General features: G+C 48.8%; 1 protein-coding gene across 5 annotated transcripts; it reads left to right on the top strand.

Moving 5' to 3' along the window:
• Positions 1-54,732: 54,732 nt before the first annotated feature.
• VAV3 (vav guanine nucleotide exchange factor 3) lies at positions 54,733-221,892 on the top strand. Of its 5 annotated transcripts, XM_036342275.1 has the most exons (29): positions 54,733-55,100; positions 81,491-81,607; positions 106,393-106,451; positions 107,569-107,634; positions 109,324-109,432; positions 110,006-110,098; positions 110,622-110,690; positions 112,897-113,000; positions 114,331-114,430; positions 116,264-116,359; positions 117,789-117,857; positions 119,872-119,958; positions 121,160-121,245; positions 123,256-123,388; positions 123,752-123,861; positions 137,876-137,977; positions 138,316-138,416; positions 148,029-148,054; positions 153,376-153,421; positions 182,873-183,009; positions 195,199-195,264; positions 198,170-198,204; positions 198,923-199,039; positions 199,606-199,693; positions 206,726-206,891; positions 207,360-207,489; positions 216,666-216,749; positions 219,028-219,179; positions 219,790-221,892. In XM_036342275.1, exons 1-29 carry the CDS (start codon positions 54,897-54,899, stop codon positions 219,825-219,827), a joined length of 2,790 nt encoding a protein of 929 aa, XP_036198168.1. In that variant the 5' UTR covers positions 54,733-54,896; the 3' UTR covers positions 219,828-221,892. The 5 variants fall into 5 exon arrangements, 4 of the variants coding, with proteins under 4 accessions (XP_036198168.1, XP_036198169.1, XP_036198170.1 ...); XM_036342276.1 differs by lacking the exon at positions 216,666-216,749; XM_036342277.1 differs by lacking the exon at positions 206,726-206,891.
• Positions 221,893-230,457: the final 8,565 nt, after the last annotated feature.

Genomic DNA, 230,457 nt, shown 5'->3' on the forward strand with positions numbered 1-230,457 from the left:
TAAAAAAAAAATAAATAAAAAAATATATATATATTTTTTATTGATTTCAGAGAGGAAATGAGAGAGAGAGAGAAACATCAATGATAAGAATCACTGACTGGCTGCCTCCTGCACGCCCCACACTGGGGATCGAGCCTGCAACCCAGGCATGTGCCCTGACCGGGAATCGAACCGTGACCTCCTGGTTCATAGCTGGACGCTCAACCACGGAGCCACGCCGCTGGGCTCACCTGTTACTTTGGGTTTTGTCACCTAAATAGCCTCTCTCTGGGCCTCATGACGGTGCTCATTGCTCTCACTGCAGCCACAGCCCCTCCGTTCTTCCTGCTTCGCTGGCATGTCCCTCCCATCCTCCTGCCGGCTCCTCTCTCCCCCCCTACTGTGTGTTTGACATCCCCGTCCCTGGAGGCCGCCCTGTTCCCCATCTGCCCTCTCCACGGAAGGCCTAGTCACTGCCCTCTCCTGCTGCGGGGAGCAGAGGTCCTCGTGGACGCTAGAGGTCGCGTTGCAGGTCTCCACCCTCAGACGCTGAGCTCCTTAAGGGCAGGAGACGAGGTCTGAACTCAGGCCTGTCTAGAGTTCAAATCGCACTTTAGCAATTATCCACGGTGGATAACCAGTTTCCCTAACAGCTTTTAGGAAACGGGGTGGCTTTTATTTTATTTTATTTTATTATTTTATTTTATTTTGTGTGTGTGGGTGTGCGTGTGTGAGTGCGTGTGTGTGTGAGTGTGTGAGTGTGAGTGTGTGAGAGTGTGTGAGTGAGTGTGTGTGTGTGTGTGGGGGGTGTGTGTGAGAGAGTGTGTGTGAGTGTGTGTGCGCGTGTGTGAGTGTGTGTGCGTGTGTGCGCGCGTGTGAGTGCGTGTGAGTGTGTGTGTGTGTGTGTGTGTGGGTGTGTGAGAGTGTGTGTGTGTGAGTGTGTGTGGGTGTGTGTGAGAGAGTGTGTGTGAGTGTGTGTGCGTGTGAGTGCGTGTGCGTGTGAGTGTGTGCGCGTGTGTGAGTGCGTGTGTGAGTGTGTGTGGGTGTGTGTGAGAGCGTGTGTGAGTGTGAGTGCGTGTGAGTGCGTGCGAGTGTGCGTGCGAGTGTGAGTGTGTGTGTGTGCGTGTGTGTGCGCGCGCGTGTGAGTGCGTGTGTGTGTGTGTGAGTGTGTGTGGGTGTGTGTGAGAGAGTGTGTGTGAGTGTGTGTGCGTGTGCGTGTGAGTGTGTGCGCGTGTGTGAGTGCGTGTGTGTGAGTGTGTGGGTGTGTGAGAGTGTGTGTGAGTGTGAGTGCGTGTGAGTGCGTGCGAGTGTGCGTGCGAGTGTGCGTGCGTGTGCGTGCGTGTGCGTGCGTGTGAGTGCGTGTGAGTGTGAGTGTGTGGGTGAGTGTGTGAGTGTGTGGGTGAGTGTGTGAGTGTGTGTGAGAGTGTGTGTGAGTGTGAGAGTGTGTGTGTGTGAGAGTGTGTGTGTGTGAGAGTGTGTGTGTGAGTGTGCCCGCGCACACATCCTTTCTGTCTCTGATGGCGCGGGAGGGCCCGCAGCCTGGCCCACAGCATGAGAACCTCGCCCTCTGTGGCGGGCCCTCTCTTGCTCACCTGTCACACGGAGTTGAGCTGGGCCTCTTATAGGCGCAGCGTCATGACCTCATTCTGGGGCTCCCCAGAGCCTGGCTGGGTATTGATCTGAGGGAGGTGGGTCTTTCCAGCGTGAAGCGATGCATCTGGCCTTGTTCTTAGTCCATCACTCACCTCGCTCCTTCTCCTGCGTGGGGGTGGGTGGGGGGAGCGGAACTCGGCCGCCCCTGCCCACTTCTCCTCTTTGGGAGCCGCCTGAGGGTAGACCAGGCTTATGTTGATCTTGCTGCCATACACCACACGGGCCTTGGCGCAGGTGGGGCTGGGCGGAGGGCGTGGCTGAGTCTGCTCACTGGGGTCCGAGGGACCCATCGCAGTTACCCTCCTAGGCCACGCGCTGCAGCCCCCTTGTGTCCGTGACAAACTGTCCGATTCCTTTTCTCCCCTTTTCTCAGTGGTTCTAACTACTGGCCCCTGAAATCCTAACCCAACAATGGAATTTATTCCCGAGGAAGAGGACAGAAAGAATCTCCTTCCAGGGGAAACGTTCAGTTTGCTCATTTATTCAGCAGGTCTGTATTAAATGTGCACTAGTGGACAGACTGGGGCTGTGCTGGACATGTGGTGGTGACCAGATATGGCATCAGGAAGGTAAAACACCCAGTGTGTGTGTGTGTGTGTGTGTGTAGGGGTGGTGAGTGTGTGGGGGGGAGTCAGTGAAGAAATGGTGTCTAGTTCATTTATTACAAAAGTGAAGGAATTTTCCTGTGGAAGGAGAGTGCGGTCAGAGTCCCTGCTCAGCCAGATCAACCCGCCCTCAGCATCAGAGCTGCCCTCCCACCAGGCACCGGGGCGCGGGCACAGGGAGCCCTGGCAATGCCCCGCATGTGTAGATACGCCAGTTACATGTACAGTGGGTCTGGGTTACACAAGTATCTTTAATTAGAGTTGTTGCATTGCCAAATGAAGAGAAGAGAGAACAGTTGCCAAAAAAAAAAAAAAATTGAAGAGAGGATTACATCAAGGAAATAATTGCTTAATTGCCCCATGCTGTTCTACCCTTTTAAGAATAGGAATAGGAACGCTTTAAAAAAATTTTTTTAAATTGATTTTAGAGAAGAAAAGAGGGAGAGAGAGAGGGAGACATCAGCGAGGAGAGGGAGTCACTGATTGGCTGCCTCCTGTTTGCTCCACACCAGGGATGGGACCCGAAACCGGGCAAGTGCCAGGAGTCGCTGCAGCCCCCTGCTCATGGGCCGGCGCTGCGGCCAGGCGGGGACATTTGAGGACTCCGGGTCCCCCTGACGTCAGGGGCACGTCGTAGGCTGAGAGGCATGTGGTTATGGAGAGAAGGACCCGAGAGCCAGGGAGGTGGCCTCCATCCAGAAGGTTCTTCCCAGTGTTCCCACTGATTAGAAACTATTCTTGGTGAACAGATAACCTATTCTTAGGGTTAATTTATTGCTTAATTAAGATATTCTCTGTTGGGATTCCAGGAGTGTGAGTGGAGGAGTTGAGGAAGTAATAATAGTGGCTGTTGTTTGCTGAGAACTGAACTCACTGGTTTCCATGAATTATCCCTTAAGGAGCTTTTGACCATCGGGACTATTATGCCAATGGGTGTCCAGAGGTGACTTGCTCAAGGTTGTAACCCTGTTAATGGGCTGCGTCGGGATCGGAACCCAGGACCCTCTGACTGCAGAGCCAAGGCTTTAGTCTCATTGAGCACTTCCGGGAAGGGGCTGGGCGGGGGAAGGGCGTCTAGAAGGCCAGAGGGCAGTGTGAGAAGGAACAGGAATAGTAACAGTCACATAGGCAGCTGCAGTTTACTGGGCACCTACTCTGTGCGACCCATCATATGTCACATCACTGACCCTCCCAACAGCCTGCAAGGAGGGCCGGATCCCCATTTCACAGATGGGAAAAGGGAGGCAGAGGGAGGTTACTTCGGATCCAAGTTGCACGTCTTCAGGGTCCAGAAAGCCGCTGGGAATTCCAGGCAAACCGATCCCCCTGAATTACGTCACTGGGCCATGACATGCTGGGGCTGCTTAGGGAAGGACGTGCTGTCAGAGGCGGGAAGTGCCTCAACGTCATGCCTCTGCCATGACCGCCTTGGGAAGCCATCGAGACCCAGGAAGCAGAATGGATGCAGTTTCTTGTTCTACTCTGACTTGCTTGTGTTTCTGTATCTCATTAGCCCAGAGTCACACTTAGAGTCCAATCTGGATGCTGCAGGAACCCGCGTGCACAGGGAGCCCGGGCCCTGGAGGGGAGGAGGGAGGGGGAGGCACAGGGGGAGGAGCCGCAGGTAGTGGCAGGAGGCCTGTGGCTGCAGGAGAGCGGGCTAGTCCAGGTGCCTGACAGCTTTGCCTGGCCTCCCTCAGACCCCCAGTTTCTCCGGGAACGGCGTGGAAACCCCCAGGCTGCCTGGCGTTACTCCGGCTGGGTCATTTAAGACACCCCGTCCCAAGGCCTCAGACCAGCTCCTGGGAAGCACGGAGGGTGCCGTCGTCTCTTTAAAGACGCAGGAGCCTCCCTGGAGAGGAGGGACCTGGGCAGAGGCAGCGTTTTGTGGGGACTGGGCCCCGAGCCCCGAGTGTCCGGAGCTGGTTGCAGGGGCTGCAGCAGATGGGCTCCCGCCGCCGTGGCTGCGGCTTTCGCAGCCCAATCTTCATGGTACTCCGGCGGCCACCCCAGTTCCTTCCTGCCGGAGCCCCGAGAAAGCCCCAGGTGCTCTGGCTGCTCCTCAGGCCTCAGGAAAGGGGTCGGGTTCCCCGGTTTCCGTGGCGGGGAAATGCACACTCAAAGCCAAGAGCGGTGCCAGGCCGCACTCCCAGATTTGGTAGTTTAATTAAATGTGTTTTCTGGAAATAAAATTAGGCATGCTAATCAGGCCTTCCCTGAAACCCCAGCCAGGCTGTCTGGTGAGAAGGACTCCGCTGACAGCTTCATTAAACATGGATGAGGAAGTGAGTCAGGCATCTCAGCGCAGAGGAAAGCCAGGAGACGGTGGGCAGGAAATAATAGAAATACCAGCAGGGCTGGGAGCTCCGTGAGCACGCAGCGTAGTTCCGAGGACGCGAGTAATTGGCTGGGCCTGGATGCATGCCATTAGAGAGAGTTAATGAGGCCTTTTCAATTCGCTCATTAAAAAAATATTTACGGAGAGATTTTTCCATCCCAGGTACTGCACTAGACAATGGAAAATGGGATGGGAAGCTAGATCTAGCGTTGACCCTCATGGGACTTACGGAGTCAGGTGGGTTAACATCAGAGAGTTATAAGTTAGTGGACAATTGGGGCAAATTACTTGCTAATATTCTTATTTGTAAAATCCGTATTTTGAAACACAGTCAAAGGCATAAAATGCAAATGTACAAAAATAGTAAAATAACTTCCTATGTAGCTGTGTCCCTGTTTAAGGAACAGATGTGACTAAAACCTCAGAAGCCTCCTGGGAGCCCCTCTCCTCTCAGCCCCACCGAAAAGTGACCACCTGACATTTGTGTTAACTATTCTCTTCTTAGTTGTTTTCCTTTTGTATGTTTCTCTGAACAATATTTTGGAATTCTGAAAAGTATATAAGGGAATCTAAAGGTTATTTTGATGTGAATTAACTTTATTACGATATTAAATCTATCCAAGAATATGGCATATCTTTTCATTACTTTAGGTCATTCATAGCCTTGCAATAACTTTTTTTTTTTTTCTGTAATAGGTTTTACATATTTTGTTAGTTTTTTTCTCCCTAGATAAATATATTTTTTAAAAAGTACTTTAAAATGTATCTTTAAAAAAATATGATTTCTGACAGATTGTTGAGGGTGTAAAGCATTGCAATTGACATTGTTATTTTATTTTATTTATTGTTTAAAGCTTTACATATATCTCCTTTTTTCCTGATTGACGCTCCCCCAGCCATTCCCCACCTCCCCACAACACCCCCCTGTAACACTCCCCCAACACCACCACCACCACCCCCAATTCCCCACTGCCCCAGTGTCTGTGTCTGCAATTGACATTGTTATATGGACTTTGTAAACAGCACCTGATTCTAGCCCTTGACTGGAATCGAACTCGGGACCCTTGAGTCCGCAGGCTGACGCTCTATCCACTGAGCCAAACCGGTCAGGGCAGGGTTTTTAAAATCATGAATGAATATTGAATTTCATTAAATGCTTTTCTAACATCTATTGAAATAATCATTTAGATTAATTGATGCTTAATCCTAAATCAAACGTTTATTTCTGAGAATAAAAACCAACGTGATCATGTTACATTGTTATTTTATGCTTTTTAGGATTCAAGGGGATAATACTTTCCTCAGGGTATTTACATGTATGTTCATGAGCAGAGTCCGATGAGGTGATCGGTTTTTTTTCTTGTTCTGTGTTTGTCTGGGTTGGGTATGGAGTTATGGTGGCTTGAGAATAGGAGTTGGGGAGTGTTTCTTTTATGTTTTCTGGGAGAGTGTCTGAGTTATTTTTTACTTTAATGTTTGGTAGAATTTGCCAGAGAAACTCTCTGGGTCTAGTTTTCTTTGTGGGAAGGTTTTAAAATGTTGATTTTGTTTATTTAATGGTTGTATAAATATCCAGGTGTTCTGTTTATTTAGTTATTTTTGTAAAGGACTCCCTTCTACCCCCAGGGATCGATATGTTTCATCTGGTTTTCAAACTTACAAAAAATTCGTCATGTCCTCTTTTCAGTATCTGTGTTTAAAAACAAAACAAAATAAAACAAACAAACAAAAACAGCCCTCATCCCAGCTAGACACACTATATTTTCCCTGAGCCATTTTTTCTTTCTTTTTCTTTTTTAAAAATTCTCATCTGATGATATGCTTTTATTAATTTTAGAGAGAGAAGAAAGGAGAGAGAGAGAGAGAGAGAGAGAGAGAGAGCAGTTGGTTGCCTCCTGTATGTGCCCTGAGTGGGTATCAAACCCACAACCCAGGTATGTGCCTTGACTGGGAATCGAACCTGCAACCTTTTGGTATATGGAATGATGCTTCAACAAACAGGCATCTAGCCAGGGCCATTTTTTTTTTTAATGAAAAAAATTATTTATTTTATATTTTTATTAATTTCAGAGGAAGAGAGAGAGATAGAAACATCAATAATGAGAGAGAGTCATTGATTGGCTGCCTCTTGTACACCCCCCCACTGGGGGTCAAGCCCGCAACCAGGGCATGTGCTCTGACCAGGAATTGAACCGTGATCCCCTGGTTCATAGGTGGACGCTCAATTGCTGAGTCATGCCAGCTGGGCAGGGTAAGAATTTGTTGGTTATCTCTACTGCTAATGCAGCCTCTGCTACCAGCCAGCTTTATAATTGTGAACGTATTGATTTCTGAATTCAAGAGGTCCATCACTTGACCAGACATTTGCCCCATAGCTGAATTTTAATTAACCTTTGCTGTGCCAAACGTCCTCAACGTCGCCTGCCCTTCGTCCTCACTTCTGAACAACCCCACTTCACCCGGCCTCTCTGGGTGCTCTGGTGGCGGTTCGTGTGTCCTTAGACAGTGACTGTCTTTGGCCCTTTCCGGCTCCCCAGCATCATTGATGGCAGCATTTCTTATGAGACAGCAAACTACTGATTTTCATTTTCCCTGGTCTTGTAGGTACATGTCTGAAGAAAAGCCACACAACTGCGCGTGGTGGTGGGGCCGGGCAGGTCCCTGGGGAAAGGGTTGGGTTTCATGGCTAAGAAAGCCCTTGTAGTCTGAGCCTGGGAGTACATGACCTTAAGCAGGTTGAGGGGAAAAATATTCAATCGTCATTGCCCAGTTATGTTGACCATTTAATTAATGGGTGAGACTTCTTCCCCCTTTAAAAAAGTCAATAGTACAATGAAATATTGAAGATAGAACAGTTCAGATTTCAGCCATGAGGAAATATCAATAGCTACAGGATAAGGGCATGTTGAGTTGAAAGAGACCTCAGAAGTAGTTTCATCTAACGTCCCACTCAGTGGAAAAATCTCCTTTCACATCATCCTCAAGGGGGCTGGTCTCTCCTGAACCCTGCCTGCGAAGGGGGGATCACGGCTTCATTAGGAAATTCAACCCCTACTTGTTGCTACCCTTGAATGTTGTACATAATTTTAATTTTTGGTCTTCTCACTATAACAACGAATTCTTAACACCCCCCCCCCCCCGGCTGTCCTTTCTTACATGGGTGGGAGTATCATGCAGGGAGTGGGGAGGAAGCAGGAGAGGGACTTCAGATAGAGAGGTGGCTTTCAGTTAATTGACACATAAACACAAAACATTTTGGTCCCTCCACCCTCCCAGCTGCCTCTCTGGGTCACTGATCATCTGGCTGATGAACAGAGGGTGCCCTTGCCACTCACTGTCCCTGAAAATAGCTTTGGTTTCATTCCAGTTTTGCATTCTTTCCCCACAGGAACGCACTCTCATTCCCTCAAGGTCAAATGTGTGTGCGCCAGGCACTGAACACAGTCAAATGCAATTCATTTTTCTGTTGATTTATTTCGACTTAAATTCTTGATTTTTTGAAACTTCCTGAGTAAGATGTTCAAACGGATGCAGAGGGACCCGGACTCTCAGGGAAGGAGCATGCGGTGCTCTTGGCAAGGGGACCGGGACTCGCGCTGGCTGACACACTGGACTTCCCAGAGTGACATCCAGATGATGGCCTGTGGTGTGGGCTGCAGGCCCGGGCCTTGTACTACTCAGCACACTTCCTTGGAGTCCCATTTGCTCACCCAACCTTTGACCTTGCTATTTGCTAAAGCTAGAAACGGTCTGAGTTGGTTCTCATGAGGCCAGTGCCCTGGGTTCTGAATATCACAAACAGGTGTGTTTCCTAGGAAAGGTCCAGCCCGTCCGCCGTCTCGGGAGGGTTCCCAGACATCTCGGTGGGCTGATAGCCAGAACTGTCCGTTCATTCTCGGTTGAGTTCGTCTACGAGGGTTTGAACTCTCCTCCAGAAACAGTAAAAGCGGTGTCGCAGTTCCACAGCCATAGCAGGCCCTGCAGCTTCAGACTCTTTCATAGAAATACAGTCTATGGACTGAGTAAAATACCAGTCCCCGTGCACTCTGCAAGTCTTCGTTCTGCAAACATTTCCTGTGCACTGTGCAATGGATACTGGGACCAGTGTTGAGGTTCCGGGCTGAAGAGAGTCCCCACACTTAAGGAACTCAGAAGAAGGGAGACCGATGTTGCCACAAACAGTTGTCTTACAATGACATCATTATTTTAATGGGTATGTGTTCAAAGGGCAGGAGGTGTGTAAGGAAATAAAACACCTGCGGCAAATGACCAATGCGCTCTTGGAGGAAAAATAGATGTTTGCCCAGCAGGTGAGTGGAGGGGGAATTCCAGCCAAGGGAACAGCATGTGCAAAGTCACGAAATTAGGTAGTTCAGGGAGTGTTGGGTGAAACAGCAAGTATTCTAGTTTTACAGTTAAAATATGAGAGGTAAATGGGTAGAAAAGAGGTTAGAAGAGTTTGCAGGGGCAGGTGATATGTCACATGTGAGAGAGACGGTTAATTGTCTCCCAGTACTTGTTTTCCCCCTCCTTCAATTAGCAGTAGACATGTTAGCGGGGCCCATAGCTGCTCAGATTAAGGACTACATTTCCCAAGCTCCCTTGAAGCTGGGTGTGGCAGCTCCCTTAGGCCCTGGAGAATGAGAGCATCCTTTTTGTTTGTTTTGTCTTTGTCCCTTTCTCCATCTCAGTTCTGAAAAGCAAAACGATGTCAGCCTTGAGGAACAAGAGAGGAAGCTGGGTCCCTGATGCCATGGAAAACCTTATCGCCCAAGGCTACCCACCAGATTTCCATCTGAGAAATACATGTATAAATGGGTTAAGCAACTGTTATTTTGAGTTTTCAGTCTCTTGCACACATACCTGATCTTAACTAGTATTTTGTGCAAAGGAGTGTAGCTTGGATGCTGTTGGTGATGGCGAGGCAGAGGGGAATTTGAGTGGGGATGGTGGCAGTTGGAGCGCAACAAGGTTGGAATTGCACGTGAGAACCCTCTCCTGATGACACTCACTGTCCAGGGTCGATTCGAATGGACCGGTGAGAGGTGGGGAGAGCCACACGGTTATGAGTTCGTGGCTGTGTGCCAGATCAGCTTAGCTAAACTGGAATTTAACTTCCCAGAATCCCCTTCCCTGTGCGGTTGTGCACAGTCAGGAATCTGCTGGCTCACCTTCTTGATACAAGGCAGCAGCTGGTCTGGAACTACTCCAACTACTGACGAGCAAGGAGCCCTTGGGCATAAAGAGGGTTCAGTGCTGCCCTGGCTGGTGTGGCTCAGTTGGTTGGGCGTCATACTGTGCACCGAGAGTTTGCAGGTTCGGTTCCTGCTCAGGGCACATACCCAGCTTTCGGGCTGGATGCCCAGTAAGGGGAGTACAGGAGGCAGCCGATTGATGTTTTTCTCTCTCCCTCCCTCTTCCTTCCCTTGTCTAGAAATCAATAAACTACAGATGTCTCCCCAAAAATGTCTATATTCAGTGTTAAAGCTGATGCAGCCTCCCAGAGTGGTGGGGAGGAGGTAGGTCTGAGTGGCAGCTGCATTTATGTTTATTCCAGGTTTTATGTCTGTGTCTATCCCCACCCCCCCCTTTCTAATCTGTACTTTTAAGTCAGAGCGAATCAGAGAGCTTTTATGGAATCTTACTGATTTCTTTAAATATACCTCCACTTTTCTCCCACAAAGGACAGGATATTCAGGACTGTGTATCTAAATTTCATACTTTAAAAATATCTGAGCCCTCTTGTGCCAATTTGGATCTCTCTTTACTCTAAAATAATCCTGTGTCCCATCTTCTCAATTCAATGGTACATTTGTCCACAGTTTGAAGCTTTCCTTTCCTCTATAAAAGACTCCACGATGACATGTCACTTTCTGTCATCTCCAATCACCAACTGCATTTCCCTTCTTTCTCAGAATTAGGCCTGGGAGACCGGTTCCCTCTGTGGCTTCCTGTGGCCTCCAAGAGATGAAGTTACCAGCAAGGCAAGTCAGGACTGAGTCTGACACTTGATTTTCAGCAGAAGGGGACTTTTATTTTTTATTTAAAACATTTTTATTGATTTCAGAGAGGAAGGGAGAGGGAGAGAGAGAAACATCAGTGATGAGAGAGAATCATTGACCAGCTTCCTTCTGCACACCCCCCTACTGGGGATTGGGAATCCAACGGTGACCTCCTGGTTCATAGGTTGATGCTCAACCATCGAGCTACTCCAGCCAGGCAGAGGGGACTGTCAGAAGCTCTCAACGCCATTAGTACTGTTGAACTCTACCCTGAATGTTTCCTCTCTGTTAGGAGAGCAGTGACTTCCATCCAGCGTGGTCTCCCTGGAGCACGCCCACAGCCGTTTAATTTGTGTCCTTTCTCTTTCAACCTCAGCTCAACGCGTTCTAATTTGCATGTATTATCAGAAACCTGGATTCCCAGCCAGGGCTTTCCTGATTTACTCTGGAGTGTTGCCACGTCTCTGCCTCATTTGCTTTTTATTAGTAAGATAAGCCCTTCCAATATTGTGTTATGAGTTCCATCTTTGCAAGTCTGAGATTGTGTTTACTGCACTCTATTCAGATTCCAATTTTACTTGGCCTGTCTCCAGCCTCTCGTGCTGTGAAAGGGAACACGCCACCACTTTCTTTGGTTAGGATATTGCAGCTCATTAGGCTTGAAGTGGCACAGTTGTATTCCGTAGGGTAAGAAATGCTGGCTGTCAAGCAAACCGCCCAACCTCAGGGGCTTCAGACAGTAAAGATTCAATTCTCGCTTCCACCAAGTTCTTAGCAGGTAGTTCTGCTTGGCGGGTAGCTTTCCCTGTGGCCGTTTGGAGATCTAGTCGCCTTCACTCTGTGGCTCTGGCCTCCCCTCTGTCCTGGGAATCCTGTCCATTCAGCTGGTAGACGAGGAAAGGCAGAGGGAGGCCAGAGAATCCCACAAGAAGTTTTTATGGGCCAGATCTGGAAGTGGAGTTGCACTGCTTTTGCCCTCGTTACATCGGCCAGAACTCAGTCACATAGTTACACCGAACTGCAAGGAGTCTGGGAAACGTGGACCAGCTGTGGGTGCAGGACAGAAGAGCAGTCGAAATGGTGAACAATCACCGGTCTCTGCTGCGATTAGCTACATTTCTGTAATCATCTCTCATAGGAAAGGTCCGTGGCGGTCACGACCAAACGAGCAGTGGCCCCTGTGGGTGGGTGCGAGCTGCAAGCGGAAGCGAGCTCTCTGGGCCTCTAGTATAAACTACAAGGTTGGTTAAGAGTTTTGCCTTTTGCTTTAATTTTCTGGTGGCCTTTTGTGTGTCCCCTTCATGCCTGAATTGTAGCAAAAATGTCACAGTGACCTCCCTGTTTTCGGTTTATACTTCTGTTACTACATCCCCCAGTAGATTTATCTTCATGCCCCTTTCCTGTCTTTCCTCAATGCTCATCCATTTTTTCACCATAATTTGATGAAAGTCAAATTTCACTGTATTTTGGCTCCATTTTACTTATCCAATATTATCTCTTACTAACTCATAGTTATAAGTTTATTTGGCCTGAGAGCCAGGCACCTAAGTCCTGGGATGTTGAATCCAAGGAAAGAAGTGTATCAGTTTTTGCTGCATAACAAGCAGTTCCAAAACTTAGTTAAAGCAATTAGCATTTATTATTCCTCAGGATTCTGTGTGTTGGCTGGTCAGTTCTTTTGGTCTTAGCTGGCTAAGCTGGAGTGAATGGTCTAGAATAGCCTTGCTCACATATGGGGCTTCAGCCAGGATGGCTGGGAATAGCTCAGGCTCCTCTCTACATTGTCTTTTTTTTTTTTTTTTTTTTATTGCTTAAAGTATTACAAAGGGTATTACATATGTGTCCATTTTATCCCCCCGCCCTAGACAGTCCCCTAGCCTCCCCTATCCCCCAATGTCTTATGTCCACTGGTTATGCTTATATGCATGCATACAAGTCCTTTAGTTGATCTCTTACCCCCCTACCTTCTGCCCCGCAACCCTCGAGAGAGGAAGGGATAGGATAGAGAGATAGAAACACCGATGAGAGAAACATTGATCGGCTGCTTCCTGCACACCCGTACGGGGATCAGTTCTGCAATTCAGACATGTCCTGACCTGGAATCGAATTGTGACCTCCTACTTTATAGGTTGGCATTCAACCGCCAAGCCACACTGGCTGGGCTAGCACAGCCTTTAGAGCAGTGGTTCTCAACCTTCTGGCCCTTTAAATACAGTTCCTCATGTTGTGACCCAACCATAAGATTATTTTCGTTGCTACTTCATAACTGTAATGTTGCTACTGTGATGAATCGTAATGTAAATATCTGATATGCAGGATGGTCTTAGGCGACCCCTGTGAAAGGTCGTTCGACCGCCAAAGGGATCGCGACCCACAGGTTGAGAAACGCTGCTTTAGAGCCTCTCACATGTCTCATCTCCCTCATGAGGCCTCTCTACTAGTATTTAATAAGTATTGATCTTTTCTCCTTCCTCATTGCTACAGCACCCCCATTTACAATATGGTGTATTCGTTCCCTCTTGCTGTTGTAACAAATTACCGCAACTTTAGTGGCTTAAAACAACACAAATCTATTATTTTACAATTCTGGAAGTGAAAAATCAAAAATGAGTCAGCCCTGGCCAGATGGCTGAGTTAGTTGGCGCATTGTCCCGTACACAAAGGCTGGCAGGTTCGATTCCCGGTCTGGGTGCATACCTAGGTTGCAGATTCCATCTCTGGTTGGGGTACATATAGGAGGCAACTGATCGATATTTCTCTCTCACATCGATGTTTCTCTCTCTCTCTCCCTTCCTCTCTATCTAAAAATCAATAAAAACATATCTTCTGGTAAGGATGAAAAGTGATAGTACAGAAATACAATGAGTCGGCAAGGCTGTGTTCCTTATAGAGATTCTAGGGGAGAATCATTCCTCGGCCTTTTCTAGTTTCCAGAGACAGCCTACATTTTGTGGCTTGTCAGCCACATCATTCCAACCTCTGCTTCTTTGGGCATCCCTGACTCTCCTGCCACCCTCTTGTAAGGACCCCTGTGATTGGAGCGAGCCCACCAGAACAATCCAGGCCAACCTTCAAGACCCTTCCCTTAATCACACCTACAAAGTCTCTTTGGTCATGGGAGGTGAAATATCTTCAGGTTCTGCGATTAGGACATGGGCCTCTTTGGGGGACCATGATTCTGCCTACCAGATATGCCCTATGTTTGTATATCTGTAATGCATTTTAATCTATAATTGTACTTAATTTCACTCTGGATTTTTAAAAAATTTATCTTTATTGTTGAAAGTATTATAGATGCCCTGCTTAGTTTCCCCCCTCGACCCCCGCCCCCTGGCTCCCACCTCCCTCTCCCCCCGACCCAGGCCTTCACCGCACATTGTCTGTGTCCGTGGTGCTCTGTGTTTTTATCAGGGCTAATTATTTGTATGAAATTGTCTTTTTCTTGCCCAAGTATTACTCCCTTGGGGGTAGATACTGTTCACAGAGCTGGGCACATGCCTGCTGGTTTTAGACTTCCATCCTCTTCATTTGGTGTCAACACAAACACCAACTCGTTTTTGTATTTAATTGACTACAATATAAATATTCTCTCTCCTTATTTCCTAGGAGTCTGAGTTCTTATCATGTAATAAAAAATACCAACTCTTCTAAGAAGTCTAAGATAGAAAGCCGTCTATATTAGTGCCTTTTAACCAAGTTTTCAAAGAGTCTTAATGATATTTGGTTCCATTGGGTACCAACTAATGGGATATTTGCATTATATCGCCTTTGTACAGTTTGTTTTAGTTCTTGTTTGATTAACATAAAAAAAATCACAGAAAAGTAGAAAGAATTAACAGAAATTAACAGAAAAGAATTGTCCAATGAATACCCATCCATATACCCACAACCTAGACTGCACAACCTATACATATATACATGATATTTTGACCAACCCACTTTAAGGAAATTACAAATGAGTGATTTTTATTCAATGTCATAAAAAAGCAATGATTCATGTACATTTCCTCTTTCTTGAGACTCATCAAAATATAGTTGGAGTTGGAGAACAGCTTGTGGTATTGTAGGTTTTCTCTTCTTAAAAAATATATGTGACGTGCTTCAGGTCCTGTGGACTATGGCCCTTTTCTCACCCATGAGAACATCTGTAAACAACTGCTCTTCTCTTTTAAACACGATTGATTTGAGCTAAATTTTATTTTAATAACCATACCCTCCACATTCTTCTTAATTTCTTAACTAGTTTTCTGGGGGAAAAATTGCTTAGTTCCCATTTTTGGGGGGTCAAATCTCATTCCAACTTGTACAGCAATGACTGCATGCTAGGAGGCTGCACGGTAATTGCTTTGATCTTGATGTTTTCTGTGCTGTCACATTTGTTCCGCATTTGTACCAGTTTTTAGCGGCTTTGTTTCTTTCCCAGAAAAAAGAATTTGGATGGCATTCAAGTTAATATGCACTTAGGCAGTGCCTTTCCTCTCCTTTTCTAAGGGAAGCGTGAGTGCTCTTCCCTGTGTCCAAGAATTGTTGGCATCAGAACTGCCCAATCTCAGCGTTAAAAGTGATGAAAGTTTAGTTTCCAAGGAAGGAAAACATTGGTGTTTTCTCCCATTTCAAGTCATCTCTAAAACACACACACATCTTGCACTTGAGAGTTTAAATTTAGCCAAAGTCTCAAAGAGAGAGACTTTATTAGTAAGTCATATTATTGCTGGGTTGTCTGATGAGCCAAGCGTACTGCTCATGACCATACTTGCGCGATGGGACTGGTTGGTATTCTCCTCCCGCTTCCTGTTTTTCTCCCTGTCGAGGTGAAGACCCAGAGTGATTTCACCCCATGCCCAGGGCGATCGTTATTCTGAAATAATGATTATTGTCTTTCTACATGTCAATCTGTTTCTGTGCTTCATCTAAGACATTCTCACACTCAGTTCCCTCTTTCTGTCTCAAGACTTGAGCTCGGCCTGGCGTGGCTCAGTGGTTGAGCGTTGACCTATGAACTAGGAAGTCAGGGATTTGGTTCCCGGTCAGAGCACATGCCCCAGTTCGGACTCAGTCCCTCGTGTGGGGTGTGCAGGAGGCAGCTGATCGATGCTTCTCTCTCGTCAATGATGTTTCTATCTCCCTCTCCCTCTCCCTTCCTCTCTGAAATCAATAAAAATACATTAAAAAAAAAAAGAGAAAAGACTTGAAACTCTATTTAATCAATGATTTCCTACCAGCTGGTAGGAAAATTCTACCAGCATGGGCACTTAGCATATTTTACAAAGTAATCTGGATCTTTTATTATCAGTGGTAACCCTTCTTCTTTTTAGCATATCTGTCTTTAATTAGTCTAAAAAACGAGTCCTTTTTGTTTCTAAGTGTCCTTGTGTTATCTTTAAAAAACCCAACCATATACATTAGAGTTTGAGTCTATATATCGTAATCCCTTCCTTATTGTTCTCGTTATTGTACTCTGTCTCTCATACATCCTCCACATCGCAGCCAGAAAGTTAAAAACTCAAGCCGGGTCCTGCCACTCTCCTGTTGGAGGTCCCTCCCCGCCCCCGCTCTCCCGTTGCACTCAGGATTGAGCTCCAACCAGGAAGGCAGGCCCTGCCTTGCCCCTCCGACAGCCCTCCCTCCATCTACACCCCCTGGGCTCCAGCCCCGCTGGCCTGCTGGCTGCTCCTTGAACTTCCTGTGCTTGTTCTGGCCTTTGTCCTGTTGTGTCCCCTCTTGGAACGTCTGCCCCGTCTCCCCATGGCCCGCTCCCTCCCGTCAGCCACATCTCACCTCAAAGGACACCTCCTCAGAGAGTCTTCCCTGAACACCAACCTGAGGGACTCACCCGGCAGCCAGGAGTGCATCGTCCTGTGTTATCTTCTTCATGGCACCGTATTTCCTGTTGGTTTTTGAAATGCCATGTTTACTGTCTGTCTCCCTGGACTGAGTATGAACCCCGCCGCCCCCCACCCCCACCCCCAGCAGGCGCTGTCTGTGTCCTGTCCAGCAGTTGCCCGCAGTGTCCGGAGCTGAGCCAACAACTATGAGGAGCTTAAGTATTTGTAGCGCAAGCGAAGGAATGACTGAATGATGGTCTTGGTAATGACACCTGATTCAGACACAGATCAGGCTCCATCCCGAGTTAAAAGCGCTTTGCTGGAAAAAGCACTCTAGTTAGACGGAGCACCGACGATGGGGTTGGGAATCGATAGAGTCGTATGGCCTGCCCGGTTCTGGTTGTAGAGTGACGGGTATTCCTCTCGGATCTATAGGGTCTGGAGCAACTCAAGGCTGCCGTAGCGCACAGGGATGTCACGCATGACAGCTCAGCGGAGCAAGACAGGGCAGACGGCGGTGAGACCAGCGAGCCACGCGCCATAGGCAAACCACCCTGGAGAAGAGGACCTACTCCTTCCTCTTTCCGTGTCTGACACGTGTACACCTCGAATGTCAGTTGTGAAACACGGCTTTTCAGCAGCTCCCGTCCTTCCTTCCCCAGGCAGCCAGCCACCCCTTTCCTTCTGCTGGGTCACGTCGGCACAGCCAGTCACGATGCACTACTCCCCTGGCTGTGGCCACGACTGAATTTTCTGAATAGACACAGGCAGCCAAGTTTCAACCGCAATGATAAAATACATATACTTTTAAATTCTGCAGGCAAAGGGCCACGGCAGTGGGAGGGCTTGACACGCAGATCACGCTTACCCTTTGATCATCCGTCATTCCGTTAGAAGAAAGCACATGCCCTCCTTTGCGCTGTTTTTAAAATAGATTCAGAGGAAGTGAGGAATTAATCTTAACCTGGAACACAGTGAGCCCCGTATTTCCTGTCCAACTGGAGAATGCACTATCTAGTTTCCTACACCTCGCCCTGGCTAAGTTTAGGCTCTCAGGGGCCAGCTGTTAAGAAGGAAACGGAGGGGTAAGGGAGCATGGCTGTCGATGGATAAAGCATTGCAGGCTCCTTGGCCCTCACCATCCCTGGTGTGTTTCCTCCCCAGGCCACGCCCCCCTCCCCACAGGGACAGAACCAGGCAGGGCTGGAGCTGGGGACCCGGGTGATGGGTCAGATGTCTGCTGCAAACAGGATTGGCATAACCCGCTTTCTCGCTGGGCTCCACTGGGCCGTCATGTAGGATGAACACCGGAAATCAGCCTTCGGCAGGGCAGTGCGTATCTTGCCCATCTTGGTTTTCTCCCGCAGAGCAACGTTTGCCTGGCTCTTTAGAAATTGTTGCTAAGGAAAGAGGCTCGCGTCCCGTCGACTCCCCTGCTGGGCTGCGGCAACATTTGGAGAATTGGTCTTTGAAGATTTCTCTTCATTAGGTTAACATGTCTACAATGACTGACTTTGCAGACAATTTGAATAGTCAACGTTCTTCAGTTTTTATTTTTAAAGTAAAATTTTTTAATTGATGTTGGAGAGGAAGGGAGAGGGGGAGAGAGCTAGAAACATCAGTGATGAGAGAGAATCCTTGATCGGCTGCCTCCTGCATGCCCCACACTGGGGATCAAGCCCACAACCCGGGCATGTGCCCTAACCAGGAATCAAACTGTGATCTCCTGGTTCGGAGGTCAACGCTCAACCACTGAGCCATGCCAGCCGGGCAGCGTTCTGCAGCTTTTAAAGAGGACCAAGCTTCAGCTATCGCGGAGCGTGGCCCTTGTTTATAGTGATGCCTGTGCTTAGCACTCAGACGCATCTCATGATGGGTGCACAATGGAAGCGTGTGAACTGAACTTGAGTTAGTGTCTACGCGTCCCTGGGGGTGCTGGTGGCCCCGTACTAGGTGAACTGAGCCCAGAGTGTGGACTTTCCCGTGTACGCCAGAGGAGGGGCTGCTCTGCGCTGCTTTTTCACCCGCTTCAGCCTGCTGCCCGGTCATTCCCTCTCCCCCTGGGGGCTGGGCACCACCCTTCTTCTGCCAGGCATGCTTCTCCTTCCACAGAAGCCCAGAGAGAGTCTGAGCAGGCTGGGCAGTAAGTGCACGGCCTCTGGCCTCTGGGTTCCATGACTTTGAGGTGTGGTGACTGAAGGGTCTTGGGTTCGATTCTGGTCAAGGCCACATACCTCAGATGCAGGCTCTCCCTGGTCAGGGCGCATACAGGAGGCAACCAATCGATGGGTTTCTCTCACATCGGCATTTCTCTGTCTTTTTTTCCTCTCTTCCACTCTCTGTAAAAATCAGTGGAAAAATATCCTCGGATGAGGATTAAACAACAAACAAAACACACAAACAAGAGTCACTATGGACTGTTTTGTGGCGATGCCCTATTTTTAGGTCCCGGGACTGGCAGTTCCAGGATGTTTCAGTTAATGCGAGGAACGGAGAAAACAGCCTTTCTCCCAAGGCCTCAAGTCCCCTCCATCAGTGGCTGGCGGCCACTTCCTTCTGCTTGATTGAATTCCTAAGCGTGTCCCCTCCCGGTGGGCCGCCTGTGGACTTGCGTTGCTTGGCCGGTCTGTCTGCCTCTGGCACACACTCTGCAACTACAAATCTCCTTGGGGCGTTTGAAACCAACCCGGCTCCAACTTTTCTTAATTGCGGCGTTTGCAGTGACTGTCCTTTTGTCCCAGTGCAATGACCCATTTTTCCCCCAGCCACGGAGCCGATGGGGTGGGCTGCCCGGTCACGGGGGAGAATGGCTCAGAGGGGGCAGCGGTGGGCAGCAGCCCGCACACCCGATGGCCCGGGCAGAGCTCGCTGTTTTGGGACGTTCATTTTGCAGATTGCTTTCTGAGACTGGTGCTGCTTTTGAGAAAGATAAGCTGATGTCATCTGTTTCGATTTACATGCAAATAAAATAAGCGAAATCAAGCAGAGTCCATAAACTTACCAGACCATCTCATGGAAATGACTTCTTGGCCAAATGTTGTCCGTGGCTCGCATGAGTGATGATGCCTGTGAATGGACCAGGAGAGGATGCGCCTTGTTTTTATGACACGCATGTGCCTGTGGCTGCAGAGCGTTTCACATGCCTCTCCTTTTCCCACTTGGATGAAAACAAACTTAACAGGAAGGGTTACATACCTAGGGTTTAACATGAAATTCATTCAGAAGAATAAGTTTCAGATGTGCATTCGAGCAGGAGCTTCCCACGGGGTGGGGAAGCGATTGCACCGGCCTTGGCACGCATCCCCAGATCCTTGCCTTGCCCTCCCCTTGCTCTCCTGGCTTCTCTGCGGGGTGCACTAGTGGGGAGATGGAAGTGTGGGAAGCAGGGATAAGCCGAGTGTATTAGTTTCCTATTGCCGCTATAACAATGACCACAAACGTGGTGACTTAAACAACAGCAGTTTATTATCTTCCATTCTGGAGGTCAGAAGTCTGAAATCAATCTTACGGGGCTGGAACGGAGGTGTGGGCAGGGTGACATTCCTCCCGGAGGCTCCAGGGGGAACCTGTTTCCTTCTTAGTAGCTGCCTGCATTCCTTGGCTGGTGGTCCCATCACCCTGACCTCTGCTCTGTCCTCACATTGCTCTCTCTGGCTCAGACTCTCCTGCCTCCCTCTTCTAAGGACCCTGGAGATGACACTGGTTCCATCTGAATAATCTAGGGCAGCGGTTCTCAGCCTGTGGGTCACGACCCCTTTGGTGGTTGAATGACCCTTCACAGGGGTCGCCTAAGACCGTCCTGCATATCAGATATTTACATGACGATTCATAACAGTAACAACATTACTGTTATGAAGTAGCAACGAAAATAATTTTATGGTTGGGTCACAACATGAGGAACTGTATTTAAAGGGCCAGAAGGTTGAGAACCACTGCTCTAAGAGAAGCTGTCAAAAGCATATGTGGGCATTTCTTCTAGTCTGAACGCTTAGCTTTACGTTCTTCCGCTTATTTTCTGCCTGGTCTTGAACAAATCACCTCGTTTCCCAGCCTCAGTTGAATTTATTTTTACAAAAATTTTCATTTACCAGTTTTATTAAATTTGTTCCCATGATTGCAGCCGTGTATCCTCAAGTTAGGAAAATGTGAAAGCCATAGGGAAGAGAAGCTCCTAGCCCCCTGCTCAGAGACCACTGTTACCACGGGGTGTCTTTCCTCTCAGCCTGTCCTCTCTATACACTTTCATGTAGTTGTGATTTTATCTCTCCCATAGCTTCTTATCCAGCTTTCTTTCCAATAACATTCCAACATGCTCACTTTCCTGTTATTAAAAACTCCGTCGGCATATTTTGGTAAAAGGTTACTCTCTAATGGAGATAAACCTTTGTTAGCATACTTTTTTCTCTTTTGTCTTCCTGAGCCCTTGGCCTACATCTCTTTGCCTGGGTGGGGGGGGGAGGGTAGGGGGGCAGAGGGTTGTTTAGTGTCAAGAGTAAGACTGAAGTCTTCCTGAGTTTCTGACGTGCGATGACACTGCAGGAGAAAGGGTTTGCTGGTCCTTTGGCCGATGATGCTGGAGGACCCAGACCGGAGGGTTGTCCGTGGTGGAGAAGACGCTCTGAAGGGCAAAGATGAGGCTTGCTCATCTCTGGGCACCCTCCCCCTCCCAGGTTTACAACCAGAGGGAGAGTGAAGGCTCCGGGAAGCTCCCTCCCTGCCGGGCCCTGGGCTGTGCTCACTGGCAGCGCAGAGAAGCCCCCATTTGATCTCGTCAGAGCACAAACGGCCAGTGCTCAGCACTCAGGTGTGTGGGGGACCGGTTTTCCTTGAAGCATCTTGAACACTGAGAAGTCGCCACATCACATGGCGCAGCCACTCCGAACAGGGCTGTCCACACAGGCTGAGAATATTGCCAAGGAGAGGAGGTTACAGATTAGCCCCCAGAAGAGTAAGCTTAATTTAAAAAAGGACTGAACTTCGTAAACTGCTGACACCCTCCAACAGACTTTCCGAGCCACAGTCAGTTCCGATTCCTTGACTCTTGCCTTGAGCATCAGGTGTACTTGGCAGAGCAGCCTGGGAATGAAAGGCCCTGCCAGTCCTGCCAGCGGCCTTTTATCTGCCTGGAGCTGGAAGTAGCCCGGTAAGCGGGCTGCGGGCACCCGGAGGCCGGCATTATTGCCTCCCCTGAGGTTCTTGGGAGGATGATGACGGACCTGATTGGCAGACCGCCCTTGCCCTCCTCGAGGTGCGGATGGAAATAGTGTGTGAAGAACGGGAAGGCGTCAGCCCCGGATGGTTTCACTTTCAGAAATCAGAAGGTGGAGGAGATTGGAAGGGGGGGAGCGTGAAGACGGGCAGAAAAAGCCACGATGACGCTGTAGAGCAAACATCCACAGGACGTTTCCTGAGCGCCTCCGGTAGGTCAAGGTCGAAGGCGTGCTTCCCAGCTCGTGAGCCTCATTTCTCCTTCCCTCCTTCCTCTTACGACAGCGCCTCACGGTTAGTGGATGGATTGAAATCTTTCTGCTCTCATGTTTGTTAATGTCGTAACATTGAATTTTAAGATCAAATTTTAGTATCCACCAGATTGACCCAGAGGCCTGTTTAGACACAGAAAGCTGGACCCCACCCCCCAGTTTGGGGCCCAGTAGGGCTGAGGTGGGCTGGAGAATGTTCGCGTCTAGCAAGTTCCCCGGTGACACGGAGGCTGCTGGTCCGGGATCCCATTCTGAGAGCTACTCTTCGGGGAAGGAAGGCTCCTTTGCCGGGAGAAAGCCTAGAAGAGCCTCTGATTTATTAATAAACAAAAGTGAGACAAGATTTTGAAATATATTCAGGTGTTTAAGATACAATAAAGATAAAACAGAATCTAAACCAGGGGTTGCCGTCATCATCAAGATGAAGAATGGAGGCAGCACTGCGCTAAGTGCTCTCTATACAAAGGGCGCCCGCCGGGCACAGCTCCTGGCGCCCCAGGGCAGTGATGGCGAACCTATGACACGCGTGTCAGAGGTGACACGCGAACTCATGTTTTTGGTTGATTTTCCTTTGTTAAATGGCATTTAAATATATAATGTAAATATCAAAAATATAAATCTTTGTTTTACTATGGTTGTAAATTTCAAAAAATTTCTATATGTGACACGGCACCAGAGTTAAGTTCGGGTTTTTCAAAATGCTGACACGCCGAGCTCAGAAGGTCCGCCATCACTGGCCTCGGGGAAGGCTGGGACCGGCGGCCGTCCTGCAGCTTCCTTCTCCTGGGCCGTCTGCTTTTACCCCAGAAAACACTGAGAGGGCGTATCTGAAGCTGGGCTAGAAGTGGTCAGACATTCTGAGGTTTTCACCCAAACTGTTCTGTCACGTGGGTGACATTTCAGGGCAGAGGGAGGAAGTAGGCACCATCTTACAGGCGGCAAAACTGCCTTATGACTCAGAATCACCTGACGATGAATCGATGAATCGGGTGGAAGTGGCGAGAAACCCAGGAGCTGAGGAGCAGCAGGAGGCCGGCCCGGCGGGGAGCTGGATCCTGGGACGAGTGTGAGAAGCGGCAGGGCGCTCCGTTCCTTCGGAAGGTGGCTGTCTCCCAGGAATTCTTTCCTCGGACCTCTGCTCTGGGCTGCGGCGCCCTGTCTCGGTGATGGACAGCTGCCTCTGCCCGTGCCGGTGGGTTTTAGACGAGCCTTCCGGCTTCGGAGCGACGAACCCTCTCTGACCTTCAGGTTGCACCGTGCCTGCGGAGGCTGTTTCATGCGATATTGATAAAGACGATCACCCCAGAGCCACGCGCAGAATGAATGGTGCTGCTTCGATGTGTTAAGCCGTCTTCCTGCCTTAAAGACGGGGAGGCAGAAAATAGCCACGACAAGAAATCATTCTCGGAAGGACCGCTCACTCGACTGGCACTCCCACTTCAGTATGCAGGACGGATTGCAGACCTCTGTCCTCCCAAGTAGCACTACCCCCCCCCCCCCCCCCCCCCCCGCCCCGTGTAACACCCCACAGCCCTGGCGCTGCTGGTTGCTCTGTCCGCTGTGCGCGAGGGGAAGACGCCTGGATGACTGCAGTCACTGGCACCTAATGCGCCTGCCTCTGGTCGGCCTTGTCTCTCCTCCTCTCTCAGATCAGTTCCTTTCACCTGCTGTCTCCAGACAGAGGTGAACTTGAACCCATTACAGATAGCGAGCCAGGTTTTTCCATATATGGGTTGGGGCAGAAGTAGGTTTACCATTGTTTGTATGGAAAATAATTCAATCATTAATACATACTAATACAGGAATAAACTCTGTTCTACATACTCAACTGTATACCTACTTTTACCCCACCTGGTATGCTTTTTGAAGCCATTGTAAATTTTATTTGAAATATTTTTAATTGATTTCAGAGAGGAAGGGAGAGAGAGAGAAAGAGGAAAACATCAATGATGAGAGAATCATTGATGGGCTGCCGCCTGCACGCCCCCTACTGGGGATCGAGCCCGCACCCAGGCCTGTGCCCTGACCGGGAATGGAACCCTGCTTGACCTGCTGGTTCATAGGTTGATGCTCAGTCGCTGAGCCGTGTTGGTTGGGCTGTACATTTTTTTTTAAAAAGAGTTTATAATTTTTGAACATTTAAAATTTTTATCACTGGCATCGTGCATCTTAATCCCTTCCTTCCTTTCACCCACCTTCCCAACACCCCTCCCATCGGCAACCATCAATTTGTTCTTAGTGTTTATGAATTTTTTTTTGTTTGTTCATTTATTTTGTTTTTTAGATTCCACAGTAAGTGAAATCATGGGGTATTTGTCTTTCTCTGTCTGATTTATTTCATTTAGCATAATACCTCTAAGTCCATCCACGTTGTCACATATGGCGACTTCATTATTTTTTATTACTACATAATATTTCATTATATATATAATATATAAAGGCATATATATATATATATATATATATGATGCCCTTTGTATCCAATATGTATTGATGGGCACTTAAGTTGGTATAAAGCCAAATTTGATTAGCAGGTGAAAAAAATTTGCTACCACTGCATGTTACCATGGCAATAGCAGCACCAACTAACATATAACCCTTACTAGTTGCCGGACTCCCAGGAGGTCCTGGCAACCTGTCAAGGCTGAGTCCACAGTGGGATCTTTTTTGTTGTTGTTAATCCTCACTCAAGGATATTTTTCCCATTGATGTTTTAGAGAGAGTGGAAGGGAGGGGGAGAGATATATAGAGAGAAACATTGATGTGAGAGAGACACATTGACTGGCTGCCTCCCGCATGTACCCCAACCGGGGTTGGGGATCGAGCCTGCAGTGGAGCTACGTGTCCGTGACCGGAATCAAACATGGAACCCTTCAGTCCACAGGCCGACACTCTGTCCACTGAACCCCACCAGCTAGGGCCACAGTGGGATCTTTGAGCTGGTGTCCAATAGATAACGGGCCCGTCTAGGGTTGTGGTTACTTGGGAGCTGGGGTTTTAGCTTGTGACCGTTTTAAGCTAGAGATTGAAATAAAAACCACACCAAATGACATAATGAATTATAATATCCGTGTGAGGAAAAAAGAAATAAATGCCTTGCTCACATTATAGAAAGACTTGGGAGAACCCATAACACGTCCCATAAAATCCTGCAAATTTGTGGCAGGTTTATAATTAGGATCCTGTTCAGATGGCTCTCTGGTCTGTGTTCCAGCAAATAAAAGAGCATAATAACACGACTGTATTTTAATGAAATCTGTCACCTTTCTCTTCATAGTTGATTATTCTTTCTCATCTGATTACTCATTCATAAATGAATATTTATTGAATGTCTGCTTTGTGCTAGGCTCTGCGTTTTACTGAGAAAATTATATTTTTATTGACCAATACAACAAAGACCCTAAAAGATGGAACAATTGCTACATGAGGTGATAACTAGCTGATTTAACTTATTTTTAAAAAAATATTGGTCCTGGTTCCTCCTCAATTGCAAGAAAAGTTCTTTAAAAATAGTGCGGCTCATGGCATTGTGTGTATTTGTGCTTCTTACTGGATAGGAGCAAGGTCTGGGAAAAGCACAAGAAATAAAAATGACATCGGGTACGGCCAAGTCCTGGAGCCAGCGATGCCCTCATTTCAGCTCTGATTAGGTTTTTAAGACGACTTCTTACTGCGAAACTGTTCCACTGAAGGATCATGGTGTGTGTGTGTGAGTGTGAGTGTGTGTGTGAGTGTGTGTGTGTGTGTGAGAGTGTGTGAGTGTGAGTGTGTATGAGTGTGTGAGTGTGTGTGAGTGTGTGTGTGTATGAGTGTGAGTGTGTGTGAGTGTGAGTGTGTGTGTATGAGTGTGAGTGTGAGTGTGAGTCTGTGTGAGTGTGTGAGTGTGTATGAGTGTGAGTGTGTGAGTGTGTGTGTATGAGTGTGAGTGTGAGTCTGTGTGAGTGTGTGTGAGTGTGTGTGAGTGTGTGTGAGTGTGAGTGTGAGTGTGTGTGAGTGTGAGTGTGTGTGTATGAGTGTGAGTGTGAGTGTGAGTCTGTGTGAGTGTGTGAGTGTGTATGAGTGTGAGTGTGTGAGTGTGTGTGTATGAGTGTGAGTGTGAGTCTGTGTGAGTGTGTGTGTGAGTGTGTGTGTGTGTGTGAGTGTGAGTGTGAGTGTGTGTGAGTGTGTGAGTGTGAGTGTGTGTGAGTGTGTGAGTGTGAGTGTGTGAGTGTGTGTGAGTGTGAGTGTGTGAGTGTGTGAGTGTGTGTGAGTGTGTGAGTGTGAGTGTGTGAGTGTGTGTGAGTGTGTGTGAGTGTGAGAGTGTGTGTGAGTGTGTGTGAGTGTGTGAGTGTGAGTGTGTGTGAGTGTGTGAGTGTGTGTGAGTGTGTGTGAGTGTGTGTGAGAGTGTGTGTGTGTGTGAGTGTGTGTGTGTGTGAGTGTGTGTAAGTGTGTGTGAGTGTGAGTGTGTGTGTGTGGGGAGTGCTAAGTCCATATCAAAGCCACGCTCTGAGCGATGTTTTCATTTCTGTTTCTGTGGGAGAGGGCCGTGTTTCCCGCTGTGAACCCCAGAGCTGGCAGCAGGCACTCAGCATCACGTTTCTCTCCCAGTTTAGCCTGTGAGGCTGGAAACTAGTCGTCACATTGAGTAGGTTGAGCGTCCGGCCTCTGTGCCAAGCGCTGGGACGACGGGCTTTCTAGTCACACCAGGGAGGCCCGGGGCGCAGGCCTCTCCTCCTTTAGGATTAGGTGGTGACTCAGGAGTTCCCCGTGCCGGCGACTGACTTTTCCACTTTGGCCGAGGTGTGGCTCTGGGAAGGCAGGCAGCCCCGGGAACATCCTGCCGGCTGTTTACAGAGGAAACAGCAAACACGGGCGAGGACCTGGCTGGCAGCTGGCTGGGCTGCGTCTGGCTGGGTTTCCTGTGGTTGGATTGTGTGCGTGTGGATTTGCTTAGAGGCCTGCTCTCCGAAGCTGTGTTTTCTATCTAAGGACGAGGAGGCGGCTGCAGGCCCGGAGTGGCAGCCGTGTCCCCGAGGTGGAGGCAGGACTGCCGTCAGAGCCGGAAAAGCCCAGCCATCCAGTGCGAGCCCCAGACAGGAAAACTGCTGCGTCCGTCCTTGGACGTCTCTCCCGCTTCTCCCTTTTGTTCCCGCAGCGCTTCAGAGTCAGAGCGGGCGCTGCTTGCCGGCAGAGGAAGCCTAGGTCACGTCCTGTGTGCGCCAGCGGCAGGTGCTCCTTCTCTCCCGCTTATCTCAGGTCCTGCTGCGGCTTCGTTGTTTATGTGACTCCCTCATTCCACTGTCCCGGGAACATCGGCTCGGTGTGCAGGCCAGGGGCACCAAGGGCGGAGCTGGGCCTGGGACATGAGTGAGCGTCCTCCTGTCTTCAGGAAGCTCACCGCTCCACCGAGGAGACAGGCGGGCAGACCCTGGCGATCTGTGGAGGAAAATGCCTCTGTGTGGACACACAGACTGGGAACCACGGAGGGAGCAAGCCCTGCTTGTGGGAGGGGGGAGCAAGGCCCCGCCCAGCGTGGAGGGGCCTCTGAGCTGAATGGTGGAGGAAGAGTTGAGTTTGCCAAGCCAAACAGAATCCTTTCCTCCATGTGACTCCACTATGTCGTCATCGCGTCACATCAGGATGTGGTGGTGTCATGCTTTCTTTGTCTCTTAGCCAAGCGTCTGTGGTTCTGGGATAGAGACCCCCGAAGCACAGGCTTGGAGTCACAAGACCGGGCACCATGGCTCTGACCCTCTAGTTCCCTGACTCTAGGGGATTTGCGTGTGCTCAGCCTCTCTCTCTCCCTTAATAAGATGGGAGAAATCGCATAGGAGTGGGCTGCGGCTTTTACGGAGATAATGACTGAAGGGGAGGTAGCACCTGGAAAGGCCACATTAACGTGACCTCCTCCCTACCTGCTGCTCTGTCCACCAGGGAGTGACGCGGGGCCGCCTGTAGAACAGTCTGTACTTGCCTCGGATGTGGCCACTAGACGGTTGGACTCGGCTTCTAATTTCAGTTCCTCGGGAGAGACGTAAACTTGAGAGTTTTCACAAACTGGATTACTTCACAGTAATTCAATTTATGCAACATGGACAAAAGCATAAATAGATTCACTAAGCAATCAAAACAAACATATGTAGCTCATCAGAGTCTTATATTACCATCAACAGGCTGCATAACTGTAAGCGGAGCTTTCACCAGTCCCGCCTCACTGGGGAGCTGGTAACTGATTAATGGCCAGGAGTAAGAAGTCTGTGTTTTAGTCCAATTCTTTGGCCTCTTAGCCTTCGGTCAACTTCTCCCCCTCCCCCTCCTCCTCCTCCTCCTCTTTCTCCTCCACTTTTTTCTTCTCCTTCGATGTGCCATGTTATCCTCTGGTTTCATTCACTGAATTGGCCATCTCATAATGGTATTTTAGTCATATTAATAGGTTACTATGGCAGCAGATATTCTCTCCCATATTGCACAGTCTTCATTAGCAGCTTTATTCATTCACTCATTCATCCAACCACTCTTTAAATATTGAACATATAGAAAAGACCTACTGCAGGGCTGTAAGTCTGGGCGACTCAGTTCCCAGCACCCTTTGCCAGCAGCAGGCTGCCTTTGGTCTGCCAAGGAGAGGCATTTGTGTGGGATTTGGAAGGTGGAGAGAAACAGAAGTTACTTTCCCTCTGACGATGGCAGGCACGTTGTATGTGTGTGTGTGTGTGTGTGTGTGTGTGTGTGTGTGTGTTTATAGCCACCTCCAAACATTCTCTTGCAAATCACTACCTCCATATAGCAGGTAGATCGGCTCAAGAGCTTTTGCAGTTTCTTAATTTTCTGAAAGATAGCGGTACATCTGAAAGCCACATTCCCTGTTCTCCACACTTTCTGATAGGCTGTGTCAATCCCTTTGAGCTCTGCCACTGCTTTGATTTCTTTGTCAATGGAAGTAGCTTTGAATGAAGCTGAACATTGAGGGTTATCCCTGGGCTTCCTGGAAGAGACTCACTTTCCTGAGTGCAAGGGAGTAAGGGAGGGTCCTCAGGAGATGTGGTTGTACCTTGCGAACCGACCTCTCATACTTAACACTTTTCCCAGGAAGTGGCCTGAATTTCCGCGCCATGTGGGATCCAGGCTCCTGGGTCCTCTATCTGCATTATGCAGGCTCTGATAGGCTAGTATGCAATGACCGCTGGTCTTCACGATCATTTCCCTGAAGCTCTATAAAATGTAGCCGCCTCCAAAGAGATTAAAAACTCGCAGAGGCTAGATGTGAACCGCACCCCCTAAAAGGTTTGTCGCTTCTCAGGTGCTCCCATGCGGGGACACAGGAAGCCACTTGGCACATGGGCGGTGTGAGAAAACAGTGATAAGCTTTCCCAGGATGGCATTCGGCTTCGTCTCCGTAGCAGGACGCCTATCTCTCTGCAGTGGTGACTCACTGGCCCTCACTGGCAGCTGGGATCATGGTGGGTAGGAGAGAGAGGCCTGGCTCCCCAGCCAGAGATTAAACAGCTGGCTCAGATGATCTTCAGGGGATGTGCGAGCAAAGCGGATGACGGCTGAGCTTTTATCGTGGGCTCTCGTTGGACACTCCTCTGCTGCCTCTGGCCTGCGCTGGGACAGCGAAGCCAGCAGCTATGTCGGTCGTAGCTGTCGGCCATCGCCTTGGCCACAGTGTAGAGAACCATTTTCTATAGGGAATGACCCACCGTGTTCAGCAGAGTCCAGGCGGACACTTCTGCCAGAAGGTGCTATTTATTTTGGGCGTTTATCAACTTCGAGAGCCCCAGGCCTCAAGGATGTAGTGTTTCTGCCTGAAAAAGCAGAGACAGAGGACTTGGCCGAGTTGCTTTGATCCTCACATGTCACCTTCTTTTTGGATTTTCCCTTAAATCTTCTCAGCTCCCTTTCCTGGTGATGATACCTAAATCTGGCCGACCATTGGATTACAAATGTGTAAATACAAGTGCAGAATCTTTGATATATAAACTTTAGGTCACGTTGCATATGTATGCTTGACCTTTGTAGCTATTTTCTTTGTGGAAGTGGTTATATGTGATTTTTTTTTTTTACCCCCCTTAGAGTGAGAACGAGGATGGAGCCTATTTGTAAGCTAATCATTTGTGTTTTTTAAATATATATTTTTATTGATTTCAGAGAGGAAGGGATAGGGAGAGAGAAAGAAACATTAATGATGAGAGAGAATCACTGATTGGCTGACTCCTGCATGCCCCCTACTGGGGATCGAGCTCACAACTCGGGCATGTGCCCTGACTGGGAATTGAACCGTGACCTCCTAGTTCATGGGTCGACACTCAACCACTGAGCCACATCAGCCAGCCAGGCTAAGTAATTGGTTTGAAGGACTGATCCAAGAGCCTCTCTACTTGCGTATCTTTCTCCACCTTGTCCGGCACAGTGGCTGGTATTCTTCAGTTACTCTGAGTTTTAAATATCTTGTAAAAATGAAAGTAATTTTGGTATGGGTAGCACCCTAAGTAATTTTTTAACTGTAAGCATTCTAGAAAAAAGTCCAAGTTTGCTAAATATTTGAAACTCAACCTTTTCGAAATCATGAACTATAGGGAATTGAGATGCTGGAAGCTTGGATCTTCTTGGGTGGACCAGGCAGGAAAGGAAACATCTGGAAGCACATTGCTATGGGGCTCTGGTCACAGTAGAGTCATCATGGACACATCTCATGTTCACCTGTCAGCGTCTGGTCTGGTTTGAGCAGTGTTACCCTGATTTTGCTTAGAAAGAACCACTGCCTCTCATTGATTTATGTCTGGCAACAGTCCATGCAGGTGCTGGCCCTTCCCTGTCCAGGTCTGGGCCAGTCAAATACACCCTCTCTAGATTTGGATTCTGGGAGAGATGCAAAGATCCCATTATCCCAAGGGCATCTCCCTCCAGCAACCCTTAAGTAGGTCCTACCACCAGCATTCCCAGAGCTGCTCTGTTCCTGTCCATCCAAGTCCACATCTGCACCCTCCTCCAACATGCGAATTAACTCAGGCCCTTCTAGTTGGTTTTTGTTTGGTCTAAGTGAGCCCGAGTTGGTGTCTGGTGGTTGCAACCACAGAATCTCATTGACATTGGGGTGCCCCTCTTAGAGGGCTTGAGTCAGCAGAAAGCAGTTGACTGGCCCTGGGAGACTAAGGGCTCAGGGTGAGACACCTTGAAAAGAGGGTACCTGAGAGAAGAAGAGGGGGGCACCAGTGGCATCCGCGACCTTTGGAATTTTGCCCAGAGGTAGCCCTGGGTGACAGTCTTTTAGATACGAGGTCACACAACATCTGACCAAGACATGAGGAATCAGGGTGGGCTTCTAGAAGGTGATGGAACTGAGATCAGAGCAGCAGGTGGAGTGCCCAGGCTGGGGCAGGGGAAAATCGTCCTTATAGAGACAACCACACATATAAGGGCCCCCAGTGGACCAGGGTCAAGCTAAAGGGGACTCATGTACCTGGCTGGGCAGGGAAGGAAGGCCTTGGGAGGCTGTGTGGCCTCACGCTGCGTTTTGCAAACCAGCCCACTCTCGCACGTGCTGACGATCCTGAGGGGACTATAGGGCCCTTTACTTTGACATGGTAACGTGAGGGTCTGTGTGCCCAGCTTGGGAGCACTAGGTCACGGGAAAGGCATCTGCTAGATGAGAAGCCAGCGGGTTTGGGTTTGGGCAGAGTGAGAGCAGGTGGGCCCGACTCGCATGGCTCAGGGGTTGAGCATCGACCTATGAACCAGGAGGTTACAGTTCAGGCACATGTCCCCCAGCAGGGGGCGTGCAGGAGGCAGCTGATCAATGATTCTCTCTTATCATTGATGTTTCTCTCCCTCTCCCTTCATCTCTGAAATCAATAAAAATATATACATTAAAAAAAGAGCAGTGGGAATAGGAGGTGTGACTCAGAGCACTGAGGCTGCCTCCTGAAACCCAAGTAAACCACCTCTACACCTCAGCCCCTTTATACGTCAAACCAGCTCCCTTCTCTGATCAGCACCCAAGTTAAGGAAGCTGCGAAATTTGTTTTACAAATAGTGGCTTTCTTTTTCCATATCAGGGTTCATTTCTTGAACCTGAGTATGCTCACTGGAGGCTCTGGGCTCATTGAACTGCCCCGCGTTATGTTTAAAGCGTTGTGCTGGTTTCCATGGAAATAAAGATGAGGAGCTCAGAACCGTCTAGCTTTGGATTAAATTATACTGCCATAAGGAAAGACTGCCTGAGAGGGAGACTCCAGGCCCCGGGAAGACCAGGGCCTGTTTGTCGGGAAAGGAAAAACTGGTCCTTGTTGGGCACCTGCTCTGTCCCCATGGGTTTCATCAGCACTCGCTCTGATCGCCCCACGTCTCCCCAGGGAGAGAGGAGGGACCCCAGCCCTGTAGCTCCGCCCGGGGTGTTGGGGAGCATAGCGCTACTTGGTGGGGACACTTGTGTGTGACAGTGGATGGAAAAAGACACGTTTTCCTCTTAGTCTGATGCCCCTTTCTGCCCCATCTCCAGTCTCCTGGGGACAGGCTTCTCGCTGTCCTCATTCCAGTTCTTGGCAGGATCCCCACACAGCACTGCATGCCTGCATGCATTTAATGTTGGTTTCGGGTCTACTTGGGTAGAGTAACGGCCTATGGTTATTCAAGGCCCCGCCCACTGTACTTCTGCAGGTACAGTGAGCTCTTAGTAAGTCTTAGAGGGTAATACTTATTTGAAGCTTTATGTTATTATAGTCTTCTCCACCGCTCAGACAGGTCTTAATAGCAGGTGTAACCATATATTCTACATTTCTGAGTCAGTCATTGATAAGGTTACTTACTTCTCAGGTTCAAGTTCTGCTATTACATTATTCATCCATGCACGTAATCCCGAGTTAAGAAATATAAAGTACTAGTCAGTTCCATACTTCTAAAACCAAGTTTCTGGATGGTGGGGGTGGGCGTGGGGTGGATGCACCTCCGCTGGGGTAACCCGACCCCAAGGAGGCTGTTGCTTGGCTCAGCTCTCTCTGTAGCTCTGGAAATCCAAAGTGAGACTTTTCCTGGCGTTTCACCAAGAATGCCTGTTACTTCCGAGGCATAAGAAATTTATGAAGTTATCCTACAAAGGGGAGAGAGGGATGCTATACGTGATCCTGTGAAAGGGAAACCACTCTGACATGATGCTAGAATTGCAATTATGGACGTTGCTATAGATCAAATTCTTGAGCGCACAGTACCAGGAAGCTCCTAGAGCAGGGGTGGGCAAACTTTTTGACTCGAGGGCCACAATGGGTTCTTAAACTGGACCAGAGGGCCGGAACAAAAGCATGGGTGGAGTGTTTGTGTGAACTAATATAAATTCAAAGTAAACATCATTACATAAAAGGGTACGGTCTTTTTTTTCAGTAGTTTTATTCATTTCAAACGGGCCGGATCCGGCCCGCGGGCCGTAGTTTGCCCACGGCTGTCCTAGAGTGAACAGCCTGCCCGCCCCCTCCTCCGCCTCCTGATTGTGCAGCGTGGCAGACGCACTTCAGGAGCCGGTGGGGCAGGACGGTCTGACGTGTGGGGGAAAGACCAGTTCCGTCTGTGCTGCGGGGGAAGACAGCATGGGCAGTTGCTCTGTCCTTGCAGAAAATGACCTTCTTTCCAAAGGTTGGTCAGAACTTAGGTACACTCGTCCTTTTCTGGCTGACGCCAAAGGAAGCTGCTGGAGTCTTGTTTGGGGTGATTCAGCAGGAAAAATAAGCTAATTTTACTATCTGTTAGGCGATTGGACCTGAGGGATCTATACCTGTCGTGTTCTCCAGGCATTCAAAGACGGCACTAAGGTAGAGTTAAAACATTATTCCATGGATTAAAAGAGAAGCTGCTCTGTAGCCCCTCCATCCGCACACTCCAAGTACATCCATCAGCCGGAGCCTCACGAGCCAGTGCTGAGTCTTGTTCTGGCTGTTTGTTGATTTCCTAGGGCACCTGGCCTGATTCATTCTGACCCCGAGCTGTGCTGCTTCACTTGGCTGCACTGGAAAGCTTGTTGAATTGTTTGGGTAGCAATAACTCTCCCTTTCTTTTCTCAGTAGAAAGTGCAGGCTTTATTTAAAGCTTGCTTCCTGTATGTGTCAGAGACCACCTGCAGTAGTCAACCTCTTTTTTTATTTTGTCTTATCCAGTATTGCTTCTCTCATTCTTTGAACAGCTGCAGATTCAGACGTAGCCCCACACAGTCCCTAATTCTTGCCCTTACAGGAAATAGTATATTAGGAGCCGCTAGCCCGGATACCCTTTGCCCTGGTGTCAGGTGGGTCTATATCTATCTTTAATATTTCACTTCCTGGATTCAGACTCCCCACCTGTTCCTAACGTGGAAAACTGCACCCCTATTACTAAGAACTAGCTAATTACACCGTTGTCAGTCCTATTTATAGCACTGGAATCTGCTGGGCCAAGTTCTCCAGACAGTAAGAAAGATATTGCTCTTTTTTTTTGCTGGCTACCATATAGAATAATCTCTCCATCTGCACATAAAGAAATTTTCCAGGAAATTACGTAACAGATGGAGTAAACATCGAGTGCTAGATTATAGTGCTTCCATCGAATTGCGGCCATCACCCAACTGGGTTAGACATCGATGGGCAGAGCAGTTGTTGTTTTATATGTCTTCGTTTTTCTGTGTCCTCTTGCTAATCAGAGTTCTTTTGATTGTTTTCATTGAATGGTCCATATGTTATGCTGGGGAATATATGCACTATTGTTTCTGAAACCTTATTTCTAGTTTGTTTTTTACTTTAATTGTTGGCTCTCAATAGAAATATATAAGGAAAAAGCCAGGCCACCCGTATTGTAAAACATTTCCCTTCTCACAGCCTTGCCAGTTGTTGAAGATGGGAAGTCTCCTTCTTTCCCTCTTAGTTCTCCTGGCTGGTAAAATTACTAGACTGAGTTGAGGTGGATTAACAGGAGAAAATCAGGTTTTAATACATGCACATGGGGACTTCACCTGAGCATAAAAATTTCCAAGACAGTAAAGGCAAAATGAGGTGTGCATGTCATTCTGGACCAAGGGGGAGGAAGCAGGAACCTAGGTCCTCAAAGGGAAGCCAGGCAAATCTGCAAGGGGATAAAAATAGTTAATGTTTAGTAAACAAATGTTTGCTGGGCCTCTTGAAACAATGGGAGCCAGGGAGGGCTGTGACCCACAGGGCTTGCCGGCCCCTCCCCGCCTCCCACACCTAGTTTAGATGAGACTCTGGTTATGAGGGGTGATGAGATCCCTTCTCCCCAGAGCAGGGCCCCTCTCGGCAGTTCTTTTAGGCAGCGAAGGAAAGGCCAGTTTCTCCCTGAGCTACCTGGGCATTGATTGTTTCCAGCTCGAAATAATCTGAGTGGCAGTGGCACCCTTTAGGGAGACTCATTCTGAACCCCACCTCCCCACTCTCCATGATCAAGCATGATCTGACATCCTTATGAACTGGACCACCAAGGGGTCTGGGTGCCTGTCACTACTTGAGCCAGTTCAGCAGAGACAGGGTTGAGTCATATATGAGCATTTATTCCAGTAGTGCCGGCGGTATGGGAGAGCAGCAGGTCACCCACAAAAATCTGCTCTGCAGCCCCCCATAAACCAGCTCCTTATATAGGGTGGGACAAAGATGACATAGGGAAGTGGGGTTTACAGGCTTGGGGAAGTAGGCAAGGTGGGCTGGGGTGGGACTCCAATGTTTGGGCAACAAGGTTGTTAATCTTTCCGTGATAATAGGCAGTTCTTGAATGAGAATGGACCGCATTCCAAGGTTGACTCCCAGGTCCCTGGGAGGGGTGGGGGTAGCATAGGGCTCCCAGCCAGGTTAAATGTCCTTTCTTTAACCAGAACAAGGCAATCACAGTTAACAGCCTGATTAATATTTCCCGTAACCATAGCTAGTCCCCAATATTCTATTTTTGGCCCTGACACTTATGCTGCCTGTTTTACTTATCAAACCCAAACTGCAAAGCTTCAGAGTCACCAACGCTATAAATTATAACCTCCAGGAGAGAGGAGCCTGGTGGCTAAGGGGGTGACACCCAGAATGCCCTGCATGTCTGGTGCAGGAAGCTGGGCGGCGCCTTTTATATGCTTACCTTTTCGTATTGGATTTCTAACCAGCTAGTTTCTAAAAGGTAAAAGCAAAGGAACAGTAAGAAAAACAAGGAACTCATGGCGGTGAGGAAGTGGAGCGGGGTAAGAGGGGGGAAATGTTGGAAACGCAGAAGAAAAAGCCGATGGTTGCTACCTCAGCATTTTTAGAACTCTCCAAGAATTTTATGAGCGATTTCAGGAGCAGAACGTAGCCAATTTCCATTCATAACCAGAATTCGATGGGCAAGTGTGAGGCCTATAATTTCCCTAAATATTTGTTCTTCAAACCACGGGTACTCTGAGCAGAGCTGGTTTATGCAAATTGGGAAGTGGGCACCATTTCTGATTTCAGCTTAATCTGTGCTTTGTCTTTCAAATACCAGAGCTTGCACTTAATCTGTTCCCATGCCTTGAAGCTCCTTAAAGCTTTAGAACCTCAAGTACCTTACCATTTATAGAGACCTTCATTGTCTTATACACAGTCCTAGCCACTGGCCACGGGTAGCTATTTAAATTAGTTAAAATTAAAAAAAATGATGTCTTCGGCCACGACAGCCACATTTCAAGTGCTTAAACGCCACTGGAGTGGACAGTGAAGACGTGGGTTATCCCGTCCTCACAGCGCGTTCTGTGGGGCAGCATTGGGTACGTAACAGGGGCTCCACACGCTGAGTCCCTGCCCTTCCCCTTCCACGTTATTCCTCAAGGGCGTGGCTCATAGAGGGTAGCGCTGCTCTTGGATTAATTTTAAGTAAACTCGTTGGGCTTCTGTCCCAGCCTCCAAGGTCCACTTTCTTTTTTTTTGAAAAAATACATTTTTATTGATTTCAGAGAGGGAGAGGGAGAGAGAGAGAAACATCAATGATGAGAGAGAAGTATTGATCAGCTGCCTCCTGCACGCCCCCCACTGCGGGCCGAGCCCAGCGCTGACAGGGATTCGAACGGTGACCTCCTGGTTCATAGGTCGACACCCAAACCCTGAGCCACACCAGCCAGGCCCAGAGTTCATTTTCAACAACACCTGGATTTAATGCGTCTTCCTTTGTTACCTCCTGGAAGTTTGGAGTTTGAGGCCGGGATAAGGAGGAGCCTGCCGACCCTGAGGCTGAGGAAGGGGATCTGGTGGGGGCGGTCAGGCCTCGAGGCTGCTCCTCAGGGTAGAGTCATCGCCCTAATTTCATCAACAATCTTGCAATGCCTCAGATTCACTCACTGTACAACTGCGGAGTAACTCTCTGCTCTTTCTTTCATCCATACTGCTGTGCTCTTCCTGGCCATCCCTGCTCACTATTTAGGATGAAAAACCCAACTCACGTGTACTTTTCAGTGGTTTCCAGTTTCGCCTCCGTCACTGAAGCAGCCCCGCAGGGGATGTCAGTCCCTCCCTCCGGAATAGCTGCTTCCTCAGCCATGTCTCCACTCCCACGCCCCCTTGGAAGGTGAGCTAAGGGCAAATAGATGGCGCCTGCGCACACTGGCAGCCAGGCGTGGTGTGTGTAAACTCAGGCGGCACATTTCCCTACGCCTTTTATTTGCTAGATGGGACTGCTGATGTCCTAGAGGCAGGAAGGACAGAGCCAGGACCCAGACCCAGACCCAGGTTCCCCACCATTCGTTGTCTCCGTGCATTGTCTCCGTGCATCTCTTCCCTTCCCTCCTGTGATGTTCTAACTTCATCTATTGTCCATCCCTCCCTTCACTGCCGCCCTCTCTGCATGGCAGCCTGAACATGTGTGCCTCCATATCCTGTAGTTAATTATTGATAAGCTGAGTGGGGCTTTGCAAAAACATTTCTACAGGTTTTCCACGTCAAATTCACCCTTTTGCAAAAGGGTGAATTTGCTTTGCAAAAGGGTGAATTTGAAGTGGAAAACCTGGATAGCCTTGCAATGGGGCATTCTTCCGACTGGATACATAGCAGCCAAAAGATGGACATTCTCATGTTACAGTGTGAATACGGAACGCTGACCTCTTACCCCAGAGGAGCCGCAAGAAGGCCCTCACGTGACGTGGTGCCTGACCTCCTTCGAGGACAAGGTGTGGGCCGGTCCTTCGGCTCAGTCACGAGGTCAGTAGGCCAGGCCCTCCCCGCGTGTCTCCTGACCTGCGGGCGGCGTGACTCAGCGCTGGCTGCTCTCCCTCCGCCTCCGGGGCTTCCCCGCCGGGGCGCCGCAGGGAGGCGGCTGGACGTGGAAAAGCACCGTCTGGTGGGGCCGCTGCCAAGTCTGCCGCCTGCGTGCTCGTTCCTCTTGGCTGGTGTCCAAGCAACAGGAAAACATGCAGCAGGCCGGGAGGGTGATGGGTTCCTCAGGCTCTCGGAGCCGGTCTGCAGACAGACCGGGAAAGATGGGGTCTGGAGGGCTCCCTGGGAGGCCCGGGCTTCTCAGAGGTGGGTCTGTTTCCCAGGCCTCTTGGGACCCGCAGCAGGACTGCTTCACTGACTCCTAGCGGAATAGATTTAACAAGGGGATTGCCTGACCCAGGCCCTTAAAGAATGGTTCCGATCCCTGAGGGACTCCTCACCTGCCATGTCGCAGGCCGGCCGGCGGCGAAAGTGGACAGAAATGAGGGATGGCCAAAGGGGCCAGGATGCTGTCACTTCATTCCTGTTAGCAGCAGCAGCAGCAATAGGCAGTGCACAGTGGGGTGCCTGGGGAGAGGCCTCATCCAGAAATGCCCCCCCCCCCCCTCCGATTTCAGTCCTGCAGCCCCAGCTATGCCAGCGCACAGCTGGCTGGCTTTTGTGTCCACCACGAAGGAAACGGCTTAAGTGTTAGCACTAAGCTGCCCATTCTTCCTGTGCTGTCTCTTTGCTCATTCACACTTAGCCTTCTAAAGTAGCTGTGGCTTAAGAGCTACCCCACCTGGCTGAGGCAGGGCAAGGAAAAGGTGAGATGGGGCTTTAAGCCTGTGAAAGCTCTGGACTCAGCCTGGTGTCCGACCGCGAGGCCTGCAGATGTGCATTGTCAGGAGAGAGGGAGAAAGAGGCTTCCTAAGGATGACCCCGGAGAGAGGAGAGGGGGTCACTTTGGGAGAAACTCCATGCGCTTGGAGGGCGCTGAAGGGGAGGGTGAACGAACAAGTACAGGGAGGGGCAGGGGTGACGGGAGAGAGTGGATGGGGGGCCCAGATAAGAAAGACTGTTTCCACAGTGACCGTGTGTGTGTGTGGCGGGGTGTGTGTGTGTGTGTGTGTGTGTGTGTGTGTGTGTGGGGTGTGGTGGTGGTGGGGGGGGCGTTTAGATGAAATTGCCTGGCTTCAGTGTGGAAATAACAGTAAAGGTGGATTCCAAAGGCTGGATCCTATCATTTCATCAGTATCCCTGTGGGGTAAACTGATCTTTCCTCAACATTTAGTAGTTCCCCATTGCATGGAGGAGGTGTGATTTTCAAACATCTACAAAATGATGATAAATGATATAATGATACTATGATTATTGTATAATATACCCTCGTTGTAAATATATACACACATATTCATGCATTTATACCCAAGATCTAATATCTTCCTTTTTTTATAAAACAAAAGAATAGAGAGAGGGGGAGGGAGGGAGGAGGGGGGGGGAGGGAGGGGCAGGCCCAGGGAAGTTAGCAAGTAAATGAAGTGGCCCAGATAGCAAACCTGGCAAAGAATGCCGGGTGCCTACAATGAGGTCGCACTGTCTTGCCACAGTTCCTGGAGTGATGGCTTTTTCGGTTTCCTTTTCCAGGCCTCCTTCAAAGCATGGGGTGGAAATGTTGCTCTACTTTCCCCAACCTGCAGGATCTGAGCAGAGCCCGTCATGAAAACTTATATGTAAACCGGAAATTCAGTTCTTGCTGAAATGCAGGGATGAGAGGCATGAGATGCTGATTTAAATTTTCTAAAGGAATCACCCTTATACATGATAATACCTGTAATTATTATCCCTCAAAGGAAAGAACTTAATATTTCTGGAGCCTTCCAAGACAATTCTAATTTTAACCTCTGTTTTCCTGCTGTTCAGAACAGTGACCTTTCTCCATCAGGATGGTCACCTGTGAGTAATAGGAGAGGGGAACAAAGAATTCTTTTTTAAAAAAATATATTTTATTGTTTTTTTATAGAGAAGAAGGGAGAGGGATGGAGAGTCAGAAACATCGATGAGAGAGAAACATCGATCAGCTGCCTCCTGCACACCCCCCAATTGGGGATGTACCCGTAACCAGGGTACATGCCCTTGACCAGAATTGAACCCGGAACCTTTCAGTCCGCAGGCCAATGCTCTATCCACTGAGCCAAACCGGCCGGGGCCAAAGAATTCTTATAATTAATACAAACAGTGTCTAGAACCCACTTACACCTGTTGCTCCTGGTTCTCCTGAGAGGAGAATGTCCTTGGCATCTCTTAAAAGAATCATGCCTGCCAATCTGGCTGGATCCTATGTCCTTGTCTATGAGTCATAAACTCTGTTTCCCAAAATACTAGTATTTTCTAAGCAAGTCTAATAAAAATCATGAAAGAGTAAATAAGAAATAGGACAATCATGTGATACTAAAACATGCACCTACCTATCTTTCTTCTTGTTGTTAGTCCTCACCCAAGGATATTTTTCCATTGATTTGTAGAGAGAGTGGAAGGGAGAGGGAGAGACAGAGAGAAACATTGATGTGAGAGAGACACATCGATTGGTTGCCTCCTGCATGCACTCCGACCAGGGCTGGGGAACCTGTAGCCAAGGTACGTGCCCTTGACCGGAATTGAACCTTGGACCCTTCGGTCTACAGGCCAGTGCTCAATCCACTGAGCCAAACAGGCTAGGACCCTACCTGACTGTTTAAATGAAGGGAAATGTCCCCTGTTGACCCAGGAGATCCTGACCGCGTGAACCATCTCCATAGTATGCCTTTGGAATCTGGACAAGCTAAGTGCTCCCAGGGCTGAAGGACTATCATTCCTAGTCATATGTAATATATATATTCCTCTAAACTTCGCAACACAATATAAGCACACTCTTTTTTAAGCTACCATGTAGCCGCTGCACACTCTGGATAGCTAATATAATGGACCAGCCCATATGCTAACGTCATTACCACCAGTAGTTCCCCATTGTATGTTGACTAGCAAGCATTTATGTGGCTCTAAGAGCCAAGTGCTGTTTTAAGCATTTGCACATGTTCATACGTTGAATACTTACAACAGAACAGAGAGGTAACTTGCCTAAAGTCACATGGAGCCAGGATTCACACTCAGGAAGTCTGGCTCTTAATTGCTACTCAATATTGGGGTGAAGCTCTGTGGGTCTGGTTTCTATTTCTAACCTTGACTCTTACTAAAGACCTCGAGTACCCGTGCTTATATGGCCCAAACAGATCTTGGCACAGAGTTGCGGGGGGAGGGTAGGACTTTTTGCTTCTCTTTACCCACCTGCACACATGTTGCTCTGTCACAGCCCTGTTCTTTCTGGAGAGCACAGATAAAGTCTCCTCTCTTCTTTTATATATATATATATATATGTATATATATATATATACACATATATATACACACACACACACACACACACACACACACATACATATATATTTTTTATTGACTTTAGAGAGGAAGGGGGAGGGAGAGAGAGACAGAAATATCAGTGATGAGAGAGAATTATTGATCGGCTGCCTCCTCATACCCCCCACCGGGAACTGAGCCCTCAACCTGGGCATATGGCCTGACCGGGAATTGCACTGTGACCTCCTGGTTCATAGGTCAGTGCTCAACCACTGAGCCGCGCCAGCCGGCCACGTCCCTCTCTTCTGAGACGTCTTTGTGGATTCTTCAGGCACCATTACATTTCTCCTTTGGATAGTCCCAAAGCATTGCTAGAACCGCTGGCTTTGCGCCTGGGGTAGTTGTTTATATTTCCGTCTTCCCGAGTAAGTGCGGTCAGTGGTGAGAATGCTAGGGGACAGGGACCGTTCCTTTCTGCCTCTAGTCCACTCATCACCAAGCACATCGTCGGCACCTGCTGTAACACACCCTGTGTGGACTGTTTGCATGGAGCCATTTGCCCCGGGCTGTGTTTAATTACTGTGCTGGGTGTATGTGTGCGTTTCACAGTGAGGACGGAAATGCAGAGGAAATAGCCAGTATAATCCCATGTCCAATGCGGGGGCCAAGAAGTGTCCCATAGATCGTCACTGGTCTTAGTGTAACTGCTGAAAAAACGAAAGAAATTTAAAGAACTCTTGGGAAATCTGTAGGGCTTCCTGGCCCTACCAATCCTTGCTGCTTCCCTCGGTTTCCTTCTGTCGTTGTGTATATGGCACATTCCCCTTGTGGGCGCCTTGGAAAGGGTGTTCCTTTGTGCTCACTGTGCCTAATATTGTCAGGTGCTCAAAATAGCAATGTGTAATGTTGATGGTTCTGGTCATGTCAAGATGGTATCATCAAACACTGGGACACTGTGTTGATAAAAATACTGATATTTATGGAAGGAATGAATGCTCGCATGCCTACGTCGTAGGTGGGGACTTAGAGATCATCTGACTCTAACTCATGATTTCATTGATGGGGAATCGGATATCCCAAGAGGTAAGGCCCAGTCGGTGGTCCTATGGAGCCGGGATTCAAACCCTGGGCATTTTGCTTCGTCACCCATCACGCTTGACCTCAGCTACATGGTAAAATGTGAGCCTTTGGAAGGACGGAATGCTTCTTTAAAAACCTATTTAATTACATAGACTGTAATCTACACAGTCAAGGAATTATATAATGGAGTTTTCTAGATAGGACCCCCGCCTGATCCCCACCCCCCGCAATTCTTCTAGCTTGCTGCCAAAAAACTTGGGGAAAATCATCAGTCCATTCCCTGCCCAAGCACTATGGTCTGAATTTAACTTAATCTTTCTTCAATAATTTAGAATCTGGCAGTGCTGTGGGCTCATGTCAGCAAGCCCTGCTAGCCGTGTAATGGAATAGGTTTCGGAAGTTGGGTTAAATATTATCTTACCTCACAGCAGACCTCAAGGTTAAACACAGAGGGCCCTGCTTGTTCGGTCGAGGTTCCTGCACGTTGAGAAAGTGATGGGCAGCAGAGGGGTGGGGATGGGAGACAAAGACCATATAATTCAAAATACTGATGAGTTGGGTTCTGACTAGTCTAAATTTTGCATGTTTCTATAATTATGTATGGCTGAATAGTCCCAGGTATAAATGCAAGTGACGTGACATAAACATAAGTAGAGTTTGAAAATAGAAAGAATGGAGGTTTTGGAATCAGACAGCCTTGGCTTTGAATCCCAGCTCCACTCATCTCTGAGATATAGGTCTGTTTATTTCACTTCTCAGAATTTTGTGGGTTTTTTTTGTGTTTTTTTTTTTTTTTTTATTCATAGAAGGTGGAGATCATAAAAAGTATCTCATAGACTTGTGTAGGTTCCTTTCCCAAATCCTTCACCCCTTATCCTTCCAGCAAAAGAGAAGGTGAATTTGTGATGTAAATATACTACAAATCAGGGTTAAAACAGAACAAGAGTTTTATATGAAACTGATGGCTGAACTAGAGTGGTAATTAGATTAATATTGCTTGGTAAAAAAAATCTTTTAAGGGAATTAGGAAGACTCAGATGTTTGTAGAGAAAAGACAAAATGTTAATGGGATATCTTCTTTGGTTCTTTTGATATTTTTGACTACAAGTGATGAATCTTACAGAATGGGAGATATTAAAGTTGATTCTACGTAAGTTTCCTTTTTTAACAAAATATTTTTATTGATTTCAGAGAGGAAGGGAGAGGGAGAGAAAGAGATAGAAACATCAATGATGAGAGAGAATCCTTGATCGACTGCCTCCTGCATGCCCCACACTGGGGATCCAGCCCGCAACCCCAGGCATGTGACCTGACCAGGAATCAAACCATGACCTCCTGGTTCATAGGTCGACGCTCAACCACTGAGCCACGAGGCCGGGCTCTACTTAACTTTTCTTTAGTAAATTTGAGGAACTGCCTTTGGGGTCATGTGTCAGCTGCCAGTAGAAATTTGAGAGCAACTACATGAAATGACAGCGATGTGTACATGTACTACCAGCACAGTGATCCCACCTTGCTGTGGCCCGCTGTCCGCTTCTCTTTGGGGAGATGTGGAAGGGGTAGGATTCCAGCTTGGGGCAGAAGGGGAGTCCTGGATCAGCCGAGTGCATTCCTCTGCGGGAGAGAGAGGAGTCCAGTTTCTATGACGATCCACAGCTGCTGTGCCAAGACTGCCAGCCGGGGTGCCCAGCAGCGCTAATTGCCATGCGGACATCCGCTCATTAGACTCTGACCTAGAATGACTGTCATCTTTCACAAGGTCCACAATGAATCCTGGGCTTGGCCCTGGCTGGGTCTCCTTCATCCTGGTTTGATTTGGGTCAGACATGCAGCTTTGGCAGGCCAGTGCCTACCTTGGTCGGGAAGGGTCACTTTGAAAGCAGGTGAAGGTTTTATTGGAAACAGAATATGAGCTAACAATCCAAGAGCTCGGAGGGAACTGGTGGTACCCCGCTCTGCCAGCAGCGGCTCTGTGATCTTGGGCAAACTGCTCGACTCCCATGAGCCAGTCGTCTCATCGGTAAAATGAGGACACGATATTCTCACCTCAGAGTGTCGCCCTGAGGTGTGGGCAGGGCTGAGGAGGAACGGATCTCTCATACCTGTGTTGGCATCTGGAATGAGGAAGTGCAACTCAATGAATGGAGGCTCCATGGCTGGCGCCTGAGTCCCCTGACCTGCGGCCAGCCACCACCTGGACCATCGGTTCTCCCTATGGAGGCTGCGTCCTTAGTAACTCAATTTCTTTCCCTTCATCCTCAAAGGGTTCAGTTTATGTTTTTGTGTAACTCTCATTTTATACTCTTATCTTTCTTCTAGAATTGTAGACAGAGCGACAGAGGTTGAGTGCTTTACTTTGGTTAGCTTGAGATGGAGCAAGCTAGAAGGAGGGATGTTTGGGTGTATATTACCCAAAGAACTAAACATTTTTAAAATCATTGATCGGCTGCCTCCTTCATGCCCCCCACCAGGGATTGAGCCCACAACCTGGGCATGTGCCCTGACTGGGAATCAAACCGTGACCTCCTGGTTCATAGGTCGAAGCTCAACTACTGAGCCACACCAGCTGGGCAAGAACTAAACATTTATTGAGCACCTAATATATGCCAGATTCTGACACGGGAGTTGTGAAAACATGGCCTTCTATCAAGGTCACACAACAGTTGCAGAGTGAGGCCAGCTCTCCCACTTACCAGCCCGGCGTTATCTCCTTTCTGAGCCTTATGTGTGTAGTTTGCAAAGTTAGACGGCTTGGCTCTGTTAGATTCTGGGCTCCTAGGAAATAACAGCACCCATTTGTTGAGCCGGGCACCCATCGCAGATCAAGTATGAAGTCACACAGAACGAGTGCTGAGGGTCCTCCCGGGAGCGTTTCAGAGCGAGATGGGAATCAGCTCCACTCCCTCCCCATGGATCGTTTCCAAGCAGCAGCGCGATGGCAGAACCGTTTCCAAGTGGGATTTTATCGGTGTAAGCACAACTGGACAGTGAGCATGGGAAAGACTCTGGAAGTTTTTGTATTTTAAAATTTGTAGTGCCAATACCCACATGAGTTTAATCCTCCCCCTGGGGTTGCACCATGACTTTGAATGAAATCGATTAATTCCCACTGTGTCCAGCTCCACACCCGGTGCCACTGATGCTGGCGCGATGCTGCTGGGAACTCCTGGGGGAGGGGTGATCCGTCCCTGCTTTGTTAGCTGTTGCAGACTCTGGGTTTGCTCTGTCCACATGACTCCTAGTCTCCTCTGAACATGGGCATTTCCTCCTGCGGCCACACTCAAAACGCCTAAATGTCAAGTGTATTTCCCCTCCCCACCTGCATTAAAAAAACAAAAAACGATGATTGTCCAGCAGGCGTGGATCAGCGATTGAGCATCAACCTATGAACCAGGAGGTCACGGTTTGATTCTCGGTCAGATCACATGCCTGGGCTGCAGGCTTGATCCCCAGTGTGGGATGTGCAGGAGGCAGCCAATCAATGATTCTCTCTCATCGACGTTTCTATCTTTCTCTCCTCCTCTTCCTTCCTCTCTGAAATAAATAAAAATATATATATTTTTAAAAAGACAATGATTAACCCTCCCACCCCCATTTTTTTCCTGCTGGTGCTGTCTGCCTCTTGAGAACTCAGCTCCCAGGAGTGCCGGGAGCGGGCAGCAAGGCCCTGGTGTGCTCCCCGTGTGGGAGGGGTTCTGTGAGAGCCCTTTGGTCGGCACATCTGGGGGCGGCTGCGTGATGAAAGGTGGCAGCTGCGGTGATGAGCGAGGAGCGTTTCCGGGAGGTAGGGCCAGGCTCCTCTCTCATTCCTTCCACCTCCATCCAAATGCCATTTGTGTGAATCAGCTGCCACTTGGCGTCCAGGGACGTTGCTGCCAGATGCTCCCTTCCCCCCTCTTGACGTGAGAGCCAACCCCCTCCCGGCTCCTCCAGCCCCAGGGTCTTCTGGGGCCGCTTGGTGGCCACACAGCTGCTCGCTTCCTTCTGGTGCAGACCTGTGCAGGGCTTTGACAGTGACCGTGAAGGGCTTGGAGCTGCTCCCAGGTGGTGCCAGTGAGCACCTGGGCTCCCCTTTCTCTGCAGGGTTGACACTTATTGTGCATGATCTGTGCCGCCTCACCTCTGCTCCTGGCCCCCGTCTGAGATAGAGGCCAGCGTGCTCCTGTGGGCGCCCCAGCTGGGGCAGAGGAGGCTGGCTTTCAGTCCCGTCCACTTCGTCCTCTCCTGTGTACACATAGACTCGAGAATGGGGCACTGGGATCCCGCTCTCATAGGCCTGAGCGTGCAGGGTGCCGAGGAACCGAGTGTCCCGAGGTTGGGGTCTCTGCCTAGCGGTGGAGGTCACGATGGTGGAATGAGTTCCTTCAGAAGGCTGCCATCCCCTGGGAAGACTGCCTGGGGTGGGGGTGGGGGGCGCCCCGTACCAAGTCCATCTGCCTGACCCGCTGTGGTGGCTGCTGCTCAGGGTTCTTGGCCTCGCCCATCGGCCGCCCTGAGCAACTCCAGAGGTGAGTGCACCTGGTGGGCGGACCCCACCTCATGGCTGCTCCCCTCACCTAGTGCCAGTGGTGACTCAGCGGGTCCGCAGGACTGCCCTCACTCAGCGCCACGCCTGCCCATGGTGCTGCCCCTGCCCTGGACTAGCACCCGAGACAGCCTCTGTGGGACACGCTTGCAGATTACCATTCCGCCGCCTCCTCACACACCATCCTGAAGCGACTTGGAAATCCTGGTGATTCTGTTCAGAGCTGCACACGTGGTATCTCTGCCCAAGTCCCCCTGTTGTCTTTCCCTTGTCGTTGCCCTTCTGGTCATTAAACTACCTTCACCAGATTTCGGAGATGCATGAACTGCGGTGCTATTTACGATTCTTTGGCCGTAAGCAAAAAGCCTGGCTAACTTCACACACTGGAGAAGGAGGGGGAGTGGGAGTGAGTGGGAGGGGGAAACACAGATGTGAGAGAGACACAGCGATTGGTTGCCTCCCCCACACACCCCAAACAGGGCTGGGGATTGAACTTGCAACCTAGGTACGAGGTACGTGCCTTTGACCAGGAAGAGTATTTTCTATGTGCCTAGCATTGTGCGAGGCTGAGGAGCCGGGAGGTAGCAGGGGGATGATAAGGAGAAACGGGGCTCGTGGCATGGTGAGTGTTGGCATCTGATGGACTTGGGTTTGAATTCTGGTTCTGCTGCCCACTGGCTCGGTTGTGTGGTAGTGGGCAATGTATTGCATTGCTGTAAGCTTTAATAAAAAGCTTAATAAGATCCCCCTCCCGCGTGGTAGTGAACACAACGCACATGCATGTCTGGCATCAGACTCCGGTGAGCTGGGAAAGAGAACCAGGATGAGGCGTGCAACGGTCCTGGGAGGGGAAGGGAGGACGGAAGAGGTAGTTGAAATGGACAGCAAACCATTCCCACTGGGGTTTCGAGGGCCCTTGTATGCTGAAGACCTTTATTTAAATAACCTTTCACTCTTTTTTGGGGGATGACTAGTCCCTGTTCTTTAGTCTTTCCTATAGTAACCATCACTTTCCGACCCTTTCGTCATCATTATGATTTTCCTCGGTAGTTTCAGACTTTTCTCTCTAGTTGTGGATGGGTACTGGGAGTTTGGACGGTACTCTGTGCCCCTGGAGAGTGGAACTAAGGGCCACATCACTCTTGCTCGCCCTTCTCTTTAAGTCTAGTCAAGAGAAAGAGAAGTGAACGCCGATGACCATTGGAGTGTGTGTTACTGACGGAGCCTGCTGCAGGGCGCCACTGCGATGGCGAAAGCAAACACTTCTAGGCTGCCTCCTGTGTGCCAGGACCTTCCAGGAACGAATTCAGACAACCGAGGCCGAGGCTGGAGAAGAGGAGAAGACGTGAAAGGATTTGGTTAAGAGCAGCACCGACATGTCCTCTCCTGTTCACGCTCTGCTAAGTGATTTGACCCCTTCGTCGAATGACCTGCAACCACGTTAATGAAAAGTGCTTACAGGCTACACGTGGCTGATAACCCGGGTTTTTCATGGATGATCTCCCTCGACGGGCGACTAAGCTCCTTTCAACAGCTGGAAGGACTTCTCTCTCTCACACAAGTCATGTCGAGGTCAGACGTGATGGAGAAAACCACCCAGCCTGCACCTTGTATCAGTGAGCTGTGAGGTAGGCTTATTGGAAAAGAACTCAGACTTCTAGTACACATTCGTTTTAGGGCACATTTTTATTTGTGATAGTAATTGGTTTCTAGTAACAAGATAGACAGCATCTAACACCACAATTGCACTAGATATTTTATCTTCTTTAGCACCTTTGGAATGGTTTTATTTTTAAATGGGATGGGTCGTACCATTTCCCAATTAGAGTTGTTCCCTGTCTCCAGCCACCACTACCCCCTACACCGCTCCTTCTAGGCTGTTTCTTACACTCCTCTCCAAACTTTTATTTTTTATTTACTTAATTTAAAAAATATATATATATGTATTTAAGTATATTTTTATTGATTTCAGAGAGGAAGGGAGAGATAGAGAAATATCAATGATAGGAGAGAATCACCGATTGGCTGACTCCTGCACGCCCCCGCAACCCGGGCATGTGCTCCGACTGGGAATGGAACTGTGACCTCGTGGTTCATAGGTCAATGCTCAACCACTGACCATGCCGGCCAGGCTCTTCTCCAAACTTTTAGAGAAAACTGTTCTAATTAGGTAAAGTCTAGGCAACAGAGGATTAAATAGGCACAAGAACGCTGGTCATATGAAAAGGTTTTGTAACTTCAGATTAGAGAGAGCATCGTCTATAGTAATAGGTCTGAGAATGTTCATTCCTTTGTTCATTCATTCAATAAATATTTAGTGAGCATTTGGGAATTCCAGATCAACTAGACGACATATTTCCTTCAAGATTCTTCTTCAGACCAATAAAAAGAACTATAAAATGACCTTGGTGGGGATGGGTGGGTGGTAGTGGTGGTGGTGAGGCAAGAATGAGGTTGTTTGTTAGTCATTATCAGGGAGGGCCTACCTCAGGAGGCAGCTGTACCTGGGCTGTGGGGCTTGACTGTGGGCAGAGGAAGACACCCGGCCTAACTGAATGCTTCCATCCATTCGTCCTCTGCATCAGCTGCAGGTCTGGCTCAGTTGAGAGCTGCATTCTTTGGCTGGGAGCACAGCAAGGCTTAGGTGGCTGATGTAGGAACTGAGGCCACAGGCAACACTGACTTAACCTCTGCTCACTTGCCACAAGGCGCAACATGAATGAAATGGCCAGCTTTCTTTCTAACCCTACTGCAAACTGACCACTGCTTAGCTCATTCCTGAAAAGTGGAATTCAGAGCTTTTGCATTTTCTCCAGTTTATCTGCAGAGTATGAAAATATCGTGGCAAATTTTGAGGTGGACTATTTGGAAGAAAAGACACCCAAAAAAAGACAATGTATAGTTTTTATTTTTAAAAAAAGTTTAAATTTTTTCAGTTATAGTTTTCATTCAGTTTTACTTTGTATTAGTTTCAGGCATACAGCATTATGGTTAGATAGTTAAGTAATTTATAAAGTGATCCCTCTGATAATTCAATTACCCACCTGACACCATGCTTAGTTATTACAATATAGAGGCCTGGTGCACGAAATTCATGCACTGGGGAAGGGGGTGTCCCTCAGCCTGGCCTGCGCCCTCTTGCAGTTTGGGACCCCTCGGGGGATGTCCACTTGCCGGCTTAGGCCCGATCCCCAGGGGATCTGGGATCCCTTGCTCCTTACCACCTGCCTGCTTGCTCCTTACTGCTTGGCTTGCGGCTCCTTAGCTCTGCTGTGGAGGCAGGAGAGGCTCCCGCGCTGGACTCTCCAGCCGTGAGCCTGGCTTCTGGCTGAGTGGCCTCTCCCCCTGTGGGAGCGCACTAACCACCAGGGGGCAGCTCCTGTGTTGAGCATTTGCCCCTGGTGTCAGTGAGCACCTTAGGGACCGGTCGTTCTGGGTCGTTCCGCCTTCACGGTCGCTTAGGCTTTTATTATATAGATTATTGACTACATCCCCGGGACTGTTTTGTAACTGCTAATCTGTCCTTCTCAGTCCCTTCACCTTTTTCGCCCGGTTCCCCAACCCTCTCCCTTCTGGCAGCCACCACTCTGCTCTCTGTGCCTATGAGTCTGCTTCATTTGTTTGTTCATTTATTTTGTTCTTTCGATTCCACATTTAGTGAAATCATAGGGTGTTTGAAAAAGACAGTATCTTTAAACCCAGGTTTTCTTTGGATCAGTTTTCCCAAACAGCAAAATATTATCTATGTCCTTAAATGCAGAGATGTGGAAAGGGGTCGTTCCCGCTGACTTCAGAAATAATTAGATTTTTAAAAGACAGAGTCCTTTCTTCACCGATGCTAGCTCTGGCTCTTTAGAGTTGAGAAATGCTTTTTAATCTATAATGAAACTATTGCCACCTTCATAGATACTCAGGACCTTGTGAAAGAACAGTTTAAGTTTTCATCCCTGTATGTGAGACAAGTGATGAGCATGAGAAAAACAACAATTAGGCAGGTGTCTGCCCTACTATGTCCAAACCGGATGGGGCCCTGGAGCAAGGACCTTTCCGATCATCCTCATTCCAGGGCCGGGGACCACTGGCTTTCGGTCAGCAGCATCTGTCTTCTCTTCACTGTTACTGAACATGACACTGGTGGCCTCACGGGGGGGAGGGGGGGGGATGGGGGGAGGAGGGGCCCGGTGACCTGCCATTCACACGCAGATCACAGCAAGCAGCCGTGAAGAGAAATTTCAGCCGGCTGCCACATCTTCCCAGGCACTTGCATATAAGACAGATCAAAATGAAAGGCACTGATAGCCAGCCGCAGGGAAACCTCATTCACTTTGATTGAAGTAACTCGATTCCCCAGCTTGGAGATAGGCTGGGAGCCAGCAGCCCGGGCTAGTATTGATCACCTGTCTTCCCAGCGGCGGTGGCAGCCCCTCACCCATGGTGTTGTGAGGAAGCTGGACCACTTAGCAGGAGCAGGGTAGCTTGGGAGATTAGTGCTGACCCTGGGAGGGGTGGGTGGGGGTTCACTGTGAATTATGCAGATGAGTCAGGATTTTCAACATTTTGGAGTTCTTTTTTAAAAAAATATTTTTATTGCCCTAGCCAGTTTGGCTCAGTGGATAGAGTGTCAGCCTGCAGACCAAAGGGTCCCGGGTTGAATTTTGAGGATATTTTTCTATTGGTCTTTTAGAGAGAGTGGATGAGAGAAGGAAAGCCAGAGAGAAACATCTATGTGAGAGGAACACATGGATTGCTTGTCCCCTACACGTGCCCCGACCAGGGCCCGGGCCGGGGAGGAGCCTGCAACCAAGGTATGTGCCCTTGACTGCGATCGAACCTGGGATCCTTTGGTCCACAGTCCGATGCTCTATTCACTGAGCCAAACGGGCTAGGGCAGTCCCCCCTTATTTTAAAGGAAAAAGGCTGTGGCTGGCAGCTCCACAAAGCTCACCGCCATTTTTGCTGGCGCCCTGGTTTCTGACACTTGAGTGGGCTCCACGTGAGCTCCCCCTGGCCACCGCGCTCCTGTTTACTTGAAGAGCCCTGCTCTTCCTTCTGTTCGGGCCTTGCATACAGCATCTTCCTCTTGCCCCTCCCTCCACTCGCTGGTTTACTGTATTGGACTAGTGTTATGTTTTGAAGTTGTGTTATGTATGTGTTATAATATAGATGAGCTGTAAGACGTTCAGTAGCATTTATTTGGACACTGCTGTCTTTTCGGGAACTGAAAGCGGGCTAATGTGAATGGAGCGTTTACTAAGCGGTAGGCACCCCACATGTTACGAGTTACATAGGTGCTCCCTGGACTTTAATGCAAATCTCTGTCACCTGGGGGTCTTGTTAAAAGGTAGGTTCTGATTCATTTGCTCTGGGCAGGGCCCTGGAGCTCCTGGGCGAAAAGGCTGGGCCACAGACTGCATTCTGAATAGCAAGGCATTGTATCATTCGATGCTGGCGACACTATGAGGTAACTGTTATTTTCCATTTTCCATACGTTGGGAGCTGAAGGTTAGAGGACTTAGATGATTTTCCCAAGGCCATGTTGCCAGAAACAGCAGAGCTTGGACTCCAACCTAAGGCTGCGTCCTGGGGTAGTGAATGTTACCTGGGGTTGGAAATGCCCGACAGCACCCACGGGTGTTCTGAGGCGACCCGAAACAGAATTGATACGTTTAGTTAACTGTTTCTTTTCTTTTTGTTGATCCTCACCTGAGGATTTTTATTTTTTTTATTTTTTTTATTTAGAGCGAGTGGAAGGGACAGGGAAGAGGTAGAGAGAGAAACATTGATGTGAGAGAGACGCAGCGATTGGTTGCCTCCTGCACGCACCTACCGGGATTGGGGATCCAGCCAGCAACTGAGGTACATGCCCTTGACCAGAATTGAACCTGCGACCCTTCAGTCAGCGGATGGACACTCAATCCACTGAGCCAAACCGGCTAGGGCAGCTGTGGGCAAACTACGGCCCGCGGGCCGGATCCGGCCCGTTAGAAATGAATAAAACTAAAAAAAAAAAAAGACCGTACCCTTTTATGTAATGATGTTTACTTTGAATTTATATTAGTTCACACAAACACTCCATCCATGCTTTTGTTCCGGCCCTCCGGTCCAGTTTAAGAACCCATTGTGGCCCTCGAGTCAAAGTTTGCCCACCCCTGGGCTAGGGCAACTGTTTGTTTTATGAAACTTATTTTCCAGTTTAATTCCTCTTTATGCAGGATCTTGTGTTACCTGGTGATTCAGATGTGTTGGATTTTGTTTCTGAAGATGAGATGTAGAGTTAGGGTGATGCGTTGGCCAGAATTCTAGTTTAGAAAACACCATGTCACAGGCGCAGTCTGGAATGAGCACAAGCGGAAATGGATGGGGAAGGTGGGGGTGGGTGGGGGGAGGAAATCCTCGGGTGACTGGTACTTGAACAAAGGGGGCACTCACTGTGCCACCTCGTCACAGGCCCGTGGAGGAGGCAGTCCCTGCCCACAGATCAGACACTTTTAAAAATAACATTTGACCTGCTTATAAAATTCATGTTTTGTAATAAAAAAAAGGGAACTGCAGTCATGTAATCATAAAACATCTGAAATCCAACTAGCAGGGTTTCCTATTTTACTTTTCATCTTTTAAAAGACCTCACCTTTAAATGTAAAAGGCGGAGAACCACATGTACACAGAACAGCAAGAGTTCAACGTGGCGATTTCTTGCCATAAATAATTTAAACACTATTTTTGGTTTTGGGGGGCAGCGGGAGTAAAAGGGGCAGCTTTAAGACTCCCCCCCCCCCCCCCCCCCCCCCCAGGATTTAAGAAATGCCAGTGCGCACCTTCTGGAGGCGTGTTCCAACTTCCACCGGGGGTCCCAAGCTGGGCGCACCCCCGCAGCTGGGGGCCGATGCTAATTGCTCTCCGACCAGCTCCCGGGTCACCGGCGCATGCGCAGTGTGGCCGCCAGGCTCCGTGGGCGTCGCAGGCCTATTTCTCTGGGGCAGGTTCTGTGCGGTCAGCACAGGGGCCAGGACCGCGACCGGGAGCAGTTCTGCACCTGAGCAGGGACATAGCATCTCTAAGTGGCAGTCACCTCGCGGCCCAATAGGCCCTGGGGCTGGGGGCCAGTTTCCGCAGGCGTGTGTACATACACGTACACACACACACACACACGTTTACGGTGCCAAAAACATCCTCAGGCGCTCGTAACCCCGAGGAGGAGCGATTACGGGCTGGGAGAGAAATGTAGGGGCCAGAACGACGAGGGTGAGGGGTGCCCATCTCTCAAACTTTCAGCGCTGCGTCCTCCAGATGCTCTGCGCCCCGTTTGCGTGTCTCTGGTGGGGGCGATCCGGGTGCCCCAATTCCTCCTTTGCTCTTCGCAGACTCTTTACGGAACCGCAACCGCCTTTGGGGGGTTCCCAGTAGGAAGCCCATCGTGCCGCCGTCCCCCAATCCGGGAAGCCGCCCCGGAGACCATCCCCTGGCGCCCGGGGCCGTGGGGGGTGGGCGGAGGCGTGGGACGCCCCGAACCGCCCCCGCCCGGCCGCCGACCCCGGGCCAGGGCGGCGCGCTCCCACCCGCGCCTCCGGGGACTCCGCCGGCAGCCGGGCGGCGCGCTGGGCATGCTCAGTGGCCGGGCGCCGGCTCGCGAGTCGGAAGCCTGTGCGCCGCCGCCGCCGCCGCCGAACCGGCCGGGGAGCGCGCGGGACTCGCTGCAGCGGCGGCGGGCGCGGGGCGGGGAGCGAGCCGAGCCCCGCGCGGGGCCCCGAGACCCGGCCACCGCGGCGCCGGCCCCCTCGCCGGGAAGGGGCCGGCCCTGCTGGCGTCGGCGGGGCGCGCAGGAACCAGAGCGGCGGCCGCATCCTCGCCGCCCGCCCCGGCCGGGCCGCGTCCCCTAGCCGTCGGGCATGGAGCCGTGGAGGCAGTGCGCCCAATGGCTCATCCACTGCAAGGTGCTGCCCGCCAACCACCGGGTGACCTGGGACTCGGCGCAGGTGTTCGACCTGGCGCAGACCCTGCGCGATGGAGTCCTCCTCTGCCAGCTGCTCAACAACCTCCGGGCGCGCTCCATCAACCTGAAGGAGATCAACCTGAGGCCGCAGATGTCCCAGGTGAGGAGGCCGGCGGGCGCCTCGCTCCCCGGCCCGCTGCTCCCACTCATCACCCGGCTAATGCCTTTGTGTGGATGCAAACCTCTAGGTGCGCCCGGCTTGCCCTGCCTCCCAGCGTCCTGCTTGGGGGACCACCTCGGCTTTTCAGACCTCGGCTGGGAAGGTTTGGCTCTTTAGCTGAACGCTAAAGCCCAGCGTCCGGAGGTGGTAGGAGGGTTTCGGAAAGGCGTTCTGTGCGGCGGGAAACAATACTACCGGAGGGGCCCCTCACCTACTTTGGTGCGTGTGTGTGTGTGTGTGTGTGTGTGTGTGTGCGCGCGCGCGTGTGTGCAACAAAAGGACTCGGAGCCGCCCCTGTGCAATAACGGAGGGGTGGGATGCACCCAGATGATGGGCTGAGGCTGCCTTTAGTGCAAGTCTCTGGCTTGCGTCTCGTCCCCATGTTTTCTTGAAAGAGGAACCATGACTTCAGGGAGGACTCGAGGAAGTGGAGGGCGTTCCGGACCGTTATCCGGACCGGGATGACCCTGGGCGAAGGGAGGCAAAGGGGGCACCGCAGGGAGGCGCCCCGAGAGCCCCCGAGCGTGGGGCCGGCAGGAGCGAGCGGCTCTGTTTACAGTTCTGGCTGAGCCATGTGAGAAGGAACGAGGCCAGCCTCTCTCGGCAGCGACAGGAAGCGAGAAGTTTTGCTCGAGATTCCGCTTTCCCTCGCTCAGGGCCGCTCGCTCTGCTGCGGCGGTGCAGGCGCCTCTGGGGGGTGCACCCTACAGTCAACTCGGAAGCCCCAGCTCAATGGGACAGTGCCTCTGGGGCCGGGCAGAAAGAGTTTGCACAGAAAGTTGGTGAACCCGACTGGCACACCCATTTTCTCTTTCACCGTGTAAGGAACCCACTTTCAACTTAAAAGGGAGGGGAAAGAGGCCCTCCGCCACACATCCTGAATGATAGGGAACCTCGGCTGCCTAGCAACCAGAGCAGTGCCTTTTACCACCAAGTGACTTTATAGACTTTGCTAATTATGTAGTCATCCCTTCTTCCGGATGGCAGTGTCTTATCAGGGTCCCCCAGCACCTCCAATGCGGCTCCCTTGCCCGTCTGCCTTCAACCTGCTGGCTAGCACCCCCCAAGAAAGGACAGGCTTGTCCGCAGTGAGAGCCGTACGCTTTTAGAAGTGAGGTCAGTTTTCACTCGGGCGGTGATTGCTGACTCCTTGGACCCCTTTTGAGCTGCCCCAGTTCTGGCTGTTCTGTCCTGGGAGTCAGCAGACATCTCCATTACACTGGAGCCCACGGATGCCCGCTCTCCCCCCGGCCTCCAGCCTCGGAGGCAGAGCAGGTCAGGATGCACGGCCCACCAGCAGGAAGAGCTGCACTGAGTGCATTTCCTGAAACTCCGGTGTCCTGGAACCCTCGGGGGCTGTTCTCTAAGCTGTTCTCTATAATCAGTTTTTCTGGACAGCTGCGGATCTCTCACTCTCTCTTTAACGTTCTATCCCTTGTTCCAGTGTCAACAATCATAGGAAATCTTTTCAAATGTGTTTTTGCTGTTCTCTTTGTAGCACATATTAGATATAATTGAATCCTTTTGAGGACTAAGGACCGTCATTATAAGCATCCCTAATGAAAATTGAGCATTTACAATGCTCTGCAAAATCTGTTCCCTACGGGGGAGAAGGGAGGAATCACAGTGAGCACAGCAGGATCTGAGCCCTAAAGGAATCATTACTGTGCTATCAGATAAGCCACCAGGTTATAATGAGCTAAACAGCCCAGTGGCCCCCCTTAGGCGGTTGTGCTTTTTGGTTCTTCAGTCTGAACCTGAACTTCCTGGTTCCAACTTCAGTGCAGTTTCCTCTCTAGTGTCTTATGGGCGAGGGCCTCTCCCAAAAGTGAACCCTGGAAGGCTGGCACCTGAATATGGTGGTGAGTTTTCTTCTTGGTTCTTGGCCTCATTTCAGAGAGAGAAGGTTTCTAAACAGCTGGGTGCTGGACAGGCGAGTTGGTATTATACAAGTTGTCATTAAATCCTCAAATGAGACTTCATTCAGCAAGCTGACGTATTTACATGCCTGCAGGTGTCCAGCACATACTGTGTAACTTAATTGATATTCACTATTAGCAAAATTATTTGAAACATTTCCCCCCTGCTATTGTCATAGATTATAACATAAATTTTAAAACGCTTGCAAAGCTTACAGATTTTTTTGAGGGATGACATCTCCAAATATCTTTGCCTTTAGCTACTCATATATCTTTCTTGGTAAAGGTTCTAGATGCTTCTGTCATAAGGTTCTTACTGCATCGGCTCTATTCATACTCAATAGTGAATAACCTAGAAACCCTGACATGCATCCCAGCAGACTTACCTTCTGAATTTAGAGATGTCAATACTAGTTCTTGTGCCTTTTGCCCTGTCTAAGAGCCATTCTGTCCACCTGATTGAGGTTCCACTGAAGGTATTAATTTGAAATGGATACAGAGCCCACAATCTTCTAAGCCAGGAAATAGCTGGAAGCTCTCACTTTCTAGGTTTGTGGTATTTGAGACAGCTGTGAGCGGATGTTGACAAATGAAATTTTAGTTGATTTTTTAACTTATTTTTTAAAATACATTTTTTTTTATTGATTTCAGAGAGGAATGGAGAGAGATAGAAACATCAATGATGAGAGAGAATCATTGATCTGCTGCCTCCTGCATGCCCCCTCCTGGGGCTTGAGCCTGCAACCCGTGCAATGTGCCCTTGACCGGAATCGAACCTGGGACCCTTCCGTCTGCAGGCTGATGCTCTATCCACTGAGCCAAACCAGTAAGGTTGAGCCAGGGCTGAAATTTTAGTTTCTTGATGTTTGGCTTGAGCCGTGGGACATGCCCATGTGTCAAGGTTAGAGAGACAAGAACCTGGAGAGGAGTGGAGATGGAGAGGGCAGGGGGGTAAAATGTGGTTCCAGGAATCCAAGTGAGTGAAGTGTTTGAGGAAGGAGCGATCAGACCTGTCAAATGCTGCCAGTGGAGTAAAACGAATTGAGGATGGAGTGTTGGATTAAGCAAAATAAAGTTCTTTGGTGACCTTGACAGACACAGATTTGGTGAGTGATGGTCAGACACCCAATTGGAGAAGAGAGCTGGGAGGAGAGGATGGAGACAGCAAGCATAGACCTCTCCCCAGGAGGATCTTTGCTGTAAATAGAGCAGAAAAACGGGGTCATGGCTAGTAGGGGAAGAGGGGTCGAGAAAGCATTATTTTCTTGTCACATAGAATTCGTACTTTATACCTATTAAAAGAGCTCTTTTAGGTTGAGACAGATTTTATGTCTACATGTGTCTGTGGGAAAAATACATATGTGTATATATACGAGAATACAGGGGAAATAAACCTACTGTGTTCCTAAAATTTCCCTTCCCTCACATGCTATTCTTCTGAAGACCATTTCCTTTCAGTCATTGATTTCCATTGATTACACTTTTTTTTTTTAACATATATAATCTTATTCTGAGGACCAAGGGTTGGTGATGTAGCATTTCTAACAGAATACACTACTATTGTCCCCACGCCTCCCTTCCAAGCTGGAGTTGGGTTTTGATGCTGTTACTGCTTAAAAAAAGTTAAAGAGGCCGGAACCGGTTTGGCTCAGAGGATAGAGCGTCAGCCTGCGGACTGAAAGGTCCCAGGTTCGATTCCGGTCAAGGGCATGTACCTGGGTTGCGGGCACATCCCCAGTAGGAGATGTGCAGGAGGCAGCTGATTGATGTTTCTCTCTCATCGATGTTTCTAACTCTCTATCTCTCTCCCTTCCTCTCTGTAAAAAATCAATAAAATATATTTAAAAAAAAAAAGTTAAAGAGAACTGTATTTCTGCTCTACTGGTGACCTTGCAGACAGAGGAGGGCTCCCACCTTCCTTGCCTGCGCCCACAGACGATGCTTTCTCTTCTGTGGGTGAATGATCAGAGCTCCTCCCCCCTTCCCGTGCTTCCTGCATCCTCAGATCGCCCCTGGATCTGCCCCTGTGCATGCAATTATGTCCATAGTCCCCTCGCTTGATTCAGGAAATGCTTCCAAGGTAGAGCCACAGACTAGCCGAGCCTTGGGTGTGATGGAGAGTGACTCCGATGGTTTACCAGAACTCCCGGGGCAGGTGTCAGAGTCAGCCTTCTTATAGCTGTTTAGTGGATAATGGATGCCTATGGATCACGGGATGGAGTCCAGACGCCTTCGCAAGCGTGCAAGGGCCCCTGGCCTAAGCCAGTTTGTCTTCGAAGCTCTGCCCCACTCTGTGCCTGACCTTTTGATGGCTCTCTGCGCTGTTAAAAGGCTCTAAACCATTGCACATGCCCATTTCTCTGCTTGAGATGCCCCTTCTCATTCCTCTGGTTGAAGATTTGGTTTAAGGGTCACCCTTGCAGCGAGGGTTTCCCAACTTCTCCCCGAGGCGTGGCTGGTCATGTGCTGCTTTGTCTGGGGCTCATGGGTGGAACCCAGCATTTCCCGCCCTATTTGGCAGTATTTTCCTCATCTGTCTCCCTTCCAGGCTGTGACCTGCCTGAGGCTGCCCTAGGCGTCCTTGTTTATATGCATCTGTAGGCACTGACACAGGGACTCATCCATAGCGCCCATGCATAAGCAGGCATGCACCAGTCCATTGATAGTGGATTGCAAATGAAGACTCTGTACTGCCTTTTCAAATGTACAAGGTCATTAAAAACAAAAACCACCTGTTCACTAAGTGGCGTTACTACCCTGCTTACCGTCAGGTGGGTGACCAAACCCGCCTCAGAAATAGGCACCATAAAAGAACCCACCTCCCGGAGTGCTTTGAGGACACGGCATGAATCAGCCTGTGGCCCACACATGGACATTTGCAATACAGGTGAACTATTTGTATATAGTTATGACTACGGCTGCTGCAGAAACAAACGAGGTTGTGCGTTCACACCCACCGTGCCTGAGCGAATCGTCACACACCGTGAGACAGGCTTTGTTATTGATCCCCACGCGTTAGATCCCCTCCCGGGCCAAGAGGAGGAGGTGACTTGTACTAACATGCAGTTCTCGGCGGAGCCCAGGTTAGCATCACAACATGCGAAGGGCAGTGTTTCCCATCAGCAGGGCACTGGCCCCTCTGCATGTGAACCTCAACGACTTCTCTTTTTTTCACTGTGTGGTTCTCTTGCCGTGTTCCCTTGGAGAATGTTCTGGTTGGTTTTGTGGCTGTCGAAAACAGCACCTCCTTGCTAGTTGGATATTGGGTCATAGTTTTGGTTCAGGGTATTGAATGGACCAACTGGGTGATTTTATACATCATGCTATTCCGTGTAAAGTGGGAGGTAGACCTGTGACATGCATGTGATGGTTACAGGAAATAAAATCGGATAGAAACACTCAGGAGAGTTAATGAGAGGGAAGGAAAAATGAGGGGAGCTGGTCCTCTTTGGCCTTTTAATACTATGTCCCTGACAGCTGGCCACTTCTTTGTCTTCATTTAAAATTTTATTTTTCAATTACAGTTTACATTCAATATTATTTTGTATTAGTTTCAGGTGGAGAGCATAGTGGTTAGACAATCATATGCTATAAAATGATCCCCCTGGTAATTCCAGCACCCACCTGGCACCAAACATGGTTATTACGATCTCATTGGCTAGGTTCCCTGCGCTGTACTTTACACTGTGACTGCTTTGTGCCTCCCACTCTGTACTTTTCCACCCCTTCACCTTTACACCCAGTTCTTCACCCCCCTCCCCTCTGGCAACCGTCAATCTGGTCTCTGGATCTATGAGCCTGTTTCTGTTTGTTTGTTTGTTAATTCTCGCCAGAGGAGATTTTCTCCATTGCTTTTCAGAGAGAGTGGAAGGGAGGGAGGGACTAGAGGAGAGAGAGAGACAATGACGTGCAAGAGACACATCCACTGGTTGCCTCCCGCATGCATCCCGAACCTGCAACTCAGGTTCGTGCCCTTGACCGGGAATTGGTCTAACCACTAGCTACACCAGCCAGGGCCATGAGTCTGTTTCTATTTTGTTTGTTCGCCTATTTTGCTCTTTAGATTCCACAGATGAGTGAAATCATACGGCATTTGTCTTACTCTGTCTGACATTTCACTTAGCTAATACCCTCCAGGTCCATTCCTGTTACTGCAAACAGTAAGTTTTCATTATTATTATTATTATTTTTTTTATGGCTGACTAATATTGCATTGGGTATATGCACCCCAGCTTTTTTTACCCACTCGTCATTGATGGGCACGTGGTTGCTTCCGGTGCTTGGTTATTGTAAATAGCACCGTGACAGCGGACCTTGAGCCCATGGTGAGTGCTCTCCTGAGCTGGGTCGGGAGTGCCTGCATTTTCCTGGGCAGCAGGGACACCGGTGTTTTAAATAAGATCCTTCAGACATTGGCCATTTTTCTTTTCTGTATTATAACCATTCTTGTAAATTCACAGACACTTGTTACAAGCTATTGTTCATTTACACATTTTAAACATTTTATTAAATGTATTGGGGCGCCATTGGTTCATAGGACTATATACGTTTCAAGTTACAATTCTGTACATTCATCTGCACATTGCACTGTGTTCCCACCACCCACAGACCAGTCTCCTGTCACCACATTCTGACCCTCTTTACCCTCTTCTCCTCCTCCCTTCCTCCACCCATTTCCCTCTGCTAATCTCCATACTGTTCCTGTCTAAGTTTTTTCTTTGTTTTTGTTGGTTCATTTGTTGCTTTCAGTTTTATATCCCACATATGAGTGACATCATATGGTGCTTGTCTTTTTTCCGTCTGACTTATTTCATGTAGCGCGATGCTCTCAAGATCCATCCATGTTGTCCCAAATGGCAGTATTTCATCTTCTCTTAGGGCCGAGTAGTATTCCACAGTGTATATGCACCGCTCTCCTTTATCCAGCCGTCTGTCACTTCGGTGCTGCCATGGCTTGACCACTGAGAATAATGCTACGATGAACGTAGAGGTACATGCCTTTATGAATAATGTCTTCAAATTTTTCGTGTAAGTTACCCAGAAGAGGGATTGCTGGGGCGTAGGTATTATTAGCTGGCTGCTTAGGATACAGTAGGTCCTCACTTAATGCTGTTGATCGGTTCTGTGACCTTAAGTGAAATGACATATAAGGAAGCCAGTTTTACCGTAGGCTAATTGATATAAATGAGCCAAGTTTCTAAGGCATCTCATCAGTGGTATTTGAGGACCTGCTGTATTATTATATCCCCTTTTCCCCCGTCAGCACAAACCCTGCATGGTGTTAAGACCCGTCACAAGTTCACCTCCTGCCTCTCCATAGTCCCACAGTCTTGAGCATTTAGTGAAAGAACATTGAGCAGCAAAAGAGTAGCTACTTCGGACTTTTCCGGAACGTTACTTAGAATTGTACCGTGTGCTGCTCTCCGAGTGTGCTTTCAAAATCTGTGATGCAAGAAGTGTAGTCAGCTTTCGAGCTGCTTGCTTAACAGGAAGTCGGCAGCACATGTCGCTCACATGGGAGTTCTCTAACGGTCAATTAATATGGAATATTTAATGAAACACTCGATACCCACCTCCCATGATTTTCAAAGTGCTTGTCTTAAAATAGATCTGAAGCAGCTGCTCTAACAGACATGCATCCCGCCCCTGTGCCCATGAATGGCAGGAGCCCTTCCCTGCAGTGCGGGCAGCGTGGGGCAGATTTCACCAGAAGGCACCAGAGGTCAGGAGACGAAGCTGTGGTCCCAGCTCTGCCTCTGAGTGACTCAGCCGATACCCCTTCTCTTGGTCTCCGCCTTCCGTCCTTACAGCTGTACCAGCAAATACTGACATGCACAGCCACGTGCTAAAGAGCAGCTCTTTTTTTTTTTTTTTGCATGTGTTTAGTTCTCACCCGGGAGGCCTGTGGTTCCACGCAGAGAGCCTTGGGACAAGGCACACACGTTGGGGTCCCATTTTACTTGTGGAGTCTCAGTATCCTCACATAACAGGCAAGAAATGTCAAACCTTGGCAGCACTGTGGGGATAATGAGACAATACTTGCAAGATGCCTGCGGCATAATAGAAATTACACAGGATTTTAATTTCTTCCTCCTCCCCCACTTCCTGGATCCTCACACGTCCAAGAGGCAGGAAAAACAAGATCTTATCGCCCCTGTACAGAGGAGGAAATTGAGATGCGCAGCCGGCCGAAGGACGATTGTCAAGGTCATACAGACAGGACGTGGTGAGGACAGGACTTGAGCCCAGTTGTCCTAATTCCAAATCCTGCGAGGTTCCTCGTTCCTGCCACCAAGCTCAGTGGATAGATGGATGGTGAACGGCATGAGCAAATGGCTGGGAAGAGGCTTGGAAAAAGCAAGACCTACTCAGCACCCGTACAATGACACTGCATTATTTTGCACTGAAATTTGCTGTTTTTAAAATAGACACATCTGAAATAACAACACCCAATTCACTAACTATCTGGCCTGATTATCTAGTTGGTGGACGATTCGCTTTCTAGTAATTTCCTAGCTGCTGTGCTTTCTGTGTGGTTCTGTCTTCACGGGAGTCGGTGCTGATGTGATTGATTCATCAAATCATCCATTTGTCTACTAAGTATTAGGTGTCGTAATGGATGTTGAGGATTCAAGGGTGGATCCTGTGTTGCCTTAGTCTACATGGCATGAATTTTACCTCCGACCCATCTTTGTAAACGGAGCTGGGCAGGGAGATTTGAGTTGGAGAGAATGAGCTTGGTGTTTGATAGGTGGGAGATGCTTTTTTGGATGCATTGTTAATTTTCTATATGGGAGGTATGACACTAATGTCACAGAATGGGGTGTGTGTGCGCGCGCACTGTGGCTGAAGGTATTTCTGTCCTTCCCATAGGGCATTTATCTAGTGTCTCCTCTGTTCAGGGCACTGGAGGCATAAAGGTAAATCCTATGAAGATGCTGCTTTTGGGGGGCTTGGTAACCAGGCTTGACCTTGGAGTCCGGCTTTTGCAAGAACACAGAAAGAAAGTCAGTCAGTGGATGCTACAAGGCTGGTGCACAAGTGCAGGCAGCTGAGTGAGCCCGATGGAACCAGGAAGAGGACAGAGGCAGGAGTGGTCACTGGAGAGGAAGGAGGTTTGAGGAAGAACACGGACGGGGTGGGGAGAGTGTGTGTGAGATGAAGAATGTGCAAAGACCTTCAGACCTCAGCGATGTCCCCAACCAGGCAGCCATTCTGAGCAGTGATGACATTTCCTTAATAAGCGGGCCCTGGGATATGGCCGCACCATTTGCATTTGGCAGTGAAGATGCTGAAGCAATGTCTTTGGTGGGTGGCCTGGGGCCTCCGAGGATGGCCTGTTCCCTTGAATAAGCATTTAACGATCAGAACCGCTGTCCAGCTCCACATTTTAGAATCTACAGAGACAAAACTAATATTAACAGCAGCCGTGTCACACTCTCTCCTTACCTGTGTCTCTGGGGGACCCACGTCTTTCATGCTCATTCTGAGCTCCAGGGACCTCAGTTCCCACTCCCCACTCACTGAGGACCAGTTGCTATATTCTCCTGAATCAACGATGTTCGATGGGCAAGTGCAAGATTCCATTTCCACGTTCTCTGCCGTCAGGAAGAATCTGAAGCCAAGCCTTTCTTGGGCGGCTGACTGTGCTCTGAGCTTACTAACTCTCCTAGCCAGCACATGCTTTCTTCTGTTTTAAGGTCCGCTGTGTCTGCACTCTGGATTATCAATAAGCAACAGAATTAGTCTAGATTCATTTTCCCTGTCTGCGCTGCGTGCACGATTAAGTGAAAGTTGCGCTAGTTGAATGATAACATCACAAGAAAAGAAAACGAGCAGATACTGCGAGCTGGCTGCAGAGGGGACAGGCGGCCTGGGCCCTCCTGGGAACTGACAGAGGTGACTCGAGCTTCTGGTTTCTTGGTGGATGCTCGCTCAGGCGCACCAGGGGCCCCTGGAGACCACAAACCAGAAGCAGTACCGCTGGTGTGTCGCATCCAGCTTCTCAAAGTTTTCATGACACCTGGTCCTCTCTGGGACTCCAATGGACTCAATATTCCCTTCAAGACCCCAAAATCTCTTGGGGATCAGAAAGCAAAAAACAAAACAAAACAAAACCCCCAAACAACAACAAACAAACAAACAAAACCAAACCAAACCCTGTGCCTTTCCCACCGGGGCCAGCTCCTTTGTCTCGTGCAGTTAACTTCTGCAAGTTCAAAACTGCATTGCGCTCACCCAGAAGTGGAGTCCCTTCTTGCCCTCCCTCCCTCCCTCACTCAGCCAGCATTTATGGAAACACCGCGTCCAAGGCTCTGGCGAGGCCCTGAGTCGTAACGCGGGACTCGGGTTGGAAGAGCAGCGGGCGCTGGAGGCTAAGCCCCTCGCCCGTCTCCGCGCTTCCCTGTGGAAGCACTTCTGAGTGAAAGTCCTGGGGGTGACTGGCCTCCTCCTGTCTTCTCTCAGACCCACCTGCTCGCCCGCGAATGGTGGCCGCCTGCTCTCATTGATAAGGGAGGCCTGCAGCGTGGGTTCTGTCTTCCCGGAGGAGATTCACAGCCGGTTGTTTGTTTACTTGTTTTGCTGGAGTGAATGAGAGGAGAGCCTGCGTCCTCTAAGAGACATTTTCTAGTATGTGTTAGCGTTTACCAGTAAGAAGTTCCCACTTTCACCTGATTCCTGTCTGTCTTGTGCCTATTGCTCATCGGGCTTCTCGAGCAGTAGGCAAGGGGAGCGTTTATGACTTTGACCTTGAGGGGCTGTGAAGCATCTGCGGCCTCGCCCACAGGCAAGTGGCTTCGCCAGGCACAGCTGCTTGTGCTGTTGGCTAGGCCTGAGCAAGTGCAGGACGCGCCGGTCCTGGCTGCGCTTTGTGGGTGGGCAGACCTGCTGATAATTGGGGGTTTGTGGGTTCAGCTTGGACGAGTGTTGTAGGTGAGGCTGAGGGAGGGGTTGGCCCTTTTTTAGTCATTTGCGGAGGAATAGCATTTGCTGCTCTGACTGTGCTTTAGCCAAAGCTGCAGGCCAGGACTTCAGACTGCAAAGTCACAAAGGTTTAAGGATCTTGTGTGCGGTTCTTCCTTTAATCGTGAGAATGAGGCCACGGTGGGGAATGAAACACGGGCTTCACCACATTCAGTTCATTTCAGTCCAGGCCGAAGGGAGGCCCCTGCAACCTCATGTGATTTTGTAATTGACCTAAGATTTTAATAGAACATCCATCACAGGACCCACCTCCGTGGACCCACTCTGAGCAGATGGAGAAAGCTCCCTCTCTGCAGGTGGGTGGGCCTCTGACGGGCCCTGGACTGGGCTGAGCGCCACACAGCCCCGGGGACAGAGGCAAGACTCTCGTTCTCCGGCTGAGCGTCCTCCACACTGAACATGAGTGATGTCTGCTCTGGATTTGTCGACTGTCAGTTCTGCCCATTGGATCATTGAACTGTGACCACTTACCGAAAAGTTGTAGATTGAAAAAAAAATTTCCTTTTTCAATGACAATTTACATTCAGTAATATTTTGTGTTTGCTTCGGGTGAAGAGTTGTAGATTTTCTTAATAAGCAAATAAAAGGTAATGCAATCGCCCCGGCTGGTGTGGCTCAGTGGTTGAGCATTAGCCTGTGAACCAGGAGATCATGGTTCAATTCTCCATCCCCAGTGTGGGGTGTGCAGGTGGTAGCCGATCAGTGATTCTCTCTCATCATTGAGGTTTCGATCTCTCCCTCCTTCCTTCCTCTCTGAAATCAATACAAACATATCCTATGGAATAAAAGGCTAATATGCAAATTGTCCCCTCGACTGGGAGTTTAGTTGGGAGTTCCACTTGGGGGCCAGACCCCACCTGTGCACGAATTCGTGCACCGGGCCTCTAGTATTTTTAAAAAAGGTAATGCGACCATCCTCACCTTAAGCTGTATTCCTGGGTGGGGATAGACAATCCCCAGGAGCCAGTGAAATAAATGATTGCAAACCCAAACAGGAAAGTGGTGGTTATAAAGGTCTGAGCCCGAAACCCTCCGATTAAGGAGAAACTACAGTGATTGGAAACCTTGCCAGAGGGGATGGGCGGCCTGGCACTGCTGGGAACTGACAGAGGTGACTCAAGAGCTTCTGGTTTCTTGGTCTTATCCGAAAAGGAGCAGGGTTAGAAGAAGATGAAGTAATCTAGGACAAAGGTTGACACATCTGATGAGAGAAATGAAGGGGACAGTGAGCTCAGGCCAGAAGAGAGAGAGAGAGAGAGAGAGAGAGAGAGAGAGAGAGAGAGAGAGAGAGAGATCCCTCCTGCGGTCCTGATAAGAGAGGGCCAGGGGCCTGGAGGAAAGGAGTATTGTGACAGGGTCTGAAAGGCTTCCACAAGGATCCAGAAAAGACTGCCAAGTGCTCCTTGGGAGAGTCAGGCAGTCTCAAGTAGGAAGAGCTGGAAATCGGTTTTGCATAGCTCAGGGCCGAGTGTGGGTTTGCATTTTGTGCCTTGCCTAAAGGTTTTTGCGAGTGCAGGTTGAAACGCAACTGACTTGTTTTTCCACTGTGGAACCCAGCCAGGGCTATGTGTGCCCTGTGGGGACACCTTCTAGCAGGGGAAGCATTCTCCTGTCCCACCGGCTATGGCCCTGAGATAGAACACTAGCATGTGAGAAGGAAAGCCCTGAGTTTATTGGAGTGACATTGGTTAATAAGATCATATACGTTTCAAGGGTACAGTAGTATAATACATCATGTAAATATTGTCAGATCCCAAAGGGACTTGTTCAGGATTTCGGACGTCACCCCCAAGTCACCATGGACTACTTTTGAGAAATGGTGTTCAGTTGAGGCCTACCGATACCGTGTAGGTCCGTGATGGCGAACCTCTGACATGCGTGTCAGAGGTGACACGCGAACTCATTTTTTTGGTTGATTTTTCTTTGTTAAATGGCGTTTAAATATATAAGATAAATATCAAAAATATAAGTCTTTGTTTTACTATGGTTGCAAAGATCAAAAAATTTCTATATGTGACACGGCGCAAGAGTTAAGTTAGGGTTTTTCACAATGCTGACACGCCGAGCTCAAAAGGTTCGCCATCACTGGTGTGGGCGTTACAGTGATATCTACGTTATATGAAAGCCTCATCCTGAGTCTTCTTGAATTTTATGAGGATGTTGGATCTTCCTCTGAAAACTGTAGGATGAATGTTCAGAGCTTTTGGCCAGTGGATCATCATATACTTTCTTAGGTGTTGTGTGGACAAGGTGGCCAGGAGGTAAACCGTTGTAGGCGTTCCCTACTCACTTGGCATTCAACGTACATTTCATGAGTGCTTTCTGTGTAAATGGTGGAGGGCACCATCCGTGTCAGTCTAAGCATGACATACATGGTCCTTGTCCCCGAGAAGCCATTGAGTCCAGCAGGAAGGAAGTGACATGTAGCTGCTGTAGTCACGCCCCACATTCCTTGTGCAAAGGCCGGAGCGCTCCCCAGTCGGCCTGGAGGGACCCAGTTAGTCATACGCTGGTTTCACCCCTGCCTCCAAAAGGAGGAACACCTCCAGGTGGTGGTGGTGGTGGTTGCTTTTTTTATTTTTGGTAAATAATCACATATATTTTGTAGTATCTGTTTTTCAAATCTCTGGACACTGTGACTGTGTGGTCACATGCCCATATTTATTGAACTAGAATTGTAGTGTGAATGATGGCGCTTTCTGGGGAGGGGGAAGGAGAATGGGTGTGTACAGACTCTGTGTCACCCTAGCCTGGCAGCCTGTGCCCGCCTGCTTGTGAGGCGCGACCATCAGAGCTGTCCCCATGGCCCTCGAGTTTTGCATTGAGAGGGACGCCCTCTTGGCGTCCCTTCCTTTTAACGAATGACTGTGTACAAAGTCCCAAGATAGTTGGGGAGGGAAGGCACTGGGAGGAGGTGTGTCTATTCTGGGTGGTTAGAGGGGAGGTGCCAGCCCAGATTCCATCCTGGCAGGGAGGCCTGCTCCAAGGCGTTGTTTTGGCGTCCTCAGCAGCCCTTGGCCCTCTCACACCCAGCATTCTTCTTCAACTTGAAATTCAGGCTCCGTGCAGCAAGCCACAGCCAGGCTTGTGGCTACTCCAGGAGGTGGGCTGTGACTCATTCATGACTCACGAGGCCAGCTTCGGTTTCCTCCCAGTCAGTTCAGCCAATGAATGAAAGAATCAGAAGCCCCAAACGCAGAGTAAAGCTGAAGAAAAGGAGGCTAGTGATTTGTACACGATCTGCTGTTTCTCTCGATTGTCCTCTTTTTTTTTTTTTAATCTGGAAGAAAAATTTGTTCGTGTTAAGATTTTAGATCTCTTGTGTATAATATAAAATTGGAATTGGACTGACCTTTTTGGTTTTAATCTAATCTTACTGTGTAATTCAAATCCTATGCCCAGCTAACTCAGGCATTAAGTACAGAATTTTCAGTGGCCAAATGCAGTTTCCCCAAATTTAGGTCGAAAAGGTTTTCGAGTACAATTCAAAGTGTTGCAAGTTGCATTAAGGCATCAATTGGTGATTCAAATGATTTTTCATATTTACTTCCCAAGTGTATTTTTTTTACTATGGCTATACTTTTAGGATATCTTTAGCAAGTCACATTTATTTAGCAAGTCACAGTTAAAAATTTTTCCTCATATCCAGGAACTTTAATTATGTCCTTCATTAATTCCCCCCACCCCCCAACTTGTAGAATTAGGGTGTAGTTTCCAAGGGCACATACATGTGCCCTCAGCTTTCACATACGAAAGAAACAAGTCTCTGTCATCAGTCAGCCTCTTTCAGGTTTAGCGACACACAGAGCTCAGGTGTTGCGCCTGTTCGATGTCTCTGCCTCCTTTCTTTTCTCACGTGGCTTCCTGCTTCTTGCTTCTCCACTCTGGGTATAGTGACATGTTTTTTTTCTGGAAACATTTATCTTTTTCGATATTTCTTTTAAAAATATGTTATTGATTTCAGAGAGGAAGGGAAAGGGAAAGAGAGATAGAAACATCAACGATGAGAGAGAATCACTGATTGCCTGCCTCCTGCACACCCCCTACGGGGGATTGATCCCGCAACCCGGGCGTGTGCCCTGACCAGGAATTCTACTGTGACCTCTTGGTTCACAGGAATGACACTCAACCACTGAGCCACACCGGTCGGGCTTTCTGATATTTCTTGAGTAAACATTTCAGGGTCCTCAGGAACAAATCCAAGCTAGTTTAACTCCACAAAGTCCTGCCCACCCTTATTGGCTCCATCACTCGCCTCCCTTCCCTACACTTGTCTCTTCCGCTAGACCAGTGGTTCTCAACCTTCCTAGTGCCGCGGCCCTTTAATACAGTTCCTCATGTTGTGGTGACCCCCAACCATAAGATTATTTTTGTTGCTACTTCATAACTGTAATTTTGCTACTGTTATGAATTGTACTGTAAATATCTGATATGCAGGATGTATTTTCATTGTTACAAATTGAACATAATTAATCACAAAAACAATATGTAATTATATATGTGTTTTCCAATGGTCTTAGGCGACCCCTGTGAAATGGTCGTTCGACCCCCAAAGGGGTCACGACCCACAGGTTGAGAACCGCTGGTCTAGACCGTGATGCCAGTAGGCCATGTCACTATACCCTTCCTTCTCCTTGTCGTCGTAAATGCTACTCCTTCTAACCTACTGTCCTTTTACACCTGCCCCTCTGGGTTTGTTGGTTAACTCCCAGGTGTTTGTTATATGGGGGTAAAGAATGGCAAACTATTCCACTCTGTTCTGAGGGTGTTGGTCCAGACTCATATTTTTCATGATTATTTCTTAGCCGCTAAAGAACTTACGATTCTGGGCTAAGTAGAGGTGTATCTATTTTTTGTCCTAGAGATGACATCTGAGAAAGTCTGGAGTTGTGCCATACTCATATCGAGCCATTTCAGAAGATAACTACAGAGAGTTTGCTCTTACAAGTTTTCAAGGATATTCATATTTTTAAAATGAAGTACACCCTAGAGTTCTTACCGTTCCAAGATAAGCATATAAGGCCCTTTGAAAATTTCCTTGAGTAAATCCAAGTTTTTCTTGGGTTGGAATAAAGAAATAGAGCCTTCTGAGTATGGTCGTGAAGATGATGTCAGAAACCATTTCGTACTCTCTGTCCAAACAAGGCTGCCCTGAGACCTGCGGTAGCGCTCTCAGATTTTAATCAGATCACTCTTGCCAGCCAAGCTCCGCTAGGCCAAAGAGGGAAATGGAACACGCGCCCCACTTACTTAGGACTGTGGGAACATTGCTCTGTTACAGACAGTGTGCTTTATTTTTTCCACATTTTTCAAGCAACAAGATTCAAGTTTTATCTTTCAATTAAAATTTAAAGCATTTGCAAATACCGTGGCAGGAAATGGGCAGAGGAGCCTTCACTTTTTCCTCCCTCTAATCTCTGAACTTGGAAGTGAGCTAATGCACGTGAATCGATTCTGAGGACGTTTGCACCCAGAATTTGACATGAACATATTTTGAGGAGAAGCAGGTCTAAAATACCCAAAACTCCTCCCAGTTGAACCGTATTACAAATGCAGGATGTTTATTTTGTTTAAAATTGTTTCCAATTACAGTTTACATTTAATATTAGTTGGTATTAGTTTCAGGCATACAGCATAGCGGTTAGACAATCACATACTTTACCAAGTGGTCCGCCCCTGATATTTCAAGGACCACCTGGCATCCGTAAGCTTATTTTCAAAAGCCATCAAATGCAAACAAGAAGAGAAAGGTCATTTGCAATCTCGCCTGCTACAGATCACCCTTGTTTCCTCTCTGGGTAGAACAGGAAAGCAGAAAGCACTGTCAGTATTTCAGCAGGAAGAGGGTTAAGTGGGGAATGACACAGGGAGTGGGTATTGGAAATACCTGATACATGACTGTTGGGAGACCAGGAAGAGCCGGAATCACAGGAAGCCACCACCTACAAGCTCAGCGACCTGCAGCCCCAGAGCGGATGATTGCCAAGCCCGTCACCCGCAGCTGCGCAAACATCAGCCTGACACTCGTCCCCACTTCTGCCTGCCACTGTTGGGGGAGAACCCTGCTTCTTCTCCTTTCTAGCCGTCTCACTCACAGGCGCGCCTCTCGTCCACCCAGCCCACACCGAAATCCCGCTGGCACGGAATCTGGGAGATGTAGCTCCCAGGCTTCCAGCCCCTGGGAAAAGTTGAAAGGGAGGCATGATAGGGAGGACTCAGCCAGGAAGTTGTTATGGAGACAGGGGTGTCGGGGTGAGGGTGGGGGTGGGGTGGGGCTAGGCCCAAGCCCTTTTCATTTTGGAGTTCCACCCCAAACCATATGTGAACAGCAGTATACATGAACATCCACTAATGCTTCATTCACGTTCGATGCCGCTTTCGAGAAACAAGGAGCGTGGTGTGGGGGTGAAGAGCAAAATTCAATGGAAGAGCGCTGTGAGGTGAAAGGTGATGGCTGTCATGTTACAGCCTTCGGACTGTGTTTAAAGCAACAGCAGAACTAAAACTGTTAGTGAAATCAGATTGCAGTCTCAGATCTCAGCATATTCTTAAAGCGACGTGACCTCAGGCCGGAGGCTTAGGTTCCCTTATCTGTACAATGAGGAAGACGTTATCTCTCTCCACCGTGACTATCTCAGGGAACCCGACATAAGGCACGTGGTGCGCCCTCACTCAACCACGGCGAACTAAGCAGTTCTAGATGCGACCTCTCATTCTGATTTATGCCGGCCCTGGCTGCATTCCCTGCGGGGCGTGGTGTCTGTGTTCTGCCTGGTGCCAGACGGGGGAGGTGGGCCAGGGCCGCCCGCTTCCTGCCCCAAAGAGATGGGGATGGCCTGAGACGCTTGGAGCGGCAGCTCTGGTGTGGGATTCTCCACTTGGCTGGTGATAATGACCGCTTTCTGTTCTCTGAATCGCATTTGAAGTCTGAATTCACAAAGGTGTCTCAGGAATGGTAATTAGAGAGCATGAAACCAGGATTTTCTCACCGGGAATGTCCTGAGAACTACCCTGATGCAGAGGAATCAGTGCTCAGCCCCGCGTGTGATGAGAGGGTGTGGAGACCCACCCGGCCTGTCATTTGCTCATTTGAGTGCTGGGAAGAGACACAAGTATTGTTTAAGCTCTGGAGGGGAAGGTACTTTCAGTAAGGGGAAAAAATCGGATAATATCCTTTAAGAACGTTGCAGCATAATACCTGTAGACAATGCACAGTGTCTCTGTCACATAATGGAATAAGAAATTGCTGTTTAGCTGCAGAAGAATTGAGTTAGGCTGTACATGAGGAAGTTGCTAAAGTTGATTGAGTTAGGAGGGACCTCAGATATTTCAGGTCGTTTTTTGTTTAAGTAGCATGAGCCACAGAAGAAGTACCCGGTGAGTTTTGAATCAGTTGATAGGCCTGCCTGTACATTTAAAAATAATAATACACAGATTTCTCTACTTCAGGTAGATGGCAATGTTGATAGTTTCCTTTCTTTTTTTAGGCCTTCCTTCCTTCCTTCGGTTTATTTAGATGGGGTGAGGCCTCTGGCTTATTATGCGGCCTTTGCTAGATACTAGATTTTGTACAAATAACAACCCAAAAGGTGTTACTTATGTATATAGTTAAGGGGTTATATAGGATGGTTTTCATTTAAATGGCAATTTTAAATTTAATTATAATAATTCCTACTATAATAATCACTGAGACTTGCCTTAGGAATGTAATGTGAAGTACCTGTAAGCAGTTCCTGGGACTACAGACACCATGCCATGTATTTGGGTCTTTCTGTCTGTCTTTCTTCTTCCCTTCCTTTCCCTTCCCTTCCTCTTTTCCCTCCCTCCCTCCTTCCCTCCCTCCCTTCCTTCGACATTAAAAACAAACTAACAAAAGAAATTCATGGAGAGTCCTGAACCAGGTGCTAAGCATGGAGACATGGCCTCAGTCGTTGACAAGACTTCCCAGTTGTAGAGCTCACCTGGACATGTGACATGTGCCATGTGCCATGTGCCATGTGCCGCTGGCCATTTCCAGCAGCAAGAAAAGAGGCTCAGGAAGCAACCTGTGGTTGAGAAGCTCCCGCTCGGTCGTGGCTGTGGCCACCGTAATAAGCCTCTGCGTTTCTGGGAGTGGCTGTGATGGGCTTGATAGTAGCCATTCTTAAAGGATATTATTCAGTGGCTGCAAGGGCCCTTCCCGGCCTTTCTGGGCATCATCAGTGCGTCTCCTAGGAATGGGCACTTCCTCAGAGGCGCTAAGACTTCAGGAATCAGAATACAATGAGCAACTTAAAAAAATATTTTTTTATTGATTTTTTTTTTAAAGAGAGGGAAGGAGAGGGAGAGAAAGAGAGAAACATTGATGTGAGAGAGAAACATCCATCCGCTGCCTCCCACACCCCCTCTATCAGGGATTGAGCTCTAAACCTGGGCATGTGCCCGAACCAGCAACTTTTTGGTGCAGGGGATGACGCCCAACCAAATTAGCCACATGGACTAGGACACGATGAGAAACTTTTGATCTGGGAATTTTCCTTTTATGATATAGGAACAATCCTTTGATGATCTCAACATTCCAGTGGCAGTTTTGTCTTCAATAAGCTCTTGACCTATATATATGAAGCAGCTTTTACAACATGAGTTTCTGTCTAGTACAGCGGTTCTCAACCTGTGGGTCGCGACCATTGGAAAACACATATAGCATAGCAGATATTTACATTACGATTCATAACAGTAGCAAAATTACAGTTATGAAGTAGCAACGAAAGTAATTTTATGGTTGGGGGTCACCACAACATGAGGAACTGTATTAAAGGGTCGCGGCATTAAGAAGGTGGAGAACCGATGGCCTAGTGCTTCCTTGGGTGGCCATGCTTGACTTGAATATATTTGGTAGGTTGGATTATCACATGAATCTTTAACCTTTCCTTACAGAAAGGCAGAAAAGCAAGCAAGCAAGCAAGCAAGTAAGCAAACAAACAAAAAAGCAAAAAGAAAAAAAAAAAAAAGGCAATATTTTCTTTTTTAAAGAAGTGGCTTCATTTTATTAAGAAGATTATAGATTTTCTATCTTAGAAAGCAGTATTAAAAACCAGCAGCAAAGCTTCAGTATTTGAAATATAAATGATGAAGTTATTTCTTAAAATCAATAACTTCGAATCAACTGAAAAACCAATGTGCTTTATAAATATGCCTTTGAAAGTAGTTTCCATATCATCGTGGTGAGTATATTGGCTCAGTGGATTGCAATCTGAGTGCAAAGTATGCTGTTCCATTTATAAAAAGTATAAAAGTATTGAAATGTCAGAGGCCGTTAATAGCACCCTCAGTGAACAGTTCTGGGCCTGTGAAAGGCACTTGGGTAGGCACTGGGAGCATTGTTGTTTGGGAGCTATTTCAGGCTAGTTAGAGGCATACCCAGGGCTTTCTCTAGAAAGCAAAAATACATATAAGTATACGGTAGCACATGCCAGTGGTTACCTGCATGCAACTTGGAGGCTAGAGAATTGGATGAGGGCCCTGATTTGGGGTAGGAACGCTTCATTGAGAAAGTGGTGTATGACGGGAGGGCGGACCTGAGACAGGCGGCGAGGAGGAGGGTTCTAGGTAAGGCTGGCATGTCAGGTTGTGCCAGACACAGGGCACTGCATTCCAGGGGTCTCGTTCCCATCCCCAAATCGATGTAATTTATTCTTCCTGAATGTGAAGCAAACATGATGCAATCATCCTCTTTAGACAAGTGGTATAGAGTGGATGATGAGCAAAGTCAACGTAAGGGTGGCAAGTACGTGGTAACAGTTCTGGGCCCTTCCGCTACCCTGATAATGTCAAATAGTCGTGAACATCCAATCACAGGCAGCCTTTTTATTGCTCACATTAGCAACTTAGCTCGGAACTAGGTCAAACCTTTGGAGACCACACGCTGTTCAGCCTGCTGGCCTTGGCCTTGGAGGTTGGAATCATGGACAACAGAGGTACTCACATCTTCTCTGCTTACGGCACGTTTAGCAACTGTGATTTCCTCCCCATTTCACCGCTGGGCCCAACAACAACAAAACAAGTCACCCAACATTTAAGTTTAAAATTACAGTTGATGTAAAATATTAGGTTATTTCAGGCATACAACCCCGTGATTAAACATTTACATAACTCATGAAGCGATCACCCCCATACATCTAGTACCCACCTGGTGGCATTCATAGTTATTGCAATATTATTGGCTATATTCCCTGTGCTATACTTCACTTCCTGGGGACTATTCGGTAACTACCAAATTGTATTTCTTAATCCCTTCATCTTTTTCACCCATTCATCCCCCAACCACCCTCCCCTCTGGCAACCATCAAAATGTTCTCTGTACCTATAAATCTAAAAACCCTAGCATTTTTGTTTTTAAGTTGTTAGTTCTAGACAACTTCATGGTTTGGGAAAGAAAAAATATAGCCCTGGCCAGTTGGCTCAGTGGATAGAGCGTTGGCCTGCGGACTGAAGGACCAACCCCAGGTTTGATTCCGATCAAGGGGATAGGCCTGGGTTGTGGGCTCGATCTCCAGTAGGGGGCGTGCAGGAGGCAACCAATCAATGATTCTCTCATCATTGATGTTTCTATCTCTCCCTTCCTCTCTGAAATAATAATAAAAAATATGTATTAGAAATAATAATAAAAATATGTATTATACATACATACATACAGTATATATATACACACACACACATATATATATACATATACATACTAGTATATGTTTTTAAAAGAATACAGACAAATTGAAAGGAAAAAGGTTTTACTCTTAATTTGCTTCTTAAATACCCATAGCTACTTACCTGTTGGGCATGGCACAACTTCCCTCATCACTCACACACCGGCACCCCCCACTTCTGGTCCTGCATTGATGGACTCTGTACTGCTTTCTAACCACAGCAGCTGCTGTGCACCCAGCTTCACAGAGGCAGGCCGTGGCAGGAGCGCCGTGCGACCTACGGTTGGAACTTCGCACTGATCTGAACCAGTGGTTTGTGTCGCATCTGACGGCTGTGGAGTATTCCTGTGATTTTCTTGAAAATCTGAAAAACCCTGCAGTGTCCCTGGGTGTTTGCTGTGGCGTTCCAGGTCACTTGGGTGCGTAATTTGGGAACCGCATCGTAATCTCACATCTCGATCGTGGGAGAGAGACTGGAGATGACTTGCCTCCTGGTCTGGGTACTGACCCAGGTCAGTTGTCAGATGGCACGGCTGGGTGCCCAGCCGTGTAAACTCTCCCTCCCTTGTCACAGCACCCGTGTTTATAGCTGCATTTCCCCTGCGGGTCTGACTTCTGTTTACAGCCCAGTCATCCTTGCTGAGTCCAGCATCCTGCATTTTATAGCCAGTTGTTCGGTTCTGGGTGCAAGTGGGTGACACAGTTATTACCGAGTCTCCGGTGTGGAGCTGATGCTTTACATAAACCGTGTTCACCTAAAGCATACAGGGCCAGGGATGCTCAGACAGCATGGCTGAGCGAGTCTAGAACGTGTGGGCTGGTTCCCTGGGAGCTGAATCACACAACAACATACTGTGTGGAAGTGGCAAGTCGGCCAGTCCACGGAGGCCACCAAGTCCCCGCCGCGATGTCGGAACCTCTGTGCCTGAGGACGTCAGAGAGCAGTGAGGCCGACCTTACCTGCATCACCTCTTTCTGTTGCAAGTGACCGATGCTGAAGCCAAGGGCGGAGGGGCTGGTTCTTCTGACAGAACTGGCCCGTGTAATGGGCCCATGTGATCTGGGAGCAGCCTGGTGCTCAGACTTGGGTTTCTACATACCACTTGCAGGAAAAGGAGACAGACCTGCTTGGAGAAGTGGCTGATTCCAGAACCAGAGCAGAGGAACTGGGAGGTGGGCCTGGGACAGCTTGGTTGCAGGAAAGAGAGTCGTGCCCAGAGGACACTGGGCGTGGTTTGAAGGCACCCCCAGGGTCAGATCAAACAGAATGATGGCAATTGATTGTTGTTACACAAGAAAAAAAAGTGCCTGGAGGAGTGGAAAGGCGGAGGCGGAATGAAAGAATTAGAAAAAGCACTCCTTTGCAGTCCCAAAATGGAATAATGGGGGCAACAATTATCAACGAATGCTATAAATCCATGATGAAAAATAATTGGGAAATAGGACAGCCACATGGTTCCAAATTCTCACCCCAGGTTTTTTTTTTGTTTTGGGGTTTTTTTCTTTTTTCTTTTTACTGATATAAAGGGGACATGTACCTTTACAACAGAGAGATGTGGCAGTACCCATCTAAGCCAGCGGTTCTCAACCTTCTGGCCCTTTAAATACAGTTCCTCATGTTGTGACCCAACCAGAAAATTATTTTCGTTGCTACTTCATAACTGTCATGCTGCTACTGTTATGAATCGTCATGTAAATATCTGATATGCAGGACGGTCTTAGGCGACCCCTGTGAAAGGGTCGTTCCACCACCAAAGGGGTCGCGGCCCACAGGTTGAGAACCGCTGGTCTAAACCAAGTGATCAAGCTTAGCATCAGTAATAACGGGACAGCATAACATTCCGTGTGCTCTGATGTGATGAAAGAGAAAGTTCACAATATGAGAGTATTTTTGCCAAAAAGTGTGTAACTCTAGACTTAGCTTTTGGTTCACAGGAAATACATGGGCTGGACGAACAGATTTCAATAATAAGACTGAGTACGTGGATTAAGGGGTGATCAAATTTGAGGAGTGCCTGGAAAAGCGGGAGTGTGCAGGGACCTTTGTCAAACCCAGCAAATATTTGTGGGACGCCGTGGAATCGAACTAGTTAAGGGGTGAGTCAGGCGAAGACTGGGTCTAGACAGAAGGGAAGGCCTGTTTTAAAATCCGCCTCTATGCCTGCATAATGGCCACATTTCCCAGTATATACAGTATTTTACTTTCAGCGGTAATACTTGCTTTCTGAATTCAGGGCCAGAGCGCTGGGTGGAAGTCCCGGTCGTCTTTCCCACACGGGGGACCTCTGACTTGGGTGAGGACTCTTCGGGAGGGGGCGGGTGCAATTATGTTCTGCTCCTGGGTGAGCGATGAGTCGGGCACTTAATTATGTCAAAGGAGCAGTTGCAGAAGCCGCAGGAGAGTCATTATTGTCCGTCTTGGCTGAATGCAAGGCTTTTAATCTGTAAAGAAGCGCTTCTGTGGGGCAGGGCTGCATGCAGAGCCACGCCGTGTCCTGCCGGCCTCCCCGGGATGCTCAGGGTGCACGCAGGCCCTGCGTCCGCCACGGCTGCTGCTTCCCTGTGGCTCTCGCCCCTGCGGCCTCAGCATCGGAGGGGGGTTCCTGTTAAAGGGTAGCAGTCCGTGTCTGAGTTAAGCCCCTGGAAAGACCTGGGTGTTTCAAGTGGAGAGGAAGTAAAATGTGCCTCTTGAGAATTCAAGGACAAACCAAGGTGAGACACAAAACAACCACATAAAACATCCACGGCGCTGAAAGGAGAGAAACGCGGCCGCAGGCATAGCTCAGGGGCCTCTTACGTTCTGGAGGTGGATAATTTTATGTCACGTGCCCCATGGCGGGTGATATTTCCACACAGGACGCGTTCACTGAGGGGTGTGTGCACTTGCTTGGGTGGGTCGGTGTTTTTGACAATGACACTGAGTTCTGTTGGTGTTTGCAGCGTCCCTGGCGTCTGCCTGTCCTCGGCGCCCCAGGGCTGTGATGAGCTGTGTGGGCTCTTGTCCAGGCTCAGCTTTTCCACTTGGCCATTCAAGGGCTTCGTTGGGGTGACTGTCCCTCTCTCGTGCGTGACTAGCTTTCCCCTCTATCACGTTATTCCCATCAAAATAGGGTCATGTCGGAGCAGCTCCATTGTGTTTGAAAAGTCCTCTCTCTCTCTCTCTCTCTCTCTCTCTCTACCTCCTCAGTCCTCTGTTTCCTTTTGCAGCAAATTGCGAGAGTCTGTATTTTATCTTCACCTTTTCTCTTCCCATTGTCTCTTGAACCTGCCCCCATCCGCCCTTCATCCCAATCCCCACATGGCCGCTGCTTTTGTCTCGGTGGACCCGGGGCCTTCACACTGCCGGCTCCGTGCATAGCGCTGGGCCGAATCTTACCTGACCGTCAGCGGCTGCTGACCCAGCTCACCACTCCTCCTTCCTGGCAACACGCGCTTTCCTTGCTTCAGGGCAGAGCTGTTCCCTGCGCTGTTCTCTCTCCCTGGTCGCTCTGCTCACCCTGGTGGGTTCCTCCTCGTCTCGTGGCCTCCTAAGCTTCCCTGGCCCCAGGCCCTCTCCTTTCCTCCCCTCTGCCTTCTCCCTGGTTATGTCAGACAGCATCATGGTGAAAACCACGGCTGTGTATACTCTGTGTGTGGAGTGCACACCTGTACCCCAGACTCCAGACTCGTCCACTTCCTATGGGATGACGAACGGGCATCTCAACTCCAGCGCAGCCAGATGTTAACACCTGCCTCCCCTGGGCCTCTCTCACGCGGATCATTGCAATAGCCTCCTATCAGGTTTGCCCGTCTCCATCCTTGCTCAAGCCCCTTCTACTCTACATGCAAAACAGCCTGAAAGACCCTTTAAAAATAACAGATTGCGTCCCTCCTCTGCTCCCAGGTCTCCTGTCTCAGTCGGAGTACAGACCTGTCCAACAGGGTCCTTCATTCTCGATCCCATTTCCCTCTGCTCACCTTCCCCCTCTGCTGGCCACGCAGCTGCCCGGGCCATGTCGCCCCTTCCTCAGACATCCTCAGTCACTGCTGCCGAGGGCCCTGGGTAGAGGCTCTGTCCTGGATTCTTCGTGGCCTGCGCCTCACCACCTCAGGTCCCTGCTTACCTGTCCTCTTCTCTCTGACACCTTCCTTCTCCAACCATCCCTTTGAATCTCCCCACCACCACCCTGATCAGCCCTCCCAAATCCTCCTCCTGGCTTTATTTTTATTATTTTTATAAAATATATTTTCATTGATTTCAGAGAGGAAGGGAGAGGGAGAGAGAGAGACATCAGTGATGAGAGAGAATCATCAATCAGTTGCCTCTTGCACGCCCCCTGCTGGGGATCAAGCCACAACCCCGGCGGGCTTGTGCCCTTGACCTGGAATTGAACCATGACCTCCTGGTTCAGAGGTTGACACTCAACCACTGAGCTACGTGGGCTGGGCCCGGCTTTATTTTTTTTCTACTGTGCTTAGCACCACATGAAAATAAAAATACTAACGTTTTTGTTGCCGGGTTTGTTCTTGTCTGTCTTCGTAGAACATGAGTTTCACGAGGACAGACATCTCGTCTGCCTTGGTCACAGCATGTCCCCGGGGCCCGGGACGGGTGGCTGCTTGGTAAATCCAGCTGCAGGGGCCATTGAGCAGCAGCCTCAGACTGAGGGCTTCCTCCCGGTCGCTTTTTACGGCGTTCCGGGTGTGACCGAGGACAGGCAGAGTGGGCATGTGCGACATAATAATGGCTGTTTCTGTCCCTCAGTTTCTCTGTTTGAAGAACATACGGACCTTCCTCACGGCCTGTTGCGAGACGTTCGGAATGAGGAAGAGCGAGCTCTTCGAGGCCTTTGACCTGTTCGATGTCCGGGACTTCGGAAAGGTAATGTTGCATTTTATTTTTTCATGTATTTTTTTTTTTAATTGGAGAACCTTTAAGCAAATACTTGTTTCTTATCTTGTTGAAATAGGACATGTGACTTAAGTGGCCTACATGTCTGAGGACCAGTATCGTTTCCCTCCAGCTCTCTCTCTACCCCAAAGACTCCGAATTTTTGGAAGCTGGGGATGTTCTGTGGCCTCTCTCTATCTTGACTTGGGGAGGTGACTTGGGGAGGTGACTTGGGGAGGTGACTTGGAGAGGACACGAATCACTGAGATGTTTGAGATGGTTAAATAACTCCTTCACTAATAGCTATTTCCAAGGACGTTTGTTACAGGGAATGTTTTCATGTTATGGTTCTCGTGTGTGCCCCCAACACTTGTGTGCACGAGGTGACTGGAATCACCCTTTCAGAAGTGATGGCCACTTATTCTGTAGTCTTTGGGCATAAAGTTAAACTTCTTACATGTAAGAAGCCATAAAAGAGACAGGCAATGACGTGAGTCTCCATGTCCCCACCCCCCGCCTCCAGTCCTCCTGTGAGCTCTGAGGCCCCCCTCCCCCCCCAAAGCCCTACATGCATCCCAGCAGGACAGGGGCAACCTGTGCTGGTGTCCCTCTCCCTGTGTGTCCCCCTGGGACTCCGCCTGGCCCCCGGTCACAGGAAAACTCCCCCCACCCAAGGCTCCTCGGCTTGGCTTGCGGCGGGTGCAGGGGGCCCCGGGGGCCTCGGGGGCCTGGCTAGAAAGATCCTCATTGGCGAGTGCCTGCCATGGATCAGCCACTAACACATGTCCCGTCTATTTTTACTGCCCAGGATGAAGCGTTTGACATGTAAATCTCTCTTTTTATAATTTTCTGTTTGAACTCCCACTCTTATTAGAAGTTTGATGTTTCTTCCTCGAAGTATTTTCCGTCCTGAATTATTCAAGCGTCTCCGGGGTGTTTGTGGCCCACGGGGCCCTAATTAGCCTCACGTCCAGCACTGCCTGGCACTCCCTCTCCAGCTGAGGTCTGCCAGCCGGTGCCCTTGAAGATGGGTCCTGCGAGGTTCCTTGGCGGCTCTGACACCCCCCGCCCGCTGCCTTCTGCGCCCGCAGCACTTTATTTAGCCTCCCGCCGGGCCACGTCCCCCCAGCTGTGTGGCGAGTTCTCTTCAGGGGCTCCTGGGTGCTTTCCTGCCAGCGCACTTGGATCAGGGTCTCCTTATTATTAACCGGCTGTCTCCTGCACACCCCCCTGCTGGGGATCGAGCCTGCAACCCAGACATGTGCCCTCGACCGGAATCGAACCCAGGACCCTTTCGTCCACAGGCCGATGCTTTATCCACTGAGTCAAACAGGCTAGGGCGGGGTCTCCTCATTCAACCTCTATGGAGGTACCGACTCCCACTGTCCGAGCAGCATTGGGGATCTCTGGTCTCCTTCCTCCCAGAAGGCCCGGACTTTCCTGCTCATCAGCCAACTGCCAGCCTGCAGCCGGCCCAGCCCACCAGGGTCCCCAGGAGACCACCTCTGTCTGCCCACAAAGGCCGCCTTCACGCCTCCCCGTCTGACAGCCGGGGCTTGCCTGTATTTACATAACTAAACTCTCCAGTGATTCCCTCTGGACAAAGAAAGCTTGGTCCGGGGCCTCCTTTGTGTCTGTTTGGGCGGAGAAGGGGCAGCAGCCTCTGGCCTTCCCCAATGTGGGGTCTGAATGGGGGGGGTCTGGTCGGCTGGCGCCATTGTGGCATCAGCATCGGCAGCAGGATCCTCCTTTGTTTTTGCACAGAGCGACCTTTTGAGGAGCCTCTCCATCTCTTTCACTGTCTTTGCTGGTATATTTCACCCGGCAGTTAACACCAGGCAGATTTTCCCATTCTCACCGCGTCTTACAGAGCCCTAGTGCCCGGGCCATGCACGGGTCATTCTTCACACTCTAGTGATTATTCAAGTGCATGTTGGGTCTGCTTTCTAGTAGTTTTTGAGCCAGTTCACAAAACCCTTCACTGTTTTCGAACCTTAATACAGTTGAAAACTTCTAGAAGGGCATTGCCCAAGGAACCCCATTGTCTTGAGAAATGTGAATGGGTAGCTTCGGAAAAAACACCCTTGTTCACATGAGTTGGGTTAACACTGCAGGCCATGTCCTCCCTCTGTGGGAGGGGTCTGGCACACTAAAGGCACTGACAAGTCCTGCTTATGAGGCTGAAGCAATGTGGTTGCAAACTATGCAGACCTTTCCCAGAGCAGCGGCAAGAGGGGCCCAGGGTGAGCTCTCATTAGGGCTGCATATGACCTGTGAAAGGTGAGGAGAGAAAACGAGGAGATAACGGAGCAGGTGCAACTTAGCGCCCCCCCCCCCGCCCCCCTTAAATGAATGTAAGAAAAATCTAACGGCATTTACACTCACTTTCTGTAGATCTATTTTGCAACCCAGTCAGTATTTTGTGTTGCATTTTTTTCGAAGGTTTTTACTATATTTGTCCATTCTTCATTTTCCCTGTATTTCATTTTTGGTGTTTTTGGCACTTGCTGATTATCAGGTGGAGACTTGGTCTCTCTGGAACACTTCAAACCTTTTTTGGGTGTGTGTGTGTGTGTGTGTGTGTGTGTGAGAGAGAGATTATTTCTTTTAAAAATGGAAATATTTATTGTTTTGTACTAGGAAACTTTCTAGGAATAGGTTTCTGTGTTTCTGCAAATACATGCTGTTTAGTACATGCGTCCTTCTTCCATTTCAGCTGTGCTCAGAGACCCTCAGCCCTGTCCTAGTCCTTTCAGTGTAGTTTATCCAGGGCGCACACATACGGAGCTCACGGAGTCTAATCTGCCGCCATCAGTGGTGAAGGTGATGGCTGGGAAGTCCATGGGGCTTGGCTAACTCCATTAGGTGGCATTACAGTAGCCCATGACTCGTCTGTCCCCGCAGCGTGATGCAGACCCTCGGCCTTCAGTCCTTCAGCTGTTGTGCGTGTGTGTTTCCTATGAACGGGCTCCTGTGGAGAAGGAGGGCGGTGTTTTCCGTGTTTATTCTCCCGGTTATCTTCTGAGCGGCTGTGCACATCTGTGGGCCCAGGAGGCCTGGCGCTGGCCCAGGGGCAGAACAGAGCGGGGGTGGGACTGGTGCTTGCGTCCTCTGCGCAGGGCGGCAGGAAGTCAGCTCAGGAGCGTTCAGACCACCGAACAGCTGCAGGAAACAATTCTTGAAGCAGCTGCAGCGGTGGGTCAGCCGTGCACACTTCCCTCAGAGAGTCGCCAGCTCTGAGTCACTTGTTTTCCACCTGAGCACCGGGTCTTCGGAGGATTGCAGTGGAGACATGTGGGTTGACTCTGGACCTTCCGCTGCTTAGACGGCCCTGGGGCCTGGAAGGTCCCGCTGAATCAGTGTGTCCGAGGACGAAAGGTGCCAGGACCAGCTGGTGGACGGGGCTGTCGGAATCACTGGGTTAGAATGAATGGATGGCATTTGCATCTCCCAGGTGTTCTCCTGGGACCCGTGTGCGCCCAGTTGCACACTCAATGTGCTGGGTGACCCCGGCATCCGCTTTACCTTGCTGGTCTCCTCCGGGGTTTCTGTGTAAAGGAGCTGAGGGGTGATGCTTGCTGCTTCTGAGTGGGCAGGTGCCTTATAGATTGCTTCCACTCTGTAGCTGCCTCTCATAATGCGTCTTAGGGTGACCACCCTAGAGTGGTTGTATTGTGGTATGGGAGGGTAGAGTCTGCCATTGTTACTGGTCAAGTCTAGGTTAGTATTTTTGTGTGTGTTAATCCTCACCAGAGGATATTTTTCCATTGATTTTTAAAAAATATATATTTCATTGATTTTTTACAGAGAGGAAGGGAGTGGGATAGAGAGTTAGAAACATCGATGAGAGAGAAACATCAATCAGCTGCCTCCTGCACACTCCCTACTGGGGATGTGCCCGCAACCAAGATACATGCCCTTGACCAGAATCGAACCTGGGACCCTTGAGTCCGCAGGCTGACGCTCTATCCACTGAGCCAAAACAGTTAGGGCTCCATTGATTTTTTAAGAGAGAGTGGAAGGGAGGGGGAGAGACAGAGAGAAACATCGATGTGAGGGAGACACATCCATTGGTTGCCTCCCACATATGCCCTGATCAGGCCTGGGGATTGAGCCTGCAACCCAGGTATGTGACCTTGACTGGAATCGAACCAGGGACCCTTCAGTCCACAAGCCGACGCTCCATCTACTGAGCAACTGGCCAGGGCAATCTAGGTCAAGTTTTGATGATGATTGATAGCATCGGGTGTGGGTTGGGTAAAGTTACAAAAATGCACTGATGGCCAGATCCAGGTCGGAATGAACTCTGCGTCTGCCCCTGCTGTCTCTGAAGCTTAACATCGCTTTAGTAAAATCACTGCTGCTGATTTTCTAGTAGCCTTTAGGTTTTTGGGAGGAAGCAGCAGAAAAGCATGGATTTATTGACTGTCAGATGATAGAGTACAATTTCTTAGAGAGCTAATAAAGTATAATTTCATGACATTGTAGATAGTGAAACTACTATGAACTGTAATAAAAGGGAGACAGTATTAATGAACATTGCTTTTTCACAACATTTGTTTTCACTTGGAATTTGGTCAGTAGACTGCCCCAAGACTTTCATAAGTAAGTAGACATTTTGGTAGATAAATAAGCAACCAAGCACACACACCATCTTTTCTACACTGTTCTGGGCTCACAGTAGACTCCCTTCTGTAGTACCGGAAAGATTCTTAGGGCACAGAAGTTTCCCACGGAGCAACAGTTCCAATTAGTGGATGGTGAATTATTTAGAAAATCATCATTAATAATCCATTTTTCTACCCATGGACCCTGGAACAGCATAGAATTAATTCATAACTCTTCTATGGGACAATCCCTCAAACACATGAAGATCGTTATCATGCTCTGCTAAGCCTCTTCTGAAATCTTTCCATTTTGTTTATAACCTGCCCAAATCTGAGAATAACTTGAAATATCTTATCAAGACAGCACATATCGCATGAGCAGTTAAAGATTACAACATTTCAAACCAAGGAAGTGATGAGAAGCTAAATGGAGGAAAGGGCGCTGTCATCATACCCACGCGTCTGAGGATGAAAGTTATCGCCCAGCTGCCCTGAAAAGTCAGGAAAAAAACGTAATTCAGAAAGCGAGCTTTTGAACTAGCTGCAAAGCCTTTGTGTCCAGTAGACCTTGTACAGAACAAAATAAAAAGTCTCAGAATGAAAAAAATTACAGAAATAAACCTACAGAATTATAGAAAGACTACTATTCAAAATAGTTGTGAACATTAGACATCTGCTTTATCTGCCATTGTTATATGCACATACTTTGCTAAGAGGATTAAAACAGATAAACGTTGTATATAAGGTTTTCAGCATAATGCCTAACACATGAGAGGGTGCTAGAAAAACGGGAGCTGTTAAAATATATGTTTAAACATTATTGGGCAGAGGCAGTGACTTCTTATAAACCCACTGTTCCCCTTTCCTGACACGAAACCTCTCTTTCACTACTGTTTGCATTGCGTAGCGTGCGTCCCTTTGAGGTCAGGGTATGGACTGAATTTCTCTGCGGAAGCAAACAAGAACGAGAGGAAAATGTAGATAAAACAACATGCATGAAACATTTACTACGGATGGCTCCGTAATAATCAGCAGCCTCGCTATTGTTTGTGACCCATTAGAATTGCATTACATGCAGGCTGAACCATGTGAAATTTGCTAATATTTGACACACTTGCAGTTTTATGCGGTTTAACCCAATATTTTGGCTCTAGATGGCTTATGAAGAAGATAAGTAATTGTTTTAAAATGAGAAGAACTGTCAGTGTGGATGATGGAATTGATATTTTCTGCATGCTTTTGTTTTTTGTGTGTCTGTGGTAAAACTAGAACCAAATGAGCATGTGTTGTAGGGCGTATGTTTTTCCTTCAACATAAAAGGGGAACTTGGAAACAGCAGCGGCACTACTTCTGTTTCTGTAAGAGAAAAAGTTCTTGGAATTAGTCAGGGGACCCGGCTTTGCGTCATGCAGAGCCCTCCAGTTCTGTCTCCTGGATTGGCGGGCCTGTCCTTGGTTAAATCATCTCGTGGCTCGTCAACCAAAATGGAGTGTTGACTATTTATTTGAAAATCCAAATGGTCACAAATCTGGCTCACTTTTAGCAGGCTGTGTGTTAATTAACATAAGGTCTGTACTCATCTACCCAATTCTTTTTTTTTTTCTTAAATATATTTTTATTGATTTCAGAGAGGAAGGGAGAGAGAGATAGAAACATCAATGATGAGAGAGAATCATTGATTGGTTGCCTCCTGCACACCCCCAACTGGGGATCGAGCCCACCATCCGGGCATGTGCCCTTGACCGGAATCAAACCTGGGACCCTTCAGTCCACTGACGCTCTAGCCATTGAGCCAAACCAGCTAGGGCACATCTACCTGATTCTTTATGAAACTGTAATTCTATCTTGACAAATGAATACATATTAGTACTTACTGCTTAATATTGTTATGTCTGCCTTCCCAAATTTTAATTTCCTCAAGAATAGTGAGTTGTGGTGTCAAAGATAGACAGATTTAAGTTTATTTTCTAGACTCTTCTTTTGTCTGGAAAGGAAAAAGTATTCTAATCCAGAGACTGGGCATAAGAGCTTTGGAAAACATTGCATGCTGCTTCCTTGTCCGCCGATGGTAGCACCCAAGGTGGTGGGTACCAGGCGCTCTTTTTAGTAGCGCTTTTGGGGATTTTGCACTTGCAGTGGCTCCGCCCATCTAGCCAGCCCATTGTTTCCCAGGCAAGCGCCTCCCTGCATCACCCCAACTTCACTGCCCATGCATCCATCCCCCCCTTTGTTCATCTCTTCCCCCAGGGATCTGCAGGGAATGGACCGGCAGCCCCCTGGTGAGTGTGAAGTTGCAGCTGCCTGGTGAAGCTGCCCAGATGACCACGCTTATACTGTCTGGCCTCCCCCTTGCCCTCTTCCTATTATTAATACCAATAAACTGGCTAATTATGACGATAGCAAAGTGGGTAAAATGGAAGCAATTTCTCTATGGTTATCAAAATATCACATGGCACAGCACTGTATTGATACGGCCGCGCACTTTGCTGGTGGGTAAATTCCTGTTTGTTGAAGTACCGTTCGTTAGCTGATATCGCCGAAGGTTGACATCAGATACATTTTTAAAAAACAACTTATTTATCATCTGCTTCATTCCAGCTACACCCTGACTGGCAGGAGTTCTGTTCCAGGGCCTGCTCCCTTCGGGGCAGCGTCCTGCGGGGCCCCTTCTGTTTCCCTCTCACTTCCTGTGCGTTTAAAGGGCCCTCACCGAGCACAAGTACAGCGTGTGGGGCGACTTTTTCTTTCTCTTACAAATAAAGATGGAAACCGTCTCCTCCTGAGCCAAGTCTCAAATGAACACAATGCTTTCCCCTTAATTGGCAGCACAAGTGAAATGAAAGGTAACATGCAGTTTATTATTGAGACATAAGACTGGCTTTTGTTTTTTCCTTAGGGTTTTCCTGGTGAAGATGGGCTCGCTATTATAATTGAGTTAAAACGGAATAGGTATGGGGGGGACCATTTCAGAGGACATCCTCTCAAGGCCAGGGGAGGCCGACACAGCAAGTGCACGCAGGCTCAGAGTGAGCCCTCCTCCCCCTCCCTCGGCCTCCTGTCGCCTGCCCCTGACTTTGGGACCGCGGGGCTGTTCAGTTTCCGGGGGGCAGCAGCTTGGCTCCATCCCGGCTGCACCTTGCGCCTTTTCTGCTGTTGCTGCGTCACCATCTGGAATCCTAGGGACCTCTTCTCCTCCAGGTTCCGGAGCGGATGCCAAGGGCGCGTTTGCCTTGACAATGCTTCATGCCTACCTCCCAGCTACCCGAAAGGAAGCGGGCGTGCTAGGCTTTGTTAGAGGCTTGGACACAGCAGGGAGAGTTCACGGTTAGGAAGCAAACCCTCAAAACCCGTTGATCATTCTGATCGTTTTCTAAGTTCAAAGAAAGAAAACTTTGATAACACTTAAAACTGAAAGGTTAAAGTCGGTGGTGCGCGGGGGCGGCGAAATAGCCATTTCAGATGGTGGATAAAGAAAAATTGAATTTATTTAAGGAAAAAGGGCGGGGGGGGGGGGGATGGGACCATTGAGAGGGAAGGGCTCCACAGCACTGAGCCAAAGGGTACTGGGTCCATGAGGGCAGCAAAAACATACTTAGGACAGTGCAACAAGCAAGGGCTCAGAAGCAACAGAGCGCCGAGGCGGGCTGCTGTGGCTCACTGGGCAGGCAGAGAAAGGGGCCTTGGACACGGGCTCAGGGGGTGAGCCCGGATGAGCTGCTGCTGCCCATTGCTCCCCTGGTTGCAAGTCTCATGGGGTCCCTTGGAGGTTAGGGGATGCGCGCCTGTGGAGGTTAGGGGAGGGAGTGGCATTGGCCTTTTGTCCTGAGAGCATCCCTTTCCTGCAGGTGGAAATCTTGGGGGAGCCCTCAGGGGAGGGTCTCTACAGAAGATTCCTCAGCTTTGCAGGCTGCTCTCTCGGCGTGGTCTCCCCTGATTGGTCAGTGCCAGGGCAGGGTCATTCGTCAGCGTAGCTCAATATACTTTCCTATGATTTTCTTTTTAGTTTAAATGTGAACATTTAAACAATGTTCGTGGTTTAAATATGGACATGGGAGCATAAAACACCTTAGAAAACAAGTCATTTGGGAGGTGGAGAGGGGCGAGCTGCTTCAGGTGAGGTGTTAAGACACCGATCGTGTTACATCCTGTGGTTGGTCAGTGGGAAGCGTCCATAAATGAAAAGAAACACCCTTAAGTCACTAAAGCTTTGCCTTTGAAGTTCTCTCACACAAACATTCAGTTAACAGTGAAAGCCATGGATTTGAGAATGCTGCCGGGAAGACGCGGGAGGGGGTCTGTGGGACGCCTCTCAGGTCGCCGTAGGCTTCCTGCTGAGGGTGGGAGCTCACCCCCGACCAGGGCAGCGGGCTCGGCCACCTGCGCAGGTGACGTCCGCGTCCGTCAGACTCGCACTGCCCTGCGGACGCTGCGGTGGACACTCTGTCCGTTGACTGTAGAAGCTGAAGGAGACCTGAGACAGCTCCAAGTCTAACCCTTTACTTTTCTAGAGGAGGAGACTGAGGTCCAGAGAGGACCACTGACTTCTCCCTGGCCATTCTCTTGTGTCCTTTCCGAACTGTTTTTGCTCTTAGCACCTTCTGGCATCAAATACGTGATATCCACCCCCACCCCCACCCCCTCCCCAACGAAGGCTCCAACTTTCTGGACGCCAACAAGGTGTGGTACCTTTCATTCGGTTCCTGGCGTCGGTGTAGCCCCCGAGGTTCAGGGCTCAGTCCTCAGGGTGCTCCCACCTTAGGTGACAGCCCCAGTGTTGGAAGCTCAGGGTACCCGCCCTGCTGTCGGACGTGGCTACGAAGTCCAGCGTTTGCACATCCCGCTCCTCAGGGCCGGTCGTTTGCTGGGAGGCTCCCGGGACTCAGGGAGGCACTTCAGGTGCTGTGGCTGGGTCGGTCAAGAGTGCCCTGAAGGACAGGAATGAACAGGCAGATGAAGAGGTGCACCTGCGAGGTCTGGCAGGGCCCGGAGGGCAGCACCCCCTGTCCCTTGGAGTGGGGGTGCCACCCTCTGATGTGTGGATGTGTTTACCAACCTGGAGGCCTCTGCCATTGGGGGCTTTCTTTAGAAGGCTCTGTCACGTCGGCATGACTGGTACTCAGCTCAGTCCCCTCTCCTCTCTGCCCCCTGAGGTTGGGGTGGGGTGAAAGTTCCTAATCCAGGTTGGGCCTTTCTGGTGACCAGCTCCCACCTGAGGCTATCGAGGGGCCCAGCGAGAGTTGCCTGTTAGCTCCCCAAATCCTCCTATGGCTTGAGAAACTCCCAGGGATTAAGGAGCTCAGTGTCAGGATGGGGGTCAGAGGCCAGCTGTCACCACAGAAGATGCCCCTGTCATGCCTTTCCCTCAGAACACACAGGGTTTTAGGAGCTGAGCGTTGGGAGCGTGGAAGGAAGACCAAATATATGTTGTTATTGTGTCACCGTGTCGCCCTCCGGGACTAGAGTCAGCCTCCATGGTGGCCCCGATCTCGTCAGCCCTTCGCTCTGCTGTCAGGCTTCCTGCTTCAGACCTGGGCGCCTGCACCTGCCCCCAGTGCCTCTGGTCGGTTCAGTGACTCCCGTGACCCAGTTCCGTGAGCTCTTCGGGCTGAGCAGGTGTTCCAGGCAAGGCTCGGGGGCAGGCCCCACGTCAGCCATCGGCCAGGCCTCTTCCAGGAGCTTTGCCAGCCGGGGGCGATTTCAGGACCCAGATTCGGCAGAGCTGCCCCCTAAAGGGCGGATACAATTTTGGTTGTTACTGTGGCTACTTGAACATACTTCTAAAATCACTTTAAATCTATTCCGAGTGTCCTGGCGCCTACAATACTAGCAGGATGTTGGGAGCCGGAATACCCTGACTGTAGCGGTTTAACGTGTAAGCTGTGTTTACATTCTCATGGATAAAACCTGCCCATGAGTGTTCAGGGATGAACCTATCCAAGCGTGCATATTGAATAGGTGACCCAGAGGGCTGAAGACACGAGGTTCCAGGTGGAATGAAGCCGGAGATGAGCTGTGAAGGTTAGCGGTGAATGGGAAGAAGGAAAGGGAAGACCATTCTGGAGGGGAAATACTGGGAATAAACTTTGGGATAAATACAGGGGAGATGATTTTTAATTATTAGCATGTATTTGCACATGAATTCTGCTTATCTTTGTTGATGTTGCATTTCAATATTTCATAGCCATCCTTTTTATCGTAGATAGTACTAACACAATCTCGAGGCACTCAATTCCAGTAACCGCAAATTGGTGATATCAAGTCAGTATTATTATATTGGGATCGACTTCATATATAAATTTAAAGCATTATTTTCCACTTATTGTTCATAAGAACAGTTTTGAAAGCGATACTGGAAAGAAGTCCTAAAACTCTTAAAAAACCCACCTAAGTTCTCTAGAAACGTTTGTGGTCAGACTTGTACTTCGTTTGGGTAAAGATTTTAAATGAAAGTCCCTGGCATTAGTTTTGAAATAAACTGGCTTTGAATTAATACAGACATGCTCTTCTATACAAAGCAAGCCTTCCTTACTTGGCCTTGTAGTTTTCCAAGAGCCCTTAACCGAGTGTTTATTTAATTTGATCTTATTCACAAAACAGTTTCTCCGTCTTGGGCTGGAGCAACTCCCAGGTTCCTGTGGTTGTCCGACTTCTCCACCCTGCGTATCAAGTCCACTGACTGTTAAAGCTAAAAGGAATGGAAGCCCCAGAGTCCATATTATTAGATGAAAGAACATTTAATACTCAATGTAACCCACTCAAAAATAATGAACTGAGAGGTTTGAAGATGAAGATAAAATCTAGGAGTCCCCTGAAGCCTCTAATCAGTTATTGCTTCTCTTAAATTCGAGGTGTTTTTTTTACCATCTCACTTATGGGAGAAAGCTCCTCTTTTAACTTTTTCTAGATATTCTTTGCCTTTGTCATTTTGGTACTCAGACACCTCCCCACTCTTGATATTTGGGTACAGTTTTTCTTCCTTTTTCTTTCTCTCTCTCTCTTTAAATCTATTACAAATTATCTGGTTAGCTATTTTCTGGTTGATGCTAGAAACTAGTATTTTTGCATATATTTTAAAATTTATTTGCACAGTTATCTCAGCTACCTTAAAAATGACCTGGTATAGATAGCCCTAGCCGGTTTTGCTTAATGGATAGAGTGTTAGCCTGCGGACTGAAGGATCCCAAAATCGATTCCGGTCAAAGGGACATGCCCGGGTTGTGGGCTCGATCCCCAATAGGGGGCGTGCAGGAGGCAGCTATTCAATGATTCTCATCATTGATGTTTCTATTTCTCTCTCCCTCTCCCTTCCTCTCCGAAATAAATAAAAATATATTTAAAAAAATGACCTGGCATAATAAAATTAGAAGCCGACAGGAGCCTGCTTCTAATGTGCCCGGTGTTTACTTTGGACGTGAGGGCTGGCTGGTTTCTCCTGTTGTACCTTCCTGTCATCTAGTGATGTCCTTGGCCTTGAGTGACATTCATCCTGAAGCCCCATCCCTGGCCCAATAGGAAGTGCTCCCGGATGGAGGCCGTGATCTTCCGTGAAGGAGTGACAGGTAGTTTTGCTACATTCACATAGACTGCGTCCATCTAAGTTTTACTTAAATCTTAGTTCTTTCAATGAAATAAAACATGTGCATGGTGTGTGAATAGCAGACCTCCAGCCGGAGAGGCTGCAAGCTCATTCGAAAGGGCCATGGGGAAGGCCCCTCATTCTGAGTGAGAGATACAGATCCCAGAGCCCAAAATAATGGCCACTGATGCCCAGGGAGAGCTAGGCCCACAGGGAGCAGATTTCCCGGCTGGACCTTATGAGCACACAGGAGGTGAAATTCTTAACTCTTAGTTCACCTAGATCCTTGTTCATAATACAGTGCTGTACACACACCACTGCCAAAGATTATATTAAACTTGTATTCATTACATTCACCTATCAAAATACAGAGAAAGCCTGTAATCTATTTTGACATTCAATACATTCCTTAATTATATTACAAAAAAATGTAAGCCATACATTGGCATTATAAAGATGTTTTTTTAAGACTTGAAAATCAAGGTTTAAAATGTTTAGTTTTGTGTTCCTATGTGCAGTCGAGGTCTTGGGTGGATGTGTTGGGCTGAAGTAAGTGGAACTAATTTTGGTAGGTTACTTGCGACTTCAGCTGCCAGATGCCTCCACTTTGAGGACAAAAAAAGATGTGGTTCTTTCACAGGAAATACTGTACAAGACTGTGGTTTATGTAAAGGAAATGCCCACCGAGAAACAAAAGTGCTGTTAGTCGTTAATGGCGTACTTGATGCTTGAGGTAGAGCTGAGTTGGTATAAATAACCCTCACTCCTCGACTTTATGTTCAGAACTGATTCTAACCCTTTAGGGCTCAGTAGTGATAGTGACTGTGTGTTTTCACATGGCCTGTTAACAGAATGCAGGTAGGCGAGGGGATCGCATTCAGGCTATGCAGATGGGTAAGGGGCTTTGGTTTGACTTGGACAGTGTCACACAACGAGTCGACCCAGATTTAAAGCCCCAATACTGGTGTAGAAAGATTGGGTAATCCCTTAGAAAACCTAAGCCAGGGACCTCTCGTGTAAATCTGAGTGGCTGGTCAGAGCTCTCTGGACCACTGTTGAGTATCTGTGGTCAAGCAAAAGAAGGGCGATTTGATCACAACTAATTTGTGAGCCTGGCTCAGGGCTTCTGGCTGAGCGGTGCTCCCCCTGTGGGAGCGCACTGACCACCAGGGCGCAGCTCCTGCATTGAGCGTCTGCCCCCTGGTGCTCAGTGCGCGTCATAACAACCAGTCATTCCGCCGTTCGGTTGATTTGCATATTAGCCTTTTATTATATAGGCTTTCCCCAGAGACAGCTTCACGAGCCAGAGAGGCAACTCTCAACATGACTTCCCCAGATGGTGGCGTTTCCTCCCTGCCTTCCAGGCATCGAGGTCGTCAGGCAGTTGGCCTTGTGTCCTCTCTGCTGACAGGTAGTAATGAACACTTGCCCCTCACTGTTTTCTAAGTGTATTGGACTGGAAAGATTTTCAAGAATTGGTCATCAGAAACATGAGGGTCAGCTATTTTTGTCTGGCAACCCCAGACGTGAGGAGAGGACCAGGCATTGTTGTTCAAACTGTTGTCATAGAGTTTAATCCTGCAGTCATCACACTCTCTGATACAGTCTGAGGAGGAAGTGCCGGACAGCGCAGCTATTCTCACAGGCCCTCAGAGAGCTTTGTAGCAAATTCCCCCACCCTCTCTTTTTCCACTGAAAACTTAGAAGTGATATATTTCTATTATTCTGACAAGTACAGTATGAGGCATCCACACACTCATTGCTAAAGTTCAGAGATAAGCACTTAGTTAGATTTGTTTCGTATCATTTTCTTTTTTTGTTTGGTATAAAAGATGTTTGTATGCAGCTAAAGCTTCCATGCTACCCATCATTTTTATTCTCTCTCTCCCCAGAGCTGAACATTTGTGGACGTATATTCAATCTGTGTGCTACCAAGAGAAAAAATAGTCCCTATTTGTAAGAAGTTGCTAGTAATACATTTTGAAGGAGAAAGTGAAGTTGTTAAAGACAAACTATTTGGTTTCTTTGATGAAATATGTTTTGCTATTTCAACTCCATCCCTGCGTCAAAGGTTCAGAAAATTTCGTAGCCTACTTTCCTCCTCACACTTGAGTGGAAAACACTGATCACTAATCTATAATAATAAAAGGGTAATATGCTAATTAGACCAGTCGAATGTCCTTCCGGACGAAGCCGGGCCTGCAGTCTTGGGATCAAGGCAGCGGCCGCAGCTGCTAAGGCCTACTCTTGCATGAATTTCATGCATTGGGCCTCTAGTATTTAAGATAACAAACAGAAAAAAAAAAATATCTACTCAGTAATAGGTAATTTCTTTCTAGCATTTCTGGTGTCATAAAATCTAGTCGAACAAAAACTCCATATATATTTTGACTAAAAGAATCAAACTCCTTGGGGAAGTCAGGCACTTGAGCGGAGGCCTATAGAATAAACTCCTTTTTATTTTTTTGCCCCAATGATGAGAATGAAATGGTAAGAGGGATCAAGAGGGAGATGGACAACAGCTGCCTGGAGATCAGGCTTCATGGGAATATCCTTAGCTTTCACCTGTGTGATTGTTTTGTGCTTTTATGACTCACTAGAGGCGTGATGTACGAATTCGTGCACGGGTGGGGTCAGGTCAGGCCCGGCCAGTAGGGAGGAGGGGACGCAGGAGGTTGGCCAGTCGACCCCGCCCCCAATCAGGCCAGTTGGCCGCTGCAGTGTGCCTCATAGCGACTGGTCCTTCCATTGTTCCAGTCGCTTGGCTTTTATATATATAGATTATTGTATTCATAAATGTCATTGATACTGTTTGTGTCTTTTAAATACATCTATTATTTGAAAAAGTGACACAGTTTAGCTTATTTTTAAAAAAAATGTTTTTGAGATGAATCTCTTTATATATATATGGTGTCCCCCCCCAAAATGGATACACACACTTTGCATAATTATAAAGGCAGTGTTTACTAAAATACATTTCATTTTCAAAAGTGAGCCATCAGCTGTTACCGTCCGTGTGTATCCATTTTTTGGGATACCCTGCAGTTCTAGTTCATTCTTTTCACTATTTTAGCTAATACCAATATAGAATATATCATATTTTGTTTATCTAGTCTTTCTTCCGAGGAAGCAAATACACTTGAGTCTGTGGGTACTGAGTGGTTATTGCTGAAAGCGGGACCAGCATTTATGGTCAGAGATGCTGGGGGTGCATGTCCACTGAGGCTAATTGAGGAGAATACGTCCTCCTTCTGGATGGATCCTCATTGATTGGTGTCGAGCCCGCGGAGACTGAGATTAAACAGGGACGGATAGTCTTTCCTCTGGGAGACTTGCCTTTGGGTGTGTCCCTAATCTACTGACTCATCACCCATTCAGAACCCCTCTGAGGAGGGATCAGCCTGCCCCGCCCCCTCATGCCCCTGAACTTGACCCAGGTGGCAACCTGGTCACAGCCCTTGCTCAGGTCAAGAGTCCCTCTGTGCCATTTAGTGACAAGTGTGGGCCTTTGATCCTTTCTGAATTAATTGCCTCCGCGTGAGCGGCGCACAGAGCTTGTAGGGGTGGCCCTTGGGAATCCGGGCTCTGAAATCTCCAGATGTCTGATGAGAGTGTGGACTTGAGTCCAGAGAGCGAGCTTGGAGCAGTAAATTGCATTTTTCCCCTTTGAAAGCCATTCACTAATACATGCATCTCCCCTTTTCCCCCTTCATTTCTCTCCCTTCTGTAGTTTTTGGCCCGAGCATAACTACAGACTTATAGTGGCTCCGAGAGATTCTGTCCCGCCTGTGGCCACTGCCCTCTTGGGCTCTGCCCACCACTTGAGAGCATTCTCCTCCGCCCTCCTCAACCTCTGCCCGTGAAGGGCGTCCTCTCCTGCTCTTCGGGCCATGGCTGTGGTCATTGCTGACCTGCCTCCTCCGTTGCTTTTGTCTCCTCTCTGATCCGGCCTCTCCTCTGCTCTTCCTGTGCGTCCGGTGGCTCCTCCCGCTGCAGGGAAAGCTCTTACCTCCTTCACACGGCCTGGCAGGCTCCTCATAATCCGGCCCTGACCAGCTCGGCCAGCTTCGTGTCTTGTCTTCTCCACCCCAGGGGCCTCGCTGTGGCCACTGTTCCCTGTTGCCCAGACCTGCCTGAGGCAGACCAGGGCCCCTGCCTCTCCTGCTGCCACCACCCTGGCCCCAGGTGCCCTTCTCTGCTTGTGGCACTGGGACAGCTATTAGTGACGAGCGTGTCTGTGTGGCTTGGTGTGAGGGTATTTAGCCGCTGGACGTGTAGTGGGGAGGATTTCTTTGTGTGGCCAAATGTTTGTTAAAGGGGAGAGACTATTACAGAAAATAAGGTCTTTATACATCTATCAACTAACAACATTTCATAATTGAAAATGTGTTGTTTTTACTATATCATGTCATTTTCTAGTACCAATAAATTATGCTATAGCTTGACTGTTACAAATTTCTCAAGTGCCCGGCTGGTGTGGCTCAGTGGTTGAGTGCTGACCCATGAACCAGGAGGTCGTTTCCCCGGTCAGAACACAGGCTCAGGTTGTGGGCTCGATCCCCAGTAGGGGACGTGCCATCATTGATATTTCTCTCTCTCTCTCTCCCTCTCCCTTCCTCTCTCTGAAATCAATCAAAGCATATTAAAAAATATCGCAAGTAATTTTCCTCACTGTCATGTACAAAAACAACAAGGGATTTTATAAATTATTGCTGTGATGCTCACTTTCATAACGTTTGGGTCATTTGGGAAAGAAGCATGTGAGTCAGGTTCGGTGTTCTAAGGCGTGTGATAAAACGGGACTTGGCCTGTAACAATGGGCTGTAATCTTGATTGATTGTGTACGCTAGTGCCGCTGTGGGCTGAGTTTGCTGTCATTGCTTTGGCATGTTGTTTAAATATTTTCCCTTCATTTTCAGTGCATTTTGAATGTATTGTTCTGGATTCTTTCCCTAGTTGATAAGGTCCTTGGTTTATAAGGTTTCTTTGTTTTTCGTAATATTTAGGGTGGGGTCCTGTGTTGCACAAGCTGATCCAATGTGATTTGATGTGACTGTAAGTTAGAGGTGCAATGGGAACCCCGAGTCCAGATGCCATGTGGAGGGTCCTGGGGGGAGGAGGGTCGGACACCCCGGGCTGACACAGCACCCTCCCTTCTCCCTGGAAGTGGGCTCTCCCGTGCTGCACGTGTTCACTGTCTGATCCACTCGTGCTCTTCTCACGGGGAGTTAAGTAGGTCGGTTTCCCAGAGGCTTGGGTTGTGCCCGAGCACAGTAACCCCAACACACTGCTGAGCTGACAGAGGCAGTGCTGGGGAAGGGACTGCAGGCATTGCTTTGAGGGGGAGAAAGCCGCCCGCCCCGGACACGCGGAAGGATCACAGGCACAAGCTGCTAATGCAACAGCGCCCCCTCCTGGGAGGGTCGGCTCAGCCTCAGCCGCGGGGACAGCTGATTTGTAGGGACGCTGCTGGTGCACAAAAGGAGTCCCTACAGTTTCGCGGTATCCACGGGACCTTTAAGATATTCTTGCCCTTTGGCCCAGAAACTTCACTGTTAGGACCTTACCATCAGGAAATAAATAGACACATGGGCGAATACGTATTTATTTGTTTGTTTATTCATTTATTTGTTGATGGAGATTGGGTTGTTTTCACCTCTCAGCCTTTAGTTCAGCTACGAACACGTGTGTACAGGTATTTGAGGACCTGTTTTCAGTTCTTTTGGTACATACTTAGCAGTGAAATTGCTGGGTCTTATGGTAATTCTGTTTACCTTTTTGAGGAACTGCCAAACTGCTTTCTTTCCACAGCAGCTGCCCCGTTTACATACCAGTAGCAACATACAGGGGTTCCAGTTTCTCTACATCCTCCCAATTTCTCTGCATCCTCACCAATTCCTCTGCATCCTCACCTTTTGCAGGAATGATAGCCATCCTAATGGGTGTGAAGCGTCTCATTGCAGTTCTGATTGGCATTTATTTCCCTGATGACTAATGGTCATCTTTCCCTGTGCTCAGTGGCCATTTGTGCATCTTCTTGGGAGAAGTCCCTATTCAAGTGCCTTTGCCCATTTTTAATTGGGTAGTTTATCTTCTTGTTGAGTTGTAAGAGTTCTTTATATATTCTGGAGAGTAGACCCTTATTAAATACATAATTTGCAAATATTTTCTCCCATCTCATAGGTTTCCTTTTGGCTGTCCTTACAGTGTCATTTGATAAAGTCCAATTTATTCTTTCTTTTCTGCTTGTGTGCTTTTGTGTCAGAGCTCAATGCCAAATCCCAGGAAATGACTTACCCACATGTCGTCTTCTTGGTCTTAGCTCTTCTGTTGAGGTCCTTGATCCATTTTGAGTTCATTTTTTGTATATGGTGTGAGGTATCCCAGCACCATTTATTGACGAGCTTACTCCTTCCCTGTGGAATGCCTTGGCATCCTTATTGAAAATTAGTTAGGTCTTTAAAGGTTTATTTCTGGGCTCTGAATGATATCCCAGTGGGTGTATGTTTATTCTGATGCCTTTACCAGTTTTGATTACTGTAATTTTGCAGTAAGTTTTGAAATCAGGACTGTGTGTCCTCCAAATTTGTTCTTCTTTTTTTTAAACATTGTGTGGCTGGTGAGCCCCTTAATTTCCATATGAAGTCGAGGATCAGATTTTCCATTTTGTTCAACTTGGCTCATTGTGTTCCCCACCCCATCTCCACCCTCCCCAGAGCCTGCTCCGCACTCCCACGTGGGCAGATATTTAGATACAAAAGTAATTCTCATCATTGTCATTGTGAGAAGCTGGGGAGAAGCTCAACACTAGGGTGTTAATGTAGTGCTAGCTCAGTGGAGTACTGTGACCTTGAAAGTATAGCCCTAAACACCATGTTATATTGAAAAAAAAAAAAAGTGAGTCGGGACCAGATCTAGGGCCTCTCCTGGCCTGCGTATAGTGTTTTGAAATGGAGGGTGACTCGTGGGGGCAGGCGGTCATTCCTGGGGGTTTGCGTCATGATGTGTGCTCACTGGGAGGCGGGAGAGCAGGGGCCAGAAGTGACCTCCAGCCGAATTAAAAGGACAGACTCTTTCTTAGTTTTTACACTGAGTATCACTTCCTTTCCCCACCTCGTAGTCATGAAAAAATCACATGCCAACAAAAATATCAGACTGCAAGAAAAGAATGTTTAGCGCTGGAGAAGCCGTTTGGAGAGGACGTGGCTGTTTGGAAGTTTGCTATTTTATGCACATTCACTGCTTTTGTCTTTTTTTTTTTTTTCTAATCACTTTTCATAAAAGCACTTTCGTAGGCCTGCCGTGTTCTCGTCATGCCTCCCCATGATTCCCCTGCTCCCTGACGGCCCTGGGCCGCGAGCACTGTCTCAGCATTAACGTTCCTCATCCCACACGCGGCCCATGTTCTACCGAAGATGCACGGTTTCGCATCACGGCTTTGGGAACGCCGGTGTCAGCCAAGCCGCCCAGCACAGCGGGGAACAGATCTCTGTTTGGAGACCTGATTAAATATGTATGTTGAAAGCCTTTTTCTAAACAAGCCCGTGGATTCTGAGATCAGTCAGCATCGTTCAAGGGTGTGATAAGATGATGTCTTGCCCGATTGCGATTGTGGGAGCGCTGCACGTCTGTACGTGATTCAAGTCCGGCGCTGGCTCCTGATTTGGGGACGTGCATGCTGCTTTAGGGGAACAGCAGAGCCCGGGCTCAGCGCTGTTCCCGCTGCTCCCGGACCCCGGCCCGCCATCCTTTGCCCCGCTCACTACAGAGAGGAAAGGGAAAGCCCAATGAGCACCTTCTGTTGCTTTTATTTTTATTTATTTATTTATCTATCCTCACCCAAGGATAGTTTTCTTTATTTTTTTAACTTTGTTTTATTGCTGAAAGTATTACAAAGAGTAGTACATATGTCTCCTTTTTTCCCTCCCTTGACTTTCCCCCGGCCTCCCCTCCCCCCCAGTGTGTTGCGTCCATTGGTTATGCTTACATGCATGCAGACAAGTCCTGTTGATCTCTTACTCCCGCCCCCACCCTCCCCTGCCTTCCCGCTGTAGTTTGACAGTCTGTTCGATGCTGCTCTGCCTCTGTATCTGTTTTTGTTCATCAGTTTATAATGGTCCGAGGATATTTTTCCATTGGTTTTTAGAGAGAGTAGAAGGGAGAGGGAGAGGCAGAGAGAGACGTCGATGTGAGAGACATCGGTTAGTTGCCTCCTGAATGCACCCCGACGAGGGCCAGGGAACCTGCAGCCAAGGCATGTGCCTTGACTGGAATCGGACCCAGGATTCTCCAGTCCTGGGGCTGACACTGTCTCCACTGAGCCAAACCGGCCAGCGCACCTTCTGCTGCTTTTAAAGAAACATTTCTCTGAAGTTGAGTTCCACTCAGTGCTTCTTCAAGGCAGAGTCAAAAGGCCCGGCTGCTTCTGGGCCAGCCCCGCCCTGGTGGGTCCTCCGGACACAGGTTCAGGCAGCAGCCCTGGTGGGCGACACCCGCTCACAAGGACGTCGGAGGCTCCTCAGAGTTCTGGGTCGGCTATTGTCCCAGGGCTGCCTTTTGCCTCCCCTCCTCCCCCCTCCCTGCCCCCCTGCCCCGAACAGAAGCACTTTTCTAACTGACGCCTGGATCTCACCCTCTGGCCGGTCCTTCTGCGACACGGTGACGAGCTGGAGTCAATTCAGCAGCTGAGGCAGGAGACAGAGGGTGTGGACTGAGGCAGGAGACAGAGGGTGTGGACTGAGGCAGGAGACAGAGGGTGTGGACTGAGGCAGGAGACAGAGGGTGTGGACTGAGGCAGAGCGGAGGGTGGGCGGGAGGAGTGGGATCTGAGGTTCCAAGGGTGAGTTGGGAGGACTTAGACCTGGGTGTGTAGGGGAAGTCCCCCAGCGGGTAGCCAGGCGAGGCAGAGGGAGACCGTGGGGATGTGAGGAGCAGGTGGGCAGGGGAGATGCCCTGTGGGGTCTTCAGAGGCGGAGGGCAGGGGCGGGAAGGTAGGAGGGCAGGGGCGGGAAGGCAGGTGGGCAGGGGAGATACCCTGTGGGGTCTTCAGAGGCGGAGGGCAGGGGCGGGAATGCAGGTGGGCAGGGGAGATGCCCTGTGGGGTCTTCAGAGGCGGAGGGCAGGGGTGGGAAGGCAGGTGGGCAGGGGGATGCCCTGTGGGGTCTTCAGAGGCGGAGGGCAGGGGCGGGAAGGCAGACACAGCGAGCCCTCGGTGCTGTGGAGAGAAATGCCTGAGACAAGGGCACGACTGTTTGGTTTAGAAAAACTTTGCTTAGTGACCTCATCTCCGAGAGCTTGAACACTGTCCACTGTAAACGAAGTTGGAAAATATTACTCCGGAAACGGCCACTCTGAGGCTGCTCAGACCGAGCAGTGCCAGGAAGTCCGCAGTGTCCTCACGGCGCCGGAGCCGGTGGGGCTGGGGCCTGGAGGGGGCCAGAGGCTGGCGTTCCGGCCCATCAGGCGTCTGCGGACAGACAGACATGCAGACCCACGAAGATCCGGGAAGTTCCCCATGGCCCTTGCGTATGCAGCCAAGGTCACCGCTTCTAAGAAGCCGCTGGAGCCTCCGGCTCTGTCCCCAGCTGAGGGGACAGCCGGCCTTGCTCTCCCCGGGCTGCGGGTGCACTCGGCAGTACTCGGTGTGGGTTTCTGCCCACTACCTGGGTCTTTCCTGGTAGATGGGGGGTGTGAGAATAGGAAGTATCAAATCTCAATTTTGTTACTTTACTGATGATGATGATGGTGGTGATGGTGATGGCATTAAAGGTGGTGGGCTCGATTCCCAGTCAGGGCACATACAAGAATCAACCAATGAATGCATAAGTGCAACCACACATCGATGGTAGGAGAATGGTTGAATCGTTGTGTTACATACATTAAATGTTATACAACATTAAAATCAACAAAGTAGATCTATGTGTATTGACACAACTGTCTTTTTGTTGTTAAGTTTATTGATTTTAGAGAGAGAGAGAGGGAGAGAGAAACATTGATTTGTTCTACTTACTTATGCACTCATTGGTTGATTCTTGTATGTGCCCTGACCTGGGATCGAACCCATAACCTTGGTGTATGGGATGATGCTCTGACCTACTGAGCGACCCGGCCAGGGCTGTGATAAATTGTTAACTGACAAAAGCATGTTGTGGAAAAATCTGTATAATAGGAACACATTTACCTAAAATAATAATTGTAAAGAAAAAGAAAAAAAATTTGCAAAGGTCACACCTGATTCTGAGCTCTGGCTCCCTGTGGGCAGCAGGTGGAAGAGGCGTGTGTAGGGGGGATTGACTCTTATGTGTTACCGTGTTATTTCATTTTGACAAAATCAGCAGGAGTCCATTTGAAATAGTTGAAGCAGCGAATAAAGGTGCTAGGGCAGCGTTATGTCCAGAGTCCCATGGGGACCCAAGAACCCGATTGGAGGTGGGAGACGGTCAGAGAAGGCCCTGGAGGAGGGCCCGGCCTGGCGAGTTCAGGGTGGACCTGGTCAGCACGTGGAGGGGCCCCGAGAGGCGGAGAGCATCCTGCTAGGGGCACCCCCCGCTCTCCGGTGGCGGTGGTGGCAGGGCAGCTGGCCGCCCCCGGCTTTAACAGCCCACCCTCACCCCCACCCCCACCCCCCACCCCTGGTTGTCCTGGTCCTTCCCTCCCCAGGGCGTCAGCCACTTGTCGCCTCTCAGTTGTACTGCTGCGGCTCAGCTCAGACTTCCTGTTTCTCACCTGGACGATGGCGAACACCCCTAGCGCGTCTCCTGGTGCCTTGTCTGCACCCCACGTCCTCCTGCCTGAGTGCCTGGCCTCCAGTTTGCCGAGTGATCTTCTCAGAATGCAGCTTGGACCCTGCCGTCTTCCTCCTTAGCCGTTCTCCACGATCCTTCCCAGGTTCTGGGGTCTCACCCCCTTTCTGGAGCCCAGAGCAGCCCTGCCCACCTCCCCTCCTGCCCACCTCCCCTCCTGCCCACCTCCCCTCCTGCCCCCCACACTGACTCCTATTCATGTTCCCTGGAGTCTTTGTCACTTCTTTACAGATGCCACCGTTTTAACAAACAAGGTGTAGCCGGAGGTAAAGAAAGCGCATGGTGATGTGGGCTTAGTAGTTGGCTGTTGGACTATTATTACCTTGAACATGTTCTGACTAGTTACCCCCTTTTCTGGAGTTAATGGTCACAGTTTCATCTTATCCTGAGGCAGCCTTTTAGAAGTGAATACATTTCAGGGAAAATGGCCTCGTCTTTCCTGCCTTTGGCGCTGTTTTGTTCCGTCAATATTCGTCAATATTCTGGAGTCGGCGTTTCCAGCGGCAGGGGCCTGAGGGTCTGGTACTTGTCTGTACAGGGGCCACGCTGCCTTCACAGCAGACATGCTGTTCTGCAGACACGACTAGGACTGAAGAGTCCCTGTTTGCTTTGGCTACACTTGGAGCTAACGGGGACGGGGAGGGGGAGGTGGGGGGCAGGGGGGGGGGGGGCAGGGGGAGGGGGGTGCTCCGTGTATAATCAGATGGGCCCGGAACCGAGAGAGGGTCCTGGGAGGTGCTCTCTAAGGCATGCTGCATAGTCTCTTGCCATGCTCCTCTCCTCCGAATCTGTGTCTTTATTTTTATATCACCAAATAGTGGGAAATGCTGGGTGCAGCTTGCTGACTTTCAGAAACGCTTGTACTTTATAAACACATTCGCGGCAGGAGGAAAGTGATGGAGTGCTGTTGTCTGGCTCCCTCTGGTGGACAGTTGTATGGAAACGTCAAACTCAAGTTTTGCAGTGGGAGAGGGGGACAGGTTGTGAACAGTTCTGGTTATTGGTAGCAAAAGGAACAGAAAATGCATCTTGTGGATGTATGGTCATTCTCATAGAAATTCTCCCCAATAATAGCATAGTAAAATGCATAGCAATACTAGTTTCCTTTTGATTGCGCGGTGATACTGCTGAAACCAGTGTCAAACAGGAAATTACTAGCTACTAATGCTACAGCCATGGCTGGGTACGTCTTCTTAAGGGACCTTGAAACAGGTAGATGAGCAGGGGTACATACAAGCAACTCCTTTTCCTGAAACACACAGAATTAGAATAAGGTGATTTTCTTCAAGTTGGAGATTTTCAAGAATGGCTACCATTGAAATATTTTGCATGTGTTATCTTTGTAATCCTTACAGTAATCTAATGACTATAATAATCTATTATTGTATGCCATATCCTGATGAAAAGAAACTGCAGCCCGGAGAAATTAAGTCATTTGTCCACGGTTATGTGACTAATAAGTGGTAAAGCCAGGATTTGAACTGTGGGGTCTGGCCCCAGAGCCCACATGCTCCGTCACATTGCTGCCCAGCAGGCTGACCGGCGGAACTTTCTGTGACGATGGGGAAGTTTTCTGTGTGTGTGGCTATTGAGCATTTGAAGTGGGGTCACTTCCAGAAAGGGACAAAATTAAACCGAAGGTGTTATACTGCCACTCCCAGCTCTTCCATTCTGCACCTCTTTGGCGCCTGCAGATTCACGTGTCTGCTGCCATTGCTAAACTACTATTTTGTGAAAAGAACTTATCTTTCCTGAAATACACTTTCAATGAACACGACCCTCTGTTCTCAGGTGATAGAAACGCTATCGCGACTCTCCCGAACACCCATCGCGTTGGCCACAGGAATCAGGTAAGCGTGTTTCTCCGCGGCCCATGTTCAGTGTAACGATGGCTTATTCAGTAGTCACTGTTTGCAAAGCATGTTGCATGCGAGGACTGCTTCTCACTCATGCAGGCTGCCTGGTAGGTAAGTGCCAACACACGTTTGACACTTACTGAGCAACTAAAAACATATTCGCAGAGCTGAATGAGACCCGTTGGCCAAACATGGTTCTCGTTCTACTGGTGACTATCATTGATATGGTTCTTTTTTTAAAACTCCCTTCAACATTTCTATATATGTGATTCATCAAGGCAAACACACATGCTGGTGGCATGTAAAAAAAAAGTAACACGTTGCCTCTGTAGTCTGATTTCTGTGACTTTGTTAGACATGGATTTAGAGCATTATGTGCATGTTATCAAATGTGTCACAGAAGCATGAGGCACAAAGGATGCTCATGGCTAGGAATAGGGGATCAATGACAGTGATTTCCTTTGAACAGGGAGCAGAGAAAACATCCTATTCTCCCTGAGGTCCGATTGACTCATTTACCCAATAATTGAAAAACACACACAACTTGAACACCTTAACTAATAAGTCTAAGTGGAAAAATATATCAGAGTCAATAATCATATATACAGGGCGCAGTATTCTTGCCTTCTAATAATTTTCATTATTAGGTTGTCACCCAGTTATTTGTCAAGAGTGATTGTCACCTAGTTGTTTGTCAAGAATGATTGCCACCCAGCTATTTGTTAAGGGTGATTGCTACTCAGTCATTTGTCAGTCACATCAGCATCCGCAAGTGAGAAGAGCTGGTGTTGAAGGCAGGCCTGCCCTCTGCCAGGAGGTGAGCCTGCAGAGTTGTGGCTGGTGGGGAATCCACTAAGCACAGCAGCCTGTCCCCAGCTGCTCCGAGGACTGGGTGACCAGCACACCTGCTGCTGATGCGCTGGGGTAGCAGGTGCTTGGTCTCCCCGGGGACCCCCAGACCCAGCCACGCTGGGAGGAATGCCAGGCACTGTCTCAGACGCGGTGACTGACCGGCCCGCGCTGGCGGCAGGCGGGCTGACACGGTTCATGAGAGGCCATGCCCCGCTGGATGCCGCTTGCTCACCTGTTTTTCTCTCCCTCCCTGCCCCAGGCCCTTCCCAACAGAAGAGAGCGTCAGCGATGAGGACATCTACAAAGCCCTCCCCGACCTGATAGAGTACGTGAGCGCTTCCTTTGTGGGTTGTAGCTGGGGGCGTTGGCAGAGCGCCGTGAAGGGGACAGTGGCCAGGGGCTGAGGTGCCGGGGTCCAGCCCCAGCAGGTCCAGGGGTTCCCAAAGGCGTAGACGGAGTCGGCGAAGAAGAAAGGACACGGAGACAGTGTTCAGTTGATCAGCAGCCTAGCCAGGATCTCCAGCCAAGTTCTGGTCTGGATTTCCAGCGAAGTTCTGGTTAGGATATCCAGCCAGGTTCTGTCCAGGTTCTCCAGTCAGGTTCAGTCACCAGGTTCTAGTCAGGTTCTCCTGCCAATTTCTGTAGTCAGGTTCAGTCCAGGATCTTTTGCCATGTTCTCTCGCTAGGTTCTGTCTCTAGGTTCTGTGGCCAGTTTCTGTCCAGGATCTTTTGCCATGTTCTCTCCAGCGAAGTTCTTCTGTCTGTAGGTTCTGTGTAGGTTCTGTCTTCTTAGTTCTGTGTTCTAAGCTCTGTATTCTAAGTTCTGAGACTTGCTGTCTTGTTACATCTGTATTTATACCAGTTGATTCAATCCTATCAATCTCTATTACAAAGGTTAGGGCGTTTCTTATCTCCATTCCAGGGAGTAAAGATTATGTAGCTTAAGCATGATTGTTTGTAGTTATAGTGATTAATTACCCGCCTGGCACTTAGTTGAGGGATTTTATTCCCTCTCTAACTTCAGGGGAAAATCCCTACCTGGGGGAACAACCTTTCTCAGAGACCTTGGTTAAAACACATAGTGCCAAGAAGGTGAGCAAACATATTAAGAACAGTATGCCATATATGCCAGGTCCTTTGAAACAGCAAGCATGGACCGGCTCCCGGCACTGAGGTGTTTAAGAATCAACCCCAGACCCGGGGGGGAAAGCGTCCGAGACAGTGGACTTCCCTGGGCTCCGGGTTGCCTTTGTGTGGCCCACGCGTGCAGGGCTCTCTGAGGAGTAGAGAGGCAGGCCGCCGCCAAGTCAAATTTGAGCCCTTCCCAGGCATGTAGAGGTGGAGGCAGAGGAGTGAGGCAGTGAAGGGACGTGGAGCAGACCCTGCACCCCTCTCCTGGAGAGGCAGGGCAGACGGTGCCCGCTTGGCAGGTGCAAGGAAGGTGCCCTCCAGCAGGAATGTGGTCTGAAACCCACTGCACGAGGTCTTGGCAGTGACAAGCCTGCAGAAAGTGGTGCCTCTGAAAGACTGTTGGTCACGTGCTAGGTCCCCTTCAGCTCCCCATCTTCTCCGTACCCTACCCTTCGATAGTGTGATCAGCGCATCCCAAGTGTGAGGCAGACTTTTCAGTCCGGCCCTGCACGGACCTGTGTTGTCTGGGGCCAGTCCAACGCCTTGTTGTCCTCTCGAAGTCTTGATCGCGATGCTGGACCCACTGATAGGGCCTACCTGACAGCACCACCGATGCCGGCCTGGGGAGCCGGCGGGCTCCTGCAGAGGGGTCAGGGGGCACTGTGCATAGTCAGCACGTGGTGAATGTCCATGTCGCTGCCATCGCTGTTGGGTGCTGTTGTCATTGTCACTGTCCCTGTAGGAGGGACGGAGCCGTCACCTGAGCCTCCGACGCCACGAATTACATTTATGTCCCCTCTGGATTTTCCATGGGAATCCAGGAAGTTGCTTCTAGCTCCTGCGTTTCCTACCAGTGACCTTTCTCCCGTGCCCTTCGTTCCAGCGAGACCCACGTGGAGGATGAGGAGGGCCTGTATGACTGTGTCTACGGGGAGGACGAAGGCGGAGAGGTCTACGAGGACTTAATGAAAGCGGAGGAGGCGCAGCAACCCGTAGGCACCCGCCTTGTTTTTTTTCTTTTGAGTTACTCTGGGTGTTTTATTGGGCAAATGACAATGTTAAAGACTCAATGTCATTGTTTATGGAACTTCTGCTGGGATGGCTTTTTTGTTTGTTTTCTTTCTCACCTTTGCCCATTACGTGTATGTTTGATGCGACATCAAATCTAAAAGAATGTTTACCTGCTTTGTAACAGAAGATTTTCTTTCATAACAATACAATTCCACGATTCCATGAAATTAAGCCCCATTGCTCCTCTGCTATTGTTCTACTGGTGACATGTCACTTATCACTCAGATTTGGTTTCCTTACCAGTAAAATGAGAGGATTAGACCAGAGACTCCCAGGGTTGTTTTGACTGTAAAGCGCCACGTTTCTATGGCTCCAGATGCAATAACAGGTCATGGTTACTAGTTATAACCACGCCGATCTCTCGGTTATGTGTTTTGTTAGAAATGGAAAGCTTCAGAAAACCAGCAATGATTTTGATCTCTTTCTAGTTTCCGCCAGCGAGATTAACACATGAATTTGATTAACTGATTTTAATGGGATCCTTCTAATTGCAGAAATGTCAAGAGAATGACATACGAAGTTGCTGCCTCGCAGAAATCAAGCAGACGGAAGAAAAGTACACAGAAACACTGGAGTCAATAGAGAAAGTAAGTGATCAGGTGGCACTCTTGAGGCCCCTCCTGCCCGGCGTGGCGAGCGTGCTGGGCTCAGTATTTCCTCTCTCTCTGTGTGTGTGTGTGTGTTCTGATTTTCAGTAGAACTTTGGGTGTACAGATCTCAAAGCAGATTTAATCCTCCCACAACTCTTTATTGACTGATTTCAGTATCTGCGTGCAGAGATTGAGAATATAGCAGTGAACACAATAGAACTCTGGTTCTCGGTCATGGAAGTTATAGAATTTTATAATGCTTCATCTGTCTTTTCCATTGTGTGTTCACCACCCAAAGTATTTTATGCTTTAAATGTATTAACTTGTATTTATGTCTTTCTATCTCTGTTCAAGTCTGTGATTTGTAAGGCAGAGAAAATTGTTTCTGCTGTTTCTTGGACATTCATAATACTGATAAACAACCGACTTTCAGTAAATATTTATTGTTTGTTGATGACGATCTGTTATCTAGATTAGGATGAGTTGTCCTTAATTCTTATTCTCTCTCCTCTCCGGGTAGTTTTTCATGGCACCACTAAAACGATTCCTGACAGCAGCAGAATTTGATTCTGTCTTCATCAACATTCCCGTAAGTGAAACTATGCTAGCTAAACGTGGGGTACTTCTGTAAAATCCTCATTGGGGTTCCAGATCCCTGTTGTAGCATTCTCTGGTATTCTTTAACAATTTTGACTCTATTTTCTGCCTCTTGAGTTCTTATAGCTATATTCTCGAGAAATAGCTGATAAGTCATATTGTTAAGAAAAAGTCACTCAGAATACATGCAGAAGACACATGGATAAGATTCATGTTGAGGGTGTCTTAGTTCAACAGTCCCTGGGCTCCTGTCTGTGTCTGGGGGAGTCCCCCTTCTGGCCCACTCACTGCTCCGTGGCTCCTCCAGCCCCTCAACCCCGTCTTACCGACACTGTCCTGACTCCTCCGGCTCCTCACTCCTACCATTCCTCCACTGTCTTGGTGTCTCTTTTCTGCTTCCAGTTATATCAACCTTAACTCCAATTTCTGAAATACATGACTTCCTTATGCTTCAACAGCCTATTCTATTTATTTATTTAGAATATATTTTTTTATTGATTTCAGAGAGGAAAGGAGAGGGAGAGAGATAGAAACATCAATGATGAGAATCATTGATCGGCTGCCTCCTGCACGCCCCCTACTGGGGATGGAGCCTGAAACCTGGGCATGTGCCCTGACCAGGAATCAAACCGTGACCTTCTGGTTCATAGGTCAGTGCTCAACCACTGAGCCATGCCACTGGGCTCAGTAGTCTATTTTAATAGGTTATGTAAGCATTTCAAGTTTCAGAGCACCTTCCAATGGTTTTATTATCCTAAAAGAATATTTACTTGGAAGCATGAAGCCAGGCAAACGCTATGCCAACTGAGGTCATGCTGGGCAAGACTCATGTTTTGAGGCCTCTGGAGCTGGCTGTGGTCTTACTGCACAGCTTTCATGTGTAATATGTCAGCCTTTGTGTACAGGCGTGCTTGCATCGCCTGACTGGCCCCGTCTGTTTTGCTTCTTTACGTACATTGTGGACGTGCCCTAGTCGGCTAGTTGGGGCATGTTGGTCTTGTCCTTGATTTGGGCCCAATGAAGACATTCTCATTGATTGTAACATCACAGGAAGGAAGGTCACAATGTCAAGTGAACAGTTAGGAAATAACCAAGTGCACGTTCTAGGAAGATGAGGACCTTGAACCACCCAAATATGGTCATTGTAATCGATGACCCCATTGGACAGGCCTTTTCATGAGCCTCAGCCAAAGGACAGGCCCACCCGTCTGACATGGCTCAGTGATTGAGTGTTGACCTATGAACCAGGAGGCCACGGTTCCATTCCTGGTCCGGGCACATGCCCGGGTTGGGAGCTCAATTTCCCAGTGTGGGGTGTGCAGGAGGCAGTGATCCATGATTCTCTCATCATTGATGTTTCTCTCTCCCCCTCTCCCTTCTTTTCTGAAATCAGTAAAAAATATATAAACAAACAAATAACCCCCCCCCCCCCCAAAGCCAAAAGGACAGGCCCAACATATTCCTGGTTCCTTTGGGCAGTGAAGTCAGGGAGTCTCAGGGCCCAGGGGAGGGGATAGTGGGGGGCTGGCCCCTTGGTTCCATGGCTGTGCCTGGCAGGACCATCTGACTGGAAATTACTTGCCTGTCAGGAAACATGTGACATCCTGCCTGTGAGGAGCTCGGTCAGCCTCCTTGTCCAATGTATTCGCTCCTCTTTCTGCCCCAGTTGTCTGGTGATTTAGCCCGACTGTTTGAGCTCAGCCCTGGGACACCACTAATTGACCGAAGTGTAAATCTACATTTCCATGCCCACCGGACACGAGTCCCCACTTATCTTGTCAATAAAACATTAAGCACTTGGTAGTTGAATTGAAACATTTACAGCAGTTACAAAATGAAAATGAGCTGTGCATATTTCTATACAAGGAATAAATTACCCTTTAATAACCAGTGAAATAATTTCTCTCGCACAGGACATGGGCATTTCCAGTCAGATCTGAAATTGCTGTTTCATGTGGCCTGTCACTCTCCCGTCCTCTGCCCTCCCCTTCCCTTCCCTCCTCCTCTCCACTTCCTCCCCCTCCTCCCCTCCTCTCCCTCCTCTTTTTACACATGTGGATGCGAGCAGGTTTCTGTACTGAGTGCCTTTAGTGTGTCCTTGGATGGCAATTCTAGCAGCAATAGGGATTCTGGGGTCCGGTGATTTGTTGTTGTTGTTCTGATTTCTAACTAACTTTGACCTTGCTTTCTTTTCTAAGGAACTTGTAAAAGTTCATCGGAACCTAATGCAAGAAATTCACGATTCCATCGTAAATAAGAATGACCAGAACTTGTATCAAATTTTCATTAACTACAAGGAAAGGTAACTTCTGAATTTAAAATGTTGGGGCTGTTCGCTGGTCATCATGGTGAGGGTCAGTGTGAACACAGCTCATGGGTAGGAATCAGCACTGTTCATGCGGACACGTGGGGTGGCGGGTAGAACCCGGGACCTGGGACCTCTGGTGGCAGTGAGCTCCACGTGGGTGACAGAGCAGTAAGCGGAAAGGAAAAGAAGGAAAAGGAAAAACGGCTGCAGACGGCTGCCCTGCCCGTCAGTGCGGACTCGCCCACCCTGTCCCCGCGTCCTCTGGTTTCAGGAAGTCTCGCCAACTCGCCCGCCTCCTCCTCCCCACCTGTACGTGTCGGCTGTGGGGGAGCTGCTACCCGGTGCCTTTTCCATCTCTCATATCTTATCCTTCTCCGTGATGGGGTATTTGATTCACGATGCACGTCAGTTTCCCTTTGTAAGTTAGAGAAGAAAAATCTTCCCACCAGCTCCCATGAATTGGGAATTTAGCTTAAAATTTTACACCAAGCACCATAGCTCCTAATGCTGACTCCGAAGTGGCTCATAAATTGCTGTGCATCAACAATTAGACAAACACGAACGTATCAGTAGAGTTAAAAGAAACAGTAAATTCCCAGCCCCTTTGGGAAATTTCTGTGTCCCCCCGGGGCCCCCCTGTGGAGCAGGCTGAGGCCCTGCGGGGCGACGCACCTGCTTCCCGCACAGTCCGGGCCCCGTCCCCTCTCCAGAGGATGCATTTTCCCAATTAAAAGGAGGACGGACGGGAGGCGATGAGTGAATGGAGTCCTAAGTAACGATTACAGTACAGTTGTAGCGCCACACAACCTGGCTTCTGTGTGTGAGGAAACAGTGAAACGCTGGCCTCTAATGGGCACTTGGCAGCTGACCTGCGACGTTCTGTTAGTTTCCGGTGGACAACGTACTGAGTAGACATTTATATAACGGGAGCTTAACCGGAAATTTTAAATTTTGTTTTGTGTGTATATTTGTACTCAACACCTACAGTCGTCAAGCCAGTTTTTAAAACCCACCTGCTGTAAAAATGTCCGCGCAATGGGCCCCGGTCAAACGTAGAAATGAAAGGGGTTGTTTCTAACACCCTCCCTGTGCGTGATCCTCCTCGCTGGCCGCCTGTGGGGTGTGAGAGAGAGAGGAGTGCGAGGCTGAGCTGCGAGGCTGGGAGGGAGCCGCTTGCCGGGGTTCCTGGGCAGCGGGTGCCGACAGGCGAGGTTTGCTCTGTGTCTCCCTCGCTGTGGGTTTGGAGGCGGAAGTCCTGCCTCTCCCCCTCCATGTCCGTGCTCTGCTGTCCTAGCGACTTCCTCCTCGTCTCGCTCCCTTCCAGGCTGGTGATTTACGGGCAGTACTGCAGCGCCGTGGAGTCGGCCATCTCCAGCCTGGACTACGTCTCTAAGACGAAAGAAGACGTCAAGCTCAAGTTAGAGGTGCCTGTTGTTTTGTCTCTCGGTTTAGGAACCAACCTAAGAGCCAGATATTCCTGTTCCCGACCAGTGCGACCGTGAATGTCCCCATGTATTCTCAGTATAATTTCATGGCCATTTTATAAAGCGCAGTAGTAGCTACCTCTACACAGTATAACATGGTGGACGTGACCGCCGTGGGACAGCCTGAGGCTGTGGCTGCCTCAGGAGCTGATCTCACCAGAGCCTCAGGAGTGAGTGGATGCGGGTTATTTCCGGACGTTGGGGCTGAGAAAGCCTGGGTTTCGGACTGAAAGGAACCAGTTTCCCCCCAACAGTTTTACACTGACTTCCATCACATCACAGCGTGAGTTGTAGTGTGTGACACTTCCGCTCCTGACGCTGTGTTAGATGTCATAATATAGGAGGTGTCAGGTGCAACCTGTTTTAAGGAGCTGAACATGCAGAGTACGGTCACTGGGTGGACTTCACAGGGAGAGGAGACCCATCCATGACCACAGAAATAGCAGTTTAACCTCCCATTTGAGACCCATGACCCAGAGCACTCTCCAATGTGTGGAAGCAAGCAGTCAGCGCCATAGTTATCTTTTCAGTGACCTGCGGCAATTGGCCAGGCCGAGCTGGCATTTCTTGCTTAAGATCCTCCGTCAGACACTCATTAGGTGCTGTGGTCCTTAGAGCTGATGGAGTTTGCTTTATCGCTTCTGGCGATACATCGTTTTACGTTCCGGAAGAGCTAAGTGTGGGCACAGGGAAACCGAGTCAGGAGCTAAGGAGTATTTCCTTGACTATAATCCTTCCCTGAGCTCCTTCCCAAATTCCTTGGTCTGGGATGTGCAGTTGTCTGAGGATTTTGGGCTTACTAAGTTGCCCACTAATAATAATTTTATGAGCTCTGTTTTTTTAAATTGATTTTTAGCGAGAGAGGCAGAGAGGGAGAGAAACATCTATCAGCTGCCTCCTGCACACCCCCTAGTGGGCGTCGAAGTCACATCAGGGGCATGTGCCCTGGCCTGGAATCTAACCGGTGACCTTTTGGTGCACAGGACGATGCTCAACCAACTGAGCCGTTCTTTTTGAACGACACTATAGATCTGTGAGAAACAGTAAAGCACTAGTTTAAAATGCACTTTAAAAAAAGAATAGGGTGATGTTAAAAAAAAAAAGAAACCTGAGGCTTTTGAGACATAGAATCCTGCAGTAGGTTTACACTTGAGCATATTTCTGGAGTCAGTCATTTCATTTCATCCAGTTCAACAAACACTTCAGCGAATACTAGATTCTTAGAGGTATGGGAGACATCTTGGGGAAGGGATTATGTACAACAAGAATGAAAAGACCCACAAGGCACAGAGAGAGGGCATCATTTTGATTGGGGTTGTTACTAAAGGCCTGCAGGTGTAGTTCTTGAGGAGAACGCTGGATTTTGCCGGGAACTGGGCCAAGCACATGGCAGCTGGAGAGAGCCAGGGTGTGTGGGTGGGGAGGCCCATGTGGGTGGGACGGGCCGGGGCTTGGATGAGGTTGGGGACAAGGCAGAGCTGTCAGCCTGTGGGGAGGGAGACCCTGGAGGGCCCAGAGGAAAGAATCTTCATACATAAAGAGTTTTTCTTACCGATTCATAGTTAGAGCTGCAATGCTCCAAGCTTGGTTTGTTTTTGGTTTTTAATTGTAGGTGCTTTCTATTTTTTAGAAACAAGGCTTGTTCAGGAAAAGGAGACGTTTATCACGCAGTCACAGTTCTGCGTATGGCCTTTGCGTCTTTTCGTGTTTCATGACTCCCTTTGATAAAGCTAACGGTTTTTAATGCACGTTTTAAAAACCACGTTTCCCTAGGAATGTTCCAAACGCGCCAACAACGGGAAGTTCACTCTCCGAGACCTGCTCGTGGTCCCAATGCAGCGCGTGTTAAAGTACCACCTTCTCCTGCAGGTACGTCACTTAAACCCCTGTCCGTTCATGCCTTCAACCAAATACTCACGAGGCGTCCACTGTGTGCCCGAGACTCTGTCGGGGGCCCGATCCCCTTGCAATTCTCAGTTACCAGTGGGGCGCAACGGGAAATAGCAGCTGGAAGCTGGCCTTCCTTGCAGCCAAGGTGAGTCTCATTTTTCACAAGGTCACACTTCCTGTCCCTCAAACAGAGCTGGCTCCAGTCAGATTTAAAAATTAAATAATCAGGTCAAAACAAATATGAAGACCCCTTCAGCCAAGTGCTTTGTCGTCAGTATTAATCCCTTACTAGATTCTCGAAAATGCTACAGACCCGGATTCAGCAGGTAATTCCGGGAGAACTTTTGCCTGATAACCATAACCTGCAGAGAGTTGTGTCACATTCTGGGTTGCTTTCTGCTCTAGTAGATTATAATAAGGCTGCATGTATTTCGAAGGGATTCTTGTTATAACCCCAAAGCTTACGGTGTCCACGGTCAGTCCTCTAATGAGGGTGGAGAGTCTTATAAATTTAATGTGATGGCTGTACCAGGAGACTCATTAGTTCTGCTCCAAAGGCACGTCCTACTGCATTAGCCTATCTCCTCTGCTGACGCTTGTGAAATGTTGTTTTAAACAGGTCTCCTACCTGCATGTGAAATATGATTTGGAGTCTTCAGTGCTTGGGACCTCTTTATATTACATTTCTTGCACTGAAGCCGCAGAATTATTAGTCATCCCTATTTTTGTTCTGAGAAATCAGAGAAATTCAAACCCTGATTATTTCTTTAAAACGCATTAAAACATGTATGAGACCTAAACTCAGAGCAACTCTACTCAAATTGGATTTTAAGAAGAAATAATAAGGAAGATGAAGGCGATCAGTTTCTGAGACATCATGGAACTAAAAACCTGTCCAAAATAAGAGAATAATTTATTTAGTAACTTTGGTTAATAAATACCACTGGAAGAGTTTAGAAGGTGCAGTTTTCAAGACACATCTGTTTGTATCACAACGTTTTAGACACACTTACTAAAAGTATCAAATGTGACTATACTTTTATGAAATTTAGCAAACTTTTTCCTAATTTCTCTTGGATTGTTTTGTACTTTAAATTTTGAAAGTATGTTCAGTCCCATGATGATGGGCCCTTGGGTTGCCTCCAGATCTTGGCTATTGTGAATTGCACTGTAACTGAACACAGGGGAGCACATATCCTTTCAAATGAGTGATCTGGGTTTTTTCGGGTATATTTCCAGAGCGGAATTGGTGAGTCTTACAAGGCAGTTCCATTTTAATTTTTGGAGAAATTCTCTACTGTTTGTGGTTGCGCCAAACCTACATAAAGGGTTAATTTTTAAATGTTTTCTTCCTTACGTTTGGGTGTTAATTTGATGAAAATAGTACTGAACTGTGTCTTCCAAATAGGAACTGGTCAAGCATACCGCCGACCCCACAGAGAAGGCGAATCTGAAGCTGGCTCTGGATGCAATGAAGGTAAAGCGATGCGCCCTGACCTTGCTTGTGTTTGTTATTCTTGCCTGAAAACAAGAGAAGACGCTCTGCTAATCCATATGCGTGGTATGCTGATATATTACAGCATACTTAAGTATTTGTGTAGTTTTGTTTCTGGTGGGGAGAGTTGAATAGTTTTTAACCGAAATAAATACACTTGCATGAATTTAATTGTTAGACAAAATCACATAAAACCAACAGGCAAATTAAAATAATTTAAAAACATATATTTTTATTGATTTCAGAAATAAAGGGAGAGGGAGAGAGAGACAGAAACATCAACGATAAGAGAAAATCATTGATTGGCTGCCTTCTGCACGCCCCACGCTATGGATCGAGCCTGCATGTGCCTCAGCTGGGAATCAGACTGTGACCTCTTGGTTCATAGGTCGATGCTCAGCCACTGAGCCACGCTGGCCGGGTGAAAATAATTTTCGTTATTTGTGAATGTTGTGACAACTTCCATCACCTCCAGGAATGATTTCATATCGTGGTGGCCTTTGACATTCTCTGCGTGGTCGCCAACAGAACGCTGCGGCTGTGTAAGCACCAGGTGGGCGGGAGCTTTCTCAGGTGAGGCCTCTGCCAGGCTTCCTTTTTCGGGTGCTGAGCGTCAGTGCACATGAGGTTCAGGCTGGGTGTCTGTGTTCAGGGAAACCCGGAAGTCAAGCATGACGAGTAGACAGAGGCAGACTCTCTGAGCACATGGGGGATCGCTAAGACCCAGCTTCCACGCTGTGCTGGACTGTGAAGGAAATACTCGTCCCTAATTTAAAACAGAAGCAAACGTGTCCTCAGAGCAAAACTCGAGGCGACTGTGAGACGGTGGTGATGCTTCTCCGTGTCTCTGGGCTGTTTCCCAGTGAGCCCAGCTGTCCGCCGGCTCTGCACCCACCCCGTCAGGGCCCATCACCCAGTTACTGATTGTTACAAAAAGTCATACCAAGGGTCTAATTTTAAGAGATCATTTATAGATACAGGCCCTGAAAAGTCAGACTTTCATTTAGAACAGAGTTCAGAACTGCCTTTTGTCCAAGTTCTGTTCCCGCTGCTTCAGATGAACTGAAGGGAACAGAGACGATGAAAAAGACCCCAGAACACAGAGAATGGAGAGCGCGTACAGTAAAAATAGCTGGCCGCCGGTGGAGGATGAGCTGCTGTTTCCTCCGAAATGAGAGCAGGCATTTAAAAATAGGCAGCGCCCGGGGAGCCGGGGGGCCGGGGGGCCGTGCTCATGGCGCCCCGTTTCCCCGAGTTCTCTGCTCTCTCGCCTCCGTCCCCTCTGCTTTCAAGGGGATCGTGATCGAAGGCTCCCAGGAATAGAGACGCGAGCTGATGGCAGAGAACAGTCCTGAGGGTTCCCGGTCCAACTTAGTTACCTTTCCCTCCCTCGCCGAGCCCTCCTTTCTGCCCTTACTCCAACCCGCCTGACATGTCCTCCTCTCTGGGTCGTTGTTACTGTGTTTGGAACCTACGTTATCCTGACCTGGTTCCCTTTCTGTTGTTCTGCGTGGGGTCACTTTTTTTTTTTTTAAATCCTGTTCTTCTCAAGGGTGAGGTAAGTGACACCTCTTCGGTCTTCCCAGCTGTCGTCCAGACATTAAAAAACAACAACATTTCTATTGATCTCAGAGAGGAAGGGAGAGGGAGAGAGAGAGAAACATCAACGATGAGAGAGAATCATTGATCGGCTGCCTCCTGCACACCCTACACCGGGGATCAAGCCTGCAACCTGGCATGTGCCCTGACCTGGAATTGAACCGTGACCTCCTGGTTCAGAGGTCGATGCTCAACCACGGAGCCACGCCGGCCGGGCTGTCCTCCAGACATTTGTAACTTGCTCTTGGTGAGCAGCTTTGGTTGATTCGAGGGCCATCGAAAAGCCACGGGTGCTTTTGCCGCTCCTGAAGGGAATGCCGTGTTTTCTTCCGGACAGCTCTCCTCTCCTCTCCCATCTCATGGCCCTTCTTTTTGTCCCCTTCTCTTCCCTCCGCAGGACTTGGCACAGTACGTGAACGAAGTGAAGAGAGACAACGAGACCCTGCGTGAGATCAGGCAGTTCCAGCTCTCCATAGAAAACCTGGTGGGTCATGGCCACTCCGTCCAGCGTCCCTACCCCACCACCTGTGGTTTTTGAAGAAAAGACACTTTACTTTCCATTTTCTAATTCTAGTTTATTTTCCCTGTTCCTGTTTGGCCACGTCCACACGGATGGCTCTGCCCCCACCGTCCCCTCACCTTAGTCACACAGCTTCTTCCCCAGCCATCCAGATCCTAGACCTCGGCGCCCTCACCGCCGTACATACTCCGGCTGATTCCCGTCATTTACTCATTTTATGTGTATGTGCTGGGTGGCTATTGTGCGCCTGACCTTGAGGTTGGGGCTGGGGCTGGAACTCTGAGCCCCATGGTCTCAGGGTGGAGGAGACAGGGAAAAGAGAGTTTAAAGATGCTATTTTGAGATAGTGCTGTGAACAGGGCGATACAACAGGGATGAAAAGGGGAGGCCTCGTTTAGATATGATGGTTAGAAAAGCCCTTCTGAGGTGGTGGCCCCTGGAACCTGAAGTCTAAGAAGAAGCCGCAGCACAGGGATCCGGGGGAAGGGGTTCCGGGCAGAAGCCACAGTGTTACTGGTGGTGGTGGGGCCCCCCACTGGGGACGGAGCCCACAACCCCAGGCATGTGCCCCCACCGGGAATGGAACCGTGACCTCCGGTCCATGGGCCGACGCTCAGCCACGGAGCCGGCGGGCTAAGTCAGAACTGGTCATTCTTGAGATCTCTGAGCAGGGGCACCCTCCTTGACTCTTTAAACCGAAGTGGGTCCCCGGCCCTGCATGCTGCCTTCATGGCAGCCACGCATTTGTAAATACAGACTTATTTCCCCGCTGGCTAGGAGCTCCACGAGGGCCGGGTCTATGTCATTTTGCCCTGTTACAGCGGCTGAGCCAGAGTGGATGCTCAAGAAATGCTAGTTCCTGCACCTTCCTCGTGACTTTAATTCTTAGGATGAATTCTCTCTTTGGGTAGCTGCCTTCCTCATTAGGGTTATAAGTAAAATTAGTTAATGTCCTCAGCCTGCTTCCCAGGAGGGCCAAGGACAGGCTGTTTTTGAAAGTGTATCATGTGGACCGGAGCCTTTTAGAGTAAGGGCGCTAAAAACGTGAAGGGATAAAAGCTGTCATGTAACAGTAGTTGTTCTTAATACACATCCTCACTGAGATTTTCTCTTTTTTTTTTAATGTGATTATGAAACACTGAGGTGTGTACATTTTCTGCTTTAGAACCAACCAGTGCTGCTGTTTGGCCGGCCTCAGGGAGACGGGGAGATCCGAATCACCACTCTGGACAAGCACACAAAGCAAGAACGGTGAGGAAGGGGGGCGGGCACTTTCAGAATAAGCCGTTCCTATCCGAGCCTGGGGAGGCCTCGAAACAGTTCTCCGGGCAAAGCCGGGCCACGAAGGAAGAAACCGATGGGCAAGCCAGCCCCCGTTCCCTAACCGTTCCTCCCGTGGACTCCGTAGGTGGTGTCCCCCTGCTTGCTGTCTGTTGGTTTGTCTAAGTTCTTAAGTAGGAAGTGGCAGCTAGAGAATGTCAGCTGGGGTCAAAGAAAGTGCACACGATACGGAGAGGAGAGGTAGAGGCACCATAGCACAGGTAACTACCACCACACAATTGTTTCATTTTTGGGGTCTGCATTTTAAAATAACGAAAATGATACCAAACGTCCGAAGGAAGACGTTTGAGCGAGGCTCACTGCGTGAGTGAGCCTTTCTGGAGGGGAACCGGCAGGTGGGGTCCTTGGAGATGAGGGAGCGTGGCCTGGTGTCCCAAATTATATGTGATCATCACTGGGTAGAAGTGGCCCTTTCCTGGAACCTTTGCAGATGAGGAAGCCAGCCAGCAGGGGGCAGCATCAGCTCTTGTTTCCACCTGATACCCAGGCTCCACAGGTAGCTTCCAGGAGACACACATCCTTTTAGCATCTCCAGGAAAATAGGCTTTGAAAGGGATGCAGGTGCTAAGGCTGCACGAATGTACCATTGTCATAGTTTCAAAAACGCGTGCGTATAAATCACGGAGAGTTTTCAAAAAGGCACAAGGATTGGTATCGGATGATGGGATGATAGTTTTTCTCCCCAGTTATGTTGTTTTTAATAAGAAAGGAGAAATAGCAGCATGTAAATTGAACCACAATTTCCTCTAGTTTGCGCTTTGCTCCTGTACCTCTCAGGCGGTGGTTCAGGCGGCTCCGGCCTGTAACCACCAGGCGCAGCCGCAGGGGAAGGGCACGGGGCCACCGTTGGGCCAGGTGGGCACCCGCTCAGCACCCCACTAGCAGCGTGACCTTCAGCAGATGAGCTCCCCAAGCCTCAGTTTCCCCCCCAATAAATGACAATACTAACATCTCGCTCCCCAGATGGCCATGGGGGTTTAAATTGTGTCAGTCATCCTTGTGAAAGCCATTCGGGCGGACTCCTAATAACATCAGTAGAAGCTAATTGCCGTTGTTTTCATTCACATTATTCTGTAAATGGTTAGCTTTCAAACTCAAACAAAAGTAATGGTTCAAGGGCAACACTTTTTATGGCTAATCTCTTTGTATCTTTTTTAAAAATATATTTTTTACTGATTTCAGAGAGAGAAAGGGAAAGGGAGAGAGATAGAACTATCAATAATTCATGAGAATCATGGATCAGCTGCCTCCTGCACGCCCCCTACCGGGGATCGAGCCTGCAACCCGCAGGCATGTGCCCTGACTGGGAATTGAACCCTGACCTCCTGGTTCATGGGTCAACGCTCAACCACTGAACCACACTGGCCTGGCTCAGTTGTTTGTTATAGCTATATTGAGTGTGCCTGTTGTTCTTATTAAAATTTTCCCTTTTTTTTGCCCTAGCCAGTTTGGCTCAGTAGATAGGCCTCGGCCTGCGGACCAAAGGGTCCTGGGTTCGATTCTGGTCAAGGGCACGTACCTTGGTTGCAGGTTCCTCCCTGGCCCGGGCCCCAGTCAGGGTCGTGCAGGAGGCAACCAATCAATGTTTCACATTGATGTTTCTCTCTGTCTTTCCCTCTCCCTAAAAATCTATGGGAAAATATCCTCGGGTAAGGATTAACAAAAATCAAAACAAAACAAAAAAAAAACAAATAAAAATTTTCCCCCTGTTTTTAAATAAGGAAACTGAGGAACAGCAAGGCCACTCATTTAGTTAAGGGTAGTGAAGGGCACGATGCTCACAGTTCATTCTTTCCAAGGTGCAGCACTGCCGTTGTCTTCAACTCAAAGGAAAAATGTTTGTGTGGTTTAATTCAGTTTATAAGGGAAGAACTAACACATGCTTCCAACCCATTTTAAATCAGTCTCTCTCTCTCTCAGGCACATCTTCTTATTCGACTTGGCAGTGATTGTATGCAAAAGAAAAGGTGACAACTATGAAATGAAGGAAATAATAGATCTCCAGCAGTACAAAATAGCCAACAATCCTACAACGGATAAAGAAAACAAAAAGGTGAATTCTTGGAGATTCATAACTGCGGTTCACTCATGACTTTGAACATTCAAGGATATGTGCTCTTCCATTCCCGGGAGGGGTAGCGCATTGGTTCAGGAGTTTCTGTTTCTGGAATTGATTAGGGGAAGGCATGGGACAGTGTCACAGCTGATAGGCTCATCCCAAATGCTAGTGACCAAGACAGACGCCTTTGGCATAGAAACGGTTGTAGATGTGAAGTTGACTGCGGGGATCTTGATTGGTCACAGTTTAACGTTACGAGAGGTCTGTGGAGGATGATGGTGGTGGTGTAGCGAATTTGGGAACGTGATGTTACTCATGCATGATTCGTATTAACCTGAGGAATATTAATTTTAACAGTGGTCTTATGGCTTCTACCTCATCCATACCCAAGGACACAATGGGTTAGAATTTTATTGCAAAACAAAAGATTTAAAGAAAAAATGGCTGGAACAGTTTGAAATGGCTTTGTGAGTATTTCTACTTTTAAAAGTGCTTCTTCCCTACTGCTTCCCTCTCTTATGAATAATGTGGCCCGTGTGTAGAGGCTGCAGGGACAGAGGCAGGGGCCTTGTGCTGCTGGCTCCCTGCTTAGCGACCTGGGTATCCGAGGACAGATGTTTGGGTGAATTTCTTCAAGAAAAAGAAAGAGGGCGCTCTGGCCTTCGGTTTGAATTTTTCTCCTGGGCGTATTTTAATTCTTCAGCTTTCAGCACCCACAAAAAGAATTATTCTAATGATAAACTCTTAATGTTATTACCATGTTTTTAATATATATGCATTTTTTAATCGAACAGAAATCACTCCCCCCAAACACATGTGCACACATATACACATCCATGCACGTATTTTGTCTGTAATAGGAAGATTGATTCCCCTCCCACCTGTTTGTTTTTAACTCATTTACTGTTTGAATCCTGGAGAAATTGCTGGGTGGATTGAATGCAGGCTTTCAGAGCTTGGCTTCTTTCAGGCTTCTTTCCTCTGATTAAAGTCGCAGCTCAACAAAGAGGTGGGAATAATTCAGACCTGTTCCCAAAGGCAGGGCGTGGAGAGATGTAATTACACAAGAACATGCCGTTGGGGGCCGGGGGTGCGGGGCATGGGGGGAGCTCCTTTCCGTCTTGATGCTTATGGATGCTGACCTGGCTGTGGAAGCACACAGGTCACCCTGAAACGGAAACTGTTAGTGAAGGTGGAACTCAGAGAAACAAGACCACCCACACGTCCGCCAGCAGCTTCATTTGTGTTCTAGCATTACGTATCGTTTGCAGACAAATTCTGTCTTCTTTTCCTTTGCTTTGTTTTAAGAAATGCCCCTGTTTTTATAAAATGGAGGTAGGATTAGATTGTTTTATTGTAGTTCTGCAGTGAGGAAATACAACTGACAGGATTGTGCAGGGAAAACATTTTAAAGCTTATAGACTGCCCTGGATTCAGCGATAAGCACCACCATGAGCTGGTTGCAGAGTCTCAGCCAAGTTACCTCACGCTGCAGAGCCTCAGTCTCCTCCTCTGTAAAATGGGGACAAGCGTGATCTGAACCGCAGAGTCCGGTGAGGCGAGGGCCGGCCAGACAGCCCCACAGGCGCGTGGTGCCCCACAGTAGCAGACCTGCTGTTACCACTGTTACTAACATTGTTTTGTATTTAGGATCCCAGGGCTCTACCGTGGGGTCTTCTAACTCTCGAGGGCACCCCCAGGACACTCCTCTTTTCCTTTCAATTTACTGTCCTTTATTGCACTAATGAAACACAAGAGGTTAATAGCTCTGGGCATTCACTCAGTGGCTGTACTGCAGACCCCTTCGGTTTGGGGCACGAATGGTGACCTCAGGAACGTCTGCCCAGGCCGAATCATAGACCTCGTTCGTGTGCTTCCTCCGTGAGGCTTCAGGTGGCAGAGGGCACCGGCGTCAGCAGGTGGGATGGGAATGGCGGGATGCCGGGCTGGGGCTGAGGTGCTAAGGCAGCGCCGAGCTTGCGCCTTTACTTCTGTGGGGAAGACGCGAGGCCGTGTTTGCTCCGGGGTCTTGTGCGAACGTGGCATCGTTAGGCGAGCAGAGGATCTGCCGTGGAGGGCACTTACGTTTCTTGCCCAGAGCAGGACTTGGCCTGTATGCTAGGGCGTGGCAAATGTAGGTCTACAGTTGTTCCTGTGGACAATAACACGATAATTAATAAATAGTAATCCAAGAACACATCCCGGGTTTTGGGTGCTCACTACTGGAAGCCTCCTTTGGCCCCACCCTGTATTTTGTTCAGTTGCCATAAGTCAGGCAGCTAAACACTGCATATAAGACTCGACAAGGTGGGTGGTTATGGCTTGGCTGGTGTGGCTCAGTGGTTGAGCATCAACCTATGAACCAGGAGGTCATAGTTCGATTCACATGCCTGGGTTGAGGGCTTGATCCCCAGTGGGGGTGCAGGAGGCAGCTGATCAATGATTCTCTCTCATTGATGTTTCTATCTCTCTCCCTCTCCCTCCCCCTCTCTGAAATCTACAAAGATCTTTAAAAAAGAAAAAGTTGTTTAAAGAATGACCTTAAATAACACTCTACTCAGGGTTGTGCTCAGGCATCAGGATAATCCACTCTTTCCTTCCCGCCCCTCTTCTTTGAAGCTCGCTCGGCGGGAAAGCCACGCGTCCCCCTTTGCAGGACCGTGAGACCTCGCTTGCCTTGCGCTCGGAAAAATAGAATAATCCAGTAAGTCCTGAAGCTTAAGACGTCGCCCACGGCTCACGTTTTGCTGTTTAATCCCATCATCTGTAGTTCTGGCATTCTCACTGTGAGAAGAAAAGAAAGCCAAGGCACCCTGTCATGCTCAGGAGGCCCCGTGAGCAGCAGGGAGGCTGGGGGGCTCCCCCGCCGGCCGGCTTCTTCAGTCCCTTCCGCATTGACACGGCCCGAGTCCTCCGAGCACATCCTGGGGTGTTGCTTTGAGGAGTGGAGCGCGGGGAAGGAGAGGGCGGCGTCAGGGGTAGAGCGGTGGGAAACCGAGGGAGGTGATACTTTAAGGCCAGTGCCATGGTCGCCAGTTCTATGTAGAGAAAATGGCCGTTTTGCTGTTTATAGGATGAGTGGATTGCTTTTATTTTTTTAAAAAAAAAAATTGCAACTCACCTCTAAGGCGTGACCACAGCTCTTAAATTAGGACATTGAAAAAGACGCCAGGAGAGCACGGATGCCAGTGCACAGGCAGGACCCAGTGACGCAGATCCTCTCCCGGAGGCAGCCTCAGCCTCAGCCCCTGGGCCTCAGCCCTCTCTCCAAGGACACCCCGCGGGCGCTGGCCTCCTGCGGCCATAACCACCTCCAGCGGTGAAAGGCGCAGGGAGCGCTTGGCGAAGCTCCGCAGGACAGGCCGAGCGAAGGGAGCAGCGGCGGCCCGCTTGGATAGGGCAGGAGAGGGATGCTTTGTTTTATTTTTATTTTTAAATACATTTTTATTGATTTCAGAGAGGAAGGGAGAGGGAGAGAGGGATAGAAGCATCCGTGATGAGAGAGAATCATGGATCGGCTGCCTCCTGCACGCCCACACTGGGGATGGAGCCTGCAACCCGGGCCTGTGCCCTGACCGGGAATTGAAGTGGGACCTCCTGGTTCATAGGACGATGGTCAACCACTGAGCCACGCTGGCCGGGCTGTAGTTTATTTTTGCTGTGGAGGTTGCTGGGACAGCTACTGAGCTGAACAGTGTTTGAGAGCTGCAGATGGCCGTTGGCAGAAAGAAAGTTTCCCACCAGGATTTAAGGGAAAAGAGGTCAGTGCCCCTGACTAAAGAATCAGGTATTGCATGTTTTAAAAATTCTTGCGGCACACCACTTTAAAATCGCTGACCTCGAGCATCAGACAGTTTCTTTAACTGACCCAGAAATAAGGCCAAGTTGGGTAAAATATGAAATAAAGAAAGTGAATAATAGAATGAGAAGACTTTTTAAATAAAGATTTTTTTATTGATTTTTTAGAGAGAGAGTAGGAGAGAGAAAGAGAAGCATTGATCGGCTGTCTCCTGCACACCCCCTACTGGGGATCGACCTCAAAATCTGGACATACGCCCTGACCAGGAATCGAACCGTGACCTCTTGGTTCATAGGTTGATGCTCAATCACTGAGCCACGCCAGCCGGACTGTACGTCAGTACTTTTAAATAGCAATTCTAACAAATGAAGGCAAGCACAAACCTTGGAATAGAGGTTATCGTTGGATGAAAACAAATTCTCTAACGAAAGATTTTAATATTGTGCTATCAATATCTCTATCTCAGACACAGATGATGATGGGTGGACAGCCTACCTTCAGGGCTGTTGGGGAAAAAAAATCAATGATCTTTTAAAAATTTGAGCTCTGATATTTGCAAAGTATTTCTGCTTCCAACGAGGGAAAGCATAAGAGGAAGATGCAAACAGAAAAAAATCCATCAATCTATCCCGAAAAAGAAGTGGCGCCCACAGGATAAGTCTCTACAAAGCAGAATTGTATGGTCCGGTCCTCACACAGGCTACAAGAATTCTGTCTGTGCTCTGGCCCCAGGGGGCATGTTTCGTGGAGCAGTGCCGCCCACTACTGGCCGCTTGGCTCATTGCCGTTTCAGAACTGTCAGATGAAGTCACTGATTTAAAGCAGTGATTTTCAGCCTTTTTCTTCTCCCGGCACAATTAACCAACTGCTACAATTCTGCGGCACACCAAAAATATATGTATTTTTCCAATATGACAGAGGATAGGTATGACTTTTTGATGTGTTGGCTGTTGTGGTTTTTTGATTTGACAGCCTAAGGGAAAAGAGGTCAGTGCCCGTCTGAACGGACAGGGATTGCGTGTTTTAAAAATTCTTGCGGCACTCCGGGTGAAAATGGCTGGATTAAAGTAATCAATCCATTCTCTACACAATAATACTTTGGCTTATTAGGTGTTTAATATCGAAAAGCCCTCCTCGGTAAAAGCTAGTCATCGGAAAGCCTCCTGGATCACACATTCTGTGTGCTTTTTGATCGCGGGTTCCTGGCCAATTCCTTTGGCTTTGCGAGACGGTATGTTCACAGACTGTTCCAAAAATAAGCATTTGGTGGTAATAAGTCTTAGCTTGTCTGATAAGGAAAGTATACTAGGCAGTGACTGAGGCTGATTGTCTGCATTTATCTCATTGTTTTTGGTCTCTGGGATGGCTTTGTGTATTCTTTTATTACTAAAGACTCAAACAAACAAACAAACACAAAACCCCACAAAAGATGGTATGTTCGACCACATGGGCCTGCTCTGTTTGTAGGATGATGACTAAGGTCTATGCAGTGAAACCTCAGACTCTCTAAGCTTTCGTTACTGTTCTTCGTTAACGTCATCCTCACTGCCTTCCCTCTCCTCCAGATGATTCCAGTGATTCCCAACGCTTACACTAATCATTAGGCACTTAACCTCCAAACACCTTCATGAAATCAGGTTTATCGGCAATTTTACATAAGTGTGAATTCTCAGTTTCCAACTGAATTTAAAACCCAGTTGCGAACAGTCTACTAATAAACATCTAAAATTAATATTTGGCTGTTTCCCCAACAGTCCCATATTCAGATGGTCAACCTCTCTGGTGATATATTCAAAATGGCCAGCCGCCATACTTTAAGTTAAACAGAAGCCCTGAGACCAGCTGTAGCTCCCCTCACTCAGACTGTGTCAGTGTCCTGAGTCAGTACGAACCTCAGGCTGCAACACCCAGTCTCTTACGCTGAAATGCCACAAAACCAGGGGTCTCTTAAAGCATCAGTACCCTTTCGAGCCATTTTAAACCCCAATAAACTCCAGCTAAGGGGAGTTTTATTATCATTGATTATGGAATGGCCAAGTTGGGCTGTGCAACACATTCAACAATTGAACCAGCAAGAAGTTTAATTAAATTTCTAATTCGCTTTGGATTTCACTCGATCCTGCAACTGCAAGGTTTCACGCCAGAAGCGAGGATGCAGGATCAGGCGCGCCTGTGAAAATACACCCGTGAGGCCAAATGGCTGGTGGACTAGTGGCCCGACTCCTCAGACCCCCTGGGGAAGGCTGGTGGAGATGGCCTCCTCCACCCCAAGTCCACTGGCCCCTGGACAGGGAGAGGGGAGAAAGGTAGACGCCCCAGTTTTATGGGAGAGGAACCCACTCATGAGAAGTAGTCCCGAGAGGAGAGAAATCATCACTCGACGACTTGCCCATCCTGTTCCTTTCGGTAAGTTCCTCTGTAGACAGTGTGACCCCAGACAGCAAGGCTGAGAAAACTCTGGTGAGGAGAGACATGCCTGTGGGCGTGTTTGGTTCATGTAACTGTATGGGTAGACATGTGGGCATGTATCCAACACAGGACGTCCCCCATCAGCTGTCCTGAGGGAAAGGCTCAGCAGGGACTCCTTACCCACTGGCACAGGCTGAAGCCAGAAACAAAAAGACTGCTTAGCTACAGAACCAGATAGAAAAGTGTTCGCATGACCAGGGACAACAGTGCCAGCCAGGGGCCCATGCACAGTCATCGGGGTCACCAAGCATCATTTTCATCTTTTTAAAAATAATACCTTATTGTTGAAAATATTACATGTGTTCCCACTTTTCCCCATTGACCCTCTCCAGCCTGCGCCCCACCCCCGGCCCTCATCACCCCATTGTCTGTGTCCATAGGTTATGCATATATGCATATAAGGTCCTTGGTTGATTACCTCTCATCCACCCTCCCTCCCCCGCCTTCCCTCTGAGATTCCACACTCTGTTCCATGCTTCCATGTCTCTGGATCCACTCTAGTCATCAGTTTATTTTGTTACTTAGATTCCACATATGAGTGAGATCATGTGACACTTGTCTTTCTCTGATTGGCTTATTTCACTTAGCATCATACTCTCCAGGTCCCTCCATGCTGTCTGAAATGGTAAGACCTTTTTATACTGCTGCATAGTATTCCATGGTGTAGATGTACCACAGCTTTTTTATCCACTCATCTGCTGATGGGCACTTGGGCTGTTTCTAGTTCTTAGCTATTGTAAATTGTGCTGCTCTGAACATAGGGGTGCATACATTCTTTCTGACTGGTGGTTCAGCTTTCTAGAAGTAGGAGCACTGGGTCAAATGGCAGTTCCATATTTAATTTTTTGAGGAAACTCCATACTGTTTTCCATAATGGCTGCAGCAGTCTGCATTCCTACCAGCAGTGTACGAGGGATCCCTTTTCTCCACATCCTCGCCAAGGCTTGTCATTTGTTGATTTGTTGATGGTAGTCATTCTGGCGGGTGTGAGTTGATCCCTCATTGTCGTTTTAATTTGCATTTCTCTGATGATCAGTGACTTCGAGCATTTTTTTCATATGTCTCTTGGCCTTCTGTATGTCCACTTTGGAGAAGTGTCTGTTTAGGTCCTTTGCCCATTTTTAAATTGGGTTGTTTGTCTTCCTTTTGTTAAGTTGTATGAGCTCCTTAGATATTGTGGCTATTAACCCTTTATTGGATGTATCATCGCCAAATACATTCTCCCATGCAGTGGGCTCCCTTTTCGTGTTGTGGATGGTTTCCTTTGCTGTGCAGAAGCGTTTTATTTTGATGTAGCCCCATTTGTTACTTTCTCCTTAGTCTCCTTTGCCCTAGGAGATGTATCCGTAAACATATTGCTATGCGAGATGTCTGAGATTTTTCTGCCTATAGTTTCTTCTAGGATTTTTATGGTTTCATGACTTAACATTTAAGTCTTTTATCCGTTTTGAGTTTATTCTTGTGTGTGGCGGAAGTTGGTGGCCTAGCTGCTGCTGCTGCTGCGTTTTTGTATGTATCTGTGCGTGGAAAAAACACCGTCGTTTTCCTCTTGATACTTCCTGCGGGAAGGACCCACAGTAGCGTCTGGTTCATTACTCCCAGCCTCTGTGGCGAGCAGACACTCCAGGAGGTTGCTCTAAGGCAGCGGTTCTCAACCTGTGGGTCGCGACCCCTTTGGCGGCGGAACGACCCTTTCACAGGGGTCGCCTAAGACCATCCTGCAGATCAGATATTTACATGACGATTCATCACAGTAGCAACATGACAGTTATGAAGTAGCAACGGAAATAATTTTCTGGTTGGGTCACCACATGAGGAACTGTATTTAAAGGGCCAGACGGTTGAGAACCACTGCTCTATGGCGTTTCTTCTAGTAAATCACAGCCCACAGAACAGCTTAGCTCCTCCTCAACCGACCCAGCCCTCACCACAATTAAACAGGCCGGGGAGAGCCCGCGTAGTGAGCCCTGACCTCGGGGCTGTGTGCTGTGCATGCAGCCCTCTTCCCACGCCATCGGCTTTTAAAATGCACCCACAGCAACCGCTTTAATTTAAAAAGCCAGGGTTCGATATGTCAGAGCTCAAATATTCTCCGAGAAGGAGCTTTAACGCGCATATATTATTAATGCGCTATCAAAGCACAGATCCCCGAGTTGATTCCCACCAGCCAGTCATTAGTCAAAGGCTACACCAAGCAGGCCCCGTGCGTGCGGTAACAGATGCATTTCATTTCTGGTGGCCCTGACTGTTGGGGAGAAGGGAAGGGAGAGGCAGGAAGTTGGCCTGCAGTTTCCAGTTAGGAGAGAGAAACAGTTTAATAGAACATCGGTTTTATTCCTTCCTGGCCGTGGGGACAAGAAACTCTTTGGGGAAAAGCCTGGGAAAAGCAGGCCTTACCATGAGGCATCCGAAAGGGGCCTGGGTGGTGGGGGGATGGGGGGGTGGGGGGGGTCTCCAGCCCATTGGGAGCTGTGTGGCCCCTTCTAAGCTTTGTGAAGATTTACTGAGACAGATATCAAAAGTGTAACACTGTGCTTAGAAATATGAGGTTCCTGTCCTTGAATGCCAATTCTCTTAGGGGATGAGGCAAGGAACGACTTAAAGAATAATGAAGCCCGGCCAGTGTGGCTCAGTGGTTGAGCATCAACCTATGAACCAGGAGGTCACAGTTCGATTCCTGGCCAGGGCACATGCCCAGGTTGCGGGCTCCATTCCCAGCGTGGGCATGCAGGAGGCAGCCGATCAACGATTCTCATCACTGATGTTTCTGTCTCTCTCTTCTATTTCTCCCTCTCCCTTCCTCTCTGAAATCAATAAATATATATATTAAAAAGAAAAAGGAGGAAAAAAACAACAGATCAAAGGCTCTGGTATAAAAGCTGGGGGAGACCCACACTCATTCAGCGGAGCCATTTTATTTGCACTTCGTTTTCAGCAGAGCGATGCTGATTTGCTGATGGAAGCGGATAGGTGGCCGTTTTCCCTCCTGCCTATGACTTCGCTCTCCTTAAGAGCGTGCTTGGGGATGCCAGAGAAATGTCAGATAAGCATCACCTAAACCCCGAGAGAAAGGACAGGCGTGGGCCCCACCAGGCGACCACAGAGCAAGGATATTATGTCGTATTTGTCAGTGCTTTGTCATGCATGGCTTGCTTTTGCATGTTTCTGGATCAAACCGGCGACTCGAAGGCTCCCTCTAATGACAGCTGAGATGTTCTGAGCACTGTCCCGTGTCCTGCTTCTGCCAGCGCTGCCAACACAGGTCCAGCTCCCTGCGCGAACCATACGTGAGATTCGGGAGAGCGGCCGGCTCATCGTGGGAGATTCATGCGACCCGGTCAGCACCCCGAGACTCAGCTCAGCCCAGGGCCGCGGATGGCGTCCGCATGGATTTCATAGCCAAAAACAAATTCTTCACATTGAAAGCTGGCAACGAAAACCTTTCAAGGAGAAAGAATAAAAGGTGGCTTCTAGAGCAAGCCATCTCTCCAGGACACAAACGTGCGTGCGGGCAACCAGCACGGAGACGCTCTGTGGATGGTACCTTAGTAGTTCTGCCCAGAAGGCGAACCAGTGTCCAAACAGACCGCGGCAGGCTGGGGACACCCCGAAAAAGCCCAAGCACGTGCCGCCACAGTCAGAATGTCGCCCCACATACGCCCTGCAGGAAGGCCCCCGCTCGGGCCCACTCGGGACACCAGCATCGTCTCCCGTCTCCTCCCAGGTCTCCAGGAAGGGCACGTTCAGATGAAATGAGAGGCACGAAGTTGTGACTGCCGGGAAGGGGGCGTCTCGAGCACGAGGAGCGTCACTGACCGCAGAGCTGTCCTCGCTGACATGGGGATGCTGACCCAGGAGAGCTGGCCGGGCTGTCGCTGGCGGCCTTGAGTCCTTTCCTGTAACCACGTAATGCAGCTTAATGAGCCCGGCCGGCCTGGCTCAGGGGTTGGGCATCGACCTATGAACCAGGAGGTCACGTTTCTATTCCCGATCAGGGCACATGCCCGGGTTTTGGGCTCGATCCTCTGTGTGGGGCGTGTAGGAGGCAGCTGATGGATGCTTCTCTCATCATTGATGTTTCTCTCTCTCTCTCTCTTCCTCTCTGAAATCAATAAAAATATATTTTTTAAAAACACTCAGTGAAACCAGGCCCCTGGGAGCAGGTGTTTGCACCCTTCAGTGGACAGCAGGGAAGCATGCCCACGGCAGCTCCTCTGCCCGGGTCTGGTTTCCGTGGAGATGGGAGCTTTCTGCAGCTGATGCCTCCTGACGGCCTCCCCAGGAGTTAGTGCCGCTAAAGAAATAATGAAATAAATCCCTCTGAGAAGGGCCACCCCGCTGAGACCGTGGAGGGCAGCGCCGCATCCTTCCATTCCCCAGGCCAAAGGCACCTTCCTTGGACTGTAAGATGGGGATCTGCTAACATGACTCACGGGTCAAACATGGCCGGCCCACCCCGCGTGATGGGACACATGTATGTACTACCTCTGTCTGTGTCATCATCACCGTGAGAGAACTGAGGGTGACACAGACCCCAGGGTCTATGGACTCTCTGGGCGCTTACAGAGGAAGTGTGCTGCCCCCCTCCGCTCTCCCCCTGCCCCCATTCTAAGAGACAGAGGTTACAGCTTCCACAGGCGCTTATGTATATATTTTGGAAGATCCAATCAGACCTCCCGATGGAGAAGACAAGGAAGAGGAGGGAGGAGGCACAGCACCACCGCCCGCCGGCAGCCCCAGCTGCAGTGCCCTGGGTTTGCTGGAGCCCCTGACTCAGCTCAGTGATGAGAGAGAGAGTCATTGATCAGCTGCCTCCAACCCAGGCATGTGCCCTGACCGGGAGTCGAACTCCTGGTTCCTAGGTCGACGCGCACCCACTGAGCCTGTCCTCGGTGTTTGCACCCCACCGGCTGTAGACCGTGCGTGTTGACACCTCCCTTCAGTGGGCCCTTGGTGTGACTGACTTGGTGTCATTCCGGGACTTTTTCATACCTGTCCTCCCCCGAGTCACCGCACTCCTTACCGTGCTTAATTTAGATAATTACACAGCCGAAGCCGGTTTGGCTCAGTGGATAGAGCGTCGGCCTGGGGACTGGAAGGTCCCAGGTTCGATTCCGGTCAAGGGCATGTACCTGGGTTGCGGGCACATCCCCAGTAGGAGATGTGCAGGAGGCAGCTGATCGATGTTTCTCTCTCATTGATGTTTCTAACTCTCTATCTCTCTCCCTTCCTCTCTGTAAAAAATCAATAAAATATATTTTTAAAAAAATAAATAATTACACGTGGCTCCGGGCACAAGGACCCTGAGCATGTAGCAGCCTTCCTAAGGGGAGTCCTCCGGGGACTCAGTCCCAAGGCTACCGAGGGACCCTTTGCCTCTCACAGCACGAGGCTGACAACATCGTTGCTATGTGGGTTTGGAGTCAGCAATTCCCAAATGCTAGCCAGTCCTCATCGGTCACCAGGCCTGGGCCAGGCTGAGTCCTAAGCGCTTTCACGCCTCCCTCCCTGCAGGAGTTGGAGTTGATTAGTATTCCTGGGTGTTGCTGGCCCACTGCCCGAGGTCGCACTGCCGGTTCTGGAGCTGGGATTGCAGCCCAGGTGGAATTTCGGCCTCCTGCCCTCAGCTCTGCTTTCAGATTCCGCTGTGCCCCAGGAGCCGCCCAGGGTCAGGGAGTTAACTCTCACTCTCTAGTGTTTGATTTTAAAATTTAAAAGCCATGTGCCGTTAGCGTTTTCAAGCATTTCAGCCGTTGCCCCCTGCTGTCCTACCTGCCGCTTCCGGTCTCATCTCCCCCAGACCAACCCCTCCTCGGGACATTTTCAGGATTATTTTCTCTATTATCAGACTTCCCTTCTTAACCTCCCAGTGCGATTCTCCTCTCAGCTTTTTGGCTTCTGAAAAGTCAGCTTATTCCTCGTTAGTGGGCAGAAGTGTTAAGTAGACATGGTCCAAGGTCAACTTGAATTGACCTTGAGAGACAGGGGTTCCACTAGGTCCCAGGTCGGTTTCTAAAATGAATCCAGTTCTTCCCTCTTTGGGACCCATTGACACGAGTTTCTGCCTGAAGAAGACCTACTTAGAGCCCTAAACTCCAGGCTGATGAATTTTTCAAGTTCCCAGGACCGCGGCTGTTACCTGACAATTCATCTATGACTCTTACTTTAATGCACACAGAGAACGAACAGCCCTTCCTGGCTAAGGGAATGGGGTTAGATGCGCCTTTCAAAGCTTAGCTTTATGGACTCAAGCATCAAATGTTGCCCGGCTGGTGTGGCTCAGTGGTTGAGCGTTGACCTAGGAACCAGGAGGTCACGGTTCGATTCCCTGGTCAGGGCACATGCCCGGGTTGCAGGCTCGATCCCCAGTAGGGGGCGTGCAGCAGGCAACCGATCCGTGATTCTCTCTCATCATTAATGTTTCTGTCTCTCTATCTTCTCTTCCTTCCTCTCTGAAATCAATGAGAAAAATATATTTTTAAAAGAAGAATCCAGTATTTTCTGAACAATGTGAAGAGAGCTTTGTTTCCAGATCCCTGTCTTTTCTCTGATGTGTCATCAGCAGCACCGAATGCCTCTCAGCATGCATGGGAGTCGTCTCCTACAGAGAGAGGTCGCCTGGAGCCGAAGCGGGGACATCCCCGGTGGCACGGATGCGCGATTGCATTTGTAGCACGCTCCCCTTCAGCCCACGGGGTGGAGGGCTGACCTCTGACCCCTCTGCCCCTGCCTGCTGCTCCCATCGCCTTGGCGCATGTTTTTTCATAAGGCTCCTCCCGGCCCCTCGGAGTCTGAGGCCAAGGCTCCGCGTGGCTGAGAGCTGCGAGTCTGTAAGAGGGGACATCCCCGCTCATCCGTGTCTCACGCTGTCCCTGCAACCCCGCAAATTGCTGAGACACCCCGGAGAGCATCGTCTTGGCTCTCTAGGTGTAGCTCTGCTTCGTATCCATACTTAACGTACCCTTTTCTAATTTTCCTGCTTTTGTCTGTGACCTGGGTAAACTGCGGATATGTAAAAAGTCCTCTAGAAATGGCTAGACTTAGCTGTTTCCACAGACCTACCAGTCACACAAGTCGAAGGATATTAAGGTGAAATTACCTTGGGCTAGAGCTTTGGCGGTGGGAAGCACAGACCAGGCTTGGAGGTCTTGGCCCTGCCATTTTCTTTGCCTTAATAGAAGCAACTGCGTCCTAGATTGTAAATGAGTGACCTCATTAGTCCCCCCACCCCCCGCTCCAGCTAGGATCGGCGTGAAGGTCAAACAAAATAATGATCAGCTTGTGGTTGTCACACTGAGAATGTCAGTTGGCAGTAGGCTTAGTGTACTTTTGTGTATGTGTACATAAAATATAAAACAGCCTGGCCAGTGTGGCTCAGTAGTTGAGTGTCAACTCATGAACCAGGAGGTCACAGTTCGATTCCCAGTCAGGGCACATGCCTGGATTGTGGGCTCGATCCTCAGTGGGGCGTGCAGGAGGCAGCCGATCGATGGTTCTCTGTCATCATTGATGTTTCTGTCCCTTTCTCCCTCTCCTTTCCTCTCTGAAATCAAGAAAAATATATTTGAAAAATGTAAGTCATAGCTTTTGTTTGTTTAGTTTTACCTGCATTGTAAGGAAAGTGAATTGTTTGTCGAGGAGGAGGTTTTTGTTTCGTTTGTTTGTTTGGTTAAGCCTGCACTGGCTGCCTCCCTCCCTCAGTGAACTGCTTGTCTACCCTTGAGGAAGTGTTTAATGCTCAGACTGGTCCCTTGTTTCAAACGTTTGGTGAAATGATTTCGTTCGCCTTTACAGACCGTCACAGCAGCCCTGCGCCTCTGCAGAGGCGGGCCCTGTGGAGGGACCCTCTGCCCCACCCTCGCCCCCTCCAGCTAGCTTATAGCTCAGGGCTGTGGCCAGAGACAAGAAGTGACTGTCTAGCCCGTTTTGTGTTTTCCCCGAAAGGTTGACTTCCGTGGCTATTCTGGAAAGTTCTCTGGGAACACTTGATTCTAGGGAGGATCAGGCTGCTGGCTCTGAGACAGTGAGATTTCGGTGCACGTTTTAAGGCAAAACACACCCTTGGCTTTTAGAAACGTTGCGTATGGAAGAGCCTTTTTGCTCGAATCAGATCTCCACCCCATGGGATGTTGATGAACTCAGGTTTCCGATGACTGGACTGCTCCTTCCCTGGGAGCCTTTCTTTAGGAACTTGCTTCTTTCCCTTCTTCCAGATCCAACATAAGGCCAGACCATGCCGACTCCAATTTCCACGAGTTTAAGATGCACACCTTCAGCCGGGTGACCTCCTGCAAGGCCTGCCAGATGCTGCTCAGGTGAGCTCCGCGCGGCCAGCGGCCAGCGGCCAGCCTAAGGGAGCCGGCCTCATTGCTGAGCGTTGCAGGCTCCCCTGACGTCCCAGCCCAAGGTTCCTGGACGGGGGTTGGGGGTGGGGGGTGGGGGTTGGGGGGAGACATGGGGATATTGTCTTAACGGTGTGGACCCCACAGAGCTCTCCTGGGCCTCGAACCTGGACGGGTCCCCAGGGCAGGAGGCCCCCTGCCGGGGCTTCGCACACAGCACTGTGTTCCCGTTTTTCTTTCTCGCACTAATGACTGTGTAATGGCAGAGCTCAGCGCCTGCTCACCCCTCTGTCTCCCGCTTCACCTTTCAGAGGAACCTTTTACCAGGGCTATTTATGCTTCAAGTGTGGCGCCAGGGCACACAAAGAATGCCTGGGAAGAGTCGACAGCTGTGGCCGACTTAATTCCGCGGGTAAGTCACGTCTCTGGGTGAATCTGCTGCTCATTGGGACACAGAACTTGCTAAACGTAATTCAGGCCCCACTGGCTCCTGGGATGTGTTTATAGGAGCATCTCTTCTTTGACACTCGTTGACGAGCACAGGTTAGAGGATTGTTGAAAGCCATGTGACTTCTCTACACACGTGGCAGGCAGAGGGTTCAATTTCCGGAGGAGTTAGGTTTCATGTCACCCATTTCACTCACCCCAACCCCCTCATCTCACTAAGGCGGGACCCATACCACCCAAACAGACACGTGGAGCCACAAAAACAAAACCAAAAATTATTCTTCATTTCTATCTTCAGTTCCTGAATTCCTCCCTTATTCTCTTAAATACTCAGCTCAGAAATGCTAACGATGCCAGCAGGCAGCATCACGCAGAATAATTCATGAGCGAACGAATTGAATACATTGTCGTTTCCCAGCATGGAACAAAGAGCAATGTTATTTGGATTTTGTGTAAATATTTCCCCCTCGGTTTTTAAAAATAACACCCCACGATTGTTTCACGGACCCTGCTCTAGCCCTCAGCGACCGCGCACGTTCAGGAGCCTTCGCCTCTCCCCCGGGCTCCCTCTTTCTTCTCTTTCTTTCCCGGCCTCTTTATTCTTTCTCTTTCTTCTCCTTTCTCTTTGTCCTGTCCCCCTGAGTTTCTCTCTCTGCGTTTTATCAATAAGACCTTTCAAAATCAGTGAAACTTTTTGAAGAGAAGAAAGGGATCTTGAACAGCTTGAGCTCAAAAGGCAGCCATGTCAACCTTTGATTTTCCCAAAGGGAAAGGTGGACATTGAATTATTTTGGAGAATCCGAGGAGAGAGAATCTGAGGAAGAGAAGAATAGCTCGTTTTCAGGGCTGACTTCAGAAACCGGGCCATGGGGGGAAGGGGTGAACCCTGTTAGAGGTCTGAGATCACAGCACGCTCCTCGCTTGGCTCCTTCAGCCGACACACGGCCGGGGCCCCAGGAGCCGCTCCCCGTGCTCTCTGTGCCGGCAACGGGCAGCTGCTGGGAGAAAGTCTGCCATGAGCTGAGCACTTGCACCGTGCCTGCCCCGCGGGCCCCTGTGTGTGGTGCCAGGGCACACAAAGAATGTCTGTGCTGGGTCAGGGCGCTTCTGCAACTCACTCGAGCTCTGGCGAGTGAAGGCGACAAGGTTAGCACCCACTACTATGTCTGAAGGTCAAGAACAGACTACAGCCTGGCCAGTGTGGCTCAGTGGTTGAGCATTGTCCTATGAACCAGGAGGTCAGGGTTTGATCCCTGGTCAGGGCACGTGTCTGGGTTTTGGGCTTGATCCCCAGTAGGGGGCGTGCAGGAGGCAGCCGATCAATGATTCTCTCTCATCACTGATGTTTCTATCTCTCTCCCTTCCTCTCTGAAATCAATAAAAAATATTTTAAAAAAGAACAGTCTACAAAGTTGTAAAATACAGAAGAAGTATTATATACTGTTATCGCTATCCTTTGTCTACCTGACAAAATTGATCACTTAAACTTTGTTGTTCATTTTCGCGAGCCCGTTTTTTCATGTCTTTGGGGAGTTCACATGTTATTTGCCCATAGAGGCTGGTGTGGTTTCCTAAGCTCCGTAGCCCTGTTTGCTGAGTCTGGGCGGAATATAAAGGGGTTCCATGATTGAATTGGTTGGTGTGGTTCTTCGATCCTACAGGGAATAGTAAGAGAGTAGGTGAGAGTCAAGAGGTCCCATGGTTGATTGGCATGGTTCTTCCGCTCTGTGGGGTACAGTGTGGGAGAGTAGTGGAGAGTCAAGCAGAGATTCTTTTTTGAAAAAATATATTTTTATTGATTTGAGAGAGGAAGAGAGAATCATTGATTGCCTGCCTTCTGCATGCCCCCTACTGGGGATCAAGCCCGCAATCCAGGCATGGGCCCTTGATCGGAATCTAACCTGGGACCCTTCAGTCCCCAGGCCAATGCTCTATTCACTGAGCCAAACCGGCCAGGGCTCAAGCAAAGATTCTTGAAACTCTGCTATTTCCTAGTTAACACGAGTTCGCGGAAGTTACTTAAACATTCTGAGCTCTCCTGAGTTCGTCTGTTAGATGGAAGTTGGAGGGTTCTTGCGAGGGTCAGATAAGATAACGCAGAGCCGGGCACGGGGGGGCTCAGGATGGGAACCCAAGGGGCTGTGTTGGAAAGTCATTTTTTTAAAGGACGGGCTTCTTCTGTAATTTCCTTCTTGTTTTGGGATGTGGAGCAAATGTGGATAGAAACACGAGCGAGCGCCAAACTTAGAAGTGAGACACAAGAATGACATTCACGGACTTCTAACATTTTAACTTTTTTGTTTTTTTTTTAAAAAAAGGTCAATAGGAAGGGAGAGGGAGAGAGAAAGAGATAGAAACATCAGTCAGCTGCCTCCTGCACGCCCCCTACTGGGGATCCAGCTCGCAACCCCGGCATGTGCCTTGAGCTGAATTTTACCAGTGACCTCTCAGTGCATGGGACAGTAACTGAGCCACACCAGCCAGGACTAAAAGTTTTCCTTCCTTCCTTCCTTCCTTCCTTCCTTCCTTCCTTCCTTCCTTCCTTCCTTCCTCCTCCTCCCTCCCTCCCTCCCTCCCTCCCTCCCTCCCTTCCCTCCTCCCTTCCCTCCCTCCCTCCTTCCTTCCTTCCTTCCTTCCTCCCTTCCTCCCTCCCTCCCTTCCTCCCTAAAAAATAAATATGTATGAAGTGTCAGGCACTGTTGAAGGACTTTACCACTGTTCACTCATGTAGTCCTACCAAGGTCCCGTGAAGTTGGTTTCATTGCTTTTCTTGTCTCACAGACGAGAAACAGAGGAACAGGGACATAAGTAACGTGTCTAAGTTGTTGAATAATAGAACACAGGCTCCGCTCCAGGAGGGCCAGGTCCTGAGTTTACCCTGCGCCCGGGGCTGTGCCGCGAGGCTCGGACTCGCGTGATGACACCTGCCGCATGTGTGGCCGCACAGAGAATCACCCAGCAGAAGCAGGCGCTCCGTCTTCTCCGGGAAAGGGAGCGATGTCCTAATAGGTGTTGTTAAGCAGTAACACTTGGGAAGTGGGTAAGTTAGTCGCTACCAGCTGTGTGTAGGTTGACATGTGTTGAAGGGTGAGAAATGCAGGCCTCCCTGAGGGCCATGCTGCCCGCTCTCAGGGGCTGCCTCAGAGCTGGACATGTAAACACCTTCAGTCCTCGGCCTCTCGTGTTGAGATGAGGAAACTGAGTCATGCACGTAGGAAAATAAGGTAACTTAGAATGTCGGGGCCCCGCAGATCATAGATAATGTCACTTCCACAGCTCCCCCCGCCCCCCCTCACTGAAGGGCAGCGTCGCTCTCTCAGCTTGGTTGCGGGATTTATTATAAAGCAGGAAAGGGGGTGTTCAGACCTCTGTGAATCCATTTTTAGAATTCTTGCCCGGCTCTTTCTGCTACCTCTCCGTGAAACACACTTTCTTTTCTCCCTCCGGTTCCAAGATCTTACTCTTGCTTTCCTTCCGCTTCCCCACGCTCTCTGCCAATCAGGTAACCTTCCTCCACTGCCCAACGCTGGTCTGATGTAAATGGTTCTCTCGTTAGTTTTTGTGTGGGTTTTATGTATTTGCCAAAGTTCGGCTGTGTTGTGGCAGCTAAACGCCCCCAGTCCCAGTGGCTTTAACACGTACCCGTTTGTTTCTCACACACACGGTGCTGGGCCCTGGCCCCTGGGGTAGCTCCCTTCTAGTTAATGGTTCGGGATCCAAACCAGTTCCGTCCTGTGGCGCTGCTTCTCCAACACACGGCCTCCATCCAGGGTTGCTGCTCTTCAGACTCAGGGACTGGAAGTGAGCAGTGCCGTTTAGTTTGGTCACAGTCCACTGGTTAAAACCGGTCATGTGATCTCAACTGAAGGACAGGGGCAGCTGGGCGTTGTGGTGGGACTCAGGGCCTGTGTGTGGTGAGCCCCGCTCACTGACGCTTTAATTTCCTCTAGTACAGTGGTTCCCAAACTTATTTGGCCTACCACCCCCTTTCCAGAAAAAATATTACTCAGCGCCCCCTGGAAATTAATTTTTTTTTAAATTTTAATAGCAATTAAACAGAAAGATATATGTATTAATGTTTCTACCTTTTTCGTAAAATATAGTAAAGAAAGGTGTAAATTAGAAACATTGAAGTTTGAAATTATGAAACTATTTATTGAACTCAGAATAGAAAGGTAATACAAAAAAAGTTAAAACAAATGCACCTGTGGCCATCACCACCCCCCCCCGGGATCGCTGCAGCGCCCACCAGGGGGGTGGTAGCGCCCACTTTGGGAATCACTGCTCTAGTAGATTGCATGGTCTTTCCCCATAGGGGGTGTGTTTCTCATTTGTATCTCCCACTTAGTACCAGGTCCAGAGTCAGGGTGCCTCAGACCAAGAAGGCGATCCCTTCCCCCCAGTAGGAGGGTTTCCGCCCACTGCAGTCCTTGTATGTTGGATGTGGCTGAATACCAACCTTCAAGCATTTGAAGTAGCTGAGTCACCTCTTCTTGTGGACGCTAAGCCTTCTCTGGGTGCTGTCTTCCCAGGGCTCTGAAACCCTTTATACTTCATGCTCCGTATCCCTTAAATTTACCTCGTCTTCATTCATCCTTGAAATAATAATCACTTGGCAAAAAATACCGCGCATTTCTGAGTGGAGGAAGTAATGCATTCTCATGAATATTCCACTCCGACAGACTACGAGCTCAAGTGCACGTGAAGTATGGGAAAGGTCTTTCGATAAATGTTGGCTATTTGTAAGACCAACTGTGCAGCTTGGAAACAGATTGGAAGGTGGGGGGTTAGTTTGTGCCTTCACATCTGGACACTCGCACGGGTGTAAAGAGCAGGCAGTCCGATCCAACCCTCTTTGTCGCTGAACTTGAGCGGACTCCTCCCGCTCGCCATGGCAACCTCAGCGATCAACACGCAGGGACTCGGAGGTGTGCTGCCAGCACGTCCCGCTCAGTAATGACTAGGTATGGCCTCGCTTAGACGAGAGTCTCCGAACAAGTCCCTGCCACGCTGGCGTCATTCCCGAGTGGCATTTCTTTCTCACAGTGTCCCCCCCGGGAAGGCCTGAGCCGGGACTGCAACCTCTGGGGACGTTTGCGCTTTTCCCCTCCTGTCGCATCTGGTCAAACACCCTTGGGTCCCCTCTCGCCCTGACGTTGCTCAATACAGCTTGCTTTGCACCCTCTCCCTTTAAACACAGAAAGGGGACGCTGCCGGTTAAAGCACCTTCCGGGGAGTGGGTCGCAAGCCTCAGCTGCTCTGTATTTCACCGAAGTGCACCCCACTTGCTTGTCTGTTTAAAAACTGCTCCGGCTGCAGCTATCCTACTGGAGAGAGAGGCCTTGGTGGCCAATTGGTTTAACCCTGCAACGTTGCTACCCCCCAAACTGGCATCCGAAGTGGCTCTTTTATAGAGAGTATTGTAGTATTTTAACATGACCGCAGCCATGTGAATAGAATTTTGTCAACCTACCACCATTAGGTATTTTAACTTTTCTATGAACCAAGGCTTGATCGTCGATTCTATAACCCAAAACTGGCTTTGGTTCTACTTCGTATTACTTAAATCCTATCACATAAGTCAGTCCTCTTTTTTAAACAATCAAGACAATTTTATACTCAGGCCTTGCTATGATTCCTTCCACTTGCCTGTTTTGGTCAGTTGCATGATGCAGTAGTAATTATTCAAGTGAACTGGGATCTGTTACATGGTTGGATTCCTCTTAGAGTCCGGAAAAGACTTGAACTCAAAGCCTCCCCCCAAGTATTGCTTATCATGTTTTGTTTCCCAAGATTTTGCTGTAGATCTGAGTGGCGAGCAAGTATCCACGCAACTTCCCCCCACACTGGTTCAGTTCCCACTGTCTTCTCGCGTCACTGTTTCACAGAAACGGCCTGCGTTAGCTGTGATGACAAGGCACCGTCCAAAGCTACACGAGTAACACTTGTCTGTGCCCCCTTTGGAGACCAGTGATTGCACTGAGTATCGATGTGCTTTGCTGTAAGAAATAGAACTTCAGGTAAAAGACCAAGCAGATTGCATCGTGATACACGCACCGGGAGCCACTTGTATGGGACGGACACATATTATAGGGCCGGATTTTTGTTTAAGTAAATGAATCAGGGACGTGAGTGTACAGCCTCGGTGGAAACCATTTCTCTCACACACATGCCCGTGGCGCCCCGGGCTGGCTGCAGGCTGGAGCCCTGCAGGCCCCGCCCTCAGCCGCACCTCGGCTCTGAGCCACAGCGAGCTAGTTGGGACCTGATGAAAGAACGGGAGGTCTGAACCCCTTGCGGGCCCGTGAGTCACCACCTGGAAAGGTGCTTGAAAGGGCAAGAACATTTTACAGTTTGATCAATAGGAGCCCGAGAAGTAGGCTGCAGGGGAAAGACACGTTGAGGATTAAAGACTTTTGGACAAAGTGGAAGAATTGACTTATTATCCTAAGGCCGTTCCCAGGAGAAAGAGACAGAGGGGGACTGTGTCTGCAGATCTCATCCAGCAGGTCAGAGTGGATTCGATGGTGATCAGCCCTCGGTGTCTTAGTCCTGATGTGGGACCGTGACTCAGAGTTGTGTAGGGATCTAAGCGCCCGTGTTGCAGTTTGGGTGAAGCAGGAGGTGGGGGACGGATTGGCAGGCTGGAAATCAGAGCAGCGTCTCCATAGCGCTGCATCCCGGGAGGTTCTTTCCTGGCGTCCCAGCCGGCAGGAACTCTGACCTGGAAAACAGCCTGCCGTTGGGTCCCCCCCCCCTCTTCTGCCTGTTATTTTAGGCGACGTTAACACACTGTTGCATCAGTACGGTGGTCAGGATGGAGCTTCTGTCTGTGAGTGAGTCAGTCCGCTCGATAATTAGAAATGTGTCAGTAAAGGCCTGGTTGGGAATTTCTGAACTCAGAACAGCTTCTAAGCGTTACTTCCAACCTGTTGGCTTTGGCCCTGTTCTCAGAAAATGTACAGGATCCTCCCACGAAATATCATGAGTAAAAGGTCTGACTCCCAAGAGCCATTGTTTACGTGATCGCGCAGCCTGCGCAGGTCAGAGTGTGAGCGGCCTTCCGCCAATGCCAGGGGGGGGAATGAGCCTCTCTCTGGGGGAGGGGGAGGAGGTAGAGTGCAGGGGAGGGTGGGGGCCGTGAGGACCGGGAGTGCTGGCGAGGGCCAGGGTCAGCCCCACTGCAGGGCCCTGGCCTTGGACTTGGAGTTGCACCCAGCCCAGAGCCCCTTCTCCATTTTCCTCTGTGGGTTACACGGGAAGGCCTGTGGAGAGCAGTTCTTAGCGCATCCAGTGAGGATGATAAGGAAAGTGGATCCTCGAAGTGGGGGCAGCAGGGAGCGGGAGGAGTGAAGGAGGAGCAGTGAGTGGGGTGGTTCCCCGAGTCCAGTCTGTTCCCACTTGTGGCTGCCTGCACCTTAAACCCTTTTTCTTCATTTTTCATTTTTTTTTTATTTTTAATTTCAAAGAGAGGAAGGGAGAGAAGGATAGAAACATTAATGATGAGAATCATGGACCAGCTGCCTCCTGCACACCCCACACTGGGGCTCGAGCCCTCAACCCCGGGCATGTGCCCTGACTGGCAATCAAACTGTGACCTCCTGGTTCATAGGTGAACGCTCAGCCACTGAGCCACGCCGGCCGGGCCTCACACCCTCTTGACTTCTGTGAGAGAGGCTCACTCATGCAGGCAGCTGGCCAGCGGGCACTCGAACCCTATCAAGATGCAGAGAGCTGTACATGAGGGTCTTTTTTGGGGGCCCGCTTTCAGGGTGAAGAGATGCCAGTGTCTGCACAGCAGCCTGCCCCCCGGGAGGCCACGGTCCCCTCCTCCCGAGGGGCCCCCAGGTGCCCTCCTGGGTGCGGTGGGTTTACAGTTACATGTAAAGTGCATTGTAAAGGGCCTGCTTCCCCAGACACAGGAACACCTCTGTGCAGAGCCAGGAACAAAAGGCTCCTCTGGGATTGACATGAAGGGGCACCTTCCGTGGGAACAGGGCCCAGGAGATCTGGGATTTGCGATGTCAGAGGTCATCTGGAAGCATCAGCTCTGCTCAGTTTCCCGGGAAGGCAGAGGTGGACTCGCCTCCTGTTGGCTCGCTCTGCCTCTCTGATTGGAGGAGAAAGTAGCTTAGAGCTATTTGGGCAGATGGCTCTTTTTGGTCAAACCAGTGGGACAGGTATTAGGACTGCTGTGAGGAACCCAGTTCACCTCGCCTGGGTCCTTCGTCTGGGCCCAGAATCCAGCCAGATGGTGCGCGCACAGACCCTCTCCCCAAAGCAGCCTCTCCCCGCCTCTCCCCTGCAGCCGGCCTCTTTCTAGAGGGAGGACAGGAGTGGAGTCGCTTCCTGTGCAGGAACCCTGGGCAGAGGCAGCCTCCCACCTGACAGTGGCCCGTGAAGCCGGGTGATGGGGGTGGAAATTGGATCAAGGAATGCATTCGCGGCTTTTCCCAGAAAGGTGACTTTTCGCCCATGGGTTTTCCTTTCCATGAATCAGGAGCAGTCAGTCCTTCAGATGAAAACAGAACCAGAGCAGCCTCCTGTTGCCTGCCCCAGGCGGTCGTTCTGTGTGCACAACCTGTGGCCGCCAGTTGGGCTCTGAAGGTCGGGGCGCCCTTGAACTCTGCTCGGTGGGGCTCCTCGGCCCAGAGAGCTCGCATTTAGGCTCCCCCTCCTCCTGACTTTCCCCCCTCGGTTTCCTTTTCTCTTTCCGGTCCTTCTTTAGAGGATCGTGTTGGGTGGGAAAGTACAGGCATAGGAGAGAAGGGCGAGGTGTTTCCCTTCACAGCGGAGAAGTTAGAACCTGCCCAGGCACCCCTGGGTGTGGGGAAAGGAGCGAAAATAGCCCCATGGGCCTCCCTGTGCAGCCGGAGCCGCTAATTATAGGGCAGCCCTGTGCTTTCCTGCCGCGTTGCTCACCTGAAGCTCCTGGCCCTGCGTACCTGCTAGTCATTTTCAGGAACTAAAATGGAATGGACGTCATGGTTTTATATATAGACGGGTCCACTGCTGAGGAGAGGAAAAGCTGATTGGAATCCGACCTTCTGCTTTTTATTTCCATCTTTAAATCGAATGTATTCCCCACCCCCTCAAAATTAAAAACAAGTGTTGCAGCCACTTAATGCAAAAAAATGACACGCAGTATTGTCCTGTGTCCGATCTGCGATGCTTGCAGACAGGATAGCGCCTCTGTGACTTGGTGCGTGGAGGTTCTTAAAACCAGGTGTGTTGAAAGCTCCCACCCAGCTTTCTCATTGCACATAAATTTAGTGCAAGCCGCCGTGTCAGGGAGCTTTCTGCGGCTGGACTGACACTGCTCCACAAGCAGTTGAAAAAGTTAAGCATGACCGAGAAGTCATTCAGGACCATGAGTCACTCTCCCGACAGCCAATAGGGCCAGGGAACCGGAGTTGCAAAACGATTCCCAGCCCAGCCCGAGGGACCCTGGAAAGTTATTGCAGGTACCCGGCCGGGCGGCAGAGCCGAGGCGTCTGGCCGGCCGCACCCAGCCAGCGGAGGCTGCTCACCAAACGGAGACCTGCACTGACCATGCCCATCTTTACGTTTCTTTCAGAGCCGGGGACGCTCAAAGCACCGGAGGTAAGAGGAAGATTTCAGCCTTTTCAGATCACGTTTGCAGTGGGTGGTTTGCTAACGGGCGTGAGCTCTCGGCCGGTTAAATGTGCCTCTGAGGGTGGATGGAAACAGACGGGGAGCAAGCAAGGGCGCGTGAATGAAACGCACGGGTTTAGTCAGAGGCGTTTCCACGGTCACCTGCGGGAGGGGAGGTCTCACTGGAGGGAAAATGTGGATATTTCGCCTAAGCCTGGTGTGGGAACTGGAAGTGTCAGCATCTTATTGGTGCAGGTAAATTTCAGATGCATGCGGTGGCGTTCATGAGGAGGTGCATCCCCCGCCACGGAATTCCACAAACCCGGAGGTTTAGGAAGCGCAGGGCCCGGGAGGCATTTCCTTGGAAGGAGGAGCTTTGCCCTGTCTGTACAGAAGGAAGGGTGGCCTCCTCCCAGGAGGCCGGGGGCCCGTCGCTGTCACGCAGCCTGTTGCTGCCCGCGGTTCACTAGCACTGAGGTTCCAACATTGGCCACCCAGGGATGTGCTTTGTGTGTCTAGTGCTTTTACGTTGGAACACAAAGTGATTCGTATGACTCGAACCAAGATCTGATAACCATTTCCTTCTGGTTTAACACACTCTCACGTCTAATGGCTTAGTACTCTGTGGTCCCTGTCATCCCTTGGAATAAAGCTATTTAAAAAAAAGGAGAAATAATGAAAAACAGGGCCAGTTCCAGGCAACCACTGCCTTGGCCTTCAACCCAAAGTAACACATTTCTTACCCGACTTCCTCCAAATAATGTCATAGCAAAGAAAATTAAAATAGAAACTATGTCTGATGTGATGGGAACCTGAAGTCCATTTTCAGAGAATCTATATATATAAAAGCCTGAGCAACTGTTATGACCAGTTGAGCAGTCACTATGACATGCACTGACCACCAGGGGGCAGACGCTTAATGTAGGAGCTGCCCCCTGGTGGTCAGTGCACTCCCACAGCCAACCTTCTGTGGCCAGACTACCTCCCTCGGTGCCCCCCCCCCCCCCCCCCCCCGGCCTGCCAGCCCTGATCAGCCCTGATTGCCCCAATTGCCTGCCAGGCTGAGGGACCCCACCCATGCACGAATTTGTGCACCAGACCTCTAGTTTCAGAATAAAAGAATGACAAAAACATCCCATGCCAAATTATTTTTAACACAATTGCATCTCATTAAGAGTGGTGTCATATTAGTAAGCGTTTAATAGGCTGGTGTTCATATAGCTGGTAAGAATAATGAAAAGCACTGCAAGATGTCAATAAGAGGTAAGTTATTTTCTGCTTTTCTTTTGCAAAAGCACACATTTTTTTTTCCATCCAAGGTAACAGGAGTGTGATGTGGACATTCAGGTGTGCCTGTCCAATGTGTGAGCTGACTGTATTTTAGACTCTAGATCGAGGGAATGTGTAACAAGATAACACTGACTGTGACATAGGCCACACAGGTTGTTCTAGGGTAAAATGAGTTACTGAGGGATTTCCTGTAGTGTGTAGCCGACGGGTGAGATTGTCACCAGGACTGTGAGGATTGTTCCAGGGGCGCAATGAAGACCTTGGAGAGCCGCCCCCTTCTCTCCCTCGCAGGCTGGTGGCAGGTTATTGGCACAGGTTTCCTTGCAGACCCTGGACTTCATCTCAGGGCTAGTCTGCCTCGATCCTGTTGGACACAGACATTACTTTGCTTTCTCTGGGAAGATTATTTCACTTGATTTGATTCACGTTATGCCAAGAAAGAAAGTGTGCAGATGAGAAGTGGTTCATAATTTTCGCAGGATGCTAAACAGTTTTCTCTAGGCATTGTTTTTGTGTGTGTGTGTGTGCGTGTTCTTAAAAGTTACACGTGCACCTATCATGAAAGGAATTCATTTTCACATTGAGTTTTTAAAAATGTAGCATCAGTGTTTCAGCGACTTGCTTATTAACTTTTGAATGTAATAAGTGTAATTTTTATTTCCTGTGTGAATCCGCTAGTAATCTCTACTTTGGATGGGTAATTATAGCAAGCTCTTATCTGGGAACTTGAGCTCGGTTTAAGGGAGAATCGGCTGTTAGGAAGTGTCTTTCACTCCGTCCTCCCCACCAGGACCGATGCTGCTATGGTGCTCAGGAATCTTCCCTGAACTGAACGATGGAGGCCTCTGTAAGCTCTGCAATGTTTATTGCTTCCCCTCTCATGAAGTTCTCTTTTCTCTCCATGTACCTGTTTGTAGTCCTATGTGGTTCCCCTTTTCCAGAGCCACGATTACACTTTTTACTGTTCATGTTATACCTCATTGTCAAGGTGGGCCAGTTTTCAGTAGCCACAGGCCCCGCGGGTCTCCTTAGCCTCCGGTGAGACGTGCACCTCACGTCCATTCTAGCATGAGCCACCTCTGGCTCCAGGAAGCGAGGCCATCATTGCATACCTACTTCATACACACCTACGTTAAATCTGTTCCTTCACACAGGGCTTTCTGCCTTCAAAACAGAGAGAGGAACCAAAGCCAGTTCCTTACGGCAAGTGAACCTGTGATTGTTTTGTTGGCAAAACCAACAGAATTAGGTGTGTCTCCAAAGAGGCAGGAAGAGTCTTAGATGATCAAGATATTTCTTTTAGAGAGAGACAAGGTAAAAGGTAATGCACCAAGAAATAAAAGTAGGTTCTTCGGTTGTTATCCCCCCCCCCCACCACCACTCTCCCCCCGTAGATGAAAGGGGATGGAGAAGGCTCTGAAGGTGGACCCTCCCGATCTCCTGGGGCTGTACCTGAGCTCCAGGGACGCCCATTACATGAGCCCACCAGTCCCTGCTGGCGACAAGGTCAACTCCTGCTCGGTGCCAGGCTTTTGAGAATTTAGGCAGGAGGAGTGGAGTGTGTTTAAACATGCTCTGCTAAACATTTCCCAATATTTCATAACAAAATACTTTTTAGGTGCTTTTAAAGGACAATAAATCTCAACCTCTCTAAATGCACTTGTTCTGAGCTGAAGTTCCCTCTTTTTTTTTTTTTTTCTTTTTTTAATTCACCAGATCATGGTTTGTTCCATTTCCCACTCTTGTTGTAGAGAAGTTTCTGTTCTCAAGGTCACTGGTTTTCAGTGATTTTCTAGAGGAAGAACCTAAAACATAAGCAGTAGGGCAATAACTTTAGTAGAAGAATTTGTCCTTTATATGAATTTAAACATTCCAAACACCATTAAGTTAATAAGGTCAATAATAATAATAACAATAATAATATCTCACTTAATAATCCTTGCTACATGTCAGGAACTGTTCCAAGCACTTAACATAAATTAACTCACTTAACTTTCACCACACATGCTATGAAGTAGGCACTGTTATTACCTCCGATGGGGATATAATCCCCATTGGAAATTGGGGATCCAGACAGGCACAAAGACGTTAACTAATTCACGATCAAACAGGTGCCTGGTGGTCTGAATTTGAACTTGGGCAGTCTGATGCTACAGTTCATACTCTTAAAAATTGCCCCGTGTTCCAAATTTTAACCCTAATTTCTAAGGTAATGTGGAGTTACTCTTGAAATTGAGTGTTCTTTTTCACATTCTAAGTTGATAGTTTTTAAATAGTACTGGTTTAGGGATTCTAGGAGTAAGGCCCAACGGTTGAATCCCTTTTTTGCCTTCCTAGCCCTTTGAGAGTAGTTGGTGTAAGAGCAGTAGAAAAACAGCTCCTATTCTACGTGCAGAAGGAGGAGGGCTATGCAGGAAGTCACTAACAATGAAATACCCATCATTATATAGAAAATATTGTCAGTTGAGCTCATTTATAGAGAGAGCTCCAAAACTTCTACATAAAATTTCAGGCAGAGAAGTGTCTTTCTTTGAGAGCAGTTTTCTTCCAAGTGATTGCATATGAACCTGTGACTCACCATGCTTCTCCTTTGTGCCTGGTTGACCAGATGGCCAGGACTACACTGACTTCTCGCTCCCAGCGGCTCTCTTCCTGACTGGTCTGTCCAGTACAGATATCCATCTCGTTCGCCTGAGCTTCATCCCGTGGGCCTTTTCACAAATCCATTTTGAAAGTAGTGGAGTGAAAAAGTTATATGTAAACAATTTCTCCAATGGGCTTTCACCTGAGAGCCCTGAACGTCTGCTTACCACGGCGTGGAGGCCCCTGGCTTCTGTAGGAGCCCATTTCCCCCATTTAACTCGTGAAAGGAAACAACAGGAGGAATCCAAGGAGAAACCCATGGCTAGTGTGTGCTGAGCAAAGCTGGGTGCGCCCCGAATGGAGCGCAGTCTACACAGGCGCAGTCCCTGACACACGTCGGAAAAACCGCGGCTGTGAAAATCTGGATGACATGGCCGTTATAGGCTCAGCCTTGCACCCAGATGTGTAATACAAAGCGAAAATCTACTTTTAATCAGTGGGGTTACCATAGTTATTAGGTAGAAACAAATTCAATATGGAATCAGATTTGTTCCTATGCATTTTCAAAGCTTTAAAACCTTTTGTTTTGCATCTCATCTGTAAGTTTTGCAATGCACAGGTTTTTTTTCATGTAAATTTTTTTTTCTTTATTGATTAAGGTGCACAGTTTTTCTTATGGATTCCTTTTCTCTAATCAGAATGGGCTTTTGTGGTTCACAGGCTGCATGCCTGTTTTGTTTCTTGAAGAATTAAGATACAACCGACCCACAGTTAGAATACCATCCTCGCTTAAGTGTTTGCTGAGGTCGGAGCTTGAGGTCTTTGGAGCTGCATCTTCTCCAGGAGCTGGTCTGTCAGGCCTCAAAAATCACCGAGTTAGCATTTTGGAGATCACGTTTTTGCTGGGAGCATGTTCTGACCGCACTGGGCTGCCTGGGCTTTGCTCTCATCACTCCTGTAGTCATTCTGACTTTTAAAAAAATGAGTACTAATACCCACAGGTGGCAAATGGAAGCCTCCTTCTCTCCCACAGTGTTCCAAGTATTAACAGAGCCAATGGAGTGTTGTTCAGGTGGAAGACTCATTGGAGAAACAAAAAGGTTAACCTATAAAAACAAGCTTTAGAACCAAATGTTTGGATCCAATTTAGTCATACTTTTTTATGAAAAAAGTACATTCATTGGCTTTCCAAAGTGTCACAAAGTAGTATACTTTAAAAAACCAATTTATTTGGTTACATTTTTTTAATTAAAAAATTTAAACATACTTTTGAGATATTAGCATAACAAGCCTGTAGATATCCACCACTGAAATGCAACATAACAATTTTATTTATTTTTAACAATTTATTTTTTGAAGGTTTTACATTTTATTAGATCCTTCACAAAGGAATGCACTTCACTAATACAAACTCTTTGTTTTGTCTTTCTGCACAGAAACGGACCAATGGACTGCGAAAAGCCTCCAGGCAGGTGGACGCAGGTATGTTTCTGGTTGCACGTCTCTGGTTGTGACTTAGGGCGTGACTAGGACCATCTATGGGGATTACGGTAGAAAGTCAGGCCGAGTGTTGGCCTTTGTTTCCCGCAGTTTGGTATGTAATGTGTGACCAGGAGTCAACATCTCATGTGTCAATCATTTACCTGATGGTGCCACCTCGGACAGGGTCACATGGTGAGTAACCTTCAGGAACACTCTTTCCCCGATCGGCAGTTATTCGCTTTACTGAGCAGCCTCAGGGGGCCTGGTTAATGCCAGTGTGTCCAGCACACTCCCCTGTTCCCTCCCAAATCGGGAAAGAAAACCAACCTGCCTACTGGGGCTTAAAAATTAGCATTTTCTACGGAGATGGAGGGCTCATAAAACGGAGAGCTTCGGCACCCTCCCCATTTGGAAACATGCTTTTAGAAAACTCTTTTATAAATGAAGACAGAATGGAAGGACTCTGGCTGCAGGGAACATGCAGTTGTTTGTTTTCCACGTCACATGGTGAGGTCTGCCCGTCATTATTTTAGAGCAATTACTTCACCGTCCATTAAGCAATGCCTTCCACAGTTTACTTACCAAAGATTAGCAACCTGCACGGCCACAGTGTCGTGGGTGAAAGGCGTTCGTGGCTCAAGGATCCCAACTCCATGAACTTGATGATAAACCAAGTGGGACATGAAAGGATATCTTGCTGGGGCAGAATCCGGATCATGGGTTTGGTTTTCGCCTCACTGACAGTGTTTGCCTAGTTGTCGAGTTTAGCTTTCAAAGCTTTCTCACTTTTAACTGCAGCCACACCCATGGTCGCCACGCCGGCTTGCGAGCTGTGTGGAAAGATTTATGGAGCTTTGTTGCCTCCGGTTAGAAATTGCCTCACGGGCTTGCTGAGATCCGTTCCAGGCTTTTAACCCCAGAACAGAATTGAGGCCATTAAAAAAATAGGGGTTCTGGTTGACTCTCAATAGTTGTAACTTTCCCAAGACATTACCCCTTCCAGAGGATTCTGCAGTGATGTGTAGAGGTGACTTCTGTTTAGTAGGAGTGTGTGACTGTGAGTGTAATTTTTTCCTTATTTTGTGTGAGTTGTAATATTTTTGTTTCAAAAAATTAACCTTTAGAAATGTTATTTTAAAAATATTTTCTCTTCTGGCTTTTTCATTTAATTCACCTCCCCCCAGCAGGGAAATGCATTTCTTTGTTTATTATATCTGTAGGAACACGTTTGACTATTACCAATTTATAGCCCCAAATTTTAGGAGCCCATAGATGATTTAAAGGGAGATATAGTGAATTCACAGGTTACAAATATGACCAAGTGGACCCATCAGAAAATAGTTTAGCTCCCTCTTTCCTAAAGGTGATGGCTTCGTAGAGGTATCCCTCTTCTGATATTCCTGTCTGTCCAAAAGTTTGTCCAAAGATCATGAAAGACTTCATGAAGAATAGACTTAGAAATACAAAAGAAGTAGTATATATTATGCTTGTAATTTTATCTATCTGAGAGATCTTTCCAGTAGGTGTAATAAATATATGAGTGTTTTCTCATTTTTTGACATTTTTGAAAAGAGCAAATAGTCGATGGCCTTTCGTGTTACAGCTCCTAATGCGATGGCCACTACTTCTCCCTGTAGGTGGCTTCTGACGCCAGCCCGGAATTGTGTGTGTGTCTAGACTAGAGTCTTTGGTGCCTTTGCCTCTTTGTGTTGCAAGTTGCAAAGCCTTGTTCAGAGCTAACCCCTTGTTCCACGTCAGTCGCCACGTGACTGCTGTTTGGCAGTCCCTACGGCTGTGGGACATGTGTTACTCCCGAGATGTCTAAACCAGGGCGGTAAACCCGAGGCTTCCTCCGCACGGACAAACCGCTTCCCAGGGCATCACTTTCTGTTTGAGCCTTTCCTGGAAGTTCCTTTAAATGCTCTCTTCCAGCTGATTTCGTTGACTCCTCCAAGTGCGATACCCGGACTGTGCTCTGGGGCCTCTGGGGGGCGGGGGTTTGTAGAAAAAAGTGATTAAATAGTTTGGGGCTCAGATGTAACCACTGCATCAGATCCCAGTTTCAGGGCCCGTTTCAAAGGTAAAGCGTGGATCTTCTCTGGAGACCTTTTGTGTGGACAGGAACTCCTTTGTATATAGTAGGTGCCTAATACGTATTTTTCAACGAATGGAGGAATGACTCGAATTTTTCTGTGTGCGTTGGCTCTCGTGCAACATGGAATATCTAGTTGTAGGAAGCGTGGCTGGGCTGGCGACCCACCTCAGCTGTTGATTGCAGTTGACCTGGGGCAACTTGTGTCCTCTGTACGCTGCAGCTTCCTCCTTTGTCAAAGGAGACTAATGCGGTGCCTGCCTTACAGAGCTGTTGTGAGCACGACAGGCGCTGGTACGTGAAAGTGCTTGCACCGGTGCGCGTACGCAGTACATGCTACGAGGTGACGATTCTTACAGGTGCTGTGAGGTGGAGCACGTTATTTCACACGGGACGTTTCGTCACGTGTAGGAGATCCAGTCGTACTTGCCAGTTACTTCTTTTCTAACAGACCCAGAATTTCATGCTGAATTTCCTTTGAAGCGAGAAGGTACCCAATCACAGGCATTTTCAGATTGGCTCGTCTTCTCTGCGTGTCTTATGGCCTCCGTGCTATTTGCTTCTCTTTAAGAGGAGGAACCAGTAACGTGGCGGGCCCAGAGTGTTGGATGACGTTAGTAGTGTTTGTGGTTCCAGTAAAGAAGAAAAGAAAGAAAAACTGCTGAGTTCAAAAAGTTTTACAGCGCCTTGTGGCGTTCTTTTCCAACGGAGAGAGATGTGAATTGTAGATTTGCAGTGTGTCTCGTTAGCACATTTAAAACGTTTGCTCTTTATTAATCATGGTGGTTAATCATTGTCAACAATATTTGCCAATGGTTTTGCAGCTTGGTTTACGTTTTCTTCTTCTCCGTGCTAAGAAGTTTACCAATTTATGATCTTGGCCGTTTTTTATAAATGTAATAATGTGGTAGATGCAAATGCTGGTAGCTCTTTTGGATTTTTTAAATATAGCGAGGTATTTTCATCAGTGTGTACTTTTCTTCCTGAGACATCAGATGTTAGATTCAGGAAAATACCACTTAGAAGAGACAGATCAATTATTTCAGGAACACGGAGGTGCTGGGCCTTTTTCAAGAACATGAGATCATAAATCTCAAGGAAGTCTGAGCACCGGCGTGATATTTTTCACCTAAAGTGGCACTCAAGGTCAGAGCGACCAATTAAATTTTAACTGAGCTTTAAAAATGTCCTTCTGCCTAAGTATAGGAGATGCGAGATTGAGTTTGCTTGTGGCACATCTATCTACCAGGAAATGTGTTCTTTTAATGAAGTCCATGCTTTCAGACGATGGCAAAATTATCTTATATTTGCAGGATGCATAGCAGCTTGCATTTAAGTCCACAGCCACTAGCGTTTAAAAAATCCCAGCCATTGTTCTGTGTTGGGCTTCCTGGAGATGAGATGAAGCAGAGGAAATAAGTGTGCAGCTACCTTATCTCTTTCTGATCACAGGCTACGCAGCAGATTGGCGATAACCTTGAATAGCAAATGGACAGATAATGGTTGCATTGATAAGCGCTCTTTCTCGGGGCTCATCCTGATTGCGAAGCGACTGGCTTGGAAACACGGTCTCGCTCACGGAGATGTCTTGTGTGTCTCAGCAGAGCCATCTGCACAGGCGGCCGCCTCTGTCAGGTGGACAGCTTTGGTAGAAATGCTATTTCTGTTTTTCGTGGGAAGGAAGGGGTGCAGGGAACCTCGCTTTCATGACCAACTCTGTGTCTTATAGAACCGGCAGACCTGCAGTGCCATCAATGAGAAAACACGGCTCCTCTCCGCAGGAATTTATATTCTGCCCAAGGAAGGAGCCGCAGGCAGAGGTTTTGATTTATGTATAAGAGTGGACGTGTGAAGATATTTATTTTCTTTCTTTTTTTTGGCTATTGTTAATCTTCAATCAGGATATTTTTCCATTGATTTTTAGAGCGAGTAGAAGGGAGCGGAAGAGATACAGAGAGAGAAACATCAACTTGAGAGAGACACATCGATTGGTTGCCTCTCACAGGGGCCCCGACCAGGGCCGGGGATTGAGCCTGCAACCGAGGTATGTGCCGTTGGCCAGAATGGAACCTGGACCCGTCAATCGGAGGGACAGCGCTCTATCCACTGAGCCAAACCAGCCAGGGCTAAAATATCTTAATGTTATATTGGGTCACTACGGTGTCGCATAGTGTCATGAAAACAATGAATGAATAGTCTGATAAACACATAAAAAGATGTAATTATGTGGTAGGCACCAAAACGCAAAGGAATTGGAAAAGAGAGAAGCAAGTGTGGCCTCCAATGGCTTGTAAGTTGGGTTGTCTCTATTGTTTTCATTGATATAAGTAAAACTTTTGCGATGCTGGTTTATTGTATTGAGTTATAATTTATTATAGTTTTCCTTAATGTTTTAATTTCAAAGGATCGAAAAACTCATTTCAGATCTAGACGGAAGCGTTGATTTCTTTTAGATGTGCTCTTAAACATACTGGCAACTTGTGCAGTAGAGAAATTTCATATTTTTAGTTTCCAAATAGAAAACATTGCAGAGAAAAAATACCAACCTGGGATTTTAAAAATCACTGATCTAAAAATATATTTCATCCTTTTTTTTTCTTTTTTAAGGAAACAGATGTGTATTCCTGAAGGCTTTATAGTAAATGAGCTTTTGTCGATAATCAATAAGCAATAACGTATCCATAGGTTACACTATTTCCATATTAATCAGTCAAACCTACTTTTGTCTCTTCTGTCACCTCTAAAACTAATTTCTCATCACATGTCAATCCTAATCTAAATATTGGGAGCATAATTGTAAATGTGTAAACATACATTTCACACTGAAAGAATGAACTTGGCCTGGCCGGCATGGCTCAGTGGAACCAGGAGATTCTATTCCCGGTCAGGGCAGATGCCTGGGTTGCGCTCGATCCCCAGTAGGGGGTGTGCAGGAGGCAGCAGATGGATGATTCTCTCTCATCATTGATGTTTCTATCTCTCTCCCTCTCCCTTCCTCTGTGAAATCAATAAAAAATGCACTTAAAGAACAAGGATGAACTTGAAAAAACCAGGACAATAGAGCCCAGCGATTGTCCTTGCAGAGAAATGAAACCGCGCTGTGCCGGGGCCCGGGGAGCGGCTGTGGCTTCTGAACTAGGGGGCTGTTCTCAGGCTCCTATTCACTACGGGCAGCAAGGCGAGTTCTGCACTTGACCCTCCTGTGGTTATTTCCGGGGCCTCCTTTCTAATTCCCTTTGCCACGATGACCGGTTTCTGAAAGGTACGTCCCAGTCCCTCGCTCACATCTTTTTCAGTTTGGGGAGGATTTATTTCTCCCTCTCAGGTCTCATTCTGAGCTCGCAAAGGGTCACATTTCTGCCGCCTGGCAGGTGTGCCCGTGCCTGGCCCAGCCAGCCGTTCCCGGCGCGCGGGCCCAGGGATGCCTTCGGTGGGAAACAGGCTCAGTCATGCGATGACCGAGTAAGGCGTTGGCAGTGTTTTTCACAGAACCCACTTCTGGGTCAACTAGGCATCCCTCACACGTCCCATTTGCAGCTCTTCCGCTTGATTGCTTTCTGGCAGCCAAAGAGGAAAATCTGAAGGGTCGAGCCTAGAAGGGAAGCTGCCGAATCCCACCGAAGGGCGTCCCGACCCTCAGCGTTAACTTGCAGGGGCGCCAAGCAAACGGCAGTTCCTTGCCTCGCCATAGCTCCGGAAACTCCGTCATTGACCTCAGATACCCGTTTGGAGTTCGTTGGCTGTGGCGGGCACTGTGTTTCTAGGAGGAGGTGACGCATCCCACTGTTTCCCACTCACAAGCTAGTGTAGATGGTCCATCTGGTTAGAGAATTGAGGGAATAGGAGCCGACAGCATGTTTGGTGGAAGGAAATGGGGAGAAAGGTGCCCCCTCCCCCTTTGCTGGAAGCGTCAGGGCGGGAATGTAGGCGAACCAGAGAAGGTAGCCCTCGAGGCATGAAGTTTAAGCCACAGCCTGCCTCTGTGGCAGTAAAGGAGTAACGAGAAGGGAAAGCTCTCTCAGATTTTTTGTCTGTATTAGGTCCTTGCACTGACAGGGGGCCCTTTTAACCTCAGAGGCAGCCCTGTGCAGTGGGGTCGCTGAGGGCTCTGTAGTGGGGGGATCGGGGTTCGTGTCCTGCCCCTCCACTTCCCAGATGTATAATCTCTTGCTTTATCATCTCTAAAATGAGGCCAGTAGTAGCAGACATACCTCCTTGCCGGGGTCCAACCCCAGCAGGTCCAGGGGTCCCCAAAGGTGTGGATGGAGTCGGCGAAGAAGGAATGACACAGAGACAGTGTTCAGTTCATCAGCAGCCTAGCCAGGATCTCTAGCCAGGATCTCCAGCCAGGTTCTGTGTCCATGTTCTCTTGGTAGGTTCTCCAGGCAGGTTCAGTCACCAGGTTCTAGTCAGGTTCTCTTGCCAATTTCTGTAGTCAGGTTCAGTCCAGGATCTTTTGCCATGTTCTCTCGCTAGGTTCTGTCTCTAGGTTCTGAGGCCAGTTTCTGTCCAGGATCTTTTGCCATGTTCTCTCCAGCGAAGTTCTTCTGTCTCTAGAGAACGTTCTGTGTAGGTTCTGTGCCTCCTGGTTCTGTCTTCTTCTTAGTTCTGTGTTCTAAGCTCTGTATTCTAAGTTCTGAGTTCTAAGTTCTGTGTTCTAAGTTCTGTCTCTTGCTGTTCTTGTTGCATCTGTATTTATACCAGTTGATTCAATCCTATCAATCTCTATTACAAAGGTTAGGGCGTTTCTTATCTTCATTCCAGGGAGTAAAGATTATGTAGCTTAAGCACGATTGTTCGTAGTTAAAGTGATTAATTACCCACCTGGCACTAGTTAAGAGGTTTTATTCCCTCCCTAACTTCAGGGGAAAATCCCTACCTGGGGAAACAACCTTTCTCAGAGACCTTGGTTAAAACACATAGTGCCAAGAAGGTGAGCAAACATATTAAGAACAGTATGCTATATATGCCAGGTCCCTTGAAACAGCAAGCATGGACCGGCTCCCGGCACCTCCTCCCATCATTGTGAAGGTTAAATGAGTTCATAGATAGAGCATTTAGCAACAAGGTTTAGCCCACAGTGAGTGATGGTTTTATTACTACTTCGTACACACTTCTGTATTCACTTTCTCTTACTGTGTAACAAGTGACTGTAAATTTAGCAGCTTGAGACAGCACACATGTATTATCTCCCAGTTTCTGTGGGTCAAAAATCTGGGTCCAGTATAGCTGGGTGCCCTGCTTCTGGGTTTCTCACTAGACCTCACTGAAGGTGGTAGCCAGGGCTGTGTCTCATCCGAAGGCTCAACTGGGGAAGGATGCACTTCGCAGCTCATGCAAATACTTGTGGGCAGGATTCGGTTCCTTTGGGTTGTGGAACTGAGGGCCTCCGGTCCAGCTCGCTGTTGGTCCGGGGCTGTCTTCAGTTCTCAGCCACATGGGCCTCCCCAGCCTGGCTGCTGCTTCACCAAAGTGTGCCAGCCAAGAAGGTGACAGTCTCCTAGCCAGATGGAACTGAATCTTTACAGCACCATCATGGAGTGACATCCCAGCACCTTTCTTTGAAAAGAGGCACGTCACAGGTCCCGCTCACATTCAGGGAGGGGATCAAACAAGCTCTGGATACCTGGAGGAGAGATTGCTGGGGTTTATCTTTGGGTCTGTCTGCCACAAACCTAAGAGGGGACACTGCTGTTTTTCAGTTGTGACAAGCAAAGCTCTGAGAAGTTAGGTGATTGACCCAAGGTCACACAGCACCTGGCTGGTCCCAGGACTTCATCGAGTGTGTGACTCCCTGGACCTTGTTCTTCTAGAGGTGTTCCGGGTCCCCTTCTTAGTGCCCAGGCTCTGGACAGAGGAACACTCATTTCCCGAAGCTTTTCTGTATAGTACAGTGCGAATAGCAGTGAGTCTGGTCTGTTTTGGAGGGTTCACTGGTGGCTGATGTTATGAAGCAGACTTATGGGTGATTTTATTTTATGCATTCTTAATCTTGAAAATGTTCATCTGAAATTGCTACAGCATTTCAATTAATTTGGACGGTAAGAGCTGAGCACCAGGAGATTCCCCAGCAGAAGATGAGGCAGCTAATTAGAGGTTTGAAACAAGCAACCGTAGACACCGGCCCAGAGACACGCTGGGTGGTGACAGCCAGCAGCACTCGCTCTGCTGCGCAGGCTTGAGATGGAAGGAATGATTCCTGGCAGTCCAAGCAGTAAACTCCAGTGCCGCTGAATAAAAAAAGCCCTGTTAGGGAGCTAACTGTCTGAATTAATGTATAATTTTTAGTTCTCCTGCAGTTCTGGAAACCTGCTTTCTGATTATTTTGGAAGGTTTTCTCTTAGAAAACTCAAATAGTGGCAACAGAAACACAGAAGTTAATTGTCGTCAAAGTGTTTTTCATGCCATTTATGATATTTCATAAACTTTAAAAATATTGGGTTTTTTTTTACTATTTTTTTCTGAATTTAAAGGTAGGACAGCACATATTTCTTTTAAAAAAATAACTTTAGTGACACATGTGACACATTAGAATTTTGTAGTTTGAAAAATTTATTCTACAAATAAAATTCAGACTCTGTAAGGAAGTCTAGAAAAGATTTCTGGACAAATTGCCTGTAATCACTCATTGATGTAACCACCTTAACCCTTTTGTTGCGCATTTCCCCCCTAGTCCTTTGTGTGTGTGTGTGTGTGTGTGCGCGCGCGCATGTGTGTATAAAACCTTTGTATTTTCAGTGTGGTATCTGCTTGTATCGCTTAATGTTGTCTCATGAGCATATTTGTTTATTCAGTTGTTCACTCAACCATTTGACAGGTCTGCAGGCTCCGCATTAAGTTTACAAGGAGAATGATGTGTTTTCCTTACACAGCGCACAGGGACATGGGGCTGTGGTCGGCTCTGAGAGCAGGGAAAACATACGGGGTCTGCTTCAAGGGGCACAGCCTTCAGATAAGTGACATCTGGAAGTGGCGTCTGCACTGAAACCCAGCGTGTGAGTCGGGGATCCACAGGATCTGAATGGAGACGGGACGGTGTCAGGCAGGGGCAGCAGCCCAGCAAGGCCCTGGTTTGAGAGGGAGAGCTATGTCAGATGAGAATTTAGGGGCAGCCAAATTGATCCTTATTCATTCACATCAAGAAATTTGAACCTTAGCCTGTTTGGCTCAGTGGATAGAGTGTCAGCTTGCGGACTGAAGGGTCCCGGGTTCGGTTCTGGTCAAGGGCACATGCCGGGTTGTGGGCTCGATCCCCTGTAGGGGGCGTGCAGGAGGCAGCCGATCAGTGATTCTTTCTCATCATTGATGTTTCTGTCTTCCTCTCCCTCTCCCTTCCTCGCTGAAGTAAATAAAAATATACTTCAAAAAAGAAAAAGAAATTTGACTTTGTGCTCATGAGCAGACGGTGCCTCTTAACCAGAGGAAGGACAAGGTCAGCCAGGTCGGCCGCAGAGGTCATCTGAGCCACCCTGGGAAGGAACCTTGCATCATTCAAGTCTTCAACAAAAAATGAAACAGGTTCAGCATACTTTATTGTTGGACGGGAGTCTTTCTGATTTTCATCATTATGAATGCAACTTTGAGGGATTTCTAGGCATGAATATCCTTGTTCACATGGCTGATCGTTATGATACAAAATGGGGTCATAGAAGTAGAATTTCTGGGTCTAAACATGAATTCCTTGATTCTAGATATATATGTTGCCACATCACCTTTTAGAAATATTACATTCATTTACAACCCCGCCATTATTGATGCATGAGACTGTCTTACTTATTGCTTACCAAGACAGTATAATTCTTTGTGCTTCAAGTCATTCCATAAGTGAAGTATATTACTGTTCATATGGTGTCATAGAAGTTCATAACAAAATATGAACTTGATTTCTAGAGACACAGATTCCTTTTAATGTTTACTGACTATTTGTATTATTACTCTGTAAATTATCTGTTTATCCCTTACCCATTTATTTTCTGTTCAGGATTTAGTGGTTCTATATGATATCAACCTTACATTTGTTGAAAAATACTTGAGGTTAATGACTTGTTTCTATATAAAGCTTTAACTTTGCATGTGGTCACATCCATTGGTATTTATATATGGTCTTTCCCTCCCTGCTTTGATGCTTAGAAAGTTCTCCCCTCCTGAATGTTGTTAACTACTGACTCCTAGTCTTATTGCTTAATTTATGTAGCATATTGACCCATGCCGTCTAACTTATTTTTATTTAAGTAGTAGATTAAAATTCTGTGAGGAGTTGCAACATGGACATCAAAGCATTTTTAAGGATTTACAGTGCAACATTCTACAAAGTGTAAATTTACCTTTTTATATGTTTAACAACCATATTCCATGCGCACTTTCTATTTTGTACTTTATTGCATACATATTTGGCTCAGATCATAAGCTATCTTGTATAAAATATGTCACAATATATGTTCTGTGGCGATAGTAAGGGAATACTGTTTTAAACAAACGCAAGCATTTAGTGTTGAGATTTCCAGGCCTTTCTGTTTATAAATTATGACAAACTAAGATGACTTCTCCCAGGCCTTTTGGAGGAAGGAGGAGGAAATATTTTGTGACTATTCATTTGAGTTCCAACTACCTCCATTGCTCTCATTTCCCCTTGCAAATATACAACATCCTTAATTTTACCAATCTCTTCTCATCTTAATTTATGCAACTACTCCTGGAGCCCAGACTAGACCTCTTATTTCAAAAGATCTATAGTTTTAACAATTTTTAAAAATCAAAATAAGAAAATGTCAACTTCTACTTTATTTAAAAGATGCTGTATAGGTATGTCCTCATTTCCAAACCCGTGTGGAAATTCTGTGTTTTACAGCTTTGATCTAGGAAGCTTTATATGTTGCCATGAAAACATTAGGTGTTCGCCCAGCCGGTATGGCGGTGTGGCTCAGTTGATTGAGCGTCGACCCATGTCCTATGCACCAGAAGGTTGCCAGTTTGATTCCAGGTCAGGAAACATGCCTGGATTGTGGGCTCGATTCCCAGTAGGGGGCATGCAGCAGGCGGCCAATTGATGTTTCTCTACATTGATGTTTCGATCTCTCTTTTCCCCTCCCTAACTCTCTCTGAAATAAAATAAAATAAAAAAGTAGGTGTTTAATATATAATCTTTCTTGGGGAAGCCAGTTGCAAACAGGTAGAATAACGGCTTTGGTGTCCTACCTGTCACATTGCTCCCGGCGACCTGTCCCGGGAACGTGCCTTCCGATGTCCAGATACCAGCAGTTCTGTTGGTAGCTTCCTGTGACTTTAAATGGCCCCCAGGAGTCTCATGATCCCTTCAATTTAGGGCAAAACTTTCCTTCTTGAGCCTGAGAAGTCTCTTCTGGTCTGTTTAGAGCACATGGTTAGGATGAGATGGATGAAGAATGAACATATTCAGAGATTTCTCCGCCGCCACCTGCTATTATATTGCTAATAGTATAGCTTTGAACTCCCAGAGGAAGCAACTTGCCATTTAAAACCTGTAATGCTATGCGCTGGGCATCCCATATCTTACAAGTTATGTAGCTTCCATTTTAAATTCAAGCAGCATCCAAGAACAGAATCTGGCCAATGGTTTTGAAAAAAAATGAAATGGCAACACCTTCTTGGAATCGGACTGTTCAAGGATGTTTTTTTCCTAGCAAAACAGGAAGAAATTGGGGAAAAGCATATGGACTCACATTGAGCATATGATGTATTTTCAACTTGAATTGGCACTTTACTCATATTTGTAGTGTGACCTAAAATTAATTCTGGTGGAGCAGCTAGCTTTGAGAGAGAAAAAAGATCTCTATCTGGGACTAAATCAACATTTGGGGCATCTCATTAATCACTGCCTTATGTAACTGCTTTTCCCACCTAAAGAGAAGCTACTGGGATGAGAAAAGTTTATAATATTAATGCCAAGTGCAGATCTTGCCTCCAAAAAAGAGTTCATTAATCATCATCGAAGCACAAGAACAAACATACTTCGTGTCTCTTGCCAATTTTTATCAATAACATTTCTGAAAGGCAAAAAAACTCCCCTATTTTCCTATTTTTTCTCTTCATCTGAAAAGGTTTTAATTTGGCTGTTATTTGATTTGGGATAATGTTATGTAAATTTAACAAGCTCTGACAATGCCCATGCATGCTATATTGCAGCACAGTGTATCCGTTGAGATTAGGTGCCTGGATCAGAGGAAACTAGATACCTAGGTCAGCTACCTCCTGCCGGTGTGGGCATCACATACACGGATGTGCTTGGTACAGGGTGACTGGCCAGTGCCAGGCCTTGGCAGAAATGCCTGTCTTTCAGGTAGAAAGCAGAATGGGCTTCAAGTTTGAAAGCACGGGTTTCATTCCAGGCTTCTGTGTAAATCTCTGGGCAAGTTCATAGCCTCAGTTCCCCCCCCACCCCCCCTATAAAATGGAGGTAGAAATGGTCGCCTTGCCTTTATCATAAGATTACCAATTATCATAAATGAACTAATGCTCTAATCAAGATAGAAAACCGGACCTCGTCATGACATACAAATTAGTGTAACGAGATAAAAATAAGCGCCAAGTTGTGGACTCTTTATTATTTTCATAAACCTCAGCCTCTCAAAGTTGGAATTCTGTGGCGGATTAGTTGTTTGGATGAAATTTTAGGTCAGCCATATCATTATTTCATCATCACCATTTAATGGCAATTTTACTGCATTATTTTGGTAACTGAGTCTACATCTTTTTTTTCTTCCTGTTTCCTAATTTAAAAAATTATTTACAAATAAGAAAAATGAATGAATAACATGGCACTTAGTCGGTAGATGAAAGTGATGACAATCTAAAATAAAAAAAAGAAAGGAATAATACAAACCACATGTGAGAAAACAGATGCACCAACTAAAACGATCATAAATAGAAAAGAAATGGATGTGCAGGAGGAGGTGGCTCCTGTCTCCCTTGGCCTGTGATCTGGTGGCTGCCAGGCATCACAGGTAGGGATGAATCCATGGTGGCATTTTCAGGCACTTCGGAAAACGTGTTGCTTTCTTATCCCGATGAGAAGACACACCCTTTGTTGTTCATTTTTGTGGTCCCCGTTGTTAGAAGCACTGTCAAAGCCAAAAGAACAACAGAACGGTGGAAGATGCAGCTGTGAGGTTTTGGAAAATCACAGAAGCTAGGTGACCAGCAGCAGTAGTGGGGGGCTCTTTGTGTACCCCATAAATAAAGGATATTAGAAGTAAAACGCAAAGCAAAAAGAGATCGGCTCGGCCGGTGTGGCTCAGTGGTTGAGCAGATCAGCCTGTGAACTAGGAGGTCATGGTTTGATTCCCAGTCAGGGCACATACCTGGGTTTCGGGCTCCATCCCCATTGTGGGGCATGCAGGAGGCAGCCGATCGATGATTCTCTGTCATCATTGATGTTTCAGTCTCTCTCTCCCTCTACCTACCTCTCTGAAATCAATAAAAATATATATTTAAAGAAGAAATCGTAAGGACACAGAGCCAGGCTTAGTTCATTTTTAGGTCAAATAGTCCGGAAAGAAGAGGTTGAGCCCAGGAGACTAGAAGGAGGGATTTTGTAAGGTGAAGGAGAACTAAAGTGCAAGCGAGACTTTTTCTGTCTTCAAGTTTAAATGTCACTGAGCTAACTAGCCTTTCGCTGTCCCTGTGATCTTCTTGACCTTCTTATCAGCTCTTGACTTTCTCCCCTGGGGCTGTTCTCTGCAGAGTCAGCACTGACGCCCTCAGAATCCCGGAGCCCCACCTCCTGATTGCAAAAGAGTAGGAGAGAGTTGGAATGAACATAAGGCGATGAGTAGCTTGGGAACTCACTGTTCCAGGTGCTCCTGCAACAAGACACGGCTAGCTTCATGCGCAACCATCCCAACTGTAGGTTCACTGGAAAATAGGAAGCTAATAGGAAGCCTTGGAAACTCCTACTGAGCCCGCTGCATTCCTTTGAGAGCAGACTTTTCTAGAATGGTCACTTTTCCTCTTTCCGGGACCTTGCCCTAAGTCTCTCCTCTCACTCCAATAAGGGAAAAGTTAGTGGGTGGTTCCCTTACCTCTAATGCTATGCATTTCACATGCATATGCCACAACTTCCAATTCTTATAAAGGACTTAAGACGTTCATTGGCACGTTGAAGCAGCCATGGGGTGACTACTAGGGGGATATTCATGATACTCACGGACAAGGATGAATCTTTTTTTTTTAATCCTCATGAGAAGACCTCTGAGGTAGACGTTATGCCCACTTCACAGATGAGATTGCTGCCCTGAGAGTTTAAGGCAGGAATCGAGTTCACATAAGTTATAAACACTGAATCTGAGCTTTTAACCACAGTTTCATAAAAAACTTAACAAACATTTAACAAGTGCCAGCATGAGGCCTTTAATCTGGGGGCCTTGGCGGGAGGAGGGGGGGGGGGCGGGGGCACGATCACTAAACGAGTGCACTTTATGCAGAGATTCCTGTTGGGACCAGGGTGACCTCTGATGTGGACGGAGCCAGAGGCTCAGGGGAGGAGGGAGTGAGCGGGTCGGCTCTAGGGAGATGCTTCTGGGCACTCATTCCAGAGGAAGGAGGCATCTGACCTGCATGTCGGGCTCCTGGGCCATGGGCAGCTTTGTAATTGCACGAATGTCTGGATCCTGGAGGAGAGGGTGCCCCGGGAGGTGACCAGACAGCTGGGAAGGGCTTTTCTGAAGGGCACCCCCCCCCCCCCCGCCATCTGCAAGGGGGAGTCGTAGGCAGGTCAGTGGCCCCTGGAGGACCTGCCTGCCGGCCCGGGTCACTGCAGGTCAGCAGGGAAGGAAGCTTTGACTTTAATAGGATTAGGTGATACAGTCATAGCCGGCCATCAGGAAGTGACCCACGCTAATGGGATCAACGCTGCCCTGTTTATTCCTTGTACACACGGCCTTTCCCCTTAATGCCTTCATGAGGATTTGTGTAGGAAAGGGTTTGGCCATGGCTTCGGCATCTTAAATAGTTCATACACGTCGATGATGTTTTCCCGTCTCGTGCTTTACTGTTGGTCCCGTCTGTGTGCGTGTAGTCGCAGCAAGCACCATCGCCAGCCAAGGGTCCGCAGCCTCATGACGCTAGTGCTCCTGTGATAACCCGTCTACACCATTTGGGTCAGAATCGCATGCAGTTCCCCAGGCAGATCTGCAGGCCTCGTTGGTTTGTCTTTCCTGCGTTGTTGCCCTGGCGCAGGCCCGCGCGGGGTGCGGGAGGGAAGACCACCCAAGGAATCCAGGCTTTAGGCTTTGCAGCTTCTGGTCACGGTGGCGGAGAGCTCACCTCCTCCCATCACCACACAAAGTCGCAGCTAAATCACGGAGCCGTCGAGCTGGAGGAGCATCTGAAGACCAGCTGAACGAACTCTTAGAACTAAGGATAGAAAGAAGCAGCCACACCGAGATTGGATTTAAATTCAAAGAAATGAGGCTTAGTGGTTGGCGTTGCCAGCTCAGTGCTGAGCTCTGCCCCTCCGAGGTGCAGCCCTGGGGAGCTTGTTCAGCTTGTCCTGCCTCCCTCTGTCCGCTCCCGGGTGGGGTTCCCTTGGTGTCCACCTTCCAGAATTGCCATGTGAGGCTTCACGGAGAGAATGCATTTGGAGAGCTTCGGCCCAGTGCCTGGCTCTGTGTATGCCCTTAAGAGACGCTCACTGTTGTCATCGCCACCATGTTCAGGATTGGGGCTCTGGGCGGGTGCGGGAGGCGAGCCGGAACCTGCAGAGGCAGGGCCCAGGCTCCAGACGCCCGAGGCCCACGGCGATGCCGTGGTCCGTGCATGCGTTCGGCTCCCACAGGTCTCGCTTGTAATGCTTCTATGAAAATTCATGGTGCGTGGATTCCCGAGCTCGGCTGCCGTGGACCTCCATCCGGGCTCCACTGTTGACCAGCGCTGTGACTTGGCACCAGGCACTGAGCCCCTCTGAGCCCTAACTTCCTCCCCTGGAAAATGAGAGTCTTAATAGATTCACTGGATAGGATGAAATGATCCTATCGTGAGGCTTACATGAGTTAATATACAGGAAGCTCTCAGAACGGGGTAAGCACTAGACAAGTTTTCGCTAGCGTTACTTATTTCTATTTTTTTTAAAAAAGAATTTTATTTACTGATCTCAGGGAGAGAGGGAAGGAGAGAGAGAAACATCAATGTGAGAGCACAACCCTGAGCCTCTGCCTCTCGCACCCCCCACAGGGATGGAGCGCACCCGGCCTGTGCCCTGACCGGGAATTGCACCGTGACCTCCTGGTTCATAGGTCGACACTCCACCAGTGAGCCACACCAGCCAGGGCAAGCTAGTGGTGCTTTGTAAAGTGAAATATTTTCAGTGACCCTGAGACAGTGGTAGAAGAGTGCCATCCATAGAGGTAATTACAGCATTGAAAAGGCCGTAGATAAATGTTTAAAGATGTTGACAACGAGCGGGCGGTTGGCTCAGCAGCCTCGGGGGAGAAGCCGGGCACGGCTGGGCTCAGTCCAGCGCCTCTGAAACCACTTACACAGCAGGAGGCAGCCGGTGAGGTTTCAGCCCAACAGTTTAGGAGTGAAGGCAAGCAAGCCATTTACATTTTTATTTTATACTTTGGAAATTAAGGAATTGGTTTGCTATTGAGGCTAGCAGTCCTATTTTTTATTATATGCTTGCTTTTCAGATGAGTGTATCTAAGCAATGAAAATGACTATCTGTAAATATTGGTGAGTCTACACCAGTTTTGTTAATTTTTTCCCAGACTTCAAGAACAATGAATAAAAGATTCTCAGCCCACAGCAACATAGAACACAGACATGTTTATAAAGTGATACCCTGGTACGTTTGGCAGGAATCTTCAAGTGAAAATCATTTGTCTCTCATGTCGGCTGCTCAGAGCTAAATCGAAACAATAGGAGATTCATTTAGGATCCGTAAGAGCGGAACCAGAGCATCAGTATTTGCTCAGATTCTGGAAGGGAATTTGCTGGGACGAGAAGGCAAGGCCATCCACGTTCTCAGCCGAAGTAAAATACTAGCACACTCTTCATTTTGCACATTTTCATTTTTCTGAAACAATTTTTTGGAAACACTTTTTTGGGCAATTGCCTTGAATCATACTGCATGTAATTCGCTCACCTTCTGACTTTAATATGTTTGCTGAAAGAGTTTATACAGTCATGGTTTTGGTTTTGATATTTACTATTTTTTTTCAGTCTAAATTTAGAGTTCAAGAGTCTAGAGAAAGTTCAAGCTTAGGGAGGCCGCAGAAGACCCAGAGGTATTTTCAAAGCCCTTCCAATGGAATGTTATGCATGTTTATTTTATTAAGAGTGATATTTTTTTCTGTCAGGAATACTTGAATTAGCACAATGTATTTCTTAACTTTTTTATCATTAAAGTTTTTTTTATAAACCAAATTTATACAATGATGTTCAACAATGTAAAATTTACTATGTTAAAATTCCATGTGAGTACTCACACATGGAAAGTATATTTTAAGCTATTGAATAAACGTGGCATTGGTAATTACCACCTCCCCAGAGGTTTCCGAGTCCCCAGTAACCAGATGCACCACTGTAACACAGCTCAATGATAAATGCATTCATTGGTTTAATCAATAGTTTATACCAGCGATTCTCAACCGCAAGAATGTTTAAAACATGCGATACCTGACTAGTCAGGGCCACTGACCTCTTTTCCCTTAGATTGCCAAGTAAAAAAATGACAGCAGCCAACACAATAATAGCCATCCCGTGTGAATGAATCAAATCGTACCTATTTTTTGGGTCAGATCGGCAAAAATGTATTTTTTTGGTGTGCCGCAGAATTTCAGCAATTTGTGTGCACCATGAGTTGAAGAAGATTGAAAATCACTCGTTTATACAGTGGCTACCACAGATAACTTTAAAAGATGAACTCCCAGCACGTATAAGACATGATTAGGTTCATAGAGAACAAGAAGTGGGAACCCCAGGGAAGCTTCGGGGAGACCCAGCAGCCTTCGCAGCCTGGGCAGCTGTGTGCAGTCACTGCTGTACATCCTGGGGGGAGGGGGGGTCTCGTTCTGGGGTGTTCCCTGCAGCTGATTGGCGTCTGCCCGGTTCTGAGCGCGCGCCTCACTGCCAGCATTTTAGCTGGTAGTCGGATGCGTTAGAAACTCTGAGCTTCCTTTCCTGGCCCATGGCTCACATGCCATTCTGTCCTTTCCTACCGCTAGGGGCGCAGGTAACCCTCCTGTTAGCCCTTCTCTCTACAGCCTGGGCCTATCTCAGCGCTTTCATCTGCTAGTAAATGTTCTTGCTAGAACCTCATCACAGAACCTGTCAGTCTGGTGGATGTGGGGCATAAGAAACGTTAACACCAGTGGCCTTGAATAAAATCCGTTCAACTCTCAGTGCTTTGAGGAGATTAGGAAAGATGACTATTGGGTCCCCACACCATGGATCATCGAGGAGCAGCCGCACCTGGGCTCTGGGCATGCTCAGTGATAGTTTGTGGCCCGTGACCACATCTCTCTCTGGTTCCGGCAGATACCTTTTTATCACCCTATCGAGGTTCTTTAAGGAAAAATCCGAATTGAAGAGAATAAAAATCGAGACGGTATTTTTCCATGCATGTTTTTTGAGTGACTCTAATGTCTCAGCCTTAACTATAACTTTTTTAAAAAAACAATTTTAAAATATACTTTAAACATGTTTTATTGATTTTCAGAGAGAGAGGGAAGGAGCGGGATAGAGGGATAGAAACACTGATGAGAGAGAAACATCATCGATCAGTTGCCTCCTGCACGCCCGCTCCCTGGGATCAAGCCTGCAACCCAAGCGTGTGCCCTGATTGGGAATTGAACTGGTGACCTCTTGGTTCATAGGTTGACGCTCAACCACTGAGCCAGGGCAAAATATACTTCTAACTGGAGGAAGGGGGCTAGATGCATGTGGGAATATTCATTCGCTGGCAGCCTCATCTTGTTGAGTGGACTCAGTGCTGAAAACTGCAGCTCATTTTTTTAAGAAAATGACACAATCACTTTGAATACAGGCCTCTGGTTTTAAAATTTCAGGGCTGCGCCGTGGGGGCCGTTAGTCAGATTATGAATTTAAATTTCCTTTGCCTTCCGAGCTGTTTAATTCTTTGCTTACGGGCACATAATGACTTGAAAATCGAAACAATTATTGTTCATTTAGGAGGGAAAAACACTTCTCCCAGCCTGTCTGGAGGGTGCCAGCGTTACTCTTCTTGGCAGAGACAGTGGGGAAGTTGGTTATTTCTGAGCCCCAGAGTGTGGCAGATACAGACGAGAGCTGCAGTTGTCGGAGCCTGGAGGGGATTTGGCAGTTGGTACCTGTACATGGCAAATGGCCCTAATAGGCCACTAGATTTGTATAAGCAGAATTAGTCAAGAAGGACATTTTGAAAAGATGTGTATAAAATTATCTTTTTAATCTTTGTTCTCTGATGATGAATGTTGATGCGGCCTTCCACGTACCCACCGGGCATTTATCGAGAGACTGTTGGGGACCCAGCACCCTGGGACCTGTGACGGTGGCATGATTCCTGGTCCGTGGCCTGTGAAGGTTGCATTTGAGGGGGAGGAAACAAAATAACAACATCCGACTTATGTCCAGTGCAATAATTTCTGTGACAGTCATTCAAAGGGTCGTGGAGCACAGTGGAACGGGGAAGGTCACAGTGCCCTTAGCTGTGTGCCGTGCCAGGGGCGGGCACTCCACCAGCACCCCTCAGGGCCTGGCACGGAAGAGTGTCTTCCCAGAGGGAGGAGGGACAGCCTTTTCTTTTTTAAAATACATTTCTTTTTCATTGATTTCAGAGAGGGAGAGAGAGGGAGAGAGAAACATCAGTGAGGAGAGAGAATCATTGATTGGCTGCCTCCTGCAGGCCCCCGAGCCTGCAGCCCGGGCATGTGCCCCAACCAGGAATGGAACTGTGACCTCCTTGGTGACACTCAACCACGGAGCCACGCCGGCCGGGCGAGGCAGCCTTTTCTTGCACAAATGTGCCACCTGCCTGCCAAGTGTGCCCAGAGGGGTGCTCATTCTAAGTCACATGCAGGTGTGGGTTGACGAGGGGCAACCCCAGTGGGCGGTGACGGGCGACCCACAACCAGAATGTCACGGCCGGCGACTGCTGCTGTGCTGTGCCTGTGTTTATGGTCAGGACAAGGCGTTTTTGGACTGAATTTTGCAGAAAAACGAGGGTATCATTGAAGGGTTTGAACAACAAGAACAAAAATACTTTCACTGAAAACTAGATAAAAGAAACAGATGGTAACTGTATAAAATTTAGATAAGCCGACAGTTTTTCTAATTTTGCACACCTTAACCAAACGCCTATTAACAGGGGGGGCACGTGTCTTCACAGATTCGGTCTTCGGTGCTTCTCTCCCCATTTACGAACAGGAATGCGGTTTCTCGTGTGCACCACTGCTTTGTAACCTGCCTCCCCCTTCACAACGTATTTGAATATGATCCCGCATCGTTAAGCCGTCTCCTCTAACGTTATTTTTAAGTTTCAGCTCACTGTGCAGTTATAAGGCGGCACCCTCCATTTAATTCAACCAATTCCCTGTCGCTATGCATTTCGATTGTTTCCAATTTTTTTCATATCATAAGCGACTGGAATGAATGTTTGAAGGATCATCCTAATTATGTTGTGTAAATTAACTTTTCGTTGTTATTTAAAATTCCATAAATTTTTATAATTTTAATGAGAGCACGTTTTAAAGTCCCATTTTTTTATAGAAAAACAATCTCCCCCACATCATTACACAGACGGGAGTCATGTGGCCACGCTCGCTTCGTAACAGGGCTTTCTCCCATTGAGGTTCCCTCCCCTGCACCCGTGGCGAGGTTCCTCTTGCCTCATGCTCCCATAGTTCTTGCAGCTTTGGCACCATCACAATCATGATGCTTTATAACAACTGCCTGTATATGATTTTCTTTTTCTCTGTGTTGTTGATCACTTCCATTCTAAGCACAAAGTAAACATTTGCAAGATTTAAAAAAATATTTTATTGATTTCAGAGAGGAAAGGAAGGGGAGAGAGAGAAGAAACATCAATGATGAAAGAGAATCATGGACCGGCTGCCTCCTGCACACCCCACACTGGAGATCGAGCCCACAACCCAGGCATGTGCCCTAATTGGGAATTGAACTGTGATCTCCTGGTTCACAGGTTGACACTCAACCACTGAGCCACGCCACCTGGGCCATTTGCAATTTTTTTTAAAAAATTAATAAACACAGGAATCCAAGGATGCCTTAGGAAAAGACGAAGGTACAGAGGCTAAAAGCCAAAGTACTAACAAACAAACGACCTCCCAGGGTCGCTTTGCAGCCCTCGTGGAGGATGTGTCTCATGGGGGGGGGTGGCGCAGCCCTCATGGAGGATGTGTCTCATGGGGGGGGGTGGCGCAGCCCTCATGGAGGATGTGTCTCATGGGGGGGGGGTGGCGCAGCCCTCATGGAGGATGTGTCTCATGCGGGGGGGGTGGCGCAGCCCTCGTGGAGGATGTGTCTCATGGGGGGGGGTGGCGCAGCCCTCGTGGAGGATGTGTCTCATGGGGGGGGTGGCGCAGCCCTCGTGGAGGATGTGTCTCATGGGGGGGGCGTGTTGGTTTGGGGTCAGAGGGAAGCGTGAGGCCACGGGTCCCATGTGTCTCTGTGTCTCTGTGAGGAGGGACACGGCTGTCTAGGAGAATTGGCACACGAGTTCGTTTTTTCCCCTAGTTCCCTTGTTTCCAAGCCAAGGGAGCTACATCTTCCAAACGCCTTCCCACTCGTGATAATTAAGATGAAAATGACAGTTACGCAACTCAGCCCAGCAAAAAAGCCCTCTCCACGTGTGGCCCCTCGAGAGGGGAGTTCACTGTCAGTGCTGTTGTGCCAAGAGGAAGAGCCACGTGGTCGATGAGAGAAAGTCACCCAGGGGCAGGTCTCAGGACAAAAACGTCACGGAGAATTAAGTTCTTGTGCCTAAAACTTCTGATTACCTGTGATCGCCAGAAAGGGGACAGAAGGAAATGTGAAATGCTGCTGGGGGTAGGGGTGGGGGTGGGGGTGGAGGTGGGGGTGGGGTTAGGGGTGGGGGTGGGGGTGGGGGGAACAAGATTCTTATTTTTCAGCCATGACCTGATAGATGTGGAATTTGCTCATACATGTCACCTTCGTACCCTATCGACCTAACCTTCGTTAGATGGTTTTGTTTCCTACGCTGAAGTCTTCCTTTAATTACTTGAGACACAGAAATGACCGTCTTCCCTGAGAAACGTGCAGTGGGAGGGGCTGAGGCTGGAGGTCAGGCCTGCATGTGGGGTGACGCTGACTCATGCCCCACTCTCTGGGGACCGTCGCTGAGGGCATCATTGAGGGACCACGCCAGGTGGCGAGAGGAGGGGACAAGGCAGCCGAGGCGGGCCGGGGCGAGTTCTTGCTCAGTGGGGCTCCCGTTCACTGGCAGGCCAGTACTTCACTGCCACTCACTGCGTTTCCATCAGCGAATCCCGGCACAGTCCAGCGACGGAGATTGAAATGAAGTTCAAAGTGGCAGCGGCACGTTCCAGTGAAAACAAGTTGTCTTTGCCAGCTCACGTTCACCGCAAACTCTGCTTATTCTGCGTTTCTCACGGCAGCCTTGATCAACGCAGGACACGCCTCTTTTCACGGTCATTGAAAACCCTTCAAAGTAGTATTTCCTTAGACAGAGAACCTGTAGGTACAATGAACCATCCGTTTGTAGAACCTGAGCCTCCTCACTTCACTGGCCTTGATTGACCTTTGCACCTGCGGTGACCTCTGCCCGTGGCTGCATTTCAGCCACCCCTTGGGCCAGTGATGGCGAACCTTTTGAGCTCGGCGTGTCAGCATTGTGAAAAACCCTAACTTAACTCTGGTGCCGTGTCACATATAGAAATTTTTTGATCTTTGCAACCACAGTAAAACAAAGACATATTTTTTATATTTATTTTATATATTTAAATGCCCTTTAACAAAGAAAAATCAACCAAAAAAAATGAGTTCTCGTGTCACCGCTGACACGCGTGTCATAGGTTCGCCATCGCTGCCTTGGGCCTTGTCATCTCCGGGAGAGGCTCCATTTCTACCACTTCGCATCCGAAGATCTGGTTCTCACCGGCCCTAGAGACCCTCTGCGGGTCACCCGCTCCCTCCTGTGTCCACTGACTTGTCGCATCAGCTAAGTTTTGTGGCCCAACGTGGGAGTCACTGTTGTCCGTGTGTGAACCCACCTGCCGGGGCTCAGCTGGCTGACCTGCAGAACCTGCTGGAGAAGGTCGCTCAAGTACACGGCTCTGTGCCTCTGACTGTAGGGAGGTGATGCCTCCTCCCTCTGCAGAACCTGCTGGAGAAGGTCGCTCAAGCACACGGCTCTGTGCCTCTGACTGTGGGGAGGTGATGCATCCTCCCTCTGCCTGGCTGATGCCCACTGGACTCTTGAGTCTGTTTCCCATGAAGTCTTCTGAGCGCCCTGGTTTAGGTGCTAATGCTGAGCGCTTTCCTAGCACTGTCCCAGCGACGTCACCCTGGGCCTTTATAATAATTCCGTGTGTGTGTGTGTGTGTGTGTGTGTGTGTGTCCATTTTTCGGGACAGCCGCTACTGTTCACTGGAGAAGGGGCTTATGATTTATTTGTTTGATGGGCGAGTCCCTAGAGAAATCTTAGAATTGAGGAGAAATGTGCTACTTGAGCTGCTCAGGTGGACACCCGGTGTGTGTAGCCGTGCTCACCGGGGCCGCGGGATGCGTGCTGAAACGTGATGACTGAACAACAGAAGTGACTGCCACAGCTTAGGTGTCCTAGCGGTTAAGTCAAAGCAGTTTTAAGAACAAATGTCATAATTGTTAAATCCTTGAAGATGATGGGAAAATGTTAATTTGGTTTTATCACCTACATTTGTGTTAAAATGAACACTCAACTCTCATAGTCAAACTTCCCCTTGAAAATGAAATCACTCGCCACTGCCAGGGTTTTATCACACGCTGAGCCCTGTGCTTGGGGTTGTTAAAGCGAAGATTAGACAGTTCTGCTCTAAAGAAAGACAACATTTATGTTGTGATGTTTCATAATGGCTAAAAAATACCTTTTCTATAAAGAGATAAAAAAAATTCACAGAAAATAAAAAAAGAACTTTGCTGCCACAAATTATTGCCTGTAGCGTCGAAGGGCAGAGTGAGATATCCTTACTGTCATTGAACCCCGAGAGGGAAACCTGCAGCCAGGCTTTCAGAAGAGGAGTAGCTCCCAGGCAGGCGGGAGCAAGGACCGCAGCCAGAGTTTATTGGATTTATTGAACAGGGAAACACTAATTGACGCTGCTCCCCTCAGCCAAGGACCAGGTACAGATTTATGTGAAGGGTGCTTTACCCGAGAATGACGCCTGCTTTTTGTCACGCTTCGACTTACTCAGACCTTTCTGCTGGGGCCTCGTTAGTATTAGGCACTCAACACATGTATATTGAGAGAATTGTTTTGGCACCTGTTAGGTTAAACCATAGGACATTGTCCTTGTACTTTAAAAACAGTCAACAGCAGGCCTGCCGGGGTGGCTCCGTCGGTTGAGGGTCATCCCGTGTACTGGAAGGTCGCCGGTTCGAATCCGGTTCAAATCCAGTCAGGGCACATGCCCAGGTTTTGGGCTCCCAGTTGGGGGTGCCTGCAGGAGGTAGCCGATCCGTGTTTCTGTCTCACATCTGTGTTTCTCTCTCTGTCCCCCTCTCCCTTCCTCTCTCTCTAAAATCAATATATATATGACCACAGTCAGCAGCAGTGAGCTTCTCTGACCCAGGGCTGTACGCCTCACAGTGCAACGTCGGGTGGGCCCTGGCGCGGCAAGAGAGGTGGGGTTCCTCGTCCTGGAGGATTTTGTTTTTATTAACGAGCAAGAAACACGTTAGTGAGGTGATCAGACTGTCCAAGGACCCAGGGCCGGGGCTTTCAGGGCCAGCGTTGTTCCTGGTGTGTGAGTTAGTGAGAAGTCAGCGCTCTGGGTTTAGAATTCAGTGCCGTGTTAGTTGATGATGCGTGACCCGCAGGTGTTTTTGTGATCCGTGACTGCATGTGACCGGTGGTGTCACATGTTTTGAGAAATGAGGCAGAACCAAGGTCAGGCCTGGGGTGCCTTTTCCATGCATCGTCCTGGTTTTGCCAGTGTAACTACCTTCTGGATGCTTTGTGACTTCTCGGCACAATTTCTTATTATTTTAACATTTATATTTTTCTTCATAGTCAGCAGTTTACATTTCAGTAATCATTACTTTTATATTTTTTATTACACTGTGGGATGTAGGCTCCATTTCATTTTATTATTTTTCAGATAATTAGAAGCAACAGTATGTCTAACCATTTAAATAGCGTTTGATGCTAAATTTGAACATGTTGAAACCATAGCATAATTTTTATATTTAAGGTTATGAGAGAAGTTTCTGTAGGAATGAAAGATAGGAAGTGGAAAGTTTGGGGAGAGAATAAGGCTAAGGCTAAACTTAAGGAAGAACAGAAAAATAAAAAGACCAGGAAGAGTGGGAACATTTTTTGAATTGGTAAGAGATGGAGAAAAAAAATTAAGATTTTTTTGAAGAGCAAAAAACAATTATTATTCCTAAAGTGAATATTCTGCATGCATTTCAAATATTTTAAATTGAGAAATTATAGAGGACAACAGCTTAATAGGCTAATACCCTATTATTATTTTTTTTTTTAGCATTCCCACTTAATGGATAGGAAGGAGGAGGTATACATACTCCCAGTGTGATAACCCCGGGTCTGTGTAGAGATATTTGAAACAAAATCTCTGAACTTGCTTTCAGAGTCTGAAGGGTCTGTTGTTACTTACAAAGCGCTCATTCCCACTGGAAGGTCTGGGGCCTGGGTCTTCCCAGCCCCCTCGGGAAAGGGTCGGATTCCGCTAAGTATTAAGATCTGAACAATCAGGCGTGGCCTTCCCATAACCTTCCCTTAGTTTTCCTACTCAACCCAGGATTCTGCTCTCACTGGGTGACCGCTCGGTGCTGGGAAGAGCACCTTTCATTTATTTAGCTTTTGCTTGTAGCTGGCTATAAACAACTGGGCCGAATTGTTTCACACGGAAAAGAAATGTTTGACTAAATTACCCGAAGAGCCTTTTGATAGAGTCGCCGTTCCACCCCGATGCGTCCACTGGCTTTCGTGGCCAGAACAGTATCATCTCAAAACCATGCGCACCTCCGTGTGGCTCCTCTCCCCGGTTACAGTGTAAGAGGGGCTGTTCCTGGGCGGGACACTGTCTTCTGCTCCTGTTAACCTTAGGTGGGCTTGTTGGTTGTGGGTCCGCAGTGGAGGGGATGGGAAGGAGATACGCAGCTGGCCGCCTCCTGTGAAGCATGGCTGGAGTTTAGCAACAGTGATTCACTCGCTTGAGTTCAAATGGATAAATTCATACACACTCTGCCCACATCAAATCCTTCAGCTTGTAACTGACCGGTCCTATCTGACTTTACTTTTTATTTCAGAAAAACCTTAAGGCGGAAAACGAATCCAAGTAAACAGCAGGGGCGGGACTCAGCCTCACCGTTGCCCGTGGGACCCTGTGAGGCTGGGTCCTCGGGGCTGGAAAGTGTATGCAGTTGGCAGTTCTCCCACATCAGTCGGGTCAGCGCCATTTGTAAAGAGGAGGCAGCTCTTCGCCGTCCCCTGGGTCCTGTTCGGAAGTTTATTCTGGGAGAATGTTCCAGGGAACGGTGACGAGGGTGTTCGGTTTACATGCGTTTTTACGGAGACACCTTGGTCCTGGGGTTCTGACCCAGGCCTGGCTCCCTGGCTTCTCAGAAAACCAGCTCGTCAACCTGATGGGCCGAGTGCGTGGCCTCCCGAAGCTTCGGACAAGGGTCCCCATAGCGACTCCCCTTTTCCCCGCACAGACCGATGAGCCGGCCGCACAGGGAGCCTTTGGGGCGCTCTCAGCTGCTGCGGGTGCATCGGGAGGGGAGGTCCAGGGAAGAGAGAGTGGAGAGCGAGGCGGTGAGGGGACAGAGCAGACTGTCCGCAAAAGCATCAGCTACTCTCGTGCTGGCACTTGGGGTATTTTTTCGCCGACTCGGCCATGGAGTGTATGGAATCAGCGTGTTCTTGCCTCATTTAAAGGCTGTTCAGGATGAGTGTGGATTAGTAAGAGAGCCATTCTTAAGGGCTTTTGAGAAATATATTAGCAATGGTGCACATCACAAATAATTTTATTTCCCGCAAAATTTCAGTTACATGGAGCCTATTGGTAGTTATAGGTAGAAGCACAAATAAATACAAACCGTGTGAGAGCAAGCCAAAACTAATGGTGACGTGGCGGCTGTCCAGTAAAACCTGAGCACTTTTATTACCGAAAGCTACATTGGTTATGAAAGTAGTGAATGTTTAACACGCACATTTATGCAGTGCTGATATATAGAAATGGAAAGGCGAGGAGGCCAGGGGGAAGCAAACAGCTCTATGAGTTACAAGCTGAAGGTCATAACAGACTGTCGTGGCTGCCCCCCCAGCTCAGGGCGTTTAAGCGACGCCAGAGAAGTCAGAACGACGAAGGACAGTGAACGACTGTGAGCTTGGAGCAAGATGAGATGGAGAGTTCTGGGGGCTAGAAAATAGATGGCTTTGGAGGCTGTGGCCAGGAATTCAGAGTCCATTCTAAGCGCAGTAGAAAGGGTTTTAAATAGAACACTATTATATAATTTATATATTTTTAATATATTTTTTTAATTTTTCAATTACAGTTGGCATATAATAGGAGTTTCTGGCGCACGCCATGGGGACTAGGCACCTGTATAACTTGCGAAGAGCTGGGATCGCATGTTAAGGGACCAGGGCCGCCTAGCAGAGTGTAAAGGAAGCTCTCGCTCTAGGCATTTGCAGTGCGCAGGTCGGATCACACTCCACAGAGAAGAGCTGTTGACTGTTGTTTTTGGGCAAGACAGAGTCTGCTGGGCGCCACCTCGCAACATCTGGCGGGGCAGCGTGCCAAGAAGGACGTGGGATTTCAGCCCCCCCCCCCCCCCGTCCCCCCCCCGCCCCCCCCCCCCCCCCCCCAGTCCTGGGGCACCTGAGGCCTCGGGCAGGTGTGGCAATGCGAACGTGTCCCAGCAGCTCGCTGCTGAACTGGGCTGAAGGGCGCCTGCTCTGCCCTCTGTCTCTCACTGATCGGATGGATAAGAAGGTCTTGGCGAAAACCTGCTTTCCCCCTTTGGGCTGGTTGTTGGGAGGGAGTTTTGAAGACATCATTAAATGTTTGCTGGGACTTTTCGTGGGGATATGGGGTCTTTTCTAGGTAACTTGGCCATCGGCAACTCAGTGCCAGTCATCCTCCTTTCTGTAGTCGGTGCAGCCTTTTCTGCTAGTGGCCCAGCATCAGAATAGAAAGTTTTGAAGTGTTGCCCGGCCGGCATGGCTCAGTGGTTGAGCGTCAACCTATGAACCAAGAGGTCATTGGTTCGATTCCCGGTCAGGGCACTTGCCCGGGGTTGTGGGCTCCATCCCCAGTGTGGGGCATGCAGCAGGCAGCCGATCAATGATTCCCTCACATCATTGATGTTTCTATCTCTCTCTCCCTCTCCCTTCCTCTCTGAAATCAATAAAAATCTATTAAAAAATTTTTTTGGAGTGTCGTTAGCAATGGCTTAAGTCCACGGAGATCCCACAGCCACATGCTCATGATCCTGTGTGGGGGGCAACGGTTTCACCTCCAACTGAAAGGTGGCTGTGCGGTGACATTGTTGGTGCAGTTAGGTCCTTGTGCGGTTGAAGCTCAGCAATGAACTGCTGCACGAAGACCTTCATCGCACAGTCAGGAAACACAGAGGCCAGGAGGCAGCTGGATTCCTAGTCTTTGTGGACGCTATTGGCTTCGACACTTCCCCGGTCCTGGCTCTGTTTTGCAAGCCTGCATTTGAGCCTGGAGAATTTCTCCACATACATGTCGCAAGTCTGGCTCCAGCACATCCATCACCGCTTTGCTTTTGAATTACAAAGTTAACCTTAAGACGCGAGCCTTATGCGGGGCCCCGCGCTGCCTGCAGACGGGGAGCCCCCTGTGATGAGATCAGGGAGTGCGGAGAGGAAGGTAATAGCAGGAAGGATCGAGTGGATGAAAAAATGGTTCTTTTCCATTAAGCGGGACCTGATGTGTTTTTCATGAAGCAGGCATCAGCTGAAAGAGAAATATTTTCTCAACCACAGATAGGCTGATGGTGAGGGCGAGGGGCAGTGTGGTGGGGCCAGGAAACCTTTCTCATGTTGGTAATGACCCTGTGTTTTGTTAGCACCCTTGGACTTCACGTGCTGTTCTCTTCTCCATCTTCAACGCTGTGCTGCTTCTTTGCAGGTTTGCCAAAGATGCAGGTCATCAAGAACTACACCGGGACGCCACCCCCCGCTCCCCAGGCGGGGCCCCCGCTCCACATCCAGGCCGGGGACACGGTGGAACTTCTGCGGGGCGACGCGCACAGCCTGTTCTGGCAGGTACGATAAAGGCCGCCGGGTGGACGTAAGGAGTGGCCGGTCGCTGCTTCAAGCACAGAGCTCGCGCCTTTAGAAACTGCATGTTTCAGCTTCAGAAATTTTACATGATGTGGGGGGAACTAGTTCTTATTAACCTTCCTCACATCGACCGATGCCAACGGGGCAGTGAACGTTAGCACGCGCCGGTCATGCTCCTGCAGGTAAGGCTCCGGCCTCAGGCTTCCCTGCCCCGCAGAGCGCTGGGTCTGCGGAGGTTCCCCGGTCAGTCCCTGCTCTGTGGGCCGTGACTCCATGTCCTCGCCTGCTGCCTCTCCCGTCTTGGGGCCCAGGTTTGTCCCGTGTCCTCCCCTCTTATGATCCCGGGAGGGGTGCTGATTTTCAGTCTGTTCGGCTTCTTACTTGTCAGGCGGGAATGATGACTTCCGATCCTCTTACACTCGGGACTGGAGGCCGCAGCCTCTTTGTTACCACGTGGTGCTGCTTCCTTCTCCTTCTTCGACATTGTTACCTGTCCTTCCTCTCAGCAGACTCGGGAGCATGGAGCTTTCCTGGGCTGATGGTAGAATGATGGCTTGGAAGCTCTCAGGAGGAATGTGAACTGGTCGATGACAGCGCGTGTGTGTCTGATGGGGGGAGGAGATGTGATAGGAACAGGGCAGCTCATGTCAGGACAGAGGAAAACAATTAGCACGTTTATTTCAGGCCGGCGAGGGTGTATTGCGTGTCAGCCCTGTCTTCACCACTCAGACACGGCTCGCACCCCGTTACCGGCTCCGACGGCTGCTTTGACATCGGGTCTCCAGTCTTTGGAAGGACCGTTCACGCTTGCTGGCGCTGGCAATGTGTTTGAATTTTCAGTGATGAGTTAAAAGTGCATGTGGCATTTCCGGCAAAGAGGTGGCAGGAGTGGGAGATGTCCTACAGGTCCCTCTAAGCTGATTCGGAGGAATCGGCGCGAACAGATGCTCTTCTTGGCTCTGGATCGAAAGGAGCCAGGGGAGAGGAAGGACAGCTGGGCTCAGGTCGGGCCTCTGCAGCCACTCAGCTGCGTGGCTGGGCGGCACATGCCCCACGCGGCTCACTGTCTTCATTTGCTACTCGAGGAGGCCTGGGGCCCAGCGGTGCTCACATCTCCGGCTGAGCCCGCTGGGGGGCTTTGCAAAAATGTCAACACATAAGCCCCCTTCCAGGGGTTAGGCTGCAGTCGGTCTAACTGAACCCAGGCGAGAACAATTCATATGGAACCCCAGGTACATTTAATGTGAGCCACTGACTAGATGACAAGCCCATTGATACGATTCCATGGTCGTTATGGCCATTAGCCCCAGCTCACCAGTTAGTTAGTCATTGGTAATAAACCAGCTTATTACGCATGTCTACAAAACATGGTGTTACAATACACGCAACACTTTGGCTCTGATAATTACCAAACAAAGGGTACATTTTCAAAGAACTAGCATGCAATTAAAGTGTACTTGCCTCAGCCTTCATACTGAACTTGACTGACTTGTTTTCTTTGATTCACAAGGCACTTTGAGGCCTTGCAGTGCTCCCGGGCTGTCATGATACAGAATTAGACTTTGCTGTATGGTCGGTACCTATGGCAGGCACCTGTAGGAAACGGGCCTGAGTGTGGCCTGACCAATGGAATGATCTGGAATGACACTCTGTCCTCCTGTGAAAGACGTTGCTGGTTGGACCCTTTGGAGTCACGTGAGTCCGTAGGGACGTTCACGGTGGACCCACATGCGTCATTTTGCCAGTTTCATGCTCAGACAGGTGCCTCGTGGTCTGCATCCTACAGGAAGTGACTCCTGCCTGGGCTTTAACACCTGCTTCTGAGCAGATGGTTTCTCAGCACCTCTCCCGCTGCTGCCCAGCTGGTTCGTCCTCGTTTGAGGTTGCAGGGAGTTTCCACCAGGGGAGCCAGCGGAGGCTTGTCTTCCGGGGCTGGAAGGTAGGAGAGTGCAGCTCACTTTGCTGAGGGTTAGTCACCGACTCTGCCATGAGCTAGCAGGATAACCTTCAGGAGATGATAGAGCCACTGAGGGCCTCAGCTGTATCATCTGTGAAAGGCAGAATAGAGTAAATACGTGCTCATGACTGCATATGGAATGAAAGCTGTCATGTGCACAAGAGTTCTGTCGCAGTGCTCTTACATGGAAGCTCCTCCCTGTCAATCTGTCTGTCATCCCATCCAGATACTAATAACATGCCTACTACGTGTCCAACTCCGTGTTTCGTACTGGCAGGACCCCCAACAAGACAACTGGTGTCTAACCTCGTAGTCTTAACCATCTAAGGAATGATTGGAGCTCTCGGATGATGAGATCTGTCCTGTTCTAAGTTTTTGGGGGTTTTTGTCCGTCACCTTGTCACCCGCATATCCAGCGTTAAACCGGTGGAGAAGAATCTCGATTAGTTCTTGGGATGGTACAGCGGCTCGGCATTGGAGTGTCAAACACGGCTTTCGTCCTGGTCGCGTGCTTGGGCTTATTTGGAAATGTTCAAGAAAGGATGCTTTGCTCACTAGACTGCTCTCTCCTCTGTTTTTTTCAAGTGAGTCACTTCCCACGTTAGTGTAGGAAGTCGGATATTGTGGACTGACACGTTTTCTGAATACTCTGTCCAGAATGCAGATCGTCCCCTGTCTGTCAGGAGCTTTCTCTGAATAGCTATCAGTCTCGTCTGTCTCATTATTATAACCACAGTAATTTCAGTGCTATTGAAGCGGGTGGGCTCTCTGCGGTTTTATTGTAACTCCTGTCAAACAATGAGTTGCCAATTAGCTGGAAAAACGGTCTCTGTTAAATCTTTGCATTGAGGAGACATATTTGGCAACGTTTTCTTTCTTCTTTGTTCTCTTCTCTTTTCTTGAAAGTTCTGTGAAACTGTCTTCAAGTGAAGTGAGTAGAGAAGAGGAAACTGGCCAGTTAGGGCGGTTGCCCCGTTCAGGCGTGAGGCATCCTCTGGGCTGAGTGTGACAACAGTGACAACGTGGAGAACAGTTCTGATCATGTCACTGGCTGAGGCTAAACCTGTTGCTTTCAAGTCATTCACAAGGGTTTAGTAACGAAGGTGAACATGAAGAGATTGCTCAGATTAGAAACGTTATTTTCCCAGGGGAAAAAATATAGATTATTGGGGGGGAGGGGAGTGGAGAGAGAGAGAGAGAGAGAGAGAGAGAGAGAGAGAGAGAGAGAGAAAGAGAGAGAGAGAGAGAGAGAGAGAGAGAGAGAGAGAGAAACAGGCAAATGTAAAATCATCCATGTCATATATGGTTTCTATACAATAGAGTGCTTCATATGTGTTTTCTTCTTAGAATTAAGCTTGCGAACAGTGAGGGGTTTTATTTGCTCCATTTCATTTATGAATGCCCATTGTTCCATAGGGAGAATTTTGTAAGCTAATTGGAACCAAAAGGCAATTGTAAGCGGTAGAACTGTAATCCGGGTGCCAAAAAATAAATTTTATCCACAACCAAAGTTAAATAACCTAGAAAACAGTCGTGATACTTCACACTTGCAGACCAGGCATCCACGTGGTCTTTAATCGAAGAAGTGAACACGTGTGTGCACACATTCTGATCAACCCGCAGGCATCCCCAGGCAGAGGGTAGATGCGTTCTGTGGTTTCAAGGAGCCAAGTGCATCCACCCATAGGAGGGCATTTGGGAATTAGAGTCAGGCTCTCCCCGGACTTCCGGTCCCCTCCCTTCATCCCAGGCGTTAGACCACCCTCCTCTGCCTTCGGAGGGTTGTTCATGATTGTTAGCACGTCTGAGGAAAGCACGACTTTAAAGCAGTCTCGTCCTGTGTTGGTAGAACAGTCAGGAATCAGAACCTTGCTTTGTGTAGCAGTGTTTTGCTGTAAAGATTTTTGGAAGTCTTTGCCTCTAAGAAAAGAATGAAAAGTTAGGAAATAAGTTGAGCTTTTGGAGAATCTCAGGAGGAAGGACGCACCCTGCCCCCTGACTGCAGAGGCATGGAGCCTGGGGGGGGAGTACGGGCCGGGGGGCGGCTCTTGCCTTGGCCCAGGCAACAAGGTGTTAACCTCCGCTTTCCCACGTCTTCACACACCAGACACTGTGTCCCCAGTGCAGCAAGGCGACCCCTGTCTTCCGTCACCTTGTCAAGGATTCCTGCTTCCCACATGACTGCTGCATTTCGTGTTCAAACAAACAACAATCCAGACTTTTTCTTTTTTTTTTAATAGATGTGTTTTTCTCACTTTAACCTGGGGGGGAAAAATGAAGGGTTCAGTGGGTGGAATCTTTTTCAAAAGAGGTGTGTTTTCTCAGTCCTTCAGCCCTTTCAGTCCTTCTACCTGAAATGTCCTTCTACCTGCGTTCTCTCCGCTACATCCTTTATCATCGAGGCTCAGCTCGATTCTGCACCGTCTCTGAGCCATGAGGGCTTCCATCAGACCCCCCACCGTGCTGTGCCTAGTGGTCTGTTCACCCTTCTCCCTGCCTGGTTAGAGGACCTGTGCCGAGCTCCTGTCCCGAGACAAAAATAGGCATCCGTCCCCGGGCTTAGAACCGATATCTGTTGAGAGCTGCTATTTTCAGAGCCTGTTATTTACAAGTTTTCACATTCACTGTCTATTAACTCAGGTTACTCTTCACGTTGTTATTTGAGAGACCATTAAAATAGTCATGCATCTCATCAGATCTGAGTGCATTTCTGTTCCCTCGGGGTAGGCTTAAAGCAGCTTAACCTCGTGGCCTCAAATTCCTCACCAATCAAATGGAGACTTGAGCACTTAAAGGACGCTCGCACAAGGTGGTGTAAAAAGTCACAGGAAGCAAACTCGAAAGAAGAAGGAAAAGGAGCCAGAGCAGGCGTCTGTGTGACCGCTGGTCACTTTGAAAGCTATGCTTCATTTCCCAGAGGTGGGACATGAGGGCCAGCTTGGTTTTTATTTATTTTTTTTAATTTCATCTTCCCATTTAATACTCAGAGAGTTTCACACATACAAGGGCTCACAGACCACTCTACCCTCCCTGTTCCTGTACTCCATTCTGAAATTCTTTGATCAGGCATGAAACGTTCTTTTTTACCATTAGACATAGAAGCACCGCGACGCATTCTGAAGGAAACAGTTGTAAACACACAGGCTAAACGCAGGAGCCCTGGCCTCCGCCCTTGCGTGAGGAGGCCTGAGCCCTCACGGACCGTGAAGGAGAAGGGGGGAACAGAAGGAGAGACAGGCTCACCGGAAGCAAACTCTGCCCAGGGGATGGTTTGCTGACCTGTGGACTCAGCTGTGGGAACTCTTGGTGTTTTGTGTGGGAGCCTCAGGCAACCAGACCCTCACGCAGGTCCTGACCCAGCCCCTTCGGGGGCCGGGAAGGGCAGTGCAGGGGGGTGGAGTGAGCAGGTCCTTCCTCCCAGGACCTCTCTCTGCAATCTTCGCAGTCAAGTCACATCCGAGGATTCTTTGCTTTGCCCTTGATGCAGAGGAGGCCTTTCTAGTCCCTTCTGGACCACCCAAGACTATCAGCTACAGTGACATTTTCTAAAACGATGTAATTGTTTTCTCCTGATCTAAAATCCAAGTGTCCGGCTGCACCATAGTCAGCGGCAAATAAAAACACAAAAGGAATAGCTTTACAAAGGTCAGATCCCTTCCTGCAGACACGGGTTCCTGACCCGGGATGCCCCTCCCTGCGGCTTTATCAGTCGGGGAGGGAGCCTCTCTGGGAACGTGCTTTCCCAGCTCGCATTCCTGCCGCAGGGCATTCCTTTGTGAAATCCTGAACTTGGTGTTTGCTGGAGCAGTTTCAAGGTGTTCCTCAGGTGACCTTGGCTGTGCTTCTGCACTGCCTCTCACCGCTTGCCTGCCTCGGGTGTAAAATCGGAGGAGCCAGGGCAGCGCGGGGATGGTGCTGCGGGGATGAGCAGCTCTGTGCAAGGCTTGCTTGGCATTCGCATGTGCTGTCATCATGAGACCTTCGTCTGAACAGGCGTTTACCTGAAACACTTGCGTTACATCAGGGTCCCCAGTTACAGGAAAGGAGAAGGCAGAGTGTGCCTGTGATCAGACGGGGCCGGGAGGGGTGATTACGGGAGATAATGGATGGCCGGCAAGGCCTGGAGGAAGCATTTTCCCTGGGCGATTGCCAACTGGCTCTGATTGAATAGATCATAAATGGAGTTGGTGGGAATGTTTCCAAGTGGACAGACGGTATGTTTTCCGGGACTTGGCGAGGCTCCCGACAAAGTGGGTGAGGTCCTAATTGTTTACCCTCAAGATGGACATTTCTGGTTAACAGTTCTTACTGGTGCTTTTCCTGTGTTTGGTCCAGAGCACAGTGCAGGACATAATGCACCCAGAGGAGTCAGGCAGTGAATATTACCTCTTCGTTTCCCAATAGAGAGGAGCACTATTCGGGGGAAGTGCTGAGAATTCTGTGGTGGTCCCCTTTCTTCCATTATTTTATCACCACGGACGCTAGGGTCTGCAATGATGATTAAAAGTTTGTGTCGCCCTAACCGGTTTGGCTCAGTGGATAGAGCATTGACCTGCAGACTCAAGGGTCCCAGGTTCGATTCCGGTCAAGGGCATGTACCTTGGTTGCGGGCACATCCCCAGTAGGGAGTGTGCAGGAGGCAGCTGATCGATGTTTCTCTCTCATCGATGTTTCTAACTCTCTATCCCTCTCCCTTCCTCTCTGTAAAAAACCAATAAAATATATTTAAAAAAAAAAGTTTGTGTCAATCACAGAATCCCTTCACTGGGCCATCGGTCTGCAGTAGCATGACTATAGATTTGACGGCACGGTGGTTTCAGTAGAGTGTGCACCTACCCTGAGTGGCATTGAACAAAATAATTGATCAAATTATCACGTCCCCTGAATTTTAGTTATTCATGGTAATTTGATTTCCTGAAGAATGAAGGGATGGATGTAATTCCTAACAAGTCAAACCCCATGTGTCCCGGAAAATAGAGGACTTCACACTGAGTTAAAATGAAGGTCATCAAGGACCGGAACTGTCCTTACCTTCCATGAAGAAGTGCAACCAGATTAAATTACCGACACTGTCCCTCATTAACAATTTGTGGGTCAGATGCTTCTTGGTAACAGTAACTTGCCTGGAGGGATTGGGGAAAATGCTCATATAAGCAAAGAGCTTTGGTGGTAAAAGAGACCTCAGAAATCCCTGGGTGTCCAACTGTCATTTCGCAGCTGAGGATGTTGAAGCCAAGAAAGGTGAAATGACTTTCCCAAGACCCGAGGGCCAGGAATAGAGCCTAAGCTCCCTACTCGCTATCCATATCTGATGATTCCTCATCAGACTTTTCTGACCCCAAATTCTGGAACAAACTGAAGATAACCAAAGCAAAGGCCAATCAAGGACATGGCATTGTCTGAGTGAGCTCCTTAAAGATAGCAGCCAGGTCTGTTCCTTTTTAATCTGATAGTCTTTAGCCTCGTGCCTCAGCCATACCAGGAAGTCAGTACACTTTGCATTAAAGCTTTAATTCTGTTCTTGGTAGAAAATTAAATTCTTTAACAGTGTCTGATGCTGCTGAGCATAATGTGTGTCGAGCTGTTCCTCAGAATATTTGCTCTGTGATCACGATGATTAAAGCCACCAAATATGCCTGTCTGGCGTGGCTCAGTGGTTGAGCGTCAGCCTGTGAACCAGGAGGTCATGGTTCGATTCCCGGTCAGGGCACATGCCTGGGTTGTGGGCTCCATTCCCAGTAGGGGGTGTGCAGGAGGCAGTCATCAATGGTTCTCTCTCATCATTGATTTCTCTGTATTTTTCTCCCTCTTCCTTCCCCTCTGAAATCAATAAAAACATATTTTAAAAACAAACAAACAAACAAAAAGCACACCTCCAAATATAAGAAAACATTCGTTGGTTGTTTGCCAGGATTAGAATAACAAATTTCTATATCTCAGACTTTTGTGAAGCCTGGTTTACTTGGGGTTACGTGGCCTCTCCCCAAATAGGATTGCTTCCAAGATGTGGTAGAACCTTGCTCTGCTTCCCAGACTTGGTGTTACGTAACCACGTGGGCTTGGGTTTACCCACGTGCAGATGGGCTTGCGCTTGCTGAGTTCTGTTTTGTTTTTCCCCCCTCTGGTTAACAATCAGAGGTATTCTCACCAGGAAAAACACACTTATAAGGTTGGGATTTAGGATTGCGTCCCGGACGGTGTCTTACCCAGTGCGTTCCCTTCCCTGCTGGGGAAGTCCAGGAATACATTTTTGGATAATGAGGAAAATGTTCCACAAAGTTTCACTCTGCTGTTATATTCATCTCACATCTCGTAAGTGTAGACATACAGCTTATGGCTTTTTAGTGTTTTTTTTTCCTTAGTGTGCATTTCACAACTTTACATTTTTTTTCCAGTTTTTGACACTTGCGTCTGCCAAAACTTCAGAGATGTAATCAACACAAACAATTGTGTGTTCGTTGGAAAAACCTTCCAATATCATTGAGGGATTAGTCCTATATTTTGATGACTTGATATAATTATAAACCCTTACAAATTAAAGGTACACTTAATTTCAGAGATGTTAGATGGAGATGCAAGTGCATTTCTCTCTTCATTATTCAGAATTCTAAGCCATGAAAGCCCCTTAACTACAAATGAACTAGACTAGCACGATGACTTCCATACCTCTTGAGTGTTTACTGTGTTATGTATTGGACAAAAGTTGAAGATCCTATTCTCTTCTGACTAAGAGACGATAAAAGCTCATGGCTTATGGCTTTGTTCTGTGTGTGCGCATGAATATTTTGAAATTCATTGTAATGACCATTCAGTGTAACCATATGCAATTGTGCTTGGCACATTTTCAAGGTAATCGCTAGCGGAAAAATGCACATCTCGCTTATCACAGGAGAAGCAATTACGATGGAGGAAGGGCCTACATGCAAGGAAGCGTTAGGGCATTTGAGATAAAGAAATGGCCTATTTGGAATGCAGTATTTCCTGTTCAGTGGAAATTCTGAGAGTCTGTTACTGTGGCTCAGCAAAGTTGCCTAAAAGTAAGGAAGATGGTGGGACTATATACAGGACCCGGCATTTCTGTTTAGTAACACCAATAGGACAACTAAAAAATGAAAATTCACAAGTGAAGCAATCCCTTGAGAGTAATTAAAAAGTGTATTGTCGGAATAACGGAAAAGAGGTATTTTTAGCGCTTACTGAGTGTTTTCACACGTTAATTCTTTGACACTTGTTGCCCTGGTGAGGCACGCGTGGCAGATCTTGTCATTACCCTTGTCTGAGGTCTCGCCATTTTTTAGGCAGAGCTGGGAGTAGAATGAGCAATTCCGATGGACCTCCCCACCATTTGATACAGCCTTTCCATGCTTCCTAGGACCCAGCACTGATAGGCATCTAGCTGATGACAGCAGGTCCATGTGGCTGCAGCTGTAGGCACACATCAGTCTTTACCAACGACCATTACGTGGTCTTTGTCCTGGTCTTCTCTCCTTTGCCCGTCCTTTGGTTCTGTCGCATGCACTCACAAAACCTGTGAGAGTAATTCCAAAAATAGTGCTTGCTGCAAGCTATCCATCCACCCACCCACCCATCACCCCTCCTCCCCAAACCATCCATCCATCGCATCTAATCTATTATCTATCATCTATCTATCTATCTATCTATCTATCTATCTATGTATCTATCTATCTCTACCCACCTATCCATCCAGTCAGTAAGCTCGTTTTTATATCTGCCACCCTGCATGTCTTGTTCCCCACACGCTCCGACTGCGTCTGTCCGGCGGTTGGAGAGACGGGCAGGGTGACAGTTGCTCTGGCCATTACCCAGGTGTGATAAATTGTGCAGTAGTCTCCCCAGCACCATCGCGCATACGTTGGAAGTGTTTAGGGCATTGTAACTTGGGGGAATTTCCGATCTTTCATAAATAACCACGCATCTGTCCCTGTTATCAGGCAGCTTCCCTTGTCTGTTTCCAACTGCTCAGCGCCGTTCCAGGAGTGCATTAGAACCCGGCCGGGTGGTATTATGGGGGATGAATGAGCCACGGGGAAAAGCCGCCGTATTTTTCTTAAAGCAATTCTGTCCCCTTTCTACAAAGTCAGAGCGAAGCAATTTGCAATTAAGATTCTGTAGGATATTCTCTGTCAGGAAAGCCATCCCTGGCTGCGGGTTTTAAAAGTGCAGCTTTTGTACATTAAAGCTTTTCCCTGTACAGGTGGATTGTAAATATCACTTCTACCAGCAAATTCAAAATAGTCTTAATTCATTATGATTCACCGTGGATTCTTATAGAAGAAAAATGAAAAGTAGTTATAACCTGAGTTCAGTTAGAAATAATTAAGTGTCTGATATGCATTTATCTGGATGAGGTTCAGGAATTCAGGGAAAATTGTCAATAATTTTAGTTTGATGTGCTTTTCTGCAGGAAACAATTTCCTTTTCGGGGAAAAATGGCATTGTTAAATGAATTATAATTTAAGATTATTTTGTTTCCTGTCTGTTCCCATGCGTTTAATGAAAGTTATGAAGTCACATCTTTTCTTACCATATACGGCCCATAACCTAGTTTCTTAGGTTCTTTCCAAAAGAAAATATTTTCATAGGAATGACCCAACCTGTGCTGCTCGATTTTACAAAAGTGCCATCACTGTAATCTAGGGAACGCCCTGCAGAATAAACGCACATACAGATAGCGCCGTAGGGGACATCAGATGACACTTCGAGGCCAGGAGACGTGTGTTCAAGCTGACCTTGAAGTCGCTAAGGGACTCGCAAGAACGAACATCAGACAGGAGGGTAGCTGAGAGGAGTCTCGGGCGTTTGGAGTCGGCACAGGAGGAATGGCAAGTGGGTTATCAGACCCAGAACCAAATGCCCACACGTTCCTGGGGCAAAGGGGAAGGAGCCTCAGCTGCCCGTCTCCCTCTGCACACTCACAGCCGCGCACCACGGGCACACAGGATGCTGCTTCTAGGACAGTGGTTCTCAACCTTCCTAACGCCGTGATACTTTAATACAGTTCCTCATGTGGTGGTGACCCCCAACCATAAAATTATTTTCGTGGCTACTTCATCACTGTAATTTTGCTACTGTTATGAATCGTCATGTAAATATCTGATATGCAGGATGTATTTTCATTATTACAAAGTGAACATAATTAAAGCATAGTGATTAATCACAAAAGCAGTATGTAATTATATATGTGTTTTCCAATGGTCTTAGGCGACCCCTGTGAAAGGGTGGTTCGACCCCTAAAGGGGTCTTGACCCACAGGTTGAGAACCGCTGTTCTGGGAGATGTTCTCTGATCACTTTGTCTTGCTTTTCTTTGTGAAAAACAATAGCGCACGTAGCCTCCAGTCATAATGTGTGACTCATCTGAGGCTCCGAGAATCAGCAGTTGTTAAATAGCAAATCCGAACAAGCCCAGTTTCTTAAAAGCTTTTTGGTGACCGTTCTGACGGTTGTAGTCTGCTTTGAGTAGAGTTTGTCTTTCTGGGAAAGGGAAACAGTTTTAAGGTTAGCGCCATGAGATTATTTTAAAAGAGGACTTTGATCAACGGTCTCCAAAAATACATTCTTAAGTACTTTATTTTGTCTATGTTGTGCTTCGGTTTTCCTTATTCTGCGATTTCTCTCTTCTCTTCTCATTTACAGTGCTATTCGGGTTAAGATCCTTTCCTCCAGTGCATCACTGTTCTCTTCCCTTCATCAGCATCCTATTCCTTTTCCCTAAATCTGAAATTCATCTGTTTCCCATTTCTGCACATCTTGAACTGTCTCTTGTCCTGGAGGAATGTTCTCATGAGTTCTGCTAGCAACACCCATAATAACCATGTAAATCGAATCCCTAATTAATTACGGAGCCTGCACAAAACCAATATGATCTGCTTGAATTAATGAATATGAAATTGAAAAGGAGAATATTGCTTACTGTCCCCGGGTAGGATTGAGGAATGTAAAGTTAACAAAACCGCATGGTAGATTGGAGAGTCAAGCTTGAGTTCTTAGTTTATAATCATGATCTGAAACCACGTGTAGGGTTTAACAGTCCTAAACGCTCTCTGCTCTTGGCTTCCGTTCCTGAGCCAGAATGAGTTCCCTGGTTAGGGGCGCCAGTCATTGAGGACCCCGAGTAACGGCCGGTACCTAGTGTTGCGGGGTTATCATTTGTGGTAAATTTGTTCTCAAATTGGCATTTTTCTCCTAATTCAGGGTAGAAATTTAGCCTCTGGAGAGGTTGGATTTTTTCCAAGTGATGCCGTCAAGCCTTGCCCATGCGTAAGTATGAGTATTTTCTTCTATTTTGTTTTTGATGTTGTAATTAATTGTCCAAGGATGTACAATCGATGCTGGCCTGGTTGCTCGTTAATTTTGTTAATATTTTCTGGAGCGATCATACTATGGCGTGTTTGAATGCTTTGGCCAATGTTGTTAAAATTCCCCAATCGTTATGATTTGATTGTCAGAAAATATTTTTTAAAGGTAGGAGAGTATAGGCAAGAAGACAATGTAACTTAGTAGAATTTATAAAATTAAATTGTCTACAAGGCTTTAGGAGGAATCACCAAAGCTACAGATTAGATGAACTGTACCAATTTCTCTTTTCCCACCGAGGCGAGATGCGAGTCTAATCTAGTCCCCGTCACGCTGGGTTACAGAGAGATGTTACACTTGAACTAGTGTGTTGGAAAGCATGAAAGTCGAAAATTCTTCAATCAAATCTCTAAATACATTTTACTGTGCTTTAGCTTGTCATTACTGTTTATTTAATGTTATAATGACATTTTACAAAATCATCAAACACATTAGGTTGATACAAGAAGAATGAATGAGTATTCAAATATTATTACAGACGACTATAACATAACACGTACTGTCTAGTGCTTTATGAGATTTATAAATTTCTGTTTACGGGTGACATTATTTTATCATAATTTGCTGTTTAGGGTGTATTTTTCTGTGAAACATTTAAAGTTCTTGACTCTAGGTAAATAAATGTTTTTACTAAAATAATGGAGTTGATGGTTTGGGAAAAACAAAACCACCCTTAATTTGTCTTGCTTGCCATATTTCAGTCCTTCCTGGATCTCTATACTGGAGCATCTTTTTTTTTTTTTTAAATATATTTTATTGATTTTTCACAGAGAGGAAGGGAGAGAGATAGAAAGAGTTAGAAACATCGACGAGAGAGAAACATCGATCAGCTGCCTCTTGCACATCCCCCACCAGGGATGTGCCCACAACCCAGGTACATGCCCTTGACCGGAATCGAACCCGGGACCTCTCAGTCCCGGGTAGGCTGACGCTCTATCCACTGAGCCAAACCGGTTTCGGCAGGAGCATCTTTAAAAAAAAAAAATATATATATATATATATATATATTGTTTTCAGAGGGGAAGGGAGAGAGAGAGAGACAGAGAAAGAGAGAGAGAGAGAGAAAGAGAGAAAGAAATATCAATGATGAGAAAGAATCATGGATCGGCTACCTCCAGCACGCCCCACACTGGGGATCGAGCCCGCAACCCGGGCATGTGCCCCGACCGGAATCGAACCATGACCTCCTGGTTCATAGGTCGACGCTCAACCACTGAGCCACACTGGCTGGCTGGAGCATCTTTTTAATGTTACACGCGTGAACGGCTGCCATCTTAGATTTCAGAATGTCACCTGTAGGATCATTCACTCCACTCGCTCCTGCTTAATTAATTTCAAAAGCAGAGGGAATCCGGAAGCATGTGCTGATCTGTTGATTCTGTGATCAAATGTCCCATATTTTTTATCTTCTGCTATAATCTTGAAAATCTGTTGAAGTTCACTTATCTAATCAGACAAGCAAAAAGGGTTGTTAGCCCGTTTTCTGTCATTTGTATAAACAGGGTTCAGGCTTCCTGTGCTGAGAGCAGTGGTGTGCCCATGAGGGCAGGTAGCGGGAGATTGTGTGTTCTCACATGAGGATGTTGGGAACCTAAAATCATCAGGTCACGGATACTAAGCATTTCATATTCCAAGTCCACACCGTCTCATTTCATTTAATCCGTACCCAAGCGCATGCTGAGGAAATTTCCGGGGCCATGTACATCTTCCCATCGGAAGGGAAACGGTTGAAGATGGAGTCCTATTTGCGAAACAAAGGGCCTAAGATAATGTTTGCAGGATTCCAAGGGGGGTAACTTACTTCCAATATTATTTGCGATGTATCGAGATTTTAGAGGCGGTAAAGATAGAAATGGAATTCATCGGGTCACAATATTTAAATGTTGATGGCTTTAGGGATGTTCTGAGCAGAAAGGTAACGCTTTGATATGTAACTCTTCATCTGAAAGGACAAAAGAGGAGCAGCCTATTATGAAACCAGGCATGTTCCCATTGGCCACACCTCGGAAATATGATTGCTTTCACTGTTAAAAATGATGCTAACAATATTTTCAATCACTGGGTGGAAAAAGGCCCAGGAATATACCATGGTGCGGATATATCACAGAGTCACATGATTCATGAAAAATTTCTGAACAGGAGACAACCTGTCTGTACTCCTGGGTTTATCAACTTTGCCCATCTACAGAGTATGTCTTTTACTTGTTATTTCATGAATATTAGCATACCCGCATTGGCTTTGTTCATTTTCTAGTTTCCATAAGCAACCAGAGGGACTTTTCTTTCTTTTTCTTTCTTTGTGAGCTTAGAAAATGTACTATTTTTCTCTTTTGCAAAAAGAGGAAAAATGAATCTTTTCCATGACTTTTCCCTGAAAATCAGAGTTTAGACTTTGCGTTACAAATGCGGAGGCTACCTGCAGTACATACTGTTGCTGGGCCTGTTTCCCAAGGTCTTAGAAAGCGGGGTGCTGTTTGGTTACCCTAACATTTTCCTTTTAATTTTCCATAAGACTAAGCTGCCTTGATAATAAATACCCAAAGTTTCCAGTTCATATTTCTCCTGTTATCTCTCCCCTTGGAAGTACAGTGGCAGCAAAATGAATGAAAGGATGGATTAAAGCGAGATGAATTATGTTCTGTTTCCCTGACATAGACCGTGATTCACTATGTGTGAAATGGCCGGTGGATAGACCTGGCGCTGTGCTACTTAGGGGTTTCTAGCTGAGTCAGCTGAACTGAATTAGTGATTGATTTCTAGAAGCTTCCCTTAAGTAAACTTAATCTATTTTGGCTTTTTTATATCCTAGGTGCCCAAACCAGTAGATTATTCTTGCCAGCCTTGGTAAGTATTAAAAATATTTATGCAGCTGAGTTGACATGCCATACCCGTAGTTCAAGGGCGCCATAAAGGAGGGGGGGTGCCAAACCACATTCCATGTCCATTTGTTGGATGGAGGTGTGTTCAAAGGCAACGACAAAAAAACTTTTAAAGACATATTTTACTCAGTACTGCTAGTTACTTAAGAAAATTGCTTAGCCAATGTGTGGGCTAACAGAATTAATCTTATATCCAAAAATTAGTTTAAAAATAATTTAAATTGTTACTGGAGTTTTCTTGAGAAAGATGCTCAAGGTACATTTCATTTCATAGTGTACATAGGAAAGGTGAAGTTTTGGGGTTGTGTGTGTGTGTGTGTACGTTTGTGTGTGTGCGTGTGTGTGTGTGTGTGTGTGTGCGTGTGTGTGTGTGTTCCCTAAACTCCCTCCAGCTCTAACCTGGTACCTATTGGCTCCTCTCCATGCCTCATTCATTTATTTGATAAATATTTCCTGTGTGTTAAGCATGGTTCATTTTACTCTTGTTAGCTTTGTAGAGCACTTGCGTTTGAAAGAATTAAAGGATGTCTCTGAATTATTCCTTTTGAAGCGATGGAATTAGTAGGCACAGAAGTCAGGAGAGCTCAGAGCTGCCACGAAGTTAACATCCTGGCAGGTGCCTACCTGTAGCCTCTGCTCTTTTCCAGGCACATCACACAGATGCCTCTCCTTGTCTCTTCCAGGTACGCCGGGGCGATGGAGAGACTGCAGGCGGAGACTGAGCTTATTAACAGGCCGAACAGCACTTACCTGGTGAGGCTCCGGACCAAAGAGTCGGGCGAATATGCAATTAGCATTAAGTAAGTAGGACAAGCAATTTCACAGAAATAGAACTCCTGTTTGCAACTGCGCAGACCCTCCGACATGTGTAACCCCGAAGTTGAAAACCAAGGATCTAATTACAGCAGGAATAATGCTTCTATCCAGACAGGGCACTGCTACTTGAAAACATCCGCTAGAAACACACAATGAAGTGGGACAGGCTGCTAATTGGCATATTAGCTTTCGTCATAACATTGTATTTGGGTGACTTGACGTGTGTATGTTTTTGGTAAATTCTAAGAGTATAAATAACTGGATTTTGTTCTATTTTGTTTTTCTATATTCTCCAGTGGAACTTACTAAATACATTGAGCATAATGATTGGTCAAATCTAATTTCCCTTCTCCCTTCAAAGATTGGTTGTGTCTTCAACCGATCTAGTAAATATATTTGGCAAATTAGTTGTCACCACTGTATTGGCATAGGTATATATTTTGTCTTCCGAATTAATTCCTGTAGCGTTATTGGGGCATGCCCTCTGGCCATTATTGATTTCTTCTGATTAAAACCACATTTATATTCATAAGTTATTCATTGCCCACAGGTACAATAATGAAGCAAAGCACATCAAGATTGTAACAAGAGATGGCTTATTTCACATTGCAGAAAATAGAAAATTTAAAAGTTTAATGGTAAGCATTGATTAGTTCGTTTCAATCTGTGGGCCTTATTTTTCTCTTATTGGGAAGGTCAGTTTAATTCTATAGTTTTATAGAAATTCTGCTCACTGAGAAGTTGTTTGAAGAGAATCATACTACCATTTTGCAGCAGATCCTGAAAATTCTAATTTTAGGAATTCCAATTGTTTTATAGTGCCCTAGTCATGGTTTTCATTGTAATGCAAGTTTTAGATAGTATTTCAGAGTCTACACTCCTTATGAGTCAGAGTAATAGACAAATACAGATACGGTGACCTTTCAGTTCTCTGTGTGAGTTTTGCCTTGTGTTGGATGAAACCCAGCAAATGTTGAATATTCACCTCTGTCCTCCCCTTCCTTCCTCCACTTCTACATCCTCATTCAGGTAGAGGAAGGTATTTTAAATTATAGCACAAAAAGTCGTCATTGTAATTGGTGAAACACTTCTCACATTTAGGTTCATTTAATATGAAATGCAATATACTGTCACATAGAAACACTTTTTGTATTTTCTGCTATTTTTAAAAATATATTTTTATTGATTTTAGAGAGGAAGGAAGAGGGAGAGAGAGAAATATCAAAGGTGAGAGAGAACCATTGATTGGCTGCCTCCTGCACGCCCCCTACCAGAGATCGAGCCCACAGCCCCGGCATGTGCCCTGACCAGGAATCAATCCGTGACCTCCGGGTTTATAGGTTGACACTCAACCACTGAGCCACGCCAGCTGGGCTATTTTCTGCTATTTTAAATGCTCTGTGTTCTCCTTCATGACCTTGCACAATTAAACATGAACAAGGTACCATTTTTACCATACAAGGATCTCATGGGAACTTTACATTTAAATTGAAAGAGTATATATGCAATAGTTGCTTTACAAGAAAAAAGATTGTTTAATAAAATATACAATCTTAAATAATTTAATACAGTTATTTAATAAAATAGCCACTTTAAATAATTACAACCTAATAATTGTATTAGTAGCTAAGAATATTATGTATATGCCATATAGACCGTGCCTACACCTCACTATACTGTATATGCATTGCTGATAGTAAAAGAGTTCATGTTGCCTTAAGAGTGGTCTAGGGTTGAGGGCGTTTCCTGAGATGATGAAAATTGGGACCCAGGACGTGCGATGCGTGGGGAGTGGTCTCCCGGGCACATTGAGTAGCATCAGGAAGGACCTCTTACTGATCAGGCCATCCGTCCAGTGATCCAGGCTCCAGCCTTCCGGAAAACATCTCAAAACGCGTTGCAGATGTCAGCATCGAAGCTAGAGCGGAGAGTAAGAGAGCCTCCACGCAGGCACTAGCAGGCCTGCTCTAAAACCTGGACCGCCCCAAGGCGGGAACGGGGTTTCCAAGATAGGGCAGCATCCCCAGTCAAAGGGAAAGTCAGAAACCTCTGCATGGAAATCTCAGTCCCCATCCAAACACGAAGGCGGGCAGTGAGATCGCGTCCTGGGAAGTGGGAACTCTGCTCCAGGCCCAGACACCCCCCGGGGGCTGTGACTCGCGTCCTGTTGGCACCGGCAGGCTGTGCACAGAGAGGGGGGGACCTGAGGAGCGCGCTCCCAGCCTGAGGACCTGGGGACGCACCGATGCCGAGTGACCGCCCAGCCCAGACATGATCAAAGCGTGCAGAGGGCGCGGGCATCTCCTCGCTGCAGGGCACGCCAGCTCCAGTCTGCACCCGCAGGGCTCCCGGGGGTGGGAACGAGGCTGCTCCACGGGTCACGGTCACTAGGAGGCTTCAGACTGCTGTGGGGCCAACGATGGGTTCCAGCCCTGCCGACTCGGAAAGTAACAACAGCCACACCGCCACCCCCATCAGAGGAGCCGAGGAGACCGGAGGAAAGGAAGAGGCACTGGAAAGGGTTGAGCAGTGCAGCGCGGTGCCACCCAGTTCTGCTGCAGAAAGTTCTTGAGCAGCTGCGGTCCGATGGGAAAAGCCAGTGATACCACAGCGACTGGGTTCGTGACAGAGGTCCTTGGCTGGAGAGAAGCAGCAGAGACCCAGGACTCCAGCAGTTTGCACCAGAGAGCAATGCCCTCTTCCACAGTGGTCTTCTGGAAAGGGGTTAAGAGGACCTGTCCCAGAGCTAACATGGGCAGCCCTCACACGACAGGTGAAATGCCACTGCTAGAGACACATGGGTATGATTTCCTCCATATGCTGGGTGGTTCTTCTGTAAGGCCGATAGCAGTCGGTGCAAGGGAGGGGATTAAGAATTATAGCAAAACTACGATGAAACTACAAACCATTAGCAAAGGATATACGATTGTACCACGGACAGAACTCTGTTTCATTCCGTCAATGACAGACCACATCTGTGACGGCGGTCCTGTAAGATTAAAATGGAGCTGAAGCCCTAGCTGGTTTGTCTCTGTGGTTAGAGCTTTGGCCCACGGACTGAAGGGTCTTTGGTTCGATTCCAGTCAAGGGCACATACGTCGGTTGTAGGCTTGATCCCCAGCCCTGGTTGGGGCGGGTGTGGGAGGCAACCAGTCGATGTGCCTCTCTATCACATAGATGTTTCTCTCCCCTCCTCTCTCTCTCTCCCCCTCCTTCCACTCTAAAAATCAATAGAAAAATCCTCCAGTGAGAATCAACAACAACAACAAAAATGGTGCTGAAAAATTCCTATCTTTTGGTGACATGGTAGGGCAACACCTGAACCCCATGTCTGTGGTGGTGCTGGTGTGCAGACCTACTGCGCTCCAGGCCTCTAAAAAGCATAGGACGTACATAATACTCAATAAGGACAGTGAACAACTGTGTGACTAATTTATGTATTGACTATACATTTTTAAACTATATTTTTATTGATTTCAGAGAGGAAGAGGGAGGGAGGGAGGGAGGGAGAGAGAGAGAGAGAGAGAGAGAGAGAGAGAGAGAGAGAGAGAGAGAGAGAAAGAAACATCAACGGTGAGAGAGGACATTGATCAGCTGCCTCCTGCACGCCCCCCACTGGGGATGGAGCCTGCAACCTGGGCATGTGCCCTTGACCGGAATCGAACCTGGGACCCTTCAGTCCTCAGGCTGACGCTCTATCCACTGAGCCAAACTGACTAGGGCTTGACTATTCTTTTAATCATTATTTTAGAGTGTACTCTTTCTGCTTTGGAAAAATAGTTGGCTGTAAAACAGTGTGCCGGGTTCCACCTTGTCCATAGTCTCTCTACGGCATGATTTTCTCTGGTGCTTGATTCACACTCGTGTGATTTTGCTCATGGCGTCCCCTGCACGTTCGCGTGATGAAATCGCCTAAGGATGCCTTTCTGAGAACCATCCCGTCATTACGCCTGACAGTAACTGTAAAAGGAACGAAAGACAAGGAGCTGATACGTCTTAGGAAAACACTTTGGCCCGGGTTAGCACCTGCCCGGAGCAGATGGTGCCGAGATGGCTGAGGGTGTCAGAGCTGCCCTGCTCGGGGCTTCTGTTCTTGCTGAGCATTGGCGTGGAGTCCTCCCTGCGTGAAGCCGCCGTGCGTTTGCAGGGTTCAGAAGGGGCGCCACTGTGTTCTAAAGATGCTTTCAAATCAGGACATCCACCTGGTACCACAGTGCTGTCCTTGGACCTGAAGTAGGAAGTACTACGAGGACCCAAGATCGGGGGGGCGGCTCCTGCCAGGAACCGGCCCCTTGGGAAGGAGGGGGAGGCTCACAGGCACCATCACCCTGGCCATGTGGGGGCCTCTCTAACCCGGGACCACACAGCTTCATGGCGTTTCCTTTGATGCTGTTGGTGTCCAATAGCACAATTCCCGTATGAGTGGGGTCTGTGGTTTTGAGTTGTCTCTTCAGAGTAGTTCACATCCTCCCATCTTGGTGGCCGAGTTCTGTTCTCCTACTTCAGAAGCTGCTTAGGGCCTGGAATGAAATTTGAATCTGGAATCGGATGTAAAGCACCGTCAGCCTCCAGAACTGGTGTTAAATGAGCCAGTTCCCCAAAGAGAGGCTCGGCCTTCAGGGGCTGGGACCTCACTTGTTTCCCTTGGGCTTCCGTAACTCGGTGAATCAAGATTTTTGGTGTTTTCCTCATCATTAAATTCAAGTTCTAAATGAATCTCTGCCTCCAGATTACAAGGCATTAATTTTGTTCTAATTGTCATGTGCGCCAGACCTTCCAGGGCCAAATGCTGTTTATAAATCATCCCCGGTGCCTGTTGCCTTGGTAACCGGAGTGACGGGCTCATTATTTCTGAGAGAGACTGGAGTTGCCGACACCTCTGTGTGAGTGTGAGATAAGGGGAGCTTAGCCATTGCTTTTGTTTAGAGTCGTCTTATTTACTTGTAGTACCTGAAGGTCAATGACTGTAAGCAGGGGCGGATTAGACTGAAAGGCGGGAAGCAAAAAGGCATCCCAGGGAAGAGATCCAGGCGGCGCCATTTCATTCTACCTGCTTAGGAACGTGTGGGAAGGCTCGCCCTCCTAGGACTGTAAAAATGGAGCTGGAATGTACCCCATGCTTAGTGAAGTGATAAAGAAGCGCTTTGCAGCTTACTCGTTCGCATGACCCTAGGGCTTGGAAAAGCCATTTTTCTTCACTAAAATGTGGAGGTGGGTAGGTATGAAGTGATCCCCAAGTCCTTCTCAGTACGATCACTCAAGCCAACTTCGCATAAACCTAAATTCATCCTAATCTATATATAGAAAAGCATAAGCAACCGTTATGACTGAATGACTGGTCGCTATGACGTGCACTGAGCAGGCAGGCAGGCAAGCAGTTAGGGGCAAGCGGTCCCGGATTGCGAAAGGGATGTCCGACTGCCTGTTTAGGCCCTATCCCTAAACCGGCAGTCGGACATCCCCCAAGGGGTCCTGGATTTCGAGAGGCACAAGCCGGACTGAGGGACCCCTCCCCACTCTCCCTCCCCCCCTCCCCCCATGTACTGGGCCTCTATCCAGAATTTCATGCATTGGGCCTCTAGTTTATAATAAAATGCATAAAATCTGTATTACCTGTAACTAAATCACACTGAAGTTGAAAGTTACTGGCTTATTCCTTTCCGGTTTATTTTCATATTTGTTACATTTTACTCAGTTTAAATAAGGAGCCTAAAAGAACAGCCCTCTGGAGTCATTTGAATCATCCTCACAGTATATGTGAGCACTGCTCTTTCAGAGCCCTGGCAGGATTCCCCTTTTTATGTGAAAAAGTTACATAGTAACATCCATCTCTAGAATTTAATTCCAGACTTGGCCTTTGCAGACCATGTTAAAAATCACTGTAATGCAAATGCCATATTCTGATCATTGAAACCATTTTGAGGATATAAATTTCTGTCTGATATTTTGTCCCTCCTCCTCCTCTTCTTGTCAGATTACAAATTCCTTTTCTTCATCAAGGATCCCTGTAATCTGGATCCAAGAAGGAAGAAATATATGTTTTTACTGATTTCAGAGAGGGAGAAAGAGAGAGAAATATCAACAATGAGAGAGAATCATTGATCAGCTGCCTCCTACACACCCCACACAGGGATCAAGCCCACAACCCGGGCATGTGCTCTCACTGGGTATTGAACCTTGACCTTCTGGTTCATAGGTCGATGCTCAACCACTGAGCAACACCAACTGGGTATATATATATATATTTCAAGTTATAGATATAATGTGTGTAAAAGCCTAGCACCTCAGGTCTACGTAAATAAAGTTCCTGGCCCATCACAGATTCTTAGCAAGTGCTCCTTCCCTGTAGCCTCCCCTGTGTGGGCTACCTTGGCCAGGAACCGCTTGCTCATAGTGTGATGCAGGTGGGAGAACGGCGCTGGAGGCAGACACCAGCTCTGTGACCTGCACACGTGGCAGAAGCTCGCTGGGACTTGCGCATCCCTGGGGACAAGGCCCACCTCTCGTTTCTTGTGTGAAGATTGTGAGGAACTATGTAAGCACCTGGTCAGGGGATGGTGGCAGCTGTCATGATCCTCACATGTGCCTGGCACTTCAGATACTCTTTGCTATCCACCGTGAAATTCTGCTATCCCCATTTCACAGATGTGAGAGTTGGAAAATCTCCTTTGCTTTATCCAGTGCTCAGCCCTACCGCGCTGCCTGTGGGCTGTGAGTGTGGTCTTCATCACCTCGTGTCTCTTCCCAGCCCGAAGGCTCCATTTAAAACAATCCGCTCGGCCGGCGTGGCCCAGTGGTTGAGCGTTAACCTATGAACCAGGAGGTCACGGTTCGATTCCCGGTCAGGGCACATGCCCGGTTGCGGCTTGTCCATCCATGTGGGGCGTGCAGGAGGCAGCTGATCTATGATTCTCTCTCATTATTGATGTTTCTGCTCTCTCTCCCTTCCTCTTTGAAATCAATAAAAATATACTAAAAAATAAAATAAAACAATCCTTCCCTCCTTCCTGGCTTTTGAAGTTGTACATGTTCTTCAGTGTAAGCCAGGCTGTATCATGAACTCCTCTCATCCTCCAAAAAGGACTCACCAAAGGAAGTTCTCTGTCTTGCCTTCGGACTCCCATAATCCCTCACTTTCCTTCAAGGGTGAGAACCCGGGAGGGCAGGGGCCTGATCTCCATAATCTTTGGACCCAGGAGCTCTCCAGGCGGTGAGCGTCCACAGCTCCTCGGAGTGAGGCCGTAAACGATGCACAGATCACTGGCGAGTCTCCTTTTCTTTTTCCGGGAGAGTTTGGCCCGGTTGGTTTGTCTGGGGAACTTGGAGCATAGCCACGGAATGATGTCAGTGTGAATTTTAGAAGCCACGGGTAGGTTCCACGCTGTTTCTCAGCGACTGTGCCGCAGTAGAAGCAACAAATGATTGAGTTAAAAGGGATTTTGCTTTTATTTGCATTTCAGCTGTTAGTAAGAGATGTTATAGCTCCAGTACTCATCCGACCATAATTTACGTTTTTCCCGTTATGAATTCATTACTATTTAATTTCTGTTTAAAGTCAGCGGATTTGGATTTGTGTAGAATCCATGCAACCAGCATCTCATAAGAAATTCCCTGAAATTTTAGTGTGAAAGAAGATGGGAGGTGATTATATTGGGCTTGGTGTATTTAAGGCCAATGAGGTATCAGAGAAGATTGGAAGGAGCCACGTCAGTGACCTGTGTAAGCGCCAGAGGCCACGCAGAGCTGGGAGATGGGCACCTGTGGACACGTCACCGTCAGCCACGCGCAACGCCAAGCAGCACCCGTGGCTTATCGACGCTGGTTCACCGTGGAGAAGTACATCGACGATTAAGTTTGCTCTTTGTGACGTTGGGAGGAAATGCAGGAAACTAGAAATTGCTATATATTCAGCAAACAGCTGTTCCCTTTGTTTTTGTTTAGAAAAGCAAGTATTTCATAAATAAGGGCAATAATTACTGTTCTGAGACTGACGTTGAGCATGGTTTCTCTCCATGGACCGTGGTCCCTCCCGCGTCTGACGGAAGACTCACAGGATGCTCTCCACCCAGGAGTGACAATAGGGACAACTCCCATTACAAGGGGCCGAGTAACCAAGGCAGTCACAGGGCAGGTGTCCCAAACGCGCCAACGGCAGGGGCGAATGTTACCGTTCCATAGGCTTATGGAAAGTTTCGCACCGAATGGCCCATCCTCATACATATGTCAGTGTGTGTGAAGGAGTCCATGCGTTTGAGAACCGACCTGGCCTTGTTAACAACGACCTTTTATTCTTCTTGCCCTCAGGAACTTGTGGAGTATTACAAGCACCACTCCCTGAAGGAAGGGTTCCGGAGCTTGGATACCACCCTCCAGTTTCCATACAAGGAGCCAGAGCCCGCAGCTGGACAGAGGGGCAGCAGGGTGGGCAGCAGCTGTGAGTACTGCCCTCTAACGGGTGGAGGCACAGAGCATTCAGTTCTTTCTTCCAGAGTTTGAGATCTAAACCAGTTAACACGCGAATGCCTTTAGCAAGGGGTTTCTCCAGCTAAGCAGAGTCAGACAGACCGACAGGTTTAAAACGTTTCCAGATACGGTTCTTGGTGCCAAGTTAAAAACCATGTTTGTATTCAGAGCTCCAAATGTAAAGGGTATGTTAATATGTAAGTTTTGTACTTTTCAGTGACTTTTACATCAGCCACACTTTTTTTTAAACTCCTCAACAGAGGATATGTTTATTGATTTTTTTTTAGAGAGAGGGGAAGGGGGGAGAGCAAGACAGAGAGAGAGAGAGAGAGAGAGAGATATCAATCGGTTGCCTCCCATAAATGCCCCAACCTAGAATCAAACTTGCAAAGCAGAAACTGAGGGAGAAGTAGGTGTCGTCAGACCCTTCAGTGTACAGGATGATGCTCCAACCAACCGAGCCACATGGGCCAGGGCAGCCAGCCTCTTTTTCTTTTACACATGTCTGCGGTCATAGTGCCATTTGGGCAGCAGTATTTAAGCAAGGCGCATGCCCAGCTCTCTCATCTCCTGTGATCCTGTTTAAAGATGACTTCCGGATCATGTTTCCTCTGTCGCCAGTATTGCTGAAAGCATACAGTAGCCACTGTCTTTTGGATCGAGCACTGGTCATCAAAGATTAGCATGCAGACCGCCAGCAGGTTCTGGTTGGATGTGAGCTCAAGGCAGACACTTTTTTCTCATCACCGCTTGATGTCATACGATCTTCCTGGAGGTAGACAGAGCTTGTAGAGAGACCATCGTGATGAAAAATGTTGGGAGTAAAGTGTGATTTCATTCTCTTAGTTTGATACCTTTTTTTAAAAAAACACCATAAAACTGTTTTGGAGGCTGAGCACAATTTTATTACTCCCAGAATGCTTAGCCTAAGCAAAACTGGGATTTCCAGAGGTATTTCAAAAAAGAATTTACATCTGTGCAATAGAACTTCAACTCCCCCCATCCCCCCCAAAAGCAGAAACTGAGGGAGAAGTATGTGTCGTCAGGGCTCTAACAGTGTCCGTAAAATCTTACACGTGTCCCATAAGCAAACGTTCAGGTGATTTGTCACACGCACTGACAGGCTTGGTGTTTATTTGAATAACGTCATAGCTATTCTCTTCGCAAGGATTCCTGACAGACGACCAGTCAAGGTAGTCACAGCACACTCGAGATTGGAACTTCCAACGCCGATTAGAAGTTATCTTTCTATCTTTTAGCCCAGTGTTACCCAGGTATCTTAGATTCTCAGGCAGGTGGAGGAGTTCTACGCTTTTCTGTCGGGTGATCAGAGAGGAGGTCGCTCATGAAGTGACCGGGAAGAAGCGAGTTAGTGCTTCATTAGTAGGAATGCACCATGGTCTACACTCCAAGACCATCCGACCGTTCCCCCGTCACAGGATTATAACCTTCACGCAAATCTGTGATTCTGCCCCGATGCTTTGTTTATTTATTTATTTGTTTGTTTTGTTGTTGTTGTTGTTAATCCTAAGCTGAGGATATTTTCCCACTGATTTTTAGGAAGAGTAGAAGGGAGAGGGAGAGGCGGAGAGAAACATCGATGTGAGAGAGACACATTGATTGGTTGCCTCCCACACACACTCTGACCAGGGCCAGGGAACCTGCAACCGAGGTATGTGCCCTTGATCGGAATCGAACCCAAGACCCTTCAGTGTGAGGGCCGATGCTCTATCCACTGAGCCGCACCGGCTAGGCTGCCCCAATGCTTTACTGACCTGGTGCTGACTCTTTCTGCTGCACTGGCTGCACTGGGAACGCTGCGCTGGCTCTGAGGGCTGCCCCCAGTGCTAGGTATGGAGCACTCAGCCTGGCCCTGCACGTGGTCACACCCAGGAGACGTGGCCGCTACTCTCTCTACCTCTTCAGCTTTTACTGCTACTGCCACTCCTCCTCTCACACAGAAACAGTTCCCTGTGTTTGTAAGAGTTGGGTAGAGCCACTGACTTTAACTCAGCAATTTAATCTTCGCCTTTATGATTTTTTCGGTAGACCTTGCTTATCCAAGCTCTGCGAAGGGTAACCCTGAGTGAAAGCCCTGCCTCTGTGTACGTGCCTCGCCTTCGGGGCTGGCCCGGCTGTGGTCGGGGGGATGCTGGGTACCCCGTATGAACGTGTGTGCGGGATGTGTGTGCCCACCTCTGCTCAGTAGCACCTAACGCAGCTTTCACCAAGAGGGTTGCCGGGGACCGTGCGTCCAAAAGGCCCCCGAGCAGCCAGCTGCAGCCAAGAGCCACCCTGTGCCGGGGAGGCTGGACGGAAGTTCCCAGCTGAGAGCTGCTGCTGGTTGTTCTTTGGTTCGGCTGTGATAGGAGAGTCCCGGGCGTGTGGCGGAGGCTGCTCGCTTCTGCACTGTCTGGGTTAGAATGCTCTTACCAACGAGATCGCCAACTCGTTTTCAGGTCAGTGGAATATGATGCGGTTAGGACAGAAGGCCCTCCTGCCAATGCAAAAACAAAAACACCAAAAACACCATGGAAACATCCATAGATTGGAATTACCCAGGAGGCCAGGGGGCATCCAGCACTTCAAGTTTGCAGCCCCTTGTCCACAGGCTCTGCGACTTTATATCACTGGAATGACCTGAGTGTTTCCGAGGGAGAAGGAGAGAGAAAGGACGAGGCGAGAATAGAGGGGGGACTCGGGCAGACAAGGGAAGACAAGGGAGCTGTTTGCTTCCCTGGAAACCGCAGTGACTCCATGGGAGACCCTCTGCCCTGTGCTGTGGGCCTGTGAGCATGCCTTTCTGTCCAGCAGTGGTCCCAGCAAGCCGGCCCGAGGCCACGGACCGTGCCCCCAAGGGCTGGTGTGTTTGGAGGGCACCGGGCTGCCTTTGCCTGACTTGCTCCTCCGTGAGCACACTTAATGCTGTTCAGGTCGGACCTTCGGCAAGTCACTTAGCCCGCCGGGGCCTCAGCGCTCTCCTCCGAGGAGGGAGGGATGAGATTAGAGATGTTATTACGCGCTTTTAAAGATAGCGTCTTAGATTGCTTTCTTCGCACATGAGAGGAGGAGGAGGAGAAGAAGAGGAATGTTAATGGACCAATTACACCGGGGAAAGTTGCACCATGAGCGATTTCATAACCACCAGCAGACCTCCGACATTTTGCAGAGTTCTTAATTAATTGGATCACAGAGTAGAGTTGGCTAATTTAAAAAAAAAATGTTGGTTATCGTTATTTAGATAATAGCAAAGGATCTTCTCACAAGAACGTATTAGTTGGAAAAGTTGGAAAAATACAAACCACTTAATCAAGTGATCAGAGTTCACATCACTAATGGGACAGACAGGTGTGATGCACCCCCAGACGTGATTCCCCCCAAACACAGCCCCGCCTCAGTGGTCTGTCTCCAAGAGGCTTCACCTGAGTCTAACTGCGAGGAAATGCCAGGCAAGGCCAAACGGACAGGCCGGCTATTCTGCGCTTAGGGAGTCCACACGGAGGTACTTGAACTCAGGGACATTGTGTGTGCAGGGTATTCTAACATGCTTTAGAAAAACCACCAACATCAGTAAAGGAAGGCCTCAAGAAGCTAAGTCAGGACCAGGGGCCCCTGGGAGACACAGCAGCTGGTAAAGTGCGTGTCGCTGACGTGTGAGAGAGCGTGGGAAGAAGGTGGGCTCGCGAACGAAGTAGAGATTGGCCCGGTCCTCGTGATGTGGTAACAGATACTAGAGCCGTCCTTCAAGCACTGCAAAGGCGGCCCGGGTCGTTGCGGCCAGACCAGTGACCTTGCAGGAAAAAGTGAAGGTCGGAGCCAGGGCTGGGCACGGGCGGAGCACAGGGGCCGGAGCACAGGGGCCAGCGACAGCAGCAGGGCCAGGTCGGAGCCGTGAGGGGGCCAGACGGCTGAGGCCTAACGGGACTTGACTCTGGACGCAGTGGGGAGCCTTGGAGGGACTGAAGCAAAGGTGAGACGTGGTCCCACTGAAGGTTTTCCAGGCGTCCTCTGGCTTCTCTGTTGAAACCAGGACCACGGGGAGAGGGACGAGGTAGAAAGATGGAGACCAGTTGCTCCTGCGCAGTCGGTGACAGATGGGGCCACCGTGGGCCGCCGAGGGGCCGTGCAGGTGCTGTATTTGGAAGGTGACCCAGCAGGTCATTCTCACACATCCCGTGTGAGCTGGAACAGCAGGAAATGGGTTGAGAAGGACTAAGGTTTTTGGCCTGAGTGACTGGAAGGTTGGAGGTTTCTTTTTTAAAAAAAGATATTTTTATTGATTTCAGAGAGGAAGGGAGAGGGAGAGAGAAACATCCATGATGAGAGAGAATCATGGATCGGCTGCCTCCTGCACGCCCCACACTGGGAATCGAGCCTACAATCCGGGCCTGTGTCCTGACCGGGAATCGAACCCTGACCTCCTGGCTCACAGGTTGACACTCAACCACTGAGCCAGGCCGGCCGGGCAGGTTGGAGGTTTTTCAGGGAGGGACTCAGCTGGAGCCCAAAGGCTCGCCGGAGCTTTCTCGAAGCAGAATGAACAGTCGCCACATCTCTGTTTCCGTGTGCCTGTCTCTTCGCTGATTTGTAAGCTCCCGTGAAGTCAGACTTGTCTTACTTGTCGCGTCTCCTGTAGCTCCTAACACAGCACTTTGCAAGCTTGTAGTTATCTAGTAAACGTCTGCCGACTCTTTTCGGAGAGTAAGGATTTAGACTCCATACACTTGATGCCTCTAAGTCATCTGAAACCCCTGGAGATGTCAGGGGTCCTAATTTCCGTATTAATAGGGAAGGCCTCAGACCTCCTGGTGTTTCTCGTGAGTGGCCTCCCGTGTTGAGCACTGCCTACAAAGCACTTGTTCCCTTTTTCTAATGATTCCTGATCCACGTTGTTCTTGTTATATCTGGATTTCATGTGAAAGGAGATTTGACCACTTACGTCCCCATTCAGTGAAATGAAACCAATCTGAATTATCCCTTATTTTTTTTCAGTGACGATACATAAAATATACAGTAAGCCCTGAACCAGGGGTTTTCTGTTTGTTTCATGGAGGGAGGTGGGAGCAGATACTGAATGCTGCTAGGGTTTAAGACGCAGCCCACGCTCTGAAACCATACCAGGTGAGGGGTCACGGTCCTGATGAAACATTCATCCAGCATGTTCTCTGCTGCGGGCCATCTGTAGACAGTCCTGGTATGAAGAACCTCCTGGATGGCACATCGAAGGGCCCACTTAGCATCCGGTTCTCCGGAAAGCCTCTCGGCTGCTGCAGGGCAGCTGACTCCCAGGGATCCCTGCGCCGATGGCAGGACCATCGGTCCAATTGCCTGACATTTTTACGAACAGCTTTTTATTATGCAAATGAGTGGACACAAGTGGCTGCTACAACTTGGAGCTGAGCGTTAGGCAGTGTCTATCCCAGAGAGCAGTGGGCAGGTGCGTAGGGCTGTGTTCACTTACACACGTCATGGAAGGTCAAGTGGCAGTTCAGGAACGCGGTGGGACTTCCTCACGGGGCCCGAGGAGCAGTGCTGATTGCGCTTGGTCTCCACCGTGTGCACATGTTAAGCGTCACTGAAAATTGAATTTTCATTCGTTCATGAACATGAGCTGTCTGATCAAGGCAGAGCTTATTAATTAAGGCAGCAACTAATTAGCCTTGACAGCCCTAGCGAGTGTGCTCAGTGGTTAGAGCGCCAGCCTGTGCACCAAAGGGTTGTAAGGTTCAATTCCCCCCAGTCGAGGGCAATGTACTTGGGTTGCAGGTCCAATCCCTGACCCAGTCAGGGCATGTGCGGGAGACAACGAATCAGTGTGTCTCTCTCACATCGATGTAGTTTTTTTCCCTCTCTCTCTCTCTCCCTCCCTCACTCCCTCCTTCCATTTCACTCTCTCTAAAAAAAAAATCAATGGAAAAAAATCCTCTGGTAAGGATTAACAACAAAAACAACAAAATTAGCCTTGACAACGAAAGTATAGGCGTCAGGCTGCCATTCATTACGTTTCTGTTCTGTAAACACTGTGCTCTTCCTGTGTCTGGAGTACGTCGGTGCTGTGTGGCTCCCTTTCTTGGTCAAGTCTCAGAACTGAATAGCATTCCGTAATGATTTGCCAATCAGTCGATTATGGCTATGCTGATAGACTCGATTCCCAGTGTATTTACTCAGCAGATGACTTCCGTTTCAGTTAGAGTTTCAGGACTTGGGACTTCGTTTGTTTAACTTGGAGATCATATTTGCTTCTATTCTTAGAGAAATATTGTCACTAGACAGTGGGCCACTTACTTGGCAACGCTCCACGAACGTTAGTGTGCACAAGGCACCAGGCGTGTGGAAAGTAAGCGGAGACCCCCCCCCCCCCCCGGATGTGGGGTCTCGCCCAGCCAGGTCCTGTCTGCAAACGGGAGTGAAACATGTTTGAGGAAGGAAGGGAGGCCCCCACCAGAGCATGCAGTTTGCAAATGACGACAGAGATCTCCGCGTTGACTTTCGGTGGTCTAGGTGGGCCCAGTTATGAATAGGAGACTTGTTTTTCTCAAGAAGGGTCCCCAAATGACGGGATGCCCAGCAGGCAGAACGTGCGCAGTATTGGGTGGTGGCGTGCATGTCAGGCCGGGAAGACAAGGGCCAGGAGATGAGAACCCCTCCAGGCTCCTGTTCAAACTCCTCGCTGGTTCTGACCCTCACAGCATCGGTGTTGGTAGAGCAGGTGGGGTCTGTGTGTGTGGAAACAGGTGGATCCGTTCCTAGTGTGGGTAGAAACACGTTCTGCAGGTTGAACCATGCTGCGCAATAGCTGCATCAGCACCGCATTCTGACATGGCTCACGTCTAGATCTAACCCACACTTCCCCAGGAGAACGTGTTATCTGGTATGCCTGTCGCCAGAGGCGCCAGGCATTTACAGGCTGTGTTGCCAGCTCAAGAATTAAGGACCTGAAGGCAGTGGAAATGGATGTCTCGGGAGGGTGGTGACGATAAGTCACGCGACTCTGCGTCTAAAGTGGGAAGCGTCCCGACCAGGCCTTAACCAGCTGCCTGAGAGCTCTAGCTGGGCGGCGGGAGAAGTGGAGCGCGTCCCTCTCAGGCATCCAGCGTGGTGCCTGCCAGGAGACCTACCGTCTGTAATAGCCGGTCAGCAGCGCAGAAAAAATGACAGTTATTGTAGGAACATCATTGGTAGATGCAGGCGGTCAGGGACCCTGGGGAGTAAGACCCAAGCATAACTGGCCTTCTGCCCTGGGCGTGTGCTGGCTTTCGTTGGAGTCTTCATTGAGCAGGTGAAGCGAGCAGGTGAGCTAGGCGAATAGGAGGAGGAGTCCTGGGAGCTGGCAGAATGAAAGACCCCGCTGAGAGACTTGTCCGCTCAGCAGCTTCAGCGTGCGGCCCTGGGCCCCAGCCCGCATCCAGTGGCGACGCAGAAGCCAGATAAGCTGGTCCCCGCTCCTCCGAATAACGGATCATGGGGGAGGCGACACAGGAGCACGCGGAGTCATTAGCAGTGGAGCCGGGAGGGCCATGACGTAAGCGCCCACAGATGGCCGGGAAGGACGGGGAGGGGACAGGTGTCCGGCTAGATCAGGGAAGGCTCGCGGAAGGGACCCGAGCTGGGCGTCGGCGACAAGGAGTAGGGTTAGCAGAGGAGCGGTGACGGAGCAACATTTCGAGGTGAGAATCCAGCTGAGGGTGCAGGGGTGTTGGGAAACGGGCCTGGGTGGAGGGACTTTGGGGCAACGGCCAGAGATTGGGTTCTGGAAGCAGGACCGGGCAGCCGTGGCTTGTCCTGGGTTTCACGTTGAGGAGAACACGCGAGTCTGTGTTTACAATGTGTGGCCAAGAAGCAGCATTTAGAAAGGACGGAAGGAAAGAATGTCCAAAGCAAGAAGGCCAGCTGGGAGGCCGTACACGGGTTTGCGAGGATGGTTTGCGAAGAGAACCCAGAAGTCGTATTGGAAAAGGACAGAAACATGGGAGACTGAGCGAGATGATGGGGAGGAAATTCCGTTTCAGGATGAGTTTCAGACGAGGGAAATCAGAGATAATGGTCGTACCTCCCAGCAGCATCATGGAGGTGTTTGAGCTCACAGAGTGGGACCCAGGTGAGGGGCAAAGGTACATCCAACAATCCGTTCCACGCGTTGGGGGAAAGTTCAGATTAGAGTGAAGCTAAGGCCTAACCCTGGGGAAATAACTCCCTTAAGATTATATTTTATTTTTTTAAAAATATATTTCTATTGATTTCAGGGAGGAAGGGAGAGGGAGAGAGATACAAACATCAATGGCGAGAGAGAATCATTGATTGGCTGGCTCCTGCACGCCCCCCACTGGGGATCGAGTCTGCAACCCGGGCCTGTGCCCTTGACCAGAATCGAACCCGGGACCCTTTGGTCCACAGGCTGACGCTCTACCCACTGGGCCAAACCGGCCAGGGCTTAAGGTGATAATGTTGTCGATGAGGTTTAAGAGGATCCTAATTGTAGCCACGTGGCACGGATGCCAACGCGGATGGCTCGGAAAAGCCTTTCTTTTGAGCATCCAGTTGCTTAACATTTCGCTTCCTCCCCACAACTTTGTGGGGGATACTTCCTTTCTCTCCCAGATGTGGTAAGATTCGGAGCGGTCCCTGTCTCATTTCTGGAGAAAGTTAGCATGGGCACGCGTAGTGGGGCGGTGGTGGGGTGGGGGTGAGTGGGTCCAAACACACCTGGACACGTGAGTGGATTTCTTAAGTTGTAGAAGGCTCCACCCTGCAGGCTCTTGTTCAGAAGTTTTGGCGGGAAGGATGGTTTACACGGAGAATGTGCAGGCTCCCCGTCTCCCGGAGGTGACAAGGCGGGGACCCACCACATCCAGAGGAGACGGTGGAAGGATTCCGAGTGGCACCCCGGAGTGGGGTGCTGTGCTCACCTGTAACGGGACAGACAGCCCCGAATTGGCAATCAGCACGGAAAAGGGTCTTCATTTAGAAACAATGATAAAAAGACGCAAAGTGAGCGCGAGTGAAGGTTGAGGTCCCAGCTTTGACGCGACAGTTTTCCTGTGATTATAGACAACGGGGCAGTTGTGTCAAGATGTTTTTTTTTCTTTTGCTGACAGCTAAATGTTCTTTTTGCTTCTCTCTCCCTCTCTCTCTCTCTCTCTCCCTCAGCCCCCTCTCTGTTCTGTGGGTTTTCTCTTGTCCCTCCTCCAGACTTCAGCTTTGTCCCCCCTTCCTCCACTCCTTTCTGGTCAGGTACTGCTCCACTGCTTGTCCGTGTCGTTTCCATTTGCTTCTGTTTGCAAAGAAAACAGTGTGCTTTCTCTGTGTGGCTTCCCATGTAGATGCATCTCTTCCCCAACAGCCCAGGTCACATTCGCACCTGCACCTCCCTCCCCTCTGTCGCAGCCTCACTGCTTGCCATGGCATTCCCCTCCTCCAGTGTGTGTGCGTGCGTGAGTGTGCATGTGTGCGTGCGTGTGCGCCCGTGTGTGTGTGCGTGTGTGTGTGTGTGTGCGCGCGCGCGCTCCCATTCTGTATTTCAGCAAGACAGTTTCTATTCAGCCCGTCGGGAGAGGTGGGGGAGGGATGAGGGCCAAGCGTATAAAAAGGGCGTGGAATACTCTATAAACCCATCAGTTTCTTTAAGGATCAGAAATTTTAGTTGAGAAAAGCCAGTGTTTAGAAAATAAATAGAACACAAACCCCCACTGGGTCTCCAAATGTAAGAGTGAAATTCAGCACAGGTGGCCCGAGGATGACTGTGCCCATCGTTTTGTGTCTGGGTATTTTTGCCTCAGTTTCTGTCATTAGCCAGAGAATGGAATCGTTATTCATGGGACGTCAAGGAGAGTAGGTTATGGCTGGATAAAGGATGTATCCTTACAGATTTAAAAACATTAACTTCTAAGTCCCAGCAGAACCATTTAGAACTAGGAGGGCCTTAGAAGTCAGTCACCTGGTACACACCTCTCGCTTCACAGGTGAGGAAAATGTAGCCTCCAGAACCTCAGAGAGGCAGGCCAGGCCTCGCGGCCCAGTCGATAATTGGCTTTTTCCATCACGGGTATTTTTATGTGCGCCCATCTAAGGCGTGCCCCATAATTCAGTAAGAAAACTATTCAAGTGGGTTTTGTCTGAGCAGTAAAATAAAACGACCTGTTTTTACTCCCTTTATACTTCTGAAATCTACAGCATTGCTATTTGTTTACCTTATGATTGACAGCTGGAGACTAAAAATATTTCTATCGTTGCGAAGCCACGAATGCCAGGCCAGGGGGCCCTGTGGCCACGTGCGCAGGCTCTGCCGGGCGGCTCAGGTGGCCACCTCGGCCGCCCGGGCTCTGGGCACTGTTACAAACACAGGCGCGTGGTGTTTCCTGTTTGTTTCTTTTTCTTTTACTTCAGTTCCTTCCATCCCAGGTGAGTGATTCTCAGAATCACTGAACATATAATTGAAAACACTTTATAACCCCAAAGAGCAACAGGTAGAGAAGTGGATATAAAGACATGCTCTGAAACACGAGATGCGAGCAGATGTGCAGCTCGAATGCGTTTTCCTTTCAAGACAGGTTTGGGCAGGGAGTCAGGGAGCTCCTGGTAACACAGCAGGTCAGCGTCAACCATGACAGCAATCTGAGTATAGGAGGTGAGCACGCTGACGTCATTTTGTAAAGAAATATGTTCTTATTGATTTTTAGAGAGAGGGGAAAGGAGAGGGAGCGAGAGAGGGATAGAAACGTCAATAATGAGAGAGACTCTTTGATTGGCTGCCTCCTGCACACCCCCACCCCCACCACCCCCTGCACAGGATCAAGGCTGCAACTGGGCATGTGCCCTGAACAGGAATCGAACCGTGAGCCCACCGACCTAGCTGACACCATTTTAATTACCTACGTCAGTGAAGGTTGTCTGTGAGGCAGGATTCATTGGAAAGAGAAGACAAATTGTGTTTGTGGAAACCTGATTTAAGCTTCTTCACCTAAGTGGAATTATATGTAAAACAGTAACTGAGTTTAGCCCCACATAAGTTTAGCAATAACAACAAAGAGGCCGGCTGGGGGAGGAAGTGCCATTTAACTGGAAGCGGTGAACGGGACTCCGCAGGAGACCTTCTGAGCAAAAACAAAGTGGTTGTTTGAGTCTTAGTCCTAAAAAGTTACGGGTGAACGGAAAGCTTTCTGCCTTTGCGGTTCTGGTAAGAGGCAGAATGTGTGGCATCGGTAGGAAGTGCATGCTAGCTCTTTCAGGTCCTTTCTCCTCAGATAGGAACCTTTTCTAAACAAAAAAGAGCCTGTTTTGTCGTTTTGAAGAATGTGAGAACAGACCGTGGCCTTTAGACTTTAGACAGTGACCTTGACCACTGATTGCCCTAAAGCCATCCTGCTGCTCGCTCCCGGGCTGCCTGCCATTGTCGCTGTCCGTCCGAAGTCACACCTCCGCATTGTGACAGCATCACTGACGCTCGCTCACCCACTTAGCCCCTCGGGGTCCTCACCCCGCAAATCAGCGACTCCCCGTCCTGTCTCCACAGTGCTGAGCCCCAAGGTGCTGGGCATCGCCGTGGCGCGCTACGACTTCTGTGCGAGGGACATGCGCGAGCTGTCCCTGCTGAAGGGGGACGTGGTGAAGATTTACACCAAGATGAGTGGCAATGGCTGGTGGCGAGGAGAAGCGAACGGCAAGGTGAGCTCTCCCTCTCGTGCGCTCGTGCCCGTGAACGAAGGTCATGGCAGCTGCAGGCCCCCCTCGAGCTGCTGGGGAGCAGCCCTCCCCCGGCAGCCTCCCCTCCCAGAACTCCGGCTCCGGGCCCTGCTGGTGTTTCTTACCCCCAAGAGGCCCGCGAGAAAAATGCGCTGAGGGACTGTGATGGTGGCATGAGCGCAGGTCACCTGCGCGAGGGCGCGGCTCCTGGTGGGCTGAGGGTTGAGGAGCGTCAGTCCCTCGGCCTCGGAGCAGAAACTTGCTGTGCAGAACAGACGGCCTCTCCAGGCTGCTGATCTCAGTTGGGAGGAATGGGACCCAGTACCGCTGTCTTCATAGCCCGCTCTGTTCTGTGGCAGAAAGAGGACTCATTCCATACCAGAGCCTGTGTCCTCCTTCATTTGCATATTCATTTGTGTGCCAGCCAATGGGAACTCTGTCCCGCTCTAGGAGCCCCTGAGCCTGCCTTGCCCGCCTGCACTGGGTATAAAACTCCAGCTTAACGGGTGTCAGGGAAACAGCATGCCGGGCGCAGACCCCTCGAGGGGCAGGCGTGAAGTCGCGTGGCTCACTGGCTGCTTCTCTCCTGTAGGTGGGCTGGTTTCCGTCCACGTACGTGGAGGTGGATGAGTAGGTGCCGGTCCAGCGTGGCTCCGCCCAGACCCTTCCGAGGCGGACAGACCGAAGCCTGCACGGCTGTGAACGAACCCATGTGTTTCAAAAGCTGCATTTCCGGCTATTCCACGTCCCCCTCCTGAGTCTTAATCCTGGGGTCCAAATGCTGGTGCTGACAGACAGCTGGGCACGGGACAGCGACCACTGGGTCATTGTCGGGGCCAGGGCAGAGCCTGAGCTTTCTTTCTCCCCCAAAGAGCCCAGCAAACACATGGTTCGTCTTTCCACGTCCTCCATCCGGCCCGACCCATGATGCCGCCATCAGGACACGCTTCCCGCCGGTTTCTTCTCACCAGAATTCTTTCATGGTCCAAAGAAGCAGAGTTCAGTGTTGCCCTTCCCAGCACAGAGCCCGCGAGAGCTCCGCCGTCGGCAGCCAAAGGAGGGTCCAGTATGACTCCTCGTCTTCAAGGGCCTCGTGGGGGCTCGTGGCGAACACTCTCATTCCGCTTCTCACCGGTTGTCCCGGCCACAGCGGAAGAGAGCGCGTAGTGCGAGCGTCTCCCTGGGAGGCCCTCCCGCCCCGTGGCCGCCTCGGGTTGTTTCGGAGACGTGCTCTCCCGCTTGGTGAAGTCACCTTGGCTGGGTGGGGCCAGGCGGCCGCGGGGAACCTGAGTGAGGACGCTTTGTCTACAGAAGCAGAGTAAGGGCTACATGTCTATGAGGTCATTGGACAGGAGCGACATCTGTTGACACCGCCTTCTTTCTCCCCTGCCCCCAAACCACCGCCCCCCCTTCCCCCCAAAAAAAGACCGAGGTAGGAGGGAGTTGCCGGTCTCCCTCTTCCCAGAGTATTTACAGCAGCACAAGCACAAACCAGTTTGCCGAGGGTTTGGGAAGGAAAGCACAGCGGGGTCCTGCCTGCATTTCTGGGCCCGGAGGGTCACGAGGCATTTCCGGGCTTCCTCGGCGTGGCCCCCAGCTTCCCACCGAGGGTCTCCCCACCCACCAGCAGCCCCTGTCGGAGGGTGTGAGCCACTGGAGAGATGAGTTTCTGCAGTGGATTGATTTGACCAAGCCTTCACTTTTTATGTGACGTGTTCTCTCTGTGATACACAGAGGCCCGGCCAAGGCAGTCAGGTGAAGACACTACGCAGCCCTTTCCCGATGAAATGGTTTCTCTGTAGCACAAGGTCCCGTCCAGATGAGATCCAGGGGGTGTTTCGGGTTTGAAGAAAACCCAGCATGAGAAGCATTAACTTAAGGAGCCAAACTGGGAGCGCCCAGTCGGAGGCTCTGGATCATGTCTGACGTGAGGGAGGTGCCACCTGCTCGCCCCCCGACCCTCAAATTCCAGAACCTACTGTTCAATGCCCACCTCCCCCTGTAGAGACCCCCGGGGCTAGGCCTTCTCAGATAGGATAGAGTCGGGACCTTTACCTCAGAATTATGTAAACTGTGATTGTGTTTTAGAGAAATTACTATTTGCTAAAACCAGTTAGAGTTGATTGTGTGTGTGTGTGTGTGTGTGTGTGTGTGTGTATGTAAATGACCATGGAGGGGAATTTTATAGACGTCTGTGCAGTAGACTTGTGCCCTCACGGTGTGTCCCCGTCTTACCTGCAGCTGTGAGTCGGGGAAGGTTCGTCTGTCACGGTCTGTGGTCAGGGAAGCAGCAGCGTCACGCGCGGAAACACCCCTGGGCGGGGTGGGAGCGGGTGTTGCTGCTGCAACCGCTAGACTCCCTTCCTCACCAGTGGTGTGTGGTCTTCCTGTTGCATTTCACGGGCCTGGGGGCGGCCCCTAGCAGAGGAGGTCGGAGCCCCTCTCACGATGCCGCCCGGCGTCTCTGTCTGCGTTCAGCGCTCCGTGTGGACACGGTCAGTGTGCGGGTTGGTGTCAATTTCTCATACCAAAGACAGAAGTCAGTGTTCATCCACATGCTTTGTCTTGCCCGTATGCAGCCTTGTGTACTATGGTGGGTTAGAGTGCTGTTTCATTTTGTAGTATTTTGTAAATATGTCAATACAATAAATAGTTACTACATGCAATAAATTGACGTCTTGAGAGCTGAAGAGTCTTTCCATTGAATGATTCCCTAATTCGACTTACAGCAGCCCCCCCCCCTTATCCATGGGGGGTATATTCCAAGACCCCCAGACCCCTATTTCATTTGTCCTATACATACATTCCCATGATAAAGTTTAACTTATGAATTAGGCACAGTAAGAGATGGACACGAATAACTAATAGTAAAATGGGACAATGAAAAGGATACACTGAGAGAAAAGTTACGTGACCGCAGCCTCGTTGTGTAAACTAAGGGCGACTTGAACACAAGCATCGTGAGACGTGACAGTTGATCTGGTCGCCTGATGGCCACTGAGAGACCGACAGGCCGGTAGCAGCGTTCACAGTGTGAGACGCTGGGCAGAGGATGAGTCGTAGCCCGGCCCAGACGGAGCAGAGCAGCGGGGTCTCCTCATGCTGCACGGAGTGGCGTGCACTTTAAATCTTATGAATTGAAGACTTCTGGGATTTTCCATTGATTTTCATACCTTGGGTGTCTGTGGGTAAACGGCTACCATGGAAAGTGGGGGGACTGCGGAATTCCAACCTCATCATAAACATGGGAAGAGAAGGCCTGATTTTGAACAGGTAGCTCCCGGGTTGTGGCCGTCACATGGCGCTCTCCCTGTGTTTGTCCAAATTCCCTCTTTATAACGGTGCCAGTGGTATTGGATTAGGGTCCCATACTTCCGCAGTATGATTTCATCTTAATTAGGTGCATTTGCCACAACCCTCTTTCCAAAGAAGTTCACATTTTGAGGTACTGGGGATAAGGGTTTCAACTTACAAATTTTGGGGGACACAAAACCTATAACAGCTCTCTCCCTTGCACTCTCAGATTATTAGCTTCCTAAAGATACAAAAGCTTCAGCAGTGTGGCTCAGCGGTTGAACGTTGTCCCATGCACCAGGAGGTCACTGGTTCGATTCTCAGTCAGGGCACGTGCCCAGGTTGCGGGCTTGATCCCCAGTAGGGGCTGTGCAGGAGGCAGCCGAGCGATGCTTCTCTCTCATCGATGTTTCTATCTCTCCTCCCTCCCTCTCCCTTCCATTTTCTGAAATCAATAAAAATATATTTAAAACAAAAAACCACAAAGAGCAGCAGGGATGGGGTGCATCGTGGGAAGAGAGATGTGCGCGCGGGAGAGGCGGAGCCACACGTGTCCACAGAACGTGTCCGGGTCTGTCCAGCTCAGCCTCAGGGGTGCGGTAAGGGACGGACTTCAGTGGAAGTGGCAGGAGTTGCCAACAGAAACAGCGCTTCTCCCGCTGCATTTCGCAGCCTCTCGGGCTGTCGGCCCCACGTGAATCCCCCCTGGTTTTCTCACCGTCTGTGTCGGGATCACACATCTTCTCACCAGGAGAGCGAAGCGCTTAACCACCTTCCTGGGATGAGCTCATTAGGAACAAGCAACCTGCTTCAATGAGTTAATGAAACGCTCCCGGGTCCTGTGCAGAATATGGCGAAGGGAGGAACAGTGGGAAGAGGGGCAGTGCCCTCAGCATGTATCACACTTGACGGTGAGGCGTTCTTGCCTGGGTGGTTTCCACTCGTGAAGTGAGATGCAGTGAATCTACGTCAGTGCAGAAGAAGCTGTCTTCTTCACCTTTATTCAGTCTGTCTGGTCTACGCATGCTACTCAGTTCCTTTTGCGTTTTCCTGCTGGACATAATCCTATTTTTAAGTCTTGCCTCAAAGATGATATTGAGTAGATATCAGAGTGTGTGTGTGTGTGTGGCGGGGGGGGGGGGGAGTTGGTGGGAGGGTACATGAAGGCAAGTGGAGGATAAACCCTAAATTAACAACCCTGGTGCCAAGTTCGAAGCCATTGAACAGAAAGATGCAAGCAAAAAGCTGGTGTACTCTCTTGGGACTTCTCAGCACAGCCCCAAATACAATTAAAATTGTGCAAGAAGCCAAACTTAAACTTGTAATCGCATAGCAAGTTATTTTTAAAACAATTAGCAGTTTCAAAGTTCTTACGATGTTAAAAGTACATACATTTTTTTTTCCAAGACAGTTTTGCAGCACAGCTAATGGGCAAGTGGGAAGAGCCCAGAAATGGGAATACATCAAAGCAGACGCCAGTGTTGGCCACTTCCACTGACGGGCCAGGAGCCTCTGGGGGGGTCCTGCAGACTCCCCGAGGCTCAGTTCCTCAGAGGAAGGAGGAAGGCATCAAAGTCGATCCCTTCTGGGCCTACTTCCCTTTGTCACATTCTCCCAATCTGCATCAGACATTTATTTGCTAAGGATTTAGCAAATCAAGTTTGTACACAGCACCAATAGAGAACTGAGGCTCCAACAAAATTGGGGTGCATCAGTCTTTCTTTTTTTAAAAAAAATATATTTTATTGATTTTTTTTACAGAGAGGAAGGGAGAGGGATAGAGAGTTAGGAACATCGATGAGAGAGAAACATTGATCAGATGCCTCTTGCACACCCCCTACTGGGGATGTGCCCGAAACCAAGGTACATGCCCTTGACTGGAATCAAACCTGGGACCCTTCAGTCCGCAGGCCGACGGTCTATCCACTGAGCCAAACCGGTTAGGGCACATCAGTCTTTGTTAACATCTCCACTCCCTCTACCTCACTCCCAAGTCAGCCTCCTCGCACTGGGCAGGAGCCCCACCGGCATCCCTACTCCCATTTCTGCTCCCGAACACAATTTGATTGTCATTCTCCAGAACTCTGCAACAGCTTCTGTTTGTTCAATGCGTGTATGGAGGGCTGACCCACATGCACGGGCGCTGGGGACACGTGGTGGGCAAAGCAGACAGTTTTCTGCTCTGATAGGGCCTACGTTATATAGGGAGACAGACAGTCAGTGAATGCACGTGGCGGGATGCACAGGACGTGGTAGATGCAATGGAGAAAGTGGAAGCAGAGGAAGGCGACAGTGAGAGGACGGTGCTAATTTAGACACGGCCGCCGTGGAGGGCCTCTCTGGGGAATATTTGCACGGAGACTGGAGAAGGGCGGAAGGAGTCATGTGACTCTCCGGTGCTGACCTGCAGGTGGGGGGAAGGGCTTGTGCAGATTCCTGGGGCGGGTGAGCTTGGCTCGGTTCCTCTGAGCACCGGCATGTGGGTCTGTGTTTGCAGAGCAGACTGAACAAGGCAGCGGCAGGCGGCGAGGGAGAGAGCTAATTTTGGGATCAGATCATGTAGGTCCTTGCAGGTAATGGCAAGGACTTTAGGTTTTATTTTTGGAAAAAAACCACTGGAGAGTTTTGAGCAGGGAAGTGACATCACCAAACTGGCGTTTTCAAAGTCTCATTTTGGCTGGTTGGTGACATGTCACTGACGGGAGAGGAGACAGGAGACGGAGAAGCCGTGAGCATGGGGCACACCCAGGCGAGGAGTGCGGGGGGCCCGCACTGGGAGGGCATCACGGGGTGAAAAGCACTGGGATTCGGGTATATTTTGAAGCCGCTTGGCCTTGATTACGGCTTGAATATGGAATGAGGGGGAAGAGAGAACCACAGTGGCTGATGCCAACATCTGGCGTAAATGGGAGACGCTGAGGCGTCATCTGCGGGAGGGACGGAGGGGGGGTCGCTGAGACTTGGATGGCGGCTCCTCTGTGATGGGTGACACCCTCGCTGGGAGGCCAGGAAGTCAGGGCGTGGCCACCTTCTTGGGTGAAATGGAAGAGGAGGGGCCCTGAGCTCCCCAGCAGGTGGCCCGGGCAGGCTGGGCCATCAGCATGGGCACGTCCACAGGCTGCTTCGTGGTTCCTTTCTGTTTGTTTGTGTGTAAATCCTCACCCGAGGGTATTTTCCCACTGATTTTTAGAGAGAGTGGAGGAGTGGAGGGGGAGGGAGAGACAGAGACATCGCTGTGAGAGACACATGGATTGGCTGCTCCTGCGCATGCCCCAACCAGAACCAGGGAACCTGCAACCGAGGTACATGCCCTCGACCGGAATCAAACCCGGGACCCTTCAGTCTGCGGCTGACCCTCTATCCATTGAGCCACACCGGCCAGGGCTGCTTCATGGTTCTTGCTTTCTCTGTGTTTTTTTGTTTGTTTGGGGGTTTTTTCTCTGTAATTTTACATTCCCTTTGAACTTTAGCTTTTTGGACCAGCCCAGCCCAGCTCAGCTGTGTGCAGGATGGCCAGCGACAGAAGATTCTGTCCTCATTTGTGCCGGAGGCCTGGAGGGGAGGGGGGCGCGGGGGGGGCGCGGGGGGCGGAGGCGGGGCAGGTGGCAGAGGAGTTTCCTGGGAGCAGGTCCCTTGGGTCCCTGGGCGAATGACTCGGCCCTGCCTGGGCTTCTCGCTCCAGGGAGAAAAGCTTGTGCTTAACCAGGGAGGCGGGGGCAGCCGCGGGGCCTAAGCCTGAGGTCTGGCCGGACGGCCCCTGAGCCACACTCGACCCCGAAAGCCGCCCATGTGCGCGTCATGGGGGACTGGCGTGTGACCAGGTGGGAAGACGTCTCCCAGGTGCCATTATTTTTTTGCACAGGAATTACGGTCCTCTCCTGTAGTCAGAGAAAGGCAGCTCCGCCTGCGCTCCGAGAGGTTAATTTCTTTCCGCCCTTGAATGCGGGGTGGGTTTTCCCCAAGCCCGTGCCCTGGAGTAGTCACGCCTGCAAATGTGCTCATCCCCAGGTCGGCCGGGAGCGATGGGCTGTGGGGAGCAGCCTTTGTCGTGGCTGTTGTTTCCTGCACCTCTAACGAGGGGGCTCTGCCCAAGTCCCGCCCCTGACCAGGGAGCAGGTGGGAAAAATGAACCTTCAATCACTTGCTCCCCTCTCCTCCCCTCCCCTTCCCTCCCTTCCCCTTTTCTCTTCTTCCCTCTTCCCCCCTCCCCCTGCTCTGCCTTCCCCTCTCCTGCCCTCTCCCACCTCCCCCTCCCCTCGCACACAAAACCTCTGCCCAGCTGCTAATGACTGACAGGAACACGAAACCATCTGCTTTATCCATCCTCCCCAAACGGGCCAGTCAGAGGGGCAGGGACGTGGAGAAAACAGGTGGGATTCGTCTTCCCTTTAGTGGTCGGCCTGCTGCTGCACTAACAACTCCTCTGCTTGGGGGAAGATTACTGTTCACATATTCCTTTGGCGCCCTCGCTGGTGTGGCTCAGTGGATAGAGCTACATACAGCCTGTGGACTGAAGGGTCCCAGGTTCGATTCCGGTCAAGGGCACATGCCCAGGTTGTAGGCTCGATCCCCAGTAGGGGGCAGCTGATCAATGATTCTTACTCATCATTGATGTTTCTCTCTCTCTCTCCCTCTCCCTTCCTCTCTGAAAAAAAAAAAAATCCCTCTGGCAAGGTAGTCCGCCTTGGGCGTGACCTGTCTTCCCTGCCCTTTGCCGCCAGAACCAGGAGGTGGAGGGCCCGGGCTGGCTTGGCGCTGCGGGACCTCTGAGTGTGTAAACGGCGGCTTGCTCCGTCTCAGGTGGAAACCGGTGGCTTCTGGCCGCGGGGAAGGGCAGGGACAGTGCCTGGATGCTCCTCAGGACGGTGGCTTCTTCAGGGAGAGGCGCCAAGACTTGGATCAGTTCTCCGACCTGAGAATCCGGAATAGTCCGCCCTCCTCAGTCTGACCAGCGCGGCACCTGCAGGGCAGCTGCCAGGCCCAGGGCCAGACCACAGGGACGCCCTACGGAGCAGGACAGAGCGGTCTGCACGCAGAGAGGGCCGAGGCTTCTGGAACATGCCGCTGGGGCCCGGGACGAGGGGGGATGAAAGCGTGCAAGACGCCGGAGGGTCTGAGCTGGCTGGAGGATTGCCGACTAGAGGGAGGTGCAAGCAGGGACTTGACGAGGAAGGCTGAGTTATCCTCCTCGCGTCAGTGCAGATGCCAAACCAGGCCCATTTGGCTGCAGGAACAGCTGGGCTGGCGCCAAGGGCCTGGCTCCTTACTGGCCGGGCTGGGCCAGAGCCCAGGGAGGGAGCCGCACGTACGGCCGAGGCTGGGAGGGTCGGGCAAGTGGGGGCAGGACTGAGGCTGGAGGCTCCTGGCCAGGCAGACGGGCAGGGCTGGGAGGGGCAGCCACTGGGCCCTGGCTAGGCCCTGCTCGGCTGGGAGTGTGTGTGTTGGGAGAATGTATGTGTGTGTGCATACATGTGTATGTGTGCATGCGTGTGCGTGTGTGTGTGTGTTGGGGACCAGGTTCAGGCAGAGCGATGCTGCAGAGCCAGGAGGTGATAATGAACGGATGTGTTTGGAGGCCCTGCGGCCCACCCATCAGGGCACATCCCTGCGTCTGCGCGATGCCAAGCTTCTCAGAGACAGAGTCATTCATCAGGACAAGCGGTGGCTTCCCTGGTTTCCTGGGGACTTGGTGAGAAGACGGGCCAGCGCTGTCCGGAGCTGCTCCTCTTGGTGGCGTGACTACCCTTTCCGTCCGCGTGATGAGGACGACGCGGTCGTCTGTCTGGTAATTACACAGCACTCTCGTCTTACGGCCTCTCTTAATGTCCCCAGTAACCCCGAGGAATAAATGTTATTTCTCCTCTTTTATAGATGGCAAACTCGAGGTTGAGAAAGGTTAACGACGCATCAAAGGCTGCCCGCTGCTCCGGCATGGCGGTGGGTTACCAGGCCGGCCGTTCTGCTTCCCGTCTCATCCTGTTCCCATCTTCCAATGGTTTTCGGGGTCTTCCCTCCCCGGCCTAGGGCTGGGAGACAGCTCAGGGGCCTGGGTGCTAACCCGGTGTAGCTCAGTCCCCTCCCCGAGGCAATCAAGGTCCTATTTTCTTTTCTGTTTTACATGTACAGGGTCCCCCACGCAATGTGGTTTTGAACAAAATGTTTCTAGGGCTCAACCACAGAGACCACCAGGCACACCTCTCTCCCGTGGGTGTGGAAATGGAACCTTCATCAGTCCCCGTGCAGTACTCAGAGGATTCTCGGCTCTTCGTTCCAGCCGTGCCAGCTGGACACCCTCTCTCCCAGGGGGCTGGCCGCGGGCACTCCTCCAGGTCCAGAGAGCCACGCTCTGAGTCGGTGGGTCTTTCACAGGAGACGTGTCTGGTTGACACCAAGCCAGATGATGTGCAGCCGGGACCGAGGCCCCATCCATGCCTGCCCATGTTCCCGCTCACCTCGAAACAGACAAAGAAAAGGCTGGTGTTTCCATTTGAATGAGATGAAATAATTGCATGTCACACATCCCCTAAGCAGGTTTGCATTTGCTCTCGCTGTAATGACCACATCAGCATTCAGAGAAGCCGCCCCGCGCCCAGTGCAGATGTTGGTCTCTGAGACTGTCATGTTCTTGGTGGCCACAAGGTGTCAGGCGAACATGGCCGTGGGAGGCAGGTGCGGGAAGGTGCTCGGCTCCGAAAATGCCATTGATGAGTTCATTAGCTGAGTCAAACCCTTCCAGCGAGCTTGCTAGAGGGCGGCTGGGGGAGGCTGTGAGCGGTGCCGTGTTGTTGCCCTGCTGACGGAGGTGCCGGACACCAGGGGCTGGAAATCAGATTAAGATGAGAAAATATTGATTGTCCATGCTGGCGTGACTAAGTCCTGAATAATTAAAGGCCGCCGAGTTTCCCAGCTCTTGCTCCAGCCTGCGTTACCATCAGCAACGGGCGCTACCCTGACGGAGTCCCCGGAGTGGCCGGGACTGCGAGCAGAACAGGATCGGTCCGGGAAGCCGTCTCCTCGGAACGTTTGAGGACCTAGGAGATCAGGACCGGGTCTTAGCCACTATCCTGCCATTGTGACACGTGTCCTAGATCGAAATACATTACACAAACAAAGCCGTGTGTCTGAACGTGCGCATGCATGTAGATTTGATCGCTCGGGATTGATTTGAAGGATGGGTAGTAATTAGCAGCGAATCTGACACCCCACCCTCGCTGTTCTCTTAGTCTCCTGAGTGGCTTTCTCGGGATGGGACGGAAGGAAAAGCATCTGTAGGTGATTTTGTCCAAGTAGACATCATGGGACATACCTACCCAAACCTACAAGGTATAGCTTACTGCTCCCAGGCCTTACCAGTGATGGCAAACCTATGACACTCATTTTTTGGTTGATTTTTCTTTGTTAAATGGCATTTAAATATATAAGATAAATATCAAAAATAAATCTTCGTTTTACTATGGTTTCAAATATCAAAAAATTTCTATATGTGACACGGCACCAGAGTTAAGTTAGGGTTTTTCAAAATGCTGACACGCCGAGCTCAAAAGGTTCACCATCACTGCCTTAGACGGTATGTAGCAGCCTTAGGCAGATGTCCCAATAAAACTTTATTTGCAAGAACAGGCAACGAGCTAGATTTGGTCCATGGGTCACAGTTGGCTTACACCCCTCCCTGCCTATATCTTTGTCCATGAAATCTTTCTCCAAAGAGGATCCAGTACTATGGATTTTTTTTTCCTACTAAATCTCGATGATGTTCAAGGTTACCCTCCCCGAGTCAGCAGCCAGACAGGTCTCATTGGAATTTGGGGAGTTTCTAAAGCTCCAAGTCACAGAGAAGCTCCTGGTTCCTTGCCGGCAGTGCCCGTCACTCAGCCAGTTGGAATTCCACTCGCTGCGTCCTCAGAAGCCAATCTTATTTCTCAGATTCCGGAGCAGCAGCTCAGTCTGTCTCTATTCTCAAACCCAT

The sequence above is a fragment of the Myotis myotis genome, unplaced genomic scaffold, assembly GCF_014108235.1.
Source record: "Myotis myotis isolate mMyoMyo1 unplaced genomic scaffold, mMyoMyo1.p scaffold_m19_p_18, whole genome shotgun sequence".
Classification (NCBI taxonomy): domain Eukaryota; kingdom Metazoa; phylum Chordata; class Mammalia; order Chiroptera; family Vespertilionidae; genus Myotis; species Myotis myotis.

What these genes read in the sequence shown, in the direction of transcription:
- VAV3 (XM_036342275.1), top strand. Translation starts at nt 54,897, where the DNA reads ATGGAGCCGTGGAGGCAGTGCGCCCAATGGCTCATCCACTGCAAGGTG. An exon ending in ATGTCCGGGACTTCGGAAAG is followed by an intron (nt 81,608 to 106,392) that starts GTAATGTTGCAT and finishes CTCTGTTCTCAG; the next exon opens with GTGATAGAAACGCTATCGCG. An exon ending in CGGAGGAGGCGCAGCAACCC is followed by an intron (nt 109,433 to 110,005) that starts GTAGGCACCCGC and finishes TTCTAATTGCAG; the next exon opens with AAATGTCAAGAGAATGACAT.